Below are 288,358 nucleotides of genomic sequence, written 5' to 3'. Positions count from 1 at the left end.
TATTGGGTTTAACTACCGAACAAGGCTCAGTGAGGCTCTAAAACAAGCACATTGTGAAAAAGGGCCCAGTAAAACCTCACAGACGTTTTTCGAATCACGTTCGTCTTTGCATGAACGAGGACGGTTGAAAGCTTTCTGTAATCTCCTTGTTTTGTTGTGATGCATCCCCTGAGTTTTTGTGAAAATGTGTCTGAAAGCAAAATACTTTCCAGATGGTGGAGAAATCATGCGAAATCCCCAAAGAGTTGAATCCAAATGTTACCTATGCTCAATTAGGACAGATTTAATTTGAAAGGTATGATGTCGTCTCTTCTGAAGTGATTGCTGGCATCAATGTAAAGCAAAGGCTGACTCATGATTACAGTTATGAGTCATCTTGAAATATGGTCTTTAAGGGTCAAATCCCATTTGATTCTTTGAAATTAAAATTAAAGATCCACAGTATAGTGACCGATACCGCCCAACAAAAAAGTGCAGGAAAGTAACAACAAATGAAGATGACATGAAGTTTTTTCTACAGATTAATGGGCTCTGGATCAAAGGGCTTTTTTAAGATTGCAGTAATTAAACTATACCCTTGACCCAGAAGTGTTAGCCAACTATGAACAGAAACTATAGACCTATATAATGAAACAAAAGCTGTTACAAAGCAATTGTGTGGCTATTTGTATGGAAATAGTTTGTTTGAAAGAAATCAGAAACAGCACTGATGAAAGTTAACAAAGATTATTGTCCTGCTTGATCTTAGTATATTTGATACCATCAATCACGGTGTTCTCAGAGAGTGGAGCCACATTGATTACAGTCTGGTTCAAGTAATGTTTTTCCGATAGATACCTGTTGGCTCATGTTAACAATGACTCCTCCATGCACAAAAGGGTTAAGGAGTACCCCAGGGTTCTGTGTTAGGATTTCAGGCATGTCTTTAATAAAGAATGGCCTTAGAATAACCTAAAGTTTATTGCCTTCAGCAATAAAAGAGTTTAAATTACAAACACATTTTAGATTTAAGACATGAACTCCACAGGTTTTCTTTGAACAGTTAACGGATTCTTTTGTTGATGACATTTTCCTTTCTATAGTGTTTTTTCTGGTTTATTACATCCTAATTGCCATTGCTGATGATATTAACCATTTCCTGCTCTCACAGGTATGTTGATTATTTACTATCATGTAACCCCAGATAATCCCTTCAGATTACAGTGTAGTATCAGTTAAAGGTTTTGAGGGGAAGTACTTCATATCTGACGGAAATAAGGAGTGAGGAAACCTTACAAAGACTCAGACTTTGACCGTTTGATCATATGTCTGTGATAGAATCTGCAAAGTGCTCAGAGCTTAAGTGTAAATGGACGAATGGCTGTGAATGTCTTATCAAGGAGCAACAGAGAGTAAACGGCAGAACAAAAGCACATTTGTTCTTTCAGAGCGAGCAAGCGATTCAATCACCGGGTCTTTCTTTGATAAGATTTCTGTTTAAAAACCAATGCTCGTCGTCGTGTTGGTTCAACACAAGGATAGTTAGATTGTGCTGCTTGATTTCCTGATCACCGTGTTCGTCGAGTGTTGGTGAGTGAAGCTGACGTTTGTGTGTGTGTGTGTGTGTGTTTGTGTGTGTGATATTTCTGCGAGTGCAGACATTTCAACCCACAGTAAATACAATGCTCTGTGTTTGGGGTCGAGAGGTGGGGACAGGCCGCAGAGATGAGCTCCCTGTTCTCCCCAGTCTTTGTGTCCCAGTCGTTGGGTACAAGCGCTCTTTGTGCCAGCCAGAGATCACATGTCACAATATTTGAACAGCTGCGCACGATGCTTGTGTGTTTGCTCTTTTCTGTCGACACAGAGATCTGGTTTGATAAGATGCAGGGTGAGAATTTTAGAGAGCTGAGCTGAGGGGGAAGTGGGTGGATAAGAGAAGAAGAATAAGATGTCTTCCTTCTCTTTCATTATTGTTTTATTGTCTGGAAAATCATTATTATCTTTTCATAATCCGTTTAAACACACTACACCACAAATTGTTTGCATGTCGTAGAAAATAGCTGCTAGATATTTGTAATCACCTCCAAACTATCAAGAAGATTGAGAACCTGAAATGTGTTTAACTCATGTCTAATTGGAGAAAAGTCAATTTTGTTGACACCAGTAATGGCCTGTGTTGGAAACCCTGTTAGGAAAATCATTGACGGCTCCATTCACTCTGTCACTTCTCACTTGCACCATTACTCTAAAACCTGTCAATAAAACTGGGAAACATCTATTCTACAATTGTCTGCTCTGATTACATCTTTATATTTCATGATTCACATTGAGTTAGAGTCTCTGAGACTTGGTGGCAACATAGACACAGCAGATTTGTCGTCTCTCTATATAGCAGCGCAAAGAGACAAAAACAAATCTTAATTACGTGAAACTAATACTGGGACATTCGTGTGTCTCAGTGTCCAAACATTCAAAAGTCTAAAAGAAGTGGTGATAAGAGCTAAATATGCGGTAGAGGATCACATGTGTCTTCTGCCAGTCCCCGCGCAAACTACAAGACAGGAGTTTCTGTTGTTGCAATGCTCGGCCTCCTGCAGCAACAGCGATTAAGGAGAATAATGGACTCTGAGTATGGGAATGGTTTATTTTTGTGTATGAGGCATTGGTTGTGCCACAGGTGTTGCAGGTATGTGTGTGCATTTGGTTTCTGTCCTTGGGCTGTGTTTGTGCACACACACACACACACACACACACACACACACACGTTCTCTGTGAACGCTGCACAACTCGACCGCCGCGGCCGCTTTGTATCAAGTTCAAGACTCGACTGAAACCATGACCTCAGCTCCATTGTGGAAGTACCGAGTCAACATCTGCCGCGTGTACGTTGCAGTTTAAATGCAAAGCGGTGAACAGGACGGTCTGGATCTGTTTACACTTCATAAGTCAAGGTCAGGTTTGGGTCGAGCACGTTTCAGCTTGTGATGCAGAATGAGGAAACCGCTCTTCAGCTCATCTTATGTTTCCTTATAATGTGACTCTCCTAAGCTCTTGGTCCCAGACAGACTGAATCCTGCTGCAGACCTCTCACTGTGGATCCCTGTGCTGTGCATGTGCAGTGATTTGCATTGAGCTTTGAGGTCATTGTGTAAACTGCAGCTAAGCTCTGCATTGTGTCAGACTGTAATGAAAACGCTTCACTCAGGATTGTGTTTAGTGAATACTGATTACAGTGGGTAGCTGCCGGCGGGGAATTGATCCGACTGGTGAGGTTCATAGCGGCTCTGGGAGGTGAAAACAGGGATGGAGTGTTATGGGTCGGAGGGCAGGACAGAAAATGACAGACAGGGACAGAGAGGACACAAGGTGGCACAGAGCAGAATGCAATTAAAAGTCTGGTCTGCTCACAGGAGCTAGTGTTTGGAATTATAATCGGCTGTGGCTCGGTAGAATGGTTCATCCAACAACCAGAGGGTCAGTGGTTCCACTGGCTCCTCCAGTACTTATGTAAAGGTTTCAAACAGTGGCTCCTACATTTCCCACAATGCAACTCATTCATCTTATCACTATGTCAAAGTTATGTGTGTTGATTCAGCGTATTTACTTTGCAAACACTAACTATTGCCACCGTGCAAATTCATATAAATGCCACAGGCTTAAATGTAAATTATTACAATGTTAAAGCCAGACAGTTTCACACATGGAGTTCAGAATGAGAATTAGAATCAGGATCGGATTTATTGGCCAAGAACACATTCACGGAATTTGACTCTGGTTTAATATTGCTCTAAGTGTACTTAATAAATATTTATATACAATGTATGTAAATTCCTTATATTGATAATAATAATGTATATGATTTTAATGTCATCATGTTTATCTGAGCTTGGGCCTGAGACTTTAAATCTAAACATAATTTGACTAAGAACAGTCAAATATAATGATATAATAAATGTGTTGCTATTTGCGTGTTTTTATATTTTCACTAAACAAGAAGCAGAATTGTTCTTCACTGAATACCATGAAATTCATTTAAAATCGACTAAAACTTGTATGTATTCTAATGTCTAAATTTCAAGTATAAGGATTTAAAAATGCAGATTCACCTTAATGTGTCCCGATAACACTCTTTGCATATTCCACGTTCACTCCGCAGCCTTGTTTTCCTGTGGCGGTCGCTCTGTAGAGACAAGAAAGATGTGCAGCAATGAAGCACAGAGAACATCTCACTCATGAATATAATATAATATACAAATCTGGAAAAGCGCGTGAGCTTGAGTTCAATCAGTTGAGAGTTACATAAGTGGCCCGATGACATGTCTAAAACAATCTGTAATAAAGTTCACATGCAGCTTTGGCTTCATACAGATTCTCTCTCACAGGTCACTGAGATTTTGTTTTCCAAGCCGCTGTGAGTTTTTTTTATTTTGGAGCGGTAGATAAAGGAAATGAACGGAACCATCAAGTAAACACTAATTTAATTTCTGCTTAACCTTGTGGTACAATGTAATTCAACTTATTAAACCATCAAATGCCAAGGATTTAGCTGCATTTACCAATTTCCATGCTCTGTTGTGTCTTTATTTTACTCTGCCAGCGTATTAACTTCAGTGCGGCAGGATTGGTGGTTGATTGTGTTAAGATTACTGTCTGTGGAGGGGAAATCAGTGTGATTAAAATAGGAATTCACTTGCCCATCATGTGTTTGTGTGCATCGTTGAGTTTCACACAATGGACCACCAGACTTTTTCTGTTAAAGCCTAATACGTACAACAATAAAGCTTTGTTTCGTATTTGACTGTATCTTAAATAACAGGGCTCTGAATTCTCATATTGGCCAGAACAGGAAGACAATGTGGTTGCTGCGGTAACTAATCATGTTTAAAGCCCTGTTTGTGCCAGCCCACGGGTAAGTGCGTAGGTCCAACGCATCCTGGTAGTCACTGATTGGTCAGTTCAGGTGAGACCTTGGGGATCTGCAGACATGAATATGGGCTTTAAGTTTCATAAAGTCACACACAAAACTAAACAAAGTCGTCTCTGACTCGGTGTGGACTTGCCGATGGGCATCTGTTTCTTCCTTCAGGTGATTTATGAAAACAGAAAAAGATATTGCTCTCTAGCACGTCACACTTTGAGTGGTATCGAGCACCTGTTTGTTATTCTGTGTGTTGCCCGTTAGAGCTAGAGAGGGAGAGAGCATCAGAAACCCTACTCCCATGTTCTGCCTTTTATTATAAGACACAGAGATTCGATTAGTGAATTAGTGTCTGTACAGTCTTGTCTCCTCCAGCTGGACTGTGATGTCTGTTTTCTCAAGGAGCAACACTACATTTTGAGTAAAGATCTGGTCGCTGAAATCCTTCTGATTAACTGAATGGAATAGTCTTAATAGTTTGGTTTACCTAAATATGTTTATTTATTTATTTGCACCTGCTACTGGTGTCTAGTCATGCAGATGGTTTTTAGACTCTGAGATTTCTCCGTCCAAACCCAATGCAAAGCATCCATCCATCCATCCTTCCATCCATCCATCCATCCATCAATCCTCTATCTACACCTCATGTAGAGCCTATCCCAGCTGACATTGAGCGAGAGCCGGGCTCTGGACAGGTTGCCAGCGAATCACATGTCCAACATACAGAGACAAACAACCAAAGCAGATGAATGGAATTTTATTATTTAGTGACTAATGCAATTTAACAAATGTTTGTATGCTAACTCACTTTATTAGGATGACAACTACACTGAGCACCCTGCGTGTTTAGATCATCAACCTTAGCATGCTCACATTAGCTATTAGCTCAATGAACTGTGCCTAAGAACAAGAAACTCACACATCTCACTGAATCCTTTCACTTATAGTTTGAGATTAGGTGTGTGTATAGGAAACCTCAGTAGAAAAGGATAAAATTCTATTTTAGCAATATTTGAATACACTCCTCATTGTGTGAACCACTAATGGCCAATCCAATTTAGACATGGACCACAGGCTGACCCCTTAACACCCATGGTCTCAGCCAGACTTAGCTCAGGGTCATCATATGGCTAAGGGTGAGGGAGCGGTGGGAACACAGTGTCACAGCCGTGATCTTTAACCCTGTTGACTTCTAGGACAAGCTGGATTTATAGTCTGCCGTGCAGCTCATGGACACAGTAAATAGCCAGCGAAATGGATCCAGAGTGGCCGCACCCTGACCATTGCTGCCGTTTCAGTCCTCACACAACCCTGGTCTGAGGTCTCCTAAAGACATACAGTTAAATTTAGACTTGTCCACAGCCAGACCTCCTGAAATCAGGCCTCACTGTCTGCACTCGTTTCTCTCACTTCTCTTCTCAGTCCGATTGATGTGTTTTCACTCAATGTGTTTGTTCGCTCTCTTCGGTTCCTCCCGTCCGAACCCCAACCACCACACACACTCCACTCTCTCTTCATTTCCCTCTGCCCATCCTGTTCCGGGGCAGACTGCATGGGGCTGATTTGCGCAGTGTTTGCACAGGGTTAGTGCTCATCGTCGTGGAGGAAATTAAATGTTCGAGTTACAGCACTTGCGGGATTCATGTTACCTAAAAATACCGACGTGATTCCGGGAAGACCTTTTTCAGTATCACTTGTTTGTCTTGAAAGGGTTCATGTTGTGTTCCACTGTGGGTTTACACAATTACTCTCTGTATGAAAGCTGGAAACATCCAGTCCGCAGTGATCTGTCTTTGTTAAATGTCATGTGGTCACTTTACTGGGAACTCAGATATTATGCGTCTCTGGTCATTTGGTCGTTTGTCTTCTGTATGTTTATGTGGATGCTGGGATGCAGTTGTTACAGTGCAGGATAGTCACCTTGCATCATCCCCTAATCTTGTGATGTCTGTTTCTTACACTAATCGGACTAAGCAGCTAGAAAGCAGGGTAATCACTTTAGCTTGTCCATTAGATTAATACTGACATCAAATGAGGCAATATTTCAGTCACTCCATCATATTTTATATGTCGATAATAATACAGGCCTACCTATCTACTTTCATTATATTTCTTCTTTGGACTGTATTGGGTTATTTAACATGCTTTCATTACATACATATAGAACAACAGTCTATTGTCTTATACCTTATAATTATTGCTCCATGGACAGCAACATCGATTGGTCCGTTGATCCGCCCTTTTTTTCAGAATAAAGATGTCCATTGGATGGATTATAGCGAATTCAGACATCCATGGTCCACACAGGATAAGTTTCAATGACTTTTATGATCTCCTGACTTTTCCTCAAGTCTCAGGTTCTGCACTGTACAATCAGTTCAGTAATTTGTGTTTTCATTTGTATCTATTTCATGTAGAAATTGAGATTTCCTTCATTTATTTTCAAATTATTCATAAAATGTGTAGTTTTATCTGAAATATAGTAGAATGTAATGAGTTTTCTTGATCTAAGTCTTAAAGATTTCAGTTTTCGTAAAAATATAAATATATAAAGTCTCAACATCCAGTGAGATCGATTGTTGGAGGAATATTGGTTCCATTGCTCTCCAGTAGTTCTCCTCCCTCTGCCCCTCCTCTGCTGCCCAGTGCTCACTGATCCATAACAGGCTGCTGATGGCAGGCGCTGAACATGATGGCAGAACCTATTAGTATCACTGCTCTCATCATCTCCTCCACCTATTCATGGTCCCAGAAGAGGAGTCAGGGATGAGATAAACATTTAGGACCCGATAGAAGTCGGGAAAAGCCAGTTATGGCCTCAATATTGGATATTCACTGACATTCACTCACATTCTGACTGTGTCTGGAATTCATTAACTGGGGCTGATGAACTGTTGTGTTGTGTCAGTGCTGTCAGAGCTACGCCCTCTTTACTCTGCAGTCTGTTACAATAACTGGGACCTACTTTACATGCACTGTTATTTCATGTGCTGTAATTGTGACTATTTTTTAAAATCTGCATCTCATCAAAATAAGGCAGAAATCAAGGCTGTGCTCAACAACATTTTTAACATTTAAGCATATAATTGTGGGAAGCACCGGGAAAGCAATTCTGAATGTCTGACAGTATTGAATTCTCTTCCATGTTTTTCTTAGAGTGAATTATACCTTAATGTATGTTGTGTCTGCTGGTTGGAGAGAGACAAATGGCTTTGGAGACAGTGGTGCATGTTTTATTAATAAACTCACTGCCCAGTTATAGCAGTGGAAGAATAATGGCTGCATAATGCAGAGCGCCAGTTGCGTTTGAAGCTGAAGATGTTTGAGCTTCAGGTTGATTCAGACAGATTTATACAGCTTAAAGACAGTTACTTGTTTTAGATTAACTGTGTAGCAGGCAACCCGTCATCTTAATAGTTTTTAGGGCTTGGAAACATTTTCTATTTTGCATGAACTCTCTGGTGTTGTGTTGGTTTCAATCCCATATATTTTGCTTTATTTCATTCAAAAATGTGTCAAAGTACTGAAGAAAGGTATTTAGACATAGAGCAACAGGAGGTGTGCAATCTTCGGCTCATGTCTGATTACTGTGCGTCCTGAGTGTAATGAAACACCCAAAGATAACAGGTGTCTGGATTTTTGTTCATGCCCAACGGAGCAAAGTGTCCAAATGTCAGGATCTATTTCTGTCCATAAGGAAACGAAGGCTGAGGGCGGCACAGTGATGAAGTGGTTAGCGCTGTCGTCTCACAGCAGGAAGGTACCCGGTCCGAAGCCCGGCTTGGCCAGGGCCTCTCTGTGTGGAGCTGCATGTTCTCTCTGTGTTTTCCCGGGTATTCAGGCTTCCTGCCACAGTCCTAAAACCTTGTGGTTGGGTAAATTGAAGAGGCTAACCTGTCTGGAGGTATGTTAGGTGTGTGTGTGTGTGTGTCTCTGCACGCTGGCGACCTGACCAGGGCGTACCCCTCCTCTTGCCCTTTACTACCTGGGATTGGCTCCAGCTCCCCCTGTGACCCTCAAGGGATACGCAGTTTAGATAATAAAAGGATGGAGGAGATGACGGCTATAAATTCCAGAAATTCCTTTAAACTCTAAAACAAAATGGCCTAAAAAATAAACAATCACCCACTTTAAGGACTCGTTCTCCTCATGATTAATGAGACACACTTTAGAGTTGCTCGGAGGCGACACATGACTTCGGCTCAGAGAACATCAGACTCTCCCAGAACAAGAACATTTCCGTGAGTCTCTGGCAGAACTGGAGCGATCCCAGACTGTTGCACAACAGTCTGCACAACAAGCCTGGACCATGATTACTCGTGTCATCGTTGGGAATGAGCGTGAAATTAACAGAGACCTACTTTCCCCCCAAAAATGGCTGTGAAACACCCAGGCTCTCTCTCTGAAATCTTTTATTGCCTCGATGAACATGGGAAAACATTTTCCCCCCTGTCACTCAACAGCAACATCAAATGCTGCTTTCATAGCTGCCGCTCTTGCGCCAACTTTTCCCTCAGCTTTTAAGTCTGCAAATAATGATTGTAAAATTCATGACTGCATGACACTAATACTTATGCAATTATGGCAATTGGGCTGTTCCGTACATGCCCATGGTGCTCTATTATTTGTATTTCTATCACTTTTACAGCTCGGCAGAATGATAAGTGTGCAGTATTGACGTAAACTCAAGTACATTTATGTCATTAACTCATTATCAGCAGGAGCAGGAACAGCAGTCGGCCTCTGTATTGTATTTGTTGGCTCCTGAAAGCTCCGTGTTTTCACTGTTTAAATGTCAAACCCTGTATCTACAAGGAATATCACTGTGTGTGAGAGTGAACAGCAGCTATGCTCTGGTCTGGATTTGGTGGAGCTATAAATAGGCCCCTCGCAGGCCCCTGTAGCAGAGGCTGAGATTTGGGAGGCCAAGCAGGTCAAGCTGCCACATACTGGGGCTCTCGAGTGTCTTGTAACGCTTGTATTGTTTCTAAATCCTGGCCCCGGCAGGAGCACATATTTTTAGTGGCAGCCGCAGCACTTGCATCACATATGAGAGTAAACTATGGGGGGGTAGGGGGGGCAGCTGAGTCAGAGCCACAGGCAAGCCTGACACCTCAGATCAGAAGTCCTATAAGTCAGTCAGCGTGTCACTAAGTCTGTCCAGTGGAATCATCCTTCACCGTCTACCAGCTCCACTGCAGCTCCACTGTTAAAAAGACACCCATTGTGTCTGTGTCTGTGTCTGTGTCTGTGTGTGTGTGTGTGTGTGTCTGTGTCTGTGTCTGTGTCTGTGTCTGTGTGTGTGTGTGTGTGTGTGTGTGTGCGTGTGTCTGTGTCTGTGTCTGTGTCTGTGTCTGTGTGTGTGCGTGTGCCTGCAGGCGGCCTGATCCCGAGGACCCCTCCCATTTGTGAGCCGGTGGGGTGTGTGTGACATCACCACCCCCCCATCCCTCCTTACTTCAACGCGTCCGACCAATAGGAGCCCGGGGAGAGCCAGTCACGTGAAAATCCCCCTAGTCTTGGTTACCATGACAACGAGCACTGGTCCAGGCAGCATCTTGCCGTGCTGAGAAAAAGAGGAGGGGAAAGAAGGCGGGAGGAGAGGCAGAAAGAGAAAGAAGGGGGGGGGCAGTAAAGGGAGGGAGGAAGACAGAGGAGAACAAATCCGAGCCGGAGGAATACAGTATACCTTTTGGTTCGTCAGCTTGTGTCTGTCAGCTGTCTGCCCTCAGCACAGTGAGTACTTTACCTTTGTTGTCCCACTTCATACGCTCCATGACAGGAGAATGAATGGGGATTCGCTGCAGCCCATTGTCATCTATATTTGATGATGTGATGTGACAGACGTCTCTTAAAAGATTTCTGGGATGACATCATGTGTAAATCCTTTGTTACGTTGAGAATGTGCACGGCAGCCTCACCTTATGCAGACAAGCCGCTGTGTGCATGCTTCCGCTGGCTCCCATTGATCCTCAGTGAATGGCTGATGACAGAGCTCGGCGGTGAGCAGAGGCGTGGTGGGAACCAAGGTGCCCAGTACAATCAGAGGTGGTTTCATAATGTGGACAAACTCCCTCTGATGCATTGTGAACTGCAGCGAGTCTTTCTGCTCATGACTTTCCTTCCCTGCTGCTCCTCCAGGGCTGTGTTCCTCTCATTTTCCCACAAGTGGACACGGTTCACATCCTCCGTCCCCTTGTGGTTTGTTTAATTAGCAAATCCGTGCAAATCCAACTAGGGCAGCTTGTTCCGATCGGAGACCTCATAGGCGGAATGTCGTGGTGGAAGCAGTGTGTTCTCCTGGCTGCAAATCAAGTCAGTCAAAATGTTGCTGTTTCCAATTAGCATAGGTTTGGACCCAGTTTTAGCACCATGTGAGAGATATGATGCAATGTTTCTGTTTCGTAAGAATGAGATGCACTTGTTTTGTTGTTCACTACTTTTTTTACTGCTGATGTTAAGAAATCCTCGTCTTAGGTTGCAGCTGTAATGCACTAATATGCAGGAAGGAAGAAGTTTAATAGTTTCTTTCCCACCATAAAATAAAGCATCACATGGCCTTTGTATTCGGTAAATGTAGAGGTAGAATAAGGATTTTTTTAATTCATTTTACTTTTCAGTATTTCTACTGTATTAGGGTTGTATGATTCTGTATGATTTAAGAATAATAATCTGCATCTGGCCTCATAGTGTGCTCTTTTTTATAGCTTAATCCAATAAATATCCCCTTTATCTCTTATAATCCCATTAAATGGCCCTGTCCTGTTTCTTCCCTTCTTTCCTTGAAATACTTTTATTTCTATACAAACAGCATTTTAAAGTAGTTTTTTTTTTACTATACAAACAATATTTATTTATTTATTTGTTTTTTATTATTGTGTTTATATTTTTATTCTCTTGTCTACCTCATTCTGACCTGTCTGCTGCGGTAACAACGGCATTTCCTCTGTGCGTAATCTTACTTTATCCTATCCTCACTAACAGCTGTTTAAATTACAGCCATAGCAATATCAATTGAATGAAAATACAAAATATGAGCTAATAGGCTATATTTGAGCCGAGGTTTACACAGCATCTTAGTGAAGGTTTATACAGTAAGTAGCTTGTGTCCTATGCATGCTCTAAAAAACCAGCCACCTCAACTGCCAAGAGGTGACAGGACGATGGCCGCCTTGCTGGATGCTGCAGAGCAAGAAAAAGGAAATTCTCAATTGCAGATAGCTGATAGTTGCAAGGAAGGGTTTCTTCTTCCGGCACAGAAGTGTGAGGACTCCGCATAATGTTCTACACACCGAAAATACAGATAAAAGCCTATTAATAATCAAAGTGCATGGACTTTATCTTGAGATTGCAGTGTTTCTGCGAGCCTGTGATTCCAGTTAGTAGAAGTGCCCCATCTGAAGCGCCAGTGACTTTGATAGCTGAGCGGGTTTTATGAAGGGCCTGCATGTCGTTGACCTTTCTTTAGAATCATCCAAGACACTTAGAATAATCATTACAGCTTTTAATAGGTGTTTGGGATTAGCAGCCTGGATTTGCTGGGTCATTGACATACAGGCTACAATGTGTTTACATAGCATGAAGATATGTCTCGGCTCGTGTTGTGATGGAGACGGAGCAAAGCAGCGTATCAATGATCCATATTTCTGTCTGTGGGAAGCAGCCACAGAGACTCACTCTCCTGTTTTCCATGTGATTTCTTGCCATTTGAAAGCGATTGTTTGAGACGTATAATTTTCCCAAGTTGTAATCTTTGCGTGGTTTTCCACAAAGGCAAGATTCAGCTGGTCTCAAACCTCTGCACAATCCACGTCTACGCTTTGATAGAAAACAAACAACTGGGTTCAGGAATTTAAGTGGCAAATTGCATTTTTTCTTGACATAAAAAAAGACAACAGCAGACAGACACAACAGACTCGTTTTGGCAGAGAAATTACATGTGTTACTTTAAGGCACGCAACCAATCAGGAGAATTCTTTCAGTGTCACCGATACTTCTTCTTGAGCAAAGGCCACGTAGAACTGGAGGGCTACAAACACATCACTGATCATCAAATTACTGAAAACACATCAGGGACTATGAAGACGTTCAATCCTGAGGTTTAATTTCACAAATGGCTCAAACACAGATTTGATCATTTTTATTTACTACTACTTATAACAACAACAACAACAACAACAACAACAACAACAATAACAATAATACATGTATTTAAATAGCACTTTTCAAGTTAAAGTTACAAAGGGATTTACAAGACAAAATGACAAAAGCATTTAAAACAATATAAATGTCAAGCAATCATTAATCAAAGGTTTGCAAAATACAAAAATATGTAAATAATGTAAAATAACTAAAATATCAAAATAAAATGAAATAAAATAGGGCCTAAATCAATGCCACTGTGCAAAATCAGAACTATCAAATAAATATATTTAAAATAAATTTTATTGAAATCAGCTTTTTCTATTTCCACAGTGTCATCAAGCCTCCTTTAGGGCCGTCGGTTATTTAACACACTACCTCTTCAAACGTCTAATTTAAAGTCAAGTCAGTGTCACAGTCAGTGTCACAGTCGGTCACCAGGTGAGTGTTACTCATCTGCAGCGTGACACACATTTAAAGAGACTCTCTGCGACTCCACTAAGGTGTGAAAACACGGCCGCCTTCCCCATTGTTGTGCAAATGACTGGGAAGTTTCTGACACCACGTGAAGGCAGCACCGCTGCCGCGTCACGGCGGGACAGACCAATCGCATTAAAGTGAGTTGAAAGACGCCGGCTCACTCCGAGCAGCGGCGGGGGGGTGGTTGTGAAGAAGGAGGTGGATTCTTACCTAAATATAACATCTGTACCCGAGTAATACAACTAATACACCGTTGTGACAACACTCGAGCAAGATGGATGATTTGATTTATTAGTTAAAAATGTCCTCGGTGGTGTTGTTATTCACACAACTCGCTCGCTCCCCCCCCCCTCCGTGTCGTCCCCGCTGCTGTGGACCGATCCCTCTCTGTCAGTTTCAAGTTGCGCCTTCTCCTCCGCTCGGCGGCTCCAGTGATCACGACCCGCTGCTCAGCGCCGAGCACCGGTTGGCTTTTACCGGGACGAACCACCGCCATGGATCCGGCCCGGGGACGTGCGATTGGATTATAAAAAAAACCCACCGGAGTCCGAGGTGAGGAGACGTGTCCCCCCCCCCCTCCCAAACGCGGGCGCTCTCCTTGGCGCCCTGCGGACCCGCGGACTGCACCTTGGTTCGGGGAATGTCACGCTCCGCTGGCCTTAACGCGGTTAATAACCATTTAACTACGCTAACCTGTCATGAATCACACGGGATCGTTGTGCGTGTCGCGCGGTGCACGTCGCTGTGCGGGAGCTGCATCGGTGATCGTGCGTGTGTGTCTTCGGTCGTGCAGCAGCTCCCGGTCCGGGGAATGTGGAAGGATTGGTGGGAATTCTCACCCCCTCGATCAATTACACTGGAAATACTCCTGTTGTGTGATTTGTGTTTTTAGTGAATAGTCGATGGCGCCTAATAACACAGACGTGCGTGCTAACCACCTGACATCTGTGTTTGTTTACAACACAGGTACAACATGTACCTGCTCCCAGGTGGACAATACCTGTGGTCACGGCTATAGGGTTGTACCGGTGTGCATGCAGGGCAACTGCCAATCAGACGTTAGACATGTGCGGGAATAATCGTGTTGAGTAACTGACATATTCCCAGTGTTGTGCTTGAAATCCACTAATGTCCAACAGCTTGTATTTCTTGTGTAATAGATGTATTGTTTGCTGTTCAAGGCCAATGGTGTGACCTTGACAGTTTGTATTTGCCGTTAGGAGTCTTTACCTGCTCATTTCTGTATTTGAGAGGTGAGGCAGAATGTGGAAACTTGATTTTACACTCTTGACTATGTCGGGAACCGAATATTTGAATGTTTTAGGCAAATCAAGTGGAGTTAAGTTAAAGTATATTTATGTTACGCAAGTGAACAACCGCAGTTGACCAAAGTGCTGAACAGTACGGTGGCCAAGAGCTCAACGCACTGCGAATCAAGAAAACACGTGTGCAAATTCAGAAAATAACTTAATTCATTGATGACATGTGCGCTCCGAAAAGTCACAACACATGCTAGTACTGAAACGCGTTGCAAATTGCGTAAACGACAACAGAAATGTTTGCAGGGGACCCCAACAAAGTGATGAGCTTGGCTGTAGTTCAATGCTTTGTGACGTTCCCCTTTCCGGTGTTGTTTTCGCTATTAGCAGAACTTTTCTGTATTTGCTGAAGTTGTTTTCTTAATTTCCACGTGTTTTTCCTATTTGCATGTGTTGAACTCTCTCAGGCCACCGTAGAACAGGCTTCAAATATGAAAATGAAAGAAATACATTCAAAACAACGTTAATGATCATAAATATTTGAGAATTTAACTGTTGCGCGATTGCAAATGAAATCAAGGTCTCACCTCGAATCGTAAGCCAGTGAGAAGAAGTGTGTCTTTAGTAATGAATTTTCCAGGATCTGAGCGTTTCAGATATGAATAGTTAAATAGTTCCAGAGATTAGGGGCAGTTTGGGACATCCCAGAAGCATCAATTTGGTCGTGTTAGGGATTATGAAGGTGCAAGTGGTGCCAGCCCATTTGAAATCCTAAAAACAATCAATAAACTCTTAAAATCAATTCTGAATTCGACAGAAGGCCAGTACTGATGTAATGTGATCACGCCTTCTTTTTCCAGTTAGAAGGCAAGCTGCTGCATTTTGTACAAACTGCAGACGACGAGGAGACGCCTGTTCTACACCCGCATAGAGGGAATTACAATAATCTAACTGAGAGGTTAAAAGAGAATGAATAGCTCTCCCGTAGTCTTTGGTAGAGAGATAAGGTTTTTATCTTGGCTAGAAGTCTCAGCTGAATTAAAGCCTTGAGGCAAAAGGCAAGGAAGTGAGCAATCTGCCATGATGTTGCTGCTTGAAGAGTCTGAGGGTCTGCACTGTTGTTTTGACCGGCTGCACATTGACTTCAACAATAATAACAGTACCATAATACCCCGTGTGGCTGTCCCACATTGGGCCATACATCAACACACACAAACAAGAGTCAGTCTGTGGCTAAAAGGAGCAGTGAGGTCCTGACCTGACAGGCGTCTCCCTTGGACAAAGACTTTTATCTTGTCGCAGTTGAGTGATGGATCAGCGGTTGTATTGATCGGTGTCAGACTGACCTTTAGCTGCATTTCATCCACCTCCCTTTTTTTACACTGTAGCAACTTAATGCCATGCTTGACTTTGGACATCTTCTCTGAGGTCACAGGGCGTCGCTGGGCAGGCAGACGTTAATTGGGATGTACCGCCTCCGTTGAGCCGCATGTGTTATCATAACTCACAGTTTTCCTCAAGAGATCAGGATGTGGAGCGGAGGAGGAGGAGGATGTTTGCTTGGCGGCTGACTCAGCACGTGAACAACTGAAGGAGGCTGCAGTCGGCCTTTCTGTAGAGGAGCTGGCTCAACCTGTAGTCTGAGGCATCCTCTGCATCATTTCTACATAGGTGTTGTGTCTGGTTTATGTTTAGCAGTTTTCTGAAGGTTAGCAAAACTGCCTTAAATACAAGAATACCATTGCTCTGGATGTCCCTCAGTATTAATGGCATACATACACAAGGCAAGACTTTCTAGTATACAGCATTACAGGGTTCGGTGATATAGCAAAATATACCCTTAGACGGCAGAAATGTGTCTAGAGATTAATTGGGCCATGTTGTAAATCAGAGAAGGAAATATTTATGGCAGTGGTAAATCTTGTACAGTCCTAATTTAAAATGTATACTGTATACTAGTAGCAGTAAACAGTAGTATAGAGTATTTTCTGCTAAAAGCAAACATAAATGCTTCAATTTATTTGCAGTATATTGAAGAGTCAAGTCCTTGTGTTTGGAGATGATATTACAGAGGCAATGAAAGCTCACGCACGGCCATAACTGCCCTGAAACTGCCCTACATGATGAGTCAGCATTAGCATGAAACAGAGCCGAAGCTGGGCACGTTTTTATCAATATACAGTTGCAGTTCCGTGGAAGGTAGTGTGGATGTGCGCAAGGATAGGGCGAGGCTGAGTCACCGTGACCTCTCGCAGACTGTCGCTCAGCGGGGACAGAGCGAGTTCCCGTCCGGCTCTGACCCCCCATGACCCTGCAAAGTACCATGGATTTGGAAAGCTAGCTAGGACAGAAAGAAGGAGGAAAGAAGGAAGGAAGCCCTCTAAAGGCAGCTCCTGCTGTGTCATAAACTGTTTTGCTCAGAGGTGTGGTTCTGATGTCGACTCATCAGAATCTTGTGGGACACAGCTGGTGGCCAACGCACTTTGGGAAAAGTCTCGCGTACGTCCCTAAAAGGAGAAATGCTTGTAACTAAATGCAAATGGCATGTTGTTAACTGTTGGGCGGTTATGTTTTGTAACCACTGTAAGGAATTCAGTGTATATCCATGTTTCCCTTTCAACAATGTCTTTTTCTGAATGAGGTCATGATGATTAATGTATTCCTGAGTGCTGCTGAGTCAGACCGACATTGTTAAAGCAAACTGCCTGATAGAAGCCATTAAGATATCATTAGGGTTATCTAAAACCTCTAACATGTTAACTCAAGACCCCTGTGAGGATATGATTGCCCTCCCTTTTCCTAAGGTTTTGAGGTCCCAGGAATGTATACTTCTGTTCTCCTTCCTCACTTCCAATTAAGTAATGATAATATAGATCAGATTTGTGGGACTTTCAGCAACTGGTTGAAGTTGTGTGTGACTTATAAGCACACTGATAAGATTGGTGTATGTCTCCAGACTCCATGTGCTCCGGTGATTTCTCACAGCTCCGGATTAAGGACTTACTTCTTGGCTGTTTCTTCTACCTTGGAGGTCAGAAGTAGGTCAGTATGACGAGTGCATTCCTGAGACTGTTTACATTTTACCAGTCTGCTGCCCCTTGATACTATAGCAGAGCTGCACAATCTTACTTACTGCTTTTTTTTGTTTAAGTTTTACAACAGTGTTGATGGAAAACTCAGTTGATAGGCTGCAGTGCCAGGTGACTCATTAACTTAATCCTGTATTCCATATCTGTCATGTCTCATATTTATCTAGATTATTAGAGGCTAATGTTCCTGCTAACTGGAGCTGTGCTGTTATCAGTCGCTCATGTCAGACTGTGACCCCTAATCTGTGGATAATGTTTACAATTATCTCCACCAATAACGTTAGGTTTTCACCCCTGTTTGCTTGTTTGTTGGTTGGTTGGTTGGCTTGTTGGTCAGCAGGATCATGCAAAAGCTACCACTTCTAACTTGGTGGAAGGATGAGACATGGACCAAGAGAGAACCCATTAAAATTTGTTGCTGATTCGGACAAAGGGGTAGATAATTTGGCACCTAAAAGTTGCAGAGAAAAGACACGGAAGAGAAAGAGGTGTATAACAAGTGAAAAACAAATATATACTGGAGGTGTTGCAGCTACATGAGAGGCGTGCTAGTCAATGAGCTACCAAGACGCACTATGTTTTTACTTTTTTTGCAGATTGACTGACTCATGTCCTTATAATTACTTAAACCACACTGAACACTTACCTAAATTTAGCCACTTCCAACCTAATTCCTAACTATGCTGTAATCATTTCAAGGCTTACAGTGTCTGAGACCACTTTCCCATGTAAGTGAATGGAAAAGTGGTCTAATTCAACCGATATCTAAGCTTTGTTATGTAAGTACAACATATTTTTTTATTACCATTCATTTTTGCAAAACCAGGGGCCTCTGTCAAATACCATTCAAATATAACCTTTGGTCACATAGCTTGTATTTGTCAGCTATTGTTTGTGCAGACTGTGGAGTTCAGTTTTTTTGCTGTTCTCTGCATTGTAACTTATATTCATTATAACTATGAACACATGTATTTGTATTTTCAGACACAAGAGAGCACAGTAGCAGCCATGGGTGTTGACAAGCACTAGGCGGATGTAGCCTGATAGCTGTTCTGTGAACAGTCAGGCCCAATTCTGACACCGCTTTATATTCTGAAACCTACATAACAGCTTGTCCTATTCAGCCATCGGGCTTCGGGAAGCATCTAACAGCTGCTCAGCCTATAGTTGCTCACATTGCCTCCACGCCAGCCCCCTTTCAGTCCGGTAAACCGTTCATCCCTCTTGAGACCACATCATATTTCACATTCACTCTCAGGTTGTGTGTGGACGAGCCCGGGGCCTTGTTATCTGCCTATCTGGACAAGAGACAGATTTTTCTCTGGCAGGCCTTATGGACAAACAAGCACAGCAAATGTTCTTTCCCAGAAGAAAGTGAAATATTCTACAATGGCCTTGTCTCACCTGGACTTTTCTTCCCCATCAGGGCGTGGCTGGAGATGCGAGTTGCCAGCACTAGGCCATGTCTCTGATGTTAGTATGGAAGTAAATTGAAGGGCTTGTGTTTGTGTGTTTGTTCAATTATTGACTGAAGATTTGTTACTTCTCACACTGGATTTAACTGAAACTCCTTTATGGTCTATTTACTCTCCACTCCTTTCTAGTTAATCCATGGCACCACCCTCCATTTCTATTTATTTACTGAAACATGATTTACAGCCAAGCACTTCAACTTTTCATCTAGTCTTAATAATAATCTGCACAGCAACTGCCAAACACTCAATCTGACTACAGCCTGCGCCTTGTAATATGTGACAGGGATTAAAGTGTAATTTGGTAGGACTCATGGCTCAGTGTGGGTGTTCGGTTACCTTCGCACTTGATGAGCCTGCAGCTCTGCACAGTTGAAGCAGGAAAGCCGACCTTCCTCTGGTCCTTGGTGGACTGTTAGTGGAATGGTGCAGAGGGGATGAAATGATTGAGCAATCTCAGGCTGGGAAGAATTCCTCTCTTGCATGTGCTCGAGTCAATGTCTGCTTGATTTGCATATGTGACTTCTGAAGGGGTTTGACTTGAGGATGGGGAAAGAAAGGTTTTTTGGGGGATTTTTCTCATCTTATCACAACTGAAAAAAAGAGGTTTGACATCTAACAGAAATGTGACCTTGAAAAATGAATTGAAGAGTCTGTGAAATGAAGCAGTAACACAACAGTGCAAACAGGAGATTTTGTTTCTGACTGAGTGAAAGCCAACACTGGATAATGAGCTTTAGTAGTATGCACTGACCGGCCAAACCTCATACCGAGGAGGGTAGGTCTTGGCCCAGCTGATATTTGTATACCTGCTCTCCACAGGCCTCAGTTTACAGTCAGCCTATTAGGTATCCTGGACTTCACTCTGGTAGTGTGCTCAGTGTACATATAAGCTACTTCTCTAGTTCGTCTGGGTCCTCGGGGGTTGTGAGTTTGCTGCAGCTGCTTCACTGCGATCTGACCGCCTGTCATAAATCCCAATTTGAGGATGTTTGAGCCCTGGAGAAAGGTCAAAGCCTCCGCAGGTCTCAACAGAGGTGCTGGCCCGTCGGTCTTGGCGCTGAGAGAGAGAACTACTGGGAGCTCATTCAGCTGATTTTCCTCCTAACCTCAATATCCCCAAACATCCCGTAACTTGTTTACCATCTGAACTACTACGCCCACGCATGGAGATTAGAGGAAACAAGCGTGGATGTGGATTATGCCCTGCGCTGGCTGCGTGTCACTGCTGCGTGTCCCATCGAGGCTTTGAAAAGCAGCCTCTGGATTCCATGGTGCTGTCAGATGATACTGATCATGCAATTATTTCAAATGAGGCACTGATGTCGGAAAATGTGGAAGCCATGAATCTGAAAATGTTGAACAATGTAGGTCCATGACCACTGGGTGGCTCTACGCCTGGGGCAGAGTTGTTGTGTTGCCTCCGTTATGTTTTCAGTGCCATTTGTTTGTTTGTTTGTTTGTTTGTCTTACTGTCAGCCAGATTACTATAAAACTATTGAATCGATTTCCATGAAATTTTGTTGGGAGCTGGAGCAGGACTCAACGAAGAACACATAATTTTGTAGTGGATCCAGGTACATCATTTCATTTTCTTTAACATGGATAGGACACTTTGTAGGATTGCAGGAGGAATGTGCTCTCCAAACACCCCCACCTTTTTTGTAGTGCATTGAACTCCGTGAAACATAGATTTTTCTTTACTTTTCTTTACATCGGTTGTTTAGTAGAATTAGCATCTAGAATCAGAATATAGCAGCTTTTTCTGTTGATTCTGTCTTATCTCAGCAAATTTGTCAAAATTGAATATCGGGAGGATAATTCTCTACTTTTAAAACAAGTGTTCATAATGTCATGACCACAGCTCCATCCTCTCAGTTCAGTAAACCTTGGCAATAAATCCCACAGTGCCTGTTGTGGGAATATCAGTTTGTTTCTCATTCTTGAAAAGTTCCAGCTCTCCTGGCTGTTACACTCACTTTGGAATTCTGGCTGTTTTCTCTGAGCCTCTTTGACGTTTAAACGTTAGCTTTGTAATCAATACGGGGAAGAGAGCCGAGCTGAAACGGTGAGTGAACTGCGTAACGCTGCAGTTTCCCATGGCCTGCGAGAATAGGAAACATGCGCTGGGGTTAGCTCTTAAAAGTGTGTGGGGGCTTCATAGGTTAGCTTTTTCGTGTCCTGGCCCTGCTGTTTATGTTCCCGTCCATCATTCCTCGTGTCTGAACACACGGAGAAACAAAAGAAACAATTATAGATGTTTGCTTTGTCAGGAAAGTGCGCAACCTTTGTGATTGGCGTGTTAGTTATTTTTGTATCCACTTTTTGGCCTAATTCGTTTTTTTGATTTGATTGTTTATATATCTGTTCTCATTTGATTTCTCCTTTGTCGGATGGAAATTTAAGTTGAACGGGTTGTGCACCCGGTCTTGGGCATTCTCTCCTTCCCTCCCGCATGCCTCCATTCCGCACCGGTCATGACTAAGCCTTGGAGACTTGTCTGTGTTGACTGTGTTTGCCTGCTGGTCTCAGATTACACTTCCTAGTTCGCTGGGAAGGATGGATCTGAGTATATGAGTAACCAAATACATGCCTCCATCTCGCTGCACACTCTGGTGTGAAGTATGCAAATGACCAAGACAGATAAACAAATGTGCAAACCCAGGAAGATTTTTATGAGCAGGGCTAATTGTGGCATAAATGAACGAATAGCTGTGCTTTATGTGATTTTCCTGCTCTTGTGGTTCCCTGTGTTTATGGCTGCATAGCTGCGGTGTCTGCTCTCCCCTGGTTATGAAAGGCATGAAGGTGGGAGAAGTAGCATTCAAGTTAAGATTTGAGAGGTTTCCTAAATCAAATATTTGCAGGGAGCGCTGGCAGGCAGCTCTGATCCACCATGTTTTGGCGCCCACAAACAAGCAGTCTGGGCATGAGCTCACACTCCCCCGGAGCCGTTACTAACATTGATTTCATAAAAACGACCCTTTGTCATCAGCAAACATTCCCCTGAGCAGCCTCAGAGAGAGATTGGGAGTTAATTGTTCATTGGCTTTGCACTTTAAAATCAATTTATTCAAATTCCCTTGTCATGGTATGAATGAGTCTATGACCAGGAGATTCAGAAATTTAACGGGGCTCTGATTCAATTAGTGTCTTCTTTCGGGGGGGCAGGCAGAATTGCAGGTTGCCTTGGCAGCACAGCTGAGCAGACAGGAAGTCAGACCTCTGGTCTTCAATCCCTTTAGCCTTTTAGATAATATAATTTGAAAAGGTCAAGTGTTGGTTGAGTTTAACGTGGGTTATTTTCCATCAGAGAGACGACTAAAACCTTTACATGCTTCTAATCTGCTAGTTCCACACAATTTTGTCCGTGTTGTGGTAACGCATTGTTCTTCTTTTGTTGTTTAATGGTGGTTGACTGATTTTGATGACAGACTTTTAAGTGCATCGATGCCAGTGGTAATAACGCCACTATAACTTTAACTTACTGTCAGATGCCGGTAAAAACAAGGCAAGGCAACTGTTGTATAAATGATTCGATTTTTTTTATTTTGTATTATTTAACCTCTGTTCAAAGATTTGAAAAATCCTGACCCATCCCTACTGTTTATTATAGGCGACCACATAAGTGATGGATTTGACTTTGACTTAAGAGCATGATGTTTTCCCAGTGTGCTGACTATTAATGTGTCAGTCTGTTTAGTGTTTAGGAGAGGACAACATGGAATTTCAATGTTTATTGGCTTGGAGGTTGATCTGCAGCTGGAGTCGGTGGAAATCTGTATCAGTCGTGCATGGGAGCTGAAATGAAGTGCTCAGCCGCACGACGCAGCCCGACTGAGACCGACTGTCAGGAGCAGAAGTGATTCAAATGCCAGATGGTCTGGAGACGGCCTCTGCCAGGAGCACGTTGACTTTCAGTCAATAAATGTTGGTGTACTCAGTGAGCTGTAAGGCTCTTTCAGCTGATGTGAATAGACACACAAGTGTCTCCACTCCTGTGTACAGGAACGCAGCTCAAGAAGGGAGTTGCTCTGGGCTCGTAACATAATGAGGATATCTTTACGATAACTGAGAGTAAGGCAGCCATCCAGTCTGTTGACTTTAGCGTCATGTGTGTTATCTTAATGCTGACTCACTGTGATAGGGCTTGGAGTGACGATCCGTTGATACTGCTGTTATTATACTTCCATGTTAAGACAAACCTTTTTTCTGCGCAGGTGTTTATAGACTATATTCTCTAGAATCATAACACCACACCCCTGATAATCATCATACGGCTGCTGTACTTACACACTTCCATGTGGTGAGTGTGACAGGATGTGTTGGTCAAAGGTTCTGTCCTTTTTAAAATGGGTTGTTCTGTGTCACACTGATCATCACACTTTAGGGCTGCACCTTCACAGATAGTTTATGAAATCTTGAAATTGAATAAGTTCCACCCTCCACCTGCTTTGGTGCATATCAGCTTTGGACTTTTTGTGTAATCTTGTTGACAAGCAGAACCAAGGTGAAAACACCCTCCACGGCGGAGCTAAGGAAGAGCTGTTCCTTTACAAATAAGCCTAGCATTGTCCTGTGTTTTCAGTTACATGATGATGGTGGTGGTGATGATTTTTTTTATAGCTTTAATGTTGTCGTCATTAAGTCGAACAAACAATGGAGCAGTCAGAGTTAACTACAGCCTACAGGCAGCCCAGGAATAGACCTCATCTGCTGCTGTGTTGCTATGTAGTTAGTATAAAGTCACACTGTTATAAGGCTGCAATTATTGTAGTGATGATCATAGTTACACGTAGGCTGCTGAGTTGATCCTAAACCATCAAGTCATCGTAAAGTAAACAGAGCGGAGCAGAACTGGTATATTGGTTCTGGTGAGCTACAAGTCTGATTGACTGAAGGTTCGGTTTGCACATCTATTATTGTGAAGATGTCCACCGCTCAGGGAGAGAGATCACATCGCATCCTGTGCTCCCTCCACCTGTCTGCCATGTGCGCTGATGGATGAGAGGAGGAGACCAGTCGGGATATTACTTTCATCTCCAGGCTCCGTCTTCCGAGCATCGGTCATGCCTGAGCTAGAGATCGACAGAGGAGAAAATGCTATTTAAGGAAATACCGACACACACACACACACACACACACACACACACACACACACACACACAAAAGCAACAAAGCAAAATATACAAAACATCACTACAAGTCCTGATTAATATTAAACTGCAGTATATTTATTTATCCCGCCTTAAAGCTTTGCAATCAGTTCTTATTTATAGTCCAAATTGTTTTTCACCGTTGGCAGTTCCAGTGTTTACAATGTCAGAGTAGTGCTGTCACATGTGTAGCCTAGTGGCCTAATCCCTGGCTCTATTTTTAGATTAGAGGATGATGTAATACAACCAGCGAAAAGCAAAGGCATGCTGCGTGTGTGTGTGTGTGTGTGTGTGTGTGTGTGTGTGTGTGTGTGTGTGTGTGTGTGTGTGTGTGTGTGTGTGTGTGTGTGTGTGTGTGTGTGTGTGTGTGTGTGTGTGTGTGTGTGTGTGCGCGCGTGCGTGCGTGCGTGCGTGCGTGCGTCTGTGTGTGTGTGTGTCTGTGTGTGTGTGTGTGTGCGCGCATACTGGGGGGAGGCTGCATGCGTAAAGGCTTGCATGCATGTGCGTAATTCGTGTGTGTATTCTGTGAATGTGTGAGATCCGGCAGTTTATCCAGATGTCAGGAGATTTTGTGCGCCTGCCTAAGCCAAAGCTGTTGTGATTTTTTTTTCTTCTTTTCATTATCCACTTAAAACAGTGTGGTTGGGATTTTAGTGTTGTGGAACAAAACAGGATTCTGTTGGGCGAATCCACCCTCGGCCCCAACAGAAACACATGCTGCAGCCTCTCCCGTCGAGCGAGCATATGGGTCTCTGCAGGAGGCGACTATTATTCAAATTATAGGCCGAGTTTATTGTTGTCATTAAGTGGGGTGGGGGGGGTAGTGTGTCCCAGCAGCCTGCCCGAGCTGAGCCATCCTTTGACAGCTCACACAAACGCATTCTGTGACACAGCATGTCAGTCAGCAGTTTCAGCCCCTATTTCCTTCCAAAGAAGTCCAAGTGGTTTAGATGTTTCCTGCTAACTTTCTCAGAAGTGTTTCATGAAGGTGGTTAGTGTCTCCTCATTTCCTTGGTCCTTGATGTGTCCCCATAACCTGCATGTCTTTAAAATCCCACGGAGGAAATGACTTCAGATTCTGCTGTGGATTAGGACTTGGTGCTTGCAAGAAAGATTTTGTTTCCCCATTAATCAAACCACTAACTCCCTGAGACCATCCTCCCAAGTTCCTGTTCTGTTCTGAGGCAAACAACCTGTGTGTTCTAGATAAGGGTCACAAGGTTGTGCGATGACCTGCTTTTTTTCTTCCCTGCCTCAAAAAAATGGTCTAAATGCAGATGAACTTTGATCTCTTCACTTTATCTTCTGTCACTGACTTGCAGACCAAGGTCAACGAGTCGAGTGCAAGAATTCAGGTGGAGGACGTTTGGCCTTGCGCTGTTTGAAGATGCCCTTGGCTTTTTATCAACTGGTGCTGAGTGGTTCCTGATTGCAAAAAAATGCCAAATATTCTCTAGTTCCTGCTTCATGCTTTATCACCCACATGTTTCTTTGCCTAACTTAGTAAACCAAATAGCTTGACTAGCCATGTGGAAAGTGTAACTGCAGACAAACGTGACTGCACAGCATCCAGCCCAGCATCTCCAGTGCTTGTGGCGATGAACAGGCACAGGCTTTGGCTGCTTAGAATCTATATGACAGACATCAATGTATTTGTCAGTCTTGATCCTGATCACTTTGCCATTATTATTGACAGCTGAATTAAGAAGGATCAATTGAGTCATTTGCGATGAATACTGCCTGATTCTTACTGACAGTCAATCAATGAGAGCATCCCTTATTTGTCTGTCAATGTTGAATGTTGTACGGTGTGTACTGTCTTTGCATATATGCTACCACTACATAATACAACCACCAATGATTTATTGAGCATTGTTGGCACCCATTCACAACCACAGACTTTACAGAACCGCAGGTGCAGATGAACCTCACAGCTTGTGCGTTTACGTTTTCAAGGTTGCACTCTAACCGTGTACGTTCAGGGAGGAAATGAAGTAGCCGGTTATCTAAACGCTTGTGTTGGAGCAGGGCTCTTTCCGTCTGTGCTGGCACTGCAGCCCTCAGACTGACTGAGGCAGAGCCAAACCCAGAGCCTGCTGTTTTCACTGCAGTGAGGAGTTGGCAGGGTGTGAAAAGGAGGCCGGCTGACCTCTGTACCTGCCTCTCTTTCATGGTGTGTTGCCACTGGGACGGGGACTACATTGGTTTCCATCAACTAACACTGCAGCTTCCTGGAGACTACAGTACACAGCTCAAGGTTTTTACATGAGAGAAGAAGGGCCGACAGTGTTAAGTGGTGAATCATTTTCTAACAAAAAAGTCCCAAACATCTAAAAATCTGTTTATTATTAAAGATACATTTTTAATCAATAATATAAATCTGATGTCTTTTGGTTAACTATTAATTTGCAGGGGACCTACTATGCTTTTTCCAATTGTCTGACATATTTATCATTTTCAATGTTGGCCAAAATTTCAAATGATTCATTAATGATAATCCCTGTGACACTAATGCTCAGATGTCACACTCCTCTGGTTCATCATCTCCAAGAACAACTCGACCAACATGTGTTTAAAGTTCTGACATTGAAAGTTTAGTTGTTTCGAGACAGCAGAATAACAGTTTACAAGCAATTGATTTGTATTGTACATTGTGTCCCAGACACCTGATAGTTTCCACTCAATTTCCCCTGTTTTAAGTTAGTTTTAGTAAGTTGTAGTTACCATTTTTACTGTTTTCGTTCAGCACCACCACACTGATGAAGAGCAAGAGGTGGTGTTCTTAAGCTCCTGGTGTGCGGCTGCTCTGCAGACTTCTTTGAAGGAGGATTGAGCTAATGTTCCCTGTTTTAGTCAGAGGCTTGACTGAAGGGTTATTGCTACAGTGGAGCCTGAAAATCGAGAGTGGGAAATAAGTGTGGTAAAATCTTTTTTCTGCTTATAGTTTGTTTTCTCTTTCTACATGTTGAATGGCAGAGAGTTAATATTTGCTGAGCCGCTGTGAATTTGGAACAAGGAAGGCGAGTTTCTGCATAGTTGCCCCTGGGGAAAATGTGAAACAGAGCCAGAGCTTGGCTGAAAATCTTGTATATACGCAAAACAGACCTGATCACACACATTTTGCGCTTTGACACGTTTCTCGTCATCCTCTCCTTTGTACTTGCACTGATGTTGAGTAGAGCTAATCTTTTAAAGCGGGTCTGTGCTTCTGAATACAGTCGGAGCTCATCACGACATTCCAGTCATGACGGCTGAGCTGCAGATGCCAAATAACAAGAATGGTCTCGTCCCCCTGGGGGCTAAAAAAAACAACAGAACACACAAAACTGCAACTCAGAGCAGGTAAAGCAGCTAAAGTCAACTACTCCCACAGGAAGCTCGGACAAACAAGGGGCCATTTACAGTTGAGAAAATTGCTGTTACTATCTCAGTGTTTTGGCAATTTTGCAGTGTCTGGAGTGATTCTGTGCCACACAGATATATGTAGACACTAGAGACCTGTGTGTTTCCTGTTTGGCTTTGTGTGGATTCACTGCCTTTCCTGTGTCCAGCAGCCTCATTACAGGCAGAAAGAGGTTGTTAGAGGTCATGTCACTGCTGAAAAATGACCTTAAATGACCTGGTCATTATCCTCAATTGCTGCTTTGATTGCATGTCTGACCAGCCATTGTGCATATGGTCTCATTAGGATGGTGCCAAAAGAGGCAAAATGAGGCAATCCACTCCTTATATCTGTGCTGACGTTCGTTTAGTCTTTAATTAAAGCTTATGTTGGATTGAGCAGTGTTGATATAATTCAAGCATAGAAAACTTTCTGTGGTAATATGCAGTAGTTTAGTGGCTAAATGTTGAATTATCTTCTATGATTCACTCAGTTTTCTCTTTCTCCATCTTGCTAACAGAATGAAGATGCCAGAGGCCTGAGTTAAAGCCCTCCACCAGAGAGCGTGTGTTCCAGGGCTGGGGCTGGACCCAGAGACCCCCGCCTCGGGGCTGAAGGGCCCTCACAGCCCTGCAGTGTAAGCCTGGACCATGGGGGATGGAGGCGCCGGTGCAACAGGAGGAGATGGGGTGAACCTGTCCCACGTCCTGTTCGACAAGTTCACCCAGGGGAGCACGTTCAAGGGCACGCTCAAGGCCTTCCAGGACCTCTGTGAGCACCTGGAGGTCAGGCCCACCGAGTCCAAGATCTTCTATCACAAGCTCAAGTCCAAACTCAACTACTGGAAGGCCAAGGCACTCTGGGCCAAGTTAGACAAGAGGGCCAGCCAAAAGGAGTATAAGAAGGGTCGTGCCTGTGCCAACTCAAAGGTAGGCCTGCATCGGCAGTACCGCTATGATTTGTTTGTTGTAAACTTCAGTTAAGTGAGAGCTTGTAAATCTAAACTTAAAACAGCTGAAAATTAAAGGCAAATGTTTCTGATATTTCATTTTAAACTCAAAACAAAGCTCAATCATAACATCTGTGTCTCTCTGTGCGTCTCCAGTGTATAATCATTGGTGCGGGGCCATGCGGCCTCCGTACAGCCATCGAGTTGGCTTTCCTGGGCGCCAAAGTGGTGCTGCTGGAGAAGAGAGATGCCTTCTCCAGGAACAATGTGCTGCACCTCTGGCCCTTCACCATCCAGGACCTCAGGGGCCTCGGGGCCAAGAAGTTCCATGGGAAGTTCTGTGCTGGTGCTATCGATCATATCAGTGAGTACAAGTGGCAGTCTTCTCACTTTTCTTTGCTGCTTGTTGGTTTTTGTGTTTTCTGCATGCTTTTGAAAGATGTTTTTTCAGGTGATGTAGCGCTCATCTCACTTGAGTTGTGTTTTTCTCTTTGTCTTTGTGCTGCAGGTATTCGTCAACTTCAGCTAATGCTGCTCAAAGTGGCTCTCCTGCTGGGCATCGAGATCCATGTCAACGTAGAGTTCAGGGGTCTTATTGAACCCCCCGAAGATCAAGAGACTGAAAGTAAGTGAGTCAAGCTGCTGCCAGAGCAGCCGGAGAAAAATGAATGGAAAGGGAGCATGTGTTTTTGTGAGAGAACGATCTGTCAAAAGCTTTAAGTCTGACTGTTCATGCATTTCTGTCTGATTACACATGCTGTGTTTTGTCAGGGATAGGCTGGAGGGCTGAGGTCCACCCTAAGACACACCCTGTCAGCGAGCTGGAGTTTGATGTCATCATTGGAGCAGACGGCAGGAGAAACACGTTACCAGGCAAGTCTGCATGTTCAGGCCGGGAAACAACACTATTAGTTTGTTTCTGTATGTGCACATGGAGGTCAGTCGTGAGGATTATGATCTCACTTGTGTACAGCTGTGGTCGGGTGCATGACCTCACTTCGCTGCTCAGATATGAATGGGCGCTTGAGCACATCTGTGTGTGTTTGTTTGTGTCTGCCTGTGTTTGCTCTCCCAGCAGAGCAGAATAGGACTTGTTGAATTGGCTGTCTGTTTCCTCTGTGAGTGCTTGGGCCTCATGCTCTTCGCCACACAGGCAAAGAGGGAATCCCTGGGGAGAGCCATGACCCCTCTCTGTACAACGACTGCTTATTAAAGACGGATAGCAACAGGCTGCCTCTGGGATAACCATGAACTACACTCACACAGCTTGATAAACAAAAATCTTTTAAACGTCTGGCTGCCTTTATGAATAATTTGCATGGTTTGACTTGTAAAAGCAAATCAATGTGAGTGTTTACTTTCACTCACTTTTTTTGATTTGACCATTTCCACCACTTACCATTTTATTTTGTCAAGATTCACGGTCTTTCCACCCTGACCCCTGACCCTTCACTTTCCTCCTTGTAATCCCCAGGGTTTCGGCGTAAGGAATTCCGGGGCAAGCTTGCAATTGCCATCACCGCTAACTTCATCAACAGGAACACATCGGCTGAGGCAAAGGTCGAGGAGATCAGCGGTGTGGCCTTCATCTTCAACCAGAAGTTCTTTCAAGACCTCAGAGAAGCAACAGGTCTGCAACAGCTCCAAGATGCCACGGCCTTGTTTAATAGACTTCATGTTTTTACTTATTCTGAATTTTTCATACAAGGCTTCAAGATTAGGGTTAGGAACCAAAACTCTGTTTCTAATTAGAGTGGAATTTCAAATGCCAGGTGCTAGTGAATTTTTTTTTTAAATGTTGGTTCTGATTGCTTGTTCTTAAAATATATATACATATATATTTATCTTTTATTCTTCTTAAAAGAATAAAAATTGTTTTGTTATCTAAACCTTTTTTACCATATTGGAATTGAAAATCTGTTTCCCCAAGAACCAGAATCAGAATCATCCTACATAACAATAGTTAGATTATTTGTTGGTATTAGTAATTGTAAGAACTCCAGCTAGGTTTAAGATGTAATGGATACCAAATAAAAAGCTAAATAGGACAAATGATCTGTCTTTCTGAACACAGTTCTGAATTTGTCAGCACATCCAATTAAAATGCTCAACATCAGATTGGATGCCAAGCTTGTTCGGTTTATTGCTGACATGACGATGTCCCTCGGGGCTTTGGTTATGTGCTGTGAGTCGCGTAATTGCCACTCCTGTTCCCCAAATGCGACATGACAGTCAGCTGTGGCAATAAGGAGCAGGATTGTTCTTGGTATTTAACAATACGTGTCTCTATCGGTCCCTTTTAGGTGTTGACCTGGAAAACATTGTCTACTACAAGGATGACACGCACTACTTTGTGATGACTGCCAAAAAGCTGAGCTTGCTGGAGAAAGGAGTCATTCTGCATGTGAGTGATCAAAGCCCAGAACTTTGTGTGTGTGTTTGTGTTTGAGAGACAATTGTTGAATCTCATTCTGTGTCTCTGTACTAGATGTAAAGGCTGTACGCACGTACAGGCTGATAATCAACAAGTCTGACTCTATCTCTCTTTTATTTCGTTCTTTTTCTTTCTCTTTGTGGGTTTGCGCGGTGTGGTTAATGGTCTAACCAAGCCAAGTATCCAGGAAGACACTGGTAACACAAGCAGACTCGTAGTGTCCTGTCCCTGGCCACATTCCACAGGAAACGGAAAAGAGCGCATTTCTGTCATCATAGACATCAGAGACATATTATGCTCATAGTCAGGTTCAGAATACTTTAAAAGATTTACAACGCATCACGACGCAGCACTACAATGATGCAGAAGTATCGGGCTGTTACTGAGGAGGTGTTTCAGGTGTTTCAGGAGAACAGGAGCAGTGTTTTCTGTGGGGGAAGACAAGCTCCTTTTTACCAATATAACATACTATAGGAAAGTAAAACTGAAAAAGCATCATACGTCTCTAATGTTTGTAAAACAAGCGTTTTTGTAAAGCTATGTCACAGTCGTCACTTCTCTTCAGCAACGTTTGTCTGTCTTACATAATCCCACTTGTTGAACATATCTTGGTGTCCCTGTGCATGTGTGTGCACGTCTGTGTTTGTTTTCATGTTGAGCTGATGACATTAATGAGCTTTTGCTGTACGCTGAGCTGTGGAGCCAGAGGGGATTTGAGAGCAGCAGGCGCATGTTAATGAAAAGGCACAATTGACTGCAACTGGGCTTCGATAGGAAGTCAAAGACAGATCCTTTTATAGCAGGGAAGATGACTCAGTGCTGCTGCTTGGAAGTGGATAGGGAAAAGGTTGGAATAAGAGCGGTCCACACGGGTCCAGTCAAACAACGAAAACAACCTCCATTCATATCTTCCACTGCCCTGCCCTTCCTGTCAGCCACCATCACCACCAGCCTGGCCCGGTCTGGCCTGGCCAGGCCTGGCAGCCTCAACCAGGGAGCTTGAAGATGGAAGAATGTGCCTCTCACCACCCTCTATGAAAACATGTCACAATGAAAGCATGCAGTGATTTGATGCTACATGTGGGAGAGAGATGTGAACAGCGCAGTTCACTCCAGTTTCTCTGCCTCTTTGTAGCACAGTCAAGTTACAGAGTCCTACAGAGTCACTTTAAGATTATAACTTATTGAATCTTTAACAATAAAACCAGGCATGTATATGGGAGTGATATCTATGAGCGTGTGAGATTTGCTGGAGCTTTACTGGATTCAAGGGGACTGTTGGGCCTTGGTGGAGGAATGCGCTCTACTGTGTCCCATTCTAGTTAACATATTTTCCCCTCCACAGCTTTCCTTGTGGTTTGTTTACATTTGTGCATCGGTGCTATTTTTTACAGATTCTCTTGTGCCACAAGAATTTAGGACAGAAATAGTTACATCTGCACCTCGAAGACAGACTAATCTCTGCCACATCACACTTCTCCTGTGTTTTCCTCGAATATTCCATTGTCCCAGTCATAGGTTTCTGAATTTTATATATCTCACCTAAGATCAGTTGTATAGTTTGTGCGTCCTCACATCAAAATGACAACTGTCTAAAGTACAGTTTTGCTGGGGGTTAGTCTTTCAGTCTGCACTGGGATAAGTCAAGTGAAATTTACGTTGATATTTTTTTGTCAGTCTGCGAACAAACGTTTGCCCCATCATCAGTTCGTCATCCTCATTCTGCCACAGCTGCAAACACAATTCTTTCATATGCGGAGGGAGGCATTTCTAGAGTTGCTGATTTTTGTGATTTCTCTGCACATCTCTTATCTTAATTTCCTCTTTTCTAATCTCATCTCTTTGTCTGGTTTCTCCTGTAGGACTATGCAGACACGGAGATGCTGCTGTCCAGAGCGAACGTAGACCAGGTAGCGCTGCTGTCTTACGCCCGTGAAGCTGCGGATTTCTCCACCAACCACCAGCTGCCCACACTGGACTTTGCCATCAACCACTACGGCCAGCCGGATGTAGCCATGTTCGACTTCACCTGCATGTACGCCTCTGAGAACGCTGCCATGGTGCGCCAGCGCAATGGCCACGAGCTGCTGGTGGCGCTGGTGGGAGACAGCCTGTTGGAGGTGACACATACAACATAGACCATGTTTTACTATTTTATAATCCTCAAGTTCAAGTTGTTTGATTCTTGTGTCATATTCAAGCACCCGTTTTGTGATTCCATATCTTTCATTCTGCTGTGGCCATATTTGGTGATAAAATGTTGTGTTCCCTCTCATCTCCAGCCCTTCTGGCCCATGGGCACTGGCATTGCTCGAGGTTTCCTGGCAGCCATGGACTCAGGCTGGATGGTGAAGAGCTGGGCTCAGGGAAAACCCCCCCTGGAGGTGCTTGCTGAGAGGTGAGGGTGTGCGTACACACCAAAAACACGGCTTTGTTATTGCGCACAAACACACACACACACGTTTCCTCTCTTCAAACACACCCTTTTATCTCTAAGTGTTTTACTAGGGAATGTGCATGTACGTGAAGCATCAGTCCCACCTCTCTCAGTACTAATGGGATAAGAGCCTCTCAATAGAACTGAATGGAATGTGACTCCTCTGTCCTGCAGTAACTCTCTGTGCTCTCCAATAACAACACTCTGATTTCTTTATGTATATTCAGAGCATTTCTTGAACTGAAAGTGTTTTTCATTTCATAAAACATTTTTTTCCTCCGTCCGCTAGGGAGAGTATTTACCGTCTCCTGCCCCAGACCACTCCAGAAAACATCAGCAAGAACTTCAATCATTACAGTGTGGACCCGACCACACGTTACCCCAACATCAACCTTAACTTCCTCAAGCCCAGCCAGGTGAGAATATGAACCAATATCAATATCTACAGCCTCACTGTTTTCACACGTTACCACATACGAAGGACCACCTACTCAGCTGACATCCTCTGACCTGCTTTAGTTTCACAATGAAGCGAAGCGTAACTGTTATCTTCTCGGTGTAATGATACACGGATGATGACGACATTTTTTAAATCTTTCTTCATTTACGGACACATTCAATCATTCAACCTCTCCTGACTCAGCTCGCTCTCTTTCTCTATCTCTCTCTCGCTCATGCCAACACACCGACACACACACACAAACATTGTCAACCGACACAACTGTAAAATCAGACTGCGTAAAAACAACATAATTTGGTCTTCACAAACACAAATGACAGTTGTGACATATACATATAGAGCAGGGAAGTGAGATCAGATTACACTCAAGACACATTTTAATGCCATCAACTTGTGATCAGGTCTCTCAGAATGGATGTTAATATCGGGGCAGAACGGAGCCTGTTACTGCTTCATTGTACACATGGATTTATAATATCAGTAACAAGTCAAGGATATCGGGCCGCTGTATGAAATGAGAAGTTTTGTTCATGTAAAACTCCATGTGTGGTATTTCACACATGTGGTCTTTTTGCGTGTGTTGCAGATGCGGCATCTCTTCGATACCGGGGAGTCGCGGGAAATGCGCATTGAAATAGAGAATGTTATCAACACGTCGACACCCAAGTTGGCCCGGAATGGTTTGTATCTCTTGATCATTTCATTACTTTATCTAAAGACGGCCCTCGATGTGCTTATTGATCAGTGGAGGATTTTGCTGCAATCACTGTTGCTGAAATGTAACAATGAACTATTTTCACTCTAGAAAAGTGCCTGCTTGACAAGCAGTTGCCAGGTAACATGAAGTCCACATGCATGGTGTGATTTTTCAGGGATTCCTCACAGTTTAAGCTGTTTTTTAAAGTTTACCTGCTGTGTGTTCACGGATGAATGAATCCTGGAATGGAACTTAAAATTCCTGTGCGTGTACTAACTGGATCATTGATAATCTCCCTGGTTATATCCAACACTTAATGTCCCTGCTGTTTTGAAAGGTGCATCCACTCCTAACCTCTCATTTGCATCCTTTTCTCCCACTTACGTCAGATTTTATTTTGACATGTCACGGTTCATAACACTTCTTCACTGGCTGGTTGAAACTTGTACTAACATGGATGATGAGTCCATGGATGGCAACACTTTATAATCCTCTGCTAAATCTTGTCTGACCAAGGCCATGAGATTGCCCAGCAAGAGATGTGTAGTGTTTTCCAGAAACAGAATATCTTTCCGTGTTTAATGCAGATTCTGTTCAACCTAACAGAGTTGAATTCTCTCCTTCTGTCGTACCAGAATCCATCGCCCGATCGAGTAAACTACTCAACTGGTGCCAGAGACAGACGGATGGCTACAGGAACGTCCACGTCACAGATCTGACAATGTCCTGGAAGAGCGGTCTGGCCCTGTGTGCCCTCATCCACCGATACAGACCGGATCTCATGTGAGTATCTGAACGACGTGCAGGATCACACACTGCACGGAACGGAGGTTATTACAGATGGTAATTTGTGGACTTAAAAGCAATCTCTGCCGAGTGTATCGCAGTGTGGTTAAGAGCGTGAACGGGTTAAAACTGCTGCGGTGGCTGGAACGGGCGGCCTGCTGAGTTTATGTGAGTGTGTTGGTTGCAAATGATGTTTATTGTCTGGTTGGGACCTTGGGTTTGGACTGTACCATAAATCACTGTAAATGAGGTGACAGCTACCAGTCATAACTGCCTCACACGCACACACATGCACACACGCACACCATAAAAAGCACAGTCTCCATCCACATTGCCTAATGTAGTTTGCTTCCCGTGCGATTAACATTACAAGCTATTAGTCTCTGTGTCCTTCCTGACCTTTACCAAGCGCTGCAGCAGTCGTGCTCCGCTTCCTTTTGATTGGCCAGATGATGATGGGAGGGGGGGGTAAGGAAGGAGGCTGGTGGTGGGTGGAGGTACCTTGGGAAAACTGCGTTCACGTGTATGCGTGTGCAAGATTGATGCTGAGTGGAGGGTCCACTCTGTGCTGTGGTGTTCCAGTGCTAATGCCTGTAAATGGACTGAATGTGCAGCTGACGTGTATTGATGAGGCATGTTAATTGTGTTTTCAGCTGCGGTGTAATGACATTTTCAGTAAAGCTTTCCATAACATGTACAGTTGCCTGCTGTGCTCAAGTGCTTCTCTGTTATGTCCATAACTGTTGGAAAGCTGTGTCTGGAAAATATAGATTTGTTCCCTCTTTTTCAAGATAGATATTTGTTGTGTATTTCATAGACTTTGTGTGCGACATACTTAAGAGTCATCGGAGGAAGATATTGAAAGCAAAGTGTGTGGAACATTATTCCTACTAATACCTAAGATAGAGCCCAACTGATATGGATTTAATGGGGCAGATGATACAGATACTGGGGAGCAAAACATTTCAGATACTAATTTATCGGGTGATATACATATTTTTTTTAAATGGTAATGATTCCAAAGATGTAATCAAACCCTTATGACATATAAATATTATTGAGGCTTGATACTTTACAGTTTAACCATGAATTTATTGTAAATAACTATAGATAAAAGGAAAAACAAATACATGTAGAACTGTTTTTTTTGTTGTAACTTAAATATTAACATAAAAGTACATCCCTTCTGCAGTATTTATTCAGTAAAATAAAAGTTTTTTTGTATCAGCTAACATTAATGCAGATACAGCTAAGTCTGTGAAAGGCCCATATCAGCCGGGCTCTAAATCAAGCCAAGATCATTAATTGGACTTTTGTGATGTAAAACTCACTTTATATCACAATATTAAAGCACAATATATGGTGTAACTTAGTCATGCGGCTCAGATAAAATATGACCACCTCTCACTGTGCACAAAAATGTTGCAAAGTTTGCTGAATCTGTTGAATTGAAATGAATGTGTAATGTGATCATGCGTATTTGTTTTACATATGTCGGACCAACATAGATTATGATCATTGATATGAAGCCGTTGTGTTTTATCTTTGACATTTCACTTAGCGCTCTTATCATGTCCCGTCTCATTCTGACATTGTCTTTTGTTCTTTCTCCCTCCGTCTCCTGCCCTCAGTGACTTTGACTCGCTGGACGAGCGAGACCAGCAGAAGAACAACCAGTTGGGCTTCGACGTGGCGGAGAAGGAATTTGGCATCTCGCCCTGTATGACTGGCAAGGAGATGTCCTCTGTGGTGGAGCCAGACAAGCTCTCCATGGTCATGTACCTCAGCCAGTTCTATGAGATGTTCAAGGACACAGTGCCACCCGGAGGTGAGAGTGGGTGATACAGTAGAACTGTTTGTTCTGTCATCTTTGTTGGGAGGTGCCTTTAATTACAAAAGTATTGTCTTGTGACAGATGCTGTGAAAACATAATTACACGGAATCCTGAGAGGATTCAAAAACATTTTCACTAGCTTATAACCTAACATTTTCCTGGTGGATTTATGTTCAGATAAACACAACCTGAGCCCTGAGGAGAAGGCAGCACTGATATCCAGCACCAAGTCTCCCATCTCGTTCCTGAGCAAACTCGGTCAGAGCATAGCGATATCCAGGAAACGAAATCCAAAGGTCAGAGTCTGGAAAAATTCCTCTCGATTTCCTAAAACCTCAAAAACGTCACTTCACTATTTCCCTGTTTTGCCTGGAGTCAAAATAACTCATGGTGTCATCAACAGGACAAAAAAGAGAAGGACGTCGACGGTTTGGGGAAGAGGAGGAAGACGAGTCAGTCTGAAGATGTGAGTAGTGTTTCAGTTTGAGAAGTCAACCCGACCAGAACAGACTAATTAATCCCACTAGACTGACGACAGCAGGCAAAAAAACCCAAACCTCTTTCCCTTTTTCTCCTCAGGAGGAATTATCCAGGACCAGTCGTGACGACAGGCCGTCCATCCCCGCTCTGTGTGAGAGAAAAGTGGAATCTGCTGCCGTAGCGAACAGCTACAAAGTCAAGGTCATGGCCACCCAGCTGCTCGCCAAGTTTGAGGAGAACGCCCCGGCCCATTCTAGCGGACTCAAGCGACAGGTATGGAGGAAATCACGTGGTTCATGTGGTTGAGAGAATTTCTCTCATTGTGGTTTGTTTTTCCTCACAATGAATATTTTGATGGCCATGCAGATTTCACGTTGTGTGCGACAGGGCCTCTAGTCTCTCGGGGGACGAGATGTAGGCCTCGTGCATTAATGAGCTCAGATGCAGAATGCTAATATTGGTCAGGCCGGGTATTGTTCCGAGGTCACGTGGGCGGCCTCCCTGGTGCTGACTGGGCTTTGAGGGCTCTGCCAAGCGCCTGCTTTCTCTCCACCGAGGACGGACAGAGTGGTGGGAGGGAGACGTGGGCCCTGGAACACTAGGTCGTATTGTGGATTGAGAGAAAAGACGAGTCTGAGAAGTTCCAGTCCGAGAAAAAACTTCTTGTTACTGAATGACTTAAGATAGCTGCTTCTAAATTGGTGTTATTCTTTTATTGAATGTAAGATTATGTTAAAAATATTCGGGTTTATTGCTTTTGCCACCAGATGTCTATGAAAGTACCTGATTATATGATTCTATTAGTCCAAAATTGAATAGTAAGTAATCTGAGGTTTTGTGGGGAAGGATTAAAGGATTTAAAAATGTAATAGTGAAGCAGTTGCTTGATGTGTATTTTTGTAATATCTCTTAAGCGTGGTTATGAATGGTTCACAACTTCTCCCAGCATGATTTCCTTATGACCCTTTGTCATTTCCCTTATTGCTTTTGAACGCTCATTTTCCATCCGCTGTGACCACTGTGCGCCTGATTCACTTCCCCTTTCTCTCTCCTCGCCTACATCTCCCATCATGGACCCTTTTCATGATGCCTTGCATGGTTATTCTGGCCCTCTCATTGGCCACGCTCGCTGTCACCCATCTTTACCCGGGCCCACAAAGGGGGACTCGCTGCCCAATCTGGATCGCCTTTTGCCCCCTTCCCCACCCCAACGCTCTGTGAGAGACCCAGTGCGCCTGGCGCCGGTTCCAGCGTGGAGGAAGGTAAAGAGTGGAACTGACCCTGACCCGAATCCCCTCCTTTAGAGACTAACCGCTAGACTGACCATCTTAACCGTACGTCCCTGTGGTGTGTCATAGCGAGGGGAAAGCTGGTTTGTGTTGACTGGTGCTGTAGACACTGCAGATCTCTAGTGTCCGATGTGATGGAATTAACCCAGAAGTGCAGGTGTTTGGAGACGTGTTGCGTAGTTAACAAAACAGTGTGTGTGTGTGTGTGTGTGTGTGTGTGTGTGTGTGTAACTTATCCGTCAAGTACCTGTAGCTGTGCAGTTTTGAGTATTTATGTCTAAGCAAGAGAGAGACAGATGTAAGAGTGAACCACCGTCATGGTCTCTCTCTCCTCCCTGCCTCTCCCCTCCCGGTTCAGAGACGCACACAGCAGCAGGAGCAGCTGAGCATTCGCTACAAAGAAATGGTCCAGGGTCAGACGCTGCCCGGGAAAGGGGAGCAGGTACGCTGGCCTGGTAGTTCAGCTCCTCGCACACCCCCAGTAAATCTAGGTTCACCCCCCTGCAGACGTGCATGGATTGGTGTTCCAATCCAGAAGAAAGGGGAAGGGAAGGTAGCATCTCTCAAGTTGGGCAACATCTTGTGACTTAGAAGAAATCAAGTAGATCACAAATATAAGATGATTTAGCTTCTGCTTGGCCCTTTTCTTACCTCAGTTTTAAGTAAATTTATTCAAATTTTTAATTTAAGACCATTTACAGCCAATTGAATTGTGTTTTTTGTAGTGACAATGCATCATTAAACACGAAGAGGCTAATGTAAAGGAATGATTGCACATAGCTGTGATATTCAAAATGCAAAATGGCATTTGCATAATATTGTGCAGCCAGTTTTTTGTCTGCAGTATTTAGACAGTTAAAGTTTCCCCCTGTGGAGTTTTCTTTCTAAACAAACACAGCTTCTGTTTACATTTAGCTTTTCTTTCTCCAGAATATATTGTGTGCGTTCTTAAGACCTCACAAGTTTGTTGAATGTTTTTTCTTCTGCTACTGGTATTCAAAAACTCTACAATCATATTTCTACTCTTAAGAACAGTTTTAAATATTAGGTGAGAAACAGAACGGTTGTCCTCTTGTATGATGTCTACCTTCCCCCTCCTTCTTGTTGCATTTGTCCACCACTTTTCTATGAGGTGAGCTCATGTGAAGGATTCCCTGCAGCCCTCCTGTAGATACAGTTGATCTATTCTGCTTATAGGTGCACATGCAGTACAAAGAAAAACGGCCAGTGCTACACTTCTCTTGTGCAGCCTCAGTAAAAGATCAACTTCTGCATCTAGTTGTTAGAATTGAGTTTCTTAGTATTTAATATTTTCTTTGTTCTCTTAAAGTAAATCACTGATTTTTTACTTTTAACTTTTTGGGAATATTGTAATAACAAGATAATATTAATAATAATTTTATAATAATAGTTATTATTATTATTAGTAGTAGTAGCAGTAGCAGTAGCAGCAGTAGTAGTAGTATAATCTGTATTTGTGTAGTACATTTCTTAACAAAGTACTTTATAAGAGGATTAATTCACAATAAAATAACAATAGAATTATAGAACAACCAAATATTCTATGAAAATGATATCATAGAAACTATTGGAAAACATAAATGCTCACACTGATGTGTCCGTGAAATTTAATATCGGCCGATATTATTGACCAATTGATAAGTAGGTCGAACTGTATCTGCTTTGTGGGTTGGAATTGTGCTCACCAGTGTGTCACCCATTGCTAATACTGTATTGTACAGGTAAGGAACTTAACTGTGAAGTGGAATACACCAAACTAAATCTATTAACTGAACTGATCACTAATTTGATCTTGATGATACATACAAATATCGTTAATTATAACTTCTCTTGGTTTACGATGTTTTTGGTGGCACATTAATGTTTTATCCGACTGTGATTGACAAAGATAATGAATATAAACATTCATCTCAGCACCGAGCTCATCGTCTTCATCCTCACCCTCATCATCTCTCCTGTCCCTCGTCTCTGAAGGCCAGAAGTGGTGCAGAACAACTGTCCGGCTCGGCCGCTCGGAGTTGCCCAAAGAAAACCATTCTGCTCCCTTCTTCCTCCTCCACTTCCTCGCTCTCTCTCCACTCAGAGGTGACTCACGAGTCTCTGTGTGTGTTTGTGTGTTTGTGTGTTTGTGTGTGTGTGTGTCCATCCCTGACATAAACCCATCGAGTGTCCCCAGACTCCCTGTTTTTATCTCCCACATCAGTCTTCCTAATCATGTCTGCTGCACCTCAGGTTCGAGCTCTGCGCTGTGCAGCACAGATAAAAACAATGCTGCATTTTCCCAAGTGAACTTTCTGGAGACCTCGCGTCTTGTTTACTTTCCTGTTTATGGGTTGTGTGTGTGTTTGTTTGTGTGTGTGGGTTATTATCAGAAGAGCTGCTTGTTTATACACTGAAAGGTGTTTTGTTGGAATGTGGCAGATTGTAAATAAATAACGACTCAGGGGACCTTTGGTCGTTTTAACTCAGTGTCAGGAATTCTAACAAGATGTTTTTCCAAAGCTCGAAAGCTTTTTGTTCCAGCCTATTTCTGCTTGAATCAAAGTATTAATACCAGCACATCTGCTCATTTCTACCTTTTAAGAATGTGAGTAAAAGTCCAGAGGAAGAGGAGCTTGAATACTACGAGAAGCCTCTGAAACACGGGGTAAAGTGTTGGCCTGTTTGCATGGATGTGAATTCAGCTTGTTGCTGCCCTTGCTTTTGTTTGTGGTTGGAATTTTTTAATGAGATAATGGTCAGAGTTGCTGTAAACAGACATCTGTATGGAATAAACCAGGCTGTTCCCTATATGAAGCCTCGGCATTGAAAGCATTCAGCCGCTCACCCGCTCGGCATCAGGTCTCAATGGAGCTTGTTTGGCAGGAATGGGAACGCCTGCACCTGACCGACCCAGGACCCATTCACATCCCTGGTATACAAGAGAGGGCCGACCGCCTGATTTCTAGATTTAAGGGCAAACCTGACAAACCACCAAAGGTGAACACCATGCATGGACGTTTCTGTGTGAACACGGCTTCCAAGTAATTTTAGTTTTACTCATAGACTGTATATAAAGATGGACAACATCACTGCTCCCCAAAGTGAAGCCAAAACATATTGATTGGCACCTGGTGCACCGAAAAATAATTTTTGCTCAAAGATGATTTCTGTCATTTTAGGTTGTTCTTATAACACAGATTTTTGTAAATCTGGTAAGTTTATTTAGTTTTTTTGTCTGAGTTTGTTTGATTGTCAGCAGGATTACGCAAAAACTGCTGAACTGATTTCCACAAAACTAGGTGGAAGGATGTGGTATGGGTCAGGGAGGAAAGCAAAACATTTTGTTGTGCAAATCTGGATCAGGGGGCTGATACAGGAATAGTTTTTCCTCCTTCTTTGACATTGTGAAATAGGGCATTTTTCAACTTTGCCGTGATGTAGTGAATTTAAATGTGGTTTCATAAATTATGAGCGTATGAGGAGGTATTGATGCCATAAAAATGGGCTGAAGCATCGATTGGCATTTAAGACGGACTCACGTTTGTGGGGATCTCGCTACTACGACCACTGCTAAGAAACATCGAATGTCCAAGATAGCAGCGGTGACATGCAGGATATTTTTTTGCTTCATCTTTATATACAGTCTATGGTTTTACTTTGCATTTATTAAAAAAAAAACAACAACATGCATTTGCACTTTCTATTTCCTTCTCTTAACTATCCCTCTTCTCTCCATGGAGCCTAAGAAAAAGCCGTCCCGTTTCTTTGTAGAGCAGTGGCACTTGTCCCGAGGCCCCACTGGGGGTCCTGGTTCACCAGTCTCCTCTCCTGACTCCAGTAGAAAGGTTCGCTCTCTGGTGCTGTGGACTAACGCATCACCCCCCCCCCCCCCCTATGTCGTTCTGAGAAATAACCCCTCGTCCATGTTTTCACTTTGAGCTAAGGACATCACTTAAGCTTGTTCACTTCTTGTTTATTTATCTCGAGTGCACTCTGTTGATTTGTTAGGTATTTCTGCAACATATCCTCACTAACTGCAGGGCACAGTTTACCCACTCAGGCTTACATCTCCACACAAATTAAAGACTGTCAGCTGGAGCTATGAAAACAATGGCTAACAAAACCTTCTATGTTATGCGCCACGATGACAGGCTTTTTCTGGAAGAGAGATTGGTGTTTGGAAAAGCACTAAAAAGACAGAGAATGAAAACATTTTTCCTCCTCGTACGTCCCTCTGGTGATGGAATCATCTATTTCTCTGCAGGAGTCAGCGAGGCCTCTGCACTCCGATGACCAAATGCCCTTATATGTGCTTAGCATTCAGGAGAGGGCCGAGCAGCTTGTCTCTCAGTTGGAGGGCAAGCCCGTCGCACTTCAGGTGAAACTTATCCCTTAATGAAGACGGCTGATTATCAGTCTTGTGGTAAACTTTCTTTCTTGCTCAACTTTACTACATTTCTAACTCCTCTCCTCTCCCCCTCCTCCGTGGAGACTCAGAAAAAGCCCTCACGTTTCTTTATGGAACAATGGTACCTGGCCCGAGCCCAGACTCCCCCCGGTACTCCCCCGTCTCCCTCCGACAGACAGGTAGTGTCGCCATGCGTCCGAGGAATGTCGTGTGTCGATGCTAACACACCTGCACCCCCTCTGTCAGGAAGAAGCATCGTTGCGAGTTGTGATAATTGCTTAACACTGCCTGAGCTCACTGGAGACCTGCTTTGAGACGTAAATGTCAATTGTTTTATGGTGTTTGTGACAAATATGTGTGTGTGAGTAATCAGCTTCCTGTGATTGTGATATCATTATATTCTCAGCTGGGTGTGTGCTCGAACTCAATTAGGATTCCCGTAGATATTTTGTTGTTTTGGATTTGAAGAGCAGCTTGGCAGCAAAACAAAATAAATAAATCTCATCTAGTCTAACTCCCGTGTTGACGAGCTCAGTTCCAGCTCTGGTGGAGCAACAACTTTGAAATGGCAGCAGGTCTGTAGCTCAGCACAGAGAAGTGAAGCGAGCTGAAATCTCATCCGCAGTGAGAGTGATTTCATGGCTTTGTTTTGCTCAGGCCACATGTGACCTCAATTCTTCTCACACTGAGGATCAAAAAGCTCATTTTATGTTGAGTTTTAATAGAATATTAAATATAATCCTGGTGTAGAGTCATTCAGGATTTAAACTATGTACAGTTTCATTTGTTGACTGCTCCCTGAGTTCAGATAATAACCATTAAAATTATGCAGTGCAGAGTGATTGCCTGTGTGTGTATGTGTATGATATTTGTGTGTGTGTGTGTGTGTGTGTGTGTGTGTGTGTGTGTGTGTGCGTGTGCGTGTGCATGTGCATGTGAATGAAAAATGCATGTGTCTTACAGTGTGTTGGCACTAGAGCCTGACCGATATGGATCTTTTGGGGACAGAAGCCGACTGCCATAAACGCATATTATATATCAGCCGATACATACATTTAGAAGTTGTAAACTTGTAGAAGTTATTAAATGTAATCGAGGCTTGATGTTTTACAGTTTAACCAAAAACTCTATAATAAAAAACTATAAATAAAAAGAAAACACATATACTTTCAAATCTATAGAGCTTGAATTAAGAAAATCATTTTTTGGGGATAAAATATAAACAAATGCCCATGTCTTCATTGTTCATGATGTGAAATATTTTTATACCGATATGTCTGCAAAAGTCTCATATCGGCCGATTTTTATCGTCCTACCAACTATCAGTTTGGGCTCTAGTATTACTAAAGTATATATTATATATATTAGTACTATAGTATTCTTCATGAACAGTATTACTTATTTCAGGAGCACATATCTTCTAAGTCGCTGTTGTCTTTCCAAGCACTAATATAGTTAATCTTCTTTTTCCCTGATGTCACAAATCCAGTAATGCTCTTTGTTAACATGCAGCTCGGAGCTGATGGGATATCCTGTTTGACTGAGGAGTTATTTTATCCGTATTGAACTTGTTTTTCTAAAGCCACAGTTTGTTTGGTTTTCTCACTTCTTCTTTTGGGGCCCGACTGCACATCTCACCGCTTGATCACTGGAGCATGTAAACACTGCTTTGTCACATCTAAACGACCTGTCAGACGCGACTGTTTGTGAACGCCTCCCCCCCCCACCCCGTTAAACCACTCTGACCTCCGCACACACTCCTCCATCTGTTTTTCATGTTCTTTCTTTTTCCATCCATCATCTTCTAATGTTTGCTCACCTGTCTCTCTTTTTTTTCTCTCCTCCCTCCTCTAATGCTGTTGATAGCGCTATGTGCGGATGTACACTGGGGGAGTTAGCTCACTGGCTGAGCAGATAGCCAGTCAGCTTCAGTCTCAGGACGTCCCCAAGCCCCCTCCTGAGAAGAGGGATTTGGTAAGGATGTAGTGGAAGCGCTGGACGACGGCGTGTAGCTGCGTGAATCAAAGCCGTCACTGCGCAGAGAGTGTTGTTTTGTGTATTGACCCGTGGTTGATACGTTGGTGTGTTAGTTTCCTGTCACGGTTGCACCTCGATCCGTCTCCCTTTACCTTTAGAGTGTGTTTGCTCGACTAGTAACAGAAGTTTGCGTTCCCTTGTGGGGATGAAAAACGTGTCTTTACTGCTCATGCTTGTCCCTAATGAGAAATAACCCTTAGACTCGCTGTGATGTAGTTAATTTGATTATAAAATAGCTCAATACCCAGCAAACATTAACAGAAGCCTGGTGAGATTGTGATCTTGATAATATTTTCTCTCTCTTTAATGCACTTAATCCTCTCCCTCCCCGTTCTCTCATTTGACTGTTTTTCCTCCAAGGACTGATTTAAATGCTTTATCGTTCCGCAGGGCTCCCTCAGAAAAGAGTTCCCCGTCAACATCGGCGGCAGCGACGTCTGCTTCTTCTGTCGAAAGCGCGTCTACGTGATGGAGAGGCTGAGCGCCGAGGGGAAGTTCTTCCACCGCAGCTGCTTCAAGTGCGACTACTGCAGCACCACGCTACGTCTGTCCTCCTACGCCTTCGACGTGGAGGATGGTAAGATATATGACAAAACTAATTGAACTTATTTCAGGCTCAATAATAAAAACCCAAACAGTTTGAAAGTGTCATATCAGTCCCTGAATTTTAAAACCCCTCTGGAAACAATGTTAAACTTGGGCGCCTCCAAGTGGTCGTATCAAAACACACTGATCAGTGTGTTTTGTGCATCACAACCTCCCACTCAACCCGCTGATACAAAGAACAATGGAATGAATGGACTGAAACAAACACATACACAGCACAACATTTCACCAAACTTCTATAAAAAATATGCTATTGTTAGAAAACTTTTATAGATGCAATATTGAAACTAAATTCCTACACGGCATCAAACATGTGAAACTCCTTTTGACCGCAGGGCAGTCTCATGATTCCATATTCCTCCTCTCTGTGAGGTGTCTATTGTTTTCGAGGACAAACACCAGATTGTTCAATGAGACAGAAACGCTGCTTCTCCAGAATTTGTCGTGGGACATCGTTCCCACTGAAATGAGACCAAAAGGAAGTTTCTTTTTATTCTAAATGACAAACACACAGTCTGCTCCTGCAACAACAGATACGGCCTGTGCATTCTGTGAGGTGTGCATCTTTTATTTATGCATTCAGTATTTCTGCCTATTCCTCCTCTCTTTCTCTGCAGGGAAATTTTACTGCAAGCCCCACTACTGTTACCGTCTGTCAGGCTATGCTCAGAGAAAGAGGCCTGCTCCCTCCCCAGCTCCGATCGAAGCCAAGGTACTGTTTGCTTTCTCTTCAAAAGGCAATGCTTATGTACATAGGGGCACGTGAAATAAGATGAGAGAAGCATTGATGAGGGAACCTTTTATCCTCTCTTTTCTAAGATAAGAACATTTTGTTGACTTGCCTGTTGTGGACATTATCCCTCTCTCCTCCCTCGCAGGAGAACCAGTCGCCCCAAACTCCCACGTCGGCCGTAGATGCCCCTGGAAGGGCTATGGCAGCGGTGACCCCCTCGTCCGAGCTCCAGCCCTCAGGTACCCCACTTTCCTCTCTTGCCGTGGCACCCTTCCGTCTGGCCACAGGCATGGGAGTTCCTCTGCGTACCCTCGGCCGCACGCTCTCCTGGACCTGCCACCAGGTGGCACGCAACCCCCTAGACTCTCCCTTCCTGTGTACCTACTGCATCTACCTCTTCTGCTGTTTCTCCATCAATGTCCTGCTCAACCTACTCTAGCATGACTCTCTCGTTCCCACCTTCCTTCGTTTCTTTTTTACTCTTTGCCAACTAATGTACCGATGTAGCCGTTTGTGTTGCCTCACTGAGCCTGCGGAATGCTCATGTGAATGTCTCTTATTCCTGGAAGATGCGGCATTCTCTCTGTTTTATGGCCTCTGATCGGCCGAGACAGGCGATCAGCGCTCTGGCTGAATCGTTTTAGAAGTGAATGGTGCATCTTCACTTTATTTGTTTTTCTTGGCTTGATAATTAAAGAGTTGGACAGAGTTTCTTCTGATCAGCTCCGCAGGCAGCAACATAAACCCTGAAACCCACTTTATCCATTTACCGCATCTCATCTTGATTTTACAGTTTGATTAAGCAACAATATGGAAACTTTTAAAACTCAAAAATATTGGTAGAAATTTGTCATTGATCATTGATATATCCTAAGTTAATTGTCAAATATTTTTTCCTGCCTGTGTTTTGATGACGAGCCAAGTTTACTTCCTTTGTGAATGTAACCTCCTCCGGCTGCTCTCTCTCTCTTTTACCTCTTCCTCCTCCTGTGTGACGTGTTTCTTTTCGAGCCTGCCTTGTGATGTGTTTTTCTCTCTCTCTCTCTCTCTCTCTCTCTCTCTCTCTCTCTCTCTCTCTCTCTCTCTCTCTCTCTCTCTCTCTCTGTGTGTAAGCTGTTTGCCACCCTCTGACTGAACCTCTCCGTACTGTGATCAAGTGCCTGTATCAGTGCTTTTGTGAGCTTTACCTTTCCCCCCTCCTACCAGAGCAGTTTAAAACTGAGAACTCGACTCTTGCTTGAATCAGTGCCTGTGATTGGTTCTCTTGTGATTTTCCACTCCTCTGTTGCACCTCTTCGGCTGCCCTGTCCTCCCTGCATCCCTCGACCTCCCGCCCCTCACACACACCACTGCTCGGACCGACTTGTTTTCTTACTCAGTCTAGTGCATCTAACTGAATATATTTCTTTGCATATTATAGTTCAATATAATCACATAGACTAGAAAGAGCTGGGTTGGCTGATAGGATGAATAGAAAATTAATAACTAAAATTCAAACAAGTGAAGTGTTGGCCTGCTGCAATGTGTGGCAAGTGTAGTTTCATAAATTAAAATTATTACCCATAAATAGTGTCATAACAACATAAACACTTGCAACATTAATACATTATTATAGTAATAATGAAATTAAATAACTATTTGTATTACCTAATATAGACAACATGGAATAAAATAACCAGATAATCTTCTGATAATAAGGCTCATCTCTCATCCTGTTACTGATCATATCTCGTAATAGGAAGTTGAAAATAATGGCTTCAAGTAATTACGAAGTAATTTTAGGATGAATCACTTAGATTACAATGTAATTTTTCATCTTAATCTTTAAAACCTGAGTAAAATTCATGATATAATTAAGGATTATCATTATTTAAAATATTTAAGAGACATATGACTATAATGGAAACTGTGCAAACTGCATTTGACAGCTAACTAGTCGCTTTTATCCTTTAATTATGCAATTGTTGAAAGGTAAAGCATTAAGTTTAATACAATAGATTTATTCTCATCTGTCTCACATTTTCAGACAGTCTTTTTCTTCATAATATAATTTACACCACACTACAGTATCAAATATCACATTTTCATTGTCACACCTTTCTTTTATTAGAGGGATTAACACGGGATCATTGCTTATAGAACTGTAATCGGGGGGGCAACTGTACAGAGACAACACGAGCACTATACTGTGTGAAGCACTTATTTTGTATTAATTCCACTCACATTCACCAAAAAGACAAAGTTTTCCAAAAATACAGTTTTAAGATTTGCTTCTCAGGACGGGAAAAAGGCAAGGCACCAACCTTGTACCTATAACTGTAGAAGTAGAACTTTAGAGTAACTTTGTGTTTGTTGATAACTTTTGTTGTAGGAATAAAATCTAACGCAATAAATTCAGTTATAGATCTTGAATTGGTGTGTTGTTGTCGCTTTGTCCTTTTAAAACACAAAACTGCTTTGGTATTAATGGGGGTAAACGAGAAAAAGTAAAAAATACAACAAACTTGTTTGGAAGTGTACGAGTTTGATGGATTTGATATTTTCACCCACACACACAACTTTGTGAGAATTTCTCCCTGTAATCACAATAGTGTTCACAACACACGACTCAGTGGATTTTGTTTTCTCCAGTTTATTTCCCTAGAGACATAAATACTTTGAAAAGCTTAATCCTGCTCTTACATCCAGTCGTGCATGAAACCTGATTTACAGATTCCCACTCCTCCGCTCTGGACTGTTGCTCCTACTTGACTCTTTCTTTGTTGCTCTTTTTCATCTGCCTTCGCTTCTCCTGGGATTCTCAGCCCTGGAGGTAAATGGGCTGCAGGAGCCGAGCCTGGCCAAGCGCCTGCGTGGAACTCCAGAGCGCATCGAGCTGGAGAACTACCGTCTGTCTCTGCAGAGGGAGGAGGAGCTGGAGGAGGTGCCTGAGGAGACGCTGGCAGAGCACAACCTCAGCAGCGTGCTGGACAAGGCCACAGATGCTGACCTGGGCTCCAGGTACGAGGAGAAGAACAAATGTTGACAATCCATCCATCGTTTAGGTCGTTAATATGTGGCAGAGCGACAGCGCCATCTGCAGCCACACAGGGTGATCAGGTCCCACTTACTGAACAGTGAATATTGGCTTCCTGAACCAGAAGAGCTGCAGCTTTAACAAATGCACCAAACTCTGTTTCGAATTCTTCATATTTTAAAAGTTTCCTGCTAAATATTAGAGAGAAACGCTGGTTTTGAATGTCTTCTAAGTCTTTTTAGCTGCAGTTCACTTATACTACTACAACAAACTCTTGAACTTGCTACGGCTGATTTAGACACTTTAAGGTGCGACAGTGAGTCAGTTCCACACTTCTCACAGGAGCTCGTACCCACTCACCACAGTTACATAGAGAGAGAACAGATGTTCAGGGTGAAGAGTGGGAATGAAAGAGGAAACATTCTCCCCTTTCAACACAATGTACTGTTCAACTAATGTCCCTGTTCTTTCTCTATCCCCCTTTCACACTTAACTCTTTCTTGTCAAATAAAGCCCCAAAAACCCCAAATATATATATATGAAAAAGCAATTGATACAGAAGTGGTGCATATTTCTGTTGACTCCTTTCATCACATGTAAAGATGAACACAGAAAATATAAGTTTGTACCTTCCTGTAGAAAATGGAATATTTAAGTCTCTGAAACAGGAGCGAGCTGTTTCCTGCCAAAACATCTCACTTGTACTAACTCTGTATTTGAACTCTCTTGTTTTTTAACAGTAGCTCAGAGTCCGACATGGAGGAGGAGGATGAGCAGGAGGATCAGGACCAGGATCCAGACCAGGAGGAGGATCTGGAGCAGCATGCTACCAGTCCCTCAGATCTCGGTGGCGTTCCTTGGAGGGAGGCGGTGGAGCTCCATGCTAAACTTAGGGGAGACTGTGATGAGGAGGAGGACGAGGCTCTGGGCGACGCAGTCAGCAGGGACGGTGAAATAGATGAAGAGGAGGATGAAGAAGAGTATGAAGAAGATGAGGAGTCGAGCGAAGGTAATTTATTTTCACTCTTGTGTAGCCTGGAAATATGTTGTCGTTGTTTCCTGTTTGTGTGTTTACATCCCCGTCTAGTCTCATGTGTGTTTTTAGCACCGTTCAATCTGTTACCTGTGTCATGTCACTGTCTCAACCATTACTCTCCTCTTCCTCCCCCTCCCATGTCCACTGTCTTTGTGTACGCACATGTATTTTTTATTTTATTTTGTTTGGGGCGGCCTCTGTCTCCCCCTGCTGACAGAAGGGGATTACTGCCCCTGGGACAGAGAGCTGCAGTCTGGCCTCTGGCTGGAGAAGCACCTGAAAGACGAAGAGGATGTTGGTACATTTAAAGGTAGCAGCAGAACTGCCTGTGGATGTGTTTGCAGTAACTTTGAGTGGGATCTTTAATCCTGGCTGGTTTGGATTTCATTTTTCGAGGATTCCTACAGAGAGCGTGGTTTTGCGTTTGCGTTTTTGTGTGTTTTGGTTTGATGGTTGTTGCCTTGTGGTTTTAAAAGAAAGAGTTTGTTTTTCCTCAAGTTCCCACTTTAACCTGCTATTTTAAAAATAACCCAGTTTTTATTTATGGCTTTAAAATACTAATATGATAAATCCCAGAGATTTGTTTGTGTTTTCCCCCCCAGGTGCTGCAGTTATGGTTTGGTTTAAGGATTTTTTTAGATTTAACCATATATCTTTGAAGCTCACTATTGTGGTTTGACTTTTTTTGCAGTGTAGTGCATGCAGCCTCCGTCCTCCTCACCTCTGATGAGTTTTCATTACTGCTGTTTTCTAACTTTCTCTCTACCTCTCCCTCATTTTTGTCTTTTCCCTCATCTCCTCTTCCTCTTCCTCTTCTGCTCTGTTTCTCTACTTTCCCTGAACATCCGCCCTCATCTCTCACACAACTTCCATCTCAACCCACCAACACTACACTGCTGCGTACGCTGACACGGCCATCTAGCCAGGAACCTGCTGATCCAACAGATCCTGCAGCCTGTGGATCCCCAGGCCATCCACCTGGAGTCCGAGGGAGAGAAGGACTTGACCTCCCAGCTCTCCCAGCTCTCCCAGCCCTCTGAGCTCATTCGGCCCTCCTCCACAGGTAACGCCACCCAGAGGGAGCTGAACACCTGGGGAGGCTGTGGGCCTCAAGGACCAGGGTCTCGTTTCGTCCGTGTGGCTGCTGCTGTTTTTGTTTTACTGTCTGTGTCTGCGACAAGAGGAGCCCCCCTCCCCCGACTAACCCACCTTTTCTTTTATAATCACTTCTGATTTTGTACATTTATGTCCCATGTGCTTTTTTTTTTTATCCGTGGAATGTCTAATTTTGTTCCAGTCTTTTAATTTTGTCATTCAGAGTTGCTGTTGGTCTGCTGGGGTGAACTTGGAGTTCTCCAACCACATCCCAGTGCACCATATAACCCCCTTGTCAGTTCCTTTTGATTTTGTGTTCTGCTTTGTTCTTTTTTTTTTGTGTGTGTGTGTTCCGCCGTGTCCTTTCCCATGTGTCTAATTACTTTGCTGTTATTTCCCTGCCATCTATCCCTCTGTGTCGTGTCCGTATCTTCTGGTGTGAACGTAGCACCTGCCCACACATCCGCCCGACACGAGGCAGTGAGAGTCTGGTTGGAGTCCATGTCTGGAGGTAGCTCAGACTTCAAAGGGATGACAACATCCCATCTTAGACCTGTTCTCTATCTTGTCTATCGGCTGGCTGCCCTTTTTTCCTGGAGCATGCAGGGAACACGTGCAGAGACCAGTGAACTCACAAAGCATGCGAGCTGTAAGGCTGTCACTCTCAAGGGTCGGGATCAGAGCAGCATCTGTATTTCACCTTTTAATAACCCAACCTCTCATCCTACCCTTTCCAACTTCTGGAGCGTGTATTCTCTCTTCACTTGCACACTGTGTTGTACTCCAGTGTGATGTATTCCAGAGACGATGAGCTATCAAGGCTTTCTTGCTCTAATGGGTAATATGCGAGGTATTTCATTGGAATATCCTGTTATATTTTTGGACTAACCCCTTAATGGCACTTGTACTGGCACAGAGTTCGGAGGCTGGGGCTGTTGAGGAACTTTATCAACTTTGAGAGCTTGAACGAATGCGATGAGAGTCCTTACACCCATATTTGGATTCATGAGCAGCACTTATGTTCTGGGTTAAAAGCTTGGTAAAGATCTCTTTGAGCTTAGACCGACCAGAATAAGATATTCTCTCCCTACGTGCTCATGCACCCACGTGAACGATGGCCTGTTCAGTGCATTTAGCACAAGTGATGGTTAACGTTGCGACATATTTAAAAAATGCATGAACCAGCTGTGTTTGTCTTTTCCCTGTTTCAGTTGTTGTTAAAACACAAATGTTGTTTACACGCTGCTCGTCTCCTAACCAGCGTCATTAACGTGTTGGTTTTGCTTTTGCTTGGTTAAAATCTTCATCCATTTGCTCATTGATAAATGGATAACTGCATGGACCTACTTACTAATGCTTCTATATGCCCAACCTATGTTCATATTCATGGTATATGTTTTTTTTGCCAAAACATTTTCCTTGAATAAATGGATTTTAGTTTTACATTCATTTGCAACCTTAAAGTATTTTTTCCTCACTGTTAAAAATGTATCTTGTCAGTTTTTATTGAATTCTTACGCTTAGGTTGTCAGGAAGTTGCAAAAATGTTCTCACTCTTTTAAAGACTGAAGACAGAATGTTTTACCCTTTAGACTCATTTCTTGCCATTTTCTTTGTTGCACCAGAGCCCGGTGAGGACGAGGAGCTGGAGGCAGAAGCAGACAGCCCGGATGTGGAGCCCGGTACAGAGATGGATCAGGGTGAGCTGTCAAACTCATACAAACAATAACTTTTTGGTTAAGAAAGAGATTATCACATTTGTAAAGAGTGACATTTATTTTTGAGATACAATTTTAAAGTTGTAAAGCGGTGCAATAATTCAAAATGTTATATTCTAATTCCAGAGGACATCCCTTCAGATGCAGAAGCTGAGGCTCGTTTGCACCATTCAGAGAACGCTGAAGCACTTCCTGAAGAAGACAGGAAACCTGGAAGTGTGAGAGTGTCCTCCAGCATTGGTACATGTCACTTAAAATTGCTCACTCAAATATATATATATATGCTGTTTATATATTTCACAAGAATACATGGAATTACATGTTTGTTTTTTGTGCATTTAGAACCATCAGGCACCAGCCCACTGCAGAAAGAAGATGTTGTCCTTTCCCCTCTCAAGCTATCACCACAGCCTGAGACACAGGTGAGACTAGAATGATGCTCAGAGCAAAAAAAAAACTCCGCCAAGGCCAAACAATCCCCCTAAATTCAGTTAAGCTAAACCAGATTACACACACTTAAAAAATATCATTCTCCCAATTATGCCTGGATTTTTATTCCCTGGAAAATTGGTGAAAGCATCAAATTTTGTCCTAAAATTGTTAAAGAAAGTGAAAAAGAAAATTCCTGGACCTGCCCCCTGATCGGGATCCACAACAAAACCTGAGTAGGTTCTCCCCTGACCCATGAAACATCCTTACACCAAGTTTTAATGGAAATCTGTTGAGTATTCTTTGTGTAATGCTGCTCTCTACTATAGCTCCCTCAACTAAATCCTGATTTTCTTTTCCAGACTCCTCTCGTGAAGTCTCCTGGCAGCCGCTTCTTCCCAGATCCGTTCATACCTGAGGAAGTGAAGGCTGAGAGGACAGTTCCTTCACCAGCAGCCAGGAGCCCGCTGTTCCCTTCACCTGTCGCTTCTCCTGCTGCTGCCGCTGCTGCTGCTGCTTCTCCTGTCAGTGTCTCTGCCTCGTCGCCCCCCAGCTCTCCCACCAAATCACCTATCGCCTCCCTGCTCAACCCAGCAATCAGGTCACCTGTCAGATCCCCTGCCACATCACCTGTCAGCTCACCGATCTGCTCCCAGCCCACCCCCCTACCGGAGACGTGCGCTCCTAAATCTCCTGTCTACCCCCACCGCTCCATTTGCCCTCTCACGGGAAACCCCCTCTCCCCGATCTGCGCCCAGCCGCTGCCTTGTCACGAACCGTCGTCGCCACTCGCCTCAGATTCTCCCGTCAGAACTCAGCCTGTCCCCGCAGTCACCTCGACGCCCATGAACAAAACTGACAAGGGCACGCCGGAGCCCGCGAGGTCCATAGATTCCTCAACAGAGGAGACTCCTTCTAAAAAGACAGATATCATTGAAGAGTTTTGGTTAAAGAGTGCAGAGATAAGAAAAAGCCTTGGTCTGACTCCTCTGGATCGCAGTAGTAAAATCTTCGAGAACAGTGTCGTTAATGCTCCAACAGAGGAACTCACACCGGTCAGGACGCAGTCTCCTGAGGTGTCTGAGGAGCCGAAGCCGGCCCTCGTTGGTCGTGCTGTCATTCGCAGACTCAACATCACCCTTGAGGGTCAGGTCATTACGCCTCTAGCTCCCGCGGAGCCCAAGAGCAATGGCTCTGATAAGAGGGACCTCAGCAGCAGCTCCGGCCTGGGGTTGAATGGGAGCCTTGCCACGAGCCAGACGGCAAACAGCGACATGTCTGATTCCACCATGCTCACCCCGCCCTCCAGTCCACCGCCACCTGTGCCTGCAAATCAGTCTCCAGCCGTGCTCAGGCAGCAGAAACACCAAGTGTCCTGGAGCAACGGAACGGAAAAGCCTCCACCGGAGCGTGCCAAAGAGCCGGCGAAAACCAAGACTCCTGTTCCTGCACCGAGAACCCAGCTGAGCCCTGTGTCTGTGCCAAAGCCTGCGCCCAGGAGACTCTCATCGCCCCCGGCAGATCCAGAGCCAGCTCCAGTGGTTGTTGTTATGAGAGAAAAGAAGAAGCTTCGACCGGTGGAGGCTAGGAAGTCGTTTGTGGAGAAGGTGGAGGAGATTCCGTTTGCCGACGACGTGGAGGACACGTATGACGAGCGGACGCCAGAAACGAGCATGAACAGGTATTACACTCCGCCCACCAGCAAGAGAGAAAAACCTCCTCTGCATCTGGCTCTAGCGATGGAAAACGGTAAACCTAATATCCCAGGAGCACCTCAGACACAGAGGGCAACCCGATTCTCTCCAGAGGCCAAGGAGATCGCCGAAGAGAGGATTAGAGCCAGAGAAAAGTCTATAAAGAGCCAGGTGCTGAAAGACGCCATGGCCAAGCAGCTGAACAAAATGAAAGAGTCTGACGTTGACAAGGGGGCCCAGCCTAAAGTGGCCTGGAGTGTAACCCCAGATGTCGTAGGGAAAAGTAAAAAATCAGCCGTGTCGCCTAAGACATCGGCCGTGAAATCTCTGGAGTCAAAGAAGGCAGAGACTCTGCCGGAGCGTTTCTTCAGCAGCAACAAGAGCCTGGACAGCTCGGTGGCTTCGTCCGACGGCTCTGCCACGAGCAAGAGCAAGAAGCGCAGTTCCCTCTTCTCCCCGCGCAAGAACAAGAAGGAGAAAAAGGCCAAGAACGACGGCAGCAGGCTCTCGACCACCGATGAGACGCCGCCCAAACACAAGTCGTTGTGGAAGGCCGTGTTCTCGGGGTACAAGAAGGACAAGAAGAAGAAGGATGACAAGTCGTGTCCGAGCACGCCGTCGTCCAGCTCCACCACTCAGGACTCTGGGAAGAAGAGAAGTTCATCTCCTGGCCGATCATCAGGTAAAAGAAGTGTCCCAGAGCTAAAAATCGTTTTTTAACAAGGTATTTATTACAAAATCCATTTAAATTTGTGTTTTACTTTTTGTCACAGATTCGAAATCACGCAGGAACTTGAGCTTCTCCGAGGACTCGGACCTGTCCTGTGACGACGTCCTGGAGAGATCCTCCCAGAAGTCAAAGGCAGATGTGAGTAATCAGCCGTGTCTCCTCTCTGTGAAGTATTTTGACATGTTAAGCGTCGCAAAGTCAGCTTTAGTTGACTCAAGATCATTTCTGATGAGACGCTTAAACGAGTAAAACATCTGCTGACGATCGGCTGCTCGAAGCCACCGGAACACTCAGCAAACTCTGGGGTGCGGTTAAGACAAGGACGTGACTCAGCGTCTCTTGGAAGACTCGGAAACCTTTTGATCAGCCGGAGTTTTTGATCTCGGCGATGTAAGATGTAGTGAAGGAGGAATCAGCACATCACATTTTTCAGCAAAATCCAACAGTACAGCCGCCGTTTCTTTTCTTTTCCAAGTTTTGAAAATTGGACACAATAGCAATGGGTCTCTAGCAGGTGATGTGTTCATCCTGCACAGCAACACGAGCCAATTTAAGAAACCTGAAGTTGATCCTTTGCAGGTTTTTCCCTTTTGACTTTCCAATCAACGGCGAATGAGATAACATTTGCAGATACTTTAGACGTGTCCGCAGTCCATTGCATCTGTGTCTGTTTTGTTTCCCTTTAAAAAGAAAAAAACACTTTCCGTTTGAATACTTTCTTCCACCCCTAGCGGCATATGGACATCTTTGACCTAGTGTCAGACATTCACAAGGAGGCGATAAAGGAGGAGAAACTGGAGAAGGAGAGGAGGAGGGAGTTTAAGGAGAAAAAGAGGGTGACAGAGAGGCATAAGGAGAGAGAGCGGGAGAAAGAGGTTGAACGGGAAAAGGACAAAGACGACGAGGAGGTATTGTGCGGCGGTGGTGGTGGATGATTTGGAATTTCAAATAAACATTTGAATTTTTGACAGATTTACATAAACTGCCTCTGGCTTCTCAGACTGACTTGGAAATAATTTAAATTTAATTAAACTTTTTTAAAGTAGAATTGGAATTTCACCCAAAATCATAAAACACATTTATCTGGGAAACCACAATAAAATTCACTACATCTGGATTTTTATTTGGATCTTCGTCAAATTGCTCACACTCATAAATATCAATTAATAATCCTGATGTTTTTCATCAACATCCATGAATTATTATCTCAGAAATCAGGGCCAATGATAAAGAGAGTGGGAAAAAAAACACCTTCTGATCCGGATCTGCACCAAACTTTTACGAGTTCTCTCTTGACACAACTTCACCAAATTTCGTGGTAATCTGTCCGGTAGTTTTTTTGCAGAATCCTTCAAACAACCAAACAACAACACAAACAACACAATGATGTATATTAGTAAGTGACTAAATGAGTGAATTCTTCAACACTGGATTAATTAAATATGCTGGAGGCTTAAATCTCACCAGGAACTGTGCAGAAATTTTGCAAATAAAACCCCACATTTCTATAATATGAGCTTCTTTTTAAAATTAATTTGCATTCATTATGTTTATGGCTGAAATTCAAAATAATTGTCTCCACTCCGCTCAGTCTGTGTGTGTGTGTGTGTGTTTGTGTATCTGGTGGTTTAGATAGATACAGTCAACTTCAGGCCCAGAGGCATGAATCCATTAACCATTGTCAACACATTTTGTTTTGTTTTTTTTTAAAGAAAAAGAAAAACTCTGCCAGTTTACGATTTTTTCTTCATTTTTCACGACATTTGAGGAATGCACATTTTCCTCTCACTCTTTATAAATATCGTCGGAATTTGTACGTTGTACGACTTCAGTAATGGGAGATAAAAGGTGTTTCATGCCTGTCAGGCCGTGTGTAGTTCAACGAGAGCCCACAGGAGTTGTGTAGACTCGTCTCTGTTGTTGTGTTACTAGTTTTCCAGATGTGTGAGTGTAGTAGATGTGATAGATGTATTTTCCCACAGGGATCATAAACGGACCTCTCTCACCACTCTATGGGAAGATGGGTTTCTTTAATCCTTGGGTCTTCAAATGTGTTTGTCTGTTTCACATGAGTGATTATTATATGATTTTAGTTTTTGTTTCTAATTCTAATTAACATAGATGTGTGAAAATATCCCTGTGCACCTTGTCACTTAATGTATTTTGTTTTCATGTGGGGTATTAACATTGCCTGGTTTGATCGTACCTGTTGAATTTAATTACTTTTATTCATTTATTCATTTTATTTTGACCAATTTTAACATAATCATTAACCCATTTAATCATATCACCTGTATCATGTTTGTTTCCTCCCCCCTTTTTTATGTTTTGTCTCCTCCTCCCCCTCAAGTCTGTTTATGTTCCTCACGCGCTGGCGTTCAAGAGATCGTACGCCACGAAGGTAGTATTACATATGTTCATAATCCACTCACTCACTCCCACCTACCCCCCCACCCCCCACCCACCCCTGTCCCTGCGCATGTGCCAGTTTACAACCATAACACCTCATGTGCGTCTGGCCTCCAGCTAACTGTCCCCCTCTGGATGCATGCGACAAGTCGGAGCGTGGCACCCGCCCACCCACTCATTCGCCCACTCACTCACTCGCTGGATATCCGCTCTGTTCAAACATGACTTTTCGCGCTCACCTTTCTGGTCACAATGATGCTTCTGCATCTCTTGATTTCAGGGGCTGGTACGATATTAACTTCTGTCACTGTGACGCTGTTTTTTTTACTCCAGTCTGGCTCCTGGAATAACGTCCACACGTTTTCCTCAGAGCTGCTCTGTCCTTCTCCTTACGCCAGCTTTTCATTTGCTCACATGTTGGCTAACGGGGGGAACGTCCCTGCTTGTTCGCTTCCTGTTTTGTTTATTATAAGGAAAGGTTTCATAAAGTTAAGAAGGCTTATACAGTTACTCTAAGATATTTATGTTCCTGTACCTTGAGATTATAATTCATTGTCCTAGATAAGTGTGTAGATGTGAAGTAGTGAAGCAAGAATATATTGTTGATATTGATCCACTAGAAGATCCAGTCTGAGTTTCCCCCTCCTCTCCTCTCCTCTTCTCTCCCGCTCAGTTGTTTCTTCCCTGAAGGGCCAGGGCCCTCTGTCTGGAGCCAACCTAACAGATCGGCAGCCTGCGAATGAGACCTCTTTTAATCCGCGTTTTTGTCCTTCTACCAGAAAACCTACACGGAGGAAGAGCTGAACGCCAAGCTGACGCGGAGAGTCCAGAAAGCTGCGCGGCGACAAGCCAAGCAGGAGGAGCTCAAGCGGCTGCACAGAGCCCAGGTAACCGACCAATCACAGCTCTCCACTAACTACCATAGACCCGGCAGACAAGCTGAGTTGTTTCCTGACGAGACACAGATACTGTTTGTTTACAATTATAACTTATTTAATGTCATCATTCAGGGGAAAAAAAGGATTTATTTATTTTTAATTATACTCCACAGAGGTAGAGGTTGTTGTGTTATGCATATTGAATGGGTTTTATATAGAGAAATCTCGGAGCCCATCGGCTACTGATGATGAATTAGCCTCTGGGGGGCAATGGCTTTTGGTAGAGACAGCAGATATTTATGCCGAGGCTCTATTACAGTCTATTACAGTTTATTTTTCCGCCCAAAACAATAACATCGATACTTTTCATAGGTGTTTTAGGTCCACATGACATTTTGGTTCATTTCTATTAAGAGTTATCTGCATATGAAGGCAGATAAACTAAAAAGCCGAGCGCTGACTCATTTTAATTAATGTGTTCCACCTCTTTCGCTCGCCGCGCAGTTTTTTACCTGCGGGCGACCAAAGCCTGCTCAAGCGTGATTGGTCTAACGAGAAACAAAAACCTTCCAGCCTCAAAATCCTGTTCCGTGTCTACAGAGTCTGCAGATTCACATGCAGAATATGTTAGAGATTACATACAGATGTGTGTGGAAGTGAGGTTTAAAAAGTCTGAGCGTACTTTCCCATTCAACGTGGACCTCTGGATAATGTTATTACTGCTGCCACTGTTACTCAGTAGTCTGCTTTCTCTTTCACCACCGTATGGTCAGTGTAATGTGTCTCAACCCTCTCAGGATGAGGCCGAATTCATCCTTTTGCTCAGGAAATGCACGGTGATTGATGTTGTAACTCTGTAGTCAGGCTTCCAGTCCACTGACTCAGCTCTTTCCCCCGGAGCTGCGGTCTGCCGGGCCTGAATCTTGCTTCCTTTTTCGCAGCTATTTACAGAAGCCAAACTGCTTCTTATTCAGCTCCTGTTGCTGCGTAGCTCTGATAAAGTGGAGCTCTGACTGAGGATGGAACACTCGGGAGGAAACTAGTTTTCAAACGTGTGCTCATTTTTAAACATATCTCTGTCCACCGTTTATACCAAGTATAATCTATCAAAGTACAGTGCGGGCGCTACAACCACAAAATGCAACTCCCCCTTTTCACCAGAGGGGGTCTCTATAAGCTGAATTTACAAAAAAACCTAATTCTACCCCGATCTAAGTGTTTTTCACTCGGGTCACACACACCATCCAGACACCATTGTCATTAATTACACTGTTATTATATTACTTCTGACAGTCAGTAACTAATGGCACCAGCAGCGGGACAGAGGCTGTGGTAATTCATCATCATAATTATATTGAATTATTCTAAAATGTTATTAATTGCTTTATAAATGTCTGTGTCACTTCAAGGGATCATAGTTGTATTTTATCATTGTCTAACTCTGCTCTGCGTTTTTATAGTAGATACTTAACGCAAAAGTACCACCATTAGAAAACTACTTTTGATTATTTGAGTGTTTGAGTTTTAAACTGCCCCTGTGCACTACTTGTACATGGCAATCAAAGTTTAACACCATTGGCTGTGTATAGAAATGGACGTAGACTCTGGGTCCGAAAAGTGAAGCCAACGAGGAAGTGCCTGAAACCTGTATTCTTTGGAATGACCAGCAGGGGCCGACTCCACTGGCTCTACGTTTATGGTCTCAGTCTCTAGTTTGAATTCTGCTTCAACGATGCAGAGTACGGGGTTAGTTCAACAAACTCAAAAGTCTCAAGAGGCTGCAAACCCCCCCCCCCCATTACCGCCTCGTTTACCTTGCCACTGCCAATAACAAGTGAGAGTGTGTTGTGGAACAAATTGTTTTTTGGTGAAAGTCATGAAGTTGTGTTTTAAATGCCAATCAGAGCAGGTTCATTTACTTGAAGACATCAATACAGTTCTAATTAGCCGTACTCCCATTGCACCTCGAGACATTTATTTTTAATGAGCGTAAACTGTGGCGTCAGTGGAGAGGTACCCTCCGCTGCTGCCCCCTGTTGCAGGTTTTGGGCCAAATTAGTTGTAATTAGCGGTGGATGTTATTGTTCTTTGTGCCCGTGTGCGAGAACTTGAGTTGTTTTATAAAGCACTCGTGCCACTGTGTGTTTATGCTTATGTGCATTTCATTAATAACAATGTGACCCTGGCCGACTTGTCTCCTGCAGATTATCCAGAGGCAGTTGGAGCAGGTGGAGGAGAAGCAGAGGCAGCTGGAGGAGAGGGGCGTCGCTGTGGAGAAAGCTCTGAGAGGAGAAGCAGGTAACAACTTCTTACTTACACTTCGAGTTTAGAGTTTAACACCCTGGAGATGTTCAGATACCAATGTGACCTTCCGATATGATTCTGACACCGAGACTTGTAATGATTCAACACACAAGTTAAAAAGAATAGTAGCTTAAATAATGTGTTTTATTAGTTTAACCCTGTGTGAAAGTTATTGTTGCGATGCTTTATGAGATTTTTGGTGTTGTTATTGGCTAGCGTGACCCCTCAAAACCGAACTTCGCCATTTCACTCGTGGGACTTTCAAACGTAAAATATTGCGAATATCGTAAAGCTAGCTCTGGTTAACGCTGCACTATCAGAAATGTCTTCTTCTTTGCCGCTCCTAAAACGGTACTTGTCAGTGGAAGTACGGCACAACTGCTGTTCTTCGAACGGCGAGGAAGAAGTGATTTCCAGGAAAAGAATATCGCAGCAGGAGATTGTCTGATTGTCAGACGCGTTGAGAACAAGAGGAACATTTTCAGTTTCAGCCCTCATCGCCAAAAACTCTCAAATCTCATTGTCTTTCCACGTTGACGTCTTTGTTCACATCGTCTTCGTGTAAGACTCATCTTTTTCATTGTAAGATACTCTCGTCCGTCCTGTGTTAGAAATGTCATCAATACGCCCTGTCGCTTCCGGATATTTCCCTGCTTTATTCTGACAAGGGCTCCAGGAAATGTCCGGAGCTTAGTGCTCGTCTGAAAGCAGCTTGAGACTGTGTTCAAATCCCTCCACTCGGTTTACTCGTAGAATTCTGTGCAGAAACACACGTTTGCTCCTTCAAAGTAACAAACCCAAATTGCTCTTGACAAGGGACTATCACAGACAATATACCTCCGAGATGAAGACTACATTATTCAACAGCGAGCAGCACGGTTCATTATTTGCTAGTTTTCTAAGCGTGTGAAGCATGAGTGGTGCTCAGTAGCAATAACACGTTATTTAAGTGATGTGAGCTCTGTATGCGAGCGAGGTGCTGAGGTTATTCTCTGAAGTGCTGACAGCGTATTCCTGCCTAATTTATTTGATGTAACAGAATGAAACAAAAATCGTTTTTCATCACGCAAGTTGACGTAGATGCACGGAACGTTCCTTTTTAAATTGAGCAACTTTCTACAATCAAATGTTTTGAGTATGTCTTAACTTGTTTACTACTCTACTCTTTTAAAGGATTGTATAAAGGTACTTATACATTACCCAAACAGCACAAAAGAAGATCAGGTATTAGACTTACTGTAGTTTTTCTTTTCTCTTTTGTAATCAATGACATGTGACACTGTTATTTGGGCTCCATCTGTGGTGGCACTCTGCAACAGTTCTTCCATCTCCGAACATGTTGATCTCTGTTTGTCCATGACATGTCCGCCATCAGTCAGTCAGTCCGAGCTGCATGCCAATCGGGAGAATGTGTGTCCCCCCCCCGACATAGATTTGTGTGTGCGCGTGTGTGTTTGCTCATCCTGGATGCATTTCGTCGTGCTCGCTGCCTCTCAATGAGGAGAGCTCCCGTACTCTGATCAAGACTCAGATCACGCCGCGTTATTTCATAAATCTAATCAGAACGTAAGAAATCAAATTTAAATTGGTTTTGCAAGCTCACATCTTCCTTATCGGGATATTTTCCTGAATTATTTGCCGTGGCTGAGTGACTTGATACAGATATTTGCTGAGGTCTCATCTGTTATCTTTTTTTATTTTTATGTTTTTATCATGGTGAGTGAGCACAAGCCGCACTTGTTTCCCCGCACGCAAAGGTCTCGCTCGACACTCAGCTGCTCTTCCAGTCAGAAGTAACTTGACTAACTTAAATCATCGTGTTATTGTGGTCAAACACTGTCGCACATGGATTGGATTGTCGACAACTGGAAATTAAATCTTCCCTCGTCATTTGAGCGTACGACAACATTGTCAAACCAAACTTGTGTAACAAACGCAAACAACATTTGCCTCTTTTTGTCGACGCACGACCGTTAACTGTGTGAAATCAAGCAGAGTGAGCCAGTGCACAGCAAGACAACAAATCTATGAAGCGGTTGGCTATTCGTTTGTTTTGGGAAATGTCATGTATTGTAACATTGCACAAACCACATTATGCACTGTGGTGAGTACTGATGGACTCTCTTTGTTTTGAGTGATGCTGCAGTGTGTGCGTATGTGTGTCTGCGTGTTGCATGATTTGCTGGTTTGTGTGCCCGGTTTGGGGCTGTGTAAAATAACTCCTATCTCTAATATATCCCTGTCATTGTAGACTATTGGGGAGATTCTAATTACAGTGAAATCCTGGACTTGCATCTGGGCGGTATGTATTTCAAATCTGTCGCTTTGACTCTAACCTAATGGCTAACCCGATCTGTCCTTCCCCCCCTTGTGTTACTACCTGAGCTTTGTACCCCTCATATCTGCCTTCGCTGGCTGGCCGGCTTGTAGCCTCATTGCAATACTTTCTGCTCCCCCCCCCCCCCCCCCCCCCCCCCCTCCCTCCTTACTCCCCCTCCCTCCTTACTCCCCCTCCACCGTCCCCCCCCATCCCCTCACTGGGTTTTTTAGTTCAGACACTCTTTACATCAAACGGAGATCAGACACTTGGCCTTGTGCTGTCCTCTTAAGATCATCTTTGATCTCTATAAACTTATGAATGATGAATGACTGAATTAATGAGTAACCTTTATTTGTCGTGCCGCAGCGAGCAGACTTTACAATCAGAGGCTGCGGCCGGGAGACAAACTGCGACATTTTGCAGAGACAGAAATGCAAACAGCAGTTCAGTGATAACGATGCATGTGCTGAGGACCACGCCACTGACAGCGTTTACCATTAAAATTCATACCACATATAAAACATGCTCATCTTTTAAAAATGCATAAAGAATACTTTGCATATGCATATTATAAGTTTTTAACCAAAATATAATAAACAAAAACTAGAAGAGCTCATTCCTCCTCCAAGGCTGTTTTTATCACCATATAGCAGATACGTGTACTGAGATCAGATACATAAACCATGTACACAGAAGTTTTCTGCAAACTGCAAACTGTAAACATAAATGCATATATTTGTTAGGAATATTTGTTATCGTACGGTAACTGAATAAGGATCAACCCCCTAAAAATACCTATTTAAATTCACAAAATTCAGATTATTATCCAGATCTGCAACAAGTTTCACCTGCTCAAAGAAGTTATGACTATATGTATTTATTAAAGATCTCTGGCTTATTTATATAAATATCCCAGGTATCCAAAGCTCGGTGTATCATATTTCTCTGTGGCATAAATTAAGGCTCCATTGTTGCAGAGAAGCTTTTCCTCCTGGGTCAACAAAGACCTTTGGTTTATTTGAGGTCAGTGTGAGATACCTGCTACTGCATCATGAACTAGAGCAGTGAATGTATATTATTTTGTGGCTGAATATGAATGAATGCACTTGTGTCCTCTGCAGTGGTAACTACCATGTGCATTATGAAATTATCATGAAAAAACATTATTAAGAGATGGACATGTTCACTTATTACATACACATGTACAGACACAGAAAACCCTTCACCCTCACTCTCTTCTGTGAAAGTATTGTCTAACCTGCTCTGGACTGACTCGTACTAAACCTGCTGGCCTGGCTCGTAGCTTCCCCCTCATTCCTCTGTGCTCGTGCCGTTCTGTTCTGTTGTCCCCTGACTTTCTCATACCTGCTCAGTTGCATTACCTCCTGACAGTGTATGTGTGTGTGGGTGTGTGTGTGTGTGTAGTATGTACTAATAGACAATCCCTTGACCTTTTGTCCAAACTGTGATTAGTCAGCAGAAACAGCACCCGCCGTTGTCTGGGTCAGCCGTCCTGTGCTATCTGTTGTTATCTCGTAGACTCTGACCTTATCTGAATATGAGTGGAACTATCTTTTCCTCCTCCTCTGCTGTTGAAGTCAGCCGGCTTTGTTGGAAAGCTGTGTCTGCTCTCTGCTTACAAACAGGCGGGAGGAAAGGGAGCGTTTTAACATATTCGAGCAGGGCCTGTGTTTCTCTGTGGTTTTTGTCCTGCTGGTCTAGACATGAGATTGTGTGGAGTTTTCAAGATGTGCTGGACCTGCATAAAAAACCTAAGTGACTTACCAGGGGCACGGGGTGTCGCCAGCTCAAATCCAAACTGAATAAACTGAATGCTGTCACGTCTGCTTCTTGCTTTATCATGGGATGAGGAACTGTAGCATCCTCACTGAATACCAGATTCCCGGGTGCACGGTTGCACTTGAGCCCTGCAGGGGGCACCAAAAACTAAAGCCAGGAGTGGGTTATCTGTACTCTTAGGTTGAAAAGTTTTATGTGATTTTTCCTTTTAATTTTCATCCTCCACTTGAATGAATATCATACAGTTAGGAATTTATTGAGCGTCGGGTGGTAACGATGCAGTTCATAACCGTATCTGCATGATTTGCTGGAGCCATAAAAGTTACGACAACTCAGATCCGTCCAAAACAGATATTCCAAAGTGCAGTTTTCCTTTTTTTTCCTTCTCTGTGATAGTCCCTTGTAGCAACTCTCCAGTATTTACTTAAGAACATTGTGTCCATCTCCTATTTGTGTCATGTAATGATTCATACTCTATTTGTTTGTATCTATAAAAGGTCTGTTTCCCCTTATGTGTCTCTATATTCCGCCCGAAACTCTTTCCCCCCTATTTAAGTAATTTATCCTTCATCACCCACCATTTTATGATCTCACAATTTGGGTATAATCTGTTTTGCTCTTGCAAATAAGAAAAAAGTCCTAATTTGCATATTAGCTGGAGCTTTACTTTTAAAAAGTCACCCCACTGGAACAAACTTGAGCCAGCTGGTCTAAACATGTTGGAGTCGTGTTTACAAGCAGAGGCTGAAGCTTCTTTAAAGACGAATCAATCATCCGTGTCTGTGACGAGAGACGAACCCACTTGCTGATCAGTTAATGGCTCCTAAAATGAGATGAAACTTCTTTCTGAGCCGAGGTAAACACTTGGAAAATAAATGCAAACACATCAGACCGAGGGTTGCTGTTGTCTTAAATGAGGATTATGTGAAGACGTGCAGCAGCGAGATCAAACGGGAGCCTTGTTTTTCCCTTTCCGTGCTCCAGGTTTTCTGTCTTCTCTTGTTATCTATTTTTACCCCTTGTTTTTTCATCCCTCACACCACACAGATGATCTCTCCCACCTCCTCTCTCTAGGTAATTTGTCTTCTCCCTATCACAGCGCTCCTGCCCTCTTTTGATTTTCTCCTCAATGTTCTTTCTTTCCCCCCCCCCTGTACCCACCTTGCCCTTCACCTCTTCTCCTCCTCCTCCTCCCTCGCATCCTCCATCCTTTCTCCATGAACCTCCTGCATTATTTCCACCGCTCTTTCTTTCACTCCATCTCTCTCTTCCTCTCTCCCCTGTCCACCAACACATTCCTCCTGCATCGCTCCCTCACACTCTTTCCCTTCTTGTCTTGTGGAAGTTGAGCCCTTTGTGGGGATGCCACGCCGAAGACCTCTCTCCTTCTGCCCCTGCTGTTCCCCTGAAGGTAACGTAACCCTCGCCGCCTCCGCTGACGGTTGTGGCAGGTTACCATGGCAACCGCAAAGGACCTACGGAACCGGGTTACCCTCCCCTTTCCCCTCTCCTCCCCCGACACTCCTCCTCCTCCCCCTCCTGTTCTCAGCATTTGTGTGTGATCAGGCTCAGTAGATTTCCCCAGAATCTTGAGACATTTATCATGAGGAAAAAGCTGGAAATTTACATTTTTATCACAATTTAGTCCGCTACATTAAATTAAGTTTTGTTTTTAGGTGTCCAACCAGTTTCTTTTATCATAAATGAGTGTTTCTCCACAAAAAACATAAACATAAATCTTATCTTCTGTATTCTAGGTCCAGTCGACATTTATTGCTGATCTCTAACAGATATTTCTACACGAGTGCAGATAAATTAAAAAGCCGGTTGCTGATGCAGTTCGGTCCTCGATCCTCTTTTGCTCTCCACACGTGCAACCTGCTCAGATGTGATTGCTCAAACTAGAAACAGTGACCAGAAGTCTTGTCCCTCGCCTACAGAGTCTATATATTCAGGAGCAGAATTTGTTAATAGAGATTAAAGGTCATGTAACTTTTACAATGCCATAATTAGACTCTGACCTGACCCTTGACTTCGGCAGTTTGCCTTCAAACTGCTAAACAGTGTGAGCTAGAATCATTAGAGGCACCTTTTCTACTATTAGAAAATGAGTCAGCCAACGCCAGACACGAACGCCCTATTACCGTCAATCACACTCCTCTCCTCCAAGCCGTGTGATTGACACGTTGACATCGACAGGCCACTGGGTTCAGTGCGGTGTCTGATAAGTGACGCCTGTTGGAACCAAATGCCATCCGAGTTAATTGCGACTCGACTGGATGTGGAAGGTTTTCAGTTTTTATTTGCACGTAGCTTTGTGATCAAAGCGTGTCAATGCGGTTTATGTTAATGATGACGTTTAAGGCAACATTATTCAAAAGACTTGATAGGAAAAGAAGAAACCTCTCCAAGTTGAAAATTTCAAATTAGTGCTGCAGGTTGCAAGCGTTGGAAGCTGGTAAATTCTAGCCTGTAACCACATGTGAATTCAAACTGAACGTCATATTGTATTTCGTAGTTGTAATGCAAACTGATATTCTCAGTGTTTTAGACACTGCAGTCAATTAAAGGGGAAACTACTCTGCTGCCGTGTGTGTGTAATCTACAGCATGTTTTCTGTTTGGCTAAAATTAAATTAATTACTTTGCAGTATGACTTTTTAGTTGATTTTAAGAGTTTTCCTCCTTATGCCTTAAATGAGGAGTAAAGTAAGTGTCATACATTTAGGAAATGATAATTAAACGCTTGAGAAACTTGCATGGTGTGAGGATTTGTTTAAATATTATAGTCTCGGGTCGTCTGGGTTGTTCCTTGTATCTAACACTGGAAATTTGGCCTGAGCTTCTAATCTGTGGAAAGTGCTCTAGGTACGTTCTCTTGTTTTTGGGTGTGTGAGCTGGATTTTGTTCCTTTATTACAGTTTTAATTTTTTGGGCCGGTGGCTCTTCTTCTCCTTTGTGTTTGGAGTCTTGAGCAGAAGCTTGGTGGTGGTGGAACAGGTTGAAATAGTGGAGAGAGAGAAAGAAAGAAAGAAAAACCATTGTAGGATATGTTTAGAAACTCACCTGTGCTTTTGTAAATCCCTCCTTTGTCTCCCCTCCCCTCACCAGTCTGAGCAGCTTTTCTCCATCTCTGCCTCTCTCTCTCTCTCTTTCTCTCTCTGTCCCTTGTCTGTTAATTAGTGAGAGCCAGCCCCCGAGACCACAGCCATGCAATTTATGTGTGTACAATGTTTTTCCTTTTCGTTTTGCAAGAGCCTCCTCTTCCCCAGCTAAGTATGTCACGCTGCATTGAGGTTCTTGCCTCTCGGTGTCTCATTGAAACTGCTTGGCTCCACCTGCTGCAGTCAGATAAATGAACGTATGCATCCCCCCCCCCCCAGCAGCAGACCTCTCTCTAAGCATGCCACATAGACGGCTCTCCTCTGCATACGGTGCAGTGGCACTGCAGAGGAGCGGTGCGGCTGCTCCGTGCTCTGACTGACTTGTGCTGATTACGAAAAAGCTGCAGTGCATGAAGCCCGGAGCGCCGAACACGCGTGTCCCCGAGGCAGACTTAATAGAGGAGTGCGAGCTCCGCTATTGGTCTCAATGACAAGTCATCCCATGAACTTGTAATTAAATATGTAAAAGCAGCAGAATGAATCTTTTTCTTTTTCCCTCATTTCCACAAGCCGCTCGGCATGAATGGCATCTAAAGGGATTTTACTTCTGCTGGGCAGGGGAGGAGGGAGAATCTTTATCGGTCCTTGGGTTCACTTCTCTGTAATGACTTGGATTTTGATTGGTGTGTTTGTTTGTTTTTTTACTACTTACCCGCTGGATAAAACCTAATAGGAGGAGGTAGTTGCTCCCAACGAGCAGCTATTTCTGACACAATGTCCAAACTGGGTAACACAAACCCTTCTACTTTGCAACAACAGGTATTGTTTGTGTGTGTGTGTTTGTGTGTGCGTGTGTGTTTGCGCACTTAACACAGTTGAATAACTGAGTAACTCCACGCCGTCTTCTGCGCGACATCTTTAAGTATGTCGGGCAACTGACCACGTCGGTGTCGAGTCCATTCCTCCACCTCACCATCGCTCAGCGAGGACATCATGGCTTGGCTGTCATCACACTGCCTGTGTCGGTCCTTGTCTGTGTGACATCAGTGTCAGTGTCTCCCAGCTCGGTTTCCTCACCCCCGCTCTGTGCCTCCCTCTCTTCCTCCAGGCATGGGCAAGAAGGACGATCCCAAACTAATGCAAGAGTGGTTCAAGCTGGTGCAGGAGAAAAACGCCCTCGTCCGCTATGAGTCAGAACTCATGATATTGTAAGTACATTGCTTGATTGTTTGGATGGAGAAGCTAAGTGGGGAACTGATTCCTTAATCATTTATCACATTTCATTTTTGTAGTTATATTAACACTTTTCAATATGTATTAAAATGCCTATGAATCGATAAATGTAATTCATCACCCTCAGCTGCTCTTTGTCCGAATTAGGTTGATAAAGCTGCCAAAGTTATATTTTCCAATTAACATACATTCATTATTACTATCACAAAAACTCTGGAGCAGGAGTCGAACCTGTGGATCAGTGGTATACTGTGAAACCATTGGCTGGGAGTTAATTGCATCACCCATATACTGTATATGATTATGAGTCAAAACCCCAGGGGCGGGGCGGGGGGGGGGGCAGTGTTAGCATCATAGTGCTACTAGATGAAAAACTGCCATTGTGGCATGTATTATAAGTAGTTGCCCAGTTATTGTAGCTTGTTCTCATTGTGCAGCTGAGTTTAGTTTTGAGGTTGATTTGATCCTCTGTGCAACACAAGTGGAACGTTTTACCTGGTGTTGAGTTCTCACTAAAGTTGTCTGGTATCATCTTATTGTGGAGAGTAAAGTTTATGACGATCAGATCAACAACCAGCATTTAAATCTCTGGATCCGGCCCAACTCACAAACCTGCTAATGCGAGACATTGACGATGATGTAATAATTTAATATGAAGGTAATAAAACCAGATTCAATTATTAATTAAATGGCAATATCGTCTTATACAGAATCCGCTCGTGATGTAAGCATACTGATTTACTGCTTTCTTATTTTATGATGAGTATTAACATTATATCATAGGTTTAAAAAGGTTGTAAACCCTTGTAAAGTCGTGGTCATTTCACAACATGATGAAATGATATGAGGTCACGTTTGCAGTCCATTTAGAGAAACTCCTTTTATAACCTCATGACAGGTTATTAAGTAACTCAGTCTTATCTCATTTGAAAGCTTCAAATAAATTTCCGCTTTTTCAGAACAACCAGTCATTGAAACAAATGGCTGCACAGATAAATGAAGACAAAGGCCACAAATATAAATGTTGAAGGCTGTAATTGATCAGTGAGACAAACTCAGCTTGTCCAAACTTTGTTTCTGTCCCCCAGTGCCAGAGAGCTGGAGCTGGAGGATCGACAGAGCCGACTGCAGCAAGAACTCAGGGAGCGGATGGCTGTGGAAGGTAAACACAAGACTGATGATTAGATTAAATGCCTTGTTTGTATGTGACCTGACATGCCCATCGTCTGGCTAGTTTGACTTTAATTGGTACGGGAAAAAAACAACACGCCTGTTACCATGGCTACAGTGGTGTTTACAGCTGATCAGGACGTCTCTGGTTAATGGGCTTGTTGACTGATCAGGGCAGACTGGGCCTTTTGGGAGGCAACAGTGGCTGAGTAGTGCTGCAGTGCATGGTATAAGACATAAATGCATATTTACAGCATTTAAGGCTATTCTGGTGGACTCCCAAATTAATATGACGCACCTGTAAATTACCCAAAAATGGGCCCTAGAGTGTGGATACAAAACTGTGGCCTGAGCTGTACTCTAAGAGGCACCTTAACTAACAGCCCTTTACCATAGGTCTGAAAGTCCTGACTGTATTAATACAAGTTTATTCTGCTTTTGATCTATTCCCCCTTAAATGCCTCGTTTGTCTCTGTCTCTCTCAGACCACCTGAAGACAGAAAAGGAGCTCGCTCAGGAGAAGCAGATCCTGAACGAGATGCTGGAGGTGGTGGAGCAGCGGGACGCCCTGGTGGCCCTCCTGGAGGAGCAGAGGCTTCGGGAGAAAGAAGAAGACAAGGACCTGGAGTCCGTCATGCTCTCCAAAGGCTTCAACCTCAACTGGGCCTGAGAACAGTGACATAACCTTCTCATCGGGGGTTCAGAGAAAGAACGATTGGCGTTCTCAGCCTCGCACGCATCATCTTTGATCGGACACGTCTGCCAAAAATCATGACACAGGCAGTCGGTGTCAAACTATCACACCTGCAGCAGTGAATGTGTAAAGATTATACCCGACACAACACACAGAAACACTATGGCTGCCGCTGACATTGAAGCAGTCTGTCACGTTTACATATCCACGGCCCAAAGGCAGCCCCAGTTATTCACTCTGCAGTTTTTGCTTGCGCTCTCTCCCTCCGTAAGGGAGAGAGGCAAGTTTTTTTTTCCCACAACTTTATCATCACAGCCTTGAAGTGGATCCTCTCAAGCGTAGGGGCGGGGGGGGGCGCGCTTTGGGAGAATGTTTAAAGACTTGTTTCATTCTCGATTATCTAAAGGGAAGAGTGCAGTTTGGTCCTGCTGATGTTAAAGGAACTGTAAAGAGTTGTGTTTTCTGTGTACAGCCGTGTAGAGCAAGTCACGTTTTCAGCAGATGAAGGTGTTCTCTGCTCTCGCTACAGACGCGTGAGTGTGTGTGTGTGAGTGTGTGTGTGTGTGTGTGTGTCTATAAATGCTCAGTCTGACTGTAGGAAGGACATCCTCTGCTGAAGCTGCCTTTCCATCCAGTGACAAACTGACTGCTGCACCCTAATGAACCACAGACACCATGTTTCTCTTTTCTTCCCCCCACAGCGTTTAGTGAGTCGACACACAGAGCCCATTCAACATGGCCATGTTTTTATATATTTATGAATTTTTGTTTGTTTGCTTTTAACAGATAAAGATTCTTTCCTTTTTTTTAAATGTACATTAACAGGAGAGTGCCCAGAATTTCATTATCTTGCACTTGTGCACGACTCCCAGGCCCCCGTCAGCCACTGCATGTCAGGAATGAAGGTTGTAGGAACATAGAGGATCCTCACACCGTCTCTAATAGCTACACATACAATACGGACTTGTACTTTCTATGAACATTCAAGCACGACACGTGACTGGACTGTGACGGGCCTCTCTGTGAGAAGCCGTTCACTGTGCATCACACCGATCCGTTAACGTTTACAAATACTCATCCATGTTCGTTTTGGGAATTTTTATGTTTCCTGCATTGGCAAACTAAAGGATTCATCTTGTAGAGAACAAAACTGTCTTCAGGTTGAAATGAGTTTCTCCCACCTGTTCTCACTGTGATGTTGTCGTCCTCATTCATGAATCTGATTTCACTTTTGTTTAATGGGAGATTATTGTAGCTCACATTACTCATTTTGTGCCACAGGACTGTCTCTGTTGTTTGAATATGCAACATCAACACAACAGGAGCGTACACACACACCCACACACAAACACACACACACTAGACAACACTTGGATCACTATATGGCAGTGTTAATCCTTTACCCTTGAACAAGATGCCTTTTTTTTTTTTCATTATCATTCTCTATATTTAATTTATGTTTTATTATTTTCTGAGTTATTTTTGAGGTAGTCACATCGGTGCATCCCACTGGAACTCGAGAATTTTCTTTTTTTTTTTACTTCTTTTAAAAAACTTTTATTACAGCAGCAGGTCCCCGAGCAAACAAATAAGAGGATTTGAAATGGGGCGCTGAAGAGATGCAGAGAGCTTTATGAGCGCCTGGCATCAGACAGGAGCGTTATGGTTTATCTGGAGGGCAGTCAAACTAATAGCCTTGTCGACAACTGTAAAGAAATCCAGGTGGTCACTGTTTTACAGCACAGAAACACTAGAGGCTATATTTATGACTCGCTATGAGCTGTAAATACAAAGTGTTACATAATTTTAAGGGTTTCTCTTGTTTTAGACGGTGTGTGATGAGTTTGAACTTGATTGTATTGATATTTATTAACATGTGTGCAAACTGTATAATATGTAAAGAAAATGAATCCTAATTTTTAAAAACTGTTCCGCAGACACACGACTCATAATGTAAATGCTTCATGTAGCTATAATGCATAGGGGTGTTGGATGTATGCTGAGAACGGCAATAAAACAATGCAGTTGTTCTTTTACTCGTTTGTCCACCGAAAGTTATTTTTAGTCTCTATCTATCTATCTATCTATATCTATCTATCTATCTATCTATCTATCTATCTATCTATCTATCTATCTATCTATCTGTCTGTCTGTCTGTCTGTCTGTCTATATGCATGTATATCTATATCGCTCTATCTCTATTGTACACTGAATGGAGTATATATGTACATATCAATCAATCAAATTTTATTTGTATAGCCCATATTCACAAATCACATATGCATGTATGTATAATCTATGTATATAACTATCTATCTATTTATCATACACTGAATGTAGTATATACACACATGCATGTATATATAATCTATATATCTCTATCTGTTTATATCTATCTATCTATCTCTCCGTCTCTATCTCTATCCATCTACACACATATATATTTTAAATGCACGTGTTTTGTGTATACATATATACGTACATACTACATGAATGTGTGTTTATTGTCCATGTGGATGATTATGCAAGTCAAGTGTCACGTGTGTCACCAGAAACACACACTTCCTTGTTTTCATATTGGATCAATATTTGGTCCACGAGGTCAAACGCTGTCAGATTAACTGTGAAACTTCCATAAAGTCAACAACACTAGAAAAACCCGCCTCAGGACAAAGAGAACAAACCCTCGTGAAATCTGTGAAGCTTCAAACTCTGAGAAGTGACCGTGGGAGACAGGAAGCTTCACAAAACAAGAGACCAGAACAAAACTCTAGTTCTTATAGTCTAGTTCATGCTCTTATTCTGAAACACGGCTGTGCCTAACGTTGACTTCCGGTGGGAAGCAGTTTGACCCGTGCAGTGAGTCCAGCTGTTTGGGTGAAACTTGCTCCAGATGCTGACGAGCTGTCAGACATGATCGCTTCGAGCTTCAGGGACTGTGAGGTCAGTGTTTGTGTTCGATGCCCAGGAAACTTTCAGACAAGGTCGTGACAGGAAGTGGTTGTTGTGTGCGGGGAGGAAACGAGGAGGCGACAGGACGCGTTGCGGTCACACGAAGAAGAATGTGGGAGATTAGATTTAAAAAACAAACTGTGGGGGTTTAAACTCAGAAAGTCACAAACAACACTGAGGAATTCAGTGACAGTTCACCAGAGGTGTGTAGTTGTGCTTTTATTTGAACCCTTTCATGCTGTAGTGATCACAACTTCAGTCAGGAGGTAAGAAATATGTTATTATTCATCTTTAGGCTTCAAAAACAGTCTAACACAGGTATTCCAAATAGATTTTCACATGTTCACTTGAGTGGACACAACATGCGTTTGTTGTTTTCAACTAAACAAATGTGTACTTAATAAACCAATTAATAAAATCATATAAAATGAAGTGAAAACTATACAATAATATATACAAAAAAATACAATACAGCTCGACAAATACAAAACACAACTTACCCTCTCTTATATACTCTCCTGTAAAGATTCACAGTTTTCTGCAGGGAATACACACTATTATTATCCAGCTCCCCATTCACATTACATAAGCATCTATCAATGTTTAAACTGGATTTATGTTATGACTGTGGAATGACCTGGCAACGCCTCTGACTGTCAGAGCACGTGCGTCGCAAATATGAAAAACATCTAAAAAATATCCCCGAAACCCCCCCCCCCCCGGCAAAATTAGGTTCTAATGACATTAACTAATTGATTCAGGGTCAAAGATTTAGTATTTATGCCATCAAAACCCATGCATCTGCAAAGAAAATGGCTTTGGAACATCTGTCCACTGTAGTGACCTCTGTGGGTGAAAGGATTAATAAACACCTAACAGGGCACAGTTTTCACAGTAAGCTATCTAACTGCAAATATGGGGATTCTCCACCGTGATAATACTCTAATGTGTGAAATCCTAACTAATGCAGTGTTAATATGTGTGTGTGTGTGTGTGTGTGTGTGTGTGTGTGTGTGTGTGTGTGTGTGTGTGTGTGTGTGTGTGTGTGTGTGTGTGTGTGTGTGTGTGTGTGTGACAGGCATGGAGGGCAGAGGGTCTTGAACTCTCCACCAGCAGTAATGAGGCCTGCAAACTCTATGACGCCCTACTAACCCAGGTGAATACTCTCCCACACGCTGTCATTCTGCAACATGTTTTACTACATCACAGTTGACTACATCCATCTTTGTCTGGTGGGCTCCTAGTATGTGAAATGGAGGAACGATGAAACCCTGGGAGGATTTGAAGGATGCATTTCCGCCCTGCAGACGGCCGATCCTAACTTTGGTAAATATGCAGGGGGTCAAGCAACATTCCTGACAGTTCTACATCTTTAGGCGAGTTAACCAGGTAAGTCCTGCTGAGAAGCGCTTTCACAATAAACCTGGCCAGGACGCAGCAATTTTAAAAGGAGATAACAACACAATCAAGGCTTAAGACTTAAGGATAAAGGTGAATGAAGGAAACTGTGCTAAAATCATCGTTTTCGTCCCACAATGGGGAAATTTGCAATATTTCAGCAGCAAGAGTCAGAAATAGGCATCAGTAAGTCATAAGTAACAATACTTAAGTGTAAGGAATATACAAAATATAGGAAATATAGACAAATCCACCGGTGCCATGATCCAGGTACAATGCTTTCCATAGTTGCTTAATGTCACTAGTTACATCCAAACCTTTTCGCCCTATGGCAAGTCAAAACAAATAAAAGAAAATTCAGAGCCCCGGTTATATAATTATTTATATTACTGCTTTTGAATTTCAAGAATATTTGCTGGCTGAAAGTTCCCATTATACAGGTTCAACGTTTATTGATGCTCCTGAGAACTGGCAAACTGCCAATGATCAGACCTTTCATATGTTGTAATAGGTAACATCCGGGTAAAGGTCATCGGGTTCAACCCCAATTTAAATACATCCATACTACATACTACAAAAACTTTACAAAAAAATGTCCTTCCTACTTCCCCTTTTTCTCATCGTCGTGGATAAAGAACAAAGAATTTGTCAACCAATCTTTAGAATCATATCTTTGTAAGTACACGTGTCTGATTTCATGACTGGGAATTAACATGTAGTCTGCAGTGGGTTTACATAGTGATCCACATGTTATCAGGGGGGCACACGATGGGGATGGAAAACACACATAGGCATAGCTTAAGCAGTGATCTATATCTATGCTCTGCAGTTCAAAAGGAAAACTTTTAAAAGTGCATGCGATGTTTTAAAGTGTTTTATGGTGTTCTAGTGTTTTATGAGTGCATATGATGTTTCAAGTGTTTTAAATTACAGTCCACAAAGATAAGAGCTAGTTTGATTCATCTCCCCTGCAGTTATGGGCCATGTGATGAGTACCGGGCTGGAGCTGGCGGCGACGACGAGCTCCACCCGGCTGAACGAGCGCCTGGCGAGTGCCGTGACTCGAACGGTGGAGCTGGCCAGCAGCCAGGACATCACTCCCAGAGAGAAGCTCCATGTCAAGGCTATGGAGCTCTTCTCACGTGGGTAAGAGTCAGAGTCAGGTTGTTAGAAAAAAGAAAAGTCAAAAGAGAGGGATGGATTTGTCATGTTAGTCCCGATATTTCATCTCAGGGGTGTTAACATGAGTTCATTTTCCTTTTTCTTCTGAACACGTTAGAATGCACAAGTCCCCATTGTGTTTCTCATATGCACAGTGGTCCCTTGTCAGATGGAGCAGTAGTTGTTGGATGATGGTAACATTCATACTGTGCAGTAAATCCTCAGGAATCTTAAGTCGTGGTAATTAAGTGTATGAAATCATGACTGTGAGTCAATGTGAATTAATACTTTTAACAGAAAAATGACCAAAGTATGTAGATCCTTTGCTGCGCAACTCAAAATAGTATTCAGGCGCATCCTGTTTGCTTGTGAAGTATCTAGAACTTGACTGAAGATGAGAAAAGACACTCGTTTGTACCAAATCCCACAATTCTGTTCAGCTCAAAAGTCACAAGGTCTGAGGGCGAGACGCTTATCAGGACATGGGTATAAATCCATTTTTTAAAGTTGTGAGTGGTACCAGGAACTCAGTGGCTTCTATTATTTAAAAAAGAAGAACCTCTGGGTCTTTTCCTCGAGGCCAACTTTACAAACTGGGCATGAAGGGTCAAGGTCAGGGAGGTGATGGAGAACTCAGCCTCAGAAGAACCTGCTGAGAGGACAACCATCCCAGCATCACTCCACCAGTCAGGTCTTTATGATAGAGCGGCTCGACGGAGGCCACTTTAAATACAAACCACAGCAGTCCCCCTCGGAGTTTCCCAGACGGCAGTTAACAGACTCTGAGGCCTTGTTTACATCTCACACTAACATGCGTCCTGGGTGAGCTGATCAGAAGTGGGCCGCTCTGAGTTCACACCCGGCTTCTCACTTCCCCGCTCTGTAGATATATATATAATTACATAAGTAAACATATACATCATGGCGGTTTGCATGCTGTCCACATGCATGTTGTTTTTAATAGTCGTATTGAATCAATATTCAGGCTCATCAGAGCGTTAGCTGTGTTCCTTATCATGCCAGAGGAAACATGTTGCCACGGGAAATTATGACGTCTCTTTAGTCATCAGAAGACTGAAGAATGTGTTTTATCCATTCATCAAGTAGCTCTTTGTCTGTGTCCCCCGTTTGGGAGGCAGTCACATGCCTCAGATCCCCAGCATTCATCTACACTGACTGTGACACAGTCTCACAAGTCATATTTCTATTCTCTCTGCAGTGTCTTATTTGCATATATGGAAATATTGAAGGCATCTTTGTTTCTTAATAAAGTCTTGCAGGGCTCTTAATGTTTTTCAAGCGCCTCACATTCCCTCCACTCAGCAGAAAGTGCGCTGAACTCTGTGCGATTCTCATTGTACATTCCTTCTGTCGTCCTTCACGACGCGTCCTTTAACTGAGACTCATGTTCCTTTCAGAATTTTTCACAAGGCCTGTGACGTATGGGAAGACATCCTGGTCGATCACCCCACTGATATGCTGGCCCTCAAGTTTGCCCATGATGGATATTTCTACTTGGGAGCCAAGACCCAGTTGAGAGACTCCGTGGCCAGGGTGCTGCCTCACTGGAAACCACACATTCCTTTGTCCAGGTACAGAAAGCAGCACCCACCCCCCCCCCCTCTTGACTTCACATGTCATGATAAACTAATAATATGTACAGTTCATCAGTGGACAGCATGTAAGAATTGATTTATTAGACAAGTACAGTGAGACCAAACACTTTATATAATTCATAGTATATCATAAACTCTACATGTAATCATAATGAGCTTTCAAATCTCATAACGCCTGCTATAAACTACCTGCTTGGCACCGACCATCACGTCGACATATTTAGCAAACAGCTAAAGAGCAAGAGCTTCAGAGAGGAGATGTCAAATTAAAGCGAGATGAGTTTCGATACTTAAAACCACAATATGTCTTCTCATTGATATCAAAACTATAAAATAAATGATGATGCAAAATATGGGACGATATAGTAAAATTTAAACCTTCCCCTCACATTGCAGTAATTAGTTTGTTGATGGTGACACTCGAGGGTTAACGGCAAACTAATGATGGTGTTGACTTTATTAAAAACTAATTAGGGACACTTGCAGCCTGCCACACACACACACACACACACACACACACACACACACACACACACACACACACACACACACACACACACACACACTTAATCCACTGTCACTGCTTTATTTATCACAACAATATATATCAAATTATGTCTCATTCATTACAAACACGCAGAGATTCCCCCAGGGGATTAAGTTGAGTTGTAATAGATGATCATGTATTTAAGGAGTGTCAGTCAAAATTAAAAGATGGATTATTTTCCTTCTTATTATTATAATATGCTGATTTACCAGAGCACACCCTTTGTAAATGTGCCAGTTTAATACAAATCGTCAACAACAACTTTTATGACCTTTAGTTGTTATCGCTTGAGGCGTGTTTTCAAAAGTAGTCTGCTTTTCATCGTTCTGGAAAATCTAATGTGTGTTTAGGTGAAAGAAAAAGGCTGAACTCAAAGTGAGGGAACATGGGAGCAGAGATACCAATAGTAAAAACACACAGAATCTATTTTCAATGGAGTAACATGCTGACAGACAACAGAGAGTGTTATCAGGGCTAAGGTTAGATTTCCTCTCTGATAGATCTCTATACAGAGTGTGGTGGAGCGGTGGTGGAGCGGTGGTGGCGTCCAGGTTGAATCTGGCAGTCAAACAAAGTTCACAAGTAGAGTCGGATCAATTTAACCGTTGGCAGATCAAAATATCTGTATATTTGATTGTGTTAGTGTGAATTTTTTATTTTACAGTTATTTATCGTAACGTTTAAAGTGTGAATTGTTGTTAAAGTTCTTTGTCTTTGCCGATATAAAATATAGTAGCTATCAGACATTTTTACTCCCAGCATCGGACCTTTAAAATCCATATCTGTCGGGCTCTGGTGAGAAGTGATCCTGAGCATTAAGAACAGGTTAGTGTCAGGTGAAAAGGTCATTAAGACAAACCTAAAGAAGACTAAAGAGGACAAAAGAGGACAGGTTCAGGTTGCCTGTAAGCAGAGAGGTAGTGGTAGAACAGGTCTTGAGGTATCTTGTGAAGCTGATTGACTGATTGAGGGCAGGTAGAGAGGAAGTGGTGGGAATGCAGGTCAGAGGAGGCGTCGTTCAGCCGGGAGCTCACACCACAACACAGCACAGTTAATAACATGTGTGCAGGCATACAGGCCAAACCAGAACGATAAACAAAAGTCCATAAACCCAACACTAACAAATCCATCGTAAATGATCAGGGTTTAAAGAGTTGTTTTGTTTCCCTCTCCTCTCAGTTATCTGAATGGACTGTATTCCTTCGGTCTCCTGGAAACTCACTTCTATGACCAGGCGGAGAAAGTGGCGATGGAGGTGAGACTCTCTCCTGTTTGTTCTGTGTCACACTCTTTGCCTCTGATCGTCTCAGTTCGGTAAGTAAGTCGTTTGCCGTCGAAGGAGCGATAACAAGCAGAGGAGCCGAAACCTCGGCAGCTCCCAAATCTTCTCTGTTGAGTGTGTGATACTTACAAAGCAGCAGTGACACGAGGGTCACATGAGGAACGATTGAGGAACATCATAGACAGAAATGAAAGACTGAGAGTTAAGCGAGCCCATTATTTCTGAAATGTCGTTTTACTTTGGTGTAGCAAATACATCTCCTCTCTTCATCTGTATTCACTCTCCGGTGCAGGGCCTCCGCCTGACTCCAGACGACGCTTGGTCTGTCCACTCGCTCGCTCATGTTTATGAGATGAGGGCAGAAGTGGACAAAGGTTTGAAGTGCATGGAAAGTCGAGAGAAAGACTGGCAGGTACGACTGTTTATTTTTAATGATGAAGCACATCCCAGTAACCGAGTCCACTCATTCCAATTTACTAATTCAAATAGCCTTAGGGAAAAAAAGGAAAATACAATATGCATTGTTTAATTCCAGGTATCTGACGTCCTGGCCAGTCACAACTATTGGCATTGGGCTCTATGCTTCATCGAGAAGGTAAAGATTATAATGGGTTTTCTCAGTCAAGCGAGTAGTTGGCGGTGGGAGTGTTTGTGGAACTTGTATTTACGATATCCTTTCCCTCGGGTAATTTGAAGTCTGCAGTTGATTATATCGGGAGATTAATTTGTGTTTGCATCTGCGCGACGCGATCTGTAACCCTGGCTTGTCTTTCAGGTCTGAAGTCATTTCAAATTCCTCCCTCTCACCTCCTCTTCCTCCTCCACAGGGGCAGTACGAAGCCGCGCTGCAAATATACGACTCTCAGGTCAGTTTATGTCAAGGGTTTGCGTTTTCTTCCCATGCATGTACCAATACACAGGGGATCCGCACTAAAAGCAATGTGTTGTTCTGGTGATCCAAGAGGGCAAGTGTGAACAAATGGAAGTCAAAACCCACACCGGCCATTTCAGTGTCAACCGCCGAAGATGATGATTTTTTTATTCACTCTAAAAATACGAGAGGCGACGTGAGAGTAAAGCTCTTTGATGTCCTGCACCGACACGAGAACATTTCATTATGTCACTCAGGGCCGACACGAGTTGGAGCACAACAGAAATTCTTACGTAAAGTTAGATGATATTCATGAATGTTTAACAGCTCACGTCGGGGGAATCCAGCAAAAACATGGAGATGCCCCGGTTTTTTTTCCTCTGAAAATGTCTGTGGAGGCAGATGTTCGTTACGTGCTTCAGTGTTCAAGGTGAACAGTGAACATGTATGTTTCTCTCAGGTTTTCAGACGTTGTAAAGCCACAGGATCCATGTTGGACACTGTCGACGCCTGTTCACTGCTCCGAAGACTGGAAATGGAAGGTGAGATGCATGATAACATAGGAAATCACAATCAGATTTTCGTGTAGCACTTTACATACAATGATAATAATAATAATTTATTTGAAAAAACAGATTTGACAGCAAATAGTTAAAAAAAGTAATTATAAGAGAAATAACAATGTGACAAGGAGGCCAGATGCCCACGTCTAGATGGTTAGTGTTAGTGAACACATAAAAGCAGTAATATGACAATAAAAAATAAATAAAACAGGTAAACGAAAAGTTGAAAAGAAAACGATAAAAACACAACATCACTTGAAAGCGAGTCTATAAAAATGGGTTTAAAGAAGTGATTTAATAGAAGCCACTGACCCTGCGAGCCTTATCTCCTCAGGTTGGCCGTTCCAAAGCCGAGGGGCCCTGATGGCAAAAGCACCTTTTTAACCTCGACTTTGGAACAGCAAGCAGGGCTCCACCTGAGGATCTGAGGCTGCGTGCAGGCACCTCAGGGGTCAGTGACTCTGTGATGTAGCTTGGGGCCTGCCGTGCTTTCAAAGTGATCAGTAAAACCTTAAAATCAATTCTAAAACGGACAGGGAGCCAATGGAGAGAAGCATGACCAGTGAGAAGAAGCCGAGCTGCTGCGTTCTGAACTAGTTGGAGGCGGGAGAGTGACTCTTGGCTGATGCCAGAGAAGAGGGAGTTACAGTGGTCCAGTGTAGAGAAGACTAGTGTGTGTAGGAAGTCTGGTTGTGAAAGTACGGCTTTGATTTTTGAAGATGGCTCTGACACAAACGATGTAACACAAAGCGCTTTACAGAATAAAAGCAATAAAAACAAGTCTCCTCATCCATCCGCGCACATAGCGAGACAATATTAACTGAGGAACTGAGGACACGCTATCAAGAAGTCTCATCAATTTGATATGAGGAAACACCAAAGGCAGGTAGAGACAGATAAACTGGAGTAGACATAGTAATGAAATACTGAAAGAGATGTGAAAAGATTAAATAACAAAGATGAAACTAGACTCAGGAGAGCTCGTACATCTGTCGAGGCCGAACTGTCGCCTTTGAAACAACATTTTGATTCACTAGATCCAAATCTTTATTTAATGCCCAATCTCACAATGTTAAAGAAAGTTTTTAACAATTCTCCATCCGCCCCCTGATCCGGATTCGCACCCAAAATTTAACGGGCTCTTCTCTGACCCCCATCTTCTTCAGGATCTTTGTCTCCATCTGCCACACACGGTGTCCTGGACCCTACTGATCAGAGTTTGTTAAAAATCGTAGGAAATGAAGCGTGTCACTGCTGTGAGATGCAAAATGTTATTACGACACTAATTGGCTCGACAAAAATACCGCAAACATTTGTTAACTTGTTGTTAATGAGCTGAAGGGCAACATCTGCTTTAAGATGATTTTAAATGGTGTGAAAGTGAAACTGTGGAGGTGAGATAACCCCATTTATCATAGCTCATTAATCTGAAGCCCAGGTGCTGCGTCAGTCTATTTAAAAAAAAGTTCATTATGAATTTGGAGCCTTTATGCAGCCTACAAGCCCGATTTACGTCCTTGTTTTGGTGCCTGTTTTAGGTGTGTGCACGAAGGACCGCTGTCGAGAGCTGCTCCAGGTCACGCAGCCTCACACCGACGACCACGTGACCCTATTCAACGACCTCCACTTCCTCATGGCGTCGCTGGGAGCCGGAGAGAGCGGCACTTCGCAGCGTCTGCTGGAGGGCCTCCAGGAATTGGCTAAGTAAGTTCTCCTCCTCGCTGCACACCTCGATGCTCCTTCCAGCCTTACGTAAGAGCCAACCGGGCGTTATGTAAGGCAGAAAACAAGGCTGAGCGTAGGATGGCGAGACAGCGAGCCGACGCAGCCAGGAAAGGGAATTCAGAGCTGCGGTCCGTCTCGGAGACAGTGGGTCTTCCCTCTGTAGCAGATGTTGTGCGAGCAGCTGCAGCCTCTGTGGAGTTTTGTGGTCATAATATGTTCTGGCATCCCGATCGCGGACAGCCTGTGCTCTTAACTCTGTCTCGCTCAGAACCCACGGAAAAGCTGCAATTTGAAACCAGTGCTTTAAATTCTCATGTTTTTTCACTGTTACATCATGTAACCCATGTCGCAGGAGTTGGGGAGGGGGGGGATGAGGCACTCTATTCCTAATTAAGACACCAACTCCCCCCCCCCCAGCACAGCTCTACTCTACTGAATCACCAGGCGAGCCGCAGACATGTTGAAGCTCTGCACTTATTTAATCCCATCATTCACATATACTGTGTCACTTTTATTGCCCTGGTTCGAAGGGATCGCACAGTTTTACATAATCCATATTTTTGACCTCGTGTTTTTACACTCGGTGGCAGCGACTCTCGGAATGAGCTAATCCCAGAGAAGCCTCACAACTGGAGGAAGTGTCTCAGAGTGAAGTGAATTCCTGCCTTTCACTGTTCACTATAGTAATACTCTGATACCCGCAGTGTGTACAAATACACCAACCTGGAGCTATCCTGTAGATTTCATTGATTCTCATACTTAAACATGGAAATGTTCTTTTTTTAATGAGTGGAAATAACAGCAGGGAAGATGAAGAGGAGCTTAAATGAATCCTTAAGATTGTGAGAGTCCTTATTGTTTAGATTCTCTATGAATAATTTAACTCAGTCATTTTTTATTTCAGGAACCAAATGCATGTTTCCCAAGCAGAACTATGCAACTGTTGTTTCAATTAATTAAGAATATGTTTTCAACAGAGTATTTTGAGGAATATTCACTAAAACCTGTTACAAATCACCATCAGAGACACAAAACTGTGTGTCTTTTTCAAACAGCACAAGTAAATGAACACAGATGCAGGTCAGCTGTTCTTCATAAAGTGCTGCTGAGTAAGATATCACATCTTCCTTGTTCTTATGTGTATTGCATGTTTGGAAGACATTTCTGAGGCCGTGTTCGTTAATCCTGCAAAACGAACAGATCAGGGATTTAAGGGGATGTGAAACATGGATGTGGAAGATTTATGGTAAAAAACCTTTCAACTCTTACTTCAAACTGGACTCTAGTCTGCTGGGAGCCATTCAAAATTAGAAAAAGCAGATAGTCAAGCAGGAGGCCGCTGCAGGGAACAGGAAGATAAAGTGAAAATAAAACAAGTTGTTGAATTGTTCTTCCTCCGTCTCGTCTGTCTTGTGCTGCGATGCTGTTTAGCGCTCCGGTAAAGTCACTTTAAAATCCAGTGTTTTTTGGTTTCCATCTGCTTCTCCAACTCTGTGACCCGGATTTAGTCTGTCACTCACCTTGGAGGTCTTCTTTTCTGAGATATGAGATTTCAGAAGCAGCTTCCTCAGCCTCAGTGGTCAGTCGGCAGTGATAAATCCTTTTGCATTGGCTGGTTGTTTTACATTTCAAATACCTATTGCACTTTTTTATCTGTGCTGCCTTTCATCCATTTTACCTGCACATTTCTTGCATGGTCTGTTTGTAAGTTAGCAAAACATTAATTTGAAGGGGATGCATCATCCTTAGTAAAGATGCACACCCTTGTGAAAGTGAGGTGCATGAAGAAGTTCATACTAGAAAGTGTTTTTATTCTTGTGATCGTAGATTTATTCCTCCACAACTTTACAATCCATAAAGCATTCTGCCTTGAGAGCTAGTTTCTAAACCTTCCAACCCAAGACATGTCTCTTTTTCTTTTCCAACCATTCATTTTCTTCGCAGGGAGCCAGGGGACAATCAGCAACACCAGCTGGCTGGAACTCTAGGTGTGCCCATGTGTCAGGCGTTGATGGAGTACGACCAGGGCAACTACAGTGGAGCGGTGGAGCTCCTGTACCCTTTACGCTACAGAGCCGTAGATATCGGTGGCAGTGACGCTCAGGTGAGCTCCGCGGAAATGTGGTAAACTCGAAAGCAAACTAAAATAATTGAAACAAAAATCAAACCCAAACGCAACTCCAGCTCTCTGATGCACCACTTGCAAGCTCTCAGCCTCGAGGCTTTATTTAGTCTGAATATTATCAATCCCATTGTTTTTGTGTTTGTTTTCTGGAGTAAAACCCAAATCCCTGTTGAAGTGAAAATAGTGAAGTGAAGAACACTCTCCGTAAGAGCTAAAGCCTTCCAGCCTCTGAACATGTTACATAGGGAGAGAATGTGTTGCACAGTGCACCAGTGTATGAATAATGAATCTGTGTGATGGATGCTGATGGATTTTATGTCCTTTGTGTTCATGAGACCGTCCCCCAAGGTGCAACAGTTTACAGTACAACACTATACAGAACAACACAAAAGGATAGAAAGACTATACACGGCGCAGTGCTGGGGAAAAGTCTTTACTAATGGCTTTGTCCACTGTTGTTTTCAGAGGGATATCTTCAATCAACTGCTCATTCATGCAGCAATGAAGTCAGAGGATAAGCACCACCAGAAACTGGGAAGGTAATGCACAACTGGGACTTCAGTCCAAACATAGGTTTAGTTCAGTGTTTTCCCATTTTCTTTTCCATATGTGAGAGAATAGAAAGTCCTTCCACTGGATTTCATGCTGATGCTGTATAGCTGCGGCTGCTGCCCACTCCTGTTGTCCTCCGCCGCTGTCGCCTCCATGTAGAACACTATCTGTATACGCTCCCATTAAGTAACCGACATCGCCCGTCTGTACCCCATGTTGCGCTTTCATTATTGATCAGTTTAGCCTCTCAGCTTGTACTTTCTCTGAATCTGTGTTCATCTCCATGTACCGCCTTGTGTTCTGCTGAATCCCTCCAGATGTCTTCTAGTTGAGCGTGATGCCGTGAGGCCCAACTCCCCCCTGACGGGTCGCCTGATGCAGCGGGCCCTGGCTCTTCACGTCTAACATCAAAGTAACATCAGCAGACGCAGAATCTCATGTGCCCATGTTTGGTTTTAGGGGACTATGGTACCAGCTGTTGTCAAGATTGCTGAATTCTTCACAGTTTTCAATGCAGAGCATGTTTTAGATTACGTACCTATTAAGCTTTGTTAATGACGAGATTATGAGTGTAAAACATAATCATGTGCGACATCTTTTTTGTATTCTTTTACCAAAACAGGCTTCTCTAATCTGTGCAGATGTCTGTGACTATGTTCCTCTAAATTGTATTAATGACACATATTCAATTTAAATGCTTTTCATGTCAACAGCAATATAAAAAAAAATCTATAAATATACACTTTGCATGTGAGAGTGTAACAGAATAAAGTGCATCACACGCTAAAGAATAAGAAATGTACTCAAAAACATTGCAGAGGTACCGTAGCAGTAAAAAAAAAAAAAAAAAAGTCAGTCCTTGCGTGAGTTCTTGTCTTCCCTCGTCTTCCCTCGTCCTCCCCCGGCGTCGGGCCGCTCTCACAACACTGAGGTGATCTCATCTTGGATCTGAGAGATCAGGATCTGGGACAGCACGATCCCTGCAATCTAGAGGACAGCAGCTGCCAATTTAGATTACAGAGCAGACTCCTGGTAACTGTACATCCTGTGCTGAGCGTCTCAAAGTGCCTCAGAACGGGGCTGCACTGCTCATTCTGCACTGGGACCACATGTTTGCGAAATGAGATAAACATGTTTGCATACAGACGCTTGACGTGATTTCATTGCCTTGCACAATTTACAGGCTCATAACCCTGATAACACTTCTTATAGCGCTGCTCATGAAGTGTTTTGTCACTGCGACAACACGCATTTGGTGGCAAACGCGCCTTTTAACTGATCTGTTCAATAATTAACCGTCTGATTTAAACGCGGCTTGTTCTGCAGACAAATCAAGTAATGGTGTTTAGCGAGGATGTGCGAGACGAGAAAAAAAGGGAGAGAACTTCATCATCATCGGATTTACTGCAACATCAAAGCAAACACGAATACTAATGCAATTGTTTTGACAGCACTCATAGGTAATTCACGTGCTCCCCCCCCCCCCCCTCAGCGGATTCACCAGGGACCCAATCAGGCAGATATGAGAGCGAGATAGATGGAGCCAAAGAACCCACTGACAAAGCTGCGAGCTGTGTGAGAACCCACTGTGACAGTACCTGAATCATTCTGATAAGGAAGCGGACTAATTATTTAGAGACAGCTCTTGATAAGCACTAATGTGATTTCATGGCCAATCTAACATATTGACTTGAGTTATTATCATTAGTTCATGCTTCGGGATTTGAGGTTTGCTCTGTGTGGCGCTGCTCAGTAGATGGAGGTTGAATCTTCAGTATCCTTCCTTTCCTCTGGCACATAATCTCACATCTTCGCGTGCGGGTCACCGCCTCACTTGCACATTAACCTGCGCTTCCGATCCAGAGCGGTGCGATAAATGAATAATGTGCAGTTAAAATTTCATTGTCCCATTGTGCCTAGTTATTGCCGTCTATGTATAACTCTCGATTTTGAATTAGTTATATTCCAGTGGCCTCACATTAACCTAAAACACCCTGTTGGTTTCTGCAAGAAAAAGTTTTTTTATTAGATTCTTTTCCCCTCCTTTTTGCTGTAAGGCCGGGGTTATTTTATGCGAGAGCTGCTGGACCTGTGCAGCCGAGTCACTGGGAGCTCAACAATTGATGCTGGTACGTGTGTAACTTGAGGGAAGGTGCAGAATCCTGATTGATGAAGTGCTGCTCGGTCTATTTCGCAGACGTGTACAAATGCACAGTGCGAGGCTGCTTTTAAGATAGCAGGAGCAGTCGATATGTTTACTGCTACACGCTCAATCTGGTTACGCCTCCAGTTGATGCTTCTGTTGACGTGTGTGTGTGTCTATCTATCGTTGTGAGGATGTTTTGGCTGGTCCTCCCAAATTCAATGGGCTGTTTGAGGGTAAAGACTTCGTTTTTAGGGTTAGGGTTAGAATTAGATTTTGGTTGTGATGGTTAAAGGTTCAGTGTGTCGAATTTAGTGACATCTAGTGGTTAAGTTGCATGTTGCAGCTCAATACTTCTCACCTCACCCTCCACTTCCAAACATGGAAGAGAACCTGTTCAGTTGTCATGAAAACTCAAAAGGTGTTTAGTTTGTCCAGTCTGGGCTACTGTAAAAAACATGGCTGCCTCCATAGAGAGGACCTGCTCCTGATGTAAATATAAAGTATTTAAATATAAAAGACAGATTCTAGGGTAAAGAAAACAACAATTTGTACAATATAGATGAAACATTAGTTTAAACATCACTAGGATTATTTTATATTAAGTTTCTGTCAATAGATCCCTCTTACCTAAATCTTACACACTGGACCTTTAAGTTTAGGGTAAGGGATTTGGGAAGTTATTATGTGAGTGTGAGAGATGTGCATGTGTGTGTGTGTGTCTGTGGACTGTTGACTTGTTACTACAAAGCTTTTATGAACAAGTGGCTGCAGGTGTGCCAGTTACCTGCGGCAAGGCCATTCCCAGAGCGAGCGCTCCCACCAGCATCAGATGAGACTCGATCCACATCACCGCCCTGTCCGCACAGCCCACCGGGTAGATTGACTTGTCTGCCTCCAGGAAGGTTTGGGTTTGAACCCCGAAACCACACATGGTGTTAATCACTGCCTGTGTGACAGATCGACAGAGAGAGAGAGAGAGAGAGAGAGAGAGAACGTGACAGATTGTCTTGATTACACCAACCTGAAGCACTTTAATAGGAAGCTGTCACGAAGCTGCTGTTTCACATCTCCTGCATTATTTCGCATTGACAGAGATATTAACTATGGTGACAGCCGAGGGAGAGTTTAGTGGAAGCCCGCTAACTGCAGAGACTTGGAATTCAAGAGACGGAAAATGACAAGAGAGAGACGATATAACTGCATCCATTTGATGTGACAGGGAAGATGTGACTCTGTCCCTGAAGTAGCCGCTGCAGTAGCAGGCTCCGAACAGCAGGTCGCAGCACTGCTTCAGCTCCAATCATGTTTAATTAATTGACCCCCCCCCCCCCCCTCAAGTCATGTAGCAGAAAGCTGCTGTGATCTGTTTTCCGTGTAGCATGATGTATAATCAATATTAGTGTGAAGGATCTGCATGGACTCTTTAGTCTTCCGTCTTCGCACTAGAAGGAATTGTCAGCGGCCGTGTGTCTGCACAGAGGGTGAGAGGGGGGGCATTTCTTTGTGTGAGTGGGAATCTGCAAACTCATGCATGCACGATTTCACTGAGAACACTATTAACATACTGTTTGTGTTAGAATGCAACATTACATTTCATTATTTTTACATGCATGTGCAGGCGGATGCGTGTGTGTGTTGATTCCAGGTACAGACATATATTAAACATTCATGAAGGAGGAATTGAATTTTGAAGCAGGCAAAGTCACCACTGACAATTGTGCTGTAAAGGTTGTTGGTGTTACTGGTGGCTGCATCTCAGATAGCAGAGTACCACTCTACATAGTGTATACGCTGAATGGGTTGATTGCATTCGAGTCAGCTTGGGAACTCGGTCGCTCTTTGCTGATGCAGTTACTGCAGCCGGATTTCGTTTAGATTGAAGTCCACCTCCAGGAGCTGGAGCTGTGTCAATAAGATTCTTGCAAAGCAGTGTTTCAACCACAGGAACTTTTCCCAGGAACTAGCAACCAGTGTCTAAATTGAGTTCCAGGGGAAAAAGGCCTCGCTTTGGGGCAGTACTTCACGTAAGTACAGGGACCTTTTGGTTTGGGGCTGTTTCATTACATTAAAGTTGTTTTCAGACATGACCTCCTGGAGGATGTGCTGAGAATCGGCTCCAGACTTTCTCTGTAGTTTGCCTTTCACACATGAACAACGCAGCAGGATGATCTCTGCTCAGACGAGAATTAGGGCATCGGGTAGCAGAGCAGGCAGAGGCAGAACGTAAAGGTTTAATTCCGCTGCAGAGATCACGTGTTGGTGTTTACAGCACATCTACACCGGCGTAAGCCCTTATCAACAAAAACCTGGGGTGAATCCTGCAGAGGATCTCCTGCTGTGTTCTCACTTTGGCTTCTCCAGACTTTCTCTGGGGGGGGGGGGGGGGCACCAGAGAACGTCTGCAGAGTACAGTGCATGGTGGAAACGCTCTGTGGTGGAAACGCAGCAACATTTAGTTCATTGAATAAAGTTCCTGGGACTTAAAGTTTCTGCTACTCTTGGTTGAAACGCAGCTTATGTAACACACCAATCATTCGTGTAATCAGTAGATTCTGATTGGTTCATTACTGGTTCGTTAGTGTCAGACCAGTAACCCACACATGAGACAGCCTGATACCAGCATCAGTTTATCCCTGCAGGTGTAGACATGCAGATGACGCCTCCAGGCAAAGAAACAAACACCTTCTGCAGTTTTTGACCCACTTGAGTATTATGTCAAAATAATGCAAATTCAGTTTTGTTAAATATAAACCAGCAGCATCTCACTGTTCACAAAGTAATTACTGTCTGGTACGTCGGATACATGGTTTCACACAGGTGAGGTGTCAAAAGACTCAAATATGTGACTGTTAATCCAGACGTTAACTTAAATAAAGACAGAAACAGAAATAAACTCGAGCCGGATAATCACATAATTGAGTTTGCCAGTTCATGTTAGTCATTCTGGCTGACTCCGAGTTCATGTTCGCCAATATCTGGTGGGAGGGTGTATTTTTATTTCAGTTTAGCCTCATCAATCAGCAGCGAGTGATGTATCTGTCTGGCCGGTGTCATTTTCAGTCAACGTGGGAGCAGCAGTAGTGGTTGTGAAGAGCAGTTATCGGTTTTCACATTCATCAAAGCAGATGTATTGATCGAAGAGACGCTGTAAAGCCGACTCACACAAGCGGGTGCAGCTGCGTTGATCTCATCCACAGCGGCTGCTGTAGCTGTTGCTCCTATTCACATTATTTATGTAGCCGGGTTGCTAGCCAGCTGTGTAGGAAGATGATGTCCCCAGCACTAAACCAGTTTGATTGTTTCTCTAACTGGGAGTTAAACACTAAGGTATGATGTCTATTCAGAATTTATTTTCTTGCATGTAGGTGACGCACATCAACATATCTACATTCGCAGTTCTCAGATAGTTATTATTGTTTTAAAGGTTCAGTGTGTGAGATTTAGTGACACCTAGTGGTGAAGTTGTATGTTGCAGCTGAGGACTCCTCACCTCACCCTCCTCTTACACACGTGAAAGAGAACCTGTGGTAGCTTCAGTTGTCATAAAACCTTAAAAGGTGTTTAGTTTGTCCAGTTTGGACGATTGTAAAAGAAACATGGCGGCCTCCGTAGAGAGGAGCCACTCCTGATGTAGATATAAAGTATTTAAATATAAAGGCTCATTCTAGGGTAAAGAAAACAACAATTCATACAATTTAGATGAAACAAACTAGTGAGAACATCTTCAGCCAATAGATTCCTTTCACCTTAATCTGACACACTGAACATTTAAACTGTGTTTAAACTGGATCGTACTGGCTGGACCCACTTTCAGATGCATCACTTAAACCGTGTCCTTGCTGACTGATGCATCTACAGGTTTTTTGCACCGAGCACTTTTAATTTGCTGCTTCACATTATTCAGAAAACTTCTTTCATTGTTACAAAATGCTGCTTATTGGCATTCAACCGAACACCATCATTCTTTGAAGTTTTGTCTTACCGAAGTCATTTAAACTTAAAAGAAACACTCAAAGCGCCTTTGAAAGGTCTCATTCGCCAAATTCTAACACATATTCAATCAGCGCCTTTTGTCTCACGTCCCATTCTCACACTGACTCTCACCTAAGGACGCTTCAGCACTGGAGCAACGCACATTCGAACAGCGACCTTCCAGCTAGTTGACAACCCGCTAAACCTCTTGAGTCTTCTTTACATTTAGCATTATTTTACATTAACACAATACTTCACCACGGAGGTTATGCTTTGGCCCCTGTTTGCTTCTCTGTTCGTTTTTCACCAAGATTTCGCAAAAACTGCTGAACAGATTTCTGTGAAAGTTCGTGGAATGATGGGACACGGGCCCGGAAAGAACCAAACAAATTGTGGGGTGGATCAAAGTTTAGTTTTTGTTGTCACTGTCTTTAATATTGCAAGGGGATTTTTGCCATTTTCCCAAGGAATACTTGTGTGTACTTTGGTGCAGCTTGTTTGAATTTAAGGGGATTGTTAGGTCCTGGGGGTGTTGTTCGCTCGACTGATGCCATTCTGTTGTGAGTTTTTGTAAAAAAAGTACGCACCTCTCCGGGAACAGGAGTGCAGCAGGAGTAAGGTACAGAGCAGCGCTCGGTGCTGGGGTTCGTATGTGTGCAATTGAAATACAGGTTCCAAGACCAGTCTGTGTAGTTGTTCCACCCACAACACTTGAACTGTGTAAAGGGAAGAGAAGAAGACGGAGAGAGAGAGAGAGAGAGAGAGAGAGAGAGAGAGAGAGAGAGAGAGAGAGAGAGAAGAAAACAGCAGAGGTTTATATTTAGAAACATGCTCTTGAGTTGGACTGTGTGTTCTGCCAGTCTGGTCTTCTCACATGGGAAAACTCAGGTTCACAAGTGCACCTGTGTAAGCATATGCAGGAGGAGAATCTCATGAGCAGACTCACAGACACAAGAAGTACATGTTTAAATGCTACGTCTCATGTGGAAAACCCTCAGCGAGGCCGAGATAACAAATACAAGACGTACACCTCTGTGGTCACTGGCGGCGGTTTGTCGGTTGAGTGCACAGACGTATTTAATACTCCACAGGCTGTGATTCATTTGAAGACTTACGTTGTGCGGTTAGCTACATACGCACATACAGGCACATTCATTAAAGTGTGGGATTGCCCGGAGCACCTCTTTCTGGATGTAATCCATCAGGTTCTGCAGATCCAGGTCATCCCTGTAGTGCACGATGGCTTTCGTCACGAACTTTCCCAAAGCATCCCGAGTCTAGGAGAGAGAATACGGAATATTAAAGGGGTGTTGTGCCTTTTTTGGGGGGGTTTTCCTCTAGTGTGTTATATAAGTCTTTTGTGTATGTTGAAATTCTGCAAAGTTTGATACTAAAGTAAAGTAAAAAAGGTAAATACACTGTTCCCGGCCGATATGGCCCAACATTTGCATAATGCATGCCTAGCGGGCCAGTCTGGCACGCCAGGTAAAATGAGAAGGAGGCCAACATTTCCTGCATGAGCTGGAAGCCGTTGACCAATCACAAGAGAGTGGGCCAACTTTGCTTTATCAGGAGGGGGGGTCGTTAAAGAGACAGGAGTCTCTAAAATAAAGAGTTTCAGACAGAGGCTGAAAAGAGGAGCTGCAGCGGTGGACAGTCTGAGGACAGTGACGTTTTTTCTGAACATCAAAGCATGTAAACGTTTAAAAAGAAATAACCCAAATAAGAAATATGAGCCTGAATATAAAATATCTCCTTTAAATCTGCCATTTTTGTTTAAATTCTTCATCAAAGTGTCCAGTTGAAAAAATTATCTCTATAACCAGGATACTTAGCTGCTGAAGAAAACATGTCAGGTTCAGTTAATTGGGATGTTTCTATGGAGAATTGCTTCCATTAAGGCTTCGGCGTAAAATCCTCTGGTTCACGTCGCAGGAGCATAATGTGGGATTTATCTAAACAAGACAGCAGAGGAGCAGGAACTCCTGTTGCAGTGAGTTGGCTGCAGCAGTGCAGAATAACAATGATGATTGAACCAGCCATGCCTTCGAGATCAATGCACGCGATGCATAGCAAACACACAGCACATGTGCAGCTTTTACACTTCTTCAGCCGTGGAGGATGATTGCATGAGCTTCCCCCATTTGTTATTATAATAGAGTAATTTTCATTAACTTTACTTGAGCTGAATAAATAAAACCTTGATGAAATATAAATGAAACACATTGATTTGATTGAACAATGTGTAATTTTCAGACTTTATGGTTAATTCAGACATTAAAACTGTGCTGCTTGTGTTTGCTCTCATTGTTCATTGTAATACATTCAAGAGTTTTATGAGGCCCCTGCTTTGTTAATATTTATATATTCTATTCTCACGTACAGTATAAATAAAGTTTTGAAAAAGGTATTCAATGCAAATCTCCCTCTTTTAAAAACAAGAAGGGCCACGCTTCTACCGACTTGAGTTCAGATGTAATGTATGCTAATGCCGGCGCTGTATGCTAATAAGCTGCTGAACTTTAAAATTTCATTAAGCCTGAAATGAACTTGTGTTAGTGCTTTGCTCAAGGCTCTCTGCATTGTTCGTTTTACAGGCCGCGTTAGAATAGGTTATGTTGATAAAAAAACCGTGAGCTGTATCAAAATAGCCCCAAATTCTTATCCCCCAAGTCATTTTACTAAATTTTTGTTAGGATTTTTACGGCGCCCCCCCCGTCCCCTCCCTCTGTTTCAGTCGGGCCTCCGAGCCCATCGTCACACCTCCCCATGTCATTAGCGGCAAAGTCTCCTTCAAGGGATCTGTTGAAATGGAACATTTGGTTCCACTTTGAAGTGCCGAAGCATTTGAATCATTTAGCAGGGAAGGATGCTGGGAGGGTTGTTAAACTGCTCTGTTTAGCAGCAGGCAGTCCGAGCGCTGACAGAGAACACAGGGGAGACGGGAGGTAGCGTCAGGCATCAGACACCTCGCCACCACACACCAGTGTCAGGGAAACGCTGGTGCCACTGGCTGTTGTGTTTTTTATTCTCCACGGAGCCTTAATGCGATGTTACTGTAAAGATAAATGGATGTTGAATAGTGGCGGGGCGGGGGTGGGGGGGGTCTTTCTCCTCCCTGTAGCCTCTTGATGAGACACCAGGGGTCACATATGGGGCTCAGATGGAAACAGGAACCATTTCTAATCAGTTGTACCCTAACACACAGTTTGGATTCCCCCCCCCCCCCCCCACACAAGTGGTTACAGTAGGATTTATATTTTCTTTATAAATAGGTTTAAGAAAATAATTTGTCACCCGAAATGATGTTTATTCTTCTTCCTCCATAGTTAAATTAAATTATACTGTTTATACGCAAGAAATCAACATCATTTACCACATTGTGGTAACAGGAAATGATGGAGTACAGGCTCCTGTCAACAGCAGTGTTTATAATGTTCGCTGGAAATGAAGCTTCGTGAAAATCCGAAGAGACGTCTTTCTAAATATTTACTGTTTGGTTTTATTTTCAGCACATTTCAGCCGGTGTCTCTCTGAACCACCTGAAGGATTGAGATTGTGTCACTAACTCAAAAATGCTTAGAACTATGATGCAGTGCTTTATGCAAATGGTAATGAATAAGATAAACTGCTTTGTTTTAATTTGTCATCAACAAAATAAGTTGTCAGTTTTATTATCACAGAAAGAACAAATACAGTACTTTTAAAGTGTTTATAGACAAACACACACAGACTGATCTTTGCTGTCATACTCGTGTGTGTGTGTGTGTGTGTGTGTGTGTGTGTGTGTGTGTGTGTGTGTGTGTGTGTGTGTTTGTGTTTCTGTGAATACAGTGTGGCTTAGATATTGACATAACATTCCCCCATGTGTGCTCAAAGCACAGACTGTAAATAAAGATGGACGACATGACAGCTCCCAAAAGTGAAGCCAAATCATCTTGATATTGTGACTGACTGCACTATAGGCCCTAAACCCTGCCTAACCCATGTTAACAGATGGGACATGAACCAGACTGAAAAGTAAAAGTACACGTCGAATAATTTCTTTTCAGGTAGTTCTTCAAACTGCTGTTTCTGCGACGGTTCATATTTCCGGTAAGTTTGGCTTGAATTAGTTATTTGATGCTATAAAAACAAGGTAAAACATTATGGCAACACCCGTATTCTGAATATTTTGGCTTCACTTGTGTTCAGCTGGTAGATGTGGAGACAAGTCGTCTATTTTTATGTCCAGTCTATGGCTAATTGCTTCCATCTGCGGATTCAAATGTATCTGTTCCCTCTTTGGTTTTATGGACCGTAGCTGACAAATGTACAGAATGTCCAAAAGCTGGGAAAGAATACACCGAATCAATGGAGCTGATGGAGAGTCATTCAGGGCCGACGCTGGTGTGAAGAGAACTAGAGATGGAATGTGACCTTATAGTGACTTTTAGTGTTACAGAAAATCTAAGATGGTGCACAGACGGTGAGGAGGCAGATACCTGATCGGAGTAGAAGAAGCCCATAATGGCTATGGCCAACTGGGTGAGGAAGACCAGAGTCAGGCTGAAGGAGAACTACAGACAGAGGGGACACAAATATGAAAAACACAGTCTGACTGAAACATAACTGACTGTCTGAGATGTACGACTTGGCTCTGGATTAAATGTGATTTAAGCTTCCACATCGGAAGCACAACACAGCCCCAGTATTAGTGAGGTGTCTGTTTTGTCTATTACTGTCTTGAGGAGGCGAATGTTCTCTCGCAGGGCTCCGATGCAGCCACAGAAAGTAATGAAGAACATGACCACCCCCACCACAATTAGGATGACAGCTGGGTCGATCAGGAACGTGTCCCGCACCGTGTCTGGCAGAAAGACAGGAACATAACAGCCTCTGTTTACTCGTCTGTCCTCCTCTGTTCCCGCTTTTACTTCCTTCCCCTCCCGGCATTCGCCTCATTTACTCTCAGTTCTAACCTTGAAATAAATGTCTTCCCTTTTACACTGTTTTCCTATTCCTGCATCGCCCCTCTATCAACACTGGCTGCTTCCATTGCTTTTAATATTCAATAATCTGTTGCTGATACAGGACACAGAGGCATAATCAGTGGGATGAGCCCAAGTTAATTATCTTTGTTGTCCACCTTCTGTATATTACTAAATTAAATATGAACATAATGAAGAAAAAAATGTGAGAAAATCTTTCTATAGTTGTAATAAAGGAGAATAAACAATTCCTCTAGAGTTTTCATTTGTAATAGAAGTTGAAGAAGTGTGTCACATATCTACCTGTAGCTTTCTGGACTTTAGCGTAGACCCCGATTGCAACAATCAACAATGAGAAAACCTGGGAAAGAGAGAGAAGTTATTATTTCCTAAAGACTTGGACTCGTAGCACATTGAGCAGGTAACTTGTGCCTCGGCGCTGGTGGCACAGACCCCCCCCCCCCCCCCCCCTGGCACAAACATTCACTTGGACTCAAAGATAACCTGAAAAGAATTTGGAGGTCAAAGGTCACCTCACAAAACCCCTTTTTGCCTTGTGAACATGTTCTCTTGAGAGAATCCTTTACATTTGGCACAAATGTTCACTGAGACTTATGGATTAACTGATTAGATTTGTGTGGCCTCAAAAAATATGTTTTTAGCCTCTAAAACAAGATATCCCAAGTTTGCCTTTAGGGAATTCCTTCAGGTTTTGACAAGTTGTCGCTTGTGGACTTGAATCGACTGATTTCGATTTCAGCCGTCAGAGGTCACGGTCACTTCATATGAGTTTGGAATAAAATGTTTTAGACTGAAACTTGGGCAAATTACTGCAGGGTAGTAAATCTAGTTTCTCTCCACAGTGGCCAACTTTTTGCTCATCGTGGGTATTGTTGGGTTTCTCTGTAATATTATAATTTCTCGACCTCACTATGTAAAGTGCCTTGAGATATTATATATTGTGACTTGGGGATATACAAATAAAATGTAATTGAACGCCAACTGTCTCCTGGCTCCAGTTTCCTACTATATTCAGTGGACTGGTGTCAAACTTCTCAGCCAACTCTCAATAAGTTACTAATGTGTAATTCTTCTTTGGTTGGTTCTTTACTTCGCTGCTGGAAAAAACTTGTTGCGTTGAAAATATATAGCTTCCAGTGTTTGTTCTTCGTGCCTGAACAGACTTTATTTGTGCTGTCAGCCGGGACAGGTGTGCTCAGATTAACAAATGTCGAGCCTTTCCTCAGGTGTCGGATATGCAGAGCAGCTGTAGCCATGGCAACCGCACCAGTTTATGTGTTTATGATAAACAGACAGACAGATGGACGTCAGCGGAGGAAAATATAACAAAAACATATGGATCTGGGCTGTAATCATATGAAATTGGATGGTAAACCTCCAGGATTCAAAACTTTTTGTGCCTCATATAAGTATCATCTGTTTGAATGTGACCTTGGTAAAAAAAACAAGATAACTTTCCACTCAAGCTTCACTGAGCTGTGTTTAGTGTTCTTTACAAATGTAGGTGGACGGGAGATAAGTGGTTGTTTTCAACAGCAGAGACAGTGAGACATGGTAGAGGGAAGGAAGACGTGGTGTGTGTGTGTGTGTGTGTGTGTGTGTGTGTGTGTGTGTGTGTGTGTGTGTGTGTGAGGAATTCAGGGTGTTGATGTGTCTGAAACCTGCTCTGTTGGTTTTCTGAGGCAAAATAAAGAAGAAGCTCCAATTGTGTTAAAAAATATTGAACAGAATTCAAGAGTCTTCTTCAGAGACACACAGGAACATAGAGCCCTGTGTGTGTGTGTGTGTGTGTGTGTGTGTGTGTGTGTGTGTGTGTGTGTGTGTGTGCTCGGTTACTAATGGCAGTCCTTGAGGATGTGCTGTAGAGCTGTTGAGGATGTTGACTTCACCTGAGCAGAAGCTGCACAGTACAGCAGCAAAGAGGCTGGGAAATAGGTGGAATTAGAGCTTCCTGTTCATTGCATTGTCAACACTCATTTCCCTCCTTAGCTTGATTGTTTGTCTCACCTTGAATAACAATCTGCCTGGCTTGGCTTTCATTTTCAGCCTTGAGATTCACAGACATTCTCCTGATTACTAATTGTGTGTGTGTGTGTGTGTGTGTGTGTGTGCACGTGTGAATATATACAAAGTGCTTTTTGTTTGGTATAAACATAGATTTGTTTTGTTTCTGTCTGCATCAGGTCTCTGGAGGTCATAAGGATTCATGGTGCATCATTTGCTATGAAAGAGGTGTAATTTTTATCTCGCAGCCTTCACGTCTAACCCCAATCTTTTTTCTCTTGCTTGTTCTGGAGCAGCAAATTGTTGCTTTGAAATGTTGTGTCTCACCATCTCTGAAATCAATAATCTGTGTTGACAAGACAATAGTTGTAAAAAGACATAGATGGCCCACGTTCTGTTTGGAACTGCACTGGTACAAGTTTGTTGGAAGTGCAGAAAGGGATGTTGTCTTGTTGTGTGAGAGTGTTTGCACCAGCAGCTCCATTTTTCACTTTGCTACTTATGTGTGAGTTTATGTGAATATGTGTGGCCCACACACACACACACACACACACACACACACACACACACACACACACACACACAGTGGATGTATTCCAGCTCTGTTTTCAGGCTTTTCAAAGGGATGAATCAGGCTTCTCCTGGTGGATTGTGTGCGGAGGTGAAAGCCAGCTGAACTGAGCTGTGGGGACAAAGGCCTGATGGATTAGGGCTGCAGTGTTCACTTCTGAGCCCGTGCGGGAAAAAAAAAATAAAAAAGAAGAAAAGAAAAGCAAAGCAAAGTGAACACAAGCCGAGAGGTTTGTGCGACTGCTGCGGCTGCAGTTAAATTCTGATCAACTGTAAACGCGGTCACAGTGTTTTGCCACCTCGCTGTGTTTTGTGTAGCGGGGTCGGATGAACGGGGATATGATGGAGATGTATGAACCCGGGTTGCGCTACAGATGTGATCTGTGTGCTTAAAGTCGTAATGTGGTTGGAAAGCGAGAGAGGCAGAGCTGTGTGTGTGTGTGTGTGTGTGTGTGTGTGTGTGTGAGTGAGTGTGTGTGTGAGTGTGAGAAAGAGAGAGTAACAACTGTTGAGGGAAAACGAGCCTGATGGATGGTTTCATGGCTGCATCAAAGTGTCTCTCAAACCTTTATATCACTCTCTCTAACAGTCCCAGTTGAGTCCCGGCCTCTTTGTTACAACCAGCAGTGGAGCTTGTTTGACTTGAGCCTCTGTGCCCTGCAGACATCTGTATGTGTCTCTTGTGCCCCCCCTCTGTCAGATGACACCCTTCCCCACCTGTCATGTTCCCGAAGCGGTCGCTCAAATCGATTTTTTACGCTACTTATCACCATTCGTTATGTAACAGTGAATATTCTGGACACGATGAAACTGTCTGAGTTTAGGCTGGTGTGGTAATATAATATAATTTATGCATTACCTTGAGCTTTGAATGGCAGTTATTAAAACATGAATTTTAGATATGCATTTCAATAATTTATATATGCATTTTTTTTTGCAGTGTGTTAAACCAATCATTTATTACTTATAGCTAAGTTTTCTAAATAATTCATGCATTATTTTTATAATGTGTTTTAAGCATTTATTTATTCACCTATTTTGGACCAAACCCCGATTTGTATTGTTTCATATTAGCAACTGCTTTTTCCACCAGTTAAGATTCTGCTCGATCTTTCCACACGACCCTGAACAGCAGCAGAAATACTCCCTGTAGTACAAATACCTCACGTTGGGAATCTTCTGCTGTTGAAACAATGCTTTCAATAGCAGCTTCCCAGTAACATGACTTGACAGAACATATATGGAAACATTCACAACGACAGACACACCCCAGCAGGGCTGCACAGTCACCGGCTGTTTTTCTGTTTTCCTGTGAGTCAGAACCCGACTGAACGCACCACTCAACATGTGCTATGGTGATGCATGTGCAGTCAGTGTCCATATATAACTGGAGTAAATTTAAAATAGGCAGCAGCAGGGAGGCCGGGCGCCCCTGCTGCATGCAGCTCCAGATACCCTCTGAAATACTTTTCCCTTATCCAGTATTTATAAGCTACTTTTTCTGTCTAGCAAAGCTGACTTTTGGTCATTTGAATGCTCAGAAGTATGAAGAAGACTTGGTTTGGAGCTCAGTGTTTGTCAGTAACGGCCTGTGGTCGTGCAACTCTCTACTCACCCAGAACAAGAAGCTGAAGAAGAAGAGGAAATATCTGATCCAGGGGTTGATGAAGGAGAACGTCTCGGCTCGGTTTAAATTCAGTTTCCTGTCCATTTTTTTGTAGTTTTTTAGGGTCCGGTACGTAGATCTAGTTTTACTTCAAAACAGCCCACAGATTGCCGCCCCACCCCACAGATTCCCCACCGCCACGTGGTTCTGTGCGGAGGGGGTCGTTTGCAGGCAGCGTGAGGCTGGCTAAATAAGGGGGGGCACGGGGATGTGACAGTGCCTCGCCATGCTCGTAGGACCCAGAAGTGTCTATGCAGGCCTGTGGGTCAGATTACACAAAAAATATCTCTGGCTGACTGCAGCTGAATGGCCTTCGAGCTTTGGCGTATTGTCAGCCTGCCGGTGGTCAGTAGTCCTGTCGCTCTGTTACCTCAAACCTCCTGGGTGCTCTATCATCGGCCTAACTGTACACTGCCCTCTTGTTCTAACGTCAGGACTTCTGAAAGGCTATTAGTTTGCTCCGATAATTGCATCTTCAAAGACAGATGCTCTCCTGCAGAGAACAAGGCAGAATGACTGTAGACAGAGGCCGGACGGAGGAATTTTTGAGGGGAAGAACATCTAATGTGGTTACATGACGCCAGACAGCGTCTTCCACACTGTGTCCGTTTGTGCAGGAGCTCGAACAAATCAAGAAGCGAATCACGTCAAGCCACCTCTCCGGTAATGAGATTTAGACGTAAAAACCCTCAGTGAAAATTCACTTGGAAAGGGCTCATCGGTCAGAGTGACCACAGGGTTTATCTGAGGATAGACGGGCGACAGAAGCAAAGAAAATCACAGGGGCGTCAAGTTAATGTAAATGTGTGAAGAAGCTTCAGATTTCAAACAGCAGCTCATGGAAATGTAGTCAAATGTAGTCTGAACTGTCCTTGGCAGTGGGGATACTGTATGTGAATACTTAATCACAGGCGTTCTCCTTTTTCGCTCGTTACATCGAGTGTCTCCTGTGGACTCACAGAAGGACACAGGTTCCCTCAGGTACGTCGCTGCTTTGCCAGAGGTACATGACGACTTAATGAGATTGATCTGTCTTCTTTTATTGCATGTTAAACAAGTGTCCACTGTCCGCTTCCCATTTTTGCTTTAGCCTTTGTTTTATTTAAAGGTATAACTATAGTTTAACTTGCACGTTTGGGGTTCTTGGCTTAACGTGCATGTGTTTGGACTGTGGGAGGAAGACGTACCTGCAGAAAACAGAGCCAGATTCAAAACGAGAAACTTCTTGCTGTTAGTTGACTGTTAATCACGGCACCGTCATGTTCTTGAAGCTCCTGGCAACAGCTTGTTGACTTATCTTACTGTAGAAAAGAGCTAACAAGGGAAATTGAAGTGTGGAAACGTTATGATTCTATAGAACGAATATAATGTCACATATTCCCAAAACGCTCTGCTCGTCCAATTTCCCCAAAAGGTCAAACTACTACTTTGAAAATCCCACACCTTTTCCATTTAATCCCAAAGAACAAGAACAGACTTAATTTAGATTGCATTTGTAAAAAAAAAACATTATAAAACTAAAATGTTGCCTTCTTCAGGCAGGATATTCAAATAGAACTGTAGTTTAAAAAAAGAACAAATAGTATGTTACTCACGTTTTATTCCTGGGAAACACAACAGATTGAGAACAGACAGCAGCAGAAACAACCTGCAAATCACCTCGTCTGCAGGTTAACAATCTGAATAATGTTGTGAGGGGACAAAGGAAACGTAGCTTCCCTCAATCCACGATATTAAAACGAGCTCGACTGAGGCTGCGTGGGGGGAAAAATGTGAAATACTGCGAAAACAACCAGGAAGAAGAATCGTATTCACGGTTGATTCTGTTCACTTTATTTCAATACATGTCACTCATACAAAATAATCTATACAAAGGCTAAAATAGGTCATATTTTTGCATAGAAGGAACAGTGATGTAAAACAAAATAAAAGAAGCCAGGATGGAATGGCACAATAAACTCCAGTCACCGTCACATATGGGCCTGTGCTTACAGTTGGGTTAAAAAGGGGGGATAACGCTCCGCACAAAAATACTCTCATCTGCTCGGAGTAAGTAGGAGTCGATGGTTCCCACTTTCATCATCTTCCTTTTGTTCTTTCAAAAAAAAAATCCTGTGTGTGTGCAACTGGCTGACTCCCATTAGCTCATCTCAGCGACTTTTGGACAACAGTCCCTCAGGTTTTGTTATTTCTTTTTTTTAAAGTGGCTATTTTAAGGCTGCGATGCCGCTCTCTTTTACAGAAAACACGAGATCTGCGGTGACACAGCTTCACTTTGCTCTCCGTGCCAAGTCCTGTCTCCTAATCCCCCCCCTTCAAATACAAAATCAGCATCACACACACAGTTTAAATGCTGCCTATAGTTGAAATGACAAAAAAGGAGCATCGGGAAGATGGGGTCATTAAACACGAAAAAGGCAATGAGCGTTCGGTATCGTGGGACTTTTTGTGACACTCTTTCCTTTATTTGAAAAATAGTTTGATTTAGAGTAAAGAGAGAGAAGGTAGTGCACCCCCTCGGTATACTGTAGATATTCAGAGTGCTTTTCACATGTAGCAGAAAAACTCCACAGGACAAGGTCGGCAGGTATCAGATAGAGCTACCTGGCAAAACACAACATCAAACACACCACTTCTAGAGCGTACATGTCCACTGCTCAGATATTCAGTTTCAGCACAGGGGGGGTGGGGGGGAGGATTAGGAGGAGATTACAGAAACAATAAATCGAAGGTGGTAAATAAAAAATAAAAAAACTGTCTCTATGTCTCTCAAGATTCTTCACAGCAGACAAAATCAAATTACTGCTTGTGCATTCTTCCTTCACCATCTCTGTGCCTCCGTGGATGAGAGGGAACACGATGTACTCCTTTTTCAAAATAAAATAAACATGAGGAAACACGTGTCCTACTGCAAAATTGCAAATGTAGTCAAATAAACTATGTAAAACCTTACAGACAAAAAAACACAAATGTACATCATTTTTCTTTACACTGCTCCTGTAGTTGAAGAGGGGAAAAACAAGAGGCAGAAAAAAACCCTATCAAACGTGAGAAGATGAATAACATACATGTGGAGGTTATGTCTGTAAATGTGTGTGTTAGGCTTGTTAATGGCAATAAAACTGTGGTGTAAAATGTGATTAGAAGTGGCGGAGTAAGTTGTAAAAAATGAGCATATTTACATCTGGGGCTGAACGTTGCAGCACTGATATGCCGTCGTAAACGTTTGCTCCGTGCCGTGGTGTCGGATAATAGTACATGCTCTAGAAATACATAATGGGCCTTTTTTTCGCTGGCAGTTTTCAAAAGACACACTGCGAAACGATGGCAGCACGTCCGACTTTAATTAAACCGGATCTTAATGTGGAGAAGCACAGTGACAAGCGTGCAGCTCGTCTTTTGTGGGCTTCGCCGGGTTGATATATGCCAAATTTCTCCATCTCTATCAATTCTGACTTAATTGCTGAGACCGCCTGTAGCAGTGTCGAGACAGAAAGGCGTTTTTTTTCGCACCTTGTAGAGGAACATCGCAGAGACTAATCCGCTCAGAAACAAATGCTTAATGGTGTCATATTCTCACAATGTGCAACAATGAGCCTCTGTCATGAGTAAAAACAAAGAAAAGAGAAAAGGAAAACAGCCAGTTTAACATCCTACGACAAGAAAAAACATCTCATATAAAAACAAACGACAGCAAATGTACAAAAAATAACAAAATGAAACCGCGTTAAAATGGCATTCATTCCTGCTTTCTTCTTCTAAAATAAAAAACACGTGGGAACATTTTTCTCCGACATGAAAAGAATGTCAGAATGTCAACACAGTCAGATCAGTCGGGGACAAGGAGTTGCAGAGTTTGCAGCCCTGCGTCTCTGAAGTGTGACGTCAGGTTTTCGGAGACAGACATCGAATCGTTTTGTGCTGCGTGACATCTGCGTTTACACACTTTTCCACCTGACGCGAGATGAAACAACACAACAAATTATTTATCTGGTGTTTCTTTCTAAACCTCTAGCCTGCTAGTGAGGATGTATTACCGTGTGATTCGCAGAGCTGCTACCACCATAACCTCTGCCGAGCACAGGATCTACAACCCCACCACGCGCCATTTTTGAGGTCAGTGCTGCCAGATACTGTGTATGTGCAGCGCCGGGTGTCTGCGGAGCGGAGTAAATAAGGGATGTATGGAGTGTTTGTGGAGGCAGCCGAGCAAGGGGGAGATGTGACCACTCGTGCCTGTGCTGTACATCAGCAGCTGTCATGTCCCCCCCCCCCCTCTGGACACGACGAGAGGAGTCGAAGCATATGGGGGGCCGGCAGTGAATCACAGCCAGCAGGGTCGCCGCACGTCACGGCTCAAATGTGTCGCTTGCTGATGCATGAAACCCCCCCCCCCCCCCCCCGCTCCACGCCACAATGTCTCTCTGATTAATTCATTAAAAAAAAACAATAAAACAAAGAACCTAGCTAAGACTGATCTCAGGGGACAATCGAAGGCAAACAGATTCATTTTCTTCCCGCGCCGAGTCGTTTGTTAACTCGCGAAGCAGCGACGCACGGTGTCCGAGTTTCAAGGTTTCAGCCAAAACAACAACACACTCGCCTCAACGGGTTTTCCCTGGATAACAACTTAGGAACGTGGCCACTTCTGGTCCCAATGATTTCTCTGCTCAGCTTTCAATAGCAGCAAACAAATGATCCTTTGCTGTTAAAAGGTCAACATGGTTATTTATTGATTTTGCCGAGGATGTTACATTTACCCCTGTCCGTTGATTTGTTTGTTTCTTGGTCAGCAGAATTTTACAAATTCAAGGGTAGTTCACTGAGGTTTGCACCCATTCTAGGTTTTTCTAGTTTCGGCATTTCGAAGGATCAGAAGGATAAAGAAAAGGTTTAAGAAAATCCGACCCTTTATGTTGTATAGTTTCCTGTGTTTAGAGTCAATTTATAGATTAAGCAATTAACCTCATTTCACCTCTAGATGTCTGAAATCTCAGTTTACTTCTCACTGCTGACTGCACCCCCCTGGCTGTTATATAGGGTGAAGTGTTTGTGTGAAAGAGGGAGGGGATTTTTGGAAGCAGCCATTTCAGGCGTGTAGGAGATTGATGCAGTTGCAACAGTTTACACCTTCATCCCTGTCATCGGCCCGGAGTTTAGGAAACGTCACGTGATTCGAGGCGATGCCGCGGGTCGAGCGTCAACCTGACCTGAAGTCAGATCGCTCAGAGTAATTGGAAACACCTGTGCGGGTCGTAAGGGCCCCCCACCCCCCACCCCCGAAAACATAATATTTCTTCGACAGACGTGAAATATGTTTACTACTGCCCGCACCTGCCCCGGCATCTGTGCGGACTGAAAATGACATTGTTGCGTCGAGATAGGGGCGTCACGGCTGATCGAGCGCACAGAAAATGGCTAAAAGGAACGCCGTGTCATAATGAATATGGAAACGAGGCAAACGTGGCTGTTCAGGCTTGATTATCAGAACGGAACGAGAGCACAACCACAAACAGAAAACAAAGTGGAATTATTAGTGGAAACTTTGTTGAAAATGATCCTTTTCTAGTTCGACCTGTCGTGTCTGATGTAGCTGTGTGTGGACACACGTGGTTATTAGCGACATTTTGTCTGATCGTCTGACTCCCCGCTTGCTTTTCACCTAATCGGACGTCAACTTCTTCTTCCTCACTTTGGAGCGTTCAAAGCAATCATAACACAGTGTTGACCAAACCTAAATGTATCCTTTTAACAATGAGCTCGTCCTCCACGACACACACACACACAGAACTTTTGAAGCCCGGAGCCGGCGCGCCGTAGGGCATTTTCCTTCAAGTCGCCACGCCGGAGCATTTTCAGTCTTAAGGAGGAAGGCTGCTGCACAGACCTCCTGCAGCGAATTGGCGGTAAACAGACTTAAACAGAAGCGTTCTACAGGGCATGTTGCCATACCTATCCGTCTCGGCTTTGATGTGCCCACGCTCCCACCACCCCCCTCCTCTGTTTGCAGCAAGAAAAGGAAGATTACTAAAAGTTGGAAACTGCGCGATGAGCAGGAATGTGAGCAGAGATATTGTGCAAGCGTTTGGAGCGACGACGACGACAGCAACAAAAAAAAAGCTTGTTGGTTTCTGACACGTGGGAAGAAAATTGGGATGGTGGAAAAAAATTTAAATGGGAGCTGACAGCTGGAGAGAGACAGAAGCGAGGAGGCCAGTGTGAATGGATGAGATATCAAGAATATATCGAAAAGAGAAAGGCTGGAGCCGCCTCCGCTGACACCCAGTCGATGGCAGCAGCAACACAACATGTCTGCTCTGTATTTGCCCCTCGTGCCCTCGACTCTCTAGATTTATATGTTGGGATTTTTTTCCATTCTTTCCCTTCTGCAGCTCAGACAATGTGATAAAACACACCCACAAAGCGCACACACACAGACGATTCAGTCTGTGGGAACTTCATCACCCAGATGTCTTCACTCGACAGTCCCGGCGGAGCCCTAATAAACAGCCATTTTACATCATTTGTATTGTCTCGCAGGGAATGGGAACAATGCTGCTGTGTGGCAGCTGTGTGTGTGCGTTTCAGAGCTCGATTTGTGTGTCACAATTTATCATTCAGAGGATATTGCAGAATCGCCCCGTGAAATGAATCCTCACACTTACACTGTGTTCCTCCATCACGCTCTCTTTACCCAAATCTCTACAGCCAAATGACAAAAAAAAAAAAAATTATGAATCATGGATTACATTAGACATCATCCCGACATATCTGTGCCCCTCTGCAACAACGTCACTTCAAATCCCACCACACGCACACACACACACACACACACACACACACACAAACACACACAAACACACTGCATGTCTGAGCGCTCATTGCACTGATCTGTTCCACACTTACATTCCACAGGAGCATCGATGACACACTTACAGGAAAACAAAAAGAAATCGTTCTGACATTTCGACAACAAAGTTAAATCAGTGAAGTAGAAAACTAGCATGCCATGGTGGAACTTTTCTCATTTACAAATGAAAAGGGGAGAGAGGACTTGACTTCAATCGACGGGGAGGAAAAACGAGGACTCCACAAGAGGTGGAGGGCATCGTCAGTTTCAAATGTTCGCTCTGCTCGGGGAAGAAAGGGGCATTAGTCAAGTCTTCATTGTCTCAAAGTCTTTTGTTCCTTCCAGCAAATTGTTAGTCCGAGCGAAAAGAGAGAAAATACTCGAGAGGAGTGACAACCAATGGGATTCTCTTCCTTGCCAAAAGTAGGTGTCCCTTCTCTTCCAGTTGTGTTACTCTTTGGCAAAATGAATGGTGATAGGGGGGGAGCGGGGACGCAGCTGGAATCTGTACAGAAGGTCTGGGAAGTGGTGCAGGGGGGGGGGGGGGGGATGGCAAAGGATGCTCTAAAGAGGTTATTAAGTGAATGAGGGAAGCAGGGGGGGGGGGGGGGGGGGGGGGGGCGTTTAAATCAGAGTCATATCCCATCAGGCAGTGGTGCTCCTCTCCATTGGGTGTCAACGCCCGCGAAGGCTAAGCGTCGTACTTCTTCCCCGTTCTGTGGATGTGGTGGAACAGTGTCATGGAGAACGCCATGCCCAGCAGCTGTGGAGGGAAGGAGAGGGGAGATAGTGAATGTGTGTTGACATGTGTAGTGTGTATGATGTATGCTTCTGTGTGTCACACATGTGTGCGTGCGCGTCTCTTTGTGATCTTTTTGATGTCGAAGCCTTGGGCTAGTTTGTGTTTTGATGCACACAATAATTCCTGTGGCGGAGCACAAACACATTTCCACTCTGTCTTTTTCTCAGATGGCCTTCAAACGCGAGCTGTGGAATCTTTGAGATGGAAAAATATGTACGGCGTGCACAAGTCAATGAAGCAAACGGGAGATGCCATTGAATCAAAGTCGCCAGCTATCTCTTTGAAGTTTCCATTACCCCTGATACATCAAACACAGTCACAAGGCTGATCCTAAAACCATTATCTGGCAAAGTTTGGACGGCAGGGAGACGGCAAAGCGCGGCACGGGGCTTAATCCAAGAGGAAAAAGGCAACGTGGACTTCCTGAAAGCCACGGAGGATTCCTCCGGTTTGTGGTCGGCCCCTGAAAGCTGCTCATTCTCTTCCTTTAGTTTCAGTCTCAACGCACTTCATACCAGCACTTCAGAGAAAACACCACATTAAGCTGCCGTCAATCACAACACGAAATGGTAAACATTCAGCTAAAAGTAATAAGAAACTTGCCTTCAAAACCAGGCCCAATTATTCACCTGTAGCTCGTCTGAGCTGCACAGAAAGTTCTGACTGTCTCCTTCACTCAGTGTGAAGCGTGACAGCTTCTCCTGCAGGACTCCTCAGAGCTCAATCATCCGCCCCCCCCCCCCCCGCCCAGGACTTTAAAAACACTGCTGGGATTTCTGAAGTTATACATATAGGCTTTTACCGATGTCTGTCATATAAGCTGCGGACGTAAATCATTCATAAGCCAGTTCATCCGTGCCGCTGGATATTATGCAACATTGCGGAGATGTGGGGCATCTGCTTTTCATGATGCTCCTCGCCGCCCTGTCCCTCACCACCGCTTTGAGTCTGCTAATCTGACAGCTCGAGGTCTGCTCCTCCAGGCTGCTACCCCCTCACCTGAGTCAGCTGAGTGTGGGTGGGTGTGTTGTGTGTGTGTGGGTGGGTGTGTGGGTGTATTTGCATGGGAGATAAAGATAATTAAAATTAAAGCGGTGTGGCAGTGTTTAATTCTGCACTAGGTCTCCAAACATAAATAAGAAACATGAGTCTTCAGCATGTGGATACCATGTGCATGTGTGTGTACTTAAATCTTTGTGACGACCATTTTGAGTAAAGACCTTACTGAGTGAGGGCATTTTGGCCCCTCCTCACTGTTCTTAGGGTTAAGACATACTTTTAGGGCTAGGGTGAAAGTAAGGGCTAGGTTAGGTTAGGGTTATGTTTAGGTTAGGCTTAGAATTAAGTTTACATTAGGGTTAGGGTGAAAATTTAGGGTTAGGTGAGGGTTCAGATTAGATTAAGTTGAGGGTTAAGTCTAGGTTTGAGATTACAGTTAAGAACCTGAGAAACGCATTATGCCAATGAGCGTCCTCACAAAAATAGAAGTACACGGTTGTGTGTGTGTGTGTGTGTGTGTGTGAGTGTGTGTGTGTGAGATCAGACAGATAGAATAAACACATGTGAGCACGAAAGAGGAATGTGTGATCTTGTCATGAATACATATTAATCCAAAGTACAATGATGACTTTCCCTGAGCGTTGCTGGGAACGTTAACAAGCACCACCTTCCCCCTCAGGACATAAGAAATGTGCAGGATCTTATAAAACTTGAGAGATTTCATGGGAAGGCCACTTCGCTCTGAATGAACCATGGATTCACCGATTAGCAAACTGAGGTCATGCTTGTCGCAGAGAAGCAGGGGAGGGCAGGGGAGGGCAGGGGGGCAAGGAGGGATGTTAAAAGCATGAAAAACAAAAAAGTAAGTAGTGGAGGTGAGAAATATTATGAAGTGACTGGAATGTAAGAATAATACCTTCAGGGTTTAAAGGACAGCGCAGGGGTGGAAGTTACACTCGACAGCAGATGTTACTCTTAATTTGTATGCACTGCGTAGAAGCTGGAGGACGGAGATTTGAGCGCTGGAAGGTGAAGTGTGGTCGCAAATGTTAAGACTAAATAGAGATTCGTGGACAGTTATTGTTAGAGAAGCTAACCCAAGGACGGAGCAGAACTCTTCAGGTGTGTTTAAACTGAACATGAAGAGGAATTTAGACAAAGCGAAAGTGCAATGTCGAGCCGGTGAAAAGATTTTCTCAAGGCAGCGCAGAGCAAAGCAAAGACAGTCCATCCATGCATGTATACGTCCATCAGGGTGGGGGTGTAGGAGGCTCTAACTTCTGTTGGGCAAGAGGAAGCGTATTCAGGGCAGGCTGCCACTCCAGGGGTGGCACATTCTGTACAAGCAACCGTTCCCATACATAAATTCCCAGGCTGGCTATTTCAAAATCTGGACCGCCGGGCCCTTGTTGACCACTGCTGCCCACCCACCGCGGTTACCGCATAAAAAGGATGCCCGCACAAGCTGAACTTGTTTCACCTCGAGCGAGTTCACACAAACACGATTAATAATTTGCACATATGCACACGCAGTAGGCGGCCATGTTGCAAGCCATCGTCTATAGATTTCGTTCACAGGCACAGTGTTCGAGCAAATAAACTCAGACTGCAAAAACAGTCCAGAGGAAAAAGATTTGTGCAAACCTAAGGAAAATAATAAAATAAAATGAAAACACTTTGTTCGCTCTGAAGACTGAGGAAGAAAAACGACTGTAAAGAACATGAAAGCGAGACACCGACTAACAGAGGGATACACGTAGAGTTTAGGACCAAAAGAGAAACGGTACAACCAGAGGAATATCTATCACCGGTCTCAACAGAGCCTCTAATCTGTGACTCCATCCCACCTTTATATTCACTATCTCTGCTCTCGATCTGCTAATGGCGCCTTATACATGACTGCAGCCTGCTTGGAACAAAGCCAGGTGGCTTTGATTCTCCCAGACAGGATCAGGGCTCAGAAGACAGTGACTTAAATATTTCCAGATGTGTAGGTTCCCTGAACGCCCACCGGAGCACAGGCCTCATAAGTTTCTCAGCAGACGACGGTGGCACCGAGGCCACTTGATGCACTTTTTTTTTTATCTGTTCTTATTTTTCTGCCAGACACACAGACACTCACAAATGCAGCCCAGAAGAAGGGAATACAAATGGGAGAGAGGCTCAGAGAAATGGAGAAAGAAAGAACAATTTATCACTGCGCCTCTCACCTGCAGCACCAAGATGACCATGCCTATAGTTCCCAGCAGGTGCTTGTTTTCATCCAGCCATTCCTCCACTTTCTCGAAGCAGCCCTAAAATGAAAGAAAGAAAAAAAAAACAAGCTTGTAACGATGCTGCTGCTGCTAAGAAGAAAAGGTGCATTTTCAGCACGGTACAGAAGAATCGTGCCACACAGCTGCTCCGAGCCTGGTTGGTCACCTGGAAAAACCCAACCATCCACTTCGCGCTTTCCTAGGACACATGAGATTTACGCTCGGATGAATGAACGACCAGGTGAGGTATTAAACCGAGTGAATTACCCACGAGCGGTGACTTTTATATGCAGACTTATGGGCCATATGGACGCGTGTGCACTCTATCTTAAATGTATTCCCACCTACAGCGGGTTCGTTGGGAGGTCACCCGCTGGCAGGACGCAGGGGTGACGGACTTAATGGTGGTTTCAGCTGCCGAGTGGCGCCTCGTCTTTGGTGTGGGTGCTTGTACGTCTTAACTCTGCTGTACAGTGTGTGGCCGTCTCCTCTGGGCAGGATTACACACACACACACACACACACACACACACACACACGCACACACGCTTTTAGTGCTGCGCTTCTCCCAGTGGGCCAGCTCAATGTCTGCCTATTCTCATTTTGGCAATTATATTACAGCTTTTAATCCTCTACTTTGGACCTGCTAACAAAGCGCACGCCAGACCAACAGCAGATTAGACTTGTAATTGGGGGAGATTGGTGAATATTGTACTGCAAGGTTTTTTTGAAAAAGAACTGTTGTTTCATGCATAATGGAAAAAGATCCAGCGTGATCAGAATTCAGCAGGAAGTAGAAAACTTTGAGAGCTACTCTAACCACCCACAGAGGCTTGTGAAAGCTGCTACCCGGCAGATGGACCCGCGATTAAAGATGTATAAGAGTTATGATTTTGGATTTCCCCTGTGATTCCTGCACTGATATCAGTCGCGTTGGCGTAGAGAACTTTAAAACACAACTTTAAACATGACATGAAACAAGAGGAGCATATGGATTTGGATAATGATCCCAATAGCGTCATATCTGCAGATGCATAATGTGACCCTGGGTACATTGAGGGAGGAAACCACACATCCCACATGGGAGCAGGACGTAAAATGTCTACAAGCGACGCAGCCTGGTCGTTTGTGGTCGTTTCACTCTCTGTGCTGGTGGTCGTTTCATTTCTCTTTGTGGAGACGTTTTTTTAAACGAGCGTGTCGTCATTGCGGTCGTTTTTTCAGTCTCTCCGCAGTGATTTCGTGGCTGCAGTCGTCCTGCGTCTTCACCCGGGATCATTTAGCATCTCTCTGCGGTGGTCTCGGAGTTTCTTTAGAGTCGGCGTGCGTCTGCGGTCGCTCGGTCTCTCTTTGTTGTACATTCTGTCTCTTTGTACTCATTTAATTAACTCTCCCAAAACAGAAACACTTCAAACGGAAGCTTTTTGTCCTGAAAGACCCATTCACCAACCGTGGTTATATCATATGTAGCACCTCGCAGTCAATGTGCACTCACCCTGTTCCAGAACATGTTGGTGGAGTTTTGTCCACAGTTCTGGTAATGCTCCTGACAGCAGCGGTCAGGAACTACTTTCTCCTTCAGGGCCTCGTGCCAGTCGGTGTACGCTATCACACCGCAGCACTTCCACTGTACGGGCGGAAACAGACACAAGTTTAGTTCATGCTTTAATGTACCAATGATTATAATCAGTCATTTGCTCCAACAGTGTTAGAAAATGTTCTTCAAGAGCCAGTTTTGACTTTTAATGTTGCATTAATGCCACAGGTACGAGCCAGGAAACACATTAGCAGGAATATTTCAGTAAAACTTTGCATTTATGCATGAACCCTGGAGTTGTTATATCACACTCATGCTAATGCGCCTCATATTTGTCACATTTGGTGTAATGCACAGCGGGAGGTACCTCTGCCTGGATGATGTTCCAGGCGTTCCGCAGGCCTATGTTGTTGTCTGAGTTGTAGAGAGCCAGGCCGTCCTTCAGGTCCTGCTTTGCATTCTCACTCACCTGACGAGGAGAAAGACAACAGCAGCCTCGGTTAGAGACCTTGGGTTAGAGCTGTGCTCACAGTCTTTATATCTGAGACGGCAGCTGAAGCTTACGGGCACATTAACACTACTTTGATCTTCCCAAAGCACCGATGTCTTTTCACACAGATTTGTATATGATGATGACTGTGTCTGCGGCACGGAGGGGGAAAGTGCTCTTCAGTATTCTTAGAAGGTTGTTTGTTTGATTGATTCCTGTTTCTGTGCACGGCCTCATCGCGATGGAAAGATAAGAGAGTGCATCAGCTCGGATGTGGACGACCAGCGGATACGCCAACGCCGCTAGGACGCCGGCAGCTACGCAAGGTTACGAGGAAACCTTTTTCACTTTGTCATCTAAAAATACATTACCTCTGCTACACTGACTCGGGACTTTTGTGTGATGAATGCAGATCTGACACGTGTCGTGTGTCATGTCGCTTTGCCACAGACACACACACACACACACACACACACACACACACACTCACTCAGACACACACACGCACACGCACACGCAGAGCTACAACATGCCCTTCAGCAGAGCTAACAAATCACTTTCCTCCTGACTGAACCCCAACAATGTGCTCAGCGCTGTGCCCCGTCTGATGGAGATTGATATCTCTTTGGATGTGTTGAGATACAAAATCAGGAGGTTCAGTTCTCCTGCCGTCGCCTGCGGGGATTTGCAAAATGCCAGCGTAGATTGAGGGACGCGTTAGATGCCGGCTAATTATTGCTGGGAAAAATGACACGTACCGACAAGAACCGTGTCTGCGCAGCACCACAGCCGATATCACACACAACAAATAGAGCACAAATGTTTTTATAGTTTGAGCTTAAGGGCTCAGACTGTGCCCTGGAATAAAAAAATAAAAAAAAGAGTCTGCACGAACACACAAAAGAAGAGAAGCAGCATCATGTCTGTCACTGTCTGACACAACAAGGTGCTTCAGCTCCTCTCTGCTTTCTTTTCTCAGGGGGGACGAGAGCACAACAATGTTCTTTAGAAGCTGCACAGTGAATCCCTCAGTTAAAAAAACAACAGAGAACACCTGGTCAACAACGCTCGACTGAGTAAATTGAACATTTACTCATTAGAATTTCAGGTTTACTTGAGTAATTACTTATGTACGCTGCACTGTATATGAGAGACAGACCTTCCTTTGACAGTAGAGAAAATTAAATTAAGCTTTAAATTAAATGCAATTTATCGGTGGTGGAGGGGGGAAGCGTTTTCTGCACTGCAAGGCACAGGAAAACTATTTGCAGAATCACACATAAAAGTCAAACTGATCTTTTTTTTTTACCGAGTAATTAATGTTTCCTTGGAAATAAAGTGCTTTATTAATCATGCAGCGCCCATTTGAAACGTCCTCTAAAACCTTTGAAAATAAGATTAGTGTAGTTTCTTCCTTCTCTCCCGCTATGTTACTTTGCTGATGCAGAGGAGCGTCTCTGTGCGCCGCTGCACCGCGGGCTCCGGGCGCCGCCATATCTGTCCTTGTGCAGGGAAATGAGATGAAGAGCAGCATCATCAATCTCTGCCTCGTACTTTGTTTTTTATCCTCGATCTCCTTCCTCTCCATCTTTATGTGGAGCTGCTCGCTCATTACTGACTCCTCGCGCTGGAGGAGTCAGTAATGACTCCAACACAGTCACTAGAGAGCAGCCGCCCTCCCACCACCAACACCACGGCTACAATAAAAATCATCCTCTGACTCGCCAATAAGTCTCCGCACGTCGTCCGTTTCATGTGTGGAAGTCTTTGTAACAGCCTGAAATGAAACTTAATGATCCAGATTTACTGCTAACGAGAGGCAGACAAATGACTTCAGAACAAACAGGGATTTGATCTCGCAACACTCTGACCCATTTTCTGTGCCTGCGAAGAAGGAGCAGATACAAACACATCCTTTGTTGCATTAGCCTATTTCCTACTGAGATGGAAAACGAGCTTCTTGACTGAAACTCACGATTCTGCTCCTGGAAATTGTTTACTGACACCACGCTTTAATAACACCTACTTCCTGATAAAGGTAGGAGTGGTAGGATGTTTCTGGAACAATATTTATCTTATTCGTTTGATGGTTCCTCGTCTCCACGTCCTGATAGCCATCAATAAATAAAAAGCCGGTGTCTGTTGCTCTTGCAGAACTGTAATAATAAACACGACCAATGATTTCGCTGAGACGAATGAAATGATCTGCTGGCTTACCTGTCAGTCACTAATCGACCTGCCTGCGTGCAAACTGCCCGTGAAAAACACGGCTGAAGCAGAGACGACCGCCAGAAGTTAGCGAGCCAGTCACAGAAAGTCGGCTTCTAACAATCATCACGCCTGGGCCGCACTAGGTGCATGTGCAACTACTGTATTTCCTCAAATACAAGTCAGGCTATGTACTTAACCAAATGCCAGGAAAAGAAATAAATGGATTCAGTCAACGAAAATGCTAAAGTACTTTTACTTTGATACAGATACAGGAATGGTTTCAAATATTTATGTTTGTGAAATATTCGACAGATATAGACATTGAAACTGTGGTGAAAGATCATTTTCACTGGCTATTCGCTGGGAACTGTATGCGTACAAAAGTGTTGCTGCTCTAGCCTGATAACATGGGCGCCGAAATGTAAAGCAAGAAGTTCCGCTGCACACACACCCAGTGTGCGTTCATGCGTTTTGGGGGCGTAGCTTCGACCGAGGGGCCAATGGGAAGTTTTGGGATGAATCGTTTCTAAGATTACCAACCCTAGCTTTAAGTTGTCTTCTGTCGCCACTGGGCTTCAAATGCAATTCTTCACGTTGACAAAAGCCCTGAGGCACAGCTCATGACTGCCATTACATAAATAAGCCGGCACTTTCCACTGGGCCCGACGAAGTCTGCACTCAGCAATACGAGACAGCACATTCATCACAGAAACATCTAAAAAGGGTTGAGCTGTGCCAGCTGGAAGAACGCGAGTCGCCACAGTCCCAGAGAAATAAAGAAAACGGAGAAGTGCAGATAGCGTGTTGACAGGGAGGAGGGAGGACTCGGCTTTCTCTCCAAACTCCAAAGCGTTTGTATTCTCAGTGAGCACGACAGCAGGAAACAGAGGGTGCACGGCGGATTGTCTGATTAACACCTGTCACACTCGAGACACCGTAATTCAACACATCCAGTCAGCGCTGAAATTACCAAATGATAAGGTATCACAGCTATTTTCACTCGTTTTATTCTCGTACGAGATAATTCTTCAACTTTACCGAAGTTTTTTTCCCGAGCACGTTTCTGTGCCGGCAGAGGAAATAAACTGGGGAATATTGCTGTACTCTCTGTGCTGTGCTGGGATCAGAGTGATGTGATACTAATAACAGTAATTCCAGTGCAAGCACTCCCGACGTACGCTGTCAGAATCAGGCCCCAGATCTGGTGATCGGCTACACTGGGACCTGTCACCGTGCAGACAGGAAACCACTCTGCCTACTCATCCCACGGGCACATAACCACAGCCGAGCTTCACTTTTCAAAGAAATCTGAAAGATCTTATTCTAAGTCTGTGTTTTCATGTGCAATATGTAGCACAGACCCTGATTTCTTCTTCCGGCAGCAAAGGTCACATCTGTGCCACATAAATGACGAATTCTCCACAGGAGCTCGTGTCCCGACTTAAATTTTTTACCGCAGTAGTTTTAGGACGACCGGTGTCTCAGTCGTCTGTTTGATGAAGAGGGATGCTAACTTACCACGGGAAAGCATTGCCTACCACAGTAGGTGGCCTGACGGGCGTATAGATGAGCAATTAGTGCATTGCGTGTTGAGTTTTATTCACTTTTAACCCAACTGCTGTTTATCACTTTGAGCAATTACAATCTTCAAACAATGTCGGTGTTTAATTCCAAACGAATCACGGTCTCTGTAGTCCAATTTCATTAAGAGAAAAAAACACAGATTATGCAGGTGGTTCAGCAAAAGTAAACACGACCCATCTGTTATATAACACAAATGGTAGATACACGGTGTTAAAGATAACTGACAACAGTTTTTAGCTTTCTGACACATCTGTGAACATCAAGTGGAGCCGGTTATACACAAGTGGAAAGACGTTAACGTTTGTCTAACTTTTACAAAAACGTCCCAACTTCCATCTGTTGTTGGTTTATTCAATTGGTCACTTGGGATCTTTGTATTTAAAAAATGGACGACGTGACAGCTCCCCAAAAGTGAAGTCTTGAGCACCACCTGGAGGCTGGCTGTAGCACAGGTCATGAATCCCGCCTCCTCCATATAAGTGGATGGGACATGGGCCAAATTCAAATAATACACGTCGAATAAAATGTTCTCAAAGATGTTTTTTTGTCATTTCAGGTAGATCTTACCACACTGATGAATATCCAAGTGTTCATTTGGGTTTTTATTAGTTATTTGATGCTATAAAAAAGGGGACGATTGTCCATCTTTATTTACAGTCTATGTTTGGGGTCGATGGAGAAAAGCTGTGAACACTGACATATCAATAATCACCTCTTAAAAGGGGACATATTATGCTTTTGGTGATTTATTCTCTTTTATATGCTTTTTAAGATGTTGAATGTTCAATGTCACAGTTTGCTACAGTTCCACAGCTTGTGCTAAAACATCAAAATGCTGTACGACAAAAACCTGAAGATTTTGTTCCAAGGAGATATCATTTTTACTTTCCCGACACTCCGTCCACATGGACCAGGTCGGATCCAGTTCCAGAGAAAGGCTACAGGCTACAGGCACAACAACAGCAGCGACTTCAGGGTCTGAAGGAAAATTATTCTACTGTTGTTGAAGTGGCATGAATCCAGTGTATATCATTTGCATTTTGTGGAACTTAAACAGCAGCACAATTATTATTTTTCCACTGAGCCTCTGAACGGATGTGGAAGACTGGAAACACGAGTTGTGCGTTTTATTTCCTGCTCAGGGACATCGTCCTATGATGTTTTAAACAGTTGTACTATCCAGACTGAAATATTATGTAATTCACTGTTTCTTTTGAATGAAACAAAGCAAGTTGTCTTTTCCGTGTTGTCAGATCACAGAGGCTTATCTCCTCGCAGCCGGGAGACTGTTTCCCTCATCACAAAACAGTCCGGCTGCACAGTCTTTAAAGAAAAAATGTCAGGTCAACGCTGAATCTACCATTTTTTAACATCGCATGTTGCATTCGCTCTCTTTCAGAAGTGCTTTGTTGCCTCATCTTCTCCGACACAATAATCATTTGGTCGTACGCTGTCAGGGCTTTAATCATCTAATCATCTAATCCCTTTGTGTCTTACGGCCCGAACCTGACACTGTTCTGCTGTCGCCCTCATTGCACAGCTCTGGACAACCCTGTTTGCTAGCTGCCGCTGAAAAGAGCAATAAATGATGTGGAGAGGAACAGCATCAGAGCCAGAGGTCCCCAAAAGCACATCATTAAACAAGATACTTAATTCCCTGCGTTGCTCTGCACCAGCCTGCTCTGGGTAGCCTGAGGCCAGGGAACTTCAACAGAGCGATGGAGAGACCCCCCACCACTGCGCTGTAATTGGTCTTGGTAGATAAAGCATGACTGGGGATTAAACCTACAGCAACTACCCATACAACACAACACAAATATGATTTCGCCTTCCATCCTCACTTTGCTGGTGTGTTACGTGACTACAGCTGTTTTCAGACGGGAAAATGTCCGCAGTCTGCCAAACAGGTGATTGTCCAAAACTGCAGGAACATTTCTGGAACATTCAGGCAAGATGACTGCAGCGTTTTTTGTTTACAACACATTGATACCGATGTAGTTTCTTGAATCTCAATGACATCTTCGTCTTTTAGTATTTGGCATCTCTCTATATGTCTCATGTAAGACACGCCATTGTCGTCATTCGCTTGCAGTGAGTTTTACATATATTTTAAAGTGTCGTCACGTCATCACGGCCTTTCCCCTGCTGACTCCTACCAGTGACACTTATCACATTCGCCACCTTTTGCTGCACTCGTTACACTATTTTTATGTTCTCGTCCCTCTTTTAACACCTTCCCTCACTAACACGTTTTGTCCCCGACCACGATATCTCCCCCCCCCCCCGTGCACATTGCTCTGGCCCCTCCTCTCCCCTCCAGGTTCTGCTTCCACATTCCGGGCTAATAAACTTTTCAGCGGCGCTCTGCGTGTCGGGGTCGACGGCGGCACAATGAGGTCACGGCGTTAAAGACGAATGGCTGTAATCTGGTTTGTGGGGCAGCCATCTGCTGCAGTCAGCTGGTTGCTAAATGCAGGGGCCAGCTTTTGTTATACCACGGCCTCTACCTGGTATTTAATCAGCGCGCTTAACACCGCCGGGCTGCGGAGGCAAGGAGGGGATACCCACACATCAGGTGACTAAACGAAAGCTGTGGAAAAATGAGTTCCTGCAATATATTATATGCCTACATAATATAATATAATATAACTCCTTCCCGACGTCTCATCCCAGTTGGCAAAGGCGTCACTCATGACTTAAAGATGATCTATTTGAGAGACTAAAGTATCTGTTTTGCAGGCCTGTGTTGATACACATTTTAAAAAGCCGCCAACTACTGTACGTCTTCCAGACTTGTTAATAAATGCCTTGTGATTAGGAGATCAAATAGGGGAAGGGAATTAGCGATTCCTCTGATCACGGGCTGTAACAGAGGATGAGCCGAGCCGAGCCGAGCCTCACACAGCATACGAGATCTCACTGGAGAGACGCAAGAGGAGAGAGGGAGGAAAGGAAAACAGAAAGCGATATCCGGAAGGCCTCGTGCGATGGACACTGGCTGTCCTTCATCTAATCCTGATGTTTTTTTTAACATATAATGCTGTCTGAGTAACAGCGCCGAACAACCTCCTCAATTCTTCGCCTCAGTCTAAAAATACCACCTCTAATTACTTGTAATTTGCTGCAATAGCCTTTTCCTTCCAATGACATTTGAGAGCCAATAAAGGGAAATATATTCGGTGGTGATCTGCATTATCGTGGCTCCATATCCCATTAGGTCTGAGCCAGGATAAACACACAGGGATTTAGTGAGATGAGGCAAACATGACATACTGTGGCCATTCACGAGAACTGGGAAGAAAAAGTCAGTCTGCCCACCAAAGTAATTTAAAGTTATTTGAAATCCTCACAGTCCGAAAATCGAAATCGTTCCCATTTTCACAGGTGATGGGAAGGAGTTGCTGGAAAGTCAAGATGCTCCCTCTTTAAATTCCACTGGAGGAAGCAGCATTAGATATATTTTTTTATTTTCTTCAAAGTTAAGCCGGTAATATTTGGGAGATAAGGCAACAGACATATTTACTCCTGGCTGGTGGTGCCTGCGGGACCTGATCCGAATCTGAGAGTGGATCGGCTGCTAAATGAATTCCTTTATCTGACTAAGTTACTGAGCAATAACCTCAGAACCACGAGGGAGAATTAGCCGCCGTCCCAAAGGCCGGGGCGACATGGCGACTCTGAATGTATAAATAGACTGATCTATCAGCGCCGTGTCCTTGAAAACAGATAGAAGACTTCATTACTTGTCCCGGCCAAAACATTTGTCATCTTCAGGATGAAACATTTGCGATGGGACTTGATTGAATGCGGAGAAGAACTTGCCAGTCAGTAATCCCCAGATCTCCATATATCGTCATCTGTTGCAGCCGCAGACGTGCACCTGACTCGAGTGCGCTCAGGGGTCATGGGAAATGAGCTTGGGACCAATTACAGGCAGCCAACTGGTGGAGATTGGGCTGCTTTTGGGGGCCTAACCTTTGACTCCAGGGTGAAGGGTAGAATTCAAAATCAACCTCCCACCGGGGAAGTAGCTAAATATAAAAAGACTCAACTCTGACCCCCCTGGAACATATGTTTATCGAGCTAACACCTTTTTATTGCTTTGTGCAGTTGTGCGAGCGTGTGTGTGACAAGCTTTGACTTTCCAAGGCTGAGAGCAATTATTGCCTCTCGGTCTTGACGCTGTGTGCACACACTCGGGGTGAGCTGCATGGACAAAAGTTAACGGGAACGACACGAGTCGAGGGCTTCGACAATCAGACATGACGTGAAAGAAAAACGAAATGAACTTACCTTATCTGAGTACACAAAGAACAGGATGAGCAATATCAGCTCTGCCAGGAGAATTATCAGCAGGACAATGAAGAACTGTCAGAGAGAGAGAGAGGGAGAGAGAGAGGCTTGTTTTAACAGTGGCCCTGGCAGTGGAGTTAATCCAGCATGTCAGGCCGATTAAAACATGTTGAATATAAATCTGAGCGACTGGGTCTCTGTTGTAGTTGTTTGTGTCCCCGGGTGCTACAGGGTGTCAGCAACAATCATTACACGAGTGTAGATTACTTACATGTCACTTTTACTATGATGCATTATGTGAACGTGTGTTACCTTCTTTTTACAGCTGCCTGCAAAAATACATTTAACCTCTAAATGCTTGAGAGGTACAAGCGCCAGGGGCATGCTAGTGGTTCCCCCTGTTTCTAGTCTTTATGTTAAGCTAGGCTAAGCAGCTGCTGGCTATAGCTTCATCTTTGCTGTGTAGATCATAGACTGTAAGATGTCTACACTTCTTCCAACTATCCAGGAATAAAGCCAAAATATAAGGGCACCTAAATCTTGTGATATTATCGTTTGAAGCCAGAGTCAGAGCAGGAGTGGTGTCAAGGTCCCGTTGATACACAGGACCATACACTGGTGTGATAAGAATACATTTAAAATGAAAGAAGCCCTCTTTGCATGAAAAAAAAAAAAAAAGATGTGCCTTTGACCTTTTTTAGTTGTGGAGGGAGGGCAGGGTTTATGACCTATAGCGCACCCAGCGCCACTAAGGGGCTATTAAGGAGATTTGGCTTCAGTTTTGATGAGCTGTCATGTCGTCCATCTTTATATACAGTATATAGAGCTGTATCCGAAATCACTCACTCATTCACTAATCCCCACTTTACTATGTAAGGTTTTCTCCAAAATGGTGAACTCACTATGTAGTGGACTATACAGTGATTAGTAAGTGATTTTGGACACCGTGTTGGACAGAGGCAACCTCCTTCTAGTCTTTATGCTAAGCTAAGCTAATCAGATGCTGAACTGTAGCTTCCTATTTACTGTAAATGAAGGTCTGTACGGTAAACATCGATCTCAAATATCGATCCCACTCTCAGCAGCAAAGAAAAGAAGTGTACTTCCTAAAATGTTGAGTTGTTCCCTTAAGGTTTGTAAGTTTGGCAGCAGAAAACACATCAACCCCTGATTTCCCAATAATACAATTCAGTAACAGACACTTTAAAAGTTTTCAGGAAAGGGTGAGAGAGAGAGAGAGAGAGAGAGAGAGAGAGAGAGAGAGAGAGAGAGAGAGAGATGAAATAGGAGGTGGATGTGACAGAGGGAGTAAAAAAAGAAATGCTGGAGTGTTTGTGGACGTGTGAGATGGGGGGGAGAGGGTTTAATACTCCCTCAGATTAATTTCCAACACAGCCTTGCATCTCATCAGCTGGTCTCCTCTCCCTGCTTGACTCCCCCCTTCCGCTCAATATTTACCCAGCTCTTCTGCACAGCATGGGATGGTGCAAACCTAGATTTTAGAGGAACCGCATTAATTCCAAACTCATTTGGCGGGGAGGGGGTCTCTGCGTTTTCTTAGTGTGTCAAGGCCCAAATGAAATAGTTACCACCGTTTGTTATTGGGTGAGGAACTGGGTTGCCAGTTTAGTGTATCACCGTTGTGCCTTCACAGTCAGTTTGTCACATTTTCCTGGTGCTGAAGAGAACGACGCAGCGTCTGTTCTTCTCGATCGGTGGCGCTTCACTGCCTCCACATGTTCGCTTTGTGGGCGTATGTTCTCTTCACACCTTTAAGGTTTCTTTTTCAGTCGGCTACTTCTGTGTTTTCTCTCCGAAGTAAAAAAAAAAGAAGAAATTGTCTCCGTAAACAATGTCTGGCAGCGGAAAGAGACGGAAAAACTCGCCGCTGCGGACGTCTATAGGTGTTGAATATTACTAATCCAGAGAGAGTTGTCCGCAGAGTAACTTCAGAGATGATGTGTCAAGGTAAACGCTCAGATCTGCTCGCTCCGGGAGATCTAAACCCACTCTGATCTTTCCAGGTCCTGCACACCCCCCCCCACCCCCTTAACCACCACTCGCGGGAGGGTTCTGACAGACAGATTAAGGCAAGAACGACGAGCAGACACCTACGCACTTATCAGAATGACTGTGTCCAAACATGAAATGCGACCACACAAAGATGCGGCAGGAGACTTAATGAGAAACATCACAACTTCAAGATTTTCCATTAAGTCTCTATCTCTTTTATTTATTCTAGTCGTCTTTCTCAGCCCTCCCTCCCCCCTCCCTCCCCTCTCTTCCTCTCTCTGCTTCACAGTAGTTAGGCAGGTGAAAGAAGCCGAGCCGAACACTGAGTATTTGCTGGAGCTTTTGACTGATGCAAGAGCTTCAAGGGATTGAGCTGTTTGTGATGTTAAGTACCCAGAGCCCCAACTCCACATCTCATTTAAAGTTTCTGTACATGAAAGATGTATTTTTTTTTTTTTTCTCCTTTTTTTTATGCAGCGGATTCACGCAAAAAAAAAAAAACTCATTCCGCTGTGTGAACTTCTGTAATTAACTTGTGCTTAAGATAAGACACTTGTGCAACTTTGGGCAGTCAGTGCAATGTCAAGACAGAGAGGCCTTTGTAGTGAATTATGGAACAGTCTCAATTATTGAGCAGGGAAACATGGAGTGTCTTTAGTGTGCTGTGTACATACAGTAATTCAACCACGGTGACACAAAGGGCCTCCTGACTGACAGCTCCGTCACTGGGCTGTGACTGAAGCCAGGGAAATGATATGAACGCCTTAGTGTTGACTCGCAGAGAGAGAGAGAGAGAGAGAGAGAGAGAGAGAGAGAGAGAGAGAGGGAGAATCTGCTCAGCTTTAATTTTCCTCTGCCAGCCCCTGAGGTTTGATATAATGCAGACTGAAATCCTTCTGTCAGTCGTCTACCTCCGCCGTGGTTCCGGCGGGGAAGACGAGTACAAATACGCCGCTGTGTTTTCACTGGCCTGTGACCGGCGTGTGGAGGTGTATAGATATATATATGTGAGGAGCTGTCTCCACCAGGCAGCTCTGCCAATATTTGCATGAGTGAAGTCTGGGCATGTGAGAAAAAAGAAAAGAGGAGAGAAAGTTTGAGAGAGGAGTCGCGGTGTGTGCACTGACGCATTGACAGTTGTCTGTGTGTGTCTTATTCAGAATGCGTAGGTATGCAGATTTAACTCACGCTCAGAAGCAGGCACTTGTTCTCCTTGATGGCACCCAGGCAACCGAGGAAGCCCGTTACCATGACGATGGCGCCGATGGCGATGACCATGTTGGCGGCCGACAGCGAGGGGAAGGAGGGTGAGAAGGTGGCGAAGCTGCCCTGAGACACAGAGAGCCAGATGCCCACGCCGAGCAGCCCGCATCCGCATAACTGCAAGGTGGAGAAAAAAGACAGACAAGGTGAGAAAACACACAGCAGACAGGTTGCCATCTTTTTAACATCAGCATCAACGATTATTGACAGCCAAGATCATTTTCTGCTTCCCTTCAGGCAGAGTTGGCTCGTAATGACAGACCTTCTGAACATGGCATTAATCCACAGAGTAAGGTTAGCTCCAAAATAACTCAAATCCCAAAGTGCAACAGGCTCAATTTCCTTCTGGCTGCCTGGGGAATTATCCACGCAATCATCCATCACCAAACACAGCTGAAAAATACAAGCGGGTTTACACCAATTACAACTATGATAAGCCAATAACAGCTCTGCGAGAGATTAGAGCAAAAAAATTGGAGTTGGGCCGCGCTGGTTTTTTCCCCCACGTTTTGAGCTGATTACGTTAAACCCAGAACAAACAGATGTAATTACTGCCGTCTCCCTCCAATGAAAAGTTTCCAAAACCACCTGCAGTTGACTTGAACTTGGCCTAGAGGGAGCAATTCCCTCAGTCCTCCTCCCTGTCGCCGCGCCAGGTCCCCACTGATGTGTGTGTGGTGTGTGTGTGTGTGTGTTGTGTGTGTGTGTGTGTGTGGTGTGTGTGTGTGTGTGTGTGTGTGTGCGTTCTGCAACGGGACCCACTATAACGCAATAAAGTGTTTACGGCTGTGATTGGTGGAGGAGAGTGTCCTGCTCGCTGATGTGTTGGTCCATCTATCAGAGATAAGAGCCATACCGCATGCCCACCGCTTGGTGAAATATAGGCTTGGAGCAAATTGGTGACATTTTTGGCTGCACCTAATAGAATGAAATACCAACGGCAATCTTGCCCTTAAAAAAAAAAGCTCCAAATGAGGTAAAATATTGAAAGGCACGGTGGTAAATCATCACGCCGCTGCCCTTTCTTCCTATCTACTCACACCGCTCCCTTCTTTAATGCTCATCTTCACACTGCTGCTCTGGAACAATTTCGTGCCAGTCAGAAATAATGTACTATAACGCTGCTGTGCAAGCGAGCAAACACACACCCGGGCAAACATTCATAAACCATGTACAACAACAGTCATCACCTGGAAGCTATTATGGATAAATCTCAACACAGTAAAAATAAAAAATCCACCGCACACACATCGCCCATTTTCCCGTGATGAAAAGTGTTTCAACTGAGAAATAACACGAGTGATTATTAACCTGCGAATGTGCTTAAAGTACATTTAAAGTCCACACGGCATGGAAAAGAAGCTCTCAGTGATGTCAGGTGATGATGTGCAAAGGGAACTTTCTCGGTTTCAAATGCAATGGTGGTGAGAGAGAAGCCACAGGTCTAATGAGGCCGGTGAGACCTGTGGATACACAAGCAACCCCCCTCTGAAGTGTCAGATGAGTGCCGTCTCACTCCCATTAACCTGTGACCTTAGAGCGGCGGGGTCAGACCTCGAGTGGGATGAACTCCGAGGAGGAGAGTGCCTCAGTGCAGCAGCAGAGCAGCAGCACACCCAGGCCCATGAATGATACACGTGCCGTCCTGAGGACTCAGACATGACTGGATGCAATTAAATGTGAGGACACGGAGAGAAAAGAATGGGGAGTGTGTGTAAATGACTCAGGAGATGGAGGCCCTGCTTGAGACTGACCAGATTCCAGCTCTGATGGTGCAAGAAGACTGACGTGGCAACCAAATGTGACATCAGCCATTGGAAAGCGAATCGACCACTGTTAAGCCCAGAGTTTGATATTTTGGCCAGCGCCATCTTGGTTTTTTGGAAACAACAAACCATTCCTGGACTTATTTCAACTTGTCAACACATTGCACCTTGTCTTCTGCTGCATATAATGTATTATTGTGAAATATGTATTATTACATATTCTTATTAAGCTCATTTTTATATCGTATTATAATGCACCTATTTTTAACCATATTTTCTATTTCAGTTAAATGTTATTGTTTTGGTCTGTTAATTTTCTATTCTTGGCTGGAGCGACAAACAAAACCCAATTTCCAACCGGATCATTAAAGTATTTCTGATTCTGATTGGAAGGAGCGAGGGGGGGGGGTGGTCTGACTGCACGCCCACCTACACCTGTGACCTTATTGGACGCTACTAGCTGTCAATCACATGGTATTCACGCCCCATTATTTTGTATTCATCAATTTTACTCTAAATAAATGTAATTTACTAAATGAACATCATGGTGTATTGAAGACTACTTGAAACTAAGTAAATGTAATTAAATGAAAGTGGCGTCATTTTCTCGTAGACTTCTTTAGAAATCGTTGCCCTCTGCTGGTCATTTGAGAGAATACGGGTTTCAGGCAATTCCGCATTTTCCGGACCCGGAGTCTACGTCCATTTCTACTAAGTCTTAGTGATGCCTTCAAGGTCAGAGGTGAGCAGGGCCGTGAACAGAACCAGCTTCAGACACTTGTTTAGTAACATTTGGATTTAGTGAAGTCACGTCAAGTTTCTCCCAAAGAACAAGTCTATAAGGTCACTGCAGAGAGAGAGAGAGAGAGAGAGAGAGAGAGGTGCAGTGGCGCTCGAAAGTTTTTCAATCATTCGCCGTCTAAATAATTCAGAAGCAACCATATTTGTTGGCCCTTTATGCTTCCCTGATTAAAAAACAGGGGGAATGAAAGCATCAATTGAAAACACTGGAAAAGGTCATGTCCTCGTGCAGAGCGGCTAATATTGGGACTCACAGCTGACACTCCTCAGAAGGCCGGATTATATAGAGCGTGAGGAAGAGTTAAAGGAAGCAGGGGAGGACTAGTGAAATTAAGAAGCCTAGATAGATTTATAGTTGGCAACGGGGACCAAGGTTTAGGAGTCCAGGTGGGGAGGGATGCGGTGCCTCCACTTCATTGTGTTTAATGCCCAGTGAAGGCGGCTCGTCCAAGTGTGTCGCTCTATCTTAAGTGACCGAGAATCCACCCAGCCCCCACTCAATCTGCCGGAGCGTGGTCTAATCTCTGCCCTGCATTACCACCACCACCACTACTACTACTACTACTACTGCAGCTAATACAACAATACCAGCGCACCGTCACCAGGCCTCTGTGTCTGTGCCACAGGAAATACCTCCGGGGTAAGCTCTGATCTCGTTGCTTTGTCTGACCTTGGCGTGTGTCGACTGAGTTTGACCCCACGTTCTCCCCCCCTGCTGAGCTCCTTATCTGCTTTAGATTGTGAGACGGTCATGTTTTGATATCCCATCTGCGGGGAGGGATCAAGGAATCCCCAAACACTCAGGAGGTTTGTAAACAGGCAGGGAGAAGGATTACTCTTCAGTCATTGGAGAAAAAAAAGAGTTCTGATATAGATATATATCAGCTGATTTTCATATTAAAATAAATTGGCAATTAAAAAATAAAGTGTTAATGAGGCTGGATATTTGACAGTTTGATTATTTGACTTGATTATAAATAACTAAACAAAAAAGAAGACAAATCCATTGTATAAAAGCTGAATCATGAAAATAACCAAATAGTTTTCACATAAACCGTCAATGCACATCTTTTCTGCATTGTTTATCCTTAAAATGTTTCATATGGGCAAACATTAATATGTCTGTGAAAGACGGTCAATCGATCCATCAGTCTGCCTCAAATTATTATTAGATTGATCAGAGTGGTGGACGCTGCAGGGTTATGATTAAGATTTGAGATGCAGGGATGAATTGGCTGTTGACTATATTTTACCAGTTGATGGGATCGTGCTTTGGTGCACTCGTGGTCTTAATGATGTCAAATCCATCCATCCGTCATCGACACCACTTATCCTTTGAGGGTCGTGGGGGGGAAGTCTGCAGCGTGTAGAGCAGGGCTGACAGCGATTAACGAAGTAAAAAGGCCTCAGTGACGCTGGGATTCGAACCGTGAAAACTGCTCTCCACTGTTCCGCCCCTCCATAACAACCTCACCACTGTTTACATAAGACCATTGGTGGCGTCTCCATCTATGGCACCTGACTCAGTGTGATTCCACACCAATTATCTGCACAGAAACAAACATCCAGCAGTGACGCTCGGGGCTATTTCTCCGCTTTCACTGTCCTCTGGATCCTCGTCTGCGACTCTGCAGGGCACCGAGCAGCTGAGGGGGACAAACAACGGCTTGGCAGGCGCTGAGACTATTTCAGCGTTAACAAGCCTCGGCAGTCCTGATTTTTAAACAAGCATTTCCGATTTATTTGCTGTAAAATACTATCAGGTTGTTGTGCGTTGTTGCCGTTCCGTTGTAATGCAAATGACGCTTTCACTGCTATTTGCCAGTTTGAAGGTTCCTTTCATATTTGAGGCTGATAGCGGCGTATCTCGCAGCCTCAATAATGAAAAAGTCATTGCGGTATTGGAATACAAAGCCGACTGCTCTTAACTCTGAATTGAGTTCAGAAAGTTAAGAGCACTTCTGACAGGAGAAGGGGGAGGGGGGGGGAGTAATTGTGCTTGATACAGAGATTTCTTTTTTTTAAATCAATGAAAACGAGCGGAGAGCAGGCTGAGAGAACATGTGACCTTTTCATGCACGTTGGGTAATATTTTGAGAGCGACTTCGTGGAAAAGGCAGAATGGCGTCCAGTGTCTAAATGTCAATCGTGAAAGGAAGAGACAAAAAAAAAGAGCTCGATGGAGAGGAAAGGAGAAGAAAGGTGAGGAGAGGAGAGGTGAGAAGAGAAGAGCAAAGGAAAGGAAAGGAGAGGAGAGGTGAGAAGAGGAAAGAAAAGGAGAAGATAGGAAAGGAAAGAAGAGAGGAGAGGAGAGGAGAGGAGAGGAGAAGAGAAGAGAAGAGAAGAGAGGAAAGGAAAGAAAAGGAGAGGAGAGGAGAGGAGAGGTGAGAAGAGAAGAGCAAAGGAAAGGAAAGGAGAGGAGAGGTGAGAAGAGGAAAGAAAAGGAGAAGATAGGAAAGGAAAGAAGAGAGGAGAGGAGAGGAGAGGAGAAGAGAAGAGAAGAGAGGAAAGGAAAGAAAAGGAGAGGAGAGGTGAGGTGAGAAGAGAAGAGAAGAGCAAAGGAAAGGAAAGGAGAGGAGAGGTGAGAAGAGGAAAGAAAAGGAGAAGATAGGAAAGGAAAGAAGAGAGGAGAAGAGAAGAGAAGAGAAGAGAGGAAAGAAAAGGAGAAGAGAGGAAAGTTAAGGAAAGGAGAGAAGAGGAGAGGAAAGTTAAGGAAAGGAGAGAAGAGGAGAGGAAAGGAGAGGAAAGGAGAGGAGAGGAGAGAGAGAGGAAGAGGACGACATTAACTTTCCGGTGGAGGAAAGTGGACTACATGAGATGTGACTCTATCTAGTGGGATGAATGGGAACCCCACTGGGCCCTGTAACAATCTCAGGGTGAAAATAATTGCAATAATAGTGTGAAGCAACTGTGAATTCTCCCTCCCCGGCAGGAAGGAGAGGTGAGCGAGGTTAACCATAGAGGTGTGCGAAGGAAGGATAGAAAGTATTAGAGCCAGAAAGATTGGACACGCACGTGAGATGTGTGCAAGACTGAGAGAGATTGAACTCGGAGACAAAGAAGAAGAGGAAGAAGAGAATAGAGGGTGACCCTTCATCCGAGTGAGTGGCCCGACTCAGAGAATCATCATTTGCTGCAGTAACTGTCTCAGTGACACCTGACACAGGAGCCAGCGTCAAACTCGCCCCGAAGAGAAAGAAAAGGTGTGAGAGAGTGTGTGTGTGGTACAATGTGTGTGTGTGTGTGTGTGTGTGTGTGTGTGTGTGGGGGTGGACGTTGAAGGACGTCGACCTTTTCACAGTCAGAGAGGTCACGTCCTGTCGTAAAAAGAACGACAGCCTCGGTCAAATTACTGCTGCGCTCGGTGGCTGGGCTCATCACGAGGGCTCAGTGCTCCTGTGAGAGAGTTTGTGAACTTTTAAAGTGAGTGAGTGCGTGTGTGTGAGAGTGTGTGTGTGTGTGTGTGTGTGTGTGTGTGTGTGTGTGTGTGTGTGTGTGTGTGTGTGTGTGTGTGTGTGTGTTTACATGAACTTTCACATATTAAAAAAAAACGCAGCAGGAAGTTGTCTGGGTCAAACGCGTTCAGGGAAATGTTCATAACAAGCAGGTGAGGGGTGAAGTGGAGCCTGCAGCAGTCAGGACATGACGTATAAGTCCCAGTGAGACAGTCACACAGGGACACTGAGAGGGCAGCACCCCTACTGGCAAGGGGCTGTAACTGCAAGGCAACAAATTAATTAAGAAGAACTTTTACCTAATTTATAGAGTAACATTTATATACATATCTTTAATTGTAAAGTCTGATGTTTGTGGTAGAATGTTCTTAAACTGGTAACAAAAAAGTGAATAAAAAAAGTTATAAAAAGTTATCATTTACAGCACATCGACACCAGCGTTGGCGCTTATCCTCAAAAGTGTTCAAATCTTGTCGTCTTTTCAATTTTACATCTTCGTCTGTGTCTTCTACGTGTTTGCCACCTCTTCTTCATCCTGAGATATTTGTGTTCTTCAAGTTTGCCTCCGTCGCCTGACATCAACATCCTCGACACAAACACCCTCTGTGATTGTTCTGGACATTTTCCTGTTATATTCTCACTTGGGCTCATTCGGAAGATTTCCGGACATTTGACAAGGGGACGGGTGGGAAAAAGTGCAGAAAATGTCCAGAGCAACTGACGCAGACATTTGTGTTGTCAAATACAGCCGCTATGGAGACAAGTGTGTGGACTTTGGTGGATGTTTGAAAGCAACAGGTAAAGTGTGTGTATGTGTGACTCGTGCATTGAGAGTACGTGTTGAAGCCTCCTCAGTTTACTCAGGGCTTCGCAGAGTAAATGATTGGTCAACAAACAGCCATCTTTTACAAATAATAATCTTTCATGGACATCTGTTTTTGTTGAAGTAATTAGAAGCAGCAGAACAAACCACAAGACTGGAGAAGATGGCCGCTTGAGGTTGGAGTTACGTTATCATTATACAATCGCCTCTGCCCTTTACTGCAACTCCATCTTTCTTCTTATTGGCAAAAAATAAATAAATAAAAAAAGACTTTTAAAAATAAAGAATTTTTTCTGCCTTAGCCAGCATTGATTTTTCACTGAAAATGAAGACAGAGGATATTCACCTCGGATAAAAGAAGATTTTTCATTTCTTGCCATGTGATCCCACAAGCCTGTGATTCATGTTACCATATAAATACTAAACGGCCTGCCAAACCGTGAGAGGCAGGCAGAACCGCAACACAACAAACATAATAAAGAGACTGTAAACATCGAATAGGAGCGGAAATGCCTAAAAGTAAAGACAGGCTATTTGTATTTTATACCCGGTGAGTGGGAAAGGTCTTCTTTGAGGCATGCTATGAAAGAGAAAAGAGTCATTTTAAAAGTAGACTCTCTGGAGAGGCTGTTTGTGATCAGCCTGTCGGAGAAGGAAAAATGAGCACTTTCAGTTTTTATCCTCCACTGTGGCCACACTTGAGCAAACAACACAAAAGCCCTGGTGACGCAAAACAACAACAGTGTATTCTTTTTTAAATTTTTCATTATTAACGAGCCCGTTGGATTCAATTACAAACATTTCTGTGAAGAAATATAAGCAAATATTCCTATTAGTATCCGGATGGATGACAAAAAGCCTCATTGCACTGCACTGCTGCGGGTATTTTTTATCCACCTCCTTCAAAAATAAAAAATCTGTTCACACGACCTTCGTTTTACAAAATATCTCAATTCAGACGAGACCACAAAATGACTACAAACACTTAAACGAGCACGTCGGGCCGATCCGTCAAGTACCAGGAAGCCTGTGAAAGCTGCTAATGTGGTGCAGTGAAGCTAAATTTAACTGCAAACTTGTATAAGACCTGGCAGTGCTAACCCAACACAGAGACACCTGTGGTTTTGTTGTTTCTGGCTCGTGCTCATTACACAAAACAAAAGTGGGCTAAGCACAAAGAACGCTGTGACGTCAAAAATGTCAAAATCTACACAAAGGTGTTAACGTTTTGACTCAAAACACAGGTTGCGTGTGGACGAGGCAAAGGCACAGATAGTTTAGCAAAATATCTGCGTTGGAGAGGACAAGGCGAAAGAAAGGGGAAGGCTGTGGCTCGGGGGGTAGAGCGGGTCATCCAGCAATCAGAAGGTTGGTGGGTCGGCTCCATTATGGGTAAAAATGCTGACCCCCAAATTGCCCTATACCCCTGGGATGTGTGATCGAGAAGGTCTATATATAGAGACACTGTGGGAATGTGACTGCTGGTGTAAAGTGATTGGGGTGGTGGGTACATAAATGCAGGACATGTACCATAATGCTGCAATTGTGGTGTGAGAAGTCTCTGTGGGCACGTTGACACTTTCCTTCACTAAGATGTGGGCTCAATTTCTTTCTGAGACATTTTTCGGGCTTAGAGTTTTAAGTGGGATACCGACGATAATTAGAATCTTTTTCCTGAGTTTAACATGAAACAAAATATTCCGATGAAACTGATTCTCGCGGCATCGCAGCTACTTCGAAAAATGCATTAATGATTAGAAACAGAGGAGCATGGGTACTTATAGTAGAAAATGAATCCCTAACCGTTCCATTATGAGGCCCATGTGTTTAGCTGCAACTCCTTACACAATATTTATCCTGCAGATGTAGACAAGCTAAGCTGTAGGAAATATACAGCTTTCCAGTAAAACCCGCCCACCTGACTTCCGAGGGCCATCCCAGTCGCTCCCCAGTGGTTAGCGTACTGCCAATGTGAGTTGTATAACAAGTAAATTATTCACAGGGACTGCGATGGTGGCTGAGGGAAACAGGGCTTTCAGGCTCAGAATAAACACTGCATGAATTCAAAGGGCCGAGGCAGATGTGGAGCGTAGGATTAAAAAGCTATATCTGCCTAGTTAAAGTTTCATTCACCCCGTGGAGTCCTGGCAGACTCTCACAATGCGGAAGATTACTTAGAAAGTCACACTGCCGACCGATAACACAGTACGCAGCTTTCTGTGAACATACGGACATTCATTTGTGGACAAATTAGCTTTGATGTCGTCAGTTACACATTTCTACACCACGTGTCCGGGCGTCTCTTCGGTTTTGTGCTGATGTGTTTCCACAGAGGGAGAGTTCCCACCATCCATCACGGGCTTTGTCAAGCGTCCAGAATGGTGCAATTCTGTGGTGGTTCTGGTTGGATGCCTCAGTCAAGCACTCTGGCCTCCGCTCAGAACAGGTTTTAACCTCCATCTCCGGTGAATCGATCACAGGTGTCATTAGAATACTTCTGCACGTGACGTCTCCGGTGACCACCGCTCTATATGCAAACTAGAATGGTAACAAACCTCCGCCAAGCGCCAACAGACCCCATGTGAAACAACATTTGAGTTCACCATATCTGGAATTGTATATGGAGCTGCACAAAAAATATATACAGAGACATAATCATAAATATCAGTCCCTGAAGTTTGCCTGATTTTATTTTCTTCGAGATCCATGAATTATTCTCTGAGAAATCAATGAAAATGTTGACAAACACCTCACCATGTGGAAAAGAAAGTTAAAAAGAAAGATCCACATTCACACCAAAATTTAACAAATCTTCAATGACCCATAATGCATCCTTCCACCAAGTTTCATGAAAATCCATCTGATACTTTTTGTGTAATGCTGCTAAACACCAGACAAATGGTGATGAAAACATAGCCTCCTTGGTGGAGAGAATAAACATGTGTGTGTGTGTGTGTGTGTGTGTGTGTGTGTGTGTGTGTGTGTGTGTGTGTGTGTGTGTGTGTGTGTGTGTGTGTGTGTGTGAGAGAGATGTCAATGTTGATATTGCGGTGATAGCCACGAATAAATAAATGTACGTGAAACACTGAGAAGAGTAAAAATATATCTGGTTGATTCATGCAACGTGGTCCAGGACACATTTTCCGCCCCACAGATAAAGGAATGTGGCCTCATGCGTCCCAGACCAGCTCCCAATATGATCTGAGTCAGCGGCTCTCGAGTATCTCCCATCTTGTAATCTGATCCCCCAAGACGGATGCTAACACCTGTCTGAACGGGGCTTTTGAAGAAGGGGCGTAGCATATCCCATTTAGGGGTCTCCACCGATGCACCTGTCAGTGAAGCAGGGTCTCTGCCACGTCTCCCTCCCCACTGTCTCCCACTCCCAAGATGAGTGGATCGGCCTTTTCACCGCGAAGTGACTCAAAATCAATCGCGCCTGAAGGGATAAAAAACTCGACAAGCCTTTCTCTTCCATTGCTGTCCGCGCTGACACATCCACACTCACACAACAGCGTCTCTACCCTCGGAGAACCAGACACAGAAAGAACGATGGCTAGGACAATGGTGGAGAAAGAAAAAAAAACACGATTAGACACCCCTGACTAATTTTGCCATTAGATCTCCACCATCGCAACAAGAGTCTTCAATCAGCCCAAGAACCCAACGGCACTTCAATTATGCATTGAGAGCAAGTATGAGAGCACTACAGGAAAGGGGAAAGTCATCCCACGACTGGAGCCGAAAGCCAGCGCTTGCTACAGTCAGTCAGAGAGAGAGAGCGCGGATGGAGGGAGAGGTGCACAGGGAAATGCGGCCTGGAAGCCGAGCGCAGAGTACAAAGCCCAGAGAGCCAGAGACCAAAGCCCCGGTCCAAATACAGACAACCACTGCCACAGGAGAGAAGAGCTCCTTTACTTCCTCGTGTTACGGACGTGACGCGGCTGCAGGGACGACAGCTGCCCCTGTTTCTTTTTCCTAGTCAGCTCGGCGGCGATGCTTAGAAACCCGGCGAGCTCGGTCCTTAAAAGACATGAAGGACTACACGCGTCCCAGTGATGTTCTGATGAGGACAATGAGATATAAATACATCACCGGAGCGGATGACAAAGGGAGACGTTTTCCCTCACACGCTAATTAAATGTGAATCCTGCCGCTTGCTGTTGACATCAAAAGGTGCTTGTGAATATATCTTACGAGGCATGTGTGCACAATAAAAAAAGTGGACGTGTTTAGAAAAATAAATATCTATTTATGTGGAGGCAGTGGCTTTTTTTTACGAGTGCATGCATCGCCCGTGGAGGCGCGCACACACACACACACACACACACACACACACACACACACACACACACACACACACACACACACACACACACACACACACACACACACACACACACACACACACACACACTTGGCCGGTATAAATATCTCACTCCGTTCTGCGAGTGCAGCCATGCCGAAAGTCCTCGGAGGCAGGCAGACGGTTGAACAATCTCCCATTGAGTCGGACTATAGTTGCAGGGCTTAATGAGTGTGCTGGCTCAGCAGAGGTAGAGCACGGCCAGGGACCTGGGTATAAGACAGGTTGGATGGTCGACCTGTTCCCTCACACAGCACCTGGAACAAAAGGGTTCAAGGAAATGGGAAATCCCCAATGCACGATATGGCAGCTACAGTGTGCAGTAAGTACAAGAGAGAGCCGGGGAGTGTTGCACTCAGCACATTTCCTCTGCTCGTTTCACGCCTCGCAGTATCAAAACGGGCCCAAGACTCACTGTCACCGTGCGAGTCAACAGCTAAATGGTGGCGTATTGGGGCATCTGCTACAGCGAGTTCCCCAGCAGAGCCGTCCATATGCCACAACACACCCACTCTCCCCGCTCCTCTGCTAACAACATCAACAATCGTGGTATAATTTATTTTTGCTAATGGGCGCAGGGACTTTGCAGGGATGGAGCGAGGTGACCTTGGCGTGCTACGTTGGCGCTTGCCAGGAGAACAAAACATGTCGTTACAAATGCATTTCGAGTGTGGAACAATTGCTGGCCTGAAATGAGGTGAAAAGCAGCCTTGGGATTTCTCCCAGGAAATGAGCAAAACACTTGGGGCATCACGAGTGCTTTGTTAGTGTTGTATCTACAGGGTCGGTTTGTCTTGTGCATGAGACAGACTGCTGGCTTCCGTGTGAGAGGTGCAGGGAGAGCAGTGATGCTAAGTGTGCATGTGGGGTGTGTGTGTGTGTGTTAGGTGATTTATCATCTCATTTTACTTGGAAAATGCACAGAGTGGGCGTGTGGCCTTGCTGCAGAGATGGTCTAAGCCCTGCGCCGCCGACTGAGGTCTGACCTGTTGCTGCTGCTGGAACACGGCATCCACTAGGGACACTGGTGCAAGCACATGGCCGACAGCCTTTTACCTCGATGCGACGAAGGCTCAACCCAGACTCATAATGAACTCGACGGGCTTCATTCGCCACTGGGCCCGATGGCTGGAACCCAACAACGATCACGAGGGGGTGAAGTCTGCAGCTGTGGTCTATTCACTGCTCGCGCTTTGAGATGGCTTGCAGAGGAGTGGAACAAATTTTTGATAAATGAAAAGGAGTAAAATTGTGAAACATCTGAGCATATGTTTATTCCTGGGAGCAGCGCTACTGTGAATGGAAACACTCTTGTTATGCAACGCGAGGCATTATGCATCCCTGGAGGGACGAAAGGGAAGATGAAGACACAAAATATGCACATCCGCTTAAGTGGAAACTTCAGCACCAGGTGGATGCCTAGCGAGAAAAGAGGCTATTCAGATTGAGAGACACATAATCAATAGTCACTCTGCATGTCCGACCACAAGGTAAATGTGAATTTTCCCTGCACAATCCTGTTCTCTTTGTGTATTACTCATCAAACTTTTAAAGACGGGGGAAGATACTGCAGGGGGAGAGGTTTGCTAAGGTTATTACATCCTTTGCAATGAAGTGATAATAGCTGTATGGTGCACAACTCCTTCCCGGTCCCTGTCCCCCTCTTGTCCCCCTTTTGTCCCCCTTTCTGCTTCTCTTCATGCTGTGGGGGAGTATTTATTTTCCTACCCATTCTAACTCGAGCATGTTGCAATACAACCTGAAATTCATGCCACCATTCGCACTGTATTACGCGAGGAAAAGGCTTTGGGAATACAGCAGACCTGCTGTAATAAGGGCTCAGCCTCCTCCTTTACCTTTCCCCCCTTCTGTCAATGGCACAAGGTCGCAGAGGCAGAAATCTCTGGAAACTCCACCGTACTATGTGAATTCCGTGCGCTTCATTTTGGTGACAATAAACTCTGAGAGAATAGGAACTCGCTTTAACCAATGCAGCGAGCCAATCTGTATTCTTAGAGGTGCAGTGTTTCTCTCCGTCTGCATCTGCTCCTCATCCGGAGGCAAACAGGGGAGGGGGGGCCTTTCTATTTCATCTTTGGCATGACAGCCACGATTCCTGAGTCTTGTCTAAAGGCCAGAAAACTCATCAATCATTATATATATATAAAAAAAAAGGTTAATTTAGACGCTACTCAGAGGTAAAAAGAGAAAAAAAAAGCTATTGATGAAAGATTTGGCAGCTGTGGTATAAACAAAAAGCAGATTCTTAAATACCTCAGCTTATTTCCGTCACTCCTAACTTTTAATTCGGTGCCTCAAATAACATTCTTCAGCCATATGGTGAAGCCCTGATCTGCGATCTGTGTGGTTGTTGCAGGAGCTATCTCCCTTAATACCTCTCATCTCCTGCAGGATCCGATTGCTTCTTTTCATTCATTCAAAAACGGCTCGGGTGGGAAGACGGGCTCAGAATTAGACTGTATTGTGTGTGTGTGTGTGTGTGTGTGAATGTGTGTGTGTGTGTGTGCATCTCCGACTCTGTGAGGATATGAAACTTTTCAGGGAGGGCTCCCCGAAGCTATGACCTTCAGTCAGCACTTGAGACTGCTGAAATCTAATTGACAGTCTCCATTCAGACCACAAACTACTGAGGCCTGACTGCAATATGACAACCCCCACCACCACCACCACTGTGAAAGCTCTTGATAAATGCAATCTTCCCCTTTTGGACTGGTGTAAAGGTCACGTATTAGTGGCGGTTTGATGGCACGGAGAAAAACCTCCTTGACTTGCTCGGCCCATGTTCCTCTCGTCTCCTCTATCTCGCCCTGAACGGCTCATTGGAGGCGTCTTTACAGTTGACATGCTAATTAGCACAGGAGGGAAATGGACTGCGTAACGGCTCTTTTCTGGTCGGCCAACCGCTGCATCCCCATCGCAGCCCCTCATCTCAACGCGCCGGACTGCACAATGAGAGGTATCGCTAAATAATAGCAGGGCATCAATCCCTGTAATAACGCTGTAATAACGCTGCGATGCTATTGTGGAGGTAGTGTTCGCTCAGGGAGGAGAGCGAAGGAGCGAAGGAGAATAAATGAGGCCTCATTCGGCTGCTAATGTGTAATATGACTCCCATCAGTGACCTCCACCGGCCAGTCATCAGCCCACATCAACGACCACAACTCCACATCCTCTACTCCGAGTAAATGCTGGGTCAGGAGTAATAGCACGGTGCATTAAAGACGCGTGGCTGGAAGCGTCGATGGGGCTGAGGTTAAACAGTCAGAATTTCTCTGTGTAGAAGCGACGCCGCACTCCGTGTTTTGAGGGGACGCGGATAACCAGCGGGGATGACAGAGCGGTGGAGGAACATATGGATCAATGTCGGCTCAGAGAACGGGACGAGAATAAATCAATGCTCATTAGATCTGCATTAGAGTCTGTCAGAAAACAAATACTCTGTACTCCGTGAACTTGCCTCGAGCTCGGCTCACCTTTCTGACATCATGTACTTTACGTTATTCCTCAAATGAGCATGTGAGAGACGGGGGGGGGGGGGGGGTTCCGTTTCATGCTGGAGCAACCTGAGAACTCGTGGTCAGCTGGTGGCGAGTTCGGGTGGGGGTGTCAGTCGTTTCCGCTGCTTTAATGTCCCCACTCCCACCTCCCCTCCTCGGTATGTGCTAGCACAGTAAAGCCACATACTGTCACACATTTAGCCGTCTACCCCCCCCCCAGCCCGGAAGTGGGCAAGAGTTTATGAAACTTATCTATGGATGGCTTTCAAATGTCCTGCAGCGACATTCAATATGTGCATGGAAAGTATTAAAGTCATTCATTTTAATGACAGCTTACATCATGATTTCTTTCTTTATTCTTTTGCCCCAGTTGTCACTTTCATTTCTGACATTTTACTGAATATTTCATGGTTTTTCACGACGATGTGTCTAAACTATATTAGATCAGGTGTGGGGTGCATCTACTTCAAATACGAGCTCTGGTAGATTAAAGCCTCAAACCACGGAACTGAGCTGCTGTAATTTTCTTTATTAAGGTCTCACATAGTTAAATACCAGGTATATTTATTCTAATCAAAAGGACCCTAAATCCACAGAATCATGGACTCATTCACTGCAGAGCGCATTGTTAAAATCAAGATATGGGAACATTAAAATGAATTGCACGGCTTAATGCAGATACAAGGCTGTGGGCGTCTACGTGCTGATTGCATGGTATGTCTATTCCGCTTTCCAGTTGCCACTAGTGACCCCCAGTCATCACTTGAAGAATTCTAGCGTCTGCAGCGGAGGCCGGTCTGTCATCAGACACGAGTTCAAAGACGGGGCTAACAGGGGGATTAGTTACAGCCCAGTATTGTGTGTAATTTCTGTACGTGATCGCCACACCACCACGCCGGCTGCTCGCCTCAGCCCCAGCATGAGTCACGCTGCGAGAGTGTAACATTTTTGTCGAGGGCCATCAGATATGAATCATGCTAATCCCGACAGAGCTTCACCATTTCCCTACTTCAGGCCGTCGGTGGAGCTGCTCACAAGCGTGGCCATATTACCGAAAATAACCTCCATGATCACAGATCCTCTTTAGAGGCACAACTACTTATAATCGAGGCGGCTACAAAAAGCTGGATGCAGGGACACAGAAAGCCAGAAGTGGGCTGAAGCCTTTTCAACATCGGAGTCATGAAATATGTAAGAGTCACAATAAAGTCCAAGTTCTCGGATCCTAATTTTCTTTGCCAAATTCACTTTTTTGGGGGGGGGGGGGGGGATTTACAGCACAAACCGCAAAGCTGGAGAAATTTGAATCGACCATTTATTTCATGGAGGCTTTCATATCAGAGTCTTTCATGTGGGTAAACCCTCAGTGCCAAACAAAACTCTCTGCTGCATCCCTTAAAAACACGATATCACAGTGTTACACGGTGGGACTCAAAAATCCTACAATCAGTTTCCCATCCGTTGCCTGTGCACGAGGGAGAAAGAATTCAACAGCAACTAAACTGCAGACAAGTACAAATGTGGAAGTTGCATTTATCTTTTTTCAGTGTAAGCGTTGCACAAACTGAACCTTGTTAGTTCAGGGGGCTGCAGGACAGAAAAGCTTTATGTGTGAAGTATAACCGCTGCATTCCTCCTGCTCTCTCAACCCCCCCCCCCCCCTCTCTTTGTACTGCACTGTGCTGTCAAGCCGGTAGCATTAATATGCACAGGGTAAGGGTTCATGTCGGAGAATTACAGGAGAGGTCACATTCAGCTCTGACCTCACATGTAGAACCAGGGCGGTTAATCTTCAGATTCAATTTCTGTTTATCCTCGTGTACATGCGTGTGCATCTAAAATGTGCAAAAACTCCAGTCCGGTCTTTGCTGCTTCCGAGAATAGAGGTGTGTGTGTGTGTGTGTGTGTGTGTGTGTGTGTGTGTGTGTGTGTGTGTGTGTGTGTGTGTGTGACTATCAGCGCGCGTTTCATGTCGCCCCCTGCTTGCTTTTGTTAACCGTGTCCCCGTGGTGTCGGGGGGCCATGGTGTCGGGGGGCTAAGCTGGGTCAGGTCCTCAGAAGGAAAATGACAGAAGTAAGCAAGAAAAAAAATACCTTCCGTGTAATTCCCTGTCACGCTGACTACTTCTGGTGCAGTGACACCCAGTCATTTAAATGAAAAGCGAACGGGGAGGATGAGAAGCTGCAGGCTGTGGGTTTTTAAGCGGGAGGTGACAGCTGATGGATTCATCATTTGTTGAAATTCCCCCTCAGAACAGCAGTTATAAATAAATACCTGGAGTACAGCCTGTGACTTTGGAGGAGTCGGGAAACTATGTTATCTTTTCTTTACAACTAAAAAAGGTGTCTAGTTCTAAGAGCTGTGATACTGAACCCAGCCAGGCCCAGGGTTTACATAGAGGTTGACTTGCAGAAGGTATTCAGTGTTCACGCTGGAGGTGTCGGGGGCAGATTGAAATTTAAAGAGACTATTGGATAGTTCACAGAAAAATTATAATGTCTTGATTGACGCTGAGACTGAGTCCTGATTGGGACAAACGCCCGACTCCAAGCTCGGCTCCAAATCCGCAAGATCTGCAGCGTACGTATCCAGGATATTTTGGCATCATTTCTGGATAGTTGGGAGAAGTGGAGACCTGTCGTCCATCTTTATAAACACGTCCAATTACAACAATTTATTTAGACAAAGATATAGAGCATGAAAGAATCCATTTTGGACGATCTACAATTGTGAGTATAGCCAAGAAAGGACACAAGCCCTTTGCCAGTGTCGCTACCCAACGACCTCACTTGCCATTAGCTCAACATGCTGGGTCATTAAAAACCACGAGTCCCCGTGTGCCCCATATAATATAGTAAGGTCAGCTGAAGTCCAACCAGGCACTGAACTAATGGAGGCGGTTATATATAGATAGCACTCATGCACTGGCAAGCTAACTCGTACAGGGGACCGAGCTGGGGCTCTGTCACAAGGCCCGCTGTGATCTAGTGCGAGATCTTTCATCTAAAATCAGCCGGTGGTGTAATGGAGCCCGGCCCTTTTCCATGACACAAACCAGAACAATGTTTCCCCCCCCCATGGGTTGAGGAGATGAAGTGAATCACTTTGAAATAAATGGAGGATGATGCGACGTTACAGGTGCACAAGAGGGGGGGTCGCGGATTTTAAGAGGCGGGGGATCTTTTCAATATCTCAGGAAAAGCAAGTATCACACGCCAAGGCAGGAGAGAGACAGAGTGGGTTTGCAAACTCATATTTTTAAGTTATTAACAGTCCCCTTAAAGTGAATCAAGCTGCAACATATTACAAATACTCAAATATCTTTTTTCACCAAGGTCTCTAGATTATTTCTTTAGAAATTAACAAAAATGTCCAAAAACACCCTCGACCTGCTCCATAATTTAACAGGTTCTTCTCTGACCCTTTCCACCAACTTTCAAATTTATCTTGAAGTTTTTGCACAATCCTACTAAAGAACAAACGCAGATGAAAACATAGACGGACAAATACAAGCGACTATCACAAGATGATGCTAATTGCTACAACACAGTGGCAAAAGAAAGAGAGCTGAAGCAAGGAAACCCCATTTTGTTGAATTGAAGTAATGGTGCATTTTATATGATTCAGCTATAACTGCAGTTGACGTCTGCACAGTTTGTATATTGGCTATTTTGGGAGGATAAAAAACCCACCAGAACAAAGATTGCACAAAAAGGGAAAAATACCTGGGAAACGTCTCCACCGCGCAGACATGCACAGTAAGCGAGCTGTGTTCAAAGTGAAAAATAAAGCGGTGGATGTGGAATAAGAGGGAAACTCAGTCAGCGTTAAGATGCAAATATGTGTGAAAAAGAAAGTTCTGCACTTTTTGATAAACGTAAATACTCTTTGACTCTTTTCTGTCCTGATGTGCAAAAATGAGACGAGATGAGCGGAGACGATGTTCGCGTAGCTTGATGGGAAAAATAAATGTTTCAGCAGAGAAGGAATAAAGTAGCGGGTGTAGTATCTACACACCTCTTCTCAATCCTTCTCAACAGTTTTCATCACAAGGGGATCCTCTGATTGACGGGCTTCCTTGTAATAAAAATGGAAGAGACGTTCATTAAGCCCGGGCGTCTCCTCACTTGTGAGTAAGTGCCGAGGAGAAATTTAATGCGCGACTCACAAATGAAAATGGAAGCAGAAACAGGGAAATATCTGCACATAACCAATAAAGTGTTCAGACAGGCGGCGAGGTTTTATATTTTCTTCTGTCCAAGCAAAGGCAGAAAAAGAAAAATCAACCGGGGATGAAAACATAGCATCCGTCTGTAACTCGAGTTAATAAGTCTGTTACATATTAACGACAGACAGGCACAAACACACACACACACACACGCTTTAATGTGGAATAAAAAGGTACATAAGCTAAATAAAACTAACCATCAGACCTATAAGAAATGTAATGCGTGTGTGTGTTGCGTTTACAGCGTACACAGAACGCAGGAGGAGGTGGAGCAGAGGTGCATCCCTCTAAATGTCAGGGATGATTAATTGAATGAAGCTACATCTGTCATCCATGCTGCTCAGCTTAGTAAACAGACTTTGAGTAGTAATCCCTGTTACCTGAGCACAAATAGGAGGGATTGAGGAAATGAAGACCTCTACACGGCAGCCGGCCAAAAGATTAAATCTGTCCCGGGATTTAAGAGCGGCCGACTGAACGGATTCACGACGAAGGGGTCGACACTAAATATTGACGCGTTAACCTTTAATGAATATTTGTTGTTGATCCGGGAGGAGTTTAATAGGGCACAGCGAGTTTAGAAAAGGTAAAATACTGGTCGTAACCTTTTTATTCCTTTAATTGAGATTTGGAGCAGATTGGTCAGTAGTACGAGTCCCGAGAGGACCGGGGGGGTAAATAATGGTGCAACACGACCAAGCTCCTCAAAAAAACCTTCCCTGAAAATCCTGTTTTATGTGTCAGTGGACTGGGAGAGCGAAAAGGAAGCCTTTCATGTTGTGAAGGTTTCACACGTGGATAATGGTCGGGGTTTAGGATGAAGAGTGAGGAGGAGGAGGAGGAGAGTGCGATGGATTTACTTTGAAAGTCGAGGCCAGACAGTTATCAGAGTTATCAGAGTTATCAGAGGCCCTTATGTTGGGTTCTAAAGACATTTGTGTTTGGCAGTGAGCCAGCTTCTTGTTAAAACTTAGATCCAGCCAAACCTTTCCTATGATCAAAGGAAAAACAATGATAGACAACAAATAACGGATCTTCACCCACGTCCTTTGTTGCCTTTTGGGGGTTTTTTTGGGACAAATTTTAAAAATGTCACAGATCAAGCTATTTGAAGACACACAGCCTGGCGTGATGAAGGGTGCTCTGGGGGATTATTTCCACCCAAACACCGGAGCCAGTGTGGATTCTCCATAGAAACGAAAAACATGCGTCGTTTCATCATTTAAGCTGTTTTCAGACATGAACTCTTAAGAATGTGCTCAAAAGTGGATCAGGACATTTTGGATGTGAAATATGAAGAATGCAGCAGCAGACGACAACAGGAAAATGATGGAAGTGTTGAGGTGAGGTGTGGCGTCTGGGTAGAGGCTGCAGGAGCCAGTGTTTTTGTTCACAGCACTTTGAATCTCATCTTCTTTCCAAGTTGAAATCGGTGTCTTCTACGCGTATGGCTCAGCTTTTTCATCCTGAGATATAAGTATTCTTCCAGTTTCCCAGTGGTTGTGTGTTCAAAAACGTCATCAGCACGACCGCCCGCTAGCTGTGAATTGTCCAGAAGTGTTGCTGCTCTATTCTCACCCTCGCATGTCCTCCACTTTTTCCTAGGGGCCTGTGTTCTAGAAAATGTGTGGAGCAGCCGACTTGGACATTAACGTCCTCACACACAGTCAGAAAGCAGCTCTGAAGTTAAGGAGCAAAAACCTTTCTCCCGGGCCAAAGATGCTAATATTCAATTGCAGAATCTGACAAACCCGATTTTCCTAAATTGGAAAGGAAAGCTCATTTTCTGCTGCTCTTGCTCGCATCATCAGTGAAAACCCCCCAAAAATGGAAATAAAAAGTAGCCGGAAGACTGCACGACTCCAGGAAAACGACCGACCTGACCCCGACGCAGAAATGATGCCCAATTAATTTGAGCGGTTCCACATTCGTTCTGCTTTCCTTTCTCCCAAGTCAGAGAATTAGTCCGGCAATGGTAATAATCACTTCATTTTGCCGCGTCTCTCCATTACGATCCTCCTTGAAAGGTTAAGCTGCATCCCATGTGTCGCCTCGCGAGAGAGCAGCTTTAAAAATGGAGCAGGACTTTCAAATGATCTGATTGTCTCTGCGGTCTTCATGTGGCCAATCCCACGTAATCCAGCATGAAGTCAACACAGGACAGAAGAGGCTTTTAAGATGGAGACGATTATATCAGATGAGAACTGGAGACTGCACGGTGTCTGTTGACGGGAAACTGTTAAATGATCCGATGGTGATTATTCATGCGTCCCTATCTCTGCTCGTCCCTGAGGTACATGCCGTCAGACAGGATGCTGATTAAATAGGATCAGTATTTAAAGCTTTGGGTGTTTGTTTAAGGAAACAAAGTTAAAATAAAGCAAAACTAAAAAATGCAAAGGAAAAGCTGCCCCTCCACATCGAACTGCTTCAACCAAACGCTGCTTATTCATCTTTAATGGGGTGATGTCATGCATTGCCTCGCTTGAATTGTGGAAGAAGTTGTGCAGGGCCCTAACTTTTCATGTAGCAAAGGAGGCTCCAGCCAATCAAATCACGTTAATGTGGCAGAGGAGGAAGAGGCAGCTGGCGAACCTGCTGTGTTCATCTTCTTCTGAATGTTATTTCCCTTGTTCTTCTCTTTAGCATCGCACTGACAGCTGACAGGGCACGTTACCATGAGAGCCGGCCATGTTAACTGTCCCGAACATGAAATACTGACGGGCAAAACCCACCATCGAGCACCAACAGCACATATCTGATGTTTTTTACTGCCATAAAACTCAGTTGGTTGTGTGTGAGAAAACGCAAATGACTCAATGAGACGGTTGGACCATTCTCCTGAGTTTCTCCTGCCAGCCCCCGAATAAAAACTCCAGATAAAGACCAAGTGGGTGGAGATGCACGAGACGTAAGTAACTCCAGAAGGAAGTGGGCGTAACGCTTGACAGACACAAAACTGAAAAAGCAAAAAGAATACTTACTGTCTCAGGATGAACAAGCGCTGCCGTACAAGTAGAAGATACAGAGGAAGCTCTATTAAGGTCTTTGTTTTATTTTTAAAGTCAATTGATCTGGTCAAGCCTTCGCTAATATGATTAAGAACATATTTAAAGACATATCTCCACTCATCAACATCTGCAGAATGACAGATGTTCATTAATAATTCAAAAAGCACACGTCGGTCTACATCCATCTTGACTTATACATGGTTTTATTGACTTCTTTCAAAGGGAGCGAGGCTTTAATATTAATTACCAGCGTTTTATCACAACTCAACAGACAATAAAGTTTAGCGTGCAGGAATTGGCTGCAGCGTAGAGGAACGCGTTTGAAGGAAATAAAGAGCAGATCTGTATGAAGAACTCATATGACTGCGCTCAAATTCCCGCTGTGCCGCCCCAACGAATCCTGCGATGATTTGTCATCGTGTGCAAAATTTAACCCCCATGACACATGCACTCCGCAGATCCATTAAAACACAGACTTCCTGAGGCGCTACCACTGAGAGCGCACGCTGCAAAGGACTGTTAGCCCTAAAGTCTGTTTGGGCAGAGACACAGCGGTAGTTCTTTTGAATGTTACTGCTTTTATGTAATCTCTCTCTCTCTCTTTTGTACTCCAGCCTATCTCCTTTTCTGGAGAATATAAGATAAAAAATATTGAAAGTTCATTTGCAACAGCACGTCCCGAATGAAACGTCGGAGAACGAGGAGAAAACTAAGTGTGAAAAACTAAAATCTCTGTCAAAAGAGAGAAGCTTTAAAATGGGAGTCGTGTGGTGCAAGTGCTGAGGGCACAGGCCAGGGATTAGGAAGGGACGACTATATAACATGTGCAATTACTGAGGAGCCTGAGCAGTATTGTGTCATTTCAGTGTGTGTGTGTGTGTGTGTGTGTGTGGCTTAGGCAAACCAGACAGGATGTAGCCGCTCACAGGCTGCGACACAAACTCTGGCACAGGGAAGATAATTTTGTGTCGGCCAGGTACGGAGAGTGCGCTCGGGGGAGAGAACCCTGCCTGGAGCTGCCAGTTACTGAGCTCCTCTGGGTCCCGCTTTGTTTGTCATTGCCAGACAATTTAGGCCATTTTTATACAAGTGCCACCAGAAAGTGTAAACAACATCAAGCTGAGGACAAACTTTGAAAAACTGCGGCTGCTCAGAAGTTAAAAATGTCTTTGGCTGCACCTTAATAGGGTAAAAAATACATAATGCCCAGGAAAGAAGTGAAAAATAGGTTCGCTAAATGGTCCCCTGGCCTGAAAAGGAAGCACTTGGGTGATGGGGGAGTGGATTTAATCGTGCGCTATAAATGTGGAGGATTAATTCTGTCGAGTTAGACCTTCGAGCGAGAAGTGATATTTGCCCCGAGAGCAGAATTAGCATTATTGTCTGTATGCGGAGTCTTGTGTCATTCACTGGACGGACACTAGGCACATGACAGCCGATCTGCAGACTCTCATTACCCTTTGGGGACGGGTTAACTGCTCTGGCCTTTGCTGCGATGTCAAGCGCTGCAGCGAGCGGACCCGTATTCTGCGGCGAACAACAATGCACCCGGAGCTGGTCAGAAATTAGCCTCTGAAAAAGCGACAGGTGCTTTAATATATGCACATGACCTTAAGGAGGTGTACTCAGCAGTCAAAACACTGATCCGGCGTCAGAGCTGTGGTTGTTTTTATCTGTTTGGTTCCTGCGGTCCGTCTGTGCTGCAGGTTAACTGGCTCTTTGCTCCACGCTGGATGTCGGGCAGCAGCAGCGGTGGCCGCGGCGGCGGTGATGGAGGGCAGCTTCTTCCGACGCGAGCCCCGATCTATTAGGGGAAGCGGGAGGCCTCGTGATTGACGAGTTGCTCCACCTCATCCATCAGACCTGGCACACAGAGGCCTGACACTGCCATATCCCTCCCATGTGGCCTGGGACTTGCTACAACCCTGAGCTATATTTGCTAGCTGACATTAATGCCTTGCTCTCCCCCCCCGACTATCTAAGCCTCTCTCTCTCTCTTCTTCCATGACGCTGCAAATCCACGGCTACCTAATCCTGTGCTACTTCATTACAGCTATGGTTCCCCACACTTTCACATTCTCCAGGTGTTATGCACATCATGCACCTATGCACGCCTGCATGTGTGACTTGATATATGTACACAAGGGCATGTTAATTATATAAGCAAGGAGCAACAAGCGGCGGGTTTTATTCCCACCATAATTTGTTTTCCCGCCGTGGAATAAATCATATATTATGATACGCAGAAGACATAAAATTGTTTTATTCCGGATGTGCCTCTTACTTTTGAGATCTTCTATTATTTATGACGCAATTTAACTTGGAGATACTTTATACTTATCCAGAGGTAATTAACCCTGCAACACAGACGGAAAGCAGCCACTGGGATCTTCATGGGGGATATTGATGAAAAAGTGAAAATTAAAGGGCGCAAATAAAAATGTTCGGAGGGAGAGAGAGAGAGATGTCCGTATTTAGGAGGCACGGACGTTGTTTTATGGGAGTCGTTATTTGTCTGATGAGAGCTGTCTCGCCTGTTTACTTCCCCATCCCATCTTCGTCTTCATTAGAGTGTACTTGGTTGTTGATCCATGCTGTAATTTTAATTAAAACTCATAAGGAAGCAAAGCAGAGAGAGAGCGGCTCGACTGCTGGAATAATTTTTCCTCCCTGTTTTTCTATTAAAAAAAAAGAGTCTAGGGAGGCAAAATGGCCTCTTCACAGTGGGGAGTAATGAATAAGAGGAAAGGGAAAAGAAAATGTAATGTTGCTCTTGATTTCAGGTCAGGACTGAAAAAGAAGAAGCTGCTGTTCTCCTTGAACCTGCCATTAGATAATGACTAAATGGCATCTGAGTCATATCTCACACCATCTGCAGCAAGAGCACCACGGATCCATGTGACACATTGTGATAGCTTCATTTCAAAGTGCACAAAAGATGCGGGGAATCATGGAGCGTGAATTGAAACGTGACGGCAGAGCAAGCTGCGTTATGAACTGGACTGAGCGCCGCGCTACTGGGTCTTAAGTGATGTTTTATGGATTGACATTAAGAAGCAGACAGCTGTAAACTCAGCTTAGGCGAACGCACACACTTCTCATATTTAGTGAAAGCTCCTGCTAAGTGCAACATGAGGGACGTTTCGGGGCGTGCAACAGGAAAAAAGGTCCACACCGGGGACCCTTGCATAATTTCCCCCCCCAAATCCTCCTGCATCATCTTAATGTGGAGTTATTAATGAAGACAACTTTGCCCCGGCTAATTGAAAATCTGCAGAGTCAGTCTCCCCAATGGAAGGAGAGAGAGAGAGAGAGAGAGAGAGAGAGAGAGAGAGAGAGAGAGAGAGTTTTAAATGCATCTCTATCCTCAAGTGAACTCTGCTAAAAAGCCCTCTCAGTACACACACAGACATATATGTAAGTGTCACCAGCTGAACAATATATTCTCTTAAGGTTTTTCCCAATCCAATTTGAGATGGCATCTCCTGCCCGAGGCCGCACGGCTGCTGGTGTTCGGCGCTGACACATGGACCGGCTTAGAGAAAAGGAGGAGCAATTATGATTCAGCGAGGAAAGATGAGGGCCACGATAAAAATAAAGGCTCTTCCTTTAGAGGCACCACGTGGGATAAATGGAAACCTTGCGCGGTCTCCTACACATTCCCTTAGCTTCCTTTTCTCGCCCTTCCCTTCTTCCCAACAGGCAGGGTGAGCCAACAATCACTGCTATTCCATGTGTTAACACTGACTGCGATTCAGAATTTAGCTTACAATGCACTCTCTCAAATTAATAATGCATTTTTTACATTAGTGCAAAGCCCATTTTAAACCTGCCTGTTTGCAGTGGTGCGTTTGCTTTGCCTGCGGTAATCGAGCCGCAGCAAGTTGTTGTCGTCATGATCGACAGTTACACTTACGTTGTGGAATACCAGCCACAGTATCTACACAGCACTGAGTCTGTTTATTCAAAATGTGTTAATATGGGTGGTGTCACGTGTCCACATCGCACTGAATGCGACGCTGCACTTCCTCGGGCCGTTAACAACACACATGCAAAGTGTGAAGAAGACATGACGCAGGGCTCACAAGATATATGCCACATGGAGACAGTCTGGCAGACACATTTCTGGAATTAGTAAATAGTTTATTCATTCAAATGAAACGAGGCCTTCAAGGTTTACGTATTTAGTTACGTGTTCAGCCGGAGTGTTTTTGACAACGGCGAGGACGCTGATAAATGCGCAAAGACATCGCGTAATGGATTCTTTCCGCAGACGTCTGAACAAACAGACTCGTCATGAAAATTTAAAAAAGGCAATAACAGAAAATGTTATTCAGGGCGGCGAGTAAATGCAATCGCGACTATCACACTGTCACATTAGTTGCAGGCAGCGTCATTTCACCTCGACTTAAACAGTCATTACAGGAGTGAAACACTCCATTTGGAATTGTTTTGCACACTTAATTTTCCTCTTGATTGAGTCTTGCCTATAGAGCGTTCCAGCCTCGGCTCAGCACGCCAGGGACAGGGGATTGCATAGAAGCAAAAAAAAAAAAAAGAAGAAAGGTCACACGTTGGAACCAGCCGAACATCTGGGGCCAGACGTGCACATTTCAGCGTGCAGTTAATTAACAGGATGCTTGAAATGCTTTTGGTCACTATTTCGAGGTCTCTTTGTGGGAAGGAAACTCTGCGGTAATGAATAAAAGATGCCGCGGCGTGTGCCTTATCAGGATTATGTGAGGACTGACTGAAGCCAAGTGATGCTGGAGGAGCCGGCCCCTGTTTCATTCCCGCTTGTGTGCTGCAGAGGCAACGTGCACATTAGGATTTGGCTGGATGACGACAGGTTGGGATTCTGAAACAGTCCGCCTGTCTGCCTGCACGACCAAACACCGCGCAGACAGTGTGGCCCGAAGAAGAATCACCTGCTGTAATAACCACATCTCCTCTCTCCGCTGCTATTAGACAAGCCGGACTTCAAAACAAGACAAAGTGACATCTAAATTGGCACTTTTGGGTTGTTTCGGCGGAGCACGGCCCGCGCCTCTCATATGTCTTTATCCTGCCAGAGGAGGAGAGGTGTTAAGATTCGTATTCCTGTTAAAAAAAGAAGATGTGCGTCTGTACCGGCTGGACTGAGGCTGAAGACGATGCAGGGCGGGTGTAGCAGAAGTAAAAGGAAGATAGAGAGCGGGAAAGGATGAAACGAGAGAAGGAATGGTCTTAAAATACAAATAATTGGTTTGATGTTGAGGTGCCGGGTTTGTTCGTGCGAGTTCTCCTCATCATTATTGTTCTGGTTGTCTTTGGTTATAATGAGATCCACTATAATCAGTAGCAAATCAGCTCCTCTGGGACACAACAGGGAGAATTAAATGGTCGGACTAACCACGGAGGATGAAAATTAAAATTAGAGCTGACAAATCAACAAGCGGCCGGCACCCCTGTTGTGCATTTGGTAGACCTGATTAAAATTAAAGCACACAAACACCCTGGAGTCTAGTGCGACTAATCTGTGCATCTGACCCAACCAGCCGCATGTGGTCCTCCCCTCGTTGTGAGACATTACTCTGTAGTGGATAAGGATACGAATAGTCAGACAGTGCGTGTCAGCATGTCAAGACTTTCCTCTCTGTGGCATCCTGATCACAGCTGTACAGTCAGGGTAATTGGGTTGTAATTAAATGAGAACACACTATAGGAGGTCATCGTGCTGAAATCGGCGAATCGCCACTGGAAATAGGCTACAAGGAAAAAAAGGAGCTGTTCTGCATGATTGCTTATCAAGGGTAGTTACGATAAAAACAGTAAAAATGTGCACATATGCATGCATGCACACACACACATGCACGCATGCACACACACTGCCCCTCTGTAAGTGGGCTGTTACAGGAACTCGCTTTGACACATCACTGCGTATGGTTTCCATATTCTGCCCAAAGGGAGACTCGCCAAGCTGCTCACTTCTGAAATATTAAGGCTGGAATCCATTGTACATTGCTAATTCGAGAAAGTGCTGAAATGGGACTGAGAAATGGAGGGTGGGGGGGGGGGGGGGGTGTCACCGTAATTTTCTTCCCCTTTCATCTGTGAACAGAAATTTTCATCTACATTATAATTAAAATTTGTATAGCATTGAAATAATAACTGCTTCAAAATAAGTTTTTAATGGTTTAGCACTGATAACAGGGAGAGCAGCATGTCTTTCATTGCCACAGCGCCCCCTGGATGTAACTATGCTTTACGGCACATACGTCACACACAAAAACTAGACCCTCAGCTAGTAGCTCGCGATACGAGACAACTAGATCGTCAGGAAGCAAGAAAGCCGAACAAGATTGAATATCTGTGGGGAGTTCGTTGACGAGATCTAAAAGAGCCCAAAGGATCCAGGACGGATCCCAACCTGGCGTCGTAAGTCATTTCTTGTGCTGTTCTTCTAGTGTAAAGTGAAATCTACACAACCCTATGTTTATCATCAGAATCCAGGTAAACATGGTTCTTTGGATTCTGCGGTTGCCAGTTACTGGTTTCTCCTCCTTTAAGCACGTGTGCATGGGGGGGGGGGAGGCTACAGCCGCAACTCGTATTTAGGACACTACATTATGCATTCCACGTGTAGGGGGAGCCAGAGTGTAGCCGAGCGTGAATCGTGCATCGTGTCCCTTTAATAAAAAATTCAACTGGACTCTGATATCCTAAATGCTTTGTCAATAGGAGAAGAAAAAAAGAAGAAGATGAGTTTGCCTTGGAAAACATGACCACGCACACATTTGCATATTCTCAGATGCAGGAAGTCTCAGTGTACGTGTCAGCAAACAGACCGACCTCGTAAACAAACTGTGGGCTGCAGATCTAAAGCCTCTTTCATTGAAATTATACGATGCCACGTAATCTTTTCCTTGTGGTGCTGCTAGATCGGCCTCATCTCGATATTAGCAGGTCAATATTAATAACCTTAGACTGCTCCTGCGGAAAGAGGCCAGGCCAGGAAAGAAAAAATAAAAACAGGGCCTGAAGAATAATCTATTTACCACAACTTGCTGATCTCACCTGCACCGACAGCGTACTCACTTGCTATCTGCCTGCACTGTTATCAATAATTAATGATTGTGTCTCGGCCCCTTCCTTGTTATATTCCTCTGCAGGATAACTACCTCTGTACGGACAACGGGAAGCTGATCCCTGCCTGCAGTGCTCCGTTTTTCCACTTAAAACTTTATCTCAATCCTAATATTTCATTTTTTGCTTGTTCTGCCTCGGAGGAGTGATGAGGCTGCAGGAAAACGAGAAGCAGACGCCCGGTAGCTGATATCTCGCTGTTTTGTTTATTCACAGGGGGGGATGGGGTGTATAAAAGGTGATTTGTATTCTGGACAATGATAAGGTAAAGCCTTTTAACAGCCCTCTGCTCTCGGTGAGAGATAACCAGAGGCTGCGTGTGAAGAGCATCCCTTCTAGTGCAAAAAATGTTGGGCTGCCTGGGAAACTCGGTGATCTGTGAAGCTCCACTCTCGAGGAGGATGATCAATACCCTCCCATCTGACTATTTTCTCTCTGAAGCTCAAAGAAATCACTACCCGTTGCACCGACACAGAGGAGGTGTGAAGCGAAGGCGGATGGCGGTGGGCGGCGGAGGTGGTCAATTCAATTATCCCTGTGTCAGAGCACATTTTCTATTCTAGACAGTCGGCTAAATCCCTCGCAAAAAAGGACTGCCTAATACTTTTGGATTGCTTTGAATAAGTATTCAAGTAATAAGTAAGAGTCTCAAATTATATAGAATCATCTTTATCAAATCCTATTTTGTGTGATTTTCAACACATTCTTTTTTTATATACTTTGAATAACGCAAGTGTCAGAAAATTTCCAGGCCCATAAAAAAAGGGTTTGACAATGCAAATTTCTCTGGGGAATTAAATCGGTTGCAGACATCATCTTTTGAATGTGTGCATCCACTTGCGAGCCTTTTTTGTGCGGCGCGTCTGAGTCACTGAGCCTCGTGCAGGGCTGCGCTGTGTGATAACGGCGAACGCTTGCGGAGCAGGGTGTGTGTGTGGGGGGTGGGGGGGGGGGGGGGGGGGGGGGGGGGGGGGGGGGGGGGGGGGGGGGGGGGGGGGGGGGGGGGGGGGGGGGGGGGGGGGGGGGGGGGGGGGGGGGGGGGGGGGGGGGGGGGGGGGGGGGGGGGGGGGGGGGGGGCGTTCGAGTCGCTGTCGTGACCCAGACTCTGTGTCTCTGTTAGGAAATGTCAGGGGCACTTGAAATCCGAGTCGTGGACAAAGTTCACCGGTTTATTATCAGGTAGGAAATACTAGAAATGGTCGAAGCTACAGGACGCGTGGAAACAATAGGTCATGTTTTAGGTTCCTCTTCAAAACAGCTGCTCACGAGCCGGAGCGTCGCTTTCCCACCTTTCAGGAAATGGGGCTTGAAGGGAAATCTTTATTTTTTACATTATCAGTTAACATCAGACTGTAATTTCATTGTATAATGCAGTTTTGTTTTTTGGTGATAAAAGGCTCTAATTTACGTTTCCTCCTCTTGTTTTTTTTTTTGTGTCTGTGCTTTTACTTCGATGATTCGGTTATTTTTCCCTGAACGCCCTCAGACACATACTGGAGTAATGGGCGTGAACGTCAGACCTGTTAACTGGAACAGTGTTTATCAGACTGCACTGATGTTTACTCACTGGAGAGGGATTAACAACTTTAAACCTCTTTGACGAGCTTTCAGTTTTTTTTTCTTACCCCAAAAAACAAGCCACTGTTGTTCTCACAGTTTGACACCACAGGAAGAAAAAAACTATCATTCGGTTTTCACAGATCTAAACGGCGTGACATTTTAATTCGCGAGTGAGAACAAAAATAGTTTATCGGCCTCATTTTCTATCTGGCATTTACTCCGAGGTGAAGAGAGCTAAAGCTGTAGGGTTAAAACAGAGGGTTGACGGTTCTGGGAAAAACACGCTTAATCGCTTTATCGGCAAGAGTTTGATGAGGAAATTGCCCACAAGGTTTTTCTTGATTCGGAAAAACTGACAATATCTGGTGTTTAAGGTGGTTAGAAAAAAAAATATTCATCACAGTGAGAGCTCTTGTCACTTTTGACCAGCTAAATATTTACAGAATATGAAAAATACACCACAACAAAAAAAAGGGAAAATGAAAGGAGACAGGCAAAGTGCTTTTTAAACCACCCAGGATGGATCTTTCTTTAGAATCCGTTCCCGTGTGAAAACCACACGAGTGTTTGTTGAGAAAAACGTGTAAATCAAACCCGGGAACACGTGTTTTTCTTTTCTTTTTAGCAATGGCTGTGAAATTGATTTCTAAATAACAGCGGCCACACATGTTGCTGATGGTAAAAAGCCTCGATGCGGGTTTTTCCGAATGAATACTTTCTTTTCATGGGTGATAAATCAGCGGGAATCATGAATGCGAGTGGGGAGAGTCACCCGGAGGTCGGGATAATAACGAGTGTAACAAATATCATGACTTTCGAGCTAATCCAGTCCAGGCCCTCCGCACTCCATCACGACAAGGTCAGCTTGTGTCCAACGCATAATGTGGTGCACATCAGGGAGGAACACGGAGATACACAAAGCAGAACGATGGCCGGGGAATAGATTTGGAGCGAGGAGGAGGAGGCTGCTCTGTAAACACCTATTCACAACGTCTGCTGCTGTAGTTTTTCTTCATCCTCTTCCTGTAAACACCTCTCCCGTGTGTGTGTGTGTGTGTGTGTGTGTGTGTGTGTGTGTGTGTGTGTGTGTGTGTGTGTGTGTCGCTCTCAGCTCTTTCCGTACACAGACAGCTCGTCATCCAGTGTGAGCCGCCTCCCCACAGCAGGTATCAGTTCTGGCAATGTCTAATATTCCATTCAGACATGGAGTAAATCCCGGGCTTTGTGCGGCTGAACTGGGTAAACAACATCTGACATTTTGCCATTTTGGCTGGATCTTCAATCAAAAGGGGGGTGACACGGAGGTTTGGGAGTTTTTAATTAAGCGTTATTTATATCAGGGTATAATCATTTTAAAAATTCAATTTACTGCAAAATCCAGCATGGGGGAAAAAAACTGGGTTGTAAATGACTTTGTTTGATCATAAAGCTCGAACAGGAACTATTTTCACCCTTGTTTCTCAGCAGGATTTCGCAAAAACAACTTCAGTACAGATTGCCACAGGACTCGGTGGAGCTCTGGGACAGGGGCCATGCAAGCCCTTCAATTTTCTGGAGACTGGACAAAGAGGCAGCTTGAGCACATTTTCACTATCTCTAACATTGTGAGATATGGTCGTTCTTCGAAAAGTTCCCAGATTTGCCAGGAGATGACAAAAAAACCCAGGAATAATTATTGAACTGATATCTATGAGTGCAATTTGGTGCAGCTTCACTGAATTTAAGGGGACTGCCGGGTTCTCGGTGGAGGTATGCCCTCTACTGAGAATCTAGTTAGTTCATATTTTGGTCCATAAACCTCAGACAACAGTGGGAAATGCACGTCACGCTCTCCTAGCGCACGTGAGGATATTATCAAACATCTTATTTTGCCCGCCCGGTATTTGGAAAACCTTCAATTAGCAACAAAAATGCAATAAACAAAAGAAAATTGCGTGAAAATTGATTAACTATGCAACTTATTTATTGATGTTGGAGGTGATTAATGTGGAAGTTAGTTGACACAAAAATCTCGGGATACAAATTTGCATTTAGATAGATGTTTCAAATATTTTCTCTAAAAGGAAGCTGTTGCCTTCCCTCAGTTAAAGACGAGCTGCAGGACAGAAGAGGCTATCTCCGCCCTCACTGAGCCTTCAGGCGATACAACATTTCAGTTTGTTTGTGCAGTACGAGCGTGTTTGTGATTGTCCACGTCCGTCTCCTTGTTAGAGCATGTGTAGCCCGCCGCTGAAATTTTCACACCTTAGATACAAGCAGAATGAAGGTCTGGAAAAAGACTTCTGAGGTACAGTCTGATGTCTCTCCCACTGAACGCAGCGACGAGACGCACAACAGAGCAATCACGCTGCAAAACAAACATACACCGGGTAGGAGCTGCGCTGGCGAGGGACTGCCGAGCCAGTAACTGCCGCGCTAATAAGAGAAGGAGGAAGGATTTGACAAACACAACACAAGCCGCCGAGTGCAAGTAAACTGACAAATATTTTTGCTTGGCTTAATCTTTAAGTCGTGGAACACCAGGCCCACTGAGCAGACAAAAGTAGGAGTTAGAAGTTCAAGAGTAAAGCAGAAGTTCCCTGATAGCACCGCACGTCCTCCCATTTGCCAATTACCGCGGCCGGGAAACCAAGAGATCCCATCTGCAGCCGCGGGCAGCAGTTAGTTGGGGGGGGGGGGGGAACAAATCTCCATTCTCTTCAGTCTAGACATAATGAAATTCTCCACCTAAAATTGTTTATGCGACTGCCCCTGACTTCTCTCACTCCTCATTTGGAGTGTAATGGAACAGCCCGTGGAAGGCAGTTGTGGATAATATCAGAAAAAGATACGCCACTACTCCTGAGTCTGGGGCGTGTCGTCTCTGGAGCCGATAACCTGGGCTGCTGCTGCGCGCGCGCGCGCACGCACACAACACACACACACACACACACACACACACACACACACACACACACACACACACCACACACACACACACACACCACACACACACACACACACACACACACACCACACACACACACACACACGGCGGCATAGAAAATACCACTTCATGCTCATACCCCACCAACCTCCAGCTGAATTTGACGGATTAAGAAACGAGTCTACTTTGAGCTGCAAAACCCGCGGCAAAGGTTACCCTCTGCAGAGAAGCCGTGCACGGAGGTGTTTAGCACAGATGTCATCGTGACATGACACTTAGTTTTTTTTAATCTGTAAAGTTCCTGAAATGGGCCTTTTGGCAAAATGCAAAGCAAACGAGAAAAGAAAGTCTTTTTGAAAGACGATGAAAAGCTCCGGAATCTCGGGAGGAACATTGAGGAATTGAGCCAGACTGCTTTCCTTCACGAATCAAAGCACATCACAGACATCCAGCCGCCTCTGTTGCAACAGGTGTCTCGCTCCTCCCCTCCTCGCGGCTCCCTGTCTCCCCGCCTCGGCATGCAAATAACTCCTGCTCGGAGAGTTGGCTTGTTTACCCACGAAATGTCTCCAGATCACACACACATTTAAACAAGCGCTGTGCAGGGCGTCTCTTCAGTAGGCCACCTCGATGGATCCAGATACGGCGCTAAGAGAGCACTCACTTGCTGAAAGGTAGCGGCAGATAAACATTCTGCTCCATCTTAAGCGCTTTCCCCCTGCGATTGCCAAAGAGACGGGGATGTTTTCAAGTGGTTTATCTGTCTGTCCACCTGTCGAACCTCGGTAACGACATAAGAAGCTCCGGCCCAGTTAATTCGCTCCATGCCTCCCTGCTGTCTCAACGCGCTTCGAGCGGTTCCATCTCCTGTCCGCTTTGTTCCCTAATTGTCCTCCATCCCGGGAGTTTGGGGCTGGAAAAAAGAAAAGAGTGACAAGTCTGCTTCACTCGGCGCTGTACCGCACAGGTGATGCTTTGAAAGAACCCGTCGCATCGTCCCCGTGTCACCGCAGGACGCCTGCCAACAGATAGCTGCCCCTATCTCGTTTTGACAGGAACAAATGAGGCGGAGGATGGAGCTGCAGCTGATCTGTGCCATCACGACTTATCGCTGTGTCCAGGGGCCATTTCAAATTGAGGCCTGCTGATCATGGCAGCTGCTTCTGTGGCAATATTTGTGCCTTGTGTGCAAATGAAATATTCAGCCGTTTACTTTTCCATTACATCTTTAAAAAACGACATTTCCTGAGAGCGTGTATCGGCTTAGACTCTCGGGTTGCTTCCCATTTGTCTGAGTTAATATCAGAAAACATGAGTATTATTAGCACAGATGCTTTGGGAGACATTTGTTTCCTCTTGAGCTGCTTGAGTTACCCCGTGTGCACCCGTATGTGACTGGGTATCTGCGGTGAAATGGCTTGTGCCAGCTGCAGAACACAGGACTTGTAAATCTTAAATGAGTCAACAGACATAACGACAAACGTTATTGTTTTTGAATATTTCAATTACAAGAAGAGAGTTTTACGAACTTTTCAGTTGCTAACCCCCAAAATAACCAGGCCACAGACTCATAACCCCCATAATGTCAAAGGATTTTGATTTGAGCCAGAAAAATAAAAATCACCTACATGCACATGTTGGAAAGTTTCCGGCAGAGCAGTAATCTGTCATAAACACTAAGGGGCCACAACGAGTCAAAAATCTGACGGCTGATGATTATTTGCATGATTTAATTTGAATTTAAACTTTTTTTTTTTAGCTTTTGGAACAATAACTTATAAAATATGATATTAACAATAGTTTTTAAATTGTATTCGGTTCCTGGTAATCAACTTCCGACCCTCCTCCTGTGTCTTGAGACCCTCCTCTAGTTTGGGAACCTCTGCATTAGAACGATTCTCTCGAGACGCGTTTAACAATTTCTAAGAGGCGATTTCCGAGTCCTGTGAGTTCCCAGCATGGAGGTGGACTGTGGCCGTCATCAGCTTCCTGTCCAGGTCACATTTAACAAGAAGCCATACTGTTGCCACAAATCCACAATTTTGTCCAGCTGTTCTAGAGTCCACCTGGTACGGGAGACAAAAGTCTTATTTATATGTTTCTGTTTGAAACACACAGGTCAGCTCGCTCTCATTGGCTGTTATGGGTTTTCTGCTCACTCGCCCACTCGCTGCTCAAATCCAGTCTTTGATATTAGGATTATCTCTGTTAACCCCTCACACAACAGGATCCTTTGGTCAGATAATCTGTTCATCTGCCATATTTCCCTCTAGTTTAGGGCCAGCTTAAATGATTTTGAGACGATCAGCCAGTGTGCAGAACCTAGACCCTCTGCACTGAAACTCCTGGGATTTCAATGATCAATCACATTGATGGAGGGGACAGCATCGATCTCTAATTAAATGCTTTGCCTAAATGCCTCAATGTCCTTTAATGTCCTTGTTAAGATCAAATGACGTCATCTTACCTTCCCCTGACTTTCCTCACCTCACATTAACCCATCTCTTAGCTTTGACCTAATTTTTATGTGCGATGCGGTCCCATTTCCTCGAGCCTCCGACGTCCTCGCCAACTTTAATCACATCTTACTCGGAGCAGTCCCCAAAAGAATAGCTGCGTGTCAGCTTCTGCTAACGGGGAAGAAGACAGCGAATGAATTAGTAACAACCGCTAAAAATGAAAAAGAGCAACTCAGAAGAGGTTATAGTTCTTGAAAAACCGCACCTTGGTGCTGTGTTGTAAAAAATGAAAAACCCTGACAAGCAGTTTCATTTTGCACGGCAGAATAAAAACACGGCAAAGGTCTGACCAGTTGTAGACCATTTTCTAAAAAGAAAAAAAAAACGGTCTCACGCAGTTTATCCATGCTGCTCATTACTGTCAAAAGAAAACAAAAATCTTTTTCCCCTGTGTCTCTGAGCTGTGACCGCTTCATGTCCCCTGTGCCAATAAAGAATAGGTCATATTACCGGTGAGGCCCGAGACAAAGGTTGAAATTGTAGGACAAAAATGCACCGCTCCGTGAAATGTCCCCATTTGAATCCATCCCACTTTTCCAACTGCCTCTTATCGCACATCTCCGCAGAGGGGAAGCTTTTGTTTGGCGGGCTGATCCGTCAATCACACACTGCAAGGAACAAAGGGAGATCAGCGCTCCAGCTGAGATGCATTATCACAGTGACTACAATACAAGGATAGATGCACAGTTGGCTGTGAGATCTGTCGGTGAGTGCCAGAGCAATTACCCGGAGGAACTTCTTTTCAAACAACAAACGCAGCATCTAAATGGACGTGGATATTCCAAGCCGTGGGTATGAATATACATGGGCTGCTCCTCGCTGACCTTGACTGCTTCCTTAGTGCACTGGAAGTCAACAGGATGCATAATGCAGAAACACAGAAATGTTGACAGTGAACTGCACTGAGCTCTGCACTTATACTCTCCGGCGATGCCCCCCTGACTCGTTGCTCTTCGCCAGCACTAGCACGGTGAATCTCAATGGACACAACAGCAGCAAGCGTCCGTGTTGGACTCTGATATAATGAGGATGTGCACCGCTACAGCTGTACTCCCCCTCCCCCCCCTTGTCTCCCACGTAACGCAGCGCCGACAGAGAGTGAAACTGTTTGGAAAGCATATTGATGTTTTGTTTTTCTTTCTTGCCGGAGCACGTCCTGGGCAAATAAATGTGTCTCCGGATGAGGTTATTCTTGTCTCGCGGATGACAATGGAAAACTGCTGATCATGGGGGAATTCTACGGACGATAAAGCCGACCGCCCGCCACCGTTAATATGAGAAACAGCCAGAATCCTCAGCCGGTGTGCGTTCGGAGGCGATGTTGGATCAGCGGCTAAACCGGGCTAATAAAGCCATTGTTACGTGGGGACAGCGTGAAACGTGATTGCTTTTGAGGAAGATTGTTCACCACACTGACGGCCACGGCCCACTTGTGACTCATCCGTGTTATAATTCTGTTTATTTAGGCCTCACAAACCTTGCTTGCCAATTTTGAATCAAGCAAATAGCAGAGAAATCCGTCCATCTCTCCAACGGACCAGAATAGAATTAAAGAGAGACAATATTTCCCCCCCACTCACATCTCTTTTGCAAGCTAAGCACTTCGGTGAAAAATGAACTGTAGTGGAGGGGAGGGGGGGGCGAGGAGGGCTGAAGATGGAGGAGGGCTTTGCAACTGAGGCGAACAGAGATGTGCTTTTATGTGCCAATTACTGGGCTCTCAACAGTATTGACAGACGGCGGCAAACAGACATGTCGACCTTCGCATTGGCGAGATGAGGGCCGCCACTGTCCTCGTCTTCATCATGCGGATACTTCGTCATCCACGTCATCTGCTTTTCGCAACTCAATTAGTCTCATGTCCTGGTCATGAGATATGAAATCATGGTTGTTTTTTTATTCTCCTGCTCAAGAAAAAACAGGTTTTCAACATCCTGCATGGAGATGATTTAAAAACAAGGCCGCAGTTTGTGTAGGATCACTGCAGATACTCGTGGCCGTGCATGTGTCTTCCACACAGACATATAGGGAATCATTCGATGAATGTATGCAGGAGGTCTGTTAATTCCAATATGATTGACTAATTACGCTCATGAAGCTCGGAGCGGCTTTACAGATTTTTTAAATCTCACGAGTTTTTCGATGAATAATGCAGAGGAGGAACCTAAACTCTGCTGTATATGCGCAGCTAATCAGGCTGGGGAGTTCAGAGCTGTCGGGAGGGAGAAAGCAACTTGTTTATTTTGTCAGTTTAATTCCACTGTCAGAACTGCCGCTCTCTGGGTACACCTGCCTTCACTTTTCATCTAATTCTTGAGTGGATGATGAAAAAAAAAGCAAAAAAATCTTGCAAAAATATGAATTATTTAAAGGCACAATGTTTCCAGGGAAGGAGGAAACGCCAACTTTCCTCATTGTTCTTAGAGGATCACGATTTGAACGTGTACGAGGTTCCGGTTCTGGCTGTTACATCTGTTTGGAGAGTTCAGCTCCCCATTTTTTATTTACCAGGAACATTTATTCGGCCAAAAAGGCGAAGTTGATCATTAAAAAAACAAAACAGCCTCGCTCTTGAGATGGGTTTGAGTCAAAATGGACATAGACTCTGCTTCACTGTAAATTAAAGCCAAAGCGGAAGTGCCTGCAAACTGTATTATCTCGAATGACCAGCAGAGGGCGACTCCACAGGTTGCTAAAAGAAAAAATTACTTGATTTATAACTTTACTTAACATTTAATCAAGGAGTTTATGTTATAAATGACTAGTTTCAACCCTTCTATAATAAAACATGATGGTCATATGGTAAGTTACGGTTCGATTTACAGTCAAATAGACGATAAAGCTCGGTGTACATTGTGGCGTGACTTTGTGATTGACAGCTAGTAGCGTCCAATGAGTGCGGGCTGCAGGTGTAGTTAGTTGTGCAGCGTTTTCAAGCTCTCAGTCACGCTCAATTCCCTCTTCTCAAAAATATGGTAACTTCTTGGTTTCCAAAAAACAAGATGCCGCTAGAAAAAAAAGCCAAAATTCGAGGCTTTAAAATGGGTGAAGGTGGATGCATGAGGTACAGATGCAGCCTGAACATACCCAGCAGAGTTTGTCCATGTTGTCAGGGGCACAACTCATCCATAAAGGTCAGTGCAACAATGCTTCTTGTTTATGAAAGATCCAGCGCGGCGCTGCTCTTTAATCAGGCGCAAGCTCATACGTGACAAAGACGCGTAATTAATGGTGTGCAGCAAATTATGGGCTAATAAGCAGCAATTCATCAAACGCTGACATGCCACCTAACTGAAAAACAAGCGAGGTGACAAGTTGGGGAAAACACTCGGTAAATCCACCCTCTTCTTCACTCTGACTTTCTGCCTTAAATATTTCAGGAACTGTTTCCAGCAGTTAAGCTGCATTGATTTCTGCCCTGTTTCCTCCTGAAATTGACCAAATGTTTTCTCAAGTTTGCCCCCAGGAGGAGAAACAAATGTGACATGATGTGGACGGCAGGGAAAGAGAGAGAGAGAGAGAGATAAAGGGGGAGAGTAGCATCTGACAGTGAGGGTGACTCACCTCTTGGGGGGCTGTCATCAAACATCTATGTGTTCACCTCTCCTGCTCGAGGGGAAGAGGTCCCTCCCCTCTCTTTCTGCCTTCATGCTTCACTTCCTCCCACCCGGGGTAAAGGGACAGTGTTTTGGTCCCGGCCAGTCTGTCCTCTCAGAAGGGGACTCGGGGGAGAAAAAAATCTGGCCAAACCCATCTGTCCCAGTTCACTCTGCACAGCCGCAAAACCAGCGTGAGCCAAGTTGAAGAGCTGTCATGTTGGTGATCCACACTGATGACAATCCTGCTCTGAAGTAGGTGAAATTTCTACCAAATGGCCGGGGGCATTAATGGGCTGACCCCAAACACGCTGCCCTGTCCCTCGCTGATATTATCAGAGGATAAAGTACAGTGATGGGGATTTGTGAGTGCACACACACACACACACACGCACGCACGCACGCACGCACGCACGCACGCACGCACGCAGGAAAAAAAGGTGTATGTTAATAAATACACCGGCTCGCTGCGGATGAACGAGATCATTCACTGAGGGGGCGACGGTGACCCCATAATCGACTTCTCTGATTGGACTCCTCTCCGCAACCTCGCTCTGCCCACACCGAGCGCCGCGCTTTTGTATTCCACTGCCATCCCAAGTCGCCCATTACTGAAGCCTGGGTGGCTTAATAAGAGAAATGGAGACATCTGTGCAGAAATAATGACTGACAGCGACCACAAACCACACAATGTGAGTGTGTGTGTGTGTGTGTGTGTGTGTGTGGAGGGGTCTCGACACACAGATTTCTCACTTATTTTACCTTTAATTAGGAATTAGATACACTAGCGAATGGATAAAACTCAATCTTAACAATTTATAGACATTTTTTTTTCATATTTGCTCTATAATATTCATCAACAGTGGCTTATGCATTGAATTAAATCTAATTAGATGAGGTCATGCGCATGAGCTCAAGGTAAACTTGCTCGTGGCTGTTTTTCTGTTTGTGCTGCATCATTAAAAAACGGCTGATGTTTTGTCAAAGGATGAATTCATAACCTGAACGTGAACAGTAACCCGACCCTTCGCCATTTCAGGTGAACACACGGGATGACTGACAGCTTTTTACGGTCGTGCTCTCGCATTTCCACGATGAAATAAAACTGTCAGGTCCTCTCTAAAAAGTAAGATGTGAGACATCCCTCTGTGGCCCCGATTGAATACCAAAGTGACGGAAGGAGGCTGGTTTCATATGCTTCCGTTTTATATAAGACTTTGCATGCTGCAGGCAACCAGACTGCCTCAGATTTCAGATTCCAGGAACGCATGAAAACCCTGATATCTCCTGAAACAGAGCAGATACACAAAGCAAATGCTCTTTCATGTCTGGGAATACGGCTGGTAATTGCAAATTGGTGTAAAAATAAACAAGCAGAACCGTTTCTGTGTGATAAGACTCTGGCAAAGTCAAGGGGACAGTTTAAAACTGTAATAAGGGAGAGACTTAATCTGCATGCAGGAAGAATGGCAATAATCCCTATTAGGTTTACACAGCCTGTTAGCCAGACAGTTATCTTGCCACTGTAGCGGTGGAGGATCTTGACTAGCTGCTGCATCTCCCTCTTCAGGGAGAATATCAGAGCCGGTAGTGAGCACACCTCACGCACATCAAATAAGAGTGGAGCTCAAATTGGATCCGACGTAACGAGAGCACTGCAACAACCTGCTCTGATGAAGATCTGGGTTTCGCTGTGAAAAAACAAAAACAAGACAGGCATCCATTTCAAATCACAACAAACAGTCTAACTCACCGGCTGATGGCGGGAATTGCACATTAATGTCGGGTACATGACTTGAAATTGCCCCCATTAAAAAACACCAATAAAAACATGTCAGGCACTTGCAGACGCTCATCTACACTGAGGATGGAATAATGCATTTCCATCTAGAAAACTGCGATGTGTTCGATTTTACGACTGGGTTGTAGCACGGCAGTAATCTGCGGCGGTTCTGCTAAATAAATCAATATATGCTCTAATGTTCAGGGCATAAATCTGTCTCTCATTTGTCGCGGCTAACAACGAGGACGAGTGTGTGCTTGTTGTATGCGGAGCCCTGCTGGAGACGGGTCCCGGGCTTATTATCATGCAGCCAGTGAATTCTCCGGTTCCTGACCCAGATTCGAGAAAAAAACGGCACATTTAAAATACACACACATTCAAAGTCAATCTGATATACTGGGATTTTAAATGTATCGTTTGCACGGCGGTGGGGGGGTCGGCGAATGTTTTTCCGAGAGTGGAAGATAAAGGATGGAATGTGGGTTGTTTGAGTGGGGGCATGATGGGAAAAAAAATAAACCACACATCAGGCCCAATTGAGTCAATTGAAGGAGCAGCCCTGGGGGAAATACTGTAGGTCTTAGAGGGAGAGAGAGAGAGTCATTGATGCATCCTCTGCCCACTGCTGATAACCTCTGGAGAACTCAGGGAGCTGCACCCTGCACACATTGGATTGTCTTGTGGTGGGCTTGGACTGCGGTTTGATTAGACATCTATAGTATCTCAGAGCAAACTGTTTATCCAAGGAGTCCTGTGCATTGCAGAGATACTGTAAGTACAGTGTGCAGGCCAGCTCTTACATGCCGTTTTATTGCTGATATATCCCATCGAGCTAATCAAACATGAGCAGGAACAATTCAGTTTGCACTCAGAAGACCAAGAATATGATATTCTCTAAGCCGCCTGAGCAGAGGCTGGAGGAGGAAGCATTGATTTCACCGTAATTTGCCTTTAGGTGTCAGAGAATATGCTGAGTAGTTGGAACTGGCACGCTAGTCCCCCCCATCTACATTAATTCACTGTTTAGGGGAAGATTAGCATTGATTGGTCTTCCTGAGGTGAAAATAGAGGGTGAGAATAGATAGTTTATAACCATTACCGCTGCTCAAGGACATAAAAAAATAGCCCTGAAAAAGTTTTTTCTCCATCTGTAACGCTGCTACATTGAAAGCTCTGACTTGTTTTGCTACACCGAGATTAAATAAATCATACCGTCGGACCACAAAGTGCAATAAGGTGGAGATTTCTCTGCACATCTTACAAAAGGCTGACAAAGCAGTAGGAGAGCGATGCACATTCAGAGGGATATTTGTCACAGCGCGACACTGCAAACGGCTCTTTAAAAGTTTGAGCGGGCCAAGACCACGGTGTCTGGTTTAGTGGCGCTCAGCTGACACCACAGGCACAACTGTCACAAACATGATATGTGAAATGTTTTAAAGGCAGCAGAAACGCCGCGATAATTGCACTCGTCTTCCAACTCAGATTTCCGACTGCTGCATCTCCACAGTACCAGAGTTTGCTTGATGATACCCATCACTTTGCAGCACATTAAATTCCATTATGATCGTCTTCAGCTGCACAGACAAGCTTGACAAGCAATAGTCTCTGAATTGTTGATCTGTTTCCAAACACATAAAAACTACATAAAAGAATAAATGAGACATTTTGATCAACGACCCTTGGGTTGAGCGATATCAGCACATTTATTGACCACACAACGCCGCCTGCTGCCTTTCCTGTCGCCTGACGCGCACGCTTTGGCACATCGTCTTTACAAAGGATCTGCTTATGTATGCAGAACTAATGACACTCGTCTTTTTCCCCCTCGTTCACCCATCCTCTCTACTCTGAACTCCTCGGGCCTATATTTAGAAAAAGCGAGATCGCTGCGTTTTAATCGCTGGAGCGAAGACGGGATGCTGAATCTTGGGGCTGACGTACCGCTGAGAGTTTACCGGAGAAGATTTACTGAATAGCACGATGATAACAAAATTCTGCCAGTGTCTGTTTTCTCATTTCACTCTCAGGAGACTTTAATTCATGAGAGAGGTGCACATCTCTGCATCTAAAGGACAGGATACTAGTATGTAGCTCTGTGCAATATGCTCATACCAATGTATGACTTTTTTTCATTTTTTTTTCTCATATTTTGGACGATATACAAAACTGAGTTTTTAGGTGCTTTCTAGCAACATTTTGACGTTTTTAACATATTATATTATATAACCATATTTTGGACGATATACACATATATACTGTATGTATATCATGTGGAAATACAAAATAAACTCTATAGTTTATTTTCAACAGTCGAGTCTTTGAAACACATCTCCGACATTGCAGGAGACAATTTACTGTTTCCCACCACGTGGATTGAAGGAGATAAGCTAAGACATGTTTCACACTCGAGCAACAAGTAATAATTCATCTTTATCCAGACACGAGATGAAATGACCTCAGCAGGTATATGAGACTTTTGTCATATCACACAGCCATACTGGCGTGTAGTGTGAATGAGGATGAATGGAACATATCACACACTGAGGTATTCTATCGTCTTTGATATGCTGAGGTTCCTGTAGCTACAAGCTTTTCATTTGTTCTCAAGGTGACTGTCTTTACGTGTCAGAGCCACACACAGCCGACACTGTGGCATCTGGGAAGAAACTGTACCTGCTGCGCTGTCACCTTTTTGCAGAGCAGTCAACTTTTAACTTCACTTCTGAATTCCCCAGAGGAGAACATACTGTATGAGTGGCATTAACTTAAGGATAGTATGGTTACTTTGTGAGGGAGGTTATTTAATCTTTGCCTTTGCGAGTTATTAACTCTGCAAACTAAAACGTTGCAGTTTTTTCTGCTCCTCGTGTGTGTCATAATCACTCTTTTACTAAACCAACAAACAAAAATAGCGACTCATCAAGTCTGAGGCCCCATCCAATTCAAAGGGGAGGTGAATGATGGGGTGGGAGGCTTAATCCCCCCCCCCCAGCAGGAGCACCACCTACCAACAGCATCCAAGCGAAAAAATAAATAAAAAAAAACACACCTTTATTTCTAACGCTCTATTACCTCGACCCCCTAGAGTGAAACATGGCAACTCTGTATTCCAGTAGATCTGCAACATGAGCTAATGAGCTCAGCGGCGCTGCACAACACGGCCGGGAAATCGAAAGCGGCCGAGGAGTGGCGTGTAAATTACGGCGATCTCCCGAGACGGAGCGCCGGACAAAGCCGGACACATGGAGATAGTTTACGGAGCAGGTCGGCCCAATCTGAACAAGGCCCAGCGCTCTGTAGGGGATGCTAATTGATTCAAAGGCTCCAAATGATTCAGATGCATATAAATATAATGATTTTCTTCATGTTAATGTTGCAGAAAAAATTACAAGAGCAGCTTCCGGAGAAGACGCTGTGCATTTGGTTAAATGAAAGTTGTATAAATGTTTTCTATAGATACGGATGATTCTAAAAGACGTATAAACTAGGATTGGTTGTATTGACCGGCTGAGGTGAACCCCCATAGGCCCTCGTATTGATTCAATCCATTGAACGCCCATATGCCATCATAGCCGGAGGTGTGGGATTGAGACGGACAGACCGGCTCAGGTTGATGCTGCGTTTTTGCCACGTCAAACTCAAAGCCAATTCAAGAGCCAGCCTCTCATGGTGGATCGACTGAATTAAATGCACGTGACGACTCGGCATGCGCGGCTTGTTTCATCATCTCGCCGAGCGCGCTCAACCCTCATCTGTTCTCCCCGTGCCCCAAAACCTTGTTTCACCTGGCAGTGACTGATTGAGTTCAGATGTGCCTCTTGTGTTAGAGAAAGAGGAAGGGGGGGGGGGGGGGGTGGAGAAGAAAAGAAAAGTTTGTTATAATGCACATAGAGCCATAAATAATGACTGAACTTTCCATGTGCCGATCCGGAGAATGAGAAACAGGCAAATTGCTCTGGCACCTTTGATTGAAATCCCCCGGGGGGGAAAGGGACAGCCTGTGTGAAATGCTTTATGGTATTTCATTCAACCAGACACAGACGTTCACCTTTACACACACACACACACACACACACACACACACACACCACACACACACACACACACACACACACACACACACACACACACCACCACACACACACACACACACCTCACAATTTCGGTGATTTAATCAATAGGAAAACTAATCTTCTGTTGCTTTGGACCAAATCGTTCATAAGTCCCGCAGCAATCCCCAACGTAAGCACAAGATTTCAGGAAAGTCTAAACACATTTGAGGTTTTCTCTCCTCCAACAAAAGAAGTGGCTTTGATTCCACAAGCCTTGTTTTACTTGTAGGACAAAACTGCTGAGACGACACTTTTCTTTTAAATAAGAATATCAAATGAGGCTTTTTGATATGGTGTGGTAATGGCAGAGCTGGGACGGCTACGGCACAACCTATCTATTACGGTGAAAAGCTTGTGTGTGGTGTTGCTTAGATTTATTTATTTTTTACTTTTCCAAAGGTGCCCCGGTCTCACTGGACAAGATAAATACGAGCAGCGCTGGACAATAAATTGAATCTTGAAGGGAAGCGATGAACAGAGGAGGCTGCGAGTGGAGGATGCACTGCAGAGTAAGAGGCTGAAATCCCAGGAACACCAACACTGATATGCTCACAAGGCTGACACCGATGGGGCTTAACATCAATCACCCTATCAGGCCGGTCGAACAGTCCCTCGATGTTTGTGTGTGTGTGTGTGTGTGTGAGCACAACACAACAGATCCCCCCCCCCACCCTCCCTTCCCTATGAAACCACACACTTCCTAACACCGTCATAGCACAAAGGCAAATTTGTGTTGACGATTGTTGGCTTTAGCGCGGCGCTGACCGAAGGAGCCGCGCTCTCAATCCTTAGCAGCGCCACCCAATACTGCTCTAATCTCCCCGAAACTCCCCCTGTGGCTCAGATTTTTCTAATCCCTTATAAGAAAGAGGAGCCAGATGGTCGTGAACAACTGCTGGGGGGGGGGGGGGGGGGGGGGCTCGAGGATGAGCGCATTTATGGAGATGCCTTGAGTGCCTGCCGCTGTTTACCTTGTGCCTCAAGTTACCACTGTAAGCCATGGGAAGCGCAGGGTGTGTGGGTGGTGAGTGTGCTAACCAAGGATGGCTGCTACGTGTGTGTATGTGTGTGTGTGTGTGTGTGAGCAGCATGTTTGCAGTGACAGAAAGAAGAGACCCCTGCTGCACCTGGTGTTAGAGCAGCGCACCGTCCCCCCCCCCTTCAGTCTGGGGATGAGATGTCAGACCTTCAGAGGCAAACCTCCCTACCAGCTGCGGTAACCTTGTGATTCCTGGAGCATCAGAGGCGAGCACTGCAATCCCAGGGGTGTCAAGATACAACATGCCTCTTACCCCTACCTATCTCTGTCTTGCTCAGACCCAGTGTCCCCGACCCCTGACAGAGGAGCGAGTCCTATATTCCCAGAGCCCTCACCTTCAAACTGCGCGCACTGCAGAGCCACAACCCAGCAGGCCTGGTCAAACAGATGCCAAAGAGCCTCGAGCTGTCACATTCTGATGGACTGAGACCCAGCGGCCACATGCTGCATCATAACCCACACATCAACCCGCTCTCTTCCCACGGGACGCTGATTAAGCTGTTATTAATTTGATCTGGAGCTGGAAGGAAAACAAGAGAGTAAATGTGCAGGAAAAGGAGGGAATATGCATGGTGGGTGTTCATTAAGGGAACATTACCAGAGTAAAAATTTAATTATTGCACAGCAGGAAATGTGCCGCACTGGGGGGAAGTCCACAGCCACTTAGGGTCTCGACAAGCCCTCACTAAAGGGAGAGCCTCTCAGGGATTGTTGCATTACACGTCCGTGGAGGCCATGGGGCTTGACTCCACATGAAGCGGGGGGGCCACCAGCCTTGAAATCCAAAGCCTCTTTCCACCTCCTTATTAGTGGTGTGCAGCAGCCGGTTATTAGTGGCAGGGTTTTGCCACTGAAAAGGGTTAAACACAAATTGAGCCTGGAAAGAAACTGGGAAGTAAAAGCCTCGACGTAAATCCTCTGTGACTGACCCTCAAGAAGAAGAAGAAGCAGATAGTAATGACCTCCGTGACCTCTTCTAAAGGTGGATCCTCAGAAGTGCACTGACACGGCTTCTGATCTATAAAATGAGCCAAGCCGGCTAGAACTGACACACATGTAAGTCGGATAATTAGAGATCATATATTTTGCGGACTGTTTGGCTTCTTTTGCTATAAAAAAAAAAAGCCTATTTTTGAATTGATGCCTTCAATAAGGGAAATCGTGGATTTTTAAAAAACTGAAAAACCGTTTATCGATCATTTGGCCGATACAGCTAAACGCTTGGAAACTCCAACACTAATTCAAACAGTAGTGATGTCAAAGCTCGAGCGCTTAATTGAACTCTACATTTACTGACTGAGTTCTAAAGCGCTGCTCACATCAAGGTAAGTCAGCGTCTGCTTTAATGGATCTAACATCATCTCGCATTTTCGGACCCTTTCATTCCCTTAAAATAAACACATGAAGGAGGAGGCACACAGAGGAGCCCCTGAGCCATTTCTGTGTCTTTGCCAATCACCCTGGCTGCTGCCTCTGTGGACTGAATAATGATATGAGGGTGACATGGAGATTTTGCCCTCAAACAGCAGAGACCCTTCCCTGTTGCTGGCACGGGGTCGGCCACTAGCAGGCCTGTCCGTTTTCAGACATGGAGGACAGACATCGAGATAGATCTCGCTTTGTGTGGTGCACGTGTACGTGTGTGCGTTTTAAACGCTGGCCAGTTCACAGCTGGGCTCCGGCTAATGCCCACTCCGTTGCCTCCCGTGTGCCCCAGTTAGCAGGGCTCACAACCCAGCGACATGGTGGGCCGTGGTTGGTGGAGACCCCAGTGATGGGATGTTTTTACGCTTCACGCTTCGCTGCATCCAACACAAAAGCCTTGGCCCAATAACCCATAAGCCCTTTAATCTGTTCTGTAAACATATCAAGGGATGCCCACTTTGAAAACAAATGCCCATGCACGGGCAACAATCAGAGGCTGCCACATGCTGGCCAGGTTTCTGTGAGCGAATGACATAGGGAACATTATCATTTTTATCTCTCATTAATGCGATTACCATCTTAATTACACCCTGAAAATACAAACATTTCAACCATCAAATCCAGATAATTACAAGAATGAGTGATTCTTGACGATTATTAAAATTTTCAATATCGCTGTTCATATTTTACCCCGGAGACATTTTTCATACAAGAGTAAAGAATTCAATGAAGCCCACAAATCACATCAGCTCCTCCAGAACCACTGGCTCACCACCTCAGCTCGTATTGCCAATGACGTATTGTGTTGCTCATCAATGTAACTGCCCTGTAGAGGCTTATTCTATTTCACTTGCATACCAAGAGCTGCATTTCAACTTCGTGCTCACTGTAAATCACACAACCACGTGAATGTGTGACCCGAATGAACCCACTCCCTCCTCGCCGCCACAATCCGACCCCCTACCTGCCATCCCAAACAGTCACATACTAAAGGGGACCTGGTGCAGCGCCATCGACTCTGTCATGACATCCAGGAATAGCAACACGCACAGAGAGGAGCAGGCACAAACAGCCTGATGTAATAATTAGAAACGCAATATTGCACTGACAACCATCACTTTATCATAATGTTTCCTGATTAACATTTGAGAAAGTTGTCGCACGCTGAGCCTTCACATTGGTTATCATCACGTCGACTAAATGGACGCGAGCAAAGTGCGATGAGCAAAAAACATCAACAAAATAAATCAGCCACTTACCCAGAAGATGAGATTGAAGATGAACATCATATACTTCAAGCAGCAGAGGCAGCCTCTTGCCATGTTGCACTTCTTGAATTCTAGAAGGAACACAAAGGATAGATCCAGGTAAAAGACCACGTATTTGCTGCCTTTGGGTGTGCTCTGCTTGTTGTTGGACTTGTCCCCTGCGCTGGCATCAGCTGCCGCTCCAGCCTGTCCCTGCTGTGCGTTTTTGCGCGACCCCGTGGAGCCGTAGAAAGCACCGGCGGTGAACCCGCGGCCACCGAAGGGGCGGCCAGACGTGGAGGCTTGGGCAAAATCGGAGTCACGGCTATCTACTGAGGGGCTACGGTGAATGGCTGACTCCTCACTGCTGGACTTCTCCATGCTCTAGGGCTGCAGCTGCTGATGAAGGACTTCCTGACGCACAGTCTAACATAGTCTCTGAGATGACGAGGACGGAACAACTCGACCCTCCAAAGCTCCACCGCTTCACTCTCTCAGGGAAGCACCAGCACATCCACTTCACAGTGCACGGATGGATCAGAAACTGCAGCGCTCAGACACCTCTGCCAGGTTCAAGTGTCTCCTGCTTGCAGTCTTGAAGTGATCCTGCTGAAGTAGCTGTGCAGGGGGGTCCTGTGAGGAGCATTACCCTGCCCTGATGACAGGACTGCCTTTCCAGGAAGAAGTTACAGCTCTGCCTCTATCCCCTCATGTAATATCACTCTCCTCTTCTGCTGCCTACTGCTGCACCGGGCTGCTCCAGTGGGACTGAGACCCCGCTTGAGTCCCAGCTGCTCCACTTCCACGTTCTACTGCTGACCTGGTAACTTTTCTCCCCCTCCTCGCTCTCCTCTCCTCTTTCCACTGCTCTGCTCCTTCTCTGTCCTCCCTCTCTGATGCGCTCGCTCTTCCCTCGCTCTCTCTCGGAGTGTGCCTGTCTCCTCAAGTGTGCCGTTCTGCGCTCAGCAGCTCAGTCCTCCGCACTGCCTGTGCTCTGCTCTCCCAATAGCACTGCTCTGGCTGATGTGCTATTATCGGCAGACGCAACTAACGGGCATTCCCTCTCCCCCAACAAGAGTGCTGTCCTCCTCCCTCAACTCTCTCTCCCTCTCCTTCTCTCTCTCTCTCTTTCTACCCCTCCCCACTGCTGAACACACAGCCAATGCAGCAGCTGCAGCCAGGAACCGAGCTCCTCCTCTCCGCTCCCTGTGTCTTTAATAAGCCCATCACTGTGTTTGCTTTGACTATACATGTTCAGCAATTTCATCTCTGCTGTCGGGGGAATTGAGGGGGCCAGAGATGAGCTGAGCAAAAATGGAAAAATGCAAACAAATAAACATAAGAAACATTAAAGTGCTTAGGACGTGTGAAAGGTAGTTTGTAGATGAGGTATGGATTGTGTGTGGATTAGCAGGGTTTAGTGGGGGGTCCGTGTGTGTGAGGTTGAGTGAAACTGCCAGCAGGGTCTTCTATGTGAAGAGCGTTGGCCGTCATCCTGAGTGCAGGTGACGGCTCAGACATGGGTTATTATATTTGGTCCGTTTTTAATTGCATGGATTAATTTTATCGATCAAAGTTGCCATAGTGAACTGTTACAACAGGTGATTTGTGTGTCCCTACGTACACACATACAGTATGTAGAATAGACGTATAGATAGAATCGTGTAAGAGGATCCAGGCTTTGGAATTGTGGCACCATCTGAGGCACGGAAAGGGGATAGTGTCTGTAGGACACTGAACAATCTCCGATGCAAAGCCGTGGGTCAAACGCTGATTCACAAACACACACCGAGCTAACGTGCTATCACAAAGCGTTGCCTTTAAATCCGTCCGTCTCCCCAAATAGCGACACACACGTAACAGCAGAGAACAAAGGCTTAATGGTGCAGGATCCTCATAATATTGACTGCGAGGGTGGCAACTAAAATACATAAAAGAAGAAAGCTATGCCATACTCAAGCAATCTCTCCCTATCTCTGTGTGTGTGTGTGTATGTGTGTGTGTGTGCCTGAACTTAATTTTACTCCCACTTGAGCGTAACAATTGGAGTAACCGTATAATTGCTCTTATCGACTCTCGGAATAAACTTTTTCCTCCACTATTGTCTGGCTGAGACAGGGACACCACGAGGCTGCACATTGTTCTGCAGTGGTAATGGTCTTCTGTCTGCCGGTGATGGATCAGCTTCCAGACAGATGGAGGGAGAGATTCAACTGAATGGAAAATCCAGTAATACCCAATTGACATAGACAACCTAATCCAACCCTCTTGTGTCTCACCACTGCAGAGTAAAAATCAGCTCGCATTGTGCTCGGAGGTTTCAGCGCTCGGTCAAGGCTGAACCTGAGCAGCAGAATTCAAGGTGTGGTGGTAAAAAAAAAATATATATATTTACACATAGTTCAGTGGAACAGTGCTGATTTTAATATTCCACATTTTAGGAAGTGGGAGAGGATTGATTCCCTCTCTATGGTAATTATAGCCAGCATTATGGTTGGCTGAGCGAAGCTTAGCAGGAAATAAGGGAAACAGCAAATCTCACGGAGTGTAACAAAATCCATGTACCAGCACTTCTAAAGCTCATTAATTAAAACAATAGACCTTGTGTAAACAGTGTTAAAAAAGTGTAATTTAATGGGGGTTATGTGCTGGAATATTTCATTTTATCTTTAAAAGGTAATATTCCAACACACAAGCTCCTAAAAACCTTAAGTTTTTGCCCTGTCGGTCAAACCAATGAGAAATGTGTTAATTATTGTGATTTATAGGATTTGGTGTGTGGAGTCTATTACATTTGGACAGTTAGCTGATGAAGCTAATGAGCTTTTGGCTGTAGCATTGCATTTACAAACAGTAATCAGAGTGCAACTGGAAAAAAAATAAGATACTTATTGACACCATTATCTATGTCTCTATGGGATATGAGGCAACAGTCAGAAGTTGGTCAGCTAAGATTAGCTTAGCATTAAGATAGAAGCAGTAAACCAGCAAATCCAGCGACAAAATCCATGTCCCTGCACTTCCAAAGCTCACTTAATTAATACACTTTACTTGTTTAACAAACGGTGGTTTTATGGGGGTTATGAGCTGGAATCTTTTATCCCCAACCGGAGTCATTACCTAACGTCTATTTGCTCATATGAGGAAACCAGCGATGCCCGTTTTAGCCAAGAAATATTCAAAATCGACAAATGATCCACAGAAAAAGTGAACTTGCTTGAGTTACTTGAGAAATGCGTTAATTCTCGGGTTGGGCTTTGGGATAATTGCTATCCTAAGCTATTGGTAAGGGGATTTAAATTACATTTGGACAGTTAGCTGATTGCCCTTTTGTCCAGACCTTATGCCAAGGTAGGTTAATTTGCTGTTGTTTGTGGCCTTGCAATTATATACAGACATCAACGTGGTATTGATCTGCGAGGAAAAAAAGGTAATAAACATTTCCCAAAATGTAAAAGTGCAGCAAAAAGAGATGCTGAGCAAACATGTTTGGGAAGTAGTTTTACTCTGTTATGTCATTAAACCTAGATGTTACCAACAATTTAATGTTTTGGGAATGAGGAGGAAATTCGAAAAGTTAAAATACATATTTCTCAACAACTGTCATAGGAAGTTCTGTCTGGAAGAAGAAAGTTACATATTTCTAGGAACTAATAAAAACGGGCCTGTTTTCCATCTCGAGCAAGCATTTTTACAAGGTTTACTTTGAAAAGCTTTTAATATCTGACGGATTGCGGCACACTGAGAATGTCACACACTGAAGGAGTCTTTGAACTGACACCTGTAACAGCTCATTTATAATAATAATAATAATAATAATGATGACGACTTTATGTGTGGAGCACTTATCCAACAAGGTTGCAAAGTGCTTCACAAAATACAGAATAAAAGTAAAAGCTTTTCAATTCAATGAACTAATCTGTTATCAGTACAAAGCCTCTGACTCCACATGGTTTAGTCGTATTCATAATGACTGTGGCTGCCAAGTGTAGACAAGTCACATGATGGACATAACCGTTTTTGAATACAGGTGAAAAAGCTGCAAAGGCTGTCAGAGCCCAGGCGCTTTCCCCCCCCCCCGTGAGCTTTCAGGCCCTTAACTCCCAATTCAATACAATCTGTGTCAGCACTGCTCTGTCTAGGAGTTACACACATTTACCAGAGCTCTGTGTGACTCTTAGTGTGCATGTTACTGATTCCTCCCGTCGCCCGAAGGACACATCTGAGCCAATTCCCTCCTGAGCCGCGCGGGCCCATCGCATCGACATCCACCCCGAGCAGAAGGGGCTCTCTGCCGCTGCTGCATTATAGTTCGAGGGGCTGAAGAAAGAGAAAGAGGGACAAAGCGAGACTCGGGAGGAACGGGCGTCTGTCGGATGACACAGAGGAGTTAAGGCTTGGAAAGAAGATGAAAAGTATGCGGAGCAGCGGCGAAAAAACAGACCAGAGCAGAGGGCCGGGGCTGAGGGACGGAGAGAAACACGATTGTATTCAAACATTCTCTCTGATGTTGAGTGAATCTGGCAGCTACTTCAACATGTAAGACAGACAGTGCTGAGGAGATTAGAGTTCAGGAGCCAACTCGGTCCCTCAGAGTTCTTCAGACGAAGATAAAGGGGAAACAAACACTTGACCGAGAAACTGTATCGAACTAATTCTGAAAGAAAATGGTCTAAAATTGCATAGCTATAGACAATCAACCGATAGTAGTCGTTGGTCCCAAACAAAGACTGCAAGTAAAACATAGATTGTATATAAAAATGGACGTAAACTCAGGAACTGGAAAGTGCAGTCAATGCGGAACTGCCCGAAACCTCGGATGACCAGCAGAGGGCGACTTTACCGGCTGCCTATGAGAAAATGACCCTCCTTCTCACTTGATTTATAGCATCAGTCAATATTTTCATAAAGAGTTTATGAACCAAATCGCTAGTTTACATTTAATCACCGATAAAGCTCGGCAATCATCGAGACACGGATGTGATTGACAGCTAGTACTGTCCAATGGGTGCCGGCCGCAGGTGCAGGTGGGCGTGCAGTGTCGCAGAGATCTCAGTCAGGCTCCACCCCCCAGCTCCTCCAATATGGTTACTTCTGGTTTCAAAAAAACATCACAGTGTGTAAAAAAATAAAGGCTTTAAAAATAAATTATTATAATTAAAAATGCTTTCTGGGGAACTAGTATTTGTAAGAACAGTATGTGGTCAGACTGAAAACAGCTGGGGGTTAAGTGAAATGTCTGTGCAGTGAAATCCTATATTAGAAAAATACTTATATGAATAACTTATAAATTAGGAAATCCTCCTTTAGCATTAGTTTACCCATAAAATGTTATTGTTAAAATCCTAAATGGGTTGAAAAGGATTATGCTCCTTTGTTATGAAGGCAGCGGGGGAGGTGTTTTATAATTCATCAGGACGATATGACATTTTTTTTTATTTTACACACCATCAGTATCCTGTAGTGTTAGTCGTCACGTCTCTGCTGTTTGAGTTGTATCACACACCGGGGATACGGAAAAAAACTGTTTCTTTTAACAAAAAAACTATATCGATGGCACTTGACAAATAAACTTCATAACACGCTGGTTCCGTTTGTAATGAAGACGAGTACAATGTCGGAGGAAAGAGCTATGAAAAAAAATCTCACTTTATTTTCCAGAGCAGTGTATTAAGTGCTCAGGGTATCATTATTTCTGGCCTTGTGTAATTTTCCGCACGTCCTCCCTACACATTAAAAAGAATCTGGTTTAGCAGCTTCACAGTGACCTAAATCCTTTTTTTAAGCTAATAAATGTACAGTGACTTGTGACTTTAATCTGAATTCATACCTCGTTTCATCACGCAACTTTATCTTTTTCTTTATTGGTTGGACCGAATCCCTGAATGCAAGCGAGAGGCTATAAAGTCCCGCGCAGGTGTTAATGAGCACATTACTCCCGTACCTGCCAACTCACACTGGTTTCCTCTTGCACTCTGTATTGATTTTAAACTTCTACTAATCACTATCAAAGCATTAAATGGCATCGCTCCAAACTACATCATGGACTTAATAACATGTACTGTGCAGGGTTCACTCAGATCTGTGGATGGAGCCGTTTTCACCCGTGACCTCTGGAGGAACTTTCCAGAGTCCACAGATCGAGATCAGACAGCTGACATCTTCGGTGTCTTTTAAATCTCTTTTTCCCCCGGAAAGTTTTTATGAATGTTTGACGTGTGCTGTGTTTTAACTTCGAGCGTAACTTCATTTTATTTCCTCCTTTTTTTATGATCTTCATTTTGCTTTTCAAGCACCAATAAATCTCACTCAGGTTTAACTAATTTAACTGTGCAATATTCATTGTCTATCTTCAATGTGCAATTCTCTCAGTTTATATTCAGTTTTTATCGTATATACTATTTTCATTGTATGTTTACCTATTTTGACTTTATCCTTTGCTGCTGCAACATGACAAATAGCATGTATGTGTGTGTGTAGTGGGACAAATAGATGATGATGGGCTTCATTCACCAATATCTAAGTTTTTTTCTGAAATGTATTCTTAAGGGAGTTTTTAAGAAAACTCTACATTAGATTCATGAAGTGTTCTTAAACTTTCTTATGCTGACTAATGCCATGTTATTGTAAGTTCCTTATTAGCATTAGCATTGGCTAATAACTTAAACGTACATGAGACTGCAGAGCCACAGAAATCACAATGACTGAAAAGAAAATTGAACACGTCAAGAATGACTAAACGAAAATATGAAGATGGCGGCACAGTAGAAATATTGTGTGTCAGCAGTGGATATAAAATAACACAACGATACATGTGATGCGGTTTAACCTGCGGTGAAAGCTGTACTGGGAAAAGGTCGCCCAGTTGAGGGAGTAAAAAAAGAAAAGAAATAAGTTTGATCTCAAATCTAAATTCCAAAGAAATATTAATTTAATTTATCAAAAGTGGAAGAGAGAGAGGGAAAGGAAAAAGGGAAGGAAGGGCACATGCTTTACAGATTTATCTGAGCTGGTCCTCTTCTCTTAATTGCTGTATTTTAATTCGATTATTTCTTACCGTTAAGCACTGTTAAGCACTGTTGTGCAAAAGTTTATTGAATCATTTTTATGTTATTAATCACTCAATCCACCATAACAGCATTATAAACTTAGAGTCCAAACACACGTAGCTGCACGCCACTGTCTGGGGCCGGAGGCGGTTCCATCCAGAACCAAAGAAAACCGAGGGGCAGAGGATGAATAATGAAAAATAAACTCACTTATGTTATATAGTGCTTTGTATTATGAGCTGCAATCCTTTTTGATGAAGTGTGTCCTTGGTGCACTTCATCTGTGAGGCCTGGTAAAAGTGACAGAGCAGTTTGTTTGTATGAAAGCTGAGGTTGCTCATCTGTGTTGTTGATACCATAAGACTCTCTGTGTGTGTGTGTGTGTGTGTGTGTGTGTGTGTGTGTGTGTGTGTGTGTGTGTGTGTGTGTGTGTGTGTGTGTGTGTGTGTGTGTCTTCGTGAAGGCTTTGTTTTTCTACGTCATTCATTACCTCCGAAGATTTTTGCTCCTTCTAATCTATTGTCATTATCTTCTGACTAATTAGTCTATTAATCAAAGCTTAATTGAAAGATTCATCTCTCCTGAAATGAATCAATGCCGTCCTGCTCATCTATGAAACTCATTTCCCTCCAAAATGTCAGCGGATTAAAGACCCTGGTTGACTTCAGAACAGATTAGATTGTTGCAGAATGAGGGAGCACTCTGCCTTTATGTCTAAAGTTTGGATGTAAGGCCGATCAACTGTGTACCGGGACCAGATTGCAGAATTCTGTATTGTTTACTCATCGCTTAATATGATCTGGTTAAAATGTTTTTGGTGTTGTGGTGGCTGATTATGTATTTGTGTCCTACTTGTCGTTTAATTCGATATATTAAAGTTCTTATTCAATCTACTTCTACACTCTTTTTCAAGTCGTGTACAAACTGGGCTTAGTTCCTCCAAATGTTTTCTTTTATTATTGTGCAGCAAACAACCAGAAGATCATTTTATGGCTTCACCGCCCAGTCACTAACTGGTGTCGTGTGGAGGCTGAGTGACTCCTGTTTATCTTTACTTAGGTCTCTTGTTTACGCCCTTTTACTGGACCCACCCCCTTTTGAAATTCCTGTAGTCCAATCGTTACACCCGCTCTTAGAATTTGGACAAAAGAACCCATTGTTTTGGCCACTTACAGGTCAATCATTTTAATGTGGGATTCCACGAGAACACACGATGTGATCTTCCGAATGCAAACTGTTTGTCTCTCATCCCAGCAGCACATTTGTTTACCCACTGAAGAATCTCTCAACTGTGGAGTCGCTGATTATTAAAATCTTCAACTTTCAGGGGGCGTTTTATCCGTAAAAACAAACGTTTGTAAAAACAGTAAAATCTGCTGTTTTCTTTATCTAGTGGAAAAGAAAATGACTAAAATATCACATTGAGCTTTGCATTGACTTTATATCTGCTAAATTCAACATGCCCCTATCAACCCTTTTTCCAAACACACCAATTCTTAAAAACCCAGACTCTGTCCCTGATGACTGGATAACTCATCTCACCTCATATATATTTAAGCACATTTTATCCTACTCTTAATAATAATACATGAGCTGAGTAAAGAGCTGGATGAAGGAGGAGGTGAGAAGGCTTCTGCGTGAGTTTAATCCAGTTCAAGGCTCTGCATCAAATTCATCTTTTACAAGTTAGAATTATTTACTCGGAGGTTGATGAGAAAGGCCGTCTGCCGAGGTCCTACCCGCTGTACGGAGAGATATTTCTGGAGTTACCTTCACAGCTTCACTTCCAAACGAGATGATTAACACTTTCATTTCTCATCATGCTCACAGAAGGACATTACTTTTTTCAAGTAGCCTGCATCCTGTTTGTCATCATCACTCATGATGGAGAAAAAAAAGTCTACTTTGTCATCGTGGATCAGCCCCAGAAATTTGACTCTACCCGGCGGCTTTCACTTACGTAATTTTGACATGTTAGTGTGGTCAATTCCTTTGTAGCGTACACAGTATTTTGTTTGAATTCCCCTGATATTAGTTCCTTTGAAATCTCTGAATATATCTTGTTTTGTTTTGTAAAGCGCGAATCAAGAGTCTTCGCTAGTTTCGTACTGATGCAGTAATTTTTCTGTCTAGGGCCCATGTCGTGTAAATTGCAAAAAGCTGATGGCCAATGGCTTTGTTGATCTAAACATAAGAGGTGGTCGGGCACATTTTCTGGTGAATTGCTACCTTGAGACAGCAGCTGCACTTTTGACCAAAAAAAGAAAACCTGCTCTGAAGTCTGTGACGTAGTATTTCACCGTTATTTTGAGGGCAAATTATCAAGATAGTAATATGCACTTAAATGATTGCACAATGTGCGTACACTCCGCTTGTTACCCACACAGACGCTCTGCTTGTGCGGCTTCACTTTGCACATGAATAAATCTGCATCCTCTGCAAAGAAGTTTACTCTTATTACCTGGAAAATGAACTGCGAAAGAACCAGGCAATAAATTGGTGACGGCAATAAACGAAAGACACCAGTGATTGTTTGAGATCCAGTGTAACGTCATGCTCTTTAGACGATGAGCTTAGAGCCCATTGATATAAAACCTCTCAACCCTGTTTGCATTTTGGTTGGATGGGAGTGAGACGATAAAATACCATAATATGGAGAGACAATCATTTTCTTTTTTCGTAGTGACTTTTCTTTTGTGCACCTAATGTCCCCCCCAATAACAACAGCATCTTCCAAGAGGCCACCAGAAGGAAATAAAATGCAGGCCCACTAATTTTAGCTGAATTAATTAACAGAATCAAGTCTTTCATGGGGACTTTTTTTTTTAATGTCTTTGATATCCTGCCACTGAATGTCTTTAATTTACTGACTGAAATTGAATCATGACAATCACAGCCACAGTCACAAGGTGATCTCACACATGACAACATCCCCAAAATAAAACAGTGGCACCACATGTCAACATGAAGGAGCTTTTAAGAAAATGTTTTCATGTTTTCACATTTAAACCTGACAATATACAAGCGTGCGACTGATCTCCTCTGTGACGGGGGTCACGTGAATCGAAAGCTCTCCATCATTCGTTGAAATTATTTTGAAAAACCTGAAATCCAATCTGTCATTTTGACAGTTTAGAGCACTGATCCACTGTAACGTTAAATAATTCACATGCAACACCGTTAATAACCACATGAAGACCACCGTCTGAGTCACAGAGGGGGGTGAGGCTGCACCCGTGGCTTCCCCCAGGTGGAGCGAGAGTTTGCAGGATCAAGAAATCCCACGTTCAGAAAGTCCTGATCACTTATCTGGAAGAAATGTTACCTGGCCTTAAAACTCTCAAGGCTTAAGTGAAGTCATCTGTTGGAAGCACAACGTAATGACAATCACCCCTGCAGCAATCTCCCTTGAGGCGTCTCATTATGCTCAGACAAACACCCAGGTTCCAGGAAGAAGGTTTCTTAGGTTTCAGCTGCAGCATGTCAGCTGAGTTCAATTACTTTTTTTTTTTTTATGAATGATTTGTTCATATTTTATCTGTAATTCTCTGAAATGTCATCATCCGTGTTTGCCTCTTCAGGCTCAATGGTCACAGTGTTTCGGTGCCTTCCGCTCTCCATCTGCTTCATGTGGTGACGATGTGAAAAGTCTCTGTTTTTTCCATTCCCTTATAAACGCATAGCCACAGAGTTGGTTATGTACAGTAAATGAAATTGTCATCAATTTCTTGAAACCAAATTCAATTAAATATGCTGTTTCTTTATCATCAAAAGTGACGGGGATGATTTATATTGACGGACGTTTTACGATGCTGTCTGTCAAAATGACGGACAACCGTAAAGTCTAATGCGATCCCTGCTGTGTAATACAGTAATTCAATCATCAAAAGTGATTGCTGCTGGGTTTTTTTCCACATGCAAAAAAGACAAAAGAGAATGCCACATAATTACTAGACAATTTGTCTGAGCTCATATTACACAAGGAATTAGTGTTGCATACCTTTCCACCAGTCAATCTGAAACCGTACCAGCGCTGCAGACATATAGTGCATGACATGCGACAGCACATGACCGCGGTGTGAATGCACGATCAAGGCCGGAGCATAAGGAGAGGATTAGGACTACAAAGGGTTTCCTTCCACACAACATGTCGCTGCCAGTGGCCGTTACGAGCCTGTGACCGTTTGGCCCAGTCTGTTGCTGTGGTCGCAAACAGAGAACACGACCCGCCCAGTGTCGACTGGATACTTTGAGGAGCTCAAACAGCGAATGGAAAAAAACTACACGAGCAAGAGAGCAGGAAAACTTCTTATCTGAGATTACACAACGATGATATACTCACTAAATTATTTAAGATTACCAAAAGTACACAATCAAGAAATGAGAAACATTGCCACTGTTCGTTCATGTGCGGTTTGCAACAAAAGTCAGTGAGGGTGCCTGGACAGGGTATTCATTAATATATATGTTATCATGCTCCTCAGAAGATCCAACTGAAATAGCGTGTGATGGCTCCAGATAATGTCATTGAGCCTGGAAAGGATCAAGTCCTGATCCTCAACGTCAAATTGTCTGAACACTGATAACATGTGGGAGAAGCTGGTATTCACTGACCATTTACAAAGCCAGACACTGTTCCATCAGACTTATTTAATTTGCTTACGCCAACTCGCTAAACCTGTTTTGCATTTGTTTATTTGTCGTCCCGAGGTGGAAAACCCCCTGACCATCGCACCGGACTGACACACTGCTGACAGCCGCGGATCGATGTTTGTGGCTCTTGTCAGGATGTGAGAGGGGGGAAAAACCTGCAGTTATGACATATCCATAAACCTGCAGGTGCACGCAGGGCGCCCACACACACCGACACACACACGCCAGCACTTAAATACACACACAGCGCCAAAGCCCCAGCAGCCAGTACCGCAGCCAAGCCCCAATCTAAACTTAATACCTGCAGGCACGTCCATCAGCGCTGTGGGAGATAAGGTGGGACACGAGAGACGGCAGGGGTTTTACAAGTAAAGTAAGTATACTCCAGGTACAGGACAATGCATTAGCATTTAGATCAGAAAGTGTCTCTTGCCATTTGAAACGCGACGTCCTATCACAGCGCAAAGCCCAGTTCAATACAGGCAAATGCGGAGGGGGTCACAAGCCTATGATGTCTGAAGCAGTATGATATATGAATCCCAGAATAGCCGCCGCAGATAAATCAGGAGCGACACAGTGCTCTGATAATGTTGATCAAAGGAGCGGAATCGTTAAGTGCACCGGTGTCCTAAGCTCTATGTAATATTGAAGAGAACCGTGTGGAAAAAGATGGTGCGTCAGCGATATGAATCATATCCAGTGCACTGGGAATACGTGGAGGACGTCGCTGAATTCAGAAGCTTGCGTATCGATTCACTGGTTCGGATTTAATTAAACCTGACTACAGGGGGTATTGGAAGCGAAGGCTGAATTCATTCAGGGTTATCTTTGAGATAACACAGTCCAGATTTATTGTGCACTTATTGTATTGAATGATACATTTACATGAACTAATACAACACTCTGCCTTTTGTCGTTCAGTGTAAGTTACAGCCACTGACCTCGTGGGCCAAGAGTTAAAAAGGAAAGCAGGTGAAGGGTCTTTTACGTGCGGCAGGAAGTGAAAGAGAGACGGGATGAAGAGGATGCAGTTATCGCAGCGCGTCCGAGTCATATGGAAAAAATGGCAGACCGCAAAGGAAGCGATGCCACACGCAGCTCAGGTTTCCATAACGGGTGGATGCTGCTGGCACAACATAAAAACTATTCAGGGCTGCGGAGGAACAAGAATATATGGTGGTCGGATGTGTCGCTGCTCTAAATGCCCTCAGCCCCGTGGGTGAGCCGTGTTCCTGTGGCGCCTCGTAAGCAATCCAACATGTATTTAAATCTCTACCTCTGCTTCTGGGAAACAGGGTCATAGGGCATGATGGAGGGGGTAAAGACAAATATGTCCTCTGGGTACCACTCAAGGAGTAGACATGCACACTAATGGAGACAATCAGTCATGCAGCATGTGGTCTGAGCCTATGGATGTCCCAGTGCTTCCTTCATATGGAGGCAAGAGATGAACTCTCTCAATGTGTTGTGAGAGGGAGTAGCTGTTGTCTGAGGCAAGCCCCCCCCCAACCGCTCAGATCAGTGTATGATCTATGTGTATCCAGTGGGATTAAAGGTTCAGTATCTACAGGGAGCGAGGTCAACATCACAGGTTTCATCTCCAGTCTCCACCCCTCAAGAGGCTGGGAAGAGGCTGGGAAACAGCTGGCGCCGCACACAGCACATGTCTAAATCATGTGAAGTGTGTCCAGCATGAGGTCCAGTCAATAGGCGGACGGGGACGGGGTCTCTCTGAAGGAACGCTGAAGCAGATGCTGACGCAGCGATGAGAGGTCAGTTGGGGATCATCAATATTGGAGTTGGCTGTTGCTGAAAAGCACCGCTGTGCTGAGATGAAGATGGAGAAAGCTGGAGTTGGACAAAAAAAAAAAAAAGGAGGAGAGGAGGACAGATGCGAAATGACAGATGGAGCATGGACTGGCAAAATATCCGTCTCTCTGTTATCCGTACTCCTTTTTGGGCTCCTGGCTGCGGATTCAAAGGCGAGGATGGATTAAGAAAACAACAGAGCGCCTGAGGAGCTTTGCTATTGTGGGCAGGAAGTCAGACTGTTGTTTGTACCTCAGGGGTATTGATCACTGCGTGATCTTGAGCTGCTTTTGACATATACATCTCGTCATTAACATATATCATCATGCAACGCCCACATATGACAACAAGAAGAGACAGACACAGAGAGAGAGAGAGAGAGAGAGAGTGGGAGAGGTGGGTGGGGAGAGAAATTTAAAGGGGTAGTTCACCCAAAAATGAAAAAGCACTCATTATCTACTCACCAGTGTGTCTATGGAGGTGGTGGCTGAAGTGTTTGAGTCCACAAAACACTTTGGGAGTTTTAGGGGTAAACAGTGTTGCAGCCAAATCCAGTACAATTGAAGTAAACGGTGACCACTTCTTCAAACGGAGAAAAACTACATAAAAAGAATGCCTCCATACTGCTCCTGTGGTGTCATCTAAGTGTCCGTAAGCCCCGACATTCAAACTCATCTCCAAACGGCGTCATTTACACCATGTTTTTAGTCCAAATGTCCTCTGCTGTCCTCCTCCGTAGCCACATTCGCGTGTGGATCACAGCATCAATTGGATCAATTGTATTGGATTAGGCTGCAATGCTGTTTACCCCTGAAACTCCAAAAGTGCTTTGTGGACTCAAACACTTCACCCACCACCTCCATCTGCATAGCAGTGAGTAGATAATGAGTGAAAGGGAACTATCCCTTTTCAGCTGAAATTAATAAAAGAAAAGATCCAACCAAATATGGAGGATCCTTCAGCGAGGAGAAAACATGTCTCACAAGAGTTCAGCTCCAATCCGACCAGCTGGGCTGCACCGCCCCACAATATGGCAAGCCTGACTAACCCGTGTGTAAAATTCAGTGTGTGTGTGTGTGTGCCTGCGTGGGCGTGTGCATGTGTGTTTGAACTAGTGACATGGGGTCTGGCCCCTGGCACAGACACAGTCAATATGGCAGTGGTCATTCATGGGCAGCCGCCCTGTCACTGCCATCCGGAGAGAGCCGGGGCAACAGACCAGCAAAATGTCACGTCACCGAGGAGAGGAGGGATAAAGGTAGCAGACTGTGGCAAAAACGCCCTGGGTCCCTTCACTTTTACAGGAACTGCCCCGCCGCGGATTAATGCCCACCTCTAACGACGCATCTGCCACCGTGTTTGTCGGGCAATCTCCAGATATTAATCAACAACTGCTGATAAAGCAACAGATAAAAACCTGCACGCCACATAAAATCACAACACTTGTGTGTGTCGTGCCAATGTCTGCACCCCTCTCTCTCTTCCCCCCTCTCTATAAAAGATTCATTCCTGCAGCGGTCTAAGAGACAGAGCTCCTGTCTAAACAGACTACAATTTGATACAGCAAGGAGAGGAGGACAAAGTCGAGCTAATGGATGTTTTATGTGAACAACACAAAACAACATGCATAGCTTCTTCTTCTCCGTGGCTGGGGGAAAGAAAACAGCAGCTGTCTGCACAAAGCTGCATAAAAAAAAAAATGTGTGTGGACCAAACCACAAGGAGTCTTTTTTACAACCTGCTAAATACTGAAGAGCTGCGTCTGATTGTCCTTAAGACATAAAGTTATGTGGAAAAACAATTTTTCCCATTTGCATGTTTCTGTTTGAGAACCTCTGGCAACACAATACATCATAAAACCAACTAAGATAGAAATGAACAATCCACACAGATACACAAAATAGACACACACACACACACACACCAATAATACATGCATACATACAGTAGTTATTTCCTATGAGATCACAAATGACGTTGTGGGTTCCAGATGCAGAAAATGCAATTTGCAGCCCTCCAGAAACAGGACGTGGACGGAATTAATAAAATCAATTTAATTTCAAAGTTTACCAAATAACAAAGTAATCCATTACAATGAATATTTTGCAACCCCTTCGGAAGACATCTGTTACCCGGAGAGAGACGGCGATTGCTTGGCGACCAAATAATGTTAATTAAAGTCTGAAGACAGCGAGTCTCTCCAGTGTCTGAGCTGAAATTGGCTCCGTCTACATTTCTGATTTCACCTACTTACACATTTCTTGCTGATGGCTCCCAATTCCGCACATTCCCCTTTGAGGACTGATGATTATAAATTAACTCAATATCCTCGCACCCCATGTCAAGCTTTTGGCAGCATGATAGCAAAGCAAAATTGCCTGTAGATGATTTAAATGAAAAATATTTTTTTTGTTTCACCACAAATCCCACAACATAATGAAGAAGGCAAAAGCAATTTACGAGGAGCATAAACGGATTGCAACATTATTCATTGTGCTCTTAGACGTGTAAAAATACGCAGTGTAAATTAATGCGTTTTCTCCGGGGAAGTGATTGAATATGAATTCTAACAAGATCAGCCATGACATGCCACAAAAAACTTCACAGGCAAAGAGGCCACTGGGAAGGAAATGTGAGCCACTCTGCCACTCCGTTATAAATTTTGTATCACACTCAAGAGCGCAAGGTCTCCCTCAAAATGATTTGAGGCCAGAAAATAGCTTTCCTCTGACCCGTCACCCATGGCAATGGATTATAATATCTGCCTCTCTCCCGAGTGCTGAAATCATAATCTGCACACATCAAACAGTGACGTTACTTCGTGTAATGGGAGGTTTTGCATGGGAAACAGCTCGCTGAGGGCCATCGCAGGGAGGGGAGGGGCGCGCAGATCATAGGACTGGATTTCATTCTGTTTTCTGAAGCAGGAGAAAAGTGGGCACATTCTCTGCACTCGCTTTGTGAGAGAACACGCAGTTCCCCACCGCACACACGACCCCACACGCAGCATTATCACTTCTCCAAGACACCTTTAGCACAGCCAGAGCCGAGCTGCATATGATAATGAGCCCTCGCAGACGCGGCTGCAGGTAAAAAACAATATTCTGCAGCTGTTGCAGAGGAGGTGACAGTGGACCTCACATAGAGACTCCATCAGTCCCATAGCACAGCTCTACTGTTACTCCACACACACCAGACGCAGAGACACACACACACACCAGACGCAGAGACACACACACACACACACAGCGGCAGGAACAGAGGAGACCTTTAACTGTATGTGCCCACATGAGAAACCAGATATGGACTAAGGCACAAGCTGTCTAGTTTCACTACATTTAATGCAGTATCCCTTGCCTCTCTCTCGCTCTCCAGTCGGTGCACACACAAGCGTATATTTTATGCAGTCATCTCTCTCAGCCACACACACACACACACACACACAACCACCCCCCCCCCCCCGTCGTCGTCGTTTCCTATTCACATGCTGACCTTCAGCTGAGCAGGAAAACAGCCTGGGTAACTTTTTTTTTACTCTACTGATTCACATATAAATAATAAAATTCAACTTTGTCCTTCCAGGGACAAGAGCCAGTGTTTACTCCACAGTGCTACTAAGCTCATCGTCATGCAGACTAGTAGAAGACATTCATTCTGCATTTATGGCTCAATGGGAGAGTGCAGAGTGCAGAACGGGGGGGTGGGGGGGGCTTTATCTTTAACTGTATCAGTGGCAGGTCGTAGTTATCGTTTGTCTTTACATAACACAGCGTTGTCAGGCTGCGACCTTCACGTTAACCTTTCAGAGTAAAAGACACACAGACAGAGTAATGCCGATGCGTCTGTGTGTCCGTCTCTGTTGCATGTGGTTTGATCTGCCTCGTCTGCACGCCGGCGTTAAAAATGTGGAACCGGGGACGAGCTGGGTGAGCCGCTCCTAATTCGGTTCGTCAGGAGTTTTATTTCTTGTTCAGGGTGTGCTCGGCTCCAGTCCGTCTCCGCTGTGGTATTCCTGCCACATCACAGGTGGAGGCGATGAGCAACTGCACGCCGCGCGGAATGCTCAAGCAGAAGAAAGCATCCCGGGTGGGGGGGGAAGGGGAAGGGGACTGTCCTTCATTTTCTGTCTTTCAACAAAACACACAGGCATCATACATTTTAACAAGCCTCGCGTAATGACAAGTGAAAGCTGGTGTGTGACGGCAGAGGAGTCCATTCAGCTGAACACAGGCTTTCAGAGTGCAGGGAGTGGAAAGACCGTTTTTTTTAAAAATAGTTTAGATTTCCGTGATAAGGCTGCACACACATTATCATTTAATATCTCTGAAAACACCGGGTCCGCACACATCAGGACGCAGCGCCTACAGTATGACTCACACCGGTTTCTAAATGGGGAAACGGAACAAACAAGGCTGGAGTTAAAGGTCCTGCTGACCTTTATCTTAACTACGGATTTCTCTGCTCTGGGGCAGCAGACGTACACCTGACTCTTCTACAGCTCCACGCCACCGTCTCCGGCTTTGTTTTGCATCCACATTAATATTCATAATATCTCCTCAAATTTCACCGTGCAACTCATTACAGCCGAGCATTTTGTTACTCAAGGTGACTGCAGGGGGAAGAGGTAAGCAAACATAGGTCGGAGGATAACGTTTGAGCAAATATTCACAACACAACTGCTACGATGCTAAATGAAATGTAATCCGCTGTGATATTTTATGCTGGTAAACATAAGGTTCCAAACTTTATGTATTCTTAACTAAAACAAGGATGTAAGAAAATGCAGGGAGCCTCACACTCAATGTCTTACTGCCACACAGTCTGATTATGACTTGTCAATCATTAGTTGTCTCATTAATAGAAGCTATTTTTGTTCTTCAGTCAGCGATTTTTTCTTGTTTACTCTTTTTTTCATGTCTTCTGCCTTTTTTCTCAAGAAATCATCAAAAGGCTTCCTCTGTGAGCTGTGACTGTCGCCGCAAATCACAGAGAATCCGACACATTCGGATGAGCAGCTTCAATGGATACGTGATACACGTTATTAAACAAACCCGCGAGCTCGTGTTCATGACAATTCCGGGAAGGAGGAGGACTGATGTGGGATCGCTGTCCGGGTCACATGTTTTCTCCATAACTCTGCAGTGAGATATCTAATGCATTCCCGATCCGTGTCGAGATTTAGGTGCGTCCCGAGCTCCGGGGCGGGACGGAGTGACATTGAGGGTTTGATTGTCGGCATTACAATGACAAGCTGAATCCGCAGGGTGTCAACATCTGTGACAGCCCTGGAGGATCGGGTCAGGGGTCGTCCCTCGCCTGATCCGCGGCTGCCTGCAGCTTCGCACCGCGCACCTCCATTTGGTATTCTGACAACAGGCCTCTCGTCTGCCCCGCCACATTTTTCTGCTTATAGTTGCACCTTTTCAAACGTTGACTGAATTTGTGGGGGGTTATAGCACAGAGTATGAGGAACATACCAAACAGGGCAGATCGCTGTGGCACTGCAGGAGCTGACGCAGAAGAGAGGAAACACGGACAACCTGACACTGCAAAGGATCTGATTGGAAACAGATAACATGACGACAGAGTGTGAAGAAGACGTTTGTGTGTGCAGACAACAATGGGAGCTGCAAGGCTACATTTGTCTGTGGTGATGTTGAAATATTTAAGAACACCGTGGTGTCAAGAGTCCACTGTGTGTAATAGATTGGAGCGCGGGTAATTAGTAAGTAATCTTCAAAAACATGCCCAACTCCGTTTTTCTCTTCTTCTTTCACGTTCATTTCTGCTTCCACAGGGATAAACAGAGCTGCGAGGCATAGTTATTTTGCTTAGTAAAGCAAATGAAGAAGATACTCAACGTGCCACCGATTTCATGCGGCTCATGCTGGGAAATGCAGGAATGTGATTATTCAGCCAAGCGTTCTGTTAAGGATGAAAGAGATGACAGGGAGGGTTGTGCTCTTTGCAGCTGTCGCCCTCAAAACTGACCTGTGAGCCATAAAAAAATCATGTTTTTAAAAAATGCAATCGCATATTAATCATACTGATGCTGAATACTTGATGGTTATTAATCTATTGAGAGATGTGTGCATCCAAGTTACCCAGAATGCTCGGCTAAACATTTTTAAATCAATTTGTAAATCAATGCTTATTTCATTCACATCTTATATCCTTTCAGAGTTGTAATTAAAACCTTACTTAGAGATTTTACAGTCTGAGGATGTGTTAGAAGTGCCGTCATCACACCCATACACTGAAGTGGCTGCCACATGGTTTGCAGCTGGGAAAGTGTGAGTTTCTTCGTTTGCACGTGAACACATGTTCACGCATGAAGTGCTAATTATTTTTCTAAGCTGCACTTTTGTTGCATGTTGGTATCAATCAAATCTGATCAAATGTTTTACTCTACTGACTTTTTTCAATCCTGGAAATCCGTGGAAAGCAAAAACAATTACACACCCAACTCAATTAGAGAGACATCAACTTGGATTTGGTGGCTGTGAAGTTTGCAGATTACAAACTATTGAATACTCCTTGCCTCCCTCAACCCTTAAGGAGTCACAGTGGCCTTCGGGTAACATAAAAACATGAAGGGTCCTTTGTGGACTCAGTGTTTGGTTTGTCCATTCTGGGCTCCTGTAGAAACATGGCAGTGCACGCTACACTCCAGGAAGGAGAACCCGCTCCCTATAGTAGTAATAATGAAACAAAAAACACAAGTACTCTTAGTTCCCACTGATACACTAATGAATAACAACTCTGAATATTACTGCCCAGTCCTGCCATAGATCCCATTAAATCCTACACACTGGACCTTTAACATTACAGTTATTTGCTGATATCAAACTTGGACATGAGAGAAAAATGGACCTATTGCTGTTACCTCAATCCCCCATCTCTCGCCCAACGTCTGCTGGGATTGACTCCAGTCCTGCGTTGCCCCCCCCCCCCATCCAGATGTCAGTCCCTGTGATTCACACGTATCTGCACCGCCAAACCTTAAGTGCAGTCAGGTCAAGTTAACCTATTCCTCATTCTTTCTCATCTGAATGAAAAGCTGTTCCTCGCAGTCTAAGAGCAAAAAATAGTTCCACACTCACTTCTCCCTGGAACCTGTCGATACCCAATGAACTGCCAGGATTGAAAAACACATCGACTAAAAATGAGGTTGAGTAACCTACATTTTTTTTAATATGAAGTGTAACATCTGAAGTGTCTCCATGGGAACACTGGGTTAAAGATAAACGTTTGAAGTCGCATGTAAACTAAAATCATCAGAGCAAACTAAGAGGGATCATAGTGTTCAAGTGCCATTGCTGTAGATTGAGCCCTGATCCACATGGGAGGATTAATGCCTGAGTTTAAGCTGACTGCCCTCTGGACTATGCCTCTGCCCGATACGAGACATCTGAGCCCAGCACATTGCACGTGTAGAGCCAGATAGAGTTGTGATTACAGTATGGACAGGAGCTCGATGCCAGGACCTTCATTTAGCCCGGCCCTCCACGTCCATGCAGCCACGCTTAGCGCAAGTCCGAGCTCAGGCTCCGGTCCAGGCCCGAGGGATCCTCATTACTCAAAGCTGGCACACAGATTTCAGGCCCGGCCATCGACAACTTCAGCAGTAAAAGCAAGATGACAGAATAATGTACCCCCACTGTTGTGCCATATCACCGCAATGCAGTTTTCTATACACTTTTCTCCCCAGCCTGTGTCCCACCACATAGTATCAACAACCAGTCGTGAAATGAAGTATAAAACAACCAAGCAGTGTTGTTTTTTGTTACTCAAGACTTTCACCAGACACCGTGTGAGGAAAGAACGCACAGATGATGGATGGGCATTTCAAGAAAGAATATTTGATCATCTGCGGGAACTATTTGACCATTTTTCGGGAAATCATGACTGATCCCTGGAACAGACGTAAATGTCATTCTCTATTATAGGTCCTACGTTATAACATTTTCATGATGTTGTTTTTAATATACTATGGCTGAGGATGTTAAACATCCTCAGCTTGAGTCACAGCCTGCAAAGTAGAAAAGGCTGTGCGGAGCATGATGAGTTTGAATTGCTCTGCGTTGGCCTCATTTCTCCAACAATTTACCTGTTAAAATATTTGTCTGATGGCTGTGCCCATTAAGTTATTAGGCAGCAGATACGCAGCAGCTGTTGCTTGAATTCCAGAGGAGATTTCGTCACCTACCGACCAGAGGGTTGTCTGCGTGGTCATGGATTACTAATGAGTTAAAGGCAGCTAGAATCGGAAAGAGGTGTACAATCATACAACAGATGGTTCAGTTACCTTCACCTGCACTTAGGGTCCTAAAGGTACAATGGCTTTTTATATATATATATATATATATATACACACGCCGCATTGAATGTTTAGTACGTGTATTTTCTATAGTATCAAACATCATCGATCCCACCTGGGAAGCAGGGGAGCTATATTCCATCTGATTGGACAATCAATTCTCTGCTTTGCGATTGGATGTTTATTGTCACATTCAGGCGTAAGAACAGGTTTAAAATGCATCCTTGTAACTTCAGCCTCTCACACACTGTGAGGGAAGTTTGAGCACCGAGTTTCACAGAGTACGTTTCTGCTGGTGTAGACAGATGTTCAAAAAAGCTCTTTTCTTTGTTCAGTGTCGGGGTGAAACCTCCCAACACTCGCTCACAGATGTTATTCACTCGCATTTAGTTTTAAAGATACAAGTATTTCTAAAGATGCACACACTTCTTTCACATGCAAACCTCGTCTACACATGGCGATGCACCTAATAGAATTTCTCATGCAGATTTATTTTAAGGATTTAAAATCGAATTGACCCTAATTTGAGCCCATACTGTGACTTGAAGGATTATGTTTGGTCTCTTATTACAACTGACCATTTGCTAAACCCTGTCCTCCAGTTACCCTTCTTTTCATCTTTCAGCTCTCTCCGCTCAAGCCTCACCTAATGCCGTGTCTTTGGCTGACTCATTTTAAAAAGGGAGGTACAGTGAGAGGTTAAAACAAGCACTTGATAACTGTACATGGTATTTTGCCAAACGACAGGCCAAAGTTTACAGAACAGCAAAGAAGTTAGCATCCTACAATTTGTAATCCCTGTAAGAAGACCTAAAAGCAGTAGTTTTATTATATTGCAATATTAATCTGTTACATTGTTCTAACACATCCCTGGTTGGGATGGTTCCTACAGATAAGTACACTTGAATGAGCAACACGTTAGATTTGCACTTTGTGGTTTGCATATTTAAAGTGTCTGTCACTTCTACAAGGAAAAAGTACATAAAGACAAGGAGCTTCTGTGGCATTAAGTTTGGGTTATTCGAGGTTAAATGTCCCTAACTCGGATTAAGAGCTAACAATGTTAGCTTAGACTCAAATAGCATCCAGTAGCAGTTCACACACAGTTGGAAATAGTAGACAGGAATATTGTTAGCTAATGAAATAAGGAAGTATTGCCTTACAACTGCAGCTAGTAAGCGAGTTAGCATGGCTCGCTAACATTTGAAGTTTACAATTGAGCAGAATACACTGTGTTTTTGGTTTAGTATTAATTTAAAGTTGAATATAAAGTGTTATTGAAATATAAAAGTAAAATGAAAATAATATCCTGACACGCTGCTTTAGAATAATCTTGAAAAATGCCATTCAAGTTCCCTCGATGTACTTTATGGCAAAGTTGAAGTGAGTTCAACGCTCCTCCACAACTTCACTTCAAAAATCAACTGGCTACGGAAAAAAGGAGGGCATCTGTTAAGTGGCTGACAGCGAGCAGCTTTTTTTAGAGTAGCTCAATAGTTTACTACTCTGCTCTGTCACTTAGCCTCTCCATCCTGTTCCTTTCCTCCCAATACCCTCAGCTAACCTCTCAATAAAGCATCATACTGCCAGCCGCAATACGTCTCCGCACACGCTCAGATGGACACAACGATTTCCAGATTTCCGGCTGTGTTGCCCATGGGCTTCCGAAGTGCTGCCATTCTCACTTGCCTCGGAATTTTGACGGTGACGTTGCTGATACGATCGCAGGTCGTTTCGGGCTGCTCTTTACCGGAACGCCATAAATGTATGATGGGTTGAATGAACACAGGACATAGATTTTTGTAAAGTGTGCTGATGCTCTGCTGATGGCATCCGTCGCCATTTACAGGCCACAACAGCAGCACTGCAAAAAAGGTCCCTGTCTAGTTTCAACCAACAAAATGCAAGAGAACGGCCGTGGCAGTAATTTCATGCCGGATAATGAGTTACGCACAAAGAAGAAATCTACTTTCATAGTTGCGGAGCTTTAAGATTGAAGAAACAGACTGGATGAAAAACACTGGTGCGAATTGCAATTGTGGTCAATTTGAAATGATTCCTAACAAAAAACGTTTAGAGGTCGGCACTCAATCAAAAGCAAATCTGAAAATTCTCCTCTGTTAGTATGAAAGCAGCTGCAACTCATGTGCACTCCGCATTCATTATTATTTTCTCGTTTCTTGTTGATTTGTTTGCCTCATTTTTAATCCTCTCCGCACGCTCGCCTCGCAGGAGTGAGTCAAACAAGGGTACGACCTGGTAATTACAGTCATTACTCCGCTGGTTTTTGCCAGTGAAGAGGAGATGATGTGTGCTGGATGAGGTACAGGGCTCCTGCGGGATGAACAACTTCTTTTTTGGCCCGATTAAGGGACTGTTGTGGCTGCGACCCTGTGCTGCGATACAGGTCACTGAGTTAAGTGGCCGGCTGTCAGACGTGCTCGCACAGAACAATACAGCAACCATCATCGCTGGCATTCAGTTGGCACACGGCAAACCAATCAAATCATTGCCTCCTAAATAAAAACCTCTCATCCCTCCATCTGTGCCCATGCCCTCCACTCCTTATTCCTTCTCTTCTCGTGCTTCCCCCTATCATTTCCTGTTCAACCCAATTTCTCCTCAAAATAAACCTCCCAAAGCCTGTTTCTCTTCCCCTCCGACTGCTTTCAGCCTCTCAATTTCGCTCCCGGTATCCCCCTCTCTCCACCTCCAGCCGGCTCTGTTGGTGTCCTCTCTTTTCGGAGATGAAAGATCGCGGTCCCGCTGTCTGTCGGCGTGTAAGAGGCTGCTAATGTGCAAAGTGAGTGCACAACACTGCCGGATCTAAGTCACTCTTGCTTGCACTTAATGATTCATTATTTCTGTGTTTTGCCGTAACTCAATTCAAATTCATTCCTATGTGAACTGCGGGGTTAAACAAGTAGTGTGTCACACTGTGTCTGTTTATGTGTGTGTGTGTGTGTGTGTGTGTGTGTGTGTGTGTGTGTGTGTGTGTGTGTGTGTGTGTGTGTGGAGAGCGCATGTAAGAGGGAAAGAGGAATGCGTGCCTGCATGGAGGTCCTTCTGTATACAGTATATTTTCTGCTCTTTGTGCTTTAACCACTGTGTGTTTGTGTGGATTTGCATGTGCATCCATGTGGACTTTCCTTTTTTGTCTGTCTGTGCCTGGAAGGTCCCACACTGTCACATTTGGAAGACTCACTTTGCCTACCTCCTGTGTACTCTTGCCTTTCCCTGAACCACAGCAAGTCACGCATACTTTTTTGCCATCTCTGCAGACGGAGAATAACACTCACAATAAATTTTCAGCAAGAAGGGGAACACAAACAACATAAAAAATTGGCACATCTTAGGACACCTCCACACGATTTGCTGAGAACAATGAAGCCCTAAGGATAAGAGGGGATGAAGATAACGGGGAAGCATCCACCTCCTCATACCTCCTGTGATTTAAGGTGTATTGGCAATGCTTACTTTGCATCGGAGCCAAATATTAGTATTGCAGAGCAACATCATCATTGGTGCTGGCTGTGCCGCTGCAGACTTGTTTTGTTGTTGCAATATAACTCGTTGAATGTTTCCACGGATGGTTTTAAGATGGCAGCATGTCAAATGGAAGTGTCTTGAAGGGGAGATAATCAGTGTCATTCTTAAACAAGACATTTACCAGCCACGGTTGATTTAACAACATTTCATCCTGGTATTTTAGTGTCAAGCCTAAGCTGCAATTACATAACTCACCAGCAGAAAAGCCCAAATGTGGAGTGCCCGGGGTTTAATGCTACACTTCTTGCAGAGGTGATTTTTTATTTGATAAAAAGGACTTTTGACATGTGTGCACAACCAGCGACACACACCAATCAGCTGCTTACATTTATAACATCGCCTGGCTTAGTCAGTCCACACACTAAAACCCGGCATTACTGAAAAGTGATTGGTCATGCTATCAGCCCCTGTCGCTCGAGAGGGTGCCGAGCATTCATAAATCTACATGTGCGTTTCCAGATGCACAGAGATGAGCACGGAGGCTTTCTCTCTCTGCCTCTCTCTCTCACATTTGCATATCTAAATCCCCGATCAACAATGACCACATCGTACACGTCTTCTGCATGGAAATGAATTTTAATATCTGGGTTAGCAACGTAGCTCGGTCGACGAGGGATCTACGAGGTTCGGCAAACTTGAAACACTGAAGGGGCTCCCCCCCCCCCCCCTCCCCCTCTATTGCACACACTATACAACCAGTAAATTTAGTTTCCTTCCGCTTCCTCAGTGTCTCATTACATATATACAGCAATAAAATGCAACACCAAATAGCCAAGATGCTGTATGCATGCCTGGTGAGGACATTGTGGTCAGTCCAGACATACAAACGACTCTTTGATGGCTGCGACTTGATTTAATGGTTGGTGTTGGGATTTATTTAGGTTTGAGTTAGCTATGTTGTTGTGATGGTTCCAGTTAAGGTGACAAGTGTGCATGTGTGCGCTAGTGTATTTGGTATGGATCCAGAGAAGGTTTTACTTTGTCCACATCAGACTGCAATCAGCATTCACGCAGACACTTCCAGACACATCACTGCTAAACCACAGAATTGCATTACGTAAGAAGAAAATAATTTTAACTTTTGGTCTCTATTCTCTCAGCAATCAGCACGATCGCTCGCACCCTGCGTGTCTCACTTTCTCCCTCTGCCTCCCTCCGAGTCTTTTTTTAGATATGTCTGATAACAAATGTTTTAGGGACCACAACACTAAATTAAAATCACATCCATAATACAGACAAAATGGCTGTTCACCAGAGCCTGGTTTGACCCCAGGCAGGAAAAACCAGGAGGGAAGTGTGAGACACTAATAAGTCATGATGAAAGTCAAACCTATGACACTCGCTTGTCATACGACGCACTTTTTAATAGGATGTAAGGGGCAGCTAAAGGGTGAGGAGCCAATAACGTAGGGAAAGTCAGAGTAAAGGATAATCATGCTCTTATTTAGCTGGTGACAAATGAGAAGCGACAGCAGTCTTCAGGGCTGGTGTCACACCGAGACATAGAGTTGAAGAGACAGGAAGTACTGCAGCACGTCTTCCCACAAACTTATTGGCTGGAAAGGTTACCTGAGTCCAGCTTCATTTAGAGACTGTGAAGTAGACACACACACACACATTCATTAAGGCCCCATGCACAAATTCAAATATGTTCGAATGTGTTCAGTCACGTTAGTCTCAGGCTGAGTGGGACTAAGATTTTTCTCACTGATGCCAAAATGGTTTTACAAAGTTAAACAACTGATGGCATGTGACATAAGCGGCTGTGCCACTGTGGAACTTGGTATCTCCGGCTTTCGGTGGCAGCGGTGCTTAAATTTTTTCTTTTCTTCCGTGGTCATTTTGGGGCAGGGACTGATCCACTTCATCGAGCTGGCACGATCGCATTGAGTGAAGCGACTTCAGATTGACTTTATGGGAAGCAGAATTGCACTTTCACCACTATTACACATTCCTCCCCTTCTATACTTTCACATTACAGTGTTTTATGCTCCGAGGGGCAGTGCCGGGTGGACGGATGAATTCACTACCGCTCTGTCCGAGTGCCAAATCCCATCTCCAAAGCCATTACTCTCGAAGATGGGAGCTGCAATGTAAAACAAACCCTGCAATCAGCAAGGGTAAGCCAGGCTAAATCAAAGGCCACGTGCTCTGTAATGGCTATCATCTCAGGAGGTTGGATCAGCTATTTATGACATTTCATTATCTGCAAAAGTAGAAAACTATGGATCTCAGCTACAATGAGATGGAAAAAGAAAAAAGACCATCGGATGGTATCCTCTAAGAAGAAATGATGATGGTAAGAAGAATACTTTACCTGGAGTCGAGGAATCTATAAAAGTGTTAAAGCTTTGAGAAGTATAGGCTACACGATTTACTTCTAAGCAACTATCTTTAAGGTGAGACACGAGTCAAAGGGCCAACTTTTACCTCTCTCTACTCCTGAGTCAGTCCTTTCGGGAGGCAGTGCAAACGGACCTTGGGGAAAACGAGGGACACGGATCATTAAACAAGTTATACTGCAGGGATGAAAAAAAAGAAACAAAGATTGAAATCGTAAAAAGACTTGTGGGGTGTCATGAAGATAACAGTTTGTGGACATCTTATCAATCTATTGAAATGAAAAAGAAGATAAATTTCCAATTGGCCCGTGTTAAATTAATCACAGATCCTGATTAGATGAGTTGATAAGAGGGAGCCAATGAAAGTTGCAGACTACGCCTGAGTCAGGGGAAACTCCAGCCTCTGGGCCATATGTGACCCGTGAGACAATTTAATCCAACTCCTGATCCAACTACTCCAGACTACTCAGAAATACCCCAAAATTCTCATGACAGCAATTAATCTTTGTGGTCCTGTCCGGTCCTTTCACTGGCGAGTTAGTTATGAGTGAGGACTTTCTGTCTTGACAAGAAAGAGGCACTAGCGAGGGAGCCTCAACAAAAAGGAACAACTCTAGCCTTTAAAGAGATTAAGGTGGTAAACACCTTAATGACCCCAGAAATCAACAGACTCAAATCTCTGTATAGTTCTATCAGTTTGTGTGTCTGTGGTCACAGGATAGAGGGCAATGAACCTGTGATGATCATTCAAGGACACTGAGCAGTTTGGAAAATAGGCGACAACAGCTCAGTCTGAGTTGTTGTCGTCAGCCCGTTCTCATCTGTATTGCTTCCCATGCATCATGTTTTAAAATACAGCTTTTACCATGATGTCTGGTTCCTTTAAATCTGCTGCTTTATCGTCTATGTACTTTGAAATAAATTGCATTGTGTATTTTGTGTTTTTTTTATGACTCCGAGCCCTTGAAAAAGATTCAGCTATTTGTCTGTATGTGATAATGCAGAAGAAAAATAGCCAGAACAAAATAACTGACATGAAAATATTTAAATAAATATACATATAATACATATAAGTATGGTGCCTGACGACACTGGGGCGGGGGGATTACTGAGCTACAATACTTGAGTGTAGTTTTGAAAAAGTCCAAACCCCATATCTTTGAATATATATATATATATATATATGTAAAATTGCAGAAAATTGCATCACTATATTCTTATTATTACAGGAGAAGAACCCCCATGTACCCCGCTCTCGCCCCCCCTCTGAACGACTTGCTTGACCTGCTCTCATGAATGCCAACAGCGACACTTTTCATACATAAATGAAGATTCATTGTTTATTGAAACACGCATTTAGCAATAATTCATGATCGGAATTAATTACAGCTGTATTTGGATGTGACCCCATCCAACTCCATTCTTGTAATGTCTGCAGACAATTTGCACCGTGCAGGCTCAAATTTGTTTTTACAGGTTTCATAATGAATTTGCCGACTTCGTCATTAGGTAAATATCGAAACCTATTTTTTGCTCGATGCGGTTTCTCGGATAGACACCACAAAACAGATAAGTCTTGGTATTTAGCAAGTGATCCTGCTAGAAACCACTAAGCCAGCTGCTAAGCCCTCCCGGAAACATTTGGGACACAAATGAAACATTGAAGATAGTAAAAACAAACTCTTTTTACCCACGTTAGTGCTGTTCTTAGGATAGTGTCCACCTCTGTAGTCATATTCGATGTATTACTGTGATATTAAGTCCAGATATTCATGGTTCCCTGGCATAGATACTACAATCTATGGTGATCTCTCTTTATTTCCCCTGAGGTTGACATGTTTGGTGTTGAGCAAATTGTCTGAAATGACAGCTATCAAAGGGATTCCCATGAAATTTGGTGCTGATATCAATGTTGGCCAGATGAAGAATCCTTATGACGTGACTGATCCCCTGTCTTTTTCTCTAGGGGCACGAGGGTGACATTTGAAGCTTTGAGTGAAACGTCTCATTGCTCGGATCGTCATAAGACTCAGACTTGTCCCCATCAGTAATCCTCTGACTTTTCAACAGCTGTACCCAAAGTACAGCCTGAAAGAGCCGCTAGCGTGACTCAAGTCCTGTTCCCTTGCTAGAAGCTATTCTGAGAGTGGAAAACAAATCTTACATTTAGGTCAGTCAACATACAGAGGTAAACAAAAGGTTAATATACAATGTGCTGTCTCTGCTGACGTGGGACATTAATTGTTTATCGTCTGGTCTTACCTTGAGATATTGGGAAGAATGTCAAGAAAAGGTTAGTCTGTGTACTGCTGCACTAAGCACAGAGCAAGGTATTAAACCTATTGGCTTTGATCAAATATGCTAAATTTAACTAAAATACTTTAAACAGAAACACTTCAATAGTGCATATGTATTAGAGCAGTTAAGCTTTTTTGTTAAATGTGGAAAAACAAGACATTGCTGCTGTATCTGCACCACAACTAATGAAGCCAACCTTTCAGTCCGAGTGTGCAGATTACTCGGGATAAACAGACACACTGTTCCTTTTTATGTATTGTTTTTTATCTAACGAGGTACTGGACGGTGCCAGTACTACATGCAGCCCCAGTCCCAGTGGCACTCAGTGGGTTTTCCTGCTTGGCTGCTGGCTGCGATGCTGTGTGAGACCTGTCCAGTAGCGGGACCTCGTCCAGGATGAACACTCTCTCCAGTAGCGTGTAAACAGTGACTATGGACCAGCTACCAGGGCCCTTTGGCACCCCTACAATCCTAACATTATGCCAGCCGAACTGCTAGGCCCTTTCATTTGTCCCTTTGGCAGATCTGTCGGGCAGTTTAACCTTGCGATTCAAAGGTAACTACCATTTAAGAGAACTAGCTCATGCCTCACTGCTCCACGAGTGCCACTCGGAGTGACCCGCTCTGATGTCACTGCATTTAAATAACTTGACCCGCTTTAAATAACTATTCAGGTCAGCTCGGGCAACTCTCGAAAATGGCCCCGATCGGGTTCTTGAAATGCCAACGACGTCGAGGGGCAGAGAGGAGGGTAATCTGCCCTCAGAGAGTGAAGAAGGATTTCTATAGAGTTTCCACTACTCACACAGTGCATGATAGAGCTGGGAGAAACGTGACCTTTGTCTCTTGGCTGAAGAAGTGGCATGTCATCACTTTGGACTGATGTCACTCAAGCGATATCTCAAATCGAGTCTTTCTAAAATGAAAGATACCTCAATAAACACTACTTTTTTATACGTTTGATATATTTTTATAATATCTGACTTAAAATATCTTAACAGGGTGGCATATTGTTGCAGCGGTTTAGCACCGGCACCTCACAGCAAGAAAACGAGTTTGACCCCTGGTTCAACTGCAGCTTTTGTACATAGGTACTTCGGTCACATGGTCTCTCACAGTCCATAGATCTACAGTTTAGGTTACCTGAAGACTTAAATTATCTGTGAGTTGTGAATGGTTGTTTTCCCTATGATAGACTGGATCCCCTCTCCAGGATGTTCTGACTCTCGTCTAACGTTAACAACCCTCAAAGGATAAGCGGAATAAACTCTGGATGCATGGACGGAATATATCTCAACAGAAATACCTTGCCAAGCAACCCCTCATGGGAGAAAAATCTAAAATGATGTATGACATCTGATAATGTCTGCCCATTTTGTGGATTGTGTGAAAATGTGTTCAGGTAATATAAAGGTGTCAGTTTTTGTAGAAAATATCTGATAAGTTTTGGACATTTTGGACAGTGAGCTGAATCTGTTGAATTCAAAATTGGACCAAGGTCCGCTCTGGTTAGTCCCCAAATTACCGTTGAGGCCATTTGGCTGCCTAATTTTCTGTACAGCATGAAAAACAACAAACTCACACAAATTGCCAATTTATCCATTGCCGTAAACATGCAGCCTTCTATTTGGATTTGTCTAAAGTTTTGGTTTCACAGTTGCTCCCAGAATGAAGCGGTCTCACATCAGTGCGTGCATTACATTACACTCTGCCTGCTGTCAGTCAGCTGACACCCACAGGGACACGGTGAGTGTCTGCCAGGAGCTAGTCCCTCAGAAACATGACACCTTACAATCACATTGTTATGTGCAGGTCCGCTCATTTTTCAGAGGGGCTGAGCAGTTGATTTCAAAAACTGAGTCTGACACTGTCAAGCCCTAAAAACACACAGATGAGTGACGGGCAGAACTAACTGTAAGTGACACAAATACGTTCCCTTCAAAACAGAGGGATCCGTCTTCATTTATACTGATGAGAATTCCACTGAACAATGTCAAATAAATCCTGTAGATGAATTCGGTGGCTTCTTGGTCTTTGCTGTTCACATGTTGCACATCTCTACATTAACATCATGTGCTAGTCAATGGAAGTCTGCTGTGCGGCAAGCAGGAAAACCTAGAATGTGACTTGCATCCTACTGTTCAATAGCCATTCAGATAATGCTGTGTATAACAATATAACTGTAGTACAGCTGCAAAGGGACACGTCAGCCAGGCGTGTTAGCTTTGTGCTTCGGTGCATTACATCCGAAACCATAAGGATAAGGTGCAAACTTCCATCCTGATATTGATGGTGTTTACATTCATGAGGAAATGTGCCCTGTGTAAAATTCTTCCAAAAAGCAACAGTAATTGTCAAATCAAATCCTAGCAACTGGAAGTAGGTGCAGCAGTGAATTGAAAAATAGAAAATTGTTGGACCAACCAAAAAAAAAATCACTTAATAAAACGTTAATTAACTTTGTTCAACTTAAAGTGAACAAGCTACATTAATGCAATTGCTAACATTTATTTAGGACAAATGCAATTCATTTGTGCTGCCTTACGAGCAGAGTCTACATCTACAGTAACCAGACCTTCCCTCTAAAGCACAGACCGACACAATATACAGCAAATGACAGTATGTTTGTTTTTCTGAAGGTTTCAATATACATTTCTATAAAAGGGGCACAGCACTGGTGCGGTCGTCATTGTATCCATCTTTCCGCTACGTCTTCATTTCCAAACAGAGCAGCATGGGGCTCTCACGTTTTCCAGACCAGTTGCTGGTGACGATAGTGACGGGGGGGGGGGGGGGGGGGGGTAGTGTTATTTTAGCTATAATTTACCGATGGTCCCTAAACAGACTCACACGCAGGCTATTGTTAGACACTAGACTAGCGGCTGTGCAGAGAGAACACTCAACTCCCCCTTAAGTGCATGCAACTCAGGTGTGGCCCAAAAGTATTTTATTTAGAAGAAGGCGATTTAATGTAAGTTAAAACCAAGTAATATTATCTTATTATTCCAGCAGACTACACCCTGTTTAGTGAGTCACTGCCTCCCTTTCTTACGGTTACACAATGCTGTGCATTTTATCTTCAAAGCCACACAATGTAGTTTCTTTAACCCCAAAAAACCACAGCTTTAAAATCATTTAGCTGGTACACAAACTTAAAATAGGCAGAATGGCATCTCTGCCGTTGCCCCAGCACTCTCCCAGATCGCCTGGAATTGCACTATGTAACCGGTTTAACCACGCAGGAACATTTGTGACATGCTTTTTGCTAAACGTCACACACCAACAACCACAGCAGTTATGAGCCAGAGTTAACAGCTGGCTTGTAAGGGAAAAGTTAGCCTGGTATTCTCATCAGCCTCTGAGCCAGTGAAGGAGGCGAAGTGGACATTATTAGAGGAATCCAAGAAGAGGAAAGGAGAAAGTATTTTCAGAGTAAGTCCAATCTGAGAGGGTTAATGGGGAAAATACATGGAAAAATACTTGTGTATCTTTTCTAGCTGACAGGCCTCTGTCAACTGCCTATGCCAAACACTAGCTCACACAGTCAGTCAGCGTGTAGGAAATAATGGATGATGCATATCTCCGGCTGAACACAAGGTGTGTAAGTGCCAAGATGAATTCCAGGTGACATAAAAATGATATATGTAGAGTATAGGTTTAAGACTTGGGAAGCCACCAGAAGGAACCGTGGCTGAAAATACTTGGACATAATTAGTCCCAAGATTATGTTCTCCCTCACTTCAGCTAAAACTTCCTGATGTTGTCAAGACCCTCACCTTGTTTGGCAAAGAAGAGAAACAACGTAAAACATCACTGTTAGATCACTGAATGTAAATGCACTGGAGGTGTAAAGCATTCAGTTATACTCTAGTGAAATAAAGACAAATAAATAAAGGAAACTATTCTAATGATCACCTAATCTACGTTTGGGTTTGAAAAGGTAAATTTGGATCTTGCATGTTTGTGAAACACATAAAAAAAACACAGCAGCTCCCCAAAGAGCAGAGGGAGCCAGGCTTAGTTCATATTACTTATTTATCACTCTCTGCTTTTGCAGGCGCACTCATGTGAGGTTTATGAGCACATAAGAGGGCCAAAAATGAATTACTATGCAAATAAATGCAATGTTTCCTCCCTTTTTATGTAGTTTACTCGGATGTTTATGTAACTGCACCATATCCACTTTGAAAACTAAGAGTCCACTCTCTCATGTGTATCAATTACTCTGGATAGGCGCAAAAAATACCAGTTAATCAATGCTAGGACAGCAACTAATACGAGAGAGAATTACATGTCTGATCAAAGGGATGAATAAATACCTGTGCGGAGCCTGAGAAATCTGCTGTTACTGTTTTTTTTTGTTGAGAAAGGTAGAAAGGTCCAGCACTGAAAGATTGCAGAGAAAGCAACTTTCAAAAACTTCCAGACAATATCTGTTGTATGCACACGAGTGAGAAGCAAATCTGCACCTAATCACGTGTCTGTGAACGTGATGACAAAGACAGAGGGACAAGTGTCTCAGCGAGCCGTCCCTTGCTTGGGGGAAATAAAAGCAGCCAGCAAGATTATATAAATTATCTATCGGGATATCTCATCGGTTCGCTTCACTTCTTTTATCTCCACGGAGGACAGCGGCGGCATGTGAAAAGACAGGCATGGACCGGGGGGGGAAGTGAGGTCAGAGGTTCACGAATACCCATGGGTTGGACATTAGAGAGATAAAGAGACGCTAAATCGAGCTCCAGCTGCTGGAGCTTTTCATTCACACTGTCAGATATCTGATTTTTGCATGCTTTTTGTCATGCATTGTCCCCCTAACCCCCCCCTGTACCAGAGAAAATTGTTAATCTACTGTATAATGCGTAAAAGTTATTTCCTCTTTGAGTTTGACTCCTCTTTTCTCTGCAACTATGTTGGGGGTTGGGTGAAAAATTGGGGAAGTTATTAGTTTAGAAATGCAATTTCTCTGATTTACTGTGTTGTTGTAGCTATATATCAAAATGAAAAAAGGAGGGGGAAAAAAGAAATAAAATAAAAGTTATTTTCATTTACTGAACCCAAGGCCTGACTTTGCAGGCTACGTATATTCATGTCACTCCTGAGCCGCCTTTTTAGAATTGAAACATTTCGGGAAGATGGAGTTTTCTCCTTGGAGTTGGTCCTCTGAGAAATACTGTCTGCAGCAGTGGGTTAGAATGAATGAGAAAACAGAGAAACACACAAACACTCAGTACACAGAATGCAAAGTGAACAGACCAGAGGCAAAAGCAGATTTCTTTTGTATTTACATATTTGGCATTCACAATTGTTTGAGAGAAACTGAATGAAAGGAGAGAGTGAGAGAGATGAGGGGGGGTGAGAACTGTGTGTGAGATTGAAATAAATCTCACGGGACAACAATCGTTCTCCCAATATTTGGTAAAGCAGGAGATCCCCCCCCCGTGTGAGAAAGGTAGCAGATGATACAGACTGATCTGATTTAGCTGATCTGATTAGGAAAGAAACGGTGCATTTAGCTAATGAGTGCGCTAACCTGGTGAGGCATTAAACTAATGAAACGGCCATGCCCTGAATATGGGATGTCTCATTCTACAACAAAACAAATCGAGAGCAACTCTCCCAGAGTGCCGCTGCCGCCAGCTTGGCTGTCTGCTGCACCGAGTCGGCCAATGAGGGGAGCACGTCTGATCTAAACTACAGAGCGGTGACTGATTGGCTGACTGCTGCGGAGACTGGCAGAAGGCTTGCTGAGAGCAATGAGAGGAGAGCAGGTGTGTGTGTGTGTGTGTGTGTGTGTGTGTGTGTGTGTGTGTGTGGTGCTGGTAGGTGGTCCAGATGTAAAAAACACACAGAGTGGAACCATAGCGACACCAAAGCTTGGTGACAAAGTGGCAGGCAGACTATACTGAGAACTGTTGGATACTGCGGCTCCAAAGAAAAACACACAGTGGGCCTCGCAGATTTGTAAACAAAATGGCACGTACGATTTAAAAAACAAAACTGTCACAATCCCTAAATTTAGCATTCAAATGTTTTTTCTCCAAGGTACAAACATGCTTCATAAGTCCGGACCTGGCAGAAATGTTTACTTTTGAAATATGAACTGTTTTGCAGGAAAAGTCAGTTGGGAGCAGTCTCGTGTTTTCTGTGGCTCTGCAGGAAGCGTTTTAAAGTCTCATATCATCACAGTTATCTGGAATTAGGCTTCAAGTCTTCGACAGAAACACTGCGTTATAAACTGGAGGGGTAGATTTTGTGGTCATCTGACAGCAGATGCTATTTAGATGCATTATGGGATTCAACAGTTTTTAAGCTTGGCCCGAACTAGGGGCTAAAAGTCAGGATCTTTCAGTATCTGCTCCTTCCTCCTCTTCGGTTAGACATTTTTTAAATATCTCTTTAGTTTGATTGTGTAAATTAGTTTTTAATGTGTCATTTATCTTTGCAGAACGGTGTTTTGCTCAAATGTATAATGAGTGGATGATGATAAATCTGTTTGCGATACAAGTTTGGCTTTTCATTGTATCCATGCTATAGCGATTTGGCTCCAGGGAAGTCAGTCGGTTGGTCGTTCACTTCAGACTGAAAGATCTCAACAACTACTTGGTCTCCATCAGGTATTTATGTGTCCATTAGGGCGAGGATACCCGACCCCAGCCCATCGGGACTTGTCGAGTAGTAAACGATCTTGTATTTGTGTTTGATTTCTGTAATCGCGGAAAACATCTGGCTCAGCTCAGGTTCGGACACAAAACTCAGAGTGGTTGCAAGGCTGTGGGGCTCGCACACATTTTGTTCATCAATTATAGATGTTATATCTTTGGTGATCCCCTTTCTTTTTTCACTTGGCAAGATCATCGTGCAAATCTGGTGACACTCCCATCCTCCTCATCTGTATGTTATTTATACCTGTTCAACATCAACAACTCAAAATTCATACAAAAATAAACAACTTTAATAAACTTCAATCGCCATCACCTTCATCAAGGCTTTTCGGAATTACTTCTTTAAATTGGAATATTTTCTGACTTCTAAGGTGCAGTAATTACCTCAAGTTTCTCACTGCGACAGCCGCCTCAGGGCCTTTATGAAAGTTGCTGAAGGTTGTTCATCCTCGACCGACAGAGTAAAATCATCTGTGAAATATTTGCCTATTCATCTCCATGACATTGCCATCCTCATGACCACTGCCCATTAAAGTCATTAGTCATTAGCATCTAACTTTGCATCAAACGGTTACTTCTCTCACAGCAGAACACTGCTCTGGAAATGCATTGCCGATTGGTGTGTCAATACTTTTTAAAGTGTTTCCTCTATTGCAACTTATACTGCTGACTCAGCTGTTTGGCAACTACTTGCCCTCAGTGAAATTATTTTTACTCACAAGGACAAAACTTACCCACGAATTGAGATGAAGAGGACGTATTATAGAATTTTGCTTATGTTTAAATACTCAGACATGTACTTCCTGAGAGTTTGGTGAATCCAACATGGACCACAGTTCTTTCAGTGTTCATATTTGTTAACAGTGGTTTGAATATTGTCATTTTGTGACTGATGTCTCTAACACAACAATATATTCTCCAAATGTCAGTCCATGTTTGCTTGTGATCCAAACTACACAAACGATAGGCTAAATAAATAGATGCCATCTAAACCATCAGAGCAAATATCAGATGTGGAATCACAAAACGCATTGAGTCATCTACACAACCCCCCTCGTGTCGATATAACTGCCGTTTAAAGTGAATGAATCTGCTTTCTGTCTCAATGCGGGTCTACTGAACAATCACCATGTACGCAGGCAATGGACCTGTGTTAATGAAAAGCTATTAGCAGCTTTCCCCATTCAAACAGCACAGGCCAAATCAATTTGGAACATTTTATTCCATACGCCCAAGGCTTCGTATTTAATCCACTGCTGTAGCTGCTGCACCCTGCGCTTGTTGCAGGGTTTCAGCTGCACCGTGGCAATTCGATAGGCTAATGACAGGCACAGGAGTGTTGTAGAACTTATTCTTTATTCCCCCAGATATAGAAAGAGAAAAATCTCCCATCAAGCACTCTGTGGTAAGGGACGTGGTTTCTGCTAAATTGCAGGTGAGAGAGTGGTGATGCGAGGTGAGTTAATAAGCACAACTATATCTGCGTGACCAATTACTCTTCTCTCTTTCATATTCAGTCGAGTGCTGGGACGCGGAGGTCCACCATGGACCGGGGCTCGGCAGAACACGGTATGCTAAATAAAGAGTGCTGGTTGGGAAGCTGACATCTCTCTGGCCTCACGCTCTGCAAAGTGACCAACTAGGACAATCCCCCGACATTCCTGGAGATATTTTAGGCGACAGCAGCCACATTAAATGTTCACTGACGGAACAGACTGTGTCCCTGCTGTTGACATAGGGACCTCAGATTATTGCGCTAAGCCTAAAAGACATTTTTGGGGAAGATTCCTCAACAGACTGGGCTACTACCCCCAAAGACCAGTGTCACTGGTTCAGTACTAGAAAAATTGGGCCTCAAAAATTCATCTATGCCGAGCAGCTGAGGGAAGTACTGTCCAGGAGGCTGCACCTGGGGAAGTCCACTTGGGGAAAAAGTATGCTGGAGTAGATTGTGCTAGAGTAGTTTTCGAGAGGCTCTTGTCTGGGCAGTGCCACTATCTAATGTACTTAAGGTAGCTTTCGTCATGGTAGTGGATACATTCGCTGTAAGGGACCTCCTCAGGGACCAGAGGAATGACTACCGACCCCCGCTCATCCAACCTCAGCCCCTTAAAAACACCACATCCTCACCTATCTAATACGGCAGACACAAAAGGGGAACCGATGAATCCCGAAGGCGGAGATGAGGTGAATTCCTCTAAACGGGTCGTTGCTCCCATGTGGTGACCATCTCACAGCGTCCCAGTGAACAGATACAGTCAGGTTGCTACAGCCTCATGTGTTCTCCTTCCTGCAGGATGCAAGTCTCACTGACCACCATACAGAGACTCACGAGGCATGACGGTGTGTTCGCGGCCCTAAGAGTAGATGAGGGTAATAGAGGGAGTCCCACAGTGCTTGGTGAAGGACAGGTCTATACGGTTCTTATGGACTATCACAGTGTAAATTAAATTCCACAGTTTGATGAGTATACAATATCAAGACTCCTCTGCTGGACGACTGGCAGATTCCCTCCGGAGTGTTTCTCCACTCTGTACAGGTTGGATCAGTTTGTCAACACTTGGGCTTATCCGTTGCCCAAACCAACTTCAAACACCTCACTGACCTGGTGCTGTATCTACACGCTACAATTGCTCCTTGCTTTTTACACCGCATCTACTTGGGAGGTGAGGGTATCCCTTTCAGTCAAGGTCACCCAGCAGTGCAGGAGACTAAAGGAGATGGGAAAGTGCTCTCGGATGTGCCACAGACAGAGCTGATGCATGCGGTATGTGGAAACCAGCTGGATACATCTGATCTCTGGCTGCTAAGTCAATCTAAAAGTCAAACACACTCACTTCCCCGTCTTAAGTACTAATAAAGCAAATGCCCTCTGCTGAAACCATTCCCCGACGCTCCATCCACAATGTGTTTCGCACGTGTCTGTGCATTTGCCTGATCTGTTTAAATAAGGCACAAATCACTACATACCCAGGTGTGGCTGTTGCTGTGCATTACCACATGCAGTGTATGAGGGCCTGGTGGAACACTGTAGCAGAGGAGATAAAACTCCCATCAAGAGTCCACTATATGCATCACTGCTATGTCATGAAGTCGCAATTACACATCCCTGCATAGTGCTTTTAAATTGAAATGATGGATGCAGGAAGTGGTGTCACATGGTGATACTTAGCCAAGGTGAGTGGCCGCAGCTGCAGCTCAATGCAAGATGGAGAGAGAGAGGGGCCAGGGAGAGTTTGATTTAACCAGCCAACTTCTACATTAAACATAAAGTTATATATATATATATATATATATTTATCACCTATCTATATAGCCAATCGACCACCAGCGTACAACTCTTGCACGCGCCACCCACATGCCTGGACTGGCCATCAGGCAAATACATCAGTGCGCCCCCCCTTCCCCGTCGTCGTGAAAAATCCTGGCAGGAACACAGCGTGTGAGCAGTGCAGAGCCCATATCAAGTCTGGACCAATGCCACTGAGCAGGTAGAGTCCATAAATCACTGCTCAGTCAGGGACGGCCCAGACACAGAGTCTCCACCTGCTGCAACACCACCCAGAACTCACCTCTCGACTTAACATACACGCATGCTCACTCACGCAGGATGCTGTGGTCAACAAGGATCTCACAACGTCCATTGGGCCTGAATTGGGGGGGGGGGGGGGTAGTTTATGGGCCTAATGCAGACGTCAAGGGCAATGTAGTTTTGATTTAAAGTGGCCCTGTGGCCGGATTGTGATGTATTGCAGAGGAGCTGCATTTTACATTGTGATGAATATTGTTGGGTGTGGGACCAGATAAATTCTGAAGACACATTAGGGGGTGCTATATGCCAGGCACTCAGCCTCGAAGGTTTCCAGGGAGAAGCCAGACCATTATTTATAAAAATACCAGTGCTTTTTTTTTTTCCTTTAACAAATTCACCCTGTAGCCGGCTGCGAGCCTTAACACATATATTAAAAAGGACAAAAGGGGAGGAGGACTTATATAAAGGAAGAAAATAATAAGTTTACCAGGAAGACAGGGATACATGATTTGAAAAAAAATCACAATGGATTTCTCATGGCCAGCTGGGGTTTCAATTCCAATTTGTATGGCAGCTCATGGCGATACGGAGCAGGGACACTCAAAACTAAAAGTATGCAACATGCCAATCTGTTTTTCCCTCTTATGCCTCTCTTCCAATTCCCCTCCCACTTTTATTCACGCAATTCCCCCTTTCATCTCTTCCTGTCCCCTCGTTTTCACACAAGCACAAATGGGAGATGAACAAAAAGGAGAACGTGTTGCACGGGTGATGCCTCGACCAGGCAAAGGAGGCTGTGATAGAAGAACCTTGATGGGTCGTGCACCAGAGAGACGGAGCAGCGACGGCTCATCGTAAATCTAAACTTAATAGTCAGTTTTTAGAAGGTTATGTATGCATGAGGAATGCTTAACACATGACTGACACTGTCAAACTCAGAAATCTGTTATAAATCAACCACCACAGGTAAATTGAGGCCGCAGTGAACTGTAAACACCTGCTTCGCTTGATGTATGTGCTCAGCAATGCGTAGCCGCTTGTAGTCTGCTTATGTGGTGGAGGGCTCGCCGTCGGGAGATGATAACCGTGCTTCCAGTTAAATGTTAGAACATGTGATAATCCTCTTTAAAGGCTGGGATGGTAGATGATCTGCAGACAAAAGGATCCTTGTGAGGGACAAGCAAAGCCCCACTGTACCTTATCCTCACTGGTCTCTTCTCTACTTGATTGGGGGCAGTTGTCCCCCCCCCCACCCAATACTGAAATAACACAACCCACAATATGCATGCATCATAAGCACCAGCACACACTGGAGGAGATAATGTGCAGCGATGGGAGACAACGGCCAACCCCCAAGCATAATCTCCCTATTCATAAAACAGACTATGTAAATCTCTTAAGGTGCTAAAAGGGCCTAGCAGACACCCATGGGTGGGGCCTGGGTTTCATTGTGTCGACCATACACTGTACATAATAATATACATCTGTGTATAAATACTATGGTCTATCTGAAGTCACATGGACAGAATCAGGAATATCTCACTGCTGATATGTCACATGTCTGTTACCTTCTCAAATGTTCAGCATCTCATGAAAGAAAAAGCAGAATCGCAATTTACTGAACATCATTTGTTGAAAGCAATAGAAAAATATATGAAAGATAAGCTTAAATATTTTGTAATTGTGTGCGTATAGTGCACAGGTGCAGCCAAGTATCAATACATCTGTTTGCCATATTGTGCACCTTGTAAATTAGGCCCCATGTCAAAGTTCAGTGCCACTGCCGGACGTAGCAAATAAGGGTGTGGAGGTTGTGGGGCGGCTAATGAGCACGTAACATGTCTGACTTTAGTGCAGGAGCTGAGGTGCATGTTCCAAAACTAAAGATCTTTAGATCAACAAAGTGTTTTGTTGCACTGTGCTCATGTTGAGCTGGCTGTAAAATACCTACAGAGGGACACACGTGCATGTTTGTGGAGCAGCTTTGCCTCTGACTGACCTCAGAATTCACATATTATCCAGAAAAGCATAATTTGTTCCATAGTTTGCTAAACATTTAACGACTTGTGCCTTCGTGTTGCTTAGCTCTGCTCCACATGAATATGCATCCGACTGCGCCCACTCTGTCTCTTGCCTCAGTGTGCGACCTCGCTGACTGTCTGAGGCACCAGTTTGTTCCAGTCTGAACCACGAATTAAGACGTTAGGGACACCTGTTAGCTCACCTGGTTGGTAAACACTAAAATGCCTATAACTGATATTATAAAAAAATACAGCGTTAGTGAATATTTCAATATCTTTGAACATTTGTGTGCTTGTCCTGTGAGCAGGTTGTGGATCTTTAAATGCTGACTGGTTTTCAGGAACAGCTCCTCTCGGGCCCTAACACACACACAACCAGGTCAGCCTCCTTCTGTCATAGACTTAAGGTGAAAGGTCGTCACTGATCTCTTTTGATCCTTGGCATTAGTGGCAATATTCCACAGCATCACTCAAAACTACCCATCTGCCCGTCTACGTGGTCCATGACCCCCGGGATTCAGAGCACGATCGCTTCAGATATACCAGCCCCCCCCCCCCCCCACTTCAGACCCAGTAAGCGATTAAATCAGCCACAGACCCATATCACTACATAATCCTTTTGTTCCTCAGATCAGAACAGTGTCAACATCCTCTCCTGGACGGCACTTCAGGAAAAGAATTAGAGAGATTAAATCAACATTATTCAACACTGAACATTACATTTACATACACAATGGTGAAAGCCAAAACTGAAGGCAAAACATCTGGATCGCCCCCTGGTGGCTGGCTGCACTGTAGGTCACATAAACCCTGCCTCCTCCGTGTTAGCATATGGGACATGGACCAAGCTAAAAAGTCAAATTACACCTTGAATCTATTTTTCCCAAACATTTATTACCTAAATACATTTGAGGTAATTCTTATCACGCTGATGTATTGTTTCTGGTTGTGATCAGTTGTTATGAAAATGAGGTGAAACGTCCTGATTGACAGCTGAGATGAGCTTGTGATTGGTCACGTAGGACAGTGAGGACAGTGATACTAACAGTGTCCATACCCGGGATATTTAGGCTTCATTTTGGTGCAGTGGGAGGAAGCGGAGACATATAATCCATCTTTATATACAATCAATGGCACCCAAGCATTGTCACTTGTCACTTTTGGGGACATTACATTGACTTTCTTGACGACTTAACCGATACACTTCAAATGACCACTACCTGCTTAAGCCTAACCCTTGACCTATGACCCTAAATTCTGGACAAGCCGTTCCCAATTACCTGGTTTTCAGTCTGAAATCAATCAGTAATCTAAAATCGGTCCATCCTGACCAAACCCGAGACTTTTGAGACTTTTGTGTCTTGTCTCCATGAATCATCTTTGCATTCATTGTATGTCTTCTTAATAGCGCTAACAATTATCTAGTCACGTGGCGACAGAATGATGAAGGTGAAACTTTAGACTGAATAAAGAGAGAAACACGCACACACACACACACGCACGCACACACACCATTAGGGCTTAACAGTGGGCACCGCGACAGAAAAAAATACCCAGGATCATTAAGGACTGAAATCTCATATTAATCCTTACTCACCCTTCCAGCCCTGCACATTAAACACCACTGCTCGTCTCTCTCTCTCTCTCTCTCTCTCTCTCTCTTTGTCACACACACACACAGAAATAAAGCAGACAGCAACTGCGTGGCGGCTGCCCTATCACCTCACCATGGCAACACACAGACCTGTTTAGACACCATGCAGACTCATGACCTCCTCCACACACACACACACACACACACACACACACACACACACACACACACACACACACACACACACACACACACACACACACACACACACACACACACACACACACACACACACACACACACACACACACACACACACACACACACAGGGAGATAAAGAAACATACCCAGATGCTTGCCAAAAATATTTCACTGGACTCTGCTCTATCGCCTGCAAAGCTTATAAAATCACTCTGGCACAGAGGAATGCATGAGTAGATGAGCCGTTACAGTGTCAAAACACTGTTTCTAAATTATCTCCACTGGGAATCATAAACAGGACCAACACACAAGTGTGTTACAGAGGGACAACACACAAAGATATTGTTGTCAATAGGTCAAACAGAGATGGAATGAGCCATTTTGAGTTGGAGGATCAGAGGATATTTAAAGGTTTTTCTTTTTACTTTGCTTTTTCTTTAGCAGAGACAAACAGTGCATTGAAAAACAAATAAGAAGATACAGTGCAGGAGGAGGCAGCAAACCCAGTGGGCTCATTGTGAAGCCTCCACTTAAACATAGTTAAAACTTCCCAACATTAGACAGTCAAACGTTGACATGGAGAGAATAATGATTACCCATGATAGTCAACAAATTTAAAACAACATTTACCGCCTATTAAAAAAGAAACCAAAAAGGCAACACTATTTTCAATACAAATATCAAAGATTAAAGAATGTGTGTATGTGACGTGAACAGGTTTCCAAGTGTGTTCAAATGCACATCTGATCTTAGTCAAATTGTTCTCAGGTTGAGTCATAAAATATCATTTTTCTCTAAAGAAATAAATAGATGATTAAGGTAAAAGAATATCACTTCAAATTCCATTGAGCTCTGTTCAAGCTCTTGCTTTTGTCATTTTCTCAAAACTAATCAGACTGGCGTGCCGATTGGTTTTGGCTCAAGATGCAACTGAATGCTGCCTAAATTCTTTAAAAAGCGAAGCTCCGTTTGAAACTCTCGTCCTTATTCCGGTCACATAACAAAACACACTCTCAGGAGCTAATATTATAAACCCATCCATCCATCCATTATCTATACAGACAAACAATCATTCACATGTGGTCAATTTCGAGTCTACAAGCAACCTAACCCCAATCTGCATGCTTTTGGACAATGGGAGAAAGCCAGAGTACCCAGAGTCGTCAGGAGTTGTACGACAAAGGCAACTGGACTTGCTTGTGGACATCGGAATTGACCTGGAGGAATAAGGACAACACTGCAAGACATTACAAGGAAAGTGGGTCGAGGAACTGTCTGGCAGGAGAATCACCCAACCGGAGAAGGATGTTTTTGCCAAAGGTTTTAAACTTCGCAGTGACACTAGCACGGATACCAGAGGTAGAACTAATCACAAATCAACCATAAGAAACAACCGCTTGATCAAAACACAAGCAAGTCCAACTCCTGAAGACTCCTGAGTACTCAGACTTCCTCCAACAGTCTAAAAATATCCATATTGGGATTAGGTTAATTGGCAAATTTAACTTGACCATAGGTGCAAATGGTTGTTTGTCTCTATGTATTGGCACCGTGATACTCTGGTGACCTGTCGAGGGTGTATCCCCCACCCCGCCGGGCCCTAGCCTCTGCAATGACCTGGGCGACAGAGAATCTTTACAAATACGGAGTACCCACAGAAAACGTATGCAAACACAGGGAGAGCATGCAAACTCCACACGGAAAGACCCCAAACTAAACTCAAACTGGGAACCGTCTTGCTGTGAGGCGACAGTGCAAATTACCACTCCACTGTGTCACCACTCATAAACCTTCATAGTTAAAACAGACGTTTTTGCAGTGAAGTGCACAAAAGGGAATCAAGTGATTTAAGGGTTAAATCCATTTTGATTCCACGGACAGTATTTCCCTGCAGTTGGTGAAAGATTTCAGTGAAAGAAGCTCCAAATAAATGTTTTACGTTATATTTGGCTCTTGAATCAATATTCAGGCATTTCTGTGGCAAACAAGATTATCTGTGTCATCTCTGTTGATCCCTCGGTGAAGCTCTCACAAAAGACTCAGCCTCGCTCTTCGGTCGATACCTCCCCGCGAGAGATGGTTTTATTTCAGTAACCTGGTGTGAAGAATGCACAAACAGCCTGAGAAGGAAGTAACCTTTTGTTATCGGTGTTTACTTCACAAAACCAACGACTGTATCCGGCCGGATTATTAGAACAGATTTGTTTTATTTATTTCCACTAATTGGATGATTACCTGCAACGGAGGGGTAATGAGTTTTTTAAGGCTGCCACCACTTGGGGGAAAAAGTGACATGGAAATTGAAGTAGGTGGAAATATACAATAAACAATATACAAGCAGCATATGATTAAAGGAATGCAGGGTAATATACATACAGCTGTAATCAGATTAGGTGTATTAAAGCGAGGGGTATGTACAGTGGGAATTTATTGAGTTACAGTTTACAGGCACATCTATCACTGGGGACGCGGCTGGATAAATCATTCACATGAGAAATGGAAAGCAATGACTCTAATTTTCCAAACCCAACTGAAGCTGAATCAAACCTCACAGAGTTTTCGTCTGAAATTCATTATTTAAAAAGTCCCAGGTTACAAAATGATTCATACCACAACCCTGGAAACCATGATGGTGGGCAACTGAAATAATTGCAGTGGTACAGATTGGGCCTCGGATAATTCAGACTTAATGAATGGACTTTAGTTAATGGTTTTTCTGGAGATCTACCTCATAACGGAAAGTACAACAATATCTGGGCAGCTTGAGTTGGTTCCAACCTTACAAATGTCTTTAATATTCTGTCCAAGAGTTGTTTCATACTACCTTGAATGCTGGTGTTCATTCTTCCTCATGAATAGCTTATTATAATTGTCGTGTTTTGTTACACAAGGGCACAGCTGTCAGGGGCTATTCAGACCTTGTATTCACATCTGTCCTCAGTGATTCAATGTTAAGGGGACAGTGCTATAAGTTCAGTTCTGAACTAAAATACATCCTCATTGTGAGAATGGATCACATGGGGAGGTGGCCTGGGACACATTCTGTTGACTGTGCCAACGCGAACGTAACCCGGGCGACATATGAAGAACCCCTTCTCGGTTGACACCCACTGACCCACTCTAGTTTAAATTAATTTGTATGGTTCTCAGCGTCCGTGCGTGACTTTGTTTGTTTCCAGGAGAAAACTTGGGGAGGACACTAGACTGTGGACGGGAGGAGGTGGAGATAAAACTAACAACCCTCTGGTTGGTGAATAACCTGCACTACTTTCCACAATAATCCAACAACTGGGTTACACAAAAACTTCCCAACTCTGTATTAATCACCTAGAAAACTGATCCAACATGCTCAATAGTTTTGGAGGTAGATAAAAAAAAACAGCATTCTTCTGTGTATTCATCGTGTGTCATGGCAACCAATCAAATAACACCTAATATTTCTGGTAATTTCCTCTCTTTATTAAAAACATTGTGTTCTGTGCTGAAAAAAATAATAATTTCCAGCTATTGGATAAGTGATATTGACATGACTATTTGCACCCAATAGAAAACTGCACACATTACCATATGCTGCTTTTCAGTTTTCAGATTTTTTTTCATTCTCCAGTGCACAGACAGGTCGTTCATCCATTACAGGGATAAAAAGGTAACAGACAAACAAACACAAATGGGCCTTTGTCTGCACATTATCGGCACTCCTGCTTTACGAGTCTCGGCGGCTCCCACACTCGGAGGTCGGTGTCATGAAACATTTAAACTGAAGCCGCACAGAAACCCATCAGCGTGTTAACTGTGTGGTGGGAACAGATTTAGAAGATTTAAAGTAATGGAATAATCACTGTGAAGGAGCACGACGGAGCCGAGTCATGCAAGACTAGTTGTGGCGACCTTGGATTTTGGTCAATACAAATCAGCTGGGTCTATCTCCACACAGCGCGGGGCTTGTTGCCGTTCAGACATCTTCAAATCAAAACCAATCTCAGGCATGATTACAATGGATGGATTTTACACCAGCGGCCTGTGAATTGAGACAACAACAATGAAGCGAGCCAGAAGAAAAATAGAATCGAGACAAAGATTAAAAAAAAAGACTTGAGGTCTTACGGAGGAGAAGAAAAAGCACAGAAATCGGCTCAATTTGCTTCCTTATCTCGGCAGAAGATATCGTAACCTTTGAAGTCATTTTACAGTCATTATGAACAGAGCTGCAATACGTTCCACACATTATTATGATTTATCATTTGTCCCAGAGGCTATACGCATGTGTGTATATAGAGTATACGCGGCTGTTTATGTGCGTGAAATTTGCCCGATGTGTATCAGCGTTGTATTCTGTCTCTGTATCGTGTAATTGTGCTGTCACTGAGGTGTGGAGAAAGCTGTAAGGAGGGGGGGGAGAGAGAGAGAGAGAGAGAGAGAGAGAGAGAGAGGCAGAGAACTGGAGTTGGAGGGGTCGGGTGGGGGGTGTTGCTGACGTACGTGGGTGGTCATTGGGGTGAAAAGGTCAGTGCCGAGTGTTGTCTTCACCCACGGGTCCCAAAAGAGGATCTGTTTGTCTCAATCAACAAAGTGTGTGTGTGTGTGTGTGTGTGTGTGTGTGTGTGTGTGTGTGTGTGTGTGTGTGGGAGGGGGGGGGGATTAACACTCAACAGGCAGAGCACAAACACTTACATTAACATACACACTGTAAAGTATCTTTCACCACTTTAACTTCATGCTTTCAGCCTCTTTTTTACCTTTCTTGCTCTTTACCTTTTTGGTTCTCTCCCTCTCTCCCTCTCTCCCTCCATCTCTCTGACTGGGATTAGTGTTCTAAGATCAGTGCGGCTGTAATGCCCTTCTTGGTAGACTGACAGATGATACAGGCTGCCCTTTGGGCTCCAGTCGGAATGGCTACAGATCAATACCCGAGCTGGTTGCCTGTCAGCGTTCACACAAACACGCACAGATGCTCACACGGAACACGCACACACATTCACGTGCAAGGCCGTAGCATCAAAGCCCAACTGAGCCAGCTGGCATTTACAGGAACAGGACCTGGATGTGAGCAACACAGCAGGAGGGGGCATTCCCGGGATAGTTCCCAGGCCGGAGGAGCAACGGGGTTGGAGGATGACGGAGCAGTGGAATTCTGATCACGGATTCCTCTGTGGCTCGCCGGCTGGGTAAATTAAGCAGTTTGGAACAGACGAACCGACTGAGTGACCGAACAAAGCAACAGGTTGAAGAAACAATGAAGAGGTTGACGTGTCTCTCTCCGTCTGCGTGTGTCAGGGTGGCTGTTTAACCTCGGTGGGAGGATTTGTGTGTGGTAACTTGTGAGTGACACCGCACTGCTGCGGAGCTAATGGTGGTTACGGTGGTGCTCCATTAGCGGAGAATGTGGGGTGATAGTACAAGCTTTGGATTCATTCACTAGATTTAAACAAATGTACAGAATTTGTGCATGTTAGAGTTTATTTTATAAGAAAATAGATTTGGGGATTTAATGACTCAAAGGCTCAAGTCTTAAGTCTCTGATGAGCTCCTCAGCATCATGCTCCACTCAGGCACACATGGGCAGTATAATTACCCATCTGGCTGGAGAATTTAGAAATCTCTCCCTCACTAACACTGATGCCATGTCCTGAAACCGTTATTGGACGACTGAGGATGGAAGGAAATGAAAAGCAAATATTGTGAAATAGTTGTTTTTTTTCCATTTATCTTTATTCAGAATAGCGGCTCATCATTCTGCCAATTCATGCAGCCCCGTACGCAAGCACACATGCACACTCAGTATATACACAACATACATTATTTATGCTGACAATGAGAAACGTATTAGAGGAACCAATTTCTTGTCAAACGGAGGGACGGAAAAAAAGTGAACTGCACATGCTCCGCGCGCTCGCACCGTCTTTGCAAACAGAACCAATGTGCACTGACCTATGCAAATACGCTGTGTCCGTGGGAGCCTGTATTGCGATTGTTCCATCACGTGTTGCGTCACCGATCCTCGCTACACACATAAAAATCAGACGTGTATAAATAATGCAGACGCTGATTTGACACACCGGCACCCCCGCACTCAACTCTCCATGCCACCTCCCTCTCTCAAGCAGGCAGTAATTTATTGTCTCCCACTGCCATAGCGGAGTCAATCAATAGCCAATTAAAGACAGGCATATAAGGTCTCCAGTGGCAACCGGTGCATGTGGTGCCATTTGGCCGGGGAAATAAATATGTAAATGGTTCACTGGCGGAATAGCATTAGTCAGTATCTTTCAACAAGCACAACAGGAGGCATATCAATAATAGTCTCTACACACACACACACACACGTCAACCTCCCTCTGCTGTGCTGCAAGGCCGCTCTTGGTCACACAGGCCCGGCGGAGCTGTTGTGAGACGTGCTCGTATGTGTCCTTGACTGTCAATGTGACTGAATGGCCAGTTGAAGAGACCATTATTTAGTCACTCGCACCCACCTACACACACACACACACACACACACACACACACACACACACAGTGTGCAAATGTAATATTTCAGAATCTAAGCCAAGACATACGCTGCTGAACAAACCTCAACCTCAAATGCTCTGTTTTCTCTTTTGCCCCCGATGGCACTTTTCAACCGTGTGAAAAACGGACCTCACAAGCCTCGTGTTTCCTCTCTTTCTCCTTTACTGCTGCACACAATCTCCCCATGATTCCATGATGAGAAAGGGATACAGCTGTGCCTGCAGATGCAATCTCAGACAGTCCAAAAGAGAGAGGGGGGGGGGGGGGGGGGGGGGGTAACGCAGTACACAGTAACGCTGGAGATGTCAACGTCAAAGCAGCAGTGTAAAGAGCAGACAACTGAAAATGCAATCTTTTCCCTGCAGACAACTTTTCAAACATGGAAGATGCTGAGGCTATCAACTGACTTTGCATCATCTTGTGCTGCTACGGTCTAAATAATATATACACGCTTTGATATGGCTGATATGGAAACCGAGACAGAGGAGGAGGCCCCTCAGTTAAATACAAGTGATCATCAAAAAAGTACTTGCTGCTTCAGAGTCTTCAATAAAAGCTTTGAAGAACATGCAATTGAAAATATCACACTGCTATAATTTAGCAATTAAGTAGAAACCATATTGTGTGTCATTTGTCTGGGTGTCTGTGATCTGACGCAAGTGCTTTTAAAGCAGGAAATCAATAACAAGACAACTTGATTGAAAGACAATATATCGAAAAAAAATGACTTGATCTTAAAAAGGATTTAATGGAATGAAAGCGTCACAAAACCATGAAACCAATCAAACTGTGCATGTGCTTTAATGATCAACCGGCTCAACGAAAATATGCCATTAATAAACCATTTGCAGATGTACACTTTGGAAAATGTCCAGAGAATTGGGTCAGGACATTATCCCACCAGGAAATTGTCTGGATCAGACGAACGGGAAAATGTCCAGAATATTCAGGACCTACTGATAAACTCTGCTGCAGAGACTGAATGCTGTTATTTATGACACTTCAACACTGGCATCAGTTCTCATCACCACAAGCCAACTTACAAGCAGGCTGGCAGGAAAAACTCTATAAAGATTGTCCGGAGCAACTGACTCAGACATTTGTTTTCTCACATATAACCCCTCAGGAGAATATCCGGAGAATATCCAGAGTTCACTGCATGTCTGAAAGCAGCTATTGTGAAACACAAAGAGGAACTATACCAGAAAAGATCTGTCTCACACGCACATGAACATACAATCAAAGAGAGATCAAACACCCTGCTGACTGTAAAGCAGGACGCTCAGATTCCTGGGACACAGAGACGCACCATGGGAGAGAGAGAGCGTGTCACGCAATACATACAAAACCTTGAGCCCTTCAATCCAAAACACCCATAAATAATCTGCCGCCCTGGAACTTTACACCTCGATACGGGGGCCTCTTTAACACTCATCCTCCTCCCTCACTCACTCGCTGCCCTGTCCCTGTGTTCTCTCTCTCTCCGCATTCGTCCTTCCACGGGCTTTGAGACAACAGGCGCCGTCCAAGAGCCTCACAGGTTCGGACCCGCTTTAATCTCGAGGCACAGGTTATCTGTTGCCCGGCTAATTTTAGTTAGCCCCTCTGAGCTTCAAAGAGAAGAGCGGGTTCCGTGCAGCGGGGACCTCTGGGTTTAGGTATCAATGTCCTCCACAACACTTTCAGTCAAAGGGATTTACCCTCACACTTATGGAGCGCGACCGTACTCTGGGCAAGATAATCCACCTCACTTCATCTGTATCCCGATCAACTCGGCATGCAGAGCAGTCCCAGGTGTGAGGGTGCAGGCTGGAATAAACTAAATGTTTGAATTAATGTGAACACAAGTGCTTTTCTGGTGTTGTTGAATAAACATGGCTGCACACCAAAGATGTTAAAGGAAGAGTGCTTTCAAATCCTCCTGGGTAATTAAACTCTCTCAGTTTCATTTTGCTGTGATGTTAACATGTTGTTGTAGCAGATGGGGAAGCGCTGTGTGGCAGGTGAACGCAAATCTTACCTTTCCTCGACGGGCGAGAAACAGCAAGAGAGAGCGTCTGCACCTCAGGCTGGGAAGGTCAAACGTCTGTAAAACAGAGAATCGGTCAATATCCGGACATACTGTCAATAAAAACCATGTCCACGGAACAGTATTCTAACGTTCTTTATTTGTTTACTCCTTCATTTACTAAATCAATCAACCAGTGAGTGCGTTCTTGAGAGCCTGTATTCCCCAACCCCACGCCTCCCAGTCCCATGAATTATAACGTCCTGGAGAAACAGGCTTATTCAGACTATAAATCAGGGAATATAAAAAAAACCTCAGTGTTGTATCTGACCAGCCTGAGGTTGTTATAAAAATTTGAACAGCCTCCACAGCGCAACCTCTGGCAAGTGTGTTTGCAGCAGTTTACGCAGCAGTGCACTAAAGTTGTCTCCCTGTGATTTTACACAACGGCCAGCCAGCTGGTCCGAGCCTCGGTCAGGACCATAAAGCTCTCGGAGTGTGACCTCGCACACTGCAGCACGGATCGGAGTCACGACGTGAACACAGGGGCAACACGTGGAGGTGAGCGGGTGAGTCTTCAAAGCGAACCCCTCTGTTTTCATATCTATGTGGGAGTGCACATATGCCATTCTCTTTCTGTATCTTCCAGCCCCGTCTTTCTCAAGCACACTAACCGAGATCAAACACACGCATGTGTACAAAAACACACGCACACACACAACCACACGGAGCTGCACAGCCAAGGTACAGTATACAGAATATCAAAGCCCTGCACTTGCTCGACGGCATGAATGATGGTTCTCCAGGAGCACCTTCAGATGAGAGGAGCAGGAGGTGTCTGATTTAGCGCTTCAATCTTGTACATGTGGGGGTCACTTTTTCTCGCCACAAGATGACTTACGAGGGCACGGCCACCGCTTTCGTTTCCATTTTATTGTGAGGTGCGGTGGCTAAACTTTCCCTCTACCTGCCGCAGAGGCTGTCGCATGAGCTCCCCGAAGGACAGCGGCCAGGGAAATGTCGCGTCCTCCAGACGAGTCTGCTGAAGGTTCAGCTTTGTAAGAGTCGAGCTGAAATATGCAGGTATGGGCCCTGCAATGTAAAAATCCATTCAGGCATTATATCTGAAGCCTGATTGAGAAGGAGCGATGAGTGCACACACTGTGTCCTACAAGTCAGGTGTGAACCTCACTACAACAGTCCCAATTGTGTTAATATTCCTTTCATTGCAAACACATTCATCGTCCAAAGTATTTGAAGACGAGGACAAGACCGAATGAATCGGCTTCAGGGTTTTCAATTTCTATCAAAGGACGCCAACGTCAAAAAAGACCTGGGGTCAGACACGGAGTGAAGAAGCACGGTGTGGCTGAGTGGGCCGACACAACAGAGAGAGAGAGAGAGGAAGAGAAAGAGTGCATGATGTTTGCATGCGAGTGTGGCAGCCGGTGAGCACTGAGAGATAATAGGGGAAATGCAGGAATAACAAGGGACGGGAGAAAAAGAAATGGAGTGATCAATAGAGCGAGAATGTGCCAACGGAGTGAAAGCAGAACAAACCAAACAGTGACACTGTCGGGCAAAAATAAGACGGTTTGTTCCTCCAATTAGCCGGCAGAATTAATTAGGGCTCCATTGACACACTGTGCAAGACAAACATAATTACATTACACCATTACTCCTCATCATTACAAGCTTGCCTCCTTCCTGATCCCAGAGGGAGTGGAGACAGCCCACTGGACAGCCAACTCTAAACAAGATGGCTGTCGGCATTGATTTAGCAGGAGGCTGCGACAACATTTCCACGGTAAGTCATGCACAGGAGATAGATGTTGCTTTCTGGTCATCAGGCATCACACAGCAGAGTTAATGATGCTCCTATGGCTATAAACAGACTGTAATTCGGCCTGAGATGTGATCACTCACAACCCAGGGAGCTATATTTACCATCTGTGGCCCTTTACCCTGTTTTTTGTCTGTATACAGCATGTGGAGCGCGCGTGTGTGTGTATAGTATCTGCAATGATAGCTAGTTAGACATATAGTACATGACATTCTGTTTGACACCGTGAAGAGCGTTCTCTCAGCTTTGTGGGTGTTTGCATTTAAGCATTCCAACACAATTCTTCAAGATCCGGCGAGGGAAGAAGGCTGACAGCCTGGTACTCCAACACGTAGTCTGTTCTGGAGACAGCGACAAATCTCCAATCTAAAAATAATAAGAGATTTAAACTCACAGGAACACGGCTCTGAGTATTATGAGGGGGTTTCACAGCGAAGGGGAATGCAATTTTCAGTCTTGTGAAGATTCCTCTGTCATCCAGGTCAAGGCCGTGCAGGAAGTTAATTCAACTAGACATGGTTGTAGATACTTGAAGGTTTAACAATTCCTGACTAACTGGTGGGGAGTCACTTGTGTTTAACCTCTGCAGGGTCATCGCCAAAGCCATTGATGTTACTTGTTTTATTAATGCTTTTAGCTGTTGTAATGGCAGTTGATAGAGTTACGAGGGTTGTCCGAGGCCAAGGTTTAACAACAGTCTAGTTTTTGGAGTCACATGAGGCCAAGTGTGAAAGGCTGTTAAATCTCCTGGGAGGGGATGAAAGGGCACCATTGTAGGTGTGTGTGTGTGTGTGTGTGTGTGTGTGTGTGTGTGTGTGTGGGGGGGGGGGGGGGGGGGGGGGTAAGTGGTGTTGTAGAACTACCCCATCTGTTGAGGGAGGGGTTAGGGGGTCTGTACTTTAGAGTAAGCCCCTTTTTCCCAGCCTGATCAAAGTGGGAACGGTGCACCTTCAAATTTGCACACAGGCGTGGCATGAGGCAAAGATCTTAGGATGCATAGAAATGTCTGTAAATGTCGAAGGCAAGGAACTGAAGTAACTTCAGGTGAGGCCACAAGGAATTGGCCTTCCTTGTTTGGGCCCATGCATTTGCTTAATGCTTGCTTCATCAATACATCACTAGTTTGAGTGTGTTGCTATAGGTTTGAAAAACACAGGGATGCAGCACTTGATGATGTTGTTGCATTTATTTTTCTTTCTTCACCACCTGCAGTGCACCTATGGCCAGTTAGGATATCATCAAGCTTTATGTGTCCTTCAGGTGTGCTCCTCCTCCTGGGCTTGGGAAATTGTTGGCACATCCTCATCTCTGTGGTGCAGCGTTCTGATAAATGCTTGCTTGTGTTGTAGTGGTGAGTCAAAGAGGAACAGATCAGTACCTGGCACCTCCTGGTCTGTCTGTGTTTTCTGTTTACCCCTTTCCTCCTCAGAGTGGACGGCACAGTCCAAGAAGGTTAAGCTGTTGTTAGTGACATCCTGAGGTGTGAAAGCGTGCACTTGTGGCTCAGTGCTTTACCTCGTAAAGAGTTCAGGGCTCTGCTTTCTACTTCTTCCTTGTGAATGTAAAGGTGGAGGTTTGCCGCAATGAGAGATACTGGTGAGTTTGTGGCCTTGCTTTTGTCTATAAATCTCCCTGTTGTAACGTAAATATTTGGTGTTCAGAGGTCCAGCAGTTTACATATCTGGTGTCAGCCCCAGCTTTCTTGGAATAAAATATGTGGCTGTGCAATGACAGACGTCGAAAACAAATAACCTTGTTTTAATAAGAAAGAGGCTCTCAATGCCGCTGCTGTGCTGTGTGTGCGGTAATGGGGTATCATTTGTCTCGTGGGAGAAAGCAGCTCCCTGCAGCTGTGGCGTACACGGAGCTCACACAGCTGTGAATGAGGCGGCGTCGGCCAGGGCTGGCACACATCGGCAAGTCAGCTGAGAACGCCTGGTTCTCCTCTTACTGCGGAAGATAAGTGTACATGAAATGCAGCGTCGCCGAACAAGCCCGGAGGCGCAGCGAGACTGTGGTGCACGTCTCTGGATAATATGAACATTGAAGATTTTTATTAAAAGAATTCATAGTCATAAAAATGGACAACAATTGGTTGACGCCGCCCCTGGAGGCTTCAAAGCTTCCCTGATTGGAACGATTTCAACAATTCTTAAGGAGGAGCTGCCAAAAGTCCAGTTGCGACGCATTTACTGAAATTAACGTGAAGCAGGAATTGTTTTTGTCTATAATGTGCCGTCATGGATCATGCCATCTCGGGTTTAACGCCATTCCACGCTCAACCTGCTTCTCCTGCACCAATGTATGAATTGAGACACTAGAAAGCTTAATCTCTGTGCCTCGTACAGTTCGGGTAGAGGGGACGGTAAAATTGAAATGACAGGAAGTGGAACGAAGCACATCCTGAAAAAAAAAAAGGAGGTATCACTCCGTCATTTGCGGCGCTGACAGGCTATTGATAGTTCCTTGGCTAAGCCCTAAAGGTTAAACTATATGTCTCACCACTTCCTCACAGCCCCACATGTGTGTGAGGGGAACATATAAGAAATCTACTGTGTGTTGCAGTTACCACACTGATGACTTTGCTGTGTTAACACAGGCCTAAGGGTATAATCCTAAACCCTGTAATCTATATAAATGACTCTGCATACCTCCCCCCTCCTTCTACTTCTTTCTATCTCTCTCCCTCCCTTCCTCTTTTCACCCCCAACAGCTGTCCTTCCATATCTGTCTGTCCAGATCAATCTCTTTCCACCATCGTTCCCTCCCTGTATCGTCTCCTCTGCCCATGACCATGTTCCTCCGGCCGCAGCGTCTGCACAGTAAAACGCTGTCCGACCTTAATCCTGCACCAAAGCACCGAGGGGAAGAAAATGTCACTTTCCAAATCCGCGACAGCTGCATCTGCAACATCCGACTCGCGGTCCCCCGTCTCTTTACATTGTCGTCGTGCCTCAGTCTCACCCAGTTTCCTCCTCAAGCCTTCGCTCATAGTGGGATGCACATACATGGAGGGCATGACGCCTCCAGCCGGGAATGCTTGGAAAGGAGCCAAAGCAGATACCCTTCCCTTCCATGGAGTCTACTGGCAGCGTGGAAGCTTGATCCAACACGTGCAGTCCATGCAACACTCACACACAGCCATGATTCTGAGAAAAACATGTTTTTTCAGTTCTGAAACCGAAAAAAAAAACGAAAACCAGGCAGGTGGCTTTACGAATCATCGCTTTCCTGCCCTGAACTGTACGGACACCAATGACTTTCTCAAAACAATTTACAAGAATGAGGTGCAGGCACTTATCACAGTGAATTGCTGTGTAATTTAAGACGGTGGGCAACTCGGCCAAGCTCTGATTGCGTGGAAGCCGCTGTGATCTCTGGCAGAGAGTCAAACTGCTGACAGATGAGCTACGACGCGTGGAGGTTCCTGCACAAGCTGAGTCGTTAGATTCCACGACAGAATTCAGCGGACAGCTTTAACTGTGCAATTACATTCTACACGTACAGTGAGAGGAGGCTGTCAGCGTAGCTACAGCTCACGAGGCCGTCTTCAATTAGAAACGGAACAAAAAGCAAATAGAGCTCGAGCCGTCGAGGCGATGTTAATAACACGCTTGCTGGTATCTTCACTTCTCCATTTATTGTTCTCACATCTGAAGAAAGCAACCACGGCCTTCGAGAAATTATTATTTGACCTCGTGTCACAATTTCTCAGCTGCAGCCAGTTGATATATAATAATATATATTATATATAATAGTCAGACAAAAGCTGCCTCTCCTGTTTCAGCCTTAGTGTCGTTATCGAGAATGGAAGCCACACACACACACACACACACACACACACACACACACACAGTTGTCGCTGTTTGAAAGAGTTCAGGGGTCAGGTGTGTGCCAAGGTTCATGCTGCTCTGGTGAGGAAGAGTTTTGACAGGTCTGCTTCATCTCATCAGCCCGACTGTCAACTCACACAACATCATTTATCTGTCGAGGCCTTGTCGCTACACAGACAGACAGACAGACAGACAGACAGACAGACAGACACACACACACACACTAACCAAACCACTTTAATCGTTACACTTCAAAGACATGACTGTAGAAATGTCTGCAAATTGAGCTGATAAGAAGTACGAGTCTTTATGTGCTTATAGCTGAGAACTGGAGCTGGATGCAGCCATTGGAATGAGATTAACATGAAACTGAGCCAAACGCAAACAAGGCAGGGAGCAAGAACTACAAAAATAACATAGATTGTGTGATGATTAACTGGTTTAACCAATTGTTTAGAACGATTTCGCAGCTTTGTCAGCAACACAACGTCAACAATAACCTTTGTTTGTCGCAGATTCTCTCGCCTTTTGAAAATGATTCAGGTTTGGGTTTCCAGCTGAATACGCAGCACCTGGGAGGCAGATGGCCGTCTCACTGGGAAACATGTGGCACGGGGGAAAACGAGAGTTAGAATTAGAGGGAGATGTGGCATGAAGGCCCTCGGGCGAGCTCGCTGTGATTATCGACGATTAGCCCCTCATTTGGCAAAGCCGGGGAAAACAAATCTTCCAACATTAGGACCGGCCCGTGCACCCTGCAGCGAGGTTCTGCTTTGTCATCAGGACGGCGAGAGCTGTTTAAGTGCTAAATGCTTCCCATTCACACGTTTCTTTGACACCTAGGGTGTGTTTGTTTCCAATTCTACTGCCCTGCAACAATACAGCTGGCTGAGTCTTACAATTGAATACAAAGATGTCAGAGAAGATGTTGTAGATTTTTTAGTTACGAGAGCAACAAAATATTAAAAGTTCAGCCGTTACATAACTCATGGTCATGTGTGTTGAGAATGAGTTTTTGTTTGCAGGTAGTTTTCTTCCCGTTTTCCTTTTCTTGTCCAAGTGGAGTTTACGCGTGGGAGTTAAATAAACAGATGGGACTCGGAGGAGGGCGGCAGAATGCAAAATAAATGCAAAATTAATCACAATAAAACACAAAAAAAATGGAAAGAGTTGTGACACGAGAAAGAAATGTCATCATATCAGTAGTAATTTCAGATAAATAGGTGATGACAAAATTCATAAATCCAATTCTCGAGAGTCATTTGTATGGAAGTCGCACACGCTGTACATGCCAGATTAGGTATATATGCCATATGCTCATTGCCCATGCATCATGATTCATCAATTATGCAGCATTTTGTACAAGCCAGTGTTATCGAATGAATTCAACAACTACACAAATGTGATATAATTACAGACCTGTACTCCCACAGGGAAGGTTTGCAAGCTCTCCGACTGCCGATGACAAACCAGAGCCATTCATCTGCGTTAGCTTGTCACGAGCTGCAGATGTTGTTCCAAACCCGTGTTCCGCCATCCCACTGCCAGGTTCTCACTTTCAAAGGCCAATCTGTCCCACGCAATATTAGCTGGCACGGATAATAGTTTCTTTTAATTTTCACATATTTAATACCAACTGTGAAGCACCAACATCCAATCCTTAAATAGACCCAGTACACCTCTATTCCCCGAGCCTCTCGTCCCATCCAGAAAGTGTATAGCTGCTATTATTCCATGTTTCCTTGCAGCTGCTTTATCTGTGCGAAAGAACACAAAGCTAAAAGTTACTCTAGTTTTATTGCCATGATGAATGAGCAGCTGAAACCTGCAGACGGGACAAACCACACAAACAGGTTGTTTCCAATAACCTGCACAGATTTTACTTAGCCTTAAAGGAAGGTGAAATAAACGGATGCGATACCACCGTGGACGACTGGTCAGAAACAGATGGAGTTCTGGTGGTTTGCAACCCGGCAAATCCCACAGGAAAATCAACTGTCTTGTGTTCTTGTACCAAATCAAACATGGACAGAAACAAGCAGATCGCACTGTTTAAAGGTTAAAGTGAAATTTGCACTGAAAAGGCCAAAACAGAAAGAAAAAAGCAGATTTAAGCCGATATCCTGGATGGAGACATGTGGACTTAGATCGGGCAGAGGGAATAGAGGACTGAGTGGAATCTGCAAAACAAAGCTAACGTTGGGTGAAGCTGTTTATTTACCAGTATCACAGGAGCGAGTGGGAATGACGTGATCAGCAACTGTCACAAATATTCAATAAAAATTGAATGACTGGCAGCAACTGTATCCGAAACTTCAAGATTAAAAATCACATAATGTGATTTTATCTGTTAACTGTAAACACCTGCTGACCCAGACTGGAATTGACCCAGCCTCGTGTAGCAGTCACGACCAAATTCATTGTGTAACTGGCTCGACGGTCCTCATGTTCGTCGCTGTCTTGAGGAAGAGTTTTTCCACTTTATATATAGTAGGAAAGACAGAAGAAGAATATTCCTGAGAAGGCAGGTGCTGCTGATCCTGACACCCAGCACGCAAGAGGAGATTCCAGGCTGCAGAACCTCTGGATGCAGGACGGATCCTAAAAAGGTATGTAACCTTTCCCCCAAGGCCCTGCCTCAAAAAAGAGAAAATCTCTGCACGCCGGGGTCATACCACCATCCCCTCGTCAACCGTGACTCCAATGCACAAGAGGAGGTTTAGAGTCTCGGGGGAGTCATGAGAGCAGATTAGCACTTCAGTCAGTAGATAAACAGCAGTCGTCATGTGCAATCACAGGCAGAGGTTTGGATTGGCCACAGATTGGGTGTCCCTGGTGAATTCAAGCGTTCCTACGTGCCTTAGGTTGTCACTGTGGCTATGGTTTTCCCTGTTCTCGCCACAGAAGCCACGAGTTGGCCCAGCGAGCTCCAGCTCCTCTGTCATCGTCCTGGAGGAATTTCCTTCCTGATCCAGCGTGCAATCAGAGGCATCTGCAGAGCCCACTTTGCCAGAATTCTTCTGACCCCCCCAAACACACACACACACACACACACACAGACATGCTGCAGCATCTGTCAGGGCACACTCATGCCAGTGAGAGGTGCAGCTGTGCAGTCATCGAGGCCAGACACTCACATTTTTGGAAACTCACTCACCAGAGATCACTGGGTACATGGGACTGGGAAATGCGCAACTGCTACACTGCTACTGTGGTGAGAACCCATGACCTCACGGAAATCCGCTCCTCACCACGGACAGAGGCATGTCATCACCAGTTGGCAGGATTCACAGTCTTCTGTTCTGCTCCGCTCAGGACTTCAAACGCTGCCTGAAATTCCAGAAATCTCAGACATTTCAGTTATGATGATTTAATTTGCCTCGGATGGGACATTTTTATACTTTTGTAAGAGCTTGTTCTGTTACTGCTCTTTTTTTTGTATCAAATGCATAAACCCGTTTGATGTGAAACTAAGAAAGTGAACACGCAGAACCACAACCCCGATGTGTCGTCTCCCTGCTGGGGTGACATAACAAGAGAGAAACAGATGAATAGATCCTGGATGAACGACAAGGAACACGTCGGTCAGACACGAGACAAGAGACGTGATATTAACGGCTCATATCCTCCGTGCTAATTTCCAGGCAGTCAGTCTGTTCTGAGTAATGCCATACTGGAATTATGGCTGATAAAACCGCTATTATTTCATTTCCCTCCCCGAGTTTCAAATTAAGGTAATAGACAAGCAGTCTTGGAGGATTAAAGCAGGGGCCAAATGAACAGGGAGGATTGGCTGCATGATAAGTGCAGACAGGGAACAGTGAGCAGCATGAAATATGTGCTTGGAAAACAGAATTACGGGAAAATGGTTGTCATACACCAGCGCTACCGTCCCGCTGCAGCGCTGAGAGCAAAACCTCACTACTAGACTGTCAAACACAGACACAGCCGACTGAAATAATCCCACAGTTTCTCCACTTAATGCTCAATACGTCTTGAGACGGGGATTATGAACAGGGCAGATATAAAAAGACAGGTTGCGCAGTTTTGCAGCAGCTAAACAGCGTACGGACAACGTGTTGAGAGACGAGGACAAAACGCACCGATCGCTGTTTTCGCTTTAGAGTGTAGCTCCGTCAGATGAAGGCGTCCAGCTGAGTAAACTTGAGCTGCCTTTATTTTCCACAACTGTTCCACTCTCCCTTTGACGGCAGGCGTTGACAGACAGAGGAGATGCACAACATGTTTATTTTCCACTCATCCCCACATGGTCCTTCCCAGCCGAGGCCTCCCGTCTCCCTCCAGGCCTCACTACAGCAGGAAAGAAAACTCCAGCGCTCGCCCCAGGTGTCGGGCGCCCGCTCGGCGCTGTGTAAGCAAACGCAGGAGAATGTAAGAGGGAAGATGAAGTGCATGCAGACAAGAGTGCAAGATTTAGAAGAGAGGGGATTTAAGAGAGGGAGCAAAGTGTGAAATCGGAGGTTAAAACACTTACGAAGCCAAGGGAAGTGAGGAATAAAAAAAAAGGTGCGATTTAAGAAAGAGAGGAAATTGAGGGCAAGTGGCACAGAAGGAAAAGAGAGAAGTATATGTAAGAGTATATGTGACCTTCGACATGTAATGTCTACACTGAGCAAAGCTGGCTCCACAGGGTTTTAACTGGTCTGGTGGGGGAGACACCGTGAGTCTGAACCTGCCAAACAAACAGGGACGCAATCATATCTGCTGAACCCTTCCCTGAAACCACAATAAGTCTGTACCGAACTCTGGGGAATGTCCGGGAAGTTTTCCTTTCACATATGAAGAACGCAGCAGGTGATTGTCCGAGCCGGACGAGTCCACAACAACACGAGAATGTGCAGGCGTCTGGGTAGAGCAGGTAAATGTCTGGAGCAGCCAACTAAGACATTTGTTTTTCTCCCTTACAGCCGCTCTGGATGATTTTACAAAAATCGTCCTGTACAAATGGATGACTGGACTTCATTGGTGTTCACAAAACACCAGCAGGCTACAGTGAGGATGTCAGCAAATACACAAAATTCAATTCTATAATCGAGTTGTGAAAAAAAAAAAAATCATTATTTGATTGAGAAGGAAAAGCAGCGGAACCCGCGGCTCTGTGACCTCGTGAGCGCTTGCGTGGGCCTGAGCTGCCGCACCGAACGAATGCATGACAGACAGGAGTCACACAATGTCACTTTAATTGATTGAAAATGAAATGTGGGTCGAGCTGAATTTCTGCGAATAATTCATCAACGACCACGTGGCAGCGATGGCAGAGAGTTTACGACCCGACTCTGCCACGGAGAGATCGAATTGCATTTCTGAGCAATCTAGAAACTCCCGTTTCTCCTGGAAACGCGGTGGAATCTGCTCAGTGGACGGTGAATCTGTGGAACCTCACGATGAAGTTGTATGCGTGACGCCCACATGAGCAGGGCCTTGACGTCCGGGGCCTTCACACAAACAGTCGTGTTCTGACCCATATGTTACATCATAATGTGTATTTGAAGAGGTTATGTTGAAATAAATAGAAACTTTAATGGTTTGCTCTCAAATGCACATAAATAAGTATACCATTTATGTTGATGTGTGACAGTGGTAAACAAAATAACAAACCACAGACATCTGGCTTCTGTCTGTGATGGGAATGGACACATGTAATTTTCTACCAGGTCAAATGACTCATGACTGAGCAGGACAACGTGCTCATTTCTTGTTTGTTTTTTAATTTGGCTGTCTAGACACTGACATCATTACGTGCATTGAACTTCCGGATGTTTTTTTTTTTATACGGTCGACACATAAACAGCCATGAAAGCTCGTGCATTTATTGTTTTTTTACATCTTGGACAATGTGAAACAGCGCATCCGTGACGTCTTGATTGATTTATTTAATTGCACACTAATACAAAACAATGGGAATACAATAACAACGATTTTTATTAAATGTGCCCTCAGGGCTTTTGGTAGGAATCTGACCTCAGTGAGCCTTAAACACAAATACAGATATCGTGCAATCCAAAAAGTTCAAAAGGCTAACATAACACAAACAACAGAGATATAGAAATAACAATTAAAATGAATTAATGCTGAAATATACAGAAAGGCAAACTCCTCTAGGAAAGGAGTCACTCACCTTTTTATTGGTTTCTATGAATCATATGTCAGAGTAAAAACACTTTGGTACAACTGTTTCCTGCATTGGTATTTATAGCTCTCTCTGTGTGTGTGTGTGTGTGTGTGTGTGTGTGTGTGTGTGTGTGTGTGTGTGTGTGTGTGTGTGTGTGTGTGTGTGTTCTTCCGCCTGATAAATTGCAGACGCACACGGCACATCAGCTTCATGCCATTTGTCTAGTCTCGCTCAGGACTCTCACAAGATCCCTGCATGATTTAGGTTTGCATCAGATCAGGGCAGGAATGAGATACATAGCTTGAGGAAACTTGCTTTGGCAGGCGCATCAATTCTGGATGGTGCACGACAAAACTGATGGTCTGACGCCTCGAAAGTGAAAAAAAAACACCAGCCCGAGACACAGTGGAGGAGACGGAGAGGAGGAGGAGGACGCCAGAGGAGAACGCACTGCAGCAGCACAGGCTTGTTAGATAACAGCATGGCGGAGAGCAGCGCGTGTACAAAGTCAGGTGACTGAGAGCTACACCGCTGGATGATGAGTGTGGAGCAGGCAGCCGCAGATCAACAGAGACATGCATCCACTTTCGGCTGCTGCCCCGAGACCGAGGCAACTCCACCTCTGCACATCATCGCTCCACCGCTCCCTGCATCCTCTCTTTCGTTTACCACACACACACCCGAAACGAGTAACAGGAGAAGAACAAACTCCACAGAACCGACACATTTCAAACCCCTCTTTCTTCACGCCCTCCATCTCTTGTGGTTCTTATTTATCAGCGCACTGACAAGACTCAGGGAAGGAACAGAGATGTCTGGATCCGCTCGCTCTCACAGCTAAATCACGGCCGCAGATGGAACAGGACCTCTGCTGCTCGCTTTGATCAACCCCCGACGATTGACAGAGTGAATGATGGGCCCGGAGTCAGTCCTGCCGCCCATCCATCTCCGTGCGAGATGAGGACAGGAGAGACGGAGAGAAAGCAGGCCAAACAGATTAGGGCGATGAAATAATAAATCCGTAGCGAGTCAGTAGGCATTTTTTTTTGTTTTATTTGGGGGGGGGGGGGGGGGGGGGGGGGGGGGGGGTCAGGAAAGACGGAGGTGGCTCGCAGCAGAGGATTTTTAATGACACGCTTCACGGCTCCAATTTTAATGTGCCCCACTAATTACGATATCGCCATGTTGGTCTGTTCCAAGCGGTTCCCTGTAATGAGAGACGGAGATGGAGAATCCCAGGATGGAGAGAGGGTGCTGCCACAGTGTGTGTGTGTGAGTGTCATTCCAGTCTGTCACTGAGCGGAGGGGGGTAGTGATGAATTGGACGCCTCGCTGTCTCCCTGGCACCTGGCCACTGTTTGTCCTTTAGGTGTCCTGGTGACCAAAATGTCTCTGAGCTCCACACGAGCCCATGAGGGGGATCCACACACACACTGTCCTCTGCGGGGCTGTATCATATATCTGTGACTGGGGGTTGACCATTCTTTCTCCAGATGTGCATGTATGGGTATGGGTATGTGTCTGTGTGTGTGTGTGGGAGCGGTTCCATCTTAAAGCGTTCCATCTTAAGTGTCACCTTCATCATCCCGGCTCCTGCAATTTCTCCTGGGTGATAGTAAAAGAAAGCCTCGTGAATAAATAAACTGTTGGCGGTATTAAGAAGACGAAAATGCAACGAACGCAAATTTGATTTACGGAGAACGAGACGTGTTCTCAGAAAGTCTCGAGTTTGGCCAGGAGCGTCCTATTAGACGGTCCTCGGAAAAGTCAGCGAACACCCCCAGAGCACAAATCACAGTGTCATAAAAATGCCCCAGACGGCAGGCGTTTGAATGGAAAAGGGAGCACGGATCATGCGTGTGTCGTGAAGGAGGGATGGTCCCTATTTGTCGTGGGTGTCACTAACCCAGTTATGGCGTCGTGCGAGTGACAGAGATGAAAGGAGTGGCGGCCGGGCGATGACAGAAGGTGCACAGTGAATAAAGGCTGACTCAAAGTGTCAGGAGCGCCACCATCCTTCATCGCTCACGGCCCAATTCCTCAACGCTGCCGCTCTCTCTCCGCTGCAATACCAGGTCTCTTCCTCCGCACCTGAGCGCTTGGCTTTAATGCATATTTATTCACTGTCTGGCACTGACACACGGGGAGAGATTATTTCCAAACTGGGGGGGAAATAAGCGGGAGGTTCGCACGCAAGAGCTTCATCCCTCTGTAAAAACACCAGATAGTAGGAGATTCAAATCGACGCTGCAGGTTACTTCCAGTTGTCGATCAGTCGTCGTCGTAATGGAACAAAAATGATTTGTCCAAAACAGCAGAGGTTACAGTGAGATGTCGAAAGTCGTTTGTGAAAGGCCAAACCTTCGGTGAGTGATGTTTCAGTCGGGCGCATTTGTTCGCTTGTCATTGACCTTCGTATTTCTCAGCCTGCTCTCCAAACCTGCCACTACCTAAAAGGTCAGCATCAGGTGCAGGTTGGTTCTCATCTCTTTTACATTGATATATTTTACATCAGCACATTACACCTTGATTTATTATTAGTTATCATCCGTTGTAGTACATACTGTATTATTGTGTAAACTGTGATTCTACATATTCTGTCCTGCTTCTTGTATTATAATACACATTTTTACAAACTCTAAATTGTATACTCTTTACACTCCTTTATTTAGTATTTGTACTTATTGTTATTGTCTTGGTCTGTGTCTATATTTCTATTCTTGCCTGGAGCGAATAAAACTCAATTTCGCCCAAGAAGAAATAACTATTGATTCTGATTCTATAATCTGTCATTGCAAATCGTATCACTCAGTTAAACTTAAATTCTAATATGAGTAATTATTATAATTATATAAATGTCACATTATTATTAAGTACGTTTACAGACAGATTGTTGCTGTGGTTGAAAGCTGCGGTTTCTTCTCTATAGGCAGAGAATGACAAACAGCAAAAACATTCTAGGATCCTGAGATGGATCAATCATGTGTTATAGCTCTTCACTGTGCATAAACACTATGTCGATATATATTGAACCTTTGTTATATTGCTATTGATGAAAATTACATTGCAATAATAATTGATATTGTTTTATTGCCCAGCCTGATGGGTCATCGCTGACCACCCAGCCACTGACCAGAGTGTGTGACCGCTGAGGTCGCTGGTGACGTCTAAAAAAAACATCAATGACACCTGTGGCTCGAGTGCTGCAAAGGCCGGAGAGCAGCGTCTGGATGAGTCCGTCTAGACAATGAGTTACTGGAGGAATTAGCCGGTCTTACTCTGTGATGGAAGGGACAAAAGCAGAAACATGGCAGCTGATGATGATGAGCTATGTAATCAACAGGTTCTGCGGCTGCTGCCCACGAGTCAGACTCGTCTCTCCGATCTGCACGAGGGCAACTGGGTTTGTTAGGAGACCCAGGAATCTGAGTTTTATATTCACTCTGATAAAAACATTAAAAACGACGTCTCCATCTTACAGATATTGCAGTGATGCTCCTGTCTTATCATCCAAACCCATTATGTACATAGGGACGATTAGTGCTAATAGACCCAGCAGACAGCCTGCAGCGTGTATACGAGCTTCAAATCCAGGTTAGGGAGCGACTGCTGAAAAGGATATTTCAGCTCATTGTTGAAAACAGATGCATAAAAGATTCATCACTGAATTGTAGAGAAAGATGCTGAAAAGCAAAAAGCATAATTTCATCTTCTGACAGAAAACTGATGGAGGCTGAAGTAACATTAAATAATTGACTGGATTCTGCTCGAAAGTAGACGTAATGTGCTGCCAGTGATTGTAACTTGTTTATGCTATATCTGTGTAATTTGCTCTTAAGAACATTAGCATGGGGGTGAAAACATTTTTTTTTACATTTCACAACAGAAGCGTCGCCGGGTTCAGAGTCTCAGAGTCAAAGAAAATGTTCCATGTTCTCTCTAAATCTAAATTACCCGGATCCTGCCCCGACTCAGGGTTTTAATCACCAGGCAGCTGCCACTAAATACTGCTGGTCTATTGAAATCAAACTTTAAGATACTAATCTGTAATTTCTTATCTTCTCTCACTGCATTATTTAGTTTTGTCTGAATGTGTCACAGCAGAAGACGGAGGTGACCACATTTGAGAACAGGAAAATATCTTTTAAAGTCTTTCTGCAGGAGAAATGAGAAAATACAGCAAACAGCAGGTGAGAGAACATATTGCAGATTAGCGGTAATGCAACACATTTGTTTTCCTATCAACCCTTTGCCAAATAAAAAAAGTGTTCCTTATAGTTCAGCCCACCCGGATACTGAAATCCAAATGTAATGAAGCAGAAAGCGCCGAGTGTTCGCATCATCTGCTCATCACAAAGCTGGATTACAGAACATTACACAAACAAAACAATCGTGGCCGTGTATTACAACCGGAACATAGACAGAATCCAGCTTCACTCTCTCCCTTTTTTATTTAAACCGTTATTTCTCAAAGCCAAACCACACTCGCTCGGTGCCAGCGAGAACCTGCCAGCAGTAAAAAACGAATGGTTCCGTGGATCCGAGCTCAGCTATTGTTCGGGACCATCAGAGAGATTTCAAGTTTAGATCCAGGCCAAGGAGACAAATACTCCGCCTGCCAAAGACGAATAGGAATCGTGGGAGGAGAAATAAATCATGCTGTTGACGCCGCAGTCGCTCACACAGGACGCACCGTGTTTCATCTCCACTCGCAGCCATTTCAACATTTCAACATCTGTATCCTCGGCCCTGTGAACAAAAAGAACCGCGGGGAACATTTGGTTTAACACTGAATGTCTTTTAATGTCCCGGTGCTACTCGCTCGGAACGGCTAAATCACCGGTGCCGTAGTTTGTGAGACAAAGAGCACAGATGGGCGGTGTTTGTTATTCAGGGCTGCAGCTCGCGTATGAGATAATATAGCTATAACATAAACCAGCAATTATAAACAACAAGCATCACAGCCTGCCAATGGGAAAAAAATACCAGGTGCATGATTGACCACAAGTGGAACGCGTTTCGACTTATTAGGAGCATGAACACAAAGATAGAGATCTCAGAGGACGTGACAGCACCGTGCTCACATGTTCTGTGAATTGAGGAATCGTTTGTTTTCCCACAGTAAATTGCTGGAAATAATATGTTTGATTGTTAAGACGTCAGTTTTATGTGATAAGAACGATCACAGAGGGAAATAATATTGCATCCTGTGATCTTCTGCGAAGCTGCATCGAGAAGATAAACGATCACAAACTGATGAGACTCAAACCTCTCGGAGCTGATTAGGAGTTCTCTGATAGCGTTCACCGCATCATTAAGGTACGAGCTCGGACTCCTGCACAAAAGAAGTTTCAACCTCGCTAATAAATTAACAAATTGAATAAAGTCAAACATGAAGAAAAATATGAAATCTTACACGTGACACTTATGGGCAGGGTATTTTATTTTGAAATTGCCACCGAAGGAGAGATGTGTGATATGTTTAAGAGCTTTTATTTTGAATTGGGTCATTTATTTTGAAATGTCACTCCAAATTAGCAAATAAATTACTGTGAAAGTAAAAAATTAAAAACAATACATTCATAATTTTTGTACATTAGAACCAACCCTAACAACATAACAACTGTAACTGTCAACCAACCGAATGGCTCTGTGAAGGGAAATGAACACATGAACTTGGAGTCATGTCCTCTCTTGGTATTCACCTGCTTTAGGAGGTATTAACAAGCAGAAAGGACTCAATTCTGAAGGAGACGCGTGTGATGTGTTTAAGGTTGAAACCACTGACATTGAGAGACGTCACATCCAGCTGCATGTTTAGCTGCGACTTTAATCTGACTTAACTCCCTGAATGACTTCAGACAGAGAAACATCTGTATATCCTTCATGTGAAACCTATCGTGGAACATCAGCCGATGCACTACTGCCTTTAAAAGAGTATTTCTAGCTGCACAGGCCAACAGACTTTCCCCTGAACAGAGCCTGCAAATAAAGTGCGGCTGACTTATCTCCCCCGCCCCCCCCCCCCCCCCCGTTTCCCCACTGCCGTCACATTGCAATGCGATACATCTCGCCATTTGGCCATTAAGTCTGCTAAGGTATGGAAAGGAGGTGATTCATATTGTGATTACAGCGGTGACCCTCCATGAGTCTTTTCAGAAGGGTAAAGCGGACCAGGCCAGAGAAGGCCCCCAGAGCTGCAAACCACCCACCCACCCACCCCCAGCCCACCCACCCACCCCCAGCCCACCCAGCCCTGCAGAGCTGCCTGCCTGCCTGCGGCTGTGTCTAAATTTAATCCCTCCTCCCAAGCATCCCGGCACATCACGTCGGGATTCTATTACTCTCCTGCGTCCCAGCGAGTCATGTGAAAGCCGGCCACAAGCCTCCACGGCTGGCAGTGCCCTTCCTGCCCCTGCATTCAAACGTTCAGTCCAGTTAATGCCGTCCGTCTCTGCCCAGCTGCCCAATCGCTGTCTCGCAATTTCTGCCTCTTCATCTCTACTCTTCCTCGCTCGTTCTCACCCCTTGTATGGCTTGACCCTCAAACCCGCCGCCCCCCCTTCTGAACTTCATTCCCTGCACTCTCATCCTGAGAGCAGGGTTCTATGGTGCGTGACTCTCGGATGGAGGCTGATGGTGGGTAATGAAGAAGGGGAGGGGGGGGGGGGGGGGGGGGAATGGACACCAGTCAAATCGGGATCAATAAGGAGACAGGTCTGAAGTGGGGCTCCTGTTATGGGCAGGGAGGTGGAGGGGCATGGCCGGGTCAGGAAATGCCACCGCTACGGCATCAGGTCAAATCACATGTCTGACATCCCAGAAGGTCTCCTCCGTCGGTGGAGTGCTGTCAGCAGCGTGACGAGGCTGGAACAGTCACTCCAGCGATGGCTCCGGAGGCAGGAGGATAAAGTGCTGAAAACCACTCTCTTGACTAACCGAGTGGCGGGCTGACATCGCACGGCTGATCCAGCACGTAGATCCTCAGCTCTCTCTTGGCCATGTATGAGAGTGTTAGTCGCCGAGCCTGAAATAGACTGACATGCGTCAATGAGGGCAATGGAGTCATTAGCTATTCCCTCTGAACAGCCAACTCACTCACACTGAGCAACACACAGGGGTAAGCACAGATTTCTGGAGCCAGCTTATGCAAATGGGGTAAACAGGTTGAACCCATCCCCAGGTTGAAATGCAGGGGAAGGAGGAGATAAAGAAAACAGAGCGAGAGCCGAGGAAACAGAGGAAAGAGATTTTGTTTGAAGCAGAAAACAAGCAGAGCTTTGCACCAGGCAGTCACTCTGCAGACATGACCACAGAGCATGCTGCAGACTACCCCCCCCCCCCTCCGAGGCATCCCAGCACGACATGACATCTTCACTGCCCCCCTGCGCTCGCACGCCGGGGTCACACTGACCTCTAGTGGTGTCGACGGGAACACAGGGCTGGTGACAGCGGGGTCATGAATGACAGATAATTTGCTCTTGAAGTAATTTCAGAAAATTGATTTTGAGTCAGCGACACTGGTCCCGCACCTCTCAGGTGATGTGGATAAATGGCCACAGCTTGTTTCAACACCATGTGAACTGCTGACTCGGCTCTTTCCAATTATCCACCTTCCCTCCCTCTCCCTCTCTATCTCTATCTCTCCAGCCCTCCCAGTATCCCTCCCCCCCCCCCTCTTCATTTCTCCATCTCTCCCACCTAAGATACAGTTAGAAAATTTCTCTTTGAACACTATTGATTTTGTGGGTTACATCTTTACCACAGAACCCCCGACAGACCTCCGAGCCTCTCTATTCAGTGGGGCGACCTCATCTAGGTGTTGTTTAATGAAGTTAGACGTTCGGTGGTGAGAGCATCACGAGATACTTCAAAAACAAAAAGCAATAAAAGAGCCTCGAGGGTCGGAGGGCGTCTTAAATCTCATTTTTCTTCAGAGTGTTTTCATGAGGCATGAGTTTTTTTATGAAATCCTGCAAACTGGTTTATGTTTCCAATCACACACGCCTATATGATAGTGCAGTGCAAATGCTTATGCAATCAGAAGCATACAGAAATCATGCAAATTAGGTGTATACCATTAAAAAGCAGTGCATCATGCAGGCCACTGGTTATACTGAGAAAAATCCATACATGCTATCGCTCAGGGATCACTAGATGGCGCCCACTGCAAGGAAACAATGATCCGTGCTCCTGTTCCTGCAACACCAATTTGACCCTCATCACTGAAATCCCGTTATCTTATTCTAGTCTCCTTTATACAATAGCCACAGTATCTAGAGTACAAAGTTACGTCTTTCTCCTGCAGCCCTGTGATGTTTCAGAATATTAAGATAAGCCCATTTTTAAAAAAGTGTCCCTCCGTCTGGTGCAAATCGACACGGCTGCCACGACAGAATCTAAGGTTGCCATGGTGCTCTCCCCTCAGCTCGCGGCGCTATTACTATCAAAGCTCCCAGAAAATGTGGGCATAATTACGTTAGCACCGGAGCGCTGATCTGGCAACGTTATAGCAATTTGTGGGATGATTCGGGGGCAGTGACATCCTCCTTCTCCGCGGGGCTGCGTGACTGTGAACCTCTCTGATTAGAGGAGGGGCTGCTGCTCCTTCAGGTTCCATATGTCATCTAAGTATAAGGCTGTTATTTGTACGGTGCCTGCCCCCATTAGTCTGAGTGCAAGCTTTGATTACAAGGTTGCTGGTCTCTGATGGTCGGTTTCAGCTCAGCCTCAGAGGAGCAGGAGTCATGCTACTATGTTGGCAACTTCAAAATTCAACACATGCCTCCTGCACTGCTTTTGGTTATGCAATGTGTTTGACTGGGAAGTTAGTGGCTGGAACATGAATGTGTTTAATCACACTGTCATGTACGAGACAGCAGAGCCATTAGGTCATGTTCAGCAGCCCTCACAGTATTAGCAGTAACAGGCAGTGTGCAGGAGGCCCGGTGACACAGGCAGCATGAATATTAATCTCCGGTCTCTGCAGACACAGAGAAAGATAGCAGGAGCGGGGGGGAGGGGGGAATGCTGGTAGGTATTGTTAAGAGTTCTCTCCTGCAGCCACTGAAACGTCACTCATCGGTGACTCCGGGGTTTTTTATATGCTATTCAGGTCCTCGCAGGGGACGGAGCCTACATGTTGAACAACTGGCACACAAGCTGTGAGAGAAAAGGTTCGAGAGGAAGGAGTTTGGAGGAGGCGCCGCTTTCGGCTCAGTGGATTCAACAGAGAGTGAATGAAGCCTTTTCATCGCCACCAGTGCTGCAGATTTACTTTATCGCAAGTGTAAAAGTTCAGGTAAAGCTTTAGAGAATGTGATGCACAGTGTAAATATTGTTTAGTAGAACAAGTTGCATTTAATTAAGACCTTTGTCAAGTACAAAAGAATAAGTGAAGATAAATTGAAGAAGTAAAGTAGTTATCAGTTCCATGTTGGTCTTTTTTGTAGTTTTATATTACATTACAAACTATGCATGCCACCAAAACATTTCTCTTGAGAAAAAGACGAGAAGACAGAAGTTGCATCAAACGGACGTCAAATGAACATAATTCAGATTTCAAACTTTAGGTAACTATTCAGGACAAGTAAGCTAGTAGAAAACAATATGAAGTTTACTTTATGGATATGATAAAATAATGAAGATAGTTTAAGACTGTGCATTGTTAAAATTAAGATTCATCACTTGTACAAAGCCCCCAAAAAATGCAAATGTACAATTCCAGCAGAGTAAATATTCAACCTTATCCATTCCAGGTCCACATGTTCAATATGTATGAGCACCTACAGGTCAAAGTGTTCAGTGGCTCAACACACATCCAATAATTACCTTTGACAAGTCATTTAAAATCACAGTAACAACTCTGACACTGACCCATGACAGACCCAAACATGTGCTTCTTGAAGGGCCTCAAAGTAAAAGTCATCTACAGCATCTGCAGCTTTGGGCTGTCGACATGTACCCATGTATTTAACAACATAAGAACCATAACCTTTATATAAGCCACATTTAACCACATCGCTGGTTGTTCGATTAAAAGCCAGGAACCCCTTTGACCCTGCAGAACAACAGTGTTGCTCTGCTAACACGGCCATCAAACACAGAGGCAGGGGAGTCGTGCTGCGAAGCCCAGTGGAGCAAAGCCTTGATGTCTTTACAGAAAGAGCAGGAGTGTAAAGTACGCTGCCCTTTCCCCTGTTCCTTCCACCTCCGCCTCCTCCAGCCTCCCTTTCTCCCCTTCTCCCTCTCCTGCTGTTTCCACACTGAGCAACACTGCCTGAACCAGGTCTCATCTCAGCTCATAACGTTACACCTGAGAGTCAGAGGACGTCCTTACTCACTAAAAGAACAAATTCAACTATTTAATATGAATAATCTTTTGTATTTGTGATTAAAAGTAATAGAGGGCGGCCGTTATGAACTTTCACACCTGTACGGTGGCTGTTTGGAGACTGACGCCATAATCTTATCAACTGAAGAGCGAGTTGATGAACTGCAATGATGTGAAGATTTAGAGACTGGACGACTGAGGCAGAGGTAGTGAGAGTGATGAAGCTGAAACAGGATGTGAGGATGTTCTCCCCTGACACTGTGCACCTTGACGATCTGATGAATCAGGTACTGATCAGCATCATCAGCCTCTAGGTATCAGAGGAGCTAGTTCAGTTAACGTCTTTAAAAGAGAACTTAAAACATCTCTCTGTACTTCAGCCTCTAACTAGATCTTGCACTTATCCACACTCCTGCGCTTTTATAATTTGTATCGCTTTCTTTCTTTTCTGGTTTTATGCATTTTCAACAAAAATAAATTTCAAGAGCGTTTTCCAACAATTTCCCTGATTTCTCAAAGCAACATTCATGGATATTGATAAATATCATGGGACTGATATTTATGAGTGTAGATCTTGATAAAGGGCCAGAATTTAAATGTGGTTTCATAAGGGGACTGTTGGGCCTCTGCGATATGTAATCTGTGCTGTAAACAAATCCGAAACACAAAATGAAACCTGAGCTGAAATCAGATGCAAAAGACTGAGCTATACAAAGAGACACTATCACACCAGTATAATCACATGTGCACACACTTAAACAAATGTAAATTACATCCTGAATAAGGTGTTCACCATAGATTCCAGCCAGCGAACCGTAACAGGCCGATAGTTTCAGTTTTGTACTGAATTGGCAGAAGATGATTAAAAAAGGGATTCTCTTACTTTACTACACAGCTTGAGAAAGTGAGCCAATTTAAAAACCAGCAGTGTGATGGACTTCAGCTTGAATGTAAAAATCTGACCATTAACTCCTGCCCTCGTTGGACGCTTCTGAAAAGGAGGAAGCGGCGAGCAGAATTTAAAAAGCAAAGTGAATGAGCATGACAAATAAGAGCTTCTCCCGGAGTTAAGTATCTTGCCTGCTTCACAGGGATTTACGATGACAACCTTGGGCTATTAATTTCCCTTTTTTCCCCGACCAGACAGAAAAGGGCCTGTAAAGACCAACCGGTCTCCACGGACCACCTCCTTTATTACCCCGAAGCTAACTGAGGGCCCAGATGCTGCTGCCACTGAATAGAAAATAGAAAAGAGTAACATTGGACAGTCGCAGCTGTCTGTGCAGAGCGGATGAATGATGTCTCACTCAGAGACGACTTAAAACATTTCTGCATCTGTGCCGCAGGTTGTTTTTTAAAGAAAAAAAACTACATGTGGACAGATGTCACGCAGACTGAAGGCAGAACCCACAGCCGCCTGCCAGAGGTCACTGCCCCACCGCACAGTCCACCAGCATCACCAGTGACCACGGACGGGATTATAAATCAGTGTTTGACCTGAGTAGAGAAACAGTGTTTTCAGAGGAAGGAGTCGTCTGAGGCGTCGCTGCTGCTCACAGCTGACGGGGGGGCTGTGAACCACCTGGACCCAGCAGCCGCCTCTCACCCTCTGTGCTGGCTGGCTTTGGTTTTACATGGAAAGTCATGATCCGGAGTGTGTCCTTATCAAAGTTACATCCCTCAGCCTCGGGATCGCAGCAATCAATTCCACTCTGTAACTTTTCATTGTGTGATTATGCATTACAAAAAAAAACAGAGGCACCTGTGCAGCAAGGCCATGAAACCAATTCCTCACACCTCAGTTATTTGGATGTCAAGATTAAAGATTCATGTAATTGTCATTCAGATCACACACAAGACAAGTTTCCTAAATCAGTATAAACTAAAATAAATAGCATCAATAAATAGATAAATATGATGAACAGGAACATTTGACTATTTTACTTAACGTAAGGAAATTACAAATATTAAGTTGTAACCTGACGTGATGTATTTTGTGTAGTTGTTGTATTGGATTGTATTGGGTCTTAATATTTTGTCTGTTGTTTCCAAGCTAAACTAATGTTTGCCACAGTTTATTTATCATTTTCCATTTTATTCACTATTTACAGTTTCCCCTCGATACAGATTATCAATGGTTTCTTTGTTACTTGCCATTAAATCACATAAGTGAGAGACACAGACAGTATCTCGCTGCCTGTAGAGTGGAGACACACACCAGGCGATACATCCACTGTTGATCCTTACGCTCTGTGACTATCATACTCATTTACGTATTTGTGTTTTTTAACCTGAGGCTGTCTCGGCTAAAGGTTAAAGGTCAGATCTGTGTGAAGTTAACACATAAATGACGACTACGTGAATGAAAACACCTCCTGTAGCTTTCTGTTGCTGAAGTGTGTCGTCTGCAAGCACAACATAGCTTCGAGCTGGCTGAAGTAAGTGCACAATATAAAACATTTACTCAGTATACGAGCAGTCTAACAGCACAACGTGTTTTTCATTTGCTTAAAGGTCATTTATAACAAAACATACAATTTGTTCTGTGGTGTGCGCCACAACACTCCACAACCTCTCACACACACCACAAGCATGTTGACATCACAGACTGTAAATAACAGATGGACGACATGATAGCTCCACAATGAAGCCAAAGCGTCTCTTATCACCCCCTGGTGGCTGGCTGCAGTATGACATAAATCCTGCCACCTCAAAGTTAGCAGATGGGACATGGACCAAACTATAGAAATCAAAGTAGACGTCAAATAAATTTCCTCAAGGGTGTTTTCTGTAATTTTAGGTGGTTTTATTTACACTGATGTTCATTTGCACGGTAAGTTTGGTCTTAATTACGTCTGCATTTTGTTTGTCTGTTGTTTAGCAGGATTAAACAAACACTACTGGATGGAGTGTGCTCAATTTTGTGCAAATATGGATCTTGTGGGTTTAAATGTGGACTCAGAGAGGTGCAGCCTTTTTTCAGCCGCTGCTAACAAATAACAAATCTATCTTTATTTGGTAGTTTATTGTTGAAATAGTCATAATCATGTGTAATGTGCAAACAAAAATACTTTGTCATGACCAATCATAGGTGCTGTATGCTTGAAAAATAAAAGACACAACTTCCACAGCAATGACAGCAAGATGACTCTTTCAGGTTCATACATAATGAAATAGACAAATGACTGCTGGCGCTCATTATTCATGCTGACACCAAATGACCTCAATGACCACACACTGCTGCATGTGTGTGTCTGCAGCCCAAAATAATTCATGCCTCTAACCAATTACTGGTGCAAGCACCACTAGAGGTCAGGCAGGTTATGTCCCTGAGACTGGAATTGAAGGCGTGTGTGTGTATGTGTGTGAGAGGGGCTATTTCCTGTAGCCACCCACCCCAAGGTTTGGAGGTATGCTGACAGGAAGCACACCCACACCAGAGTGAGCCCGTCAGCCCTGAACCATGTGTATTTCAGTCCCAGGAGCTCGCTCCCTGGAATACCTATTGTCTTTTATCCTAGAAAAACCCCAGAGTCAACTGAGAAACACCTTCTACTGCTGACAACTATTCACCCGTTCCTTAATACATCCTCATTTCCTGAATTTCCTTCGGTCTTTCCTTTTTCTCAAAACTTTGCACGAGATGTAACTTCGGCCACTGGGGGGGGGGGGGGGGGGGGGGGGGGGGGGGGGAGTCTGTCAATCAAATCAATAGCAAAAAGTCTAGTTTGATGCAGTCGTGAAGCAAAATGTGATCATGGGAGTTGTTGTCTTCACCACTATTGCCGATGAAAATCTGCCTGTTTTATTCATGTTACACAGCAAAACAACAATGAATAGTCATTATCAATAATCAAAAATCAAAAATCAATAGTCATCTCTTTCAAGTGACTAATACAAACAGTGAAAGGAAAAACAGACACCAAGCTAACTGGCTGACTGGTAAATCCATGGATAAAGACGGTATGAATAGAATAAATATTTATATAGGAGAATAAAACTGAATTTTTCTAAGTTCGAACATTGTTGGAAACATTTTGGATAATGTCTTCGTCAGTTTTAGACATTTCAATGAAGAATTGTTACATATTATACATTTAAAGCTGAGCGACCCAAAGGAAACGACATTCCAACATCACCTGAGAGAATCCCTTTATGGAAACAAACAGTAACTCATGGGTTGAACGGGTAAAAAAAAGACATGCTGTAATTTCTCACCGGCTCAGATGTGGTCTGTGACAGAGGCAGTGGGCTCCCCGGCTCGTCTGTGACAGTCTGTCAAACACAGGAAGAAAAACAAGGCACTTAGAACCAGTCCTTAAATTAAATCATCTGCTAAAAGAGAGGAAGAAAAGCACAGGATGTTTGGAGAGAGATTTGTGAGCAGCAACTCTACCACAACACATTACGCCTGCCCGTTTCTTTGTTAGCAAGATTACAAGACAACTACTGGACGAGTTAACATGAAACTTGGTGGAAGACTGCAAAATGGATCTGGGATAAAAAAAAAAACATTAATTTCTGATGTGGATCTGGTGAGGAAGTGGATTTTTTTGATTTCCAAGGGAATAATTCATGTTTCTTGATTAAAAAGAAATGTTTAGGCAACTGATATCTATACATATGTGCAATTTGGTGCATCTTAATTAAACCTTTGGGGAGTGTTGGGCTTGGCGGAGGTATGTGCTCTACTTACTGCCATTAAAAAAACATCTTTCAAACATGATGCCACAGCGAGACATGAAAAAGACACATGACTGTACACAGGCTCCCTGCTCGTGAGGCAGGGTCAGGACTGCTCACCACAGATCTGGCATGAGGACAAATTAGTGCTGTCGGAGATGACAGTACGCAGAGATCTGACAGGGAAATTATAGCCCTCAGCACAGCACTTCCCAGGCATCCCAGTGATGCTATTTCTGACCAATACGGACATGAGTAAATGTCACAAGATCAAATAGTCCAACTGCCTGATAATCATAGTCAAAGGCGGCTATTTAAAGCACGAGAAGACGTTCAGATCACGTGTGTTTCATACGTTAGATGAGCTACAATGAGCAGAGCAGGACGTTCGTGCTCAACGTGAGTCAGTGTCTGCAGCGGCAGGTTGACGGCAACAGACGAGGCCACAATCTGTCCTATATGAGCTCACACTTAACCACAGGCCAGGGGCCACTGTCTGTTCCAGACACCAGGCAACAAGGCGGCCACTTTTATGTGGAGGAGATGACGCGAGGTCGACAAAACCAGAGCCGGCGGCCTCCGAAGCTGCCGAGCGCGTCCACAACCTTCCACTCATTGAGTTTCTGTCAGGAGGGCAAAGCTACACTGTCGGGGGCAGGTGCTCCACTTCACATCCAACCGTCTGGTTCTGCTGCTCAGACGGACGACTGGAAATAATTAGAGGGAGAAGGAGGAAAGCATAGGACGAAAGTGGGCGAGTCAAATATAAGGCTACAGGCAGAGGAAATAAATTACACAAGGAGCGACTCTGCGTTTATTTCTACCCTCTGCTGAAGCCGAACGCAACGTCAACAAGTCATTCATTTCATTTTCTGTTGACAAGAAACTTTTAATATTCTATGAGTGTTGAAAAACGTTTTTTTTTCAGTTTCTCAGAAAACAAAGAGCACAATCACTGCTTTTGTTTATGGAGCAAATACTTCGCAGACCCCCGAGGGCAAACGTCTAATGTAGAGTCTGAGAGAGCTGAGGGCAGAATTCCTGCTCAGACTGACTCAACTTATCGAATGTTAAAACTTAAAACTGTGCTTTTCTTTGTCTCACTTGATAGTAAACTTTTTTTATTAAACTATGTTCTACTATTGTACAGATATTTAGATTTGACTATTAATCAGAATTAATAAAAAATTCAATAAAATCAGAGCCACACATTTGTTATTTGTATCACAATCATATCTGCACATTGATCAATCCAAACAGCAAAACATGCAACTGGAAGACAGTAGTGGATTAGAAGGCCCCATTGAATTTAATCAAGCTGCAACAAATCACACACAGACACAGATGTCAGTTCCCATAATATGCCGGTTTATTTAAATCAAGACCCATGAATATTCCTGGAACACAACCTTACTCAAAAACAAATCCTGGATCAACCCCTACATTTAATGGCTTCTCTGTTGGCCCACATCACATCTTTCATGGAAATCCTTAGCTTTTCCACAATCCTCCTGAAGGCAGAAAGACAAACAAACAGGAAACACAACCTTCCCGAAAACACAACCTCCTCGGTGGAGGTAAAAATATCCCCTCATATCCCACATGTTCCTCGGTTCAGCTGAATACATGTAAATCTGGTTTTCGTTTCTCCCCGAGTAAAATGTGGTCTCGCGGTCGTGTCTGAGAATAATAAATCATAGCCACAAGTTTATTCTCTCCTCCCGTGATCCACCAAACTATCTGCATCTCTGCCTGCCTGCATGAATCCCTGCGTGCCCACGGGCCTGCACGGACATCTGAGGTTACTGAGAGTGAAACGTTACCCTGAGAAAGTGCTGCAGTGTGGCCGACCTGAGCCAAACGGCCCTGCAGCCTCACGAGCAGCACAAAGAGACACGACTCTATTCAGACTCTTTCCACTCAGGCCTCCTGATCACACTGACAAATTTGATCCCATGATGAACCGATATAATTTCAAGAGTAATGGCTGTAAAATGTAATATGTGTGATCAAAGAGCTACATTTTTCTTCGGAGTTTTCCCTTTTCGACAACATGATGAAAGACGGAGCTCTGTAAACGAAAATGTGGATTTACATTCGAGCAGCAGTCAGAGCTTTGTTCGAGTAGCCAGGCGTTCCATCTTAATGACACACCGTCAACACCGGGGCCCTGGACACACACGCCGCTCTGGATGAGCACCAACACAAACGCAGCGGTGATCAATCACTACGACCACGCGGCAGCTTCGAGCGCTCACACGGGCGGCGTCTGAACTTATTTCAGTTTCCTTACATAATTTATGGTGATGTCGAGAGTGCACCCAGCGAAATAGGATTACTAACTTGAGGGAATTCACTGGTGTCTCAGAACAAATGGTCTATTGGATCACACGGTCGAGCAGCTTTACCTCGAGTTTGACTTAAAGCGACCATGTGAGGGAGAGGAGGAGACAAACACAAGACGGGGTCACGGCACGTCAGAAGAACAGGAAATACTTGGAAACTCATGACCTCTGTGAGGAGGAACAGGTCAGTGAGCCTCAGGCCAGAATGACATGCAAGTCGTGAACTGAGTCCATCTGAACTCTGCTGCGTTTCTTCTGTGAGACCACAATGACTTTAATAAAGGTCGTCAGTATCTGACCTCTGTTCAACGAGGAAGTTCAGCCAAAGACCTAGAGATGGACGACATGACAGCTCTCCATAAGTGAGGCCAAATCATCTTGATCGCCTCCTGGTGGCTAGCTGCAATCATAAACCCTGCCTCCTCCATGTTAGTGGATGGGAAATGGACACGTCAAATCGCTGTCATTTTAGGACGTTTTTAGCACATGAATGTATGATGCATGATTTAGGTGGTATGATTAAAGTGCTTGTTTAGGGTTTTATATTGATTTTTCCTGCTATGATGATGCACCGGACGTGTGGGCAGCGCATGTGCATCACAGCACATCTTTCTTTTCCTCTCGTCGTCCATGTTATCAGATCAGAGCGCCCGTGTGAGCCACGCGTCTCAGGCAGGCATCAGTCATGTGGGCCGCACGGCTCTGTGAGACGGCTGCTCGCCTATTTTCTCCACGTGCAGAGCAAAATAAACCAAAGTTCACCACAGTTACAATGTTTATCTGTAGAATGTGTGTATATATATATTTTTCAAAAACTAAAACTTTTAACAAGGACAGAGTATACAGTTATACTCTTATCCGACTGAATACAGTACTCATATCCGAAACCTCACGTAGCAGCTCTGCAGACAGTGGAGACGTGTCGTCCATCTTTATATATGAGCCTATAATCTATGAGTTGAGCGCGCGCACACACACAGGGATATTTTGCCGTTGATAGCATGACTTCAGTAGCTCACCTAGTGGAGCGAATACTATGCATCAGGGCTGAGTCCTTACTGCAGCAGCCCGAGTTGAATCAGGCTCAGGTCTCTCTCTCTCTCTCATCACTTTCCCATAATAACGGCTGAAAAATACAATAAAAATGTGTTTGTCTTTTTTTGGGGTCTGTACGAGATTCAATCCTCACACGACCTCAACTCAACATGAATGTCCTGAGTCTATATTCTACATATTTCCACATATGCAACAGCTGTTGACAGGGAAGTGGTTCAGACTTGTGGCCGCGGCTGTAAAGTGGTTTCTCCATCAATGATTCCACCACAGACCTTATATCCATTTTTATGCCAAACAAATAAATAAAAATAGGCAAGAGAATAAAGAAAATGTATGTTTTTCTACATGTGTGTCTCTGTAACTTTGGTTTTAGTTTTACAATTTAAAAAAGATACCCTTCATAGCAGATTAGGGTTTTAACTGAGATCAAAAAGATTGAACAGTACATTTTTGTTTCTAATAAGTTTATTTGGGTTCATATATATTGATATATAGTATGTTAAAGGCATTTACTAAGAATTATTCAGAATAATTGACGGATGATGTGTTTTCATGTAATAGAAACTGGATTTTCCCATAATTCCCTCGGTCCTTTTAAAACGCTCAATATCACACGTATCATAAAATAGTCTTATTATTGTCTCCAGAGATTCAGATCCGATTAGACCAAGATTGTTTGAGGCCATTAATCGTAAATAACATCAAATTAGAAAATGCGAGGCAGGAATGAGCCTTAATGAGATGAACATGTTGGAACAAAAACTCCAAAAATCTTTTGGAAAAACAGTTAAATAAAAAACAGTTAATAAACAGCAGCTGCCAGTTGTTTGCTACAGTCACCGTGCAGGCGGCTGTGATTCATAAAGATTACACATAAAGGAAGATTGCATAAAGCCAAATGAAAACAAATGGGAATAGTTTCAATAAGAAAAAAGAGAAGACGCACATTTAAAAGAGGAAAAGTGTGAAAGTTAAAAATAAAGACGATTTAACGGAATTGATCTCATTGGCTGGAGCTGATGAAACAGCAGCCAAATGGCATTAGATGCAGATTAAGCAGTAAATGAGAACACGTACGCTCACAGTCATCAGAACTCGTATTTATTTAACAGGACGTTAATTGTTACCAAGTGTTTCACAATCCCACTTTCTTCCTCTGTCAATAGAAGTTATCACAGCTTGTGAAATAAACATCACGACTGAAATGTGTCTACTGGCGAACAACACGAGCGTCCTTCGCCGGGATTGAACATTTGTTTGTAGCTTATTCCTCAGGAGGCATCGGTGTGTACTTTGTGCACAATTACCATGGCAACCCTCTGGGATGGCATGGAGAACCCGTGTGTGTGTGTGTGTGTGTGTGTGTGTGTGTGTGTGTGTGTGTGTGTGTGTGTGTGTGTGTGTGTGTGTGTGTGTGAGAACGCTGAGCTCGAACTGACGCAGAGATGCAGCACACGCTCCTGTAATTCTTATCTTTTCCTCAGGCTTGTGATCATAATGAAAATCAAATAGCTCTAATTTATAATTATAGGAGCCTGCCTGTCTGTCATGGAGCCAATTTGTTCCACAGACGATTCCCAGGTTTTTTTAAACACAGCGAGAACAGAGGATCAGTCTGGATTCTTGAGAACACGACACAAGATATATGATAACAGCCTATATAAGAGGTTATATATTAACATTATGAGTTATAATGATATATTTTCCAAAGAGATATAGGATGGGACAATAAATAAATATAGTTTGATGTTGCATTATGGCAGTTTCTCTCCTCTCCACTAAACCCTGCTCCCTCTCTCTCTCCCTCAAAACATTCCCACTCATTCTTTCTATACACTTTTAGAGATACACTGATTTGGAAGTAACAGGGTTATTTCTTCGCTGTATTTTGTCATTAACATGTTGATATGAGATGTTCTCTTTACATTGATTTACATGTCGGGCTCTTTGCACAGATCTGGAGGAGGATTCTCTGTTTTGAAGATATTTTTGGTGTGAAATGGGGAGAGAGAGGGAAGACATGCAGCAAAGTGTCAGGTGGAAACAGAGGAAGTCAAGCCACTGTTTGCATGTATGTTTTTAATGTACGTTATGTATTTTAAACATTTTCATATTGATTTATTGTGCAAGCGAGATACGCCCGTTGTTTTTGTTTTGTTAACAGTTTTAGTTTTTTGCACAGCTGTGCTTTGTTCAGCATGAAACATTGTTCCGGTGATTGTTTCATTTTGATCACAGCCTTTGTTTGGAAAAGTGCTTTCGACATCTCACAAGTGGCTTTGAAGTTAAAACTGAACATTCGGCCCATTTCGTATTAAATGCTGAATATATTGTGGATCATCATTCTGCGTTAAAGTACCGGGATGTGACTTGATCTGTTTACAATTCCACTTTTCTGGGGATAAATCTAAGTAACACAATACAAGATGTTTAACTTATAAACAGTGCCCCTCCCCATTCCTGGGACACTGAGACACTAACAGGAGACGGAGTCATCACACATGGGCCGTATCAGTCACAGCCTGCACCGGCTGAGAGCTGCAGTCACAAACAAAGGACATCAGATCACAGAGTGTAGAGGAAGAAACACGTTTGAGAGAAAAGCCTCAGAACTGTCAGACGTGCGTGACCTGATGTGGCCTCTGTTTCTGTTCTCTCTAAAGGAATCTCACCTCGACTTCATCCGGTTTCAAACCTATTGTTCTATTTGTCGTTCTAATCGTCAGCCTGCAAACTGCTTCTTCTACGAGCGAGCCTCTTCACCGTCCATTCATTTAAACGTGATTTTTCTAAACGTGTGCATGCATGTGTTGGACAAGCTGCGGGGAGGGGCAGTGGGGCCCCCCTGTCACCGCCCTGCAGCAGTGTTTAGAGAGAAGGCAAAGCGAGAAGGAGGGAAGAGGTGAACGGGTCAAGCAGAGTCCGCCACTTCAGCGAATGTCAAGAGGTTTGTGGGTCAGACCGTGAGCAACAAGAAGCTGCTGTGTCCATTTCACACAAGCAGGCATCACCAGCCACCAGCTTAGTTCTCTCACATCACCCAAAGGAGGTTTTCATGTGGAAAAGTCAAAAGATAAGAAGTTTACTGTCACATTTTTAAAGTGGAACCAGTAAGGTTATTATTTCTTAAAACAAATAAACACTCATAAAATACTCCATACAAATTTACAAATTACATGCCAATGTGATTTCTGCAGTGGAAGTTATACGCTAGTCCTTCCTCCTGCAGTTATCTCCACTTGTAGCCAACAAGCTGCTCAGCTTTCAATGCATTATGCATTAAAATGATACTGTTTTACTGTGAGAGGAAGCCAACCATCGGTTCTTTAGCCTCTCTGGATGAAGGAGCAGTTTATATAGCACATTTTAACCTGCTGCCAATTCTGAGTGGATCCTTTTCATTCTCCTCAACACAACAGCAGACCGAGAGCTCGTCAGTCTCAAGCATTCAAAGTGCAATCGTCTGTGTTAAATCTGGTTTTGTCTGAGCTCTCCCGTTCATGCTTGGCTGAAAAATCTCATTTTACTCACAACAATATGGAGAAAGTGTCGGTTATTCCGAACAATACTTTGGTTCATTGCCCTCGAGCAGACTCGCATCGCCACTTCTCAAAATACATTCTGAGATCTGTGTGCAGACATATGCACTTCCTTATTCCAGCTGTCAGTCGACGTCTGAAGGCTGAAGTGAACACACACAGCAGCGGGGACGGTTTCAGGTTATTCTCCTCAAATGAACAAAGCCACTAAAAGAACTTTCACGTGTTTCCTCACAGTTTGGTCTCAGGTCTATAGGGATAAAATACAAATAAGCCAAAACAGATGTTAAACACATTTATCTACTTGACATTCACTTAAATCCTATTTTCAAAGCCTTTTCAAGCAAATCAATATCTGTGATGGAAAAACAAAAAAAATCGTTAGCAGTATCAACTAGAATTATCGCTGTGCCGTCAAATGCCTCCACCATCCAGGGACTTTTCAGTCTACTAACTTTATTTCCAGACACATGTGAGGTCACCGTGACCTTTGACCTGTGCAATCTAATCAATTAACTTGCATCCAAATCTAATTTCTCTGTTGGTGTTCTTGGATAATACGTTCACAAGGCAAAAAAGGGGGTTTATGAGGTCACAGTGATCTTGATCTTTGATCCTCCATCCTTGTGTCCAAGTGAATGTTTGTACCTGATGTAATGAAATTCCCTCCCAGAGTTCTCGAGATATCACGTTCGCAAGAATGGGACGAACAGACGGACGAATGGACAGAAAACATGAAAACATAATGTCTGTTTTAATGTCCTACAACAAAAGGCAGCTGCCGATGTGGAGGTATGAAAATAGACGATCAGACGAAACACTAACTTTCACCACATTTTGTCCATACCACTGACGCCAAGTCATCGATGTCTCCAAACTGCTTGTTTGCACGATCACGTAATTAATGGGACACGGCAAAAACTCTTCACTCTTCCTCAATGAAATTCTTCGAGCGACTTTTGTGTAAATATAAATACCACAGCAGGAAATTGGGAAGCCATTGTTTACTGTCCTGAAATAACAGGACGTGGGTAAATATAAACCGAGGTTAATCTCAGGGAAATTTATTCATTTCCTGATGGTTTTTCAGAGCAGGTCACAACCCGTCAGCTTTAATGACAAGAAGAAAATATCACACCTATCAACGCTCCACACCGAGCTCTGTTTTATGTTAAAAGGTGGAGTAAACTGTCATCTACCATTTGCAGCATCACAACGTCTCCCGTCTCTGAGGTCAGAGGCTGCACAATGTGCACGATCAGGAGTAACAGCACTGAAGGATGTGTGCTCGCAGCCCCCCCACTGGGTGCAGAGACACGTGTCACCAAGTGTCAGGCCCAAGATCTTAGACTGGAGACATTTTAGTTCACTGCCATGGACTCATTAGTCCTCGGCGAGTACACAAACTTATTTGGGAGGAAAAGACGTGATCACAGATGTCGTTGTTGTCTCAGATGGAAACAATAATGGCTAAAATCTGAACAGTGCATCGAAATCCTCAAGCTTCATCATCTGGGAACCATGAGCGTCTGTCGTAAACACTAATAATAAGCGTAAGAAGGTGCGGACACATGCTTGATTTCAACACATGTTCAGCTTCCCATGACCTGACCTGGATACAAAGCAGAGAGGGGGGGGATTGAAAAGCAAATGACCCATGAAACAGGGGCCTGTATTTTAAAATCGATGTTACCGTGTGTGGCCGGAGTAAATGATGCAGCGTGGCTCCAGATGCTCTGAAATAACTGCGTCCAAATATATTTGACGTCCATCTGGGATCTTTAAATGTATCATTAAAACATTTGGCAGCCAGCAGAGGTGTTTTGCTCAGTGTTCAGTGTGTTGGCAGGTTAATATACAGAAGTAATGACAAACGTTTTTTTAACCACAAAGTTAATCAGCTTTTTTAGCGGTTGTTGATATACAAGTATTGTTTAGTAATCTATTAACGTATTGGGATGCATGGAGCTTAGTCGCATGAATGAACATTGTGGTTTCTCCATTTCCCTAAAAGAAATAAATGTGGGCTGATTGGGCAACTTCCTTTTCATGGCCCTCATTTGATTTAAACTAATGAGTCAGACGTGAACTTTTTGAGTCAGACATGTTTTTCAGCTCCAACGTGGATTCTCTTCATCTTCCTAACAGCTCGGTGATATGATGATCTGTTTGAGTCAGTCTGATTCATCATCTTCCCAGAAATCCATCACACATGTGGGGGGGGGGGGGGGGGGGGAATTAATGCCAAGCAGCGCAAACGTAAGGAGTTCCAAACACACTTATAAACAAGTGGACCTCTCGCCGACCTCTTCCCTCGATTCTATAATTCACCGCTGATGAAGGGAATAGCCGGGTTTCAGAGCAGCGTGTCACCGGTGAAGTGGCCAGCGAGCATCCAAAGCAGATCATGTTCAAAGAGGGTGGATTTCCACGGTGCGGTCTCAATCCCGAGAAGCAGCCGGACTGTGTTGTGACCCACAACGATGCTTTTGATTAGAGCGTTGGCATGAGGCAGGAGGAGGGCTGGCCCTGCCTCGCCAATGAGCCTCCCTTGTGTGCAATTAATCACAGCCCGTTTCTAAGCTGGTAATGAATTGGTTCTTTGGATATCTCTGTTATTGCATCAACAAGCACTTCGGAGACCAGACACAACAGGACGGGACAATAGAAGACAAGAAAAAACAAAGCTGTGCCAGCAGAACAGAAATGATTGGTTTGAATGAACATTCGGGTTGTTTTAACTCTGTGCTTCTCGAAGTAAAATCCAAAGATGTTTGACGCCTTGAATATTCAAACATGGTCTGCTCTGCTGGAACTCAATATAGAGATGATGGCTCCCACTAACAACTACATGGCTAATTGATTATTACCCTGCGTGACCTGTTTGGTGCGGGTCAGGATGTAGGCTACACTTTGAATGTTAGCACAGCAGCTACTGCTTCATTTAACGTATTACTCCTCTTAGCCTCTGGCTCCGGCCTTTTCTCTGCTGTATCGTTTATAGTGTTTGCCTCAACCATGTTTTTTTTAAAGTTTCCTCCATAGGAGACGGCGTCTTCACATAGATGATTGGATCTTTTGCAACCGTTCTTGCAGCACTAAAAGATATCAGCAGTTGCTTTCTGTTGCATTATCAGGATCATTCATAAAGCAAAACTAATGCACCATGGTTGAATTGTTGGTTTAAAGGACCCATACTATAAAACCCATCTAGATGCATTAATACTGTGAAAGTATCCAAACGCTGTTCCCTCTGAGCCGTCACGACTTGTTATTGATGCAATGTCACAACTACAGTCACCTCCACAGCCAAAGCCCCCCCCGGACCCATCATCCAACTTTTATAAATGTCCTTTGGCCTCAAGAGCCCTGGTGGCTGCAGACACAGAGAAACTGCCCAGCAGGGAGTTCCGTGAAAGCACAGAAAAAGTTTTGCAATGCTTGAAAAGGAACATTTTCAATTAACTTAGCTGCTTCAACTCCATCCAAGGGGAAATTACCAACATTTATGAATATGAATTTATCAACAACACAACACCAAGCGGTCACTTCATTGTTGAGCTTGCAAGCTTGAAATAATTCTCATTGCACAGGACATTGGGAAACTTTCCCAGTTTTCTGGAATGATGCTATGTGTCATGAGTTACTGTGAAAAAGTATAGTGGGATATTTTTATTAAACAGCTGTTTCCCCACCTTCACAATTTGGTGACGCACTATGAAAGTGACTGATTTGTGAGAGGAGGTATAGAGGGAGGCGTGGCAGCATTTTGGAGTCATGGTTTGATAAAATGTTGTTGACCGTCTGTGGGAGGGAACACAGGTAGCTCTTCCATCAGGCAGCCTGTAATTTGAGGGGTCGTTATTCTTTCTCTTTTAAATGTATGTTGTGACCCTTTATTACACACAAACATGAGAGGACTTTACAAACACAGACAAGTGTGTGGGAACATGTCTGGGATTTTGGGTCCAGCAAAGTGGTAAACAAACTATAATTCAAAGTGGCTGCTGAGAGTGAAACAACTCAGTTTACCGGCCGTCCCCCGAGGACTTCTTCACTTTGGTATTTCTTTGATTCAAATGTTCTGAGACTCATTTGAGCAACCTTCAGTGATACCTAGAGCTACAGAGTTTGTTTTGTTCTGGACATTAAACGTCTCAGGCTGCAGACAAGCTGGTTCATATTGTTGATGGAGGTTGTTGAATGCAGCCTGAAAGCACCACCTGACGAGTTAATTCTCTATGAGCATTATCCATTACCTCTGTCAAGGAAATCAAACATGACAGCTAGTGCAGAAACAAAATGATCCAAACCACTGATAAGATCTCCGGCTACAAGCTGATAAGTTCGATATTGAAGACCAAAGGTGACGGGACCTTTTTGCTTTCAGGGCCCTAAACCTCTGGAATAGTTTACCTGAGCAACACTGACTGGAAACTTCACTGTTTTTAAACTATCTCTCAAAAGTTACTTTTTACCAAATGGCTTTTACTTTTACTAGTATTATTATTACCAAGTCACATATACAGACACACAAGTTTAATGTAAAACTACAAAAGTCCAGAAATAAATATCACCTTTATGAAAACTGTATAAATCATATTTCTTTTTTCTTTTGTTTAAAAGCTGTTTCAACTCGCTGATCATCTTTAATGTTGTAATTTGTGGAGTTGCATTAGTTAACATCATGTCTCCCTTTCGATTGTTGCACGAGTTTCACTAATAGACTGTGGAACTTACCGTTTCCTGGCTTCCTAACATTAGGATACAGGCCTGAGCAGTGACTCATAATGGGTTTTAGGGCTGGGGCACTGAGGGGGAATGAATCCTTTTACACATTTTATGTACACATGTCGAACAGAACGTCTCTATGATAGAATAGAAAATTCCAAAGCAATCTCCAAAAACAATAGAGTGGAGTCTGCAGTAATATATTTAAACCTGTTCGGCTAATATCTGACTCTCCTGTGCTCTGTCCCCGTTTCCAGGACCATGACATCATCACAGACAAGAGGTGCCACGTTTCATCCAGTGTGGTTCCACAGTTAAACACTGAAAGCTAATACGTTGCATGCACTAATATATCCCATGATCAAAGTCCTGGAGCCATCTCAAACACATAATGGTCAAAATGGTCTGGAGCAGGAAAATGGGACAAACCCCCCCCCCCCCCCTTCCCAAGTCCTGGACCAGCTACAATCACAGACGTTAAAGAGAGGACATATATAACAAGAGTCAAACCCTGTCACCAGTCAAATGAAAGAAATCTCTGCCATACAAATAACAAATAAAATCAGCGCGGAATAATATACGAGTACAGTAATGTCACAGAGTCCCTTCAAAAGGAAACTTTACACCACAGCTCTCCGCTCAGCTAGAACAGCCACACTCACACTGGTTATGTCTGAAATGGATGAAGGACCATATGTGCAACAAGAAAAAAAAAAAATTGTCATTAATTGCAACCAGGCCTCTCATGCATTCGGAAACACTTGTAAAAGAAGCGAAATGATATTTAAAAAATGGAAAAAGTTGGAGGAGAACGATATGAGAGGTACCATTGCTCAACATTTGCAGAAATTAAGTTAGTGGTGAAGACAAATGCGAAGCCTCTTTGTTTTAATAGTGAAAACACAATTACCCAGTGAAATATAATCTGATTGGACAGGCAGGAAAAGCTCACCACAAGCACAACACCACACATGAGTTCACATTTGGCAATAAAAACGCAAAAGACGGCCAGAGAGCTGCACACATTGTTTAAATGTGATTTTTGCAGCTATGCAACAATCATAAAAAATAAGACCAAACCGAGTTTAAGAACATTTTGGCAAATAATTGATTTCCAAGCAGCGTTTACAGGTTATTGAGCGTAACGTCATTTATAGAAAGATTTGGTTTTAAGCTGCACGAGCGTCCACCCCTGGTGTCTCAGAAACACAAATTCCCACACAGCAGTCCAGCGGCGCAGACAAAAGGCGACTGACGCAGGCGGCGGCCACACGGCGTCAGGAGAGGAAGCTCTGCCTGCTAAAGTCAACAAGTCTGACATTACAAATCCTGCACGGCACAGGAACAAAACAGCACGATGCAGTGCGAGAGCAGCGGAGCAGACAGCGGCCGCCGAGTCCTCGCCTCCACACACACACACAGGGAACGTGGCATGTGTGGCACGTACTCCGAAATGCCGCAGACTGAGATCATGTCGGTGGCATTCAACAGGTTCACCGGATCAGCTCCTTTGCTTTACAGGCAGTGATGCATGGAAAGCAAAATGCAAGCTGTTCTCTGTGGGGGGGAAACAAAGGTCGGACTGAAAAATGATTATGACACACGTATCCCTCCCTCCTCCTGCTGCTGCTTTACACACCGATTCAGGCGTGAGTTTAGTTGCGGTGAGAGGAACCTGCTGCACCTTCAGGACCCCCCCGGCTCAGAAATAGACTTGACACTCAACAACCGGCTGTCACTCACACACAGTGGGGTCAAAATATAGGCACAGAATGTTCTGCAGGCTGCGTATATATGGGAGTTAGATATTTGATCTGAATCTAATGAATGTGCAGCTTGAGTAGGCTGCATGAAACAAAGTGGCAGGACTCGCCTGCAGGCCTGAAATTAGGGCTGTAGTAAAAAGGCACAAGATGCAAGGTCAGAGTGAGACGGGTCAGCAGCACAGAACCAGCACCGTCTCAAACGGACAAAGACAGAGACACATGGCCTTGCTCTTCCTGCTGCCGACGGGCCATGTGATTAAAAAAGGGGGCAAGAGAGAAATAAATGTTGATATAGCAGCACAGCTCAGCCATTGTGAGGCGCCGGCAGAATGAGATCTGCCCAGCACGGACGGTCCGGGCACGGCCCCCCCCGGCCCACAGAATAGGAACTTTCATGAAGGGACGGAGCACAGAGAGCGAGCTCTATGGTAACGGTGCGGGACAGAGAGAGAGAGAGAGAGAGAGAGAGAGAGAGAGAGAGAAAGCTGAGGAAGTAAACACGCTCGGAGGCTGACATTGACGCTTTTGTTTACCTACGCAGAGAATCAGCCAGTGAGGAAAACCCTCTGGACACAGAGGTTGTGATTGTTGGTTGTCAGTCGAAGGCGAACTTTGATGTCGGTGACTGCACGTTGGTAAAGCAAGGCCAAGAAAATGAGAAGCAGCGGAAGGTTCCAACTCATTTATACAGTCTGAAGGTGGGTGTGGATAGTAGAGATATGGCTGCTGGGAAATTAATCCAACATTTCCATATCTAATCTGATGTAAACGCTCAAACAAGCAGTGGGGTCTGAGTAGTGTGCCTGCAGTCTGCGGACTGAGTCGAACATGTTTTCTGAAGTGGTCGGCTATTGGTCAAACCAAAATCTTCATTGCAGATGAACCAGGTAGGATGAAGGCAGTTTTCTAACTTCACTCTGCACCATATAGGCTGTTTAAGAAAAGCTCCGAACACAACGTGCAGCACTCAAACAATAAGAAAGTGAAGGTATGTTGGTTGTAGAACTCTTTGAGGAGGACTCGCTAGATGAGAAGGAATAATTCTGAAGTGGCTCCGGAGCATCGACACGGGCCCAGAGAACAGCTCATTCCACACAGGTTGAGAACAGGCACCGCTATGTGGGAAATGAGGGAGTAAGTGAAATTCTGTATAGATGCAGTATAGGTCAAGGGGAATGTGGGGTGGGTGCTGGATTGGCACTGACCCCTGTGACCATGCCATGAGGGAGGCAGGAATGTGGGGTCACATGGTGCAAGATCTCCCCTCTCTCCCCTCTCTCCCCCCTCTCTCCCCTCCCCAGACACCAGAATAGACTCCCGTGTGAAATCCAATGAGTGTGTTTCTTTCACAAAATACGTCCCGCAGTCAATGTCAACACTCCCCCAAGGGGTATAGTGAGAAGTATCCCACAGTGAGAAGGGGCATGTGATAAATTACAAACAGACGGTCGTTTTTCATTCAGCAGACAGAGACTTCCCTGTGAGACTCGAGTCAAGCGATAATTCCTCACATCTTGAAAATTCATCAGCGTGCAAACACTTTGCACTTCGAGCAGCGGGGGCCAACGGTGAAATCAGGTCTGAGGTGTCCCCTCCTCAGTGATCAGGATCAGATTCACATTTCGAGACACCCTAATACTTAAGATGAAAGGCTCATCTGGGCGACAACAGCCACACGCCAGCAGTGAATTGTCAGAAAATCAGTGAGGGTCTGAGGTGATGAGTTTATTGTTTTGCACGAAGCGTGTTTCCTCCCATGAATGACAGCAGCATCTCCCTCAGCTGCTTCCTCTGTAAACGAAAAAGGGACTTTTTTTGGAGTCCTCACATTCCTGCAGCCTCACAAGATCAACTTGTTTCCGTGAGGTGAATGCCAACCAAAAACATGCACTCGGCATCAAACAGGAGCAGTGTGAGCTTTTTATTTATAAAAAAGGAGAGATAAGTAAAATAATTTGTTTCTACCATTGATCAAACGCTGATAGATATTTCCAGGCAGGAGAACGGACAGGGTGAGGAGATAAAATGTTTTCTTTTCAAAAGAGCCATTTATCATCTGCTAAAAGCTCACATTCAAAAGCCTGTTGGCATGTGACACCCTCATGATGCCCCTGCCAGGAATAAGAGGTCATCAAATAATATCGATGGGAAGGGAATGGTTTTACCAGGAGTTCATGGGGGTTATTAAAACTCAATCCTGCAGCAACTTATTTTTTATGATCCAGGAGTTTAAAAAACCATAAGGTCACTTCAAACCCACTCGTTATACTGACATCATGTTGTGGTTATTTATTCTGAATTCGGGGCAATATTTGAAATCACACATCTCACATCTCACGAGGCAGTGACGGGACAGAGAGAAAGTTGGATGGCACAGAACGCAGCGCTGGGTTTTGGCCTGACATTACGCACGGATGTCAACAAACAAAACAAGTCAACAAACAACAGAAACAGCTGCTTCTCACCTGCTGCCAGTTCTCCCGCTTCACCGCTTCACCGCCCAGTCGACGGAGGAGAGGAAACCAGTCACACGCAACTTCAGCGCAACAGCTTCAGCCCACAAACTTTTTTTTCCTTTTCCCAGCTGGAACCAGCCTGCTGCTGCTGTTTCCTTTTATTCCGCTTCCGTCCGCACAACAACGACTAAACAAACGTGAGGAATCCAAACAACGTCTCCTGACAACTCTCTGTGTTCAGGGGATGAACTGAGGAGCGAAATACTTCTGTTTGGAACGAGGAGGAAATGGAGGTTTGCGGAGGAGGAAGAAGAGGAGGAAGGAGGGAAAGGGGGCTTGTTACTGACTCCTACCGGCGCGTCACAACCTCGGACCTTTATAGGAGCATTACACAGAGCCCGTAAAATCTGAGTTATTATGATGAGTCCCAGGCGTTGAGGTATATTATAATAATTTGGGAGTTGTAGAAAAAACAGAAGAACAGTGAGTTTTGACAGCTGACACCAGGGTAATGTAAATATTATGGAGAAAATGACATTGTTGAGGTAATAAATGAAATGGGAATGGGACCTGCAGAGAATAAACAAACATTTTTATATTTGAATGTGGACTCTACGTTTTATTGTTTGGTTTTTTTTATTGAGATTTCAAAAAACACTGGAAAATGTCACAAGATTGGTTAAAAAAGGAGGAGCAGTACCCACACAATACTACTACTACTACTACTAATACTAATACTACTACTAATAATAATAATAATAATAATAATAATAAAAACTTAATTAGGACCCAGTTACAATGTGTAAGAAGTTAAAAATGTCAACATTGTCTTTCCATTAACAGCTACAACCTCCCAGTTTTCCCAGTAAGTCACAACTTCAGAAACCAATGATTTCTACATGGAGACAGAGGGCGGGGGGTCCTCTCTGACCAACCTCACCATGATGGCCCACCTTGCCAGCATTAAATGGGATTGAACAATATGGACGCTGTGGCTGCTTGGCTGAAGCGAATCACCCGTCAGTGATGGATTTGGTATTCTTCCTCTCCCCTGATGTCTCTTTTAGTAAAAACAGCCGCTCCAGAAAACACAGGGCTCCTCCGATGACAAGATCATGAAGTGTTCATGTGTCCAAATCAGAAACACGCACGGTGTTCAGCCTGATGTGTACAGAGCCGTCCGCCGGTGCCTCTGCTGCCATGTGTGTAATTACCAGATTAAAGGGAGCAGAGGGTACGAAGAGAACATTTGAACGCAGCCTCCGAGCCAACATGTTGGCCCAAACTTTTCCTTTGGGGGAAACGCTTGGACCGGAGACCAGAAACACACATAAACACAGTCCGTTCAAGCACATTCATTTTTTTTATATAGTATATAGAGTATATAGTAAAAGAGAGGGTATTGGAAACAAATATATTGAAACAGACAGATGTGGGAAACCAGGCAACACTCATGTCCACTGTTATTCGTTTCAAATGTTTTCACATGTAACCAGAACCAGAAAACCACGAGCACCTAATCCATCTGACTCAGGTTTGACTGATGGAACTGGGCAAGACTCATTTTACATCTGGACATGAAAATATCTTGTATGTGTTATCTTGTTACACTGTATATATATTATCTTTAACATATATATTCTGTCCACACCATGTATATTCTGTATACTTTGTGTATATTCTGCTCACACTGAATATATTCTGTTTACATTGCAGCTGTTCTGTTTACACTATATATTCTGTTCACATTGTACGTATTGTTTACACTGCATATTTCTGTTTGAATTGCATATGCTGTTTTTACAAGTTATACATTATGTTTACACTGTTACACATATTCTGTTTATGTTTTATATATTCTGTTCACACTGTATATATTCTGTTTAAAATACATATTCTGCTTACATTGTAAATATTCCAATTACATAGCACATATTATTTATATTCTTACACTTTCTTATCATACTGTATGGTATCGTAATGTATCGTATTGTATCGTGATCATCTTATCATATCTCAAGAAGAGAAACCAAGTTCTTTGACATGATCTTGGTTTAAATCTTGTGTAAACTTCAGCCGTCCTCTGTAACTACAATCACCTCGTGTTAGTTTTCCATGCAGAGGAGGAGAAGACCCAAAATTGAGCTCATCACTCATCGTGAGTGTCTGTGGATTCCCCCCCCCCCCCCCCCCCCCCCCCCCCCCCCCCCCCGCTGTCATGATTACACTGCGATTAACCGAGTGTTACTGAGACAAATTTAAAAGACATAATCAAGTGCGCATGCTGCTTGGCTGATAGATGGGATAATTTGAGCAGAAAGGAGACCTGACGTGTTTAGACTTTGTGTAATGACAAGGCTCTTAGAAGCTCTTCTCTGAGTTAGCCTTTCACATCGGAGATCTTCACACTATTACGTCCAGAGTTCACTTTCCAGCAGAGTGAGATGGGAAGAAGAAACACGGATCTCTTTCATGTTACATGTTCTTTGTCATGAAATCAGCAGCTGGTTGGCGTAACTTTGCTTAAAGATGGGAAACCATCAGGCACTGGTGTTAAAACCCACCTACCAGCACCTCCAGAGTGAACTAACAAGCTGTGTCTTTTTTAACTCTGAAAAGCAAAGAGAGAAAAGGACAAGTTGATGTTTTATTAGTTATGAGGGATGATTATTTGACCTGGGAGCAGTTGTCTTTTCAACTCTTCAGTATTTTAATTTGGACAAAACTCGGGTGGCTCGTCTGATTCTTAGCAATATTGAAAATACTGTTAAAGCCCAACTCTATGCTGAACGGACCACACGTGAGTTTTGTATGAGGATAACTTTATTTTAAATAAATTTTAAAAAAGGAAATCTGATTATACAACAAGAACCAAACGCCATGGAAGCCAGAGGAGGGAGAGAGAGAGAGAGAGTCTGGCTGAGTGCCACCAGCTTTTACAGCCTGCAGGTAAAGTGAATTGTCCATTATCTAAATGTTTTCCTCTGTCTTATGAAGAATCACTGCAGCTTACACACACATTCCCATCCAGGGTTCGGTCAGGCGTCCTCCTCCTGAGTCAGGAAAAGACAATTTCCTCAGTTATTCCTCATGAATTCCTCCGTGTTTCAAGATGCCGTGGATGTCACATTAAGAAGCATCTTAATGTGACAGCTAATTTCCACGACAGCTGGGGTCATAATAAGACTCTAATTTGTCCTCTCGTCTCGGCAGCATTAATATCTACAACACGAGGGAGCAGCCCAGGTGGAGTATCCTGGGTTAATGACTTAATAGCCAGCATGGGACGGACCTGGAGGAGAGCCAGAGCTGCACTAATTACACCACGTCCGTGATGCTTAGTGAAGCCTGTCGTGCAGATCGCTCTCTGCTAGAACAAAGACAAACAGCACAGCATGCTGGGAAAAGGATGGATTCAGGATGTTGAGGAACTTAGTGTGTGGCCGCTGTAGATCACACGGTGAGTTGTGATTTCTGAGTTGCATCAATCGAGTGTCACAGCTCATTCATCCCTGCAAGCGAGAAACAAACCAGTGAAATTTCCGCAGCAGTTTTAAAGCTCTTTCCTGAGTTTTAGGACAACGTTGGGGAAACATTCTGAGCAGCAGGAACAGCAGTTGTAAGATATTATCATCAGTATAAGGAGGTAATTATCAGGACTACATTACGAGGGACGGATTTTATCCTCAGCAGCTGTCGATTAGAAAGAGCTTCTCTTCGAAACACCTGGTGTGAGCATGACGGTAGGAAAAGTGGAGCTCGAGCCAGAACCAGCTGAAGCAGCGACTAGCCTGAAATCCTTGTGCTATTGTCTTACATCATCTTTCCATTTTGCTGTGGAACAAAGTACTTGCACTGAAATACACTGAGAGAGAGTATGAGGATTGTTAAATGGAGGCTGAACACTGAACACTGAAGACAAAGTGTTACTGTGTGTTGCATTTATACCAAACAGCTCATCGGCTTTCATCTGATGTCAAATCAGACCAATGTTTTGGGGCTTCTCGCTTAGACAAGTGGGAAAGACTTAATCTTTCATTCTTTACAGTCCAATTTGTTTCTCAACACTTTCTGTAGGTGTTTCAGGCCCCGATGACATTTAGTCTAATCTCTATATAACCAGGTATCTGCAGCGAATGCAGATAAAGCAGAAAGCTAATAGTTCCACCTCTCTTCCTCTCCACACGAACTGTTTGGGCACAGTCACACGTACGTGAATGTGAGGAAGATTTATAGGATCGAAGTTCACCAAAGTTGAACTCAAGACGAAGCCACGCTGCGATTTGCCTCAACACAGGAACCGGACGTCTTGTTCCCCCACAGATTGCAAGTTAACAGGAAGCGAAGGTTCAGCACTGAAACCTTTGTGTGTGTGTGTGTGTGTCACTAGGTCGTTAACCTGTGGGCAAACAAAGCCTGTGATTGGTCAAACTAGAGACGGAAACCAGAAAACTTCCAGACGCAAAAACCTTCTCCCTCATCTACAGATTCATTCACATGTCACAGATTACAAACTCCTGAGTTTTACATCACTTACAAGTTTACGTCTGAGCGGATTACAGTAAATAATTCCACAAACACACGTTAATGGTCTTAATCAAACCCACTCAGGTCAGCGTCTGTCCAATCAGAGTGTGTTTGTTGTTGTAGCTTCCGGAGCCTCGTCATCGCCGTGGTGACGTTTGCAGGTGGAAGATGTTCTCGCAGCTTTGTCACAGCACGGACAGGAGGTCAGGGGGCAGCTTTAAAAAACCCAGAGAGAGACATTTGAGTCCTCACTTATTCTTACCTCACGTCTCAGCGCTCAGTTATTCGTCTTGCTTCTGTTTAAAGGAGAGCACACTGATTTCTCTTAATCAGGGGATTCTAGTCGGTGAATTAATGGCAGTGCGGTGGATTAATGTTGTTTTTGCCTGGAAACAAATGATGGAGAACCAGGTCTGTTTTTCTAAAAGGTCAAACGAGCACATTATTTAAGTAGAGAAGAGAAATACAGGCAATTACTGGAGACATTTAACATAATATTGATTTCACAGAGGTTAGTCCTCAACCAGGACCACGTCAGGGAGCAAAATGACCAAGCAGTGACTTTCAGACATGAACTCCGGAGGATGTCCACAGAATTGTTGCCTTTCACACATAAACAATGCAGCAGGAGATTCTCTGCTGAGACACATTCACAACAACACAGAAATCTCAGAAGCGTTCAAGTGACGTCCTGAGATATTTGTTTTCTCTTTTGTTTTTCATTTTCGCTTGTTACAAACGTCATAAACACGCCCATACGCACACGGGGAATCCTGCAGAGGATCTCATGCTGTGTGAGCTCCTTTGGACATTCTGTGGAATCTGTACCAGGGGATTGGCAGGAGAAACTCACTCGGATGATTGCGTTCAGCCCCTCCTGTGAATGTCGGGAGATTCTCTGGAGTTCAGAGCTTACCAGAAAGCAGCTTTGGATATTCATTTTATTTATTAACTGTTGGGGGGTGCTGTGGTTGACACTGTCACTTCACAGCTAGAATGTTCCCGCTTTGAATCCCAGTTCAGCCGGGGGTCTTTCTGTGTGGAGTTTGCATGTTCTCCTTGTGTCTGTGCAGGTTTTCTCCAGGTACTCCAGCTTCCTCCCACAGTCACAAGACATGGAGATAGATGTTAGGCGACTCAAAATTAACCATAGGTGTGAATGGTTGTTTGTCTGTATGTTTGTTTGTCTGCAATACGCTGGCGACCTTTCCTGGGTGCACCCCGCCTATCGCCCAATGTCTGCTGGGATTGGCTCCAGCTCGGCCTCGGATAAGTGGTATAGATGATGGATGGATGGAATGACTTTCTACAATAATTAGGTTATTTCCCTGTATATTAAAATTCGGAATAAATTGAAAGTATAATTATAATCATGCAACAAGAAATGCATCATATTGTCTTCTAACAGACTATAAACTTTAAAGGATAACGCGGCGTCACCGTTCAGTTGAATAAACACTAAACTATTCCCAAATAACAGTTTTCTGACATGACTGGCAAAGCATCAAAGTCACAGTGAAACCTCGTCATGAATTATTCATGGCGCCTCGTGCCACCGTCACACCTCAGCTGTCGGAGCCGGTGCCCTTCAACCAGCACGTCTGTGTCTGCAGCACAGCGTCACGCACCTCGCTGGGCAGAGCTGGACCGGAGAAGTGCCCTCAGCCCCGGTCGCTGCAGGGCGCCGTGCAAATCAACGGGTCAAAAGTCCATCGGCTCCTCCTGTGCTGGAGGTTTCCCGCGGTGTCCAACAGGAGGTGGACACAGAATCGCAGCTGGGCTCAGGACACATTTAGGTCCCTGACTCAGTGTGTGTTAATGAGCACCCCTGCAGTGTTATTGGCTGTGGGATGTGAAGATAACAGCAGATACTTCACTTTCCAAACTAGCTCTGCAGATCTCACACAGAGAATGTGGAAATGTCAATGAGGCAGAGATGGGTTTTCTTTCATTATTTCCTCCTGCTTCCATATGTCACTCTCCTCTCTCTGGCAGTGTCCTGGGGATCGAAGGGCGCTGGGCTTTCCCCTTAAAAAGTTTCGCTCTCACTGTTGATTGCAGGGTGGAAAAGGGCTTTGGTTTTTACGACTCAAAATCTCAACAGGGACCTCGCCATGGCAGCTCATATAATATCCTAAATAGCTTTCCTCATATTAGATTACATGCTGCATGGCGAGCAGCGAGGCTCTGTGTGCGCGCGGCCGACACTCCCACTGTGGGAAGCAACTTTAAGAGCTATTACAGCAACGCACCTCGTTCGTCATGGTCACAAATGAACCCTGAGGTAAGTGAAAATTGTGGCTCTTTATGAGCCTCTGGGCTTCAAAACACATGCAATTGACATTCACCGAACTGGTGTTTTCAACGCACGTAATAAAAGACACACGGCAGCGATGAGATTAACAGTAAATCAGAGCGTATAACAAGAACAAACTGTTTTCCTAATATACAGTATGTGTGACACCGCTCACAATGAGCGTGCACGTCGTTCAGCAGCCATGAGCAGCCGAGCAAGGGGTAGAGGTCAAGGACTCGGAGCGCGGCGCGGCACACTGCAGGTAAACTCTTCAAAAGCCTCATGACGAGGAGATAAAAAAGAGGCGGCAGCTGGTCCTGGTTTCCTTCTGCCAGCGACCTGTCCCATCCACTGTTTGGTTTTCATCATCGCACCGACCATCTGCTCTGATCCTGCGTCAGATGCCAACGTCGCTGGATAGACAGGAGGTATTAAAAATGTGATGTTGGCAGCAGAATTCAAATGGAAAATGTTTTTATTTACCCAGAAGCTTCATTTAACAATGTTATTATCATAAACACTGTTTTTTATGTTTTTGTTGATATATAATACCTGCTTCAGACAACTACCGACCACCTTCAGCTTAAACCCTTTCACACAGAGAATCAGACATGCACATGCATAATCGATTTCAAGCAGAATAATGTTTGCTTACGGATATCAGCCGTTTCCCCTGAGAGAAGCTCCCGAGCAGCTCTAAGCCACCATTAAACACCTGTGAGTGGAAGGCAATTGAGCCGCGTCTGTTTAACACTGATCCTCTGCAGGCTGTCGTGCGGTGGTTCGACTCGAGTCTGCACACAGCACGAGCAGAGGCGAGACCTCTGTGAACAGCAGAGACGCTCAAACAGGGACCCAGAGCAGAACGTGGCTGTTTGTTCTGCTTATTACTGACGGGAATCCGCAGCGGCATCTGTTTCTTGGTTTTATTGTTTCTGTGTTAGAGCAGAAGAAACTGCCCGACCATGTGTGAGACTAGACAGAGATGACACAACATCTCCGTCTCCCGACAATAGCACAGAAAAGGGAAGTGCAAACATATATTTCCAGTCGTTTTAAAGACGCTCAGCGAGATTTCAGCTGAAAAATCCATTTTACAGGGACAAAGGTTTTTCCCTTTTTGGAGAAAGGGCAATTTTTTAAAAGTAGAAATGTTAACAATTATATATCAGTGCTTAATTCTGTTTACAAAACTGATAGATAGGTAGATAGATACAAAATAAGGTTTTAAGATGGGGTTTAATAACATTTATTTCAAGAAATATATTAAATATCTAGTAAAACCTAACTAAAGATGACAATGATTTATGTTGAAATAAAAAAGTAAAGATATTTTATAATGAAATAACACATGACCTGACGAGGTGACTGAGTCCTGTGGCAGGATGTGGCCTCGCTGACGATGTAAACAAGAGAATAAGCGAAACATCTATAACAAATTGTGAGAAAAACAAGTTAAAATGTGCTTTTATACTGAAGGTCCCTGACTCTGAACCTCGCAGCTTTTCCTCCACAAGTCTTCTCCGCTGTAAAAACACTATTTTCGGAGGAGCACACCAGGAATACCGTGTAAAATCTGATCCCTGTCACGTCGCCCGCGAAAAGCCGGCGTTCTCCATAAAATGAGGTGGGTGGGTGAGCGAGCAGCGTTTTTTTTATGGCGTGAAAGCTTGCACATCATAGTAACTATGGGAACTGGGACTCTGTGGTTATTCCAGTGGAGCAGTAATTAGGTCGTTAAGAAAGAGAAACTGAGGAGGAAAGAAAGAGCGCTGAACACACACACACACACACACACACACACACACACACACACACACACACACTGGTAGCGAGCAGTGAGGTGCATACATGTTCATGTGTTGGAGCAATTATGGCGCGAGGTCAGGTTGAAAGGGAAACCTGCCTTTCTCACCACGGGGCTAATTAGGGGTCATGACAGATTGTTGCCGTTTACACTCCACTGTTCATTTACTGCCGTCTCAGGACTCACTCCATCATCTCAGCTCTGCCTTCTCTCTCGTACTGTCTGCGAACGGCGAACGGAACCACGGGGAGAACTGGGAGTGACAGCACAGCTAAAGCACATTAAGTGCGTATATTCAAGACAACATCTGTCTCCTGCTGTAATGAGGGAAATGGACGTTTTCCGTCCTGGTTGTAAAAATATGATCTGAAACGCTGCAGAGTCTGCAAATGAAATTAAATGCCACCTCAAAGCATTTTGAAGACTGACCAGAAACTGGAGATCGTAGTCTGATTCAGTTTTTCGGAATTTGAACGACATTATCACCAAAGTGCTTTTGTGCCGCAAACCGGGCGATATCGCAGAAAACAATAAGCATCTTTGTTGCATTGACGCCGCTCCCTCGGGGCTGACATCATCGGCGGTATCCGTCAGTCCCTCTGTCCGAGGGGGCCCCTGTAACGATAAGAAGCATCTGAAATGCAGCCATCTGGAACACGGGCGTCCACCTTGGAAGCCGAGCTCCACGAATCACCCTCTGTAAACATACAGTAGTGTGTATGTAAGCTGTAATGAGTCTGTAGCTGCGGCTCGAGGACGGCAGCGTGCGTTCTCCTCATCGGCGATGCAGATGGTACGGACAGATAATAAGTTGTCAGCGGTCGCCCGAGGGTCTCGAGCTGTTTACTTTAAAGTCTAACAAAACCAAGTACTGAAGTACTGAAGCCATGAAGCTCATCAGCGAGGGAGGAAAAACAGGGATTGTCCTGATTCTGAGACTTTTGGGAGAAATCACTTCCAGATCAGTCGTCAGGACCTTGGTGATAAAAGGCTGATACTTGCAGTAACAAACCATTTGATGTGAGTTTCTGTAGGACGGAGTTAACTGTCCCTCTCACTTCTTACACTGTAGAACACCCAGTGAGCCAAGACTCTTCAGTTCAATCACGTCAGAGCAAAGAAAACCTCCTATAGAGCCATGAGTGTAGAGATACTTCATACAGCGTCTGGCTGACTGAGTGACTGAGTTCCCTCATACTCCAGACCTTTCAAATACATGTTCCTGATGCCAGATTCTTCTCCTCTTCCTCTGTGTCTTGTGCGACTCAGTCATCGACAGAGCACATTTTTTTTCCCTGAGTTTGGCAAAAGCACAAACTCACGAGTACGTCTGTTTCCTGCGGTTGAGGTCGGAGCAATCAGGGAAATGGGAACAAAGCAGGGTGAACACACACTTAGTCAGAGCGTTACACCATCAGCAGGTGGAGTCGAGGTGGAGCCGGTGGGCCGAGTCACCCCCTGAAACAACAGCTCAGCTCCTGCCATAACAAACTGACAGACCTGTGATAGACTGGGAGCAGAGTCCTCAGACTGGGAAAGAGTCACTGGAGTCCTAAAGGGAACAATCCACAGAACGTGAACACACTGCACTTCTGGATGATGAATATTTTGAAGCTGAGTTAATGTTTCAGGCGCTGCTGACATCTGACACAGTGTTTTTCATGCAAATGAGAAAAAACAATGACTTTCTGTTCCACAATAACTTCTCATAACTGTTTTGAGCTTTTTATAACTTTATCATACAAAACAAACTTCTGTTATGAAAATGTAGGAACTTTATCTCACTACTTGATCTTACGTGTAATTGTTAGTTTTCAAGGCATCCACAAAGAAAAATACACTTTTCTGTATTTGACCAGGAAATATGAAACACTGACTTGCACATAGATACTGAAATAGATATTCAAATTACTTTACTTCTGTTGCATATTAATGACTTATCAGTTTTAATAGTCAATCATTTAATGGCAATGTCAATTTAAATGATGGCAAATCTCTAAAAAATAGAAGGAATGGAATTAATTTGTAGAATTTGTGACTCATCCCGTCTTTCAGCCCATAAATTAAAAAAAGGGAAACATCTCACATCTCCGACCCACAAAGTTGTAAGTTATTTATTATTTATATCAAAATTGAACTCGAAAATTGTGCAAATCTCATGTGTCATCTTTTCCTCTGAGACGCTGGCAGACAGGATTTTAAACATTGACACACGGCTCAACACAAACCTCAGGGATTACCTGCATGAGCTCGTGCACTAATCACCTCCCTGACTCCTTCGCTCTCTATCATCAGTAATGTCAACACTGAGTGATCGGCTGATTACACACATCATTAACAATTACTACATCAACTGTAGTCAGCATGCTTTCTGCTCCTGCCAGGGTAAACTGTGTATTTGTTCTGGACGATGTAAAGAACTGAAATAACAAAAGTATTTCAGTATTTGTGTGTATGTTTAACGCACATTGTAAAAACACACATATGACTGTGTAAGAACCCTGCTGATTGAATCTGGTGTATGTCGACCTGTGCTAATTAGTGCAGAAAAGAAAAGTGGGCAGTGACGTTTGTATTGAGCAGAACTCGGTGGTTAATTTACACAGAACAACAGTTTCCACCTCAGGACGAAGCAGATGCTGGATTCAAGTCAACACACAGAGGGTCTGTGAGCGGACCTGGAGGTTTTCTGGCTGGATCCTGACTTTTTATCATTTATCTTTATTTAATATGCATCCCATCACAGTACTGGAATACTGAGATGTGGAACTCTTACACACAGTTTACCATTTAGACCAGTGAAGGCAGGACGACAAATTAGTTTCTGATTTTAATTTAACAATTATCTAAACTGAACAGAGCTTTAATAAGAGTCTATTTCAGGTCTATTCACTTGATTCAAATCAATGATTTATTGTTTATTTTAAATGAATGAGTCGAACTTTATTGTCCATCAAGGTTGGACAATCGCCTTTGGCTCACCAAGAAGCTGAAATCAAACAAACAGATGGAAGGACAACACATTGAAATAAATAAATATCAATAGCATCTGACACACAGAAGCTTCAGTATATGTGTTCATGTATTAACATTTACCTGCAGGGAAGAAAAGTTTAATGAGTTTTGCAGGTTTCCAGGTTGTCTGTTAACTTTTTCTTTTCACTTCTTCCCTGGTATCTCCGCCCTGGTGCCGGCAAGAACAACACCAGAGGTGAACTTCCATTTTCTTTACTCATTACTGTGGAAGATTACAAAGCCCTGGTCGACTGAAAAGAGAGAACTGACAAATTATAGGTCTCTACGCCCATAATTACAAGCACTGGAATAAACAAGGTTAATCCTGTTTGATTCCAAAAATCGACCTTGTGAAGATTATAATTTTAACAGCAGTAAAATATAACACAACAACAACAAGAACAGAAAAATATACCTCTCATGCAGCTTAGTTAATGTGGACCTGATCAAAACTCGATCTCCATTCCTGCTTCATGACTCGTTCACTGTAACTATTTTCAGACATGAACTCTGGAGGATGGGTCTGGACTTTCTCCGGAGTTTGTCTTTCTCACATTGTCAACGGAGCAGAACATTCTCTGCTCAGACTTGTTCAGAACAACAGAGGAATCTCAAGAGAGACGAGGTGACGGTTGGTGCAGCAGGCAAACGCAGGACGTGACGTGTTAATTCCGCTGCGGTGACAGCACATCGAGTTGTGTCGGCCCTTATCACCAGAAACTCTCTCTTTTTAATTTCTGCATCTGTTACAAACGTCATCAACATTCGGACATTCAGTTTTTACTACGGGGGGGCTGGCCAGAAAAACTCTTGACACTCGGACGTCTGCGTTCTGACACACAGCCCCTTTCCGGAGAATGTCAGGAAATGATCCGGAGTTCAGTTCATGTCTGAAAGCAGCTTGTGAGTGTGAAAAGTCGAAGTTTGGGTAACTGCTTCAGCTGGGACGACTTGGGGAAAGAACATTTCCAGTCCCATTAAGGCGTCAAATTATCCGATACCACTGCAGTAGGATTAAAGAAGCTGCTCAGCGACAGTGACAGTGATGCTGCACGTGTTTGTGTGTGTGCACAGGTTTTTGTTTTTGTCGCAGGCCGGCCTCCCCCCTCCACACACTCGTCCATCACACAACAGTGAGTCCATGTGATCTCCTCCATGTGGAAACCATCAAGGGAAAAATACAAAGACAAACTTCTACGCAAATCTGCATCCGGACTTGAACATGCACGTTTACGATCAATAAATCTATCTCACTTATTTCCCGCCCGTCGCCCTGAAGCTCTGGAGGCCCCCTCTCTGAAGAATATGATCAGATTGACAAGCGGCTTCATCGCCAAGGAGCCGCCTGTTAAAAGTTTAAATGGAGCATTGAGCTGCGTTGGAAACAGAGCGGCCTCTAAACGAATCCATGTGAGCTGAAGAGTTTGCTCACAAACAGCAGCGACGGCAGCCAGAGCGCTCACGAAGCTGCATCCACTCCATTAATCAGGGTGAATAATTTCCTTTTTCGGGGACATGATTTTGTTTGAGGACATTCAGTCTGAAAAGGCCACGTTGCCATTGGAACAAAGTGAATAATCCATGGAAGATGAATGGATCGGTACTTTAAAGGTTTATTAAAGAACTCGTTTGACATCTTGGTAAATATACTTATTGTTTCTCTGCAGGGATTCAGATGAAAAGATTGACTCGTCTGTATGATAAACGTGACGCAGATGGCTATAGCTTAGCTTAGCATACTGACTGGAAACAGGGAACTAGCTAGTTTGTTAAATGGTGAAACTAAAATCAACCCCAACGTCTCAACATCTGTTGACCCCATCAACAAAATGAAATAAATATTCAGTTCAATATTCAGCTGCAGGATTTATGGGGTTTTTCACCTTTTCACCCGAAGCTCTTGAATCTTTCCAATCAACGTCTACGTGTTTGACCCCTTTGTTCATGCTGAGATTTTCCATGTTTGATGTTTTATCAAATGGGCTCATTTGGACATTTTCCAGACAATTTAAGGGATATCTGGAAAACGTCTGGAGCAACTCACTTGATTTGCGTTCTCACACACAGCCCCTCCGTATAATTGAATGTCTGAAAGCAGCTCAAAGTTTGTAGGACGGAGCCTGGTCAGCTGCTTCCAGGTCTTCACGCTAAGGCTAAGCTAACTAGCTTCTTGCTTTAGCTATTCAGCGTACAAACAAGAGAGTGAGAAAGCACATTTAACAGGAATTACAACTATACCTTTAAAATGATGATGCAGAATATGCTGCATATGGTTTATTTATGATGTTTATTCACAGAAGTAGATTAGACTCCTCTCCATAGTTTACCCCTTGACATTTTGACGACTAAGGACGTATTCATTGAAGGCTGTTTGAAGCAAATCCACTTCACTCGATTCATCCACAAAGACTAGAGATAGTCATCAAAGTAAAGTTTATGGAACTTTATTTCTTCTTTCTGTCAGTGACTGATTTCACCTTCATGTGTTTCTGTTTGCGACTGATGTCTGTTTTTCTGGACTTTATTAGCAGCGACTGTGACTTCATCTGATTGATGATGTGACCTCAGACATTCGATAAACTGCTTCAATCCGTCTGCAGAAGCTCTCGTTTATCTCAAGGGACCAAGAGACAACAGGCGGTGTCATTTTTACAAAGTCAAGAGTCTAAACCTCTAAACAAAGTGGTATAAAGTCCGTTTGTTGAGTTTTATTCAAACCTGTGAGGTCTGATTACATATTTAACTGTGCAGACCTTGTGTGTGGATCGGGTGAGTCTGGTTTGACCTCACCTCATGAAACCCCCATTAGGCTTGAATGGGGTCAATGGGCCGAGCCTTTGAAACTGCAATCAAAAGACATGAGTCACCTCCATTTTGCTTTGAAATAGGTTTGTTTGGCTATTTTGGCCAAAGGCTGTGCTCCAGTTAGACACCAGACAGACCACCAGAGTAGTGTTAGAGGTTTTGTTGTGTTGTAAGAAATTAAGCAAATGAAATAAATCTACGCACATTTTAATTGTAGGCCTTACATCAGAGACACAGCTGTCATTGTATTTGAATTAAAATGATAATGATTCAGTAAATGGTGTCAGCTTGGGTGAAATAATTGAATTCCATGTCTGGATGCAAATTTTCCATTACGAAAAAGCCATTAAATGGTTAGGTATATATTATTTTCTGTCTGCTGAATAAAACATGTATAGTTAATATTATATATTCAAAATTTCATCATATTATTACAGAAATGAAATAGCAGAGATCGAGCATCTACATTGCAGGATGTCCTCACCCTCCCTTTACGCACTCGGAGCAAACAGGGACTTCGTTAACGTGCAGACGCCTTTTGGTTAAAAGTTATGCAGCTTCACTCGTGTGTCGAGTGAAGAAAAGGGCATTAAAGTCAGTCTGCTCGCCGCTTGTGCTCAGAGTTCGTAGTACTTCGTAGACATGTGATTGACTTTACCTGCCGTCGCTCCACAGCTCTACAGTCAAACCAGGTTTCCCACAGCTCAGGGCTGAAGGTTTGACTTTCCAGGAGTGTCCTTCACACAAGAAAAAATAGAGTAAGTCTATTGCTGTTTTTCTTTCCCCATAAATAAATGTGATTAATTGTAGATGCAATAAGATGAGAAACTGTAAAGTATATTGTTTTGCATTGGATATGATTTTTTAAAATAGATATTGTGTTAATGGTACACTAATATACAAACACAATATGCCAATCAACTCTGATATAAAGGCCACATGGGAAATACAATTTTCCTTGTTGAAAAGACCACAAAATAACACTCTGAACTGCTGCTCCCTCTCAATCTGGTTCTTTTAATATGTCACAAAATTTAATGTGTTGAATCTGAATGAATTATTTGAGTCTTCTGTTGTAAAAGGCTGGCGAATCATTTGAAACATCACAAAGGGATTTTCGACTGTCATCAGTTGAGTGCAGACTAATGACCATTTCCGTTCCAGGAACTTTACATCTCAATATTCCGCCCCGGCACTGACATCGTTGAGAGATATTGCAGATCCCTTAAATTCCTCACTTTGATCCCATCTGTCATCGAGTGAGAATAGTAAAAGAACAGATGAACTCGACGTTACCTCGGTACTCATCAAAGAAACATCCACTCGTCTTTAAACATTTAACACGAGGCGCATAAAGAGCAGAGAATGGCAGTTAAGCCCAGCTGTGGAGAGGACTGCCGCCGCTGTGTGGGCTGTAACTGCTGCCGGGCCCTCGCAGGTCGGACATCCCGCGCTGACAGAGCTCCAGCTCCACCGGCCCCCTCGTAACAAAGGCCTCTGAACCCGGAGCTGTCGTCTCAGCTCTTTCTTTGTCTTTCCTGTGTGGCCATGTTTGCTTACTCTTGCTCGCTCTGTTATCGTCCCAACACCATCTCTGCCCTTTAGGCTCTGTGCTGGGAATCGGCCGCTCTCTCACAGCTTGTCCTCCACTGCAGAGTCTTTATATTCCTTTACACTTCTTTCTCTCTTCTCCCTCTTTCTGGCAACATGTATGTTTCCCTTTGCACGGTGCTAACCAGACAGAGAAATCTGGCCCCTCTCAGTCATAATGCTGCGAGACAGTCCCCGTTTTCAAATTTCCCGACATGCACACTTATGAAAGCTCCGTGCTCCAGGCTGCAGGGAAACAACCTTGAAGCCAGTGAGCGCACGTTCCCAGAAATCCCATCGCCTCCTAAATGTTGATTTGAATCTGAAATTATAAAAGTGTTACTGGCAGGTGATGCCCATGCAGAGTTGGTGAGGTTAAGCTTCCTCGGTTTAAAGTGGGGTGACTCACATCACCGGGGTAATAACACAGGTTATTGGCGCCAACATGGCTGCTCGGAGGATCAAGTGTTTCTCAAACCTTGAGCTGAGGCGTTTGCCCTTTGTTCAATCGCTTTAACATCAGCCAACGGACTTCAACATAGATTATGTCACAGTGACCTTGACCTTCCACCACAGCATTGTAGTGATTTCATCCTTGGTTCCCAGTCTGTGTCTGATGTAATGATTTCCTCCAGGGGGGGCTGGTACAGTG

General features: G+C 44.1%; 4 protein-coding genes across 11 annotated transcripts; 2 read left to right on the top strand and 2 right to left on the bottom strand.

Annotated features, from left to right (window-relative positions):
• The first annotated feature begins 13,719 nt into the window (after nucleotides 1-13,719).
• Nucleotides 13,720-74,695, top strand: mical3a (microtubule associated monooxygenase, calponin and LIM domain containing 3a). 4 transcript variants are annotated; one of them, XM_034588301.1, is made up of 49 exons: nucleotides 13,720-14,071; nucleotides 28,398-28,806; nucleotides 28,983-29,190; nucleotides 29,335-29,451; nucleotides 29,598-29,699; nucleotides 30,301-30,456; nucleotides 31,130-31,230; nucleotides 33,123-33,380; nucleotides 33,543-33,658; nucleotides 33,987-34,113; nucleotides 34,744-34,837; nucleotides 34,963-34,992; nucleotides 35,490-35,637; nucleotides 37,272-37,468; nucleotides 37,652-37,770; nucleotides 37,878-37,940; nucleotides 38,054-38,227; nucleotides 39,115-39,216; nucleotides 39,602-39,685; nucleotides 41,239-41,349; nucleotides 41,849-41,911; nucleotides 42,130-42,243; nucleotides 42,987-43,091; nucleotides 43,511-43,624; nucleotides 43,738-43,833; nucleotides 45,521-45,628; nucleotides 46,082-46,268; nucleotides 46,915-47,009; nucleotides 47,176-47,269; nucleotides 49,835-50,030; nucleotides 50,787-51,055; nucleotides 51,300-51,392; nucleotides 52,005-52,145; nucleotides 52,626-52,688; nucleotides 53,803-53,877; nucleotides 54,022-54,135; nucleotides 54,238-54,317; nucleotides 54,687-56,700; nucleotides 56,792-56,886; nucleotides 57,480-57,656; nucleotides 59,099-59,149; nucleotides 59,937-60,044; nucleotides 62,240-62,333; nucleotides 63,513-63,563; nucleotides 64,591-64,641; nucleotides 67,805-67,870; nucleotides 70,671-70,770; nucleotides 71,884-71,957; nucleotides 72,451-74,695. In XM_034588301.1, exons 2-49 carry the CDS (start codon nucleotides 28,528-28,530, stop codon nucleotides 72,633-72,635), a joined length of 7,659 nt encoding a protein of 2,552 aa, XP_034444192.1. In that variant the 5' UTR covers nucleotides 13,720-14,071; nucleotides 28,398-28,527; the 3' UTR covers nucleotides 72,636-74,695. The 4 variants fall into 4 exon arrangements, with proteins under 4 accessions (XP_034444192.1, XP_034444194.1, XP_034444193.1 ...); XM_034588303.1 differs by lacking the exons at nucleotides 63,513-63,563; nucleotides 64,591-64,641 and having other exon boundaries at nucleotides 13,721-14,071; XM_034588302.1 differs by lacking the exons at nucleotides 39,602-39,685; nucleotides 41,849-41,911; nucleotides 42,130-42,243; ... (4 more) ...; nucleotides 57,480-57,656; nucleotides 67,805-67,870 and having other exon boundaries at nucleotides 13,729-14,071.
• A 799-nt stretch (nucleotides 74,696-75,494) lies between these two features.
• ttc38 (tetratricopeptide repeat domain 38) lies at nucleotides 75,495-88,301 on the top strand. The gene is made up of 14 exons (XM_034588308.1): nucleotides 75,495-75,602; nucleotides 76,690-76,767; nucleotides 76,856-76,937; nucleotides 77,984-78,155; nucleotides 79,589-79,762; nucleotides 81,513-81,588; nucleotides 81,908-82,027; nucleotides 82,151-82,210; nucleotides 82,443-82,481; nucleotides 82,947-83,028; nucleotides 84,588-84,753; nucleotides 86,719-86,878; nucleotides 87,365-87,438; nucleotides 87,769-88,301. Exons 1-14 carry the CDS (start codon nucleotides 75,573-75,575, stop codon nucleotides 87,854-87,856), a joined length of 1,401 nt encoding a protein of 466 aa, XP_034444199.1. The 5' UTR covers nucleotides 75,495-75,572; the 3' UTR covers nucleotides 87,857-88,301.
• On the bottom strand, nucleotides 88,056-102,851 carry tspan33b (tetraspanin 33b). Of its 2 annotated transcripts, none has more exons than XM_034588313.1 (8): nucleotides 102,750-102,851; nucleotides 98,843-98,900; nucleotides 98,291-98,418; nucleotides 98,054-98,128; nucleotides 94,751-94,846; nucleotides 94,157-94,285; nucleotides 90,382-90,543; nucleotides 88,056-88,438 (listed from the first exon to the last, which is right to left on the bottom strand). In XM_034588313.1, the coding sequence occupies exons 1-8, from the start codon at nucleotides 102,843-102,845 to the stop codon at nucleotides 88,370-88,372; spliced, it is 813 nt and encodes a 270-aa protein (XP_034444204.1). In that variant the 5' UTR covers nucleotides 102,846-102,851; the 3' UTR covers nucleotides 88,056-88,369. The 2 variants fall into 2 exon arrangements, with proteins under 2 accessions (XP_034444204.1, XP_034444206.1); XM_034588315.1 differs by having other exon boundaries at nucleotides 98,369-98,418.
• Nucleotides 102,852-109,851: 7,000 nt separating this feature from the next.
• tspan9a (tetraspanin 9a) lies at nucleotides 109,852-271,899 on the bottom strand. Of its 4 annotated transcripts, none has more exons than XM_034588311.1 (10): nucleotides 271,676-271,899; nucleotides 255,268-255,365; nucleotides 228,962-229,026; nucleotides 176,413-176,494; nucleotides 127,022-127,213; nucleotides 123,821-123,895; nucleotides 115,610-115,711; nucleotides 115,201-115,332; nucleotides 113,662-113,745; nucleotides 109,852-110,413 (listed from the first exon to the last, which is right to left on the bottom strand). In XM_034588311.1, exons 4-10 carry the CDS (start codon nucleotides 176,473-176,475, stop codon nucleotides 110,342-110,344), a joined length of 720 nt encoding a protein of 239 aa, XP_034444202.1. In that variant the 5' UTR covers nucleotides 176,476-176,494; nucleotides 228,962-229,026; nucleotides 255,268-255,365; nucleotides 271,676-271,899; the 3' UTR covers nucleotides 109,852-110,341. The 4 variants fall into 4 exon arrangements, with proteins under 4 accessions (XP_034444202.1, XP_034444201.1, XP_034444203.1 ...); XM_034588310.1 differs by having other exon boundaries at nucleotides 255,309-255,365; XM_034588312.1 differs by lacking the exon at nucleotides 255,268-255,365.
• Between the last annotated feature and the right edge of the window lie 16,459 nt (nucleotides 271,900-288,358).

This window comes from Hippoglossus hippoglossus, chromosome 6 (assembly GCF_009819705.1).
Source record: "Hippoglossus hippoglossus isolate fHipHip1 chromosome 6, fHipHip1.pri, whole genome shotgun sequence".
Classification (NCBI taxonomy): Eukaryota; Metazoa; Chordata; class Actinopteri; order Pleuronectiformes; family Pleuronectidae; genus Hippoglossus; species Hippoglossus hippoglossus.
Note: the sequence above shows the minus strand (reverse complement) of the source record. Positions and strands in the feature narration are given on the sequence as shown.

What these genes read in the sequence shown, in the direction of transcription:
- mical3a (XM_034588301.1), top strand. Translation starts at nt 28,528, where the DNA reads ATGGGGGATGGAGGCGCCGGTGCAACAGGAGGAGATGGGGTGAACCTG. An exon ending in ACTTCCTCAAGCCCAGCCAG is followed by an intron (nt 34,114 to 34,743) that starts GTGAGAATATGA and finishes CGTGTGTTGCAG; the next exon opens with ATGCGGCATCTCTTCGATAC. An exon ending in AGGACAAAGACGACGAGGAG is followed by an intron (nt 57,657 to 59,098) that starts GTATTGTGCGGC and finishes CTCCCCCTCAAG; the next exon opens with TCTGTTTATGTTCCTCACGC.
- ttc38 (XM_034588308.1), top strand. Translation starts at nt 75,573, where the DNA reads ATGATCGCTTCGAGCTTCAGGGACTGTGAG. An exon ending in CCACACATTCCTTTGTCCAG is followed by an intron (nt 79,763 to 81,512) that starts GTACAGAAAGCA and finishes CTCTCCTCTCAG; the next exon opens with TTATCTGAATGGACTGTATT. An exon ending in CTCTATGCTTCATCGAGAAG is followed by an intron (nt 82,211 to 82,442) that starts GTAAAGATTATA and finishes CCTCCTCCACAG; the next exon opens with GGGCAGTACGAAGCCGCGCT.
- tspan33b (XM_034588313.1), bottom strand. Translation starts at nt 102,845, where the DNA reads ATGGACAGGAAACTGAATTTAAACCGAGCCGAGACGTTCTCCTTCATC. An exon ending in TGGATTACATCCAGAAAGAG is followed by an intron (nt 94,286 to 94,750) that starts GTGCTCCGGGCA and finishes CCCTTTACACAG; the next exon opens with TTCAAGTGTTGTGGGTGGAA. An exon ending in TGGGAATGGCCTTGCCGCAG is followed by an intron (nt 88,439 to 90,381) that starts GTAACTGGCACA and finishes GCTGTCCTCTAG; the next exon opens with ATTGCAGGGATCGTGCTGTC.
- tspan9a (XM_034588309.1), bottom strand. Translation starts at nt 176,781, where the DNA reads ATGGAGAAGTCCAGCAGTGAGGAGTCAGCCATTCACCGTAGCCCCTCA. An exon ending in TCTTCAATCTCATCTTCTGG is followed by an intron (nt 127,214 to 176,412) that starts GTAAGTGGCTGA and finishes TCCACCTTGCAG; the next exon opens with TTATGCGGATGCGGGCTGCT. An exon ending in ACAAGTGCCTGCTTCTGAGC is followed by an intron (nt 123,896 to 127,021) that starts GTGAGTTAAATC and finishes TCTCTCTGACAG; the next exon opens with TTCTTCATTGTCCTGCTGAT.